Here is a 248800-nt window from a genome sequence, read left to right as displayed (position 1 = left end):
ATGAACCATAACTCCTATCACTGGAATAAGGGAGTCTTTAGTGCCAAAAATGTTCTAGCTGTCTTTGACAGGTTCGAGCCAGTTTCCTTGCTCTGCCTGCAGGAGTTGGTTGCTCACATGAAGTCCTCAGGTTCCCCTTATGATGCTCTCCCTCCTCGATTTTTCAAAGAGGTTTTTCTCACTATAGCATCAGCTGTACAATCCATTGTAAATAGTAGTCTGTCCTCTGGTGTGGTACCTGTCAATCTCAAGCATGCAGTGATTCAGCCTCTACTCAAGAAACCTGCTCTTGATCCTGATATTATTGCGAATTACAGACCTATTTCCAAACTGCCTTTTATCTCAAAGATTCTTGAAAAGGTAGTTTATAAGCAATTAATGTCCTTCCTAGAAGAACACGGTATTTTAGAAGTTTTCCAATCTGGTTTTAAAGCTTTACATAGTACCGAATCTGCCCTTTTAAGAGTTTTTAATGATGTGTTTTTGGCAAATGACTCAGGTGACTGTGTTATTATCGTGCTGTTAGATTTAACTGCTGCTTTTGATACAGTGGATCATAATATTTTAATTTCCCGTTTAGAGCAGTTGGTGGGTGTTAGGAGTACCGCACTGCAGTGGTTCAGATCCTATTTGGCAGAGCGAACTTTCTCTGTGAAACTCGGGGAGTTTGTATCCTCTGCTGCTTCTCTTCAATGTGGGGTCCCACAGGGTTCAGTTTTAGGACCGCTTCTTTTCTCTCTATATCTCCTACCCCTTGGGTCTATTTTCAGGAAACATGGGATTTCTTTCCACTGCTATGCCGATGACTCCCAGATTTATTTCCCACTTAAAAAGATAAATGGCTTCTCAGTAGACCCGCTGCTCAGATGCCTTGATGAAATTAGGGCCTGGATGGCTTTGAACTCTTTACTTTTTAATGAACAGAAAACAGAAGTGATGGTTTTTGGTGGCGCTTCTGAGGCCACTATTATAGATCTTGGTTCGCTGGCACAGTATGTTAAACCAGTCATCACTAATCTGGGAGTTAAAATAGAGGCAAATCTTAAATTTGAAAGCCAGGTCAGAGCTGTTGTAAGATCTAGCTTTTTTCATTTGAGAAAATTAGCCAAAATAAAGCCTATCTTATCGAAACAGCATTTTGAGACAGTAATCCATGCCTTTGTTACTTCTAGGCTGGATTATTGTAACGCACTTTATTTTGGGGTTAGTGATGCGTCCATTAGGCGCCTGCAGGTTGTGCAAAATGCTGCAGCACGTCTTTTAACTGGAACAAAAAAGTCTGAGCACATTACCCCAATTTTAATTTCACTCCACTGGCTACCTGTACATTTTAGGATTGTTTTTAAAATTCTCTTATTTGCTTTTAAATCTCTTAATGGCCTGGCCCCCCCCTACCTCTCGGAGCTACTACAACCATATACACCTGCCCGTTCCCTTAGGTCCGCCAATCAGCAGCTCCTTAAGGTACCAAAAACTAAGTTTAAATTTAAAGGTGATCGTGCTTTTGCTGTAGTTGCTCCAAAGTTGTGGAATGATCTACCTTTGCATGTTAGGCAGGCTTCCTCTCTTTCTGAATTTAAAAGTCTTCTTAAAACATATTTATTCGCTGAAGCCTTTGGCATTGATTAGAGGGGTTGACTCTATTTATTTATTTATTTGTTTTAACATGTTTCAATTTATTTTAGTTTTTATTTTTATCTTATCTTATCTTATCTCATTTTAATTTTTATTTATTTATGCTATTAGCATGTACAGCACTTTGTGAACTCTGGTTTTATGTTAAAGTGCTTTATAAATAAAGGTGGTATGGTGTGGTATGGTAGCTGTGATAAATATGTTAAGCTTCTGGCATTTATACAGTGCTTCTCTAGTCTTACTGACCTCTCAACGGTCTTCATATTACGAGCCACATTTACATTACTGAATTGATTTTAACACTTTTTGATTCATAATATAATACAGTATTTACTCCTGCTTTAAATTATTTAGAGGATTTTCTTTTCCTTTATATTCAGTTTTCTTTTTTACTGAGGAAAGCTCTTTGAGCTGCTTCAGCACGTAGTTATTCACTCAGTAAGATGCTTGTATGACTTGACTATCTCTGAGCTTGTCTTGTAGACATCAAATATATGGGCTTTTAGGGCCCATTTTTTATTGCCTTATCAAGAAAAAAAGAGGTTATTTGTATTTTGACTGCCTTCAGTTGTTTATTAGCTATACATTTTAAAGAAATTAGTATTTTATTCTAGTGGTATCAGGTCAGGACTACTCCTTGAGGCTTTACCCGATGGTAGTTCTAGAGGCCATATTTCATAAAGTCTTTAATCAGTTAATTCCCCCTGAACAAGTTGTCCTCTATTTCCTAGAAGGCCCTTCTAAAGTGTCCGTGGGCATTACACTGTTGCTCTCTTGTGCTGAGTTTAACTTCTATAGTCACATTAGCCATGATTTGTTCCCGCTGTGTCCTGCTGTGTCTCCCACCTGTTTGCCCCTTGCCTCATTGCTGTGTGTATAAATTGTCTGAGTCTCTAATTGCCATTTGTCGTGTCATCCGGTTTCCCGCAGCCTGTTTCCAGCTTCCAATTCAACTCAATTCATTTAAATAGCACCAAATCACAACAACAGTTCCCTCAAGACACGTTATATTGTAAAGACGCTGCAATTATAAAAGTTCCAGTTTCTGTTACTTTACATTCTGTGGTGTGTACTGCTCCTGTAGCTTTCCTAGCTCCCAGTGTTTACCCCATGTTCCCGCTTTTCCTACTGGATTTTTGATTTATATTAAATAAAAGCTTGTTTTCGTTTAACATTTATCCATGAGTCTGCATTTGGGGTCCTCAGTCTACATGACATATGACACTAACCAGTTTATCCTGCCCCAAATTGCCCCAGTTTTCCATGTAACCCTTGAATAACACAAAAATTGGTATAATTCAAGAACACAATTAAGTAACACATCATGTATATATCCAGTTATCTAATTTAAAAACTCTAAACTTAATTAGGACATTATAAGTAATTTTTAAATTTCCATTTTATCAAAAGTCTCTTGTTGAGCGATCCTTACCTTTGAAAATAATCTTTCATTTTTCTCTCCTGTCTTCGCTTTCTTACTTTCTCCACCTACCAGGATACAATATGTGACAATGCATTTCAATTTACCTCATGTTCCCCCCTTCATGTTCACTTGTAGCAGCAGCTCACCCTAATCTCCATACTGGAATATTATTTGTCTTTTATGTAGAGCATAGGTGTCAAACTCTGGCCCGCGGGCCAAATTTGGCCCGCAGCCTAATTACATTTGGCCTGCGAAGCCATGGTAAATGGTAAATGGCCTGCATTTGTATAGCGCTTTTCTAGTCCCTAAGGACCCCAAAGTGCTTCACACTACATTCAGTCATTGACCCATTCACACACACATTCACGCACTGGCGATGGCAAGCTACATTGTAGCCACAGCTGCCCTGGGGCGCACTGACAGAGGCGAAGCTGCTGGACACTGGCGCCACCGGGCCCTCTGACCACCACCAGTAGGCAAACATGGGGTTAGTATCTTGCCCAAGGATATTTGGCATGCAGCCAGGAGGCAGCCTGGGATCGAACCACCGACCTTTGGTGGCTGCTCTGCCACCTGAGCTAAAGCCACCCCATACGATACCAAATTACTATTAGAGCTGGCCTACTGGTATTATACAGCTAATATATATATAATATATATATATTGTTTAGTATTAAGCTTTGCTTGTTCCATATTCAGTTTTCCAGCAAAATGTATTTGAGTCCATAAGAAAAGATTCATTCTTATATCTGGAGGAAGATTTTTTTTTCAATAAATATTAATGTTAGCCCGCGACTTTGTTCCAGTTTTGAATTTTGGCCCACTGTGTATTTGAGTTTGACACCCCTGCCATAAGTCATTGTTGATTTTGTCTTCACTCTCCATCCCCTGCCAAGCTGCACCTGTGATTCTGCGGCTGCTCGCTGATGAGCTGACAGATAAGATCTTTTCTTATCCTCTGCATCCTTACCCTATCACCTCTGCCTCCCACAGGGCGCCAGCCTGCCCTGTTGAAACACTATTTTTTTCAGTGTTTCAACTGAAAAAATAGAATGCCATTGATCAAAAATAGAATGCCTTTGATCCAAAGTAGAATGCCTTTGATCCCTTGTGATGTCATCATCTTGCTGAGAGAGAAAACCCTTAAATAGGAGCTTTGCTCTGTTAAACTTTGCTGCTCAACGGACCTTGACCTGACAGTAAGCAAACCCTTTTGGAGAGTTTTGAGAGAATTTCGCGTTACTAAGCAATTCACTGACCAAGCCGACACATTTCACCATGTCAGCTAACCCATCCTTCCGCTCAAATGAGCTTGGAATAGTTAAAGGGAGCATTTTGGGAAACCACTACAAGGTAGAGGCTTTCCTTGGAGAAGGGGGCTTTGGTATTGTAGCCAAATGTCGTGATACCATGACCAACCGAGCTGTGGCTATTAAAGTCAACAAGAGCGACCCTGATATTCTGCAACAGGCAAAACTGGAACTTTTCATCCTGGAGCAGCTGAGAAGGTTGGATCCAGATGCCGCCAACATTGTTAAATGGAACGGCTTTTTCCACGATGGAGAGCGGGTTTGCTTAAAGTTCGAACTCCTTGATCAATGCCTGTGGGACTATATAGGGGACCGGAAAAACCAGGGTCTCCCCATAAGCGAAGTCAGGCCAATTTTAGGTCAGCTCACAAATGCTCTGTCCCATCTGGGTTCTGTGGGAATAGTGCACGCTGACCTCAAACCTGGAAACATCATGGTTGTAAACCGCCATGAGTCTCCCATCAAAGTCAAACTTATAGACTTTGGCCTCGCATGTCCTGCGTCTGCAGTGATGCCTGGTGACCGTGTGGGGACGGTTGGTTATAGTGCACCTGAAGTTATGCTTGGCCTTCCTTACAATGAAGCAAGTGACATGTGGTCTCTGGGACTGGTGGCTGTTGAGCTTGGTACAGGGGTGCCACTCTACCCTGGAAATGAAGACTATGATGTTTTGAAATTCATCATAGAGACTCAGGGTCAGCCACCAGATCATGTTCTAGACTCTGGCGTGTACACTGAAGACTATTTCATTGAAGACAACGACAACCAACAGCGCTGGACATTTAAGACTGACCAACAATTTAAGTACGAGACAGGATATGAGTCCCTGGAGACAAGATACATAAAACTGACACGTCTCGATGACCTCGAACAAGTAATGATGTTTAGAAGAGGACCTGAAAATGGCCAACGTTTGTTTGTAAGCTTAATTAAACAGATATTGGCCTTGGATGCAAACCAGCGCATAACACCGTCGGAGGTTCTCCAGCATCCTTTTTTCAACCCTAAGAGTTCCCCTTGCATTGACATGCGTGCTGAAAGACCACAAAACCCGGTGGTCTTTCAGCACCCTTCAAACTTGAAATACAAGAGATCAGAGAAAATCAACTGCAGTTTTCAAAACTCAGTTGAATTTTCTCAGCAAGTATTCATCCACACATCAGCCAGCCCATCCTTCAGCTCAGATGAGCTTGAAATAGTTGAAGGGAGCATTTTGGGAAACCACTACAAGGTAGAGGCTTTCCTCGGAGAAGGGGGCTTTGGTATTGTAGCCAAATGCCGTGATACCAAAACCAACCAAGCTGTGGCTATTAAGGTGAACAAGAACTGCACTGATATTCTGCAACAAGCAAAAAAGGAAATTTTCATCCTGGAGCAGCTGCGAAGGTTGGATCCAGATGCCGCCAATATTGTTCAATGGAACGGCTTTTTCCTTGACAGAGAGCGAGTTTGCCTGAAATTTGAACTCCTAGATCAATGCCTGTGGGACTACATAGGGGACCCGAATAACCGGCGTCTCCCCATAAGCGAAGTCAGGCCAATTTTAGGTCAACTCACAAATGCTCTGTCCCACCTGGGTTCTTTGGGAATAGTGCACGCTGACCTCAAACCTGGAAACATCATGGTTGTAAATCGCTATGAGTCTCCAGTCAAAGTCAGACTTATAGACTTTGGCCTCGCATGTCCTGCGTCTGCAGTGATGCCTGGTGACCGTGTGGGGACAGTTGGTTATAGTGCGCCTGAGGTTATGCTTGGCCTTCCCTATAACGAAGCATGTGACATGTGGTCTCTGGGGCTGGTGGCTGTTGAGCTTGTTACAGGGGTGCCACTCTACCCTGGAAAAAAATATTATGATGTTTTGAAATTCATCATAGAGACTCAGGGTCAGCCACCAGATCATGTTCTCGATCCTGGCGTGTACACTGGAGACTATTTCACAAAAGACAACTACAACTACAACCAACAACGCTGGACATTTAAGACCGCCCAACAATTTAAATACGAGACAGGATATGAATCTTTGGAGACAAGATACATAAAACTGACGCGTCTGGATGACCTCGAACAAATAATGTTGTTTAGACGAGGACCAGAAGATGGCCAACGATTATTTGTCAGCCTAATTAAAGAGATGTTGGCCTTGGATGCACACCAGCGGATAACACCCTCTCAGGTTCTACGGCATCCCTTTTTCAACCCTGGCCTCTCCAACAGGTTCCCAAGTATCAACATTGAAAAACCATACAGAGTCAATCTCCAGCATGGCATCTTCCACCCTGGACAAAAGTGATAAAAATACAAATTGGGGTTGGAAAAGGATATTAACAGCAAATTACACTGGAAACATTAATTAAGCTGCTCCAATAATTATCACTTTGGCTTTTTTTTTTTTTTTTTTTTAAATTTTCACTCCCCCCACCCCAACCAGTCGCGGCAGATGACTGTCCTTTCCTGAGCCTGGTTCTGTCGAAGGTTTCTTCCTTTTTAAAGGGAGTTTTTCCTTCCCACTGTCGCTAAATGCTTGCTCATAGGGAATCTTCTGATTGCTGGGGTGGCCAAAACTCTAGGGGAACTAGCAATTCTTGTGAAAATTAAAAAAAAAAAAAGCCTACCAATATTCAAAGCAGAGCAGCGGACACCTTACCATCACATCAGTCCTTTAATCCGACCTAAAACACCATGTTTACAGAAATAAATTCCATACAAATTGGAACTAAATTGTTGTTTTTGATTGTTTATAAATATATAGTGCTACCCTTCAGCGTCCTAGTAGACATACCTGTGTTATAAATGTGAAACTCCTCCGATTTTCAGAAAAGTTGACCTCTGACCTTGAAGTCAAGGTCACTGAGATTTAAGCTTCCCCGAGATTTTCAGTAGATGCAACCATGGTATTGATTTGAAAAATCTACACAATCACAAACTTGGATGTCCACAGCGCCTCGCCATATACCAAAGATTAAGAGGTGGTTTTTTTCTAGGTTTTCATAAAGATTACAAAACACAAATAACAAAAATGCCAACGCTATTGTCATTTTTGACAACACTATTTTGATGTTGTCTAATGTAGTGCAAAAAAACAAAACAAACCCAAAATTTAATAAATAAAGTAAATAAGGTATATACTACATAGTATACAAAATTTTAGTGGTCCGCAATGGGGTCAATGAACAGAATGAAGGAAGTAAGTCTTTTATATGACAATGGTGTGAAAAAGCGTTTTCCTATTTATTTGTATGTTTGTCACACTTAAACATTTCAGATCATCAAACATTTTTTTTCTTTTTTATGTAAAAAGAAAAATCCTTTAACTGTCCAGTTTTCTTGATGTTATGATGCTTCTACCACTGGTTTGTCATTAATAAATCAGACTTTGGCTGCTGCAGCAGAAAAAGACAAAGAGAAAATGTAATCACACAAATCAGAGGTGCAGATTTACACTTTACCTGAAACAGAGCAAAAGTGCTTTTTAAATAGGTTAATGAATATTAAGTAGTATAGGCTAGATGTCTGGACATTACTAGTTTTATTTGGGCCTTCTGGGCCATTAGTCCTCTGGCTTATTGCCAGTTACCAGCCAAATAGCTTGTGTATTTTATTATCTTAGTGTGTTAAAGATTCTAGTTCTTATTCTGGTCAAACTGTGCTTCATTATTTGTTTACAGCACAGCTACAGTTCCAGGTGACTTCAAGTCAAAAGGATACTACGTGTCAATGGCCAGCAGCCTGTATTCAGTTTGAATATTGCTGTAAATGTACCTGGATCTGTTTCTATTGGGTTGTGAGTTTGGTCTCACTGTTACATCCAACTTTTAGAGTGGGATAAAGACAAAAAGAAACAAGAGAGAATGGATTTGTAGTTAGAAATCCAAAGTTGCTTCTGTTTTGCCCACACACATTGATGATGATTTCACATCACTAAGCAGGTTATCAAATGTGGACAGAATGTTAGCAGAATCTTATAATTCTCATAAGATTCTGTTTTTGTGTCATTCAGTACAATGTGTTTATGTGTGACATACTGATATGAATCATAGTATCTTATGGAATTCCAAAAATGGCTGCCAGGACAGCTGCCACCACACTGATGTGACACACTACAAATCAACTCTTTGATGCTCTGTGCTGAGTCTGCACAATAACCTGCACTTAAACATTCATTTAATATCACGGACACATATACACATATTGTCCCTCAAGAAGACACTGAGAAAAAATAAAGAATAACATTGAGATTGTAACTTTGCCATAAGTCATAGGTGTCAAACTCTGGCCCGTGGGCCAAATTTGGCCCGCAGCCTAATTACATTTGGCCCGCGAAGCCATACCAAATTACTATTAGAGCTGGCCTACTGGTATTATACAGCTAATATATATATATTGTTTAGTATTAAGCTTTGCTTGTTCCATATTCAGTTTTCCAGCAAAATGTATTTGAGTCCATAAGAAAAGATTCATTCTTATATCTGGAGGAAGATTTTTTTTTCAATAAATATTAATGTTAGCCCGTGACTTTGTTCCAGTTTTGAATTTTGGCCCACTGTGTATTTGAGTTTGACACCCCTGCCATAAGTCATTGTTGATTTTGTCTTCACTCTCCATCCCCTGCCAAGCTGCACCTGTGATTCTGCGGCTGCTCGCTGATGAGCTGACAGATAAGATCTTTTCTTATCCTCTGCATCCTTACCCTATCACCTCTGCCTCCCACAGGGCGCCAGCCTGCCTTGTTGAAACACTATTTTTTTCAGTGTTTCAACTGAAAAAATAGAATGCCATTGATCAAAAATAGAATGCCTTTGATCCAAAGTAGAATGCCTTTGATCCCTTGTGATGTCATCATCTTGCTGAGAGAGAAAACCCTTAAATAGGAGCTTTGCTCTGTTAAACTTTGCTGCTCAACGGACCTTGACCTGACAGTAAGCAAACCCTTTTGGAGAGTTTTGAGAGAATTTCGCGTTACTAAGCAATTCACTGACCAAGCCGACACATTTCACCATGTCAGCTAACCCATCCTTCCGCTCAAATGAGCTTGGAATAGTTAAAGGGAGCATTTTGGGAAACCACTACAAGGTAGAGGCTTTCCTTGGAGAAGGGGGCTTTGGTATTGTAGCCAAATGTCGTGATACCATGACCAACCGAGCTGTGGCTATTAAAGTCAACAAGAGCGACCCTGATATTCTGCAACAGGCAAAACTGGAACTTTTCATCCTGGAGCAGCTGAGAAGGTTGGATCCAGATGCCGCCAACATTGTTAAATGGAACGGCTTTTTCCACGATGGAGAGCGGGTTTGCATAAAGTTCGAACTCCTTGATCAATGCCTGTGGGACTATATAGGGGACCGGAAAAACCAGGGTCTCCCCATAAGCGAAGTCAGGCCAATTTTAGGTCAGCTCACAAATGCTCTGTCCCATCTGGGTTCTGTGGGAATAGTGCACGCTGACCTCAAACCTGGAAACATCATGGTTGTAAACCGCCATGAGTCTCCCATCAAAGTCAAACTTATAGACTTTGGCCTCGCATGTCCTGCGTCTGCAGTGATGCCTGGTGACCGTGTGGGGACGGTTGGTTATAGTGCACCTGAAGTTATGCTTGGCCTTCCTTACAATGAAGCAAGTGACATGTGGTCTCTGGGACTGGTGGCTGTTGAGCTTGGTACAGGGGTGCCACTCTACCCTGGAAATGAAGACTATGATGTTTTGAAATTCATCATAGAGACTCAGGGTCAGCCACCAGATCATGTTCTAGACTCTGGCGTGTACACTGAAGACTATTTCATTGAAGACAACGACAACCAACAGCGCTGGACATTTAAGACTGACCAACAATTTAAGTACGAGACAGGATATGAGTCCCTGGAGACAAGATACATAAAACTGACACGTCTCGATGACCTCGAACAAGTAATGATGTTTAGAAGAGGACCTGAAAATGGCCAACGTTTGTTTGTAAGCTTAATTAAACAGATATTGGCCTTGGATGCAAACCAGCGCATAACACCGTCGGAGGTTCTCCAGCATCCTTTTTTCAACCCTAAGAGTTCCCCTTGCATTGACATGCGTGCTGAAAGACCACAAAACCCGGTGGTCTTTCAGCACCCTTCAAACTTGAAATACAAGAGATCAGAGAAAATCAACTGCAGTTTTCAAAACTCAGTTGAATTTTCTCAGCAAGTATTCATCCACACATCAGCCAGCCCATCCTTCAGCTCAGATGAGCTTGAAATAGTTGAAGGGAGCATTTTGGGAAACCACTACAAGGTAGAGGCTTTCCTCGGAGAAGGGGGCTTTGGTATTGTAGCCAAATGCCGTGATACCAAAACCAACCAAGCTGTGGCTATTAAGGTGAACAAGAACTGCACTGATATTCTGCAACAAGCAAAAAAGGAAATTTTCATCCTGGAGCAGCTGCGAAGGTTGGATCCAGATGCCGCCAATATTGTTCAATGGAACGGCTTTTTCCTTGACAGAGAGCGAGTTTGCCTGAAATTTGAACTCCTAGATCAATGCCTGTGGGACTACATAGGGGACCCGAATAACCGGCGTCTCCCCATAAGCGAAGTCAGGCCAATTTTAGGTCAACTCACAAATGCTCTGTCCCACCTGGGTTCTTTGGGAATAGTGCACGCTGACCTCAAACCTGGAAACATCATGGTTGTAAATCGCTATGAGTCTCCAGTCAAAGTCAGACTTATAGACTTTGGCCTCGCATGTCCTGCGTCTGCAGTGATGCCTGGTGACCGTGTGGGGACAGTTGGTTATAGTGCGCCTGAGGTTATGCTTGGCCTTCCCTATAACGAAGCATGTGACATGTGGTCTCTGGGGCTGGTGGCTGTTGAGCTTGTTACAGGGGTGCCACTCTACCCTGGAAAAAAATATTATGATGTTTTGAAATTCATCATAGAGACTCAGGGTCAGCCACCAGATCATGTTCTCGATCCTGGCGTGTACACTGGAGACTATTTCACAAAAGACAACTACAACTACAACCAACAACGCTGGACATTTAAGACCGCCCAACAATTTAAATACGAGACAGGATATGAATCTTTGGAGACAAGATACATAAAACTGACGCGTCTGGATGACCTCGAACAAATAATGTTGTTTAGACGAGGACCAGAAGATGGCCAACGATTATTTGTCAGCCTAATTAAAGAGATGTTGGCCTTGGATGCACACCAGCGGATAACACCCTCTCAGGTTCTACGGCATCCCTTTTTCAACCCTGGCCTCTCCAACAGGTTCCCAAGTATCAACATTGAAAAACCATACAGAGTCAATCTCCAGCATGGCATCTTCCACCCTGGACAAAAGTGATAAAAATACAAATTGGGGTTGGAAAAGGATATTAACAGCAAATTACACTGGAAACATTAATTAAGCTGCTCCAATAATTATCACTTTGGCTTTTTTTTTTTTTTTAAATTTTCACTCCCCCCACCCCAACCAGTCGCGGCAGATGACTGTCCCTTCCTGAGCCTGGTTCTGTCGAAGGTTTCTTCCTTTTTAAAGGGAGTTTTTCCTTCCCACTGTCGCTAAATGCTTGCTCATAGGGAATCTTCTGATTGCTGGGGTGGCCAAAACTCTAGGGGAACTAGCAATTCTTGTGAAAATTAAAAAAAAAAAAAAAGAATATTCAAAGCAGAGCAGCGGACACCTTACCATCACATCAGTCCTTTAATCCGACCTAAAACACCATGTTTACAGAAATAAATTCCATACAAATTGGAACTAAATTGTTGTTTTTGATTGTTTATAAATATATAGTGCTACCCTTCAGCCTCCTAGTAGACATACCTGTGTTATAAATGTGAAACTCCTCCGATTTTCAGAAAAGTTGACCTCTGACCTTGAAGTCAAGGTCACTGAGATTTAAGCTTCACCGAGATTTTCAGTAGATGCAACCATGGTATTGATTTGAAAAATCTACACAATCACAAACTTGGATGTCCACAGCGCCTCGCCATATACCAAAGATTAAGAGGTGTTTTTTTCTAGGTTGTTATAAAGATTACAAAACACAAATAATAAAAATGCCAACGCTATTGTCATTTTTGACAACGCTATTTTGATGTTGTCTAATGTAGTGCAAAAAAACAAAACAAACCCAAAATTTAATAAATAAAGTAAATAAGGTATATACTACATAGTAGGGATGCAACGATACCAATTTTTTCAAACCGATACGATACCGATACTTGGATCTGAGTACTTGTCGATACCGAGTACAAAAACCGATACTTCTACCACACACACACACAAATGCAATGAATTGGAAGACAGGTTTTATTTTATTCTCTGCCGATAATAAATAATATCTCAATAAAAATGACCACAAAAAAATTTCAAGTGAAAAATAAGCACTTCTCTTAAATTATTGCAGAGTCTCCACATTGTAATTTAACAAAATATCACTGAACTATTGGCACTGTCTCGAGCTTTCAGAATAATAAATAAACACTTCTGTTTGGAATAAAATAAATACAAATTAGGTTTGAGAATAAAATAAACTTTTAAATTATTGCAGAGTGTCGATATTATAAACAAACGAACAAAATAACGAAAGTATTTGGCATTGACGAACGAACTCCCCATCTGCCCGTGGATCATCAGTCCACTGTGCCATTAAACCAAGGACTGACATCGCACACACTGCTTGTCTTTACCTCTTTAGAAAGTTTTGGCACCATTATCTCCCTGATGTATGCGCTGGGAATTTCATATCGCAGCTCGAGTATGCTGAGAAGACGGTGCAATCCTATGTTTTCCACGACCGGCATTGGCTGGTCATCCAGAGCAATAAAATGAGTCAGAGCCTCTGTTATTTTAACTGCCCGTGGATTTTCTCTTGACATTTTTCATTGCTTTTCCAAAACTTGAGTTAAAGTTGGCTGTTCCGGTCCACACTGCTGACATTTTGTTTAGCCTAGCTACAGCAGCCTCCTGATGTAGAGTTACAATACTGTAGTGTACAGCCTTTGAAGGCTTGTGTTAAAGGTGTACTTGTCACCGTTCTGGGTCCAACGGACCCAGTATTTTGAGTTTATTATATTTTGGTTTTATTCTGCCTCATGGATTGTTTTCTTATTCTCTTGTAGTGATGATGATGATTATTATTAGTTTCTTGTTTCTGTTTATCCGTGCTTAAGGATTTGTGGTTTCATGTATTGTTTGAGTTCCATGTTATTTTGTCTCTCAGTGTCGAGTCTACGTTCTTGTTTAGTAATTCATGTTTCCTGTTTTATTGTGAAAGCCTTTGTCTTATGTTAGTGTGTGCAGCTTGGTTCCCCCGTCTCGTTAGCCCTGATCTCTCCCAGCTGTGTCTCCCTTCTGTTGCCCATTCCCTCATTACTACCCTGTGTATTTAAGCCCAGTGTTTTCCCGTGCTCACTGTCGTGTCGTACCATCAGATCATGCCTGTGTGTTTTTGTGTCAGTTTTCCATGTTCAGTACCATTGTTCAGTTTCATCTTTTGTTTTCTGCCAGCAAATAAAGCTGAGGTTTTTTTGAGTTACAATTTAGTGTTCGAGTCATGCGTTTGGATCCTCCTCTCCGCCTGCCCGCACACAGAGCCCTGACAGTACTACTCATAGAAAGTTCTGAAAAAATTATTTCTATTTATTAAACTAAAATTATTATTGACATGACATCAAGATTTCATTCATAAAATAAAACCAATGCATATAATTTGCATACAATTCCATGCATTGGTTTTATTTTAGAAATTAAATCTTGATGTCATGTCAATAATACACACATGCAAAGACGTGCATCAGCTGGACACCCATAGATTACAATAACATGACGTTAAACAGAGTATACAGGACAAGTGTTTATGAAGTATTTGCCCTTGTAGACAAAGATCCTTCTTTTGAAGCATGTTACTATTCCTGTAACGCCACTTTTAGCTTAATATCATTGAATTGTGGCCAAACTGGGCCAAAAGTTCCTCAGTGACACCAGCAACATAATAATTTTTTTTTTAAAAAGATATTCTCTGAAAATAAATTATTGATAGCATTCAACTGTGTCGATTTTGCTCCTGCTCAAGGACATTGCAGTTGTCTCCAGGGAAGCTTCGATCCCCTCTTAAATGTCCACTTCATCACAACAGTCAGAGCAAAATCCTGGAGAATAAAGGTGTGAGAAGAAGCCACAGCTATGAATGATAACAGACTGGCATGCACAACAGTTAAATATTCCTACTCATTTCCAGCCCCATCCACATTTGACTGCACAGCCCTAGCCATGAAATTACCAGGTCAGTCCCAATAACCTTCCCTTCTAAGGCATGCATGCAGGATGGGAAATGTACTTCTATGTATATAAATATATAGTTCTCTATATTCATTAAAGGTGTGTGCACTAAAATATCTTACTTATAATTAAATTAGGCTGTAAATGAATCCGTTGATTAGCTGGAATTGTATAAAAAGTGAATATTTACTTTCTGGGCACATCCCTCTATGTTTTCTCCCCTAAAATATTCAGCATGGTACTACTGCTGAGTTTTCATTGGAGCTTTTATAATTAATGTGCTAATGCTTGAATTTTTAGCAGAAAAAAAACAAGTTTGTTTCTTTAATTTAACCTGCAGGCATGCCAATATTTTGCATTAGCACCCCTTAAGGCTGATGTAATAATATTGGTTTTGCAGGTATGTATTAAAAAAAAAAAAAAAAAACTGCAGTTAGCTCCATAATTTACAGGACAAAGACATAATTTATGTAATTTTCCTCTTATCTTACCAAAGTGGATCTAAAATCAAGATGCTATTGAAGTTTAGACTTTAAGCTTTAAGTCAAAGAGTTTCACAAAAGTATTAACTGCTTAGTAATAATGGGCATTTTCTATACACATTCTCCTAGTTTTGGAGGCTCAAAGTTAATCAGTCAATTGACTGTTAAGCAGTTTAATGACCAGGTGAGGCCTGTTCCCATACAATTCCAACTCAGAAACACCAAAAGACCTTAAAAGACAGATAAAGTGTATGATGAGAGAATTCTTTCCTTGGTTAAGGGAAAAAACTTCATTACATGTACCAAGTCAAGAACACAAGAGGTTGGCAAATAATTGTCAAAGTCAACAGTCGAGAGACACCTTCATGAATGTAAATATAGAGGGTCTACAACAAGGTGCAAACCACTGATTATACTTAGGGACAAGAAGTTCAGATTAGACTTTGTCAGAAAACGTCTAAAAGAGCCAGATTAGTTCTGCCTGGTTTGTTTGTATCTTTAAATACATGAAAGTAGGGCTGCTCAATTATGGCAAAAATGATAATCACGATTATTTTCACTGAAATTGAGATCTCGATTATTTGACAATATTTATTTAACAATAACAATGTATTGAATAATGGCTTTAAAGATAGTCAAAAAAGAATATAAAATAGTGTGCAAATACTGATAACAGTGCAAATGTTTGCAATATAAAAAATAAATGAAAAATGTAAACATCTATGTTTATTGAACTGTTTAGCATAATATTTATGCATACAAATAACCAAACATCAAGGCAAGCTGTGTAGCCACACAATGCACAATTGCATCAAACTGACATTGAGGTATGTCAATTTGTAGTCTTGCTCTGTGGTGCAGCTATGACACCGTAGCAAAGTTTACACACTATGTCTACTTGATCCACGTCTGACTCCGCGAACCCATAATGTTTCCACACCACTGAAGTCGTTTTACCTCTCTTTTCAACCAACAGCATTCTTTCTTCAGCAGCCATTATCCTCTCGTCTCCAATTAACTTCTGCTTAGCTTTCCGAGCTTTCCGAGCTTCCCTCGGGTCCTCTTAATTGTTGTGACGCGTGTTCGAAACGCAGAGAGGTGCGCTCAATTTGCCACACGGAGCAGTGCGAGAGCAAAGCACGGGGGAGGTGGTAATAATCGGCTCAGTCATTTTTAATGATTGTTGAAAGCCCAGATCATAATTTAAATTAAAATTAATAATTAATTGAGCAGCCCTACATGAAAGTGTGGAAAAGGATAGGAAGAGCTGATCCAAAGAACACAGCATCATCTGTCGTGACAGAGTCAATGCTAAGGCATGAGCGTGTATGACTGACAGTGGAAGTCATACCCATTAGTGTCTGTTAATAAATTCTGAAGTCTACAGGGCTACACTATACAGACGCATCCAATGATCCAACAATAATGACTCAAAGCATTCGGACCCAGGACCCAAGAGTTTCTCATGGATGAAACTCGGGTTTCTCATCAACGAAATGGTATATTCTTCAATGCTCAAGACTGTCACCTAATCTCAGCCCAATAGAGCATGCTTTTCGTAATTAAAGACAAGTCTGAATGCAGAGAGATCCAGAAGCAAATAAAGGTGGCTGGAAAAACAGGCCTGGCAGAAGGAAAAAACACAGCATTTGGATATCAGTGGGTTCTAAACTACAAACAGTCTTACTCTGCAAACGATTTTCATCCATCCTTACATTTAAAATTATGTCAGTCGACCCAATGAATTTTGAGGATTATGAAAACAATGACTGTAATTCTAGCAGTTAATGTAAAAAAAATAAAACTCCTTGGATTAAAGCTAAAAGTCTTTGCTGATATCATGTCTTGATTATTTGGATTAAAATCCACTGTAGTGGTCTACAGAGGAAAAACTATATAACAATGAGCTTTTGTCAAACAAATAGCGCTAACTATAAGTAAATTCTATCAAATCAATTGTAGTGGTTAAAAGCCAGAGAATTACGTCAATAACAACAACAACAACAACAACAACAACAAAATATTATTATTATTATTATTGTTATTATTATTATTATTGGCTTCCAATATATCTGGGTAAATATAAGAGGAGGATTCACCTGTTATCAAATAAAGCACAAGGCATTTTAGTCAACTAAATTTTTTTTTAAAAAAAACTATTTGAAAGGATTTTGTGAACTTTGAAAACTGCCCAGAATAAAGTTAAAATTTAGAAGCAATATTCTTAGTTTTAGTATTTGTTACTTGGGCAAAACATTTATTATGACTTATTTTTATTGAGACTCTGGATGTCTAGAAGACTGGGAGTCAACAGATTTTAACAAGCTTTGAATTTTTCTAAATCTGGCCCTGACATCTGCTGTGTATCCAGTAACAATTAAAAAGACAGGGAGATGAACACTGAGACTAATAAAAATGAAAATAAAATTAAACAATAAAAACTGAACTGAAATAAGAAAATTCAATCTGGAAACTGAAATTAAATTGAATTAAAAACAAACCAAAAAAATCCAAATGAAATAAAAACAAAAACTAATTAGAAAAACTATAATAACTCTGCCAGTAAGGGCCAGATTTACTAACATGTTACACCAACACCAACTAGGTTTTAGCATAATGAAAAAATAATGAAAAAGAAAAATACTGTTTACAACGAGAGCGCAGTGATTGTATGTAAGTGAGGGAACTCAAAGATTTTGCATATGTTTTTATGCGAGTTGCTTTCCCAGGGTGAAAAATATAAGAAGAAGAATATTTGAGTTAATTCGTTCACTAACGTTTGCAACACTCAATTTTTACTCGGAATTATGTATTACTTACATTAAAGTGTTACTTTTTGTTAGGGGTTGGGTCTTATTGTTTTATTTGTGAATTCTTAGGTAGATGGAAATTATGTTTAGTTCTTGTATTATTCTCAGGTTGAGTTTCAAGTTTAGTTTAGGCTATTCTGTGTATTCTTAGTTATGAGTCTGTTTCTATTCTCTTTATTATATGGCCTGTCTTGTCCTCAGTGTTTTTCTTTCTGTATGTAGGTGTTTTAGTCTGCCTTCTCAGTGCGTCGTGTGGAGTCTGCGTGCGTTAGTCAGTCATGTTTCATGTTATCTTGCTTGTGTCATGTCTGTGTCCTGTTAGGCTTCCTGTTTTATTTTGAAGAGGTCTTGTGTTCTGTGTTCATTGTTTTAGTTTCACTTTCTCCTGGTGGTGTCATCATGTTAATTTGTGTCAGCTGTTTCCCCATGTGTTTCCCTTCCCCTCATCACCTCCTGTGTATTTAGTCTGTGTTTTTTCTATTCGTTCCTCGTGACGTCGTCTGAGTTATGTTCCCCCACATTTTGTCATAGAAGTCATAGTTTTCATAGTTGTTTCATAGTACCTCAGTCTTGTTTCTCTTGTTTTATGACTGTATTATGTTTTTACTTTGTAAAGCACTTTGTGACATATGTCTGTGAAAGGTGCTATATAAATAAAGTTTACTTACTTACTTAGTTATTTGGTTTTCCCAGTTAGGTTTTCAGTTTGCTTTTAATAATAATAATAATAATGGGTAATGGTCTTTATTATTTATTTATTTATTTTGGAATATCAGATATTGTAGAGAGACAGGAGAAATCCCTATATAAAATAATGTGATTAGGCTGCATAAACCACACATACACCACTGTTAAACAAACTGTTTTATACTTTAATGAAAAATCTCTCAGCGGACAGACTGGCAGCACTGCTTAAACACACAAAGTAATTTTCTGATTTAAACTTAAAAGCAACGCAAAGCTATAAAGCCACACTGGCAACTATTTGTTGATCTTTCCCTTCCTCTTTTAATTAGACACACAAAAATCCATCTCCTGACTGAATGAAAATGCCAGTTGCAATACTTTCTGACATTACATATATTAACTGCCAACACACATATTTCCCACAAGGTCAGTGAGAGCACCGACCAAATTACACAGAGGTCAAATCAATTTTGCATCCTGATAGGATGCAAAATTGATCCTATCAGGCAGGTTAGTACAAAGTAAAGCTATTGCAGATGATTAATTTGGCAAGTTGTTTACGTCATACAATCCAGCCTCGGTCATGTGAAGCAGCTGGTGAAACTGAAGCAATTTCCTTCTCTCTTTTTTTTAATCAGAAAAAATATTTGCCAAATATTTTCAGCTTAAAAGAATAGCTAGCTTCGCCTTAGCTTCTAACAGCTGACATCAGTGCATCTCTCCACGGCAGCTGGTGCCTTCTTAAACCCAACCGCTGTGATGGAAAGAGGTGTTGCGTGAGTTTGATGTGAATATAATAGCACCAGTCAGTCAGAGTGAAAAGTGGCATAATGTTGTAAGCAATGTGAGCAATAAAAGTGCAAAATGTGACAGATACTTTTGGTTGTAATGGAAACAGCAAAATGATATAAAATGGCTCTCATTCATTCACCTGTGTACCAGAGGCGGAGGCAGACATTTAATACACCCGGGGCTTAGCCCTAAAAGGTAGTATGCATGTGGGATTTGGGGGGCGGGGGCGGTTGGAAATGACTGAAAGATTAATTGGCTCTGTTTTGAGTTTTGTTCAAAAAAGAATGACTTCATATAGGGAAAAATATATATCACGTATGCAAGACACCTTAAACTAGTTTCTTAATTAAGCAGCACGGCAGAACAAAATCAGAGCTGTATCAAGACACGAGGACTAAACCCCAATTCAACCAAACCCAGAACTGATCCGGAATTAAAACAGGACTACAACAGTTCAAATTCAGGACTACTTAGGATTTAACCAAGACAGAACCAGAATCAAAACTAGATGATAGTAGCACTAAAAATCATCATAGACCCACATTACACTTTTAATTCTACAAAAGTCCACTATTTAGATTCATAAAAGTTTATATAATTATTTAGCCTTGTTGCGCAAATAAGCCTGCATAACTTAATAAATATAGAATTTGAAAAATAACAAACCTAAAAAGAAACACTAGGTACGAGATACATGAGTACCTATGATACGGTGATACTTTTGGTAAACAACCATTTGACTAACATGTCTGTCTCACTTGCTCTTGTTCCATCTCTGTTTTGTCCTCATTCTCCTCTCTCTCTCCCTCTCTGTTCCTCTCTCCTACGGTGGCCCTGAGAGGCCAAACGGACTGCAACTTCAGAAAACACTTGGAAAAAGAAAAATGCTGCAAAAAGAAAAATGCTGCAAAAAGAAAAACACTTGCAAAAAGAAAACACTTGCAAAAAAGAAAAACACTTGCAAAAAGAAAAATGCTGCAAAAAAGAAAAACACTTGCAAAAAGAAAAATGCTGCAAAAAGAAAAACACTTGCAAAAAGAAAAATGCTGCAAAAAGAAAAACGCTGCAAAAAGAAAAACACTTGCAAAAAGAAAAATGCTGCAAAAAGAAAAATGCTGCGAAAAGAAAAATGCTTGCGAAAAGAAAAACGCTGCGAAAAGAAAAATGCTGCAAAAAGAAAAGCGCTGCAAAAAGAAAAGCGCTGCAAAAGCACACACAACACAACGGAAATAGGAAAAAACACAACGGAAATGTTCCTGGGGAGACAATAACGCGACGGACCAGTTGCACGAACCAAAACATGCTAACCAGCGGGACTGGGAGACACTTCAAAGAAGTGGAGGAGAGGTAAATGTGTTGTAATCTCATGATTCTAATAATACTACAGATATGTTTGCAGTGTTTGGGAGAAACTAAATACATGTAACACTGTCACGTATTTAAAATACAAAATATGAGTAACTGTATTCCGTTACAGGGAGAAAAAGGAAAGTGGAAAAGTATGAGTTCTCACCTAGCAGAAAAGGGAGATGGAAGCATGTAAATATAATAATAACCACTGCAGCCAAAAACAGTGCCTGACGAGTCCAGATGTAAGTACTCTGTTTAGACTCGACTGTACACTGTGTTCGTGTTTTTCTCCCAAACAATAAGTTCGGTTGGAGCAGCCTTTCAACGCCTCTCTCTGTCTGTTACTAGCAAAGTTGACCAAAACTGTAATGTTAGTTCCAGGTGAGAGGCAGACACTGAACCCGACAGTTCGGAGCTGCGGATATATATATATATATATATATATATATATATATATATATATATATATATATATATATTTGACTGCTTTGTAAAATAAATTGCTAAAATCATACAACTCATGTTTTTCAGGTTAAGATGTATTGTCCATTCTGTGGATTCCAGTTTGAGAACTTGACAAAATTTTGCTATTCCTGTGGAAAAGACATAAGTTTTGTACCAGCTAAAGATGCTTCCACAAAACAAGAACACTCAAGAGGTAATTTTTTCTGAACTTCCTGCTATTGTAACTCCAACTCGTTTTAAAAAACTGAAAAGGGCAAGATTTGTTCAGGTGTTTGTAATTTACAGATAGTGTCATAAATTTAAAAAAAAAAAAAAAAGGAAAATTAGAGACATCAGGTGTCATGTGACTAACAAATCTGCATTTCTGAAAGCAAATACATTTTTCTGCTGGATGTGACTGTGGGGAAGAGGTAGATTTTTTGTGCATTATGTTCATAAGTTTTTTGAATAATGACTTATTCATGTTTGCTTTTGAATTATAAACAACGATAGACCAATAAAGAGTCTCTCTGTCTTTCACCCTTTTCTCCTGTTCAGCCAAGACAGTTGTTCAGCAGTTCTTCAAGTACCGTGAAGGTAAAGAGGCAGAAAGGAGGATGTTCTCAAAATCCAAAAAGAAATCAACAAAAACAGCGAAGGTATAAATAAAACGTTTTTTAAATGTTAATCTGTTGTCTGACAACACTTTTCTAATATGTGACCACTTTTTTTCCTGAAATGTAATCTAGATTTCTGTTGGGATCATGAACAAAAAAAAGACTGGCATGAGACCCATAAGAGGGAAATCACTACCATTACATATTGATCTGAGAGGCTGTTGGGTGCTGCCATTAAAAAACTGAAAGATTTCAACCAAGATATGAAAGATGTAGAATACATCCTGCTCTACCCTGATGGCTCTCAAATAAAAAATATTCCAGGAACTGACACACCCTTTACGATTGAACTCTACAAAGAGGCCGTTGGCAAGTCTTACCAAAGAATTACACTATTTGTCTGCACCCTTGAGGACTTTTTGTCAGAATGTAAGTTAAATAGAATTGCCATTAATTCTTTTTTATAGTCATATTGTTAAAGAATCTTGTGATTACTGTGTTGAAATTTTAACCAAAGTATTTCCCACAGTTCCCACAGATGTTAGTGTTTCAGAAGATGAGGAGGATGATGAAGTTATCGTTAGGGTACCACCCGTTACGTCACCCCTCTCTGACACAGTGGTATGTAAATCTCAAGGATTCATTAGTTCGAAATGTTAGTGCTCTAAGTTCCGGCATAATGTATTCAATGTCTGGATATAAGACTAATATCATTCTATCGTTGTATATATAGTGGTAAGAATCTGAGCAGCCATAATCAACGAGTTTGGTGTTTGATGATTTTATCTGACAGCTTTGGTCAAGTCCAGAAAACAGTACACCAGAGCCTATACGTCAGTAAGTTGGCTACCTTCTAGCACATTGATCTGGCCTCTGTGGCAGGTATATAAACATCTAATGTTTTTAACACTTTAATGTTAGCATGTGATGGCCACAAAAGCATGTTATGTTTTATAACATTTTCTTTTTATCATTGGATCTATATTTTATAGGTTACCTTCAATATCCCAAACATCTGATGTGCAAGTATATAATACTCTTTTGTATAACAATGTTGCATATTTAATTGTTAAGTTTCATTTGCATGCCATTACATCTGCAGTTGTTATGGTATTGTGTTGTGTTTGTGTTTATGCTGAAGGTTCAGTGTGGTACAGAATCTCAAATGGCATCCACATCAGGAGAACATACTACAAGTTACAAGTTAGTCTTAAGTTATAAAATTACATGATTTCCCCTAGGGATCAATGAAGTATTTTGATTCTGATTGTGATTCTAAAATTTAAAAAATATAAAATGATATATCTTGTAAATAATTATAAAGTAATAAGCTCAGTGAAACTGTTTTGGGGTTTTTTGTTGTTGTTGTTGTTTTTTAATTATAGAGGTTCTCTATCTAATCCATAACTTGAGCAAATTCAGTCATGGTGAAGTACTTCAGACCCAACCCAGCCAAATGTAGAGCCAGAATTACTATTATATAAAATGTATTTTAATCTTCTGTTTTTACTCTTCTTTCACAGTATGTATACCAATATCTATGCACCTGTCGTTATTGACAGCAGTTCTTCAGATGCTGAGGGAGAGGAGTTGCAAAAGGAAAACTGGTAACTTTCATATCTTGAATAAGTACAATAAACCCATAATGTTTGACTTGCAGTTAACCTATTTATCAAATATTTCTTTACTAAAAATAGTGCTGGGTACTGCTGCTATTTTTGATCCTAACCTTTTACAGGAGCAAACATAGCTTAACTGTTCCTGAGAAGTTATTCTGCTGATGATTGTATTCAGAAAGAAAAGATTCTTAAAATTATTTGGTTGCTGATGATTGTTCTTCAGATCACTATTTTGCTTTTTAAAATGAATTAACAGAAAAAAGCCAATTGATAAAGCAAGAAAAATTACTTAAAAGATATTAAACCAAAAAAAAACCCATAAAGTGTAAATAGTGTAAATATTTTGTTGCTTTTCACTGACTGATTCTACAGTGATGAACCTGATGGATTGACGGCTGCAGATGTCATCTCAAATCTGGCTCTGAAGATCAACAAAACCTCCTGTAGCAGATTCAACATTAACCGAGCCAATGTCTGGGATGGTGCCTACCGAGGCTTCAGAAGGTCTTCATATAGTCCCAACTCTGGCATGATGGTGAAATTCTCTGATGACGTGGGACTGGCTGAAGAGGCAATAGACACAGGTGGGCCTACTCGAGAATTTCTCACCCTTTTGATGGAAGCCATAAGGACGAGAAGAATATTCGAAGGAAAAGACTATGCCAAATATCTCACATTTCATAGTAAAGGTATTTATTTTTTTCACTTTTTTTCCATGGTCAAAATTACTTTATTATAATGTAATGTCTTTATCTTTAGCTGCAGATGAAAATGAATATTTCTACGTTGGAAGAATGATTGCAGTTTCCATTGTCCATGGTGGTCCAGGGCCACTCCAAACTTCTTTAAGTACCTTGTTGGAAAAGACAAGACATTCGAGGCACCAATTGATGATATACCAGATGAAGAAATCAAGAAGGCTCTACTAGAGGTAAATTTGTGATGTTATGATTATGACAAACGCCAATAAATGCAAATTTTTAGTCTTAGTTATCCACTTAACATAATATTAGTAACTAACTGATGCCTGAAAAGATTACTGATTGTGTAATCCAAGACTGTGTTAAATTGCACATTAATAGACAGCATGCGAAGGATGTCACTTGTGTGTGTGTGTGTGTGTGTGTGTGTGTGTGTAATATATATTTTTCTCTTTAGATAAAGAATGCAACATCTCTAAGTGAGCTCCGAGTAATCTCAGAAAAACACTCAAGCATGCTCCAGACAGCAGGATGCTATCGATTCATGAGGACACTGGAGGATAAGAAGAAGGTAGTAGCGGATTACATTCAGTGGTACTTCATCTACCGAAACCATCTTTCCATCCAAAGGTATAGAATTCAGACTATTATGTGCCCATTTAACATAATCTTTTCAGAAGAATAAATTGTTACTTTTTTTTATTCCAGTGAAATTTAAAGGACGGAAAAAATATATTCTAAATGCAAGACCTTTTTCAGGAGGACTTCTTTCTTGTAGCAGGATGAGTGTCTTAGCTAGATAAGAATGTTGGTTACTTTCTTAACACAGTAGTTTCCCATGTGAAGTTTTGCTTGCTTGCACAAATAACATTAAACATTTTATTAAAAATTAGACTGTTTTCTAGTTTCAGAGAGGGTCTAGCAACACTGGATTTTCTAAACGCCCTGGAACAGCATCCTTCACTCTTCTTCTCATTCATGTGCTACACTGAGACCAGGCTGACAGCTGATCTTCTTGAGAACATCTTCCATGTGCAATTTGGTCCATTTGGCAGCTCTAGGCGTCAAGAGGAGACAAGAGTACTAAGCTACTGGCAAGACTATCTGCTTTCTGTAGAAGGTATTAAATTTGTTTGAAAATGTTGAAATGAGTACATTTATGTCAGCAAAGTGTAATGGCCCCTTTTTCCTGTTTATTATCATTAGAAATAACTTTTTGTCTCTTTACATTCACAGAGAAAAATGGAAGTCTGTCTCTTGAAGACATCCTTATGTTTGCAACTGGACTGAGAGAAATTCCTCCTGCAGCAATTCAGCCAAAGCCACAACTTCTTTTCCAGACCACTTCACGCTTCCCTGTAGCAGATGTCTGTGCAAATACTATCAAAATCCCAGTGTTACACAATTATGAGGACTTCCAAGAAGCCATGGATTATGGCATCCAGAACTCTCCTGGGTTTGGGCTTCCCTAAGGTCCAAGTCCTTTTGCTTTTAAGCCACATTTATGGTTTTAGCAAACATTTGAAGTTTGTGATTTGAAAATTTGAAAATTTTGTTTCTAATAATTTATAATAATTTTGGTAACAAAGTTTAATGCATCGCAGAAAGTTCAATCAGGTTTTGGAATTTCAAAAGCATAATATCATAGTGGGACAATTGAACAAGTTTGGCAATTTCTTAACACAGTGAAATATGTCTAAGTAACAAAATAAAACATTTCTGAAGTACTGAGACACGCTAGTATAATAACACAGGGAAAAAAATCTGATAAATTCAGTTAAAAGGCTTTATTTAATCAAACACTTCTGTGTTTGATTACATTTTTTGTAAGATATGCAAGTTGTTCTTGGAGTTAAAAAAAAAAAAAGAAAAACCCACATAAATACAGGTCTTGCAGAATGCTTTTGTAAACCTTTGTTTGTAAAACAGATCTCCAAATTAATCAACGTGTTTGTTACAGTACCTAATTAAAAGGAACAAGTTATTTTGTACAGTATGGTCTTTTGATTTCTTCAGGTAGAAAGCGTACACACTGAAAAGTTGACGGTAGTGAAACGATTTATATAAAAACTATGGTACTATTTTTTTCAATACTCATTAAAGTTGGTTTGTGACAATTAGTGTCAGTGGTAATTGTACCCACATCTAGCAGATGATTTTACTTCTAAAGTCCAGTCATATTTTTGAGTGTTATATAATTTTCAACTGCAGTAGTCCAGTTGACTGGTCGAGGGAGCTCACTCTGTCTTTCCAAGTTTGTGAAATGAACCTGGAGATTGTCGTCCCCACATAGACTGTACTGAGCAGGTAGAATGTCATCAAACTGGTGCAGGATTTCTTGAGGCACTTGGAATCCACACTCTCTTCCACCATACCTTAGGTCAGACAGAAAAATGAACAAATTCAGTCACTTCTCCAGGTACTATCCTTCAAGGTTACAGCAAAAGCGCAAAGTCAATCTTATAATTAAAAGTCAGTTCTGGAAATTGTGATTTTAAAGAATCTTAATTATGCATATATCTACATTTGTCGTTTTTAGCCAAGATGTGATCCAAAGTTAAAATATGATTGTCTAACTTTTTTTTGTTGTTGTTTTGGAAAAAAATATAAAAATAAAACGTATGTGCATGAAGTCAGAGAACAGAACTAATGGCAAAACACAAGTGGCAGCTTTAATTTCTATTTAGCAAAAAGGTGAAAACAACAAAACACACTATTCAATTGCTAAAGTGTGTGTAATACCTGCTGTGAGTAACAGTTAGGGCAAATTGTTAAACCTAAATGACATACTGCTTACTTAACTCAAGTGGTTAGGTCAAGAAAGAAAAGAGTGCACATAAGGCATGGACTGTTCCTGAAACATTTTATAAATGAACAAAAGGTGGAATAACAGCAAGCTGGACAGGTATCCTGCACATAGAATACACTATACTGAGGAAGAAAAAATTTAGTAAAACTATGAAATAAAATACATGGACTAAATACATACCTATGAGGCAGGTGATACATGGCTTCTGGTTTACCAGATGGACAACAAGATTGGCGCACAGGTCGGATGGTGTGAGTGTTCCAGAGATCTCTGTACTCGTCAAGCTCTTTTTGCAAGACATTGAGGAAGACATATCATAGAAGGCATTTATGTTCATGACTGCCGTTGAAAAGATGCCTCTCCCTCAGGTCACTGTAGAGTTCAATCCAGAACTGAGTTCTAATGGTGGAATGACAAGGCATATAAAATTTAATAACACAAGTAATTCAATGTAATTGTCCTCTTTAAAAAAAAGTCGTAATCTTAAGAATATTGAACTGTGCGCAATTTTGTCCAAAGAAAAGCTTATTCACATGTTCTGAAGTGTTTCATCAATGCACTGCAGGAAAAAAAAGCAACTTCACACAAATAACAAAATTTAACAATATGATTAATCTTTCTGTTATTCCTGCATTTGGCGGTTGAACTTAAGAAAAGTTGTAATATACAGGTCTGTCCATATAAATGTACTATTTTGTTTCTACATGAACACTGAAGCTGTTATCACTTGTTAGATACCACACAGAAATCCAAAAGCGAGTGAAAACATCAGTATTTTTTTTTTGGCACACAAAGTCGAAGAAATGTCTGAAACAAACAACCTCCTCTAACAAATCTCTGTCATGTTGGATCAATGTTCTTATATTACTCATATTACAGTTCTCAAATTTGAAGAATCCCTTGTTCTTTTATTTATATGACTCCCTACAGGTAAACTATTTGATCTAGATGTTAGTTTGGTACTACGTAGGCACACAAATTTGAATAAATTTTACTCAATTTTAAATAGATCAATCTTTACTGATGCCATTGCCTCTAGGATTTATAATAATTTATTAAAATGTTAAATGTCAGTTTGTTTGTTGTATTGTATAGTTCCTTTTTAGGACTTTTGTGGAATGTCTGAGTCGGATTTTCTTTTTGAGTGTGTTGTTTTAATACAAACAAATGTCACTGGTATACCAAACTATTTATTATAGTTTTTGAAGCAGTCGTGCATCACATGTGAAAAATGTGTAGGTGACTATGTTTTTCTTTATTTGTTTGTGACTGTAATTTAATATTTGAGTATAAAACCCCACCCACAAAAAAAAGTATATCACTGACCACGAAACACCTTCAGAACCATTCAATTTTACTTTCAGAATATATTTTAAAAGCCATGTACCTTTGCTTTCTGAACGAAGACCACCAACTTTCAATCCGTTGATTTGTAGTTGAGGTGCCATACATATGACTGTGGGCTCCTGCAAGTTCATCTCCATGGTCTGATCTTAAAGCACAGTGAATTGCTGCCATTGTGCCATTTTCTGTGCCACAGTCTGTACGAAGGCATGCTGGAAGTTGACCAAACTGTGACACGCACTCCATATAATATTTTGCAATGATACCTGGGTCATTATTTGAGCTGCCACAGCTGAGCCACATAACTTTCCTTGAAAATCCATCGACACATGCACTAATAGCAACACCAAAGGGCTTCAGCTTATCATAACCATCCACATGCCACACTTGATTTGGTCCTTCTGAAAAATATCCTCTTCGAACAAACCTGCGTTTACAGCGACGCTTAACACCATATGGATCTAGTCTTGAGAGTATGTGCATTACATCATTTCTTTTAACTTTCAGATTATACTTTTGTTGCAGTGTCTGACACATGGATCTGTAACCCAGAAGCTGACCTGAGCCTCTCAGTTCTTGTGTAACAGTGGAAATGACAATGTCAGTGGGAGTAAAGTCAGTCCTTCTAGTCATTCCAGCATCTTTTAGCCTCCTCTTTAATGTTCTCAGACTCATACAAATATTATGCTTGTTTTCAAGAAAATCCAGGATCACTTCATATGTATGGCCCTCAGAGAAATACTTATTGATGATGTCTGTGACTGAGACTGGGCCTAAGGTTGAAGAGAAAACATGAAAAGATAATTATAACCGCAGGAATCCACAAATGCACTTAATAAGTGCTTTAAAAAATACCACATCTGAAACAACTCTCAATAAACATGACTCAAGTATTTAATCTTCTTGATGTGTGCTTAAATAAAGGCCAGCAAAAGCTCAAAGAACATGGACCAGGATTCAGGACTTATCACTCTCATTAAGACCTCTATGCTGACAACTCAAAATGAGCAAAATTAGAGAAGTTAGAAGAATTTCGTCACTGTGTACATATGCCCTATTAAGTAATAAACTAGTTTTTAAAATTATGCTGTAGAACCGGTGGCAGGCTTAAACCAGAATACAGTTCTTAGTACCTACCAGTTCATGCCTTTGTGTTTTTGGAATTCTGATTTACCTTTGCATACAGAGTCTTTAACAATACAAAAACCTTAGAATAAGGAAATGAATATAGTACTTTGGAATAGCACATGAATAATAATCCCCCCCCCCCCCAAAAAAAAAAAAGGTTTAATAGGCACTACTGAAGCTACTGTGGTGTATATAAGTCATTATGAAGCAATTAAAAGGTGAGCAATAAATACTAGAACATAGGAAAGTGAAGTGCTTACCATTCTCTATAAAAGGTGCTAAAACTTGAATGTTAGTTCCACAGGACCCACAAAAAACTCCAATTTGCCCCACTAGCTGGATTCCACAATATGGACAATACATTGGCTGATGAACACACAATGCCAAATTAAAACCTGAACACATTAACTGCAACACTCCTTAATGACTTTGACTTATTAGTATTTGTTCTCGAGTTTAAAAAAGCTTCATTTCTAAGGCTACATTAAACATTATGTTTGTTAGACTTACAGTGGGGCAAAAAAGTATTTAGTCAGCCACCGATTGTGCAAGTTCCCCCACTTAAAATGATGACAGAGGTCAGTAATTTGCACCAGAGGTACACTTCAACTGTGAGAGACAGAATGTGAAAAAAAAAATCCATGAATTCACATGGTAGGATTTGTAAAGAATTTATTCGTAAATCAGGGTGGAAAATAAGTATTTGGTCAATAACAAAAATACAACTCAATACTTTGTAACATAACCTTTGTTGGCAATAACAGAGGTCAAACGTTTACTATAGGTCTTTACCAGGTTTGCACACACAGTAGCTGGTATTTTGGCCCATTCCTCCATGCAGATCTTCTCAAGAGCAGTGATGTTTTGGGGCTGTCGCCGAGCAACACGGACTTTCAACTCCCGCCACAGATTTTCTATGGGGTTGAGGTCTGGAGACTGGCTAGGCCACTCCAGGACTTTCAAATGCTTTTTACGGAGCCACTCCTTTGTTGCCCGGGCGGTGTGTTTTGGATCATTGTCATGTTGGAAGACCCAGCCTCGTTTCATCTTCAAAGTTCTCACTGATGGAAGGAGGTTTTGGCTCAAAATCTCACGATACTTGGCCCCATTCATTCTGTCCTTAACACGGATCAGTCGTCCTGTCCCCTTAGCAGAAAAACAGCCCCATAGCATGATGTTTCCACCCCCATGCTTCACAGTAGGTATGGTGTTCTTGGGATGCAACTCGGTATTCTTCTTCCTCCAAACACGACGAGTTGAGTTTGTAACAAAAAGTTCTACTTTGGTTTCATCTGACCACATGACATTCTCCCAATCCTCTGCTGTATCATCCATGTGCTCTCTGGCAAACTTCAGACGGGCCTGGACATGCACTGGCTTCAGCAGTGGAACACGTCTGGCACTGCGGGATTTGATTCCCTGCCGTTGTAGTGTGTTACTGATGGTGACCTTTGTTACTTTGGTCCCAGCTCTCTGCAGGTCATTCACCAGGTCCCCCCGTGTGGTTCTGGGATCTTTGCTCACCGTTCTCATGATCATTTTGACCCCACGGGATGAGATCTTGCGTGGAGCCCCAGATCGAGGGAGATTATCAGTGGTCTTGTATGTCTTCCATTTTCTGATGATTGCTCCCACAGTTGATTTTTTCACACCAAGCTGCTTGCCTATTGTAGATTCACTCTTCCCAGTCTGGTGCAGGTCTACAATTCTTTTCCTGGTGTCCTTCGAAAGCTCTTTGGTCTTGGCCATGGCGGAGTTTGGAGTCTGACTGGTTGAGGCTGTGGACAGGTGTCTTTTATACAGATGATGAGGTCAAACAGGTGCCATTCATACAGGTAACGAGTGGGGGACAGAAAAGCTTCTTACAGAAGACGTTACAGGTCTGTGAGAGCCAGGGATTTTCCTTGTTTCAGGTGACCAAATACTTATTTTCCACCCTGATTTACGAATAAATTCTTTACAAATCCTACCATGTGAATTCATGGATTTTTTTTTCACATTCTGTCTCTCACAGTTGAAGTGTACCTCTGGTGCAAATTACTGACCTCTGTCATCATTTTAAGTGGGGGAACTTGCACAATCGGTGGCTGACTAAATACTTTTTTGCCCCACTGTATCTTTGAATGTACATTCCAGATATTTGTAGTATTATTAGAATCATGAGATTACAACACATTTACCTCTCCTCCACTTCTTTGAAGTGTCTCCCAGTCCCACTGGTTAGCATGTTTTGGTTCGTGCAACTGGTCCGTCGGGTTATTGTCTCCCCAGGAACATTTCCATTGTGTTTTTTCCTATTTCCGTTGTGTTGTGTGTGCTTTTGCAGCGCTTTTCTTTTTGCAGCATTTTTCTTTTTGCAGCGTTTTTCTTTTTGCAGCGCTTTTCTTTTTGCAAGTGTTTTTCTTTTTGCAGCATTTTTCTTTTTTGCAAGTGTTTTTCTTTTTGCAGCATTTTTCTTTTTGCAAGTGTTTTTCTTTTTGCAGCATTTTTCTTTTTGCAACATTTTTCTTTTTGCAAGTGTTTTCTGAAGTTGCAGTCCGTTTGGCCTCTCAGGGCCACCGTACTCTCCCTCTTTGTGCTGACAATCAAGCCAAACACCAACATCATCAAATATACAGTTGAAACCAGATATTTACATACTCTTCAGATAAAAACACAAACACTTTTTTAATTGTAACATCATATCAGACTAAATGTTTATTTTTTTAGATTGATAAATATACAAAAACATATTTGTTAACTTTAAGAGTAAGGAGAGAAACTATCTGTATTTCTTAATTGCAAATGGCACCAAATTGTATTCAAAACTGAGCCACACTTATGGAGCTCCACAATTCTTTTTCTGGTGTTTTGGTTGACATCTCTTGATTTTCCCATGTCAAAGAAACAGGCTCTGTGTTTTGCCTTATATGCATCCACAGGTGTGCCACCAATTTACTCACATGGACTGTACTAACCTATCAGAAGCTTCTTTAGCTCAGAATAGAATCGTCTGGAGTTTTCTTATCAATTAACAATAAACTTAGTGTATATGTACTCCTAAATTTGATGCAAGAGATAAAAAATAGACAGCTCTGTCTCTCTTTATTCTGACATTTAACTAATTCAAAAGATATTTCAATATTTATTTATCCAAAACAAAACAAGTTTACTCTAAATTGATGTTGTACAGTAAAAAAATGTTATTGTGTTTTCCATAAAGTGTATGTAAATATCTGGTTTCAACTGTAAATATACTGCTGTGTATTAAAATTCCTCGTTTTGCATAGAAATATACTGAACAACATACAAAGCATAATATATAAAATAACATCTACCAGAGTTTTTTCTTGGAAAGAAGCCCCTTATGTCCATTCTTGTATATCAGTACGTTACTGAAACAGATTTATTTAGCCGTGGAGGGAAACAACTGAAAATATGAAATAAACACACATGTAAGCTAAGACTCTCTAAAGAAACAGCATTGTTGTTGTTCGGCTTTTCATTTCGCCATTTGTTGATTCACTTGAAGAACAAGTAACGTAATATGGGTCAAGTGAGCAGTTTGATATCAATCTTTCGTGATACAACGTTATATTTACATTATTTGTACAGTACGAATGATGTGCTTTGGTACCTGGTCAAACTTCAGTTCTCCTCTGTCTGCCTCGCTGCCTTCTCCAACAGCGCACTCGCAGGCAGCAGCTCCCCCCGCCCCCTCGCTCAGTCGCTTAGGATCATACCAATATTAGGGGGGATTTACGCACAGTCGTAAATTCCCACAGTGTGCACTATGTGCTTCGAATATTGTGTGTAGTTTTTGTTTTATACACTTGTCAGCCAGGACAAGAACTATGAGTTGTGACTCTATAGTGTGGTCCAAATCCCTTTGGAGTTGTGTCTATGAACTATGAATAAATTACACTCCAAAAGACCCTGGGCTTAAGCCCAGTAAGCCCCCCCCCCCCTCACCCCCCACCCCTCACCCCCCACCCACCCCCCCGCTCCGCCACTGCTGTGTACATCATCAATGGAAACATGGCATTTTATAGTCATGTAAACATTACGCAAAATGAATTGATCGCTTGTTTATTGCAAGAGATACTAAAACACTAGGCATCGTATTACTTTCAGAAATAAGCTGTTTAGGCAAACAATACACACAACTTGGGTTCCTCCCTGCGGGCATTTAACAGTCATATCAATTCTTGATTCCACTGGGCTTTAAGCACAGATATGACTATATGGTTTGAGCAGTGCGGTTTGAGCAGCCAGGACAGAAACAAGGCAATCTTGTCTGATAAATGCATTTAAGTGATGAGAAGTGTCAAGTTAAGTTCCTCATCTTTTTACAGCAAACTTTTTGTGTTGATTCAAAAGTCTTAAATGAAGAATGTGGAGGAGGTTCAACATGTATATCTACCTCTGCACTCACCACTGAAATGATTTACCTGCAACAGCATCTCCAAGTGAAGAATGGCTTGTCAAGCTCATATCCACTTTAAATAAATCAGGCTAAAGTGTATGAAGAAGCCATTAACTAATTGCACAAGTTCATTTTTTCCTGTTTTTATATGATGAAGGTTAAATAGCAAAAACTAAGAGTTGTGATTAACAGATGCACTTCAAGCCGTGCTGTAGAATGGTGAACTGTCCAGGGTGTATGACAACCATGATTAGCAAATGCACCAGAAAACCACAATTTGAAAAGTGGTTAAGAAGCTTTATGTACGGACGGATGCACCACACACACCTGCATCTCTCTGCACTTGCTTGCAAAGGGCGTCCACACAGAAAGAGACTAACAGCAACATGGTGATTAGAGAACACAAAGATGGTCACATTCTGTGATTTCAGGCAGCAAAGGGATAAATAACCACTAGTGATCCGAAGTAGTCACCATCTTGTCTCAACTTCAAGGTTAGCAATGAGAGCAAGGACGCCTCTGACTGACATGTCACAGGGTGGTAAAATGTTAGGGGGTTACCTAGGCAACTGGATCCCAGAGAGTCAGCTAGCAACCCACCATCAGCAATAATGTTATGAGGAACATGGTTTTTGGTCCAATTCCACTAGTTCCAAGGTGCATGAAGAAAAGTCAGAAGAGATCCAAATCAAGAGACAATTGCAGTATATAGAACAGCTTTATTGATCAGTGCATTTTGTCATATGGCCTCGATGATGACCCCAGTGAAGGCCACTAGCTGACATACATGGATTCAGCATTGCCCTGTTGGATTTACCACAGACAGTACATAAATATATATATATATATATATTTATATTTATTTATTTATTAGGGGTGCAACGATACACAAAATTCACGGTTCGGTTCGATACTTTGGTGTCACGGTTCGATATTTTTTCAATACAAAAAAAATGTTCACGCCTTTTTAATTTGTCATTTATTAAATTTTAACAGCACATTCTGCACCACATCTCTGTGCGTTCATCATTTTTTTGAAGCCAGCTCACCTCCTGCAACCACTTTTCCGAGAATACGCGCTTCTTTTGTGGTTCGGACTTCTGACATTTCTTTGGAGGTGGAGGAACATCACAGTAATTGCTTAAAGGAGCTTCTTTGACATCTTTAAGAGTTCTAAACAAATGTCTGTCCTCCTCCTGAAAATCTTATGTACGCAAACACGCGTTGCAACTTCTTATCTTGTGCGCGTTTTTTATTTTGACAGCGAATGCGCACCTGCGGACTACGTATGTGCAGCCCTGGTTATTTAGCTTGTCATATTGCAGCCACAGAAATTCTTTTGTCCATGAAACCATATAGCTGCACTTTCTTTTTGCCCTATAGTCTAAAATATATATCCTGCTGCTTTTACACACGCACTCACATCACGCTCAGCGATTCTCTGCGCGATCAACCTCTCACATGTTTAAGCTTGCTGCGGGAGATTTCACTTGTCATGTTTGCATAGTAAGCTAACGATTGATAAGACGATGTCAGAGGAATTGGTGCGCAAATTATCATCACTCACCAATCAGTGCTGTCGCTCTCTATACACAGTACACGCGATTGCAAAGTGAAAGCAAAAAACAAGCGCAAATTCAAACGCGATTTCAATATGTCACATATTGACAGTGGCTCACCAATACCAATGACATAATTACCCAGCTACATTTCCGAAAGAATGCAAAAGCATTGACATATATTTTTCCTTCCTACAATAGGCCGACGGGCAGGGCAGAGATAGATTTTGGTAGCCCGACTGGAAAAATTGCTAGCCCCGGGACGTCAGGCTAGCAATTTTGCGAGCCCTGTATCTGATTGAGGAATCACTCATCTTTGGAAAAGAGAGTTTATTACAGAGAAATGGCTCTTTCCAAAATAAAACCTATACTATATGCTTCTTCTGGGCTATATTCTCAGCAGCATATTAAACATATCAGGTCCCCATAAGGAGAATCATGTGCTAACGGCTGTCTAAATGACTCGGGTAAAGTTTGTAGCATGCGTGCTTGTTGTTTTTGTCTGCTTCCACTTGTCTTTGCACTAGGATGATGTCGGAGTAAATGTGCAGTCATATTCGTTGTGTTCCTACTAGTGCTGTCAGCGTAAATCTTGTTGAAATGACGTTAACGCCACAACACAGCAAATCTCCGTTAACGAGCTACCGCGGATCGCCCCGTGCGTGGGGCTGGACAGCCAACACGTTAACGAGCTAACTGCGCTAACACACTAGTTCCCACCCATGTAATTGAGCATTGCGTGGCACATCCAACATACTGTTTTACTTTAGTCCATGACGCGCTTACCTTCAGGGTCATACGTCACATGAAAACCAAAATAGTTCCAAACACCAGGGCCCGTATCCCTAAAGATTCTGAGAATCCTCTCAGAGAGCTCCTAATTTAACCTAAAAATTCCTTGCCAGGAGTTTTAGCTTAGAAGTGATTCCAGAACATTTTCAGTGAACTCTGAGCAAGGAATGGATGGAAAATCCTATCTTAGTGAGGAGGTGTGGTTGACCCCGTTGCTAGGTATGAGTCATCATTTCAAAAGCCGTGATTGGTTGATCCTACAAGTTTGATGGAAATGAGCTTTTGGTGATAATGAGCAAAGGATGTACCCTCAAATCAATAAACATAATTATACACTCTAATCTTATGCTGACTGTAATTGTAAATAATATTTCACATTCAAGAAATTCAGTGATGACTTGGGACAGACCCAAGTAGTCACTGCTGCATTGTTGCATTTTCCCGGTTGCCAAATACCTCAGGGTTGTGATTACTTTCGTCTCCGGTGTAATAGCGTTGTGGCGTCGAGTTGGTGAAGTAATTGCATCTCTAAGGAGATCCACCACAAACATGATTCCTGCACGATCCAATCTGTAGCGTCTCAATAATTCCCTGTCATCCAGTGTTTGCAGGACTTCTCTCCTGCCTCTTCTGTTGGCCATTTTGTGCAGCTACTTAGGGGAACTCCTAAGCCACTAAAAGTCCTCTTCCCTGCTCTTAGCAGATCTCGCCTTAGGAGCCCTTTTAAGCGCTAGGAATCTTGAGGAATAGCTTTTATATTAACTGGGATTGTTGTGTCACTTTTAGGGGAAATTCTAAGAAAACGTCATGACTCTGAGAATTTTCTTAGAATTTGGCCGCTAGGAGCCACTTTTTGCACAAAGATTCTTTAGGGATACGGGCCCAGATCTGAATGAGGGTGGGGGAGGTTCAATTTGCCATGTTGCAAGGAGAGCTTAGCTTCTGTCTCGCTAGCTTGCCCTGCGCTCAGTGAATCTGCGTTCGACTACTCCGCCTAGGCTGCACTGTCGAGCGCAGATCCACTGAGCTCTCAACACAGACAGCACCGTCAGAAGGAAAGTTGATAAAATAAATTAAAAATTTTGTATTGTTCGATACATATGCGTACCGAACCGAAAGCACTGTATCGAACGGTTCAATATCGATACGAGTATCGTTGCACCCCTAATATATATATATATATATATATATATGGGATTCAGTATGTATTTGTAGGAGTATCTGGGATTTAGTTTTCAGATGTTGTCAAAGCAGTTGATTAAAGCCAAGCTAAGCAGCTGTGGCTCAGGAGGTAGTGCAGGTCATCTACAAAATGCATCTACAACTTGGAAGGCTGCTGCTCTAGTCTGCATTTTAAAGTATCCACAGTGTCCTCTAGCAGTACATACATACTTTGCATTAGAAGGGCTGCAAAATTGATTGCTGTGGATGAGAAGGAGAGCTCTGTTAGTTGCTGAACACAGGTCAGGACAGTGTGTGTGCTATAGCTATTGACGGTGAAAAAAAATCAAGCAAGAGCATAATATCAATGTACTCTATCAGCTAAACTGAAAGATCATTTTCTCACCTCATCTCAGGTGAGGAAAAATGTATCTGAACAAATAATGATATGATAGACAAATTGTTAAAAGAACAGTCACATGCATCTGATCTTATTGTTGTCTGTGATTGAAATTCACTGCATAAAATAGAGCAAATATGGACAATATAAACTATTATATGCTATATGATACAATGTATTACAACGTATAGTAGGAGAGTATGTCCCTTGGAGCTTATTGTCATCATAAAAGGCAGTTTCGGTGAGTGTGTGTGCACTGATGGTTTGAAGCAGGTTGGCAGAGAAAGTGCTGGATTCAGATGACTTAACGCAAGCAATGAGCTGAGCTGAAACTCGCTTCTACTCCTGCAAACTGTCTTCCAGTCTCATCCTGAGGTATCGTAGAGACATGAAAACATTTCTGATTTCTTTTTTTCTGAACTTTTAGAGGTTTTGGTTTTTCAGAGGTTTTGCCATAAAGCTCCTCCTACCCATCACGGAGAATGCGATCTCAATTATTTGTGGAAGATGTACGATTTTTTGTGTTTCCTTTTATAAACTGTTGACACCAAAGAATTCAGAACATATGCAGACAAGGATGATATATTTATTTAATTCAATATAGATCAATACATATCCTAATGAGAAGCAGCTGGAAAGATGAGGGCTGTCAGTGGGAACCTATCAGAGCACTACCATTCATTCTTACCTTTGTCCACTAATGTCTGGTGATTGCCCATGTATGCAGTGGAGATAAGCTTCCTTTCATTTGCAGTGCTTGGTAACATAATTATTTATTGATCTCTAAGGAAAATTACCCCTTTTCATTTCCCCCTTTTATTCTGAGATCAGGGCCCGTATCCCTAAAGAATCTTTGTGCAAAAAGTGGCTCCTAGCGGCCAAATTCTAAGAAAATTCTCAGAGTCATGACGTTAAATTAACTTTGCCAGCGGGAGCAAGTTGCCAGATTATGTGGTAGGCTATAATATTTTGCTCACCTGTGAGTGAGGATTCCCGCTTGTGTGCTGCAATCTCATCTTTTGCCTTGGACAGCAGCACATACCACCTTTTCTCACAATCGTCGCCTGTCCGCACCACCAGTGGAAAAGAGGCATTGATTGTTTGGGATATTGTGTCCCAGGCGTGCCTCTTGCCTTGGCTAGTGACAGTTGGGCCAAATTTTCCTCGTAACATACCTTTATGTTCGTTCACCAACTGGGCCAGCAACAAACCTTGCTCCTCAGTCCAGTTTGGCTTGCGAGTCCTTTTTTTCTCCATTTTCTGTGTTTGTAGGATATTTGTTAACAAGCCTTTATAAATAGACCAGCCAGCAATCACAGACATTGATAAAAGCTGAGCCGTGTTACCCTCGTTAAGACCACACTGGACTTGTAACGTTGTGATTTCTACTTCATTAAGGACAGCCCCTCGAGATAGGCCATCTTGTTTTCAATGGGGTCCATATGGGAGTGAAAGTACAAAATATGCCACCTAGGATATTAATATGAGCAAATAAGACACGAATCATTATTTGAACAGGGTGTAATGAGTTTAAGTTTTCACATATTTTAGATTCTAATGTTAGGCTATAACCCCTACAGCTTACTATTCATTTTCCAGATATTTTCTTGAATGTGAAATATTATTTACAATTACAGTCAGCATAAGATTAGAGTGTATAATTATGTTTATTGATCTGAGGGTACATCCTTTGCTCATTATCACCAAAAGCTCATTTCCATCAAACTTGTAGGATCAACCAATCACGGCTTTTGAAATGATGACTCATACCTAGCAACGGGGTCAACCACACCTCCTCACTAAGATAGGATTTTCCATCCATTCCTTGCTCAGAGTTCACTGAAAATGTTCTGGAATCACTTCTAAGCTAAAACTTCTGGCAAGGAATTTTTAGGTTAAGTTAGGAGCTCTCTGAGAGGATTCTCAGAATCTTTAGGGATATGGGCCCAGAAGTAAAGGGCAGACATGGAAAAACCACGTCCTACTTAGAGACTAATATGACACTAGGGATGAGTATTGTTTAGGTTTTATCAGATACCAGTACCAAAGCGGTACTTTTGAAATGGTGCCGGTGCTTAAATGGTACTCGAACCGGTGCTTAAAGAATGGAGAACACACACTTTGGCCAAAAACCTCTCATGTTTAGCTGTTTTTTTGTAAAAAGATAACAATGTTAGCATTTTCTCCAGCCACAGGGCATATATGGTATCACTCTTGGCTGGAAGCAGTGCATAAACAATGGAAAAAACACAAACTTTGTCCAAAAACCTCTCATGTTTAGCTGTTTTCCACTTTTTCTTTGGTCATTTTAGCCTTTTTGGCCAGGGTGAAGGGAGTATCTGCCATTAAACAAGAAGACAGCCGCATGTAACAACGATGATGTTTGCTAGTTCACCTTACATGCATTAATTTAATAACATGGTTAGCCTACTCAGCGTAAATTACACACGAACAACATTAAGCTACTCACGCAGAGAAGAACGGCTGCTGCTGCCATCATCATCCGTCATCATTTCTGCTACACTGGCAGGGCTAGGGGCCAGGACTCTACTCTTCAGGTTTTTGGGGGATGTTGCTAACTCCGGGTCCGATAACAGGCACCACACCCGCAGTAGATGTGCACGGTGTGAGGTCTCGCAGCAAGCTATCAAATACGGCGCATTTCTCGGCTTTTAACAAAACGCTATGCGTCGCCAGGTGTTTCATCAGATTCGAGGTGTTACCTCCTTTGCACACTATCACAGTATCACCTTAAAGCACTTGTTGCAGGTTGCTAAGTTTGCATCTTTTGCTGTGAAGTACAGCCAGACTTTTGACCGCTTCGCCTTGGGCATTTTTAATCTGTAGCTCTGCTCTAAAAGAAAGTACGTACCTGGGCCCGCCTACTACGCTTGCAAAGGTAAAATGATTGGCTAGAATCCAAAGTGTATGACATCTCAGGAAAAAAAAGCACCGAAATGTGCGCTGCTTTTCGGTCTGGTTACTACCGTTTATGTCAGAACCGGTGCAATAATGGCACCGGATACCGGTACCCATCCCTATATGGCACAAGGATTGCAATAATTGATTACGTTTAAAATTAGTATGACTCATGCTAGCTGAGGCCTTACTGTGCAACATACAAAGCGGTGCGTACACAGCAGGTGAGGCTGCACATCATCTAAAAATCCAACACAGCTATATGATTGTCCCGCTAATAAAGAACTGAAAAAAATAAAAGACAGAGATAAAACATCTATTAAAGGTGATAATCTCAGAAAAAGAAATGGCTGTGATAATATACCTTTAATCTATTTGTGAATGCGTAAGCAATTACATAAAAGCAAGCCAAACACAGCATGACCAACAAGTAACAAGTGGAGGCAACAAATGACGCAATGTAAAGCAAGAGCTGGGATTAGCTGCGAGTCATTTCAAGGCATTACAAATACTCATAGCAGCTTGTTTCTTCCCTGAATTGTTTGCACACATGTTCCCATTTCTTTTACATACATAGACACATGTTCATTTCAATATCTTTCATTTATTATATAATTTTTTTTATCATTTAAAAGAAATGCAACATACACTCATGGCCACTTTATCAGTTACTTCTTGCTAATACTGGGTTTAGCTCCCTGTTTGCCTTCAGAACAGAAGCATGTAATTCTGCTTGGCATTGATGCATAAAAAGTGGAATCTATGTGGGAAGATTCTGTCTAGATTTTGATCAATATTGCCACAATAGCATTAAGAAGCTGCTGCTATTGGTTAAATATCCATGATGCAGATCTCCCATTTTATCATATCGCAAAGATGCTCAATTAGCTTGGGATCTGATGACTGTGGAGACCATTTCAGAACAATTAACTCATTGTCATGTTCAGGAAGCCAGTTTGAGAGGGTTTGATAATGTGTGATCTGGTGCATTATCTTGCTGGAAGCACCATCAGAAGATAAGTATACTGTAGCCATAAAGGGATGGACATGGTTAAGAAACAATACTTAGACAGGCTTTGGTGTTTAAATAATGCTCTTTTAGTACTAAGACGCCCTGAGTGTGACAAGAAAAATACCTCACATCATTGTACCACCATCATTAGAAGCAGCTCTCATGTTGTTTACCCCAATTTACCAATTTCTGACTCTACCATCCAAATGTTACACCAGAAAATGAGACTTAGCAGATGAGGAATTTTTTCCCCCCAATGTTCTATTTCCAGTTCTGGTGAGAACTGTAGCCTGAGTTTCCTGTTTTTAGCTGAAAGGAGTTTAGCCAGTCTGGTCTACTGCGGCTGAGACCCACCTGCTTCAAAGTTTGACGTGCTGTCAGAGATGCTCTTATAGAGCAACAACAAATTTGGATCAAATAATAAGTGGTTCTATCAGCTTGAAACAGTCTTCCCATTCTTCTCTGGCCTCTGCATTTTTGCCCTTAAAACTGCTGCTCATCGGATATTTTGGCTTTTTTAACCGTTCACTGTAAACCCCAGAGATGGTTGTGTGGGAAAATCCCAGCAGATCAAGAGTCTCTGAAATACTCATATCAACCCATTTGCCATCCTCTTTGGATGTTAAAAGTCCACTCAATGGACATTATTAGCAGCAAAAAGGCCCATAAACCACCTTTTATCTGCATTCCACAACTTCAACAAGTCGTCATGACTATGACTACATGCCTAAATGTCCTGAGTTGCTGCCACATGACTGGCTGATTAGATATTTGTGTTAACTGCCAGCTGAAATGGTGTAACTAATAAACTGCACATTGATTGTGCACTGCTTGTAACAATCCCTACCGCCTATATTCTCATTTTATTTATTTATTTTTTAATCCAAAACCAATTCATTTACAAACATTTTTCACGCATTTATTTATTTAGTTGTTTTTTGAGGATGGTTATTTTATTTTATTCTTATTTTTTTAGAATTCTACTCTTTCAAAAACAGACTTTTGTCACCATTTTGAGGGCATTATGCTACCTCAGGGAGCCATGAGCACCTTTAAATTAAAATACAGACTGTCTTGCTTTACATTGCTATGTTTTTCCCATAAACGCTACAAAAATACATATCTATAAATAAGTGCAAGAACTTGAACTAAGCAACAAATGCTGTTACAGGTGTACAGTATCTGTCTGCTGAGTTGAAGTAAATGAGGTTGTGTGCACTGCCCCTTTAAGAATGTAGTCAAAACAAAGCGTGGACTGGCCGGCCGCACGGAAGTGGTTTTGTTTCGGTGGTGAGCCACAATAATATATGAGAAATGAGAGGTGCTACGTTATTAAAACACAACTAGGTCTCCTAAAAGTTTTTGTTTTGTATTTCTTCAAGAATATTTTATTTTTCATTATTTTTTTATATCGCTCGAACTAAACGAGAGATAGCTAGTTAGCTTTTTTTTTTTAAGCTAGCTTTATTATCGAAAGCAACCATGCCTTCCTACAATGAACTAAGGAAAACCAACTACTTCTACTACTTCATCAAATTTACCTTAAATGTCTACTCAATGCTCTTCTCGGTAAGTTTCTGGTCCAAAAATTAATGTCAGCCTTGGTAGTAAGTTCATTTGCGCTGCAACAGTGTCTGCTAACTCAAGACCCTAAGCATCCAGTATCATCGCCAAGACATCATTCCAAAGATCATTGAAAACACTGGTGTTTCAATATATACCACCTGCTGTAGAGTCATGTGTATTTTGTAGCATATAACCTAAGCCATATTGCAAAAATACATAATCTACTACGGAATTCGGCATATATCACTGAACAAAGATAAATGGTCTTTGAACTGTAATTTGAATGGAAATAACTGATTTTCCTTGTACACTAGCTAAATTCCACATACATATGGGGCACAGCTTCAGATTGGATATATGTGTGATCAAACTGAAAGAAACCGTATTGAGTTCGATAGCACACTTTCCACATTTACTAAAATATTATAATTATTAGGAATTTAAGAGTTTCTAATCACTACTTTGTGTTGGGAAATGTAGAATTAAATTGGGTGTGTTTTTCCAATGGCTTTCGGTTTGGAATTGTCTGGATACTAGCTAGCTGGTTACGTCTGCGGAAAGACATTTTCCCGTAAGGCCCCATGTATCGCCCCAAAGCATAACCTGTTATAAACCTTTTAAATAAGACAATGCCGAGACATTCATTCCTCAATTTGGCATTAAAACAATACACCGGGGGTTCGGACTAACAAACAGCATCGTGGTGCAGGGCGTTGGATCCAGTTAAAGGTACGATGACGTGAGTAAATAATACGCCGACAGAAAATCCGGCGCCGCTGATAAATGCTAATTCTTTTCCTTATTATAATTCCTAATAATACATCGTATCATTTGTGTAATGCAGGTTAAATCCAGAAATTGTGTTTTATTCATGTTCATTCGATTATCTTTATTTAATCATCGCGGTTGTACAAATAGTTTAATGTACACAAATAACATTATTACACACAGATTATTCAGTTTATTACTTTAAGGTGAAGGAAGGTGAGCAAACAGAAACGGATTTCTTTGACTCCTAACTAGCCCAGCAGATAAATTGACTAATTTAAATTTTATCAATGTAAACACTGACATAAAGTTTCATTAGGATGGTCACACTTATGCAAAGGTGACATCAAAATCTGACATTTCATTATTGCATGTCCAGCTCTGTTTTAGTAAGTTGCACTTAACCTTTTAACTTTAGTTTTAGCTGCAGAAGTTCTCTATCCCTGCAGGAATTTTGGAAGCTTAATGAACTATCTGCTTGAATTTTCTCGTGTTATTCCTTCATAAAGTGGCTGGTGGTAATTAAGGATCTGGCAACCACTTAAAATGCTGGAAGAGTCCATGAATGTCTTGCAAGGGCATTAAGAAGTAAAGATGAGTCATTCTTAGCATGTGTTTTTTTTTTCCCTGCTTCCCGGCATCCATAACCCCACCTCAATATCACTTTGAATTGCAGAAAGAATGTTAGAGTAATGTTCAGTTTGCACCACAGCCAGCTATATATAAGCTATAAGCTTAACTTGTTTCCATTAGCACTGCAAACTGCCGTTCATCTAGTCAGCCTTCACCTATGTCTCTCTCTTAATGCTTAATTATTAATTATTACAGTCAAACACGCACAGAATTGTGTGAATGTGTCACTGTTTTTGGCCCCCTCACAACCCAATGTGGTTTCGGGGGTTTGTGATCCATTTGTGTTAACTCTCTTATCTTCTTTACTTCTGTGAGAAAGGTTAGCGCTGATATTGGAAATAAGCCAGATGTACAGGATCTGCCAGTGCTTTATAGATGGTTGTGAATTGTAATTGGAGCTGAAGTAGATGGACCCTACTCTTAAACCAGATTGCCTCTGTTTCCAAATGAAAATCAATAACAGGGAAGCAACTACGGGTTGGTCCTTCCTTTTGTACCACTTCCATTAGTTAAACAACCCTCTATTTTTCTCATATGTCAGCAGAAAGTAACAAGTAACTAATGAAACTGTCTGGACACCAAAGTGTAAAGCAAGGGCGTGACTATGGACCTGGGGTTGTTTGTTATTATGTAATGGTGATCATTATGTTTCACCAGCATACAATTTTGCCCCTTTTTCTTTGCCCCTTACAATCCTTTCGCATTTTCTTGCCTTTATCCAACATTATGTGAGCCACGAGGGTAGCTCCAGCCCATTTAGGGGTTTGTTTACAAGAAACCAAAGCTTCTGAATCTGTACATTTAATAAACTGGGAGATTATTTACTTTAGATTTTATCTATAACGGTCATGTCTCTTAGGAACGATTCCTAAATCAGCCATACAAGAGAATTTAAGCAGTAAAATGAGGCCATCATCACTGATATTGCGTAATGCCGATTAGAAATGTCTGAAGGGAGCATTTCCTGCTTTGTGTTACTGCAGCAACAATGTAATTCTGCTCTCATTTGATTTGATTGCACAGAGTGACAAAACAAACTGAACGCAGGCTAAAAGATGCTCCAGTGTTTTTGCTGTCCCTGTAGGATTGGTGGTGTTGTTTATCCAAACTTAAAATACACTGGCTAATCTCTGCTTTTAATTAGGGTTCGAAGTCTGAAGGGCTGGTATTTGTTAGTATTTGCTGTGAGCTGGGATGGTATAGAAGAAATGAAACACGATGGCACGGTGGGTTAGAACTGTTACTTCACAGTAAGATCGTCGACCAGGTCGACTCCATCTGCTGACCAATCGGTCTGTGGGCCGCAGTTGTTGGTCAGCTAGGTGGAGAGAAGAGTGAAGTTGTATCATACAAAGAGCTGAAGTGAAACCAAGAGTTTAGAAACAGTAAAAAGTGTCACTGTAGCCACTATGTGAACCTTTCATGCCTTTTCCCAGTGAACTCTGCTATAGCTACCTTCTCTGTTTTGGCCCACTTGTCAGCCACTCAACATTTAGCATTCACTTACGTCATCTACTTCAGCAACCCACACTCAGGATCTTGGAGGACTGCACAGGAGCACATCTCGGATCTCCCCATGCATCCCCACCCCCCCCCCCCCCCCCCCCCTCTTTGTCCGTATGCAGACGGACACATTTACGAGACTGTAAATCCTGCTTAAATGTGAACGGTTGTCTGTCTTTCTGTGTTAGCCCTGTGACAGAATAGCAAGATCTATGAAGCTTTTCACCCTATGATAGCTGGGATAGGCTCCAGCCCCCCTGTTAAGGATAAGCAGAAGAGAATGGATGGATGAATTGATGAAAAACGAGCCTATATAGGCACACGGTGGTGTAATTGAGGCCTAAAAATTCAACAATCAAAAGTAATGCAAAGGACATTTTAAATTATCTTAAAATTTCACCCAGAAGTTTAATTCAGCATGCTTGACAAAAAAACCCAAAACTCTCTCTTGCACTCTTTCTGGGTTTTAATTAGAATACTTTATTAATCCCTAAGGAAATTGTTTGGTTACAGTTGCTCCAAGACAATAACAGTAACAAACTGAACTAAATTAAATAATATAATATATTACAAAGTTTACAAAATATAAGAAATAGCTCTAATATTTTCAAAAAGCTCAATTACAAATATCCATAATATTGCAGAGGTGAAATATACAGACTGACATTTTACTCTACCTGTGAAACTTTGTTATTTTACTGTAGAGCATGTTCAGAAAGGATTTAAGTAAATCTAAATTTAAATTTAAATTTAACTGTTGCACTGTGTACTGTACATTAGATGGAGGAGTTGTGCAGGGAGCCACAGGCAGGAATGATTTCCTGTGTAGTTCAGTGGTGCATCTCAGCCTCTCACTGAATGTGCTCCAGTGACCAGCCAGCACGTCATGGAGTGGGTGGGAAGTATTGTCCAGCATTGTCCTTATTGTGGGCATCCGCCTCTCAAACACCAGACACAACATTACTGGCCTTGTGGATCAGTTTATGAATCAATTTTTCATAACATTAATCATGTAATTACATAATTAATTAACATTAATTATGTATGTATTGCAGTAACTTCTTTGATTTTGACTGCGTCAGCACCATATTAGGCATACAGCATTGTCCGACTGAGTGATACAACTTTGCTCTAAGTGATAAAGACTGGCAAGAAACCTAGCATAGATTGAGGTTCAGCAGGTCATTACTCATAACTCAAAGTTTCTTTGTGTGATCTTGATTAAACCAATGCAATCTTGTACATGCACGGTGCTCAGCTGTGTGAAGCCTGAAACCTCTCGCTTCCGATCACAACTTAAAATTTGAGCTATTGCGCTGCTTCCTCCTTTTAAGTGTAAAATGGTTTGGGCTTATAAATTGCCAGTTGTGACTTCACTTTCTTTCATTCTCTGTGTAACGTCAGTGAGTGGGTATATTGCAGTTGACATAGTGGTGCTGGCTGTGGCCTTGCATGCTGCATGTTCTTTCTGTGCCTGTATGGGTTCTCTCCAGGTTCTCCAGCTTCCTCCCACAGAAGGAGGCATGGGCTGATAGTGTACGGTTGTGTGTCCTCTGTGTTAACACTGTCATGGTCTGGCGGCCTGTCCAGAGTGTACCCAGCTGCTCGCCCAATGACAGCTGGGACAGGCTCCAGACCCCACCATGACCTAAGTTGGATGGACAGATATAGTTGAATTTTGAGTGGTCTGGAGCCTCATCCTGCCTGAGAAGTAACACATTCACCTAACAATAATTTGTTAGTCTGGCCTCAAGTAAACTGTGACTGTAGAAATTATGTGGAAGTGACCTTTGATGAACTATTAAAGATACTTTTTTAGAGAGGGATTTTTGTCACTTCTCAATTAAATATCTGAGTCAGCCTTTAAGCAGGCAGGGTAAATTGTTTGCGTGCTAAAGCTTTTTTACCCACGTAAGAGAAGCATACCAGTCAAATTCATATCAAGTTTTTTTTGTTCCTTTTTATTTTCAACAAACTGCTTTTAGTTTCCATTTAGTAGCTCAGCCTTGTCTGTTGGCATTTCTTTTCAGACAGTTTTGACTAAAAGGGCATCTTAATTCTGAAAAATATTAAAGCAAGTGTTGAAGCAGGAAATTTAGACTTTTAAGTCCTTTAAAGTTTTCAGTTAGTACTACTCACCAAGCAGTATCACAGTAAATACACAGGTAAATATAAAGTTTTTTGTATAAGATTTTCTGACGTATTCATCGCATGACCTCCCTCCGATTCTGTTTCTCTGTCTGTCTCCAGCTGATGGGTCTTTGTGTACTGTGCGTGGGAGTGTATGCTGAAGTAGAAAGGCAGAAGAATCGAACCCTGGAGGGTCTTTTCCTGGCTCCTGCCGTGGTGCTCATCCTGCTGGGCTTGGTCATGTTCACTGTGTCAGTGGTGGGCATGGTTGGATCCCTCCGGGACAATAAGACCCTGCTACACATGGTAAGGCAGATGGAGGCGGACAGGTGGGGGATGTGTCTTGCAGGTACTGCTCATTTCCTTGCTTCATATTTCCTGGAATCTAATAAAGTTTCACTTTGGGGGCTCCCAGTTCAAAATAATCCTGGTTTATCTTATACTGGGCCTTGGTGCTCTGCATCCATTCATTCTCATATTTGGACATGTTTAATATGAGCGCCTACCATCTTGTATATGACAGAAAATAAGAAGCATGAATGGATGAGGTTAATTGTAATGATAAACAGTTGTTGTCAGAAGTTTATATACACTCATCATGGGCATGAATGTCATGGTAATTTATGGTTTTTAATTTTGTTTTTTTTAACTGTTCTTTTTGAGAAATGACAAACCATATCGACAGTTTGTGGACTAAGCCAGCTCCTTATCAGGAAACCAGCCAGTTTGAATGAACTCTACCAAGAAGAATGGTCAAATATACAGTCAGAATTATGCCAGAAGCTTGTTGATGTAAAAGCATCTGGTCAAGGTGCAACTTGCTAATGGACATTTCACTAAAAATATTAGTGAGTGTGTATATATTTGAGCTTTGTGTGGAAATGTAAAACAAATTTAAATGTGTGCACACACTTCTTGTTTTTCAAAGCCAGAAAAAATGTATGCTGTACAATCATTCCACCCTGGAAAAAGAACAGTTCAAAGAATTCATTAAAAACTCAGACGTTCATGACTGTGATGAGTGTATACAAACATCTGACCATGACTGTATTTTATATTTACCATATCTGTGTTGATGCTATTCTTTTTGATACAGAATAATGTATTTATGTTTATGTTTGTGTTGATAATTTCGTAAACTTGACATTTGGTTTCAGAATGAAACGGGTAATGAAAATTAAAACATTTATTTAAACATGTTTCTGGACATATCCATGCACAAATTGCCACATTCATCAAACCGCATAAAAATGAGTTCACAGCCATTTAAACCACTGATCACTCTTTACTCCTTAAATTCAGCACAGCTCGTGGTTTGACAGTAGTAGGAGGAAAAAAACTCAAAGGGAGCAGGGAAATGTTTTTTGTGTTTGCTGTGTAACAATTTAATTAGCTATAGCTAAATAACTTAAATTAAAAGGGGGATTAAAAGTTGTCAATAAAAAAATGTAATGCCTCTGTTTATACTGTGATGAAAAGAACTAATTTTATATCATGAAAGACATGAAGTTAATGGGGAAATATAAATTATGTTCCCCTCGACTGGTATTTGCTTCTCTTTATAGCAACCCAATTTTACCAAGTTCTTTTGTTTTTCGTTTAACTCTGTTTCCAAAAAACTGAAGAATTAATTTAAGGTTTAATGACAGTTTTACTAAAGCAGTGTGCCTGTTCTTAAGTGTTTTCTGTTAAAACAGACACTAATCTAAAGCTTACATTTGAGCCAATCAGTACATGCTTAAGCCAAATTGTATAGTAGCAGAACATCTGCAGATTTGTGTATTGTTCAAATAAATAACCAAAAATACTTTAAATACTGGAGGACCGGGTTCAAATCAACAATATCAATAAGCTTAATAGTAATAATGTCAGTGACCTAATAAACTGAAAGTCTGAACTCTTACAATCTATTAATAATTTACAACAGAATTACAGAGAGGCCATTCCTCACTTATAAATGATCTTTGAACAAGTGTTTATCACAGCTTTCAGATAATGCACAAACAACTCAACAGCCCAGTTCATTTTTGTCAATCATCAAGTTAAAGAAGTAAAATGAGTTAGCTTGCCCTGTTTGGATTCAGTTGTGACGAGACAGAGACGGAAAAGCCGGGGGTGTATATACTTATACTTTATTTGTTATATACTTATAACAAATAAATCCAATTAGCTTTGAACAGTTTCTGTATGACAGCAGGTCTTGGCTGTTCAGTGTTGGTGGGTTTTTAGCCTTACTGATCCATTTATCTTTTAAGTTTAATCTGAAACGGGTCCATTATGCTGTGCGTCTTTGTGTTGAGAAACTGAACTGAGCACATTTTGCTCGATTACAGAATTAAATTTATTTTTGGTTAAAAAAAAAATAGATCTAGTTGTTTTTCTTAGTTTGTCAGCACACCATTACCCATTATACTTTTATGCTGTGTAACTCTTTTTTTTTTTTTCTTCTTCCACAGTTCCTTTGTGTTCTCTGTGTCTTGCTGCTTCTCCAGGCAATTGCTCTCGCCACAGCTCTGATCTTTGAAAAAAAGGTAAACATCTCATGTCCTCTGTGCATCTATTGCAGTCTACTCAGTCCACGGTTCAGTGTATTTTGCATGGTTTTCAGTCCCTTCAATATTTTGTTTCCTCATCAGACTGAATACAAAACTCTATAATGATGAGTCAAAATGGAGAGTTTGGAATTGCTTATTTCTTAGAAATGGAAGGCTGGAATTACCTCATTTATATTTGTATTCAGGCCCTTTGTTATAATACTCACGGTTGTGCATGCTGTACTGCATCCTGCTTTTGGTGAAGGTCCCTAAGATGCTAAAGCTCAAAGCAATATGCCTAATTGAATTCACTGGACGTGATTGCCAGAAGCACACTCCTGCCTACAGATGGTCAGACAGTTGATGGAATTTCAGATGGAAAACCAAATCACGAAGTTGAGAGAACTGTCTGTTGACCTAGTTGATGAATCTCCTGCAATCCACAGATCTGGGAAAGGATGCATGAAGGTTTCTGGGGCATTGCAAGTTGTAAAATACAGTGATTTGAAGTGTTTCGGTACATAGTGCCTGAAACCACAAGCACTACATGGCGGTGGCAGCATCATGCTCTGGCCATATTCTTCTGCAACAGGTTCAAAATTGTCAGAATAAAGTAAAGGATGAAGGCAGGAAGAGATAATAATAAAATTAAATAAAATAAATAATGTATACTTTGTTAATCCTGTTGGGATTTTGTTGATATTTAACAATCCCCATAGGAAATTACTCCTCTGCATTTAACCCATTCACTCAGTGAAGCAGTGGGCAGCCACCAATCCAGCGCCCGGGGAGCAGTATGTAAGGATGGTACCTTGCTCAGGGGTACTCAAACCCCCCAACCTTTCGATCACTCTACCTACTATGCTAGCCCTGCCCAGATGGTGCAATCCTGAAGGAAAGTGTTTTCCAGTGTTCTTGTTCTTCTGAGGGGAAACGGTCTCCATGTTAACAATGGTTTAATGCTCTCGAGTAGCACAGTCCTGATATGAACCTAGTAGAATATCACTGGACAAGCCTGAAAATTGCTGTACACTGACACTCCCCTACCAAGCTGGGTAAGTGTGAACAATTCTGCCAACAAGACGACCTTTAAGAAGAAAGATGCCTGAGGGCGCGGGTTTAGTTCAGTGCCTGGAGCGGGCAACCACGTGCCATACAGCTGATAGCGGCTGGCCCGGGTTAGAGTTCTCTCTCTGCCCCTGCTTTCCTGTCCTCTCTTCACTGTGTCTATCAAATAAAGCTGAAAAAGGCCAAAAATATATATTTTTTAAAAAAAGAAGGAGGAGGAGGACAGGTGTGTCAATACAGGTGTGTCAGCTGATACAATCAATCCCCAAAAGACCTGTAGATATCATGCAGCTGCAGGTGCTTTCATAAGGTGCTTTTATTTTTTACAAGTATTCAGACTCTTCACTTAGTACTTAGTAAGTAAAGCCTGTTTTTCTGAAGAAGAACAAGTGTGAAATTGAACTGAATCCATTTTAAAATTAGCCTAAAATATAACAAAATATAGAAAACGTTGAAGGATCAGAAAACCTGAGTGTACTGAACATTACTCCCAGTCAGAACTATAATCAGCTCTGGTCAGCCCATTATTTCTTCGCTGTACTTTATGATTGCCATTATTTATAACCATGACCCCTTCTCCTCTGCGTTTCTCCCTCTGTGTCATCTAGACGTCTGCCTTGTTTCAGAGCACTATACGAGAAGGAATTAAACACTACTACGACGATCTCGACTTCAAAAACATCTTGGACTACGTGCAGCAAAAGGTAGTGATGCATTAGAAAATCTTGACAGTCAACGTCTTTTTGTGAAATACTTTTCTATACAGGTGCCGTAGCTGACTGATGAGCCAATGGAATAATAGGATGTGGGCCGTGCCATCTAGAGGTTATCTAGACAACTTTTTAAGTATTTCATTTGCTTGAGTGTGTTTGCAGACTGTGTCTAAAGTCTCACTCGGTGATCTGCCAGTGGATAACCAGAGTAATTGTCTCATTATTATAGTATATTAAGATCCACCTTAATAGGAGACAGTCTCGTGCTAGTTCACCCTTCAGAAGTGCATGCTCAAACACAGTTTGTACATGAAGTAGTTCCCACTCACAGGAATTTTTAGAGGTTTTAGGGGTTATGAACTATTCTTTTTCAGCAGGGCTGAGATGTACCACCCGTCCTGCTCACCACATTACACTTTCGGAAAAAGAAAGTCCTTAATTTGACACACAGAGTGAGATTGAGTGCTCCCAAGTGCAAGTGGGATATCCAGGGAGTGAGCTCTGATATTAGTACAAGATGTGATCAAAATGTTAGGAGACTGTTTCTGCTGCATACAAATGTAGTATGGTGCGGCTGTGGGCAGGAACCAAGCGCAGACAATAACTGTGCAGAATTAGGAATCTGTGTGGTGTGGCACAGTAAACATCATGGCCTGTGTACTGCTGCACAGCATGACTGCTTCATAGGGAATGACAGCCAAATTTAAACGAGTTCAGTTGTTTGCCTTTTATAGGCACTGCACTTAGATTGCACCTAGTGTCAGCTCTGCTGACCTAACACTCTTCAGATACAGGATATTTATTTATTGAACTTTAAAGATCGGCTGAAAAGGACATTTAAGCTTTCAGTGTCTACTCAGAAATGATATGTTGCCTCTTAACTATCACAGCATTTTCAAAGGCTTTCTATCGAGGACTTTTTCATCAGTGGAGAGCGCAGTAAATCCTGCTCCCGCTTGCCTGTCCTCCTGTCTTATCTGTGTGCTGTCTTGTGTAACAGCATGCAGCTGTGCCCAGGTGATTGCAGAGATGGAGATGTCCTTTGTCAAGGGGAGAATTTTCTCCTTGAAGTGCTTTAAAATGATAGCCTTTAACTGATTGCCAGAAACTCTCCTGTCTTTACATGACTACTTCATTTCTACAGCATTGCCACAGTGACATTTCTGTAGGAGGTGGTTATACAGGCACCGCTTTGAATTGGGCACTCTTTTGTTTTGTTATTGCTTCATGCTTGGCTCCTAACAGCCTTTTTCCATTACCCTCATTTATTTCCCAGTTTTCATGTTGTGGAGGAGATGAGTATAAGGACTGGGAAGTCAACCAGTACCATTTCTGCAATGGTACTGGTCCACTAGCATGTGGGGTTCCATACACATGTTGTATTCGCCACAAGGTGAGTTCAAACAGCACACATACACAGACAATACAAACATGGTATGGAAGCTGTTATTAAAACCATGCTGTTTCTGGTGCTGGTTAGGGATTTATTTACACCTAGAGTCCAGTCCATTGTAGTTCTGATAATTGAGAGCAAAATCAGTTGTTACCTTTCAGTTTCAATGCTGGTCAAACAAAACAATTTTTTTAAAAAGGAAGAAGAGCAGGTAAGATAAATCAGCTCACAGAAAACTCAATCATTTGAACATCTGAACCATTAGCTCGACATGAGCCCATGTAAGGCAGTCAAATTTAGAAATGTCTTTAAGTTTTTGTTTGTTTTTTTTAAATCAAAGAGTCTAATTTATAGCTTAACACTGTAGCTAGACACTGTATAAAATATAACCGGGGACATCGGGATTACATTAGCAGACATATGTTATTAGTTTTCCTCTGCTGTTAGTGAGTTTACAGTTCCCAGACACCATGAAAGAGGAAAGAAGACACAGGCAAATTTGTACTTAAATATCTAAATGTTTACTTCAGCTGCTGTTGATGTTAATTATGGATGACGATCAGATGACTCTTTCTTTACACCGAGACTAACCAAGTTAGAATAATCGGCGTTTGATTGAACATCTGCCCTCTTTACTGGAGATATGGAAATAGTTTAATGCTTTAATGCTGTACATTTATGTTCCCGTGCTTACCAGATAATTGTATGTGTGAGGTTATGACTTTTGATGCTAACTCACCGTCAGTGAAAAGTGATTTGCTGCTTACTCCTTTGCTTGCAGCTACAGGCATTTGAAGTCCTCTGGAAGTTAGAGAGCTTAGCTCGCAGCTAAAGCAGAAACTTAGGTTTGAACTACTTGTTTTTCAGACAGGTGTATGGCTATATGGGCATATGAACAACACAAAGTTTGTGTATGTTTGGTTATTTCAAAGGCCTCAAACGGCTCTTTAAACCAGCCTCGCGGACATTCTCTCTATGGTGGGAACACATTTTAGAGCCACTTCAGCCCTCTAATTGGCAAATACTGATATCTTGTGGCCAGGAAAGAGTGATGTCATCAGTGATATTACCTTGACCTGCTGCTCTGTCTGATTATCTCTGTCCTGCTCATACATGTCCACAAATTCTCATCGGGGTAGCGATGGCCTGTGCTTTATCAAAGAAAGAAGGGGGGATTTTATCTCCACAACCCATTCGTAATTGATTTTGTGAGAGAAAAACATCATCCAGCTAACAGGAAATAGGGTGTGAATCAAAGCTATGAGCCTTTGGATGATTTCTTTCTCTAAGGGAAATGTTGGTCACTTGCGGCCACCTTCCATCTCCCATATGCCGAGTATCATTCTTGCTCTTGTGCTCAAAGCACTGATAGCGTCTCTGGAAGCAGTGGAGTGTGCTGAAGAAATTAATGACAGTTATCCAGCTCTCTCTCTCTCTCTCTCTCACACACACACACACACACACACACAGAGCAGAGATAGAACAGTTGCTTATGAAGGCTGAACGTTGGCTATGTTTGTGGCATTATCAGTTCCTATCTGTCATGGCTGCAGCAATTTTGCCAAGGCCTGAGTTTACGCTCTAGTTGGCAGGGGACAGGAGCAACCCCCCTGTGAGGAGCTTCAGTCTACATGTTCCCATGGTGGTGTCTCTGGTCACCGTGGCTCAGCTTAAATCTTGTTTCTGACTCTGGACATCTTTGCTCTTTGCACAGACGGAAGACGTCATCAACACCCTGTGTGGTTACCAGACTCTGGATAAACAGGTAGGAACAACATAATAACTTTTATCACATGGTTTTTCTATCTGTGGATCATAACATCGACATTTTTGGAGATCTCATATACACGGGGCAACACAACCACAATGTAACTGAGGGCAAGCCTCACCTCCTGATGCACAAAAGTATATTGAAGTAGATGTTGTTGTTTTTCTGTTCAAACGTTGTTTCGTAATACCGACATCTTGATCTTCTGTCAAGTAATATGACATCTACAGTGAATCTTGCAGTCCTGCAGCTGCTTTTTTTGACAGCCTTACTCTGTCCAATCCTGTCAATTCTGTAGGTGACTAAATGTAATTTGATCTCTTCTCAACACCGCTGTCCAAATCTGTCTTTCCTTTAATGTGGAGATCTACATACAAACAAATGTCTGAACACACACACACACACACACACTGAAAGATACATGAGGAATACAACTTTAATGTGTTCCTCATATATTACTTGAGTGACCCCCTTTTTTTTCTTTACCTGACATTAGTATGATGTAGTATTGTGGAAATGTTAATACTGTAAGAATGCATTTATTTTAATGGCTGTCACCCATCTTGTATTCAGTTGGCTTTTCATTTGTATTACTTTATATCTACTTTTATAATATCTACTTTGTAATTGTGACTGCAGAAAGTGACTTCTACCTCACACCAGTCAGCCACAGCATTAAAACCACCTGCATGGGCAACACCTCTGCCAATGATCCTCTGACTGTCTGTTGTGTTTGGCACTGGAGCATTGGCAACAGAATTCTTGTGGGTTTTAGGGTGGGGCATCAGGCTTGTTCCAGCACATTCCACGGAGGCTCGACTAGATCAGGATCTGATGGTTTTTTGGTTTTTTGGGGTTTTTTTATGTCCCGTTTGGATCTTTAGCCATCAGAATTGTTGTCTTAAGGCCAAGAAAGATGCCAAGCGGATTTATTTTACCAAGTGGATCATCATGGCCTTGCCATATTGGTCCATTTGATTGATCTTTATTATAATTATGTATTTATTTTATTTTCGGTTGCTACAAACGGGACAGACATGACTGGGGGATAGGACAGGGAGAAAGAATGAAAGAAAGAGAGGGAGAGAAAGAAAACCAGAGGGGAGAAGAGACGGTGAGAAAGGGGGGAAGAAATAAAGAAAAACAAAACACCTGGATCACCTGTATGGAGAAAAAAAAAACAGAAGAGAAAGCAAACAAAAAAAGAGCAACATAATAAAAACAGCACCATCACAATAAACTAGCTAGCAGTAGATAACAGTAGATACTAAATATTAAATGATATTGTGCAGCACACAAGATAGACAGCGCACAATGTGCTTTGAGGCAGTCCGTGTCTGTGGACACCTGTGTGCACACCTGTGTGGATCAGCATGCTTGTATTCCAAAGATTTCTTCATGTAACGATCTGCTAGGGAGTGTGGGGAGCCATAGCCCCGTCCCCCAGGGTATGAAGCAGGTATGGAGGAGATCCAGGCCCCAGATATCCAGAGGCCCCAGAGTATGAGGACCCGAGGAGGACCACCAAAAGGGGGGGAACCATGCCACCCTCCTGGGAAGAGCTGAGTAGAGCCCCAAACGAGAGGTCACCCAGCAGCTACGGAGCAGAGGTCAGAGGGGGTTGCAGTGGCGTGCCCGCGGGCTCTGCTGGCAGCCAGCTGTGCCAGAGAGGACCGAGCTTCAGGCCCAGAGGCCTAAGGGCATCCCATCCCCCGGAAAGGGCCCAGCCAGGCCACAGGCGCCAGGCCCCGCCAATCGGCCACCAGGAGTGAGCCGGTACATACATGAGCGCCCAGCCCCAGTCGACAAGTCGACCACCAACACACCAACGTCTGAGGGCATCAGCCACCGGCAGGGAGTGTGATGAGGGGAGATAGGCCTCCGTACTTTGGAGGGCCTGAGATGTTCCCAGAGAGGTTGAGTCTAAGACCCAACCTGACATATAGACACAGACGAACAGGCGCACGCGGACACAAACGTGCATTCCCACCCCCATATATACAAACCAAATACTCGGCACTCCCCCGACGTGTAGACAGACACAAATAGACACTGCACAGACAGTCGCACTCCCCAAACATGCTCTATATCCCAGGTCCAGGTACCCCCGCCCCCAGAGTGGCAAGCCGCAACTAAGCCCAGGAGATGTAACCCTTCTCTCTGGGGTGGAGGCAAGCGGACCACCTCCTTATCTGCAGTAGCAGGGAGGCCCCGCATCCCAGACCCCAATCTGACGGCCAGCACCTCCTCCCAGCCCCCCAGCCCTGACAGCTAACAGAACCGGGGTGAGTGAAGACCCCAAACCTCCCTACGCCCGCTCATATGTAGTGTTGCTGTGTGCTGTTCTAAAGTGCATTTAAAACACAGGAGAGCATGGTTCCTGCTTCCTCTCAGAGAGCAGCACGGCTCCTCCCGAAAACCCTTAATGTCTTTATGCATTTAAAATTCAGGGTAGGACACCAGCGCCAGAGGTGGGTTGGAATACACCGACCATCCTCTGGATGCTGTAAAACGTGCCCACCCCCCAAGGCCCTATATGTATGTGTTATGTGAGAGTGTGAGTAATGTGGATGTCTAGGTTGCAGAATAAAATTGAGGCACAGGCAACCAGAAGGGGACAGAGGGGGATCTGATGATTTCTATTGGTCGGGTCAATGCCTTGAACTCTCTGTTGGGTTCCTTGAACCCTTCCTTCCACAAGCCACTGCTATCAGGGAGCACCGTTTGTATGGAGTGTGTTTGGCTTGTACCAGTGTTTTTGTTGGTGTTCATGTAAAACTTACATTCACACAAGTGACCCCAGCTGGTCACTGCATTGTAAAGAGATCAATGTCAAACTCTTAACCTGTCTGTGGTTTTAATGTTGCGGCTAATTAGTGTTACAGTTTTGTACTTTCTGTCGAAATTCTCTACTTCTGTTTATTTTTAGTGGCAGCTCAGTTTGACTTTGAAAATGAAACTGTCTTGTTGTTGTCTTCGTCTGGTCTGTGTATCAGCGTGAAACCCTGCATGAGCTGATCCATGTGCGAGGCTGCATCCACGCAGTCAACCTCTGGATGAGTGACAACATTGGAAAAACCGTTGGACTCTGCTGTGCCATTGGGCTGCCACAGGTAATTAAAAACTCGAGGCACCAACTCACTGAAACGCGACTCTTTTTGAAACTATTTGCACTTCTTCTGCAGAATCCTGTTATCAAAACTGTTAGCCATCACTTACTCTGACAAGTTGCTTTTAAATTTTCCTGACTGGGAAAGAGTCTACCTTTTCTGCTGCCAGAAAAAAAATAGGATTTGTCTTTTCAGTAAAGCCTAAGTTAACCTTCACCTGCTTCCTTCAGTAGCCCCAATTGTGACAGTCTCACTGCTTAATAATGTTCAATAAATCTGAGGTTATGGACAGACGGCAGGACACAAACTGTCCTGTGGATGAATTTAGATTTCATACAACCTCTACAGAGGAATATTGTGCATCGTGGAAACAGAAAGTAACTCTGGAAGTTGTACATAAGAGTCTGTGTACATGTGACAGCACACCAAGACTTTCTGTACAGAAACATTAGTGTAGTGTTTTTTTTTTTAATGCATATGCTCCCACTGATGACTGGGGGAAAATGAATATTTAGAGGAAACAGATTAACGCACAGATATTTAGTGAGTGTGGATGTTGTTGTTTTTGTTTTCATAGTCTCATTGTAATAAAATGTGTCCACTGCAGTGGTTGTTGTTAACTATGTTACCACATTTATATCTTCTCTTTGTTGTGACAAAAGTAAAATAATCATCATACATTGTGTCACAATACAGTATTTCTGGACCACTTGTTTTATAGCTTTGCCTTTTGCTTACACAGCACAGACTTTCAGCTTTTATTTGAGGGTCTTCACCAAATCGTGACGATAACCATAGAGATGCTGCTTTTCTACACAGTCCCCTGCTTTCAGCTTCCGAAATATAATTGAACAAGTTGACATAATCAAACACAAAATGGTTATTTTTAGCACTTTGTTAGGAATAGAAATAAGATCAAGAAAAGAGTGCTGCTTGATATCTGGAAACAGTGGTTTATTTTACTTGTATATGTTTCAGCCCTTTATTACAGCTGCTTTCTGTTGTTCATATATTAAATTATATGATGATAATAATAATTAATGATAATATTAATCATGATTATTGTTGTTATTATTTTAAAATTCATTGTTTTACTAAAAAACAAAACAAAACAAAAAACACAGTAAAGCACTTTAAAAAAAAATAAGATGCCAAATTACAGTTATTTAATTGCAATTGTGAACAGGTAAATGTGTTTTAGCAAAAATTAAAAATTAAAACAAATCATCTTACGTGGACTTAAATGTCCTTTGTTCCCCTTTTGTTAAAACAGAGAAAAATGCACGACAGACAAATACTGAAAAAGGAAATGGTTGCCTTATATTTATATAGTGTACAAATTCAAAAACCAAATTTCTCTTAAAAATTTAGATTTGCAAATGTGAACAAATCAACTTGTTAGAGATATTCATCTCCACTTGAAAAAAACAACCCCACAAAACAAGAAAACTGCACCAAACACCACAATAATAAACAGCATGTCCAAATTAATAAGTCTTCTCATCAGATATTGATGCTTCTTTCCTATGTGACGCAAAAATAGGAGACAGATGTTTTTTTTTAACTAATTAAGCACCCAAATAAAAAATCAAATGTTTCTATGTTTGAATCACAGTAACTTTGACAGTAACATCTGCAGTAATATTCACATCTCTAATGACATCTAACAAGTGTTCACTTTTTGATACAAAGACTGTTTACACAGTTTGTAATTGCAGAGAAATACATTTATTTTGATCATTTCATTTTCGAGCAGAAAGCTCACCCGTCTTGTTATACCCTTTAGATGAATACAGAGTTTTTTTTTTAATTAACTACATATTCTTTAAATAATGTTCCCTTTTATAAAAAGTAGGATAATTATTTAAAAAAACTTATTATAGCTCTATTACATAGGAAAAAACTGTCTTTTTTTCTGTTGTCTCTTATTTAACATTAGGGACGTTTGTGGCAATAAATTTCTTAATCGACTAAACAGGTCACTTAAGAAATATTAAGTTAAATTTGAAAACGGTTTAAAAAAAAATATCCCCATTCCAAAATGTCATGTGACAATCTGATTGGCTTAGGAGTGATGATGTCACAAGGATCTTTGATCCTTTGAAGTTTTTCCTTAAGTAGGGTTGAGAAGCAGCAATTTTTAGTTCGTTTGTTTGCAGCCTTCAAACGTTCACTACAGAAAAATTTGGAAACCTCTCAGAGTCATCGGATACAAACGCCAACATGTATCCAAGATTACGGCAACCAAGACACAAAGATTACGCCGCCTCTCCTTCCACCCGTGGCCGGCCAATTTCTCCAAATGGCCTCTTATCCATCCAAAGGGCATTACAGGAGAGTAGGAATGAAAACAACCGTCTCCAGAACAAAGTTCAACAAATTGAAAAAGAAAAACTTCACCTGGAGAAGAAGTGCTTACAAATGGAAGCACAAAACAAACAGCTGGAAGAAACACTACAGCGCCAGCCCGACATCAACATTATTAATGAGGGCTGGGGGATCAAGTTTGCTCAAGCCAGAGAGCAGATTGTATTCCTCATCAAAGAAAACAAGAAAAAGAGCGCTGAAGTTAAAGAAATGTCCGAGCAGCTTCAAGGCAGGAAAGCGACGATTGATAAGATAGAGTGGGATCTCCAATGCATGGACCAAAAGAATCAGCTGCTCCAAAGAAAGCTTGATGAAGCTGAAGAAAAAAATAAAGAAGTCCTCCAACAGAAGGAAGAACAGGACACAAAGCAAAAAGACCTGCAGCGCGAACTCCAAGACATGCAGGAAAAGTACAGAATGGTGAAGGTAAGGTTGGATCAAACACTGCGCCAAAATAAAGACCTCCTTCAAGAGAAAGAGCAACAGCAAGAAAGATTGACAGAAGAAAAGTGCATTATCAAGGACTTTGAGAGTAAAAATCAAAAAATGCAAAAATTCTGTAATGAACTGAAGGTCAAAACAAGTGAGCTGGAGGGAGAAAAGGAAACATTGGAAAAACGATGCTCACAGATGCAGAAAAGGATCGATCACATGGCGAAAAACAACTCATTAAGCTCATTAAGGGGATATTGTTGGAATTCAACAACTTGAAGCGGGAAAACACAGAAATGCAGGCCCGAAAACAACAACAAGACAAAATGCAAGAACACCTGCAGTGTACGCTCCGCAAAATCCAGAGAAGAAATGAGCAGCTAGAAGGCATGCACCATGAAGATCAACTGAGAAATGCAGACCTGCAGAAGGCAAAGCTAACACAGGAGGCAACATCCAAAGACCTCAAAGAAAAGCTTGAAGAAACACAAGCAACATTAGAACAGGTGGAACAAACATGCAAGAAACTTGAGAAGCAAAACACAGAAACCATCGATGAGTTGAGAACCCTCATCCTGGAGAAAAAGGCGCTCGTGGAAAAGTCCATGAAAAAGAAGAAAAGATTCTTCAGCTTGTTCCGGAAGAGGGACAATACTGCTTCTTCAACTGATGTAGCCTCGTTTTGCTCCACCTCTGTTCAACCCCCCAACCAGTCCTGGCAGTTGACTGCCCCCTCCTGAGCCTGGTTCTGCTGGAGGTTTCTGCCCGTTTAAAGGCAGTTTTTCCTCCCCACTGTCGCCTAGTGCTTGCTCAGAGGGGATTGTTGGGGTTTTCTCTCCTCTACCTTCTTTCTTTATTTACTTGTTAACTTTCTGCTCTTACTTCATTTAACCTCGTTTCTTTATTTACTTGTTAACTTTTTGCTCTTACTTCATTTAACCTTGTTTCCTTATTTACTTCTTAACTTTTTGCTCTTACTTCATTTGACCTTGTTTCCTTATTTACTTCTTAACTTTTTGCTCTTACTTCATTTACCTTGTTTCCTTATTTACTTAACTTTTTGCTCTTACTTCATTTAACCTTGTTTCTTTATTTACTTGCTTGTTTAACTTTTTGTTCAACTTATCTAACAAAATAAAACAGTTGAATTTATCCTTTGAGTTTTGTTCATCTAATCTTTACAGAATTTCTCCAAAACACTTTCAAACATTCAGATCTGTCTTTCATTTTCTTCTTGAAACCTCATGAACGGTGAACTAAAAACTCTGGAACATGGTTTGAAACACTGAAATTGTTTCAGTTGAAACTGGCAAAGTCATACGTGTGTGTGTGTGTGTGTGTGTGTGTGTGTGTGTGTGTGTGTGTGTGTGAGTGAGTGTCACAGGTGACACGGTGTCATTAGTCCGGTCATCATGTTTAGGCTCATTCATGCCAAAATTATTTAGGCTAAATCTTTAAAACGGTGTCATTGCACACATTTTCAATCACACAAATGCAGAAATAATTATTTGCAGTATCTTATCTGATTTATTATGAGAATGTCATGCCTGATCATTTGCACCCACAACATCAAAAATGGGGGCAAAAGGGAGGAGATCGCGTTTAATCGATTATAACACGAGGTCAGAAATATAAGTGCTGACATGAGTAGTGTCCACAGAAACCTCTGAATCTCAGCTAAAAGCTCATGTTAACCATTTCAAACACCAAACAAAGCAAAGACACCAGACAGTTAAAAGAGCAGTTAGAAATAAAAAATCCATTTTTTTTTAGGTTTGAGTCACAGTAACTTTGACAGTAACATCTGCAGTAATATTCACATCTCTAATGACATCTCACAAGCGTTCGCTTTATTTTGATACCAAGATTGTTTACACAGAGTTTGTAATTGCAGAGAAATACATTTATTTTGGTCATTTCATTTTCGAGCAGAAAGCTCAGAAAACCCCTGAAGGCCAAACAGGTTAAAGTTAATTCCCAATAAAACTAACTGTGAGATGTTTGACTACATTGCTGTCTGTATTATTGTTAAAGTCATAAATGATCACCTTTAAAGTGTTTGTGCTAATAACATCATGTACAGTAAGACAGGCATGGAGAACAGCACTGACCGGGAGAGGCTTTGAACAGATGACATACTCAGTTCAATTCAACCTATAAGACTTTAAGAATGCACAAGCATCTAAGTAAAATCTATTTTTTTAGTCTATCATCTGTGATATGATTATGTGAAATTATAATGTATTGTTCATCTCCCTTAAATAAACAGGCAGCCTTGTGTGAAATATTAATTCATTAAAACAGTCAAATTTGTCTGTTGTCTCAGTGGCTGATAGTGCTCCACAGGCCTCAATGTGAGCTTGAAGCCATTTATATTTTTTAAGTTGTTTAATGTGTAGGTGCTCAAGATTTTGAATGAAAGCCTCGGAACTTTGGTAGCACAAAAAAGTGGCTATTCTTTGTGCCCGTATGGATCAGTCCCTCTTATTACCATTATTTCCTTAAGCCATAAGTTGTCTAGTTAAGTATCAGACTAACGTTTAAAGCTTTTACTTGAGTGAAGTAACTCACATTACTGCTACTGCTAAGTAATGTTAGCTACGTTTACAGCATATTCCATAGATCACCACGCCATAACTAACTACTATACAAGCGCTGCCATACTCCATCACACTCAGTGCATTTCAATCATTTCTCCAGTACGTTTGATAGCTAGCAAAATAATAATAATAGTTTTAAAAATTAGCACATGTTATGTACACATACTCAAAAATTATTTACTAGGACTCACATTGGTGTAACTTTGTGCTGAACATTTGTGTGGTCAAGATCTCTGTCTAAATAAATAAATAAATCTGGGCAAATTTCCAGATGATTAAACATGCAACTATTTTTCTGGTAATAACTGAAGTGAGTAAAGAAATCAACCGCCTTATTTATGCAAGATAATTCATAATTTTATCGGTTATGTCTGATTATTGGGGGAGGGGGGGGGGGGTCATAACCCCCCTGGAAATTACGCCCCTGAGGACTCACCTGTCATGTGACTCAAGAGTCCAAAGTCCGCCAGTGTCGTTTTCTATCAAATACTCGTTAAAACAGCAAGTTAGTGCACTCATCCCCGACTGTTCGGGGGAGGGGCGGGGTCACACAGTGGTGCATGGCAGCCCAGGTGGAGAAATTTTGCTTTTACACTTATTTCTCTATCTGATAAGAAAACTATTCGGGCAGATAGTTATTTGCAGTGAATGAAATACGGCTTCAAGCATGTTTCAAACCTTGAAAAGACAATACTAAAATTCAAGAACTTTCACGGATTTCAAGCACCCATACGAACTCTGGGAAGAGCAGATAATTCAAGTCTTATTGACACCAGCCTCACTGTTCAGTCACCTATTCTCTTTCTGTTTCACTCTTTTCTTCTGTCTCACACTAACTGTGAATAGTTGGCATAAGAAAGGTTTGCTTAAAAGGGACTGTTGTTTTTTCCATTTCAATATAAACTGCCTTGAGTTGACTATTGTTGTGATCTGCCACTGCATAAAGATAATAGGGCAGTACATGAAGCAGGACAAAGCTCCAACCATCTCAAACTGGTTTCTTGAGCATGACAACAAGGTCACTGTACTCAGATGAACTCCACAGGCACCAGATCTGAATTAAATAGAGTGTCTTTGACTGTGGTGGAGCAGGAAATTCACATCATGGGTGTGCAGCCAACAAATCTGCAGCAACTGTGTGACCCTGTCACGCCAGCATTGACCAAAATCTTAGATGAATGTTTGAAGCACCCTGTTGGATGTATGCCATGAAGAATTATGGCAATTGTGAAGGCAAAAGGCATCCGATCCGATCCCAGGTGTAACGCGCCTTGAGGCGACATTTGTTGTGATTTGGCGCTATATAAATAAAATTGAATTGAATTGAATTGAATTAACGTAATGTATGGAAAATGTCTTTCGCCAACCTCACATCTGGGTTTTTTTGTTGTTGTTTTTTCTAACACCCTCACAAATGCCCCACTACTATGAAGATTTCTCAGCATTAACCACTGGAGTGGTACATGGCCTCATTTGGGAAAGCATAACTGCATAGATGACCCAGTTTTATTATTTTAAAAAGGGGTGAAAGTTGAGGATTTAATCAAGACGTTAAATGCGGTCTATGATTAGGGCGACGGGAGTTTTTCTTTGAATGTGATGTGAGTAAGGGAAGCTGGGAACCACATAATCTGAATGGAAGGCACCAGTATTGCTAACAGAAAAATACAAATGCAGTTTGTTTTCTTACCAATATCAAAGTATGTGACCTCAAAGCCTTGTTCTTTGGAAAGGTCCAACATCATCTGAATGTAGTCTGTGTTGGGAATGCTCAGCGGGTTTCTCCTCAGTAAAGATATCTTCTCTGCCATCGAGTTCCTTAGGTTTTCAAATCGCACACTTGGTTTAGGACCCTGAAAAGTAAAAGCATCACAACACAAAAGAAATTGTCTGAAATGTTGAAGTTGCCTGTAGACGTCACACAAATGAGCCAAGAAAGATCCGACATACCCATGTGATTTCAGAACGGCCTGATAGACTCTGAAGCTTTGCCACAATTTTCTCTGCAGCCACTTTTTTTGCAGCTTTTTTTGAATTTCCTACACCTGTCGCAAAAACAAGACAGAAAGTTAGGACAAATGAGCAAAATTTTAGAAAATTTTCTTTGCACGTGAAAGATAATCGCACCCTTCTCTGACAAGGACTCCAATCGACAAATAACCGTGAACTCTCTCTTATGCGGTGGACCAGCCTCTGTTAAAACTGTGTATTCAGGAAGATGCCATCCTCTTTGTAATGCTAACTCCTAATGTGAAAGATAAGAAAAGATCATGAGGGAAACGCAGTTCATTTCATACATATGGAAGAAATGTTCTTGCATAAACACAGCCATGACTGGCACACCTGGAGTAACCCCACAGAGTTAGGATGATTGTTTGTCTCTGCTGCCACACCATTACTGTCAGACGTCCCAGGAACATTCCTGCTTGGAATTAAAGAGAAATCACACGAGTGTCGTAGTATTTAGTAGGCGCTACAAGTTACAAGCACAAGATTTAATCTAAGATTTCTCAGGCTGACTTCCCTCCTGCAGCATAAATACAGAGCTGTGCTAAAAGTCTTGAGTTAACCCTCATTTTTCTAGGAAAATAGTAAATTGGTACAACAAATGTACAACCAGGCATTGACATACAAAACGTACAAGGCAATAATAGAGTTCACATAATTTTAAGAAGCTTGACAGTCAATATTTGGTATGATCACCTTGAACGCATCTTTCTTCAGCACAGCCTAAACTCTTGTCAAGCTTTCTTGTCATTTCTATAAGTAGTCTTCAGGAATAGTAAAAGATTTCTGACAGATCCTCAGAGCTCTTCTTTGGGTGTTGCTGCCAGATGTATTATTGTAATTGCTAAAAAAAATTAAGTGGTTGCCAATCCGATGCCCATTCAGATGGTACTGCTGGGTGGATCAAAATCTGATAGTTGACAAGATCCCCAACACGACTGGCTGAAATGCAGCTCCAAGCTAGGGCTGTTCGATATAACGATATATATCGGATGTAAATCGGATATAAAAACGTCTATCGTTTCATTTTACGCTATCGTTTGTTTCGTGGTGTCGCAAAATAAACTGTTTACGGCAATATTTTTTCATGGTTTTTATGGTCACTGTAGTGGCTATATTAATTTATCAAAGTTCTCTCTTTCTCTTATATTTAATATAACCACACTACTGACGGACAAGCACCTGTTTTTATGCATTGTGGTTAGCAACAACGACAGTAACACCATCGCGTGTCCGCTTGTTTATGTTCCACATAAACCTTTCACAATAAAGCTCAAGATCCTGTTGAGACTTTTCAAAATAAACTGAATCACGTGAAAGAGCAGATTATTTACGGATGAGAAGTAAAAAAGAGCCGCCAGTTGCTAAAAAATAAACCTTTGACTCAAATGTTAGAACAGGCTTTTCCCCGCAGCACGCCGTGTAATAAATACTCACAAAGAAAACGGCGGCTGTAACTTATGTCTAAAAATGTATAGTTTCATGCATCGGTTAAAACACTCGACTCCAGCTACATGACGCGCAGCTGGAAACACTTCCCGCAAGTCGAGCTGCCCGAGATTCACATAATTTACAGAAAATGTTACATTTTTGTGATTTATACCGTTATCGGGACGATAGAATTCTTATATCGGGATATAAGATTTTGGTCATATCGCACAGCCCTAATTTGTGGTCTCCTGCAACCTCTAATGGTTAATCTGCATGTGCGATGCCAGGTGGCCTTCTGGGAGGACTTTCTCTGTTTGGAAGCAGCTGAAGCTGATCAAGTGTTGGGAATGTAGCAAGCACCCAGTTTTGTTTGTTGATTTTCATTCTGAATTCTAAATTTATCTCTGATCTGACTTGACTTTTAGAAAAGATTAGCTTCTTCTATCCTGTTACAGCTGGATATGATTTTTATAATACAATACATTCCAACATATCTATTTTAGAGGGCGCTCTACTGCTGCCCTGCTATTGTATTGCAGGGCCAGCATTCACATGACTCTCTTCACAGCAGAGTAGTGGCCGAAGCTCCATAAGGAAATTATGAATGGAATTTTTCTGTTACCACTGTGAGTGTTTCTCTGCCAAACTGTGCTGGCAGCTCGCATTAACAGAGTCCACTGTTGTGAGTTCAGCACATGAAAGAGCAGCTCTGGCACCAACGTGCAGAACAAATCTTCTGATTGCTGCTGCTTTACTGCCATCAGCGAAAACCCTGACTAGTTCATATACCAACACTGGCATTGTGTGCAGTGTATAGAACAAAACTATGTCCACTAATCCACTAATTGGAAGATGGCTGTTTTGATCCACCTCCTCCAGTCAGCATGTCAGCTGTCCTTAGGCAACTGAAATAATCTGTTTCAAATTATTACTGAGCATTTAAATATGTAGAAAAAAGCACTGTGTGCGTGAGAGAGAGAGCGAGGGAGAGTGTGGGTGAATGTGCTCAGTGCTTTTTACTGAGTAGAAAAGCGCTATAGTACAAGTCTGTCCACCAGCTTCTTAAAGAAAAGGTCAAATAAGTGACAGCAAAGAACTTGCATGGATGAGTAGCATTTTCTTCTTCTAACTTTCATACCCAGCCCCAATAGCTGCATGTCTTTGGACTGTGGCAGGTAGCCGGAGAGAGAACATGCAAACTCCACACAGAAAGGCCCTGGCTTGATGGTGGAGTCGGACATTAGCAACAGTGCTAACCACCACCGTGCTGCCCTATGACAGCTGTGATAGGCTCCAGCCTGATAAGGAAAAGCAGAAGAGAATGGATGGTTGAACTTCTTACTGAATCCAACCTCAAACATAAACTGAAAATCTGTTTCAATAATAGAGTACTGTGAAAAAGTATAGGTCCCGTTCCTGATTTCTTAGAGGTTTTTCCTTTTTGCATATTTGTCACACCCTGTGTGGAAAAAGTGACCTTAAACCTAATAAATGGTTGTGTCCCCGTTAGCACCAATAACTGCTATCAGATATTTCACATCACTGAGGAGAAATTCTGCCCTACTTGTCTTTATACTTTAAAAAAAAATTCAGCTGCATTGGAGGATTTTTCAGCATGAAGAGCCTGTTTAAGGTCATGCCAAAGCATCACATTCTCATTGAAGTCTGGACTTTGATTAGGGAAGTGAAACACCCAAAGGTGGACTTGTTGGTATTTTGGATCAGTTTCCTGCTGCATAACATGAGTGTCCTTGAGCTTCAGAGTATAAACTTTCAGGATTTTCTGGTTGAGACCAGAATTTAAGATTCAGTCAAGTCAAGTTCAAGCAAGTCGTCAGGTCCTGAAGCAGCAAAGCAGCCCCAGACCATTACACTACCACCTCCATGTTTGAATGTTGGTGTGATGTTCTTTTTATCTTTTTATCAAATGCTGTGTTACTTTTATGCCAGGTAGAGTTGGAAAGTGCGTTTTACCCTTAATAATTATATTGTAATTTAAAAACTGACTTTTGGACAAAATTAAGAAATCGGGAAAGGGGCAAATACTATTCGACAGCACTGTTTGTTGACTTGGTGCCAAATAAATGACAAAGATGAAAAAGATGCTTAGAGCAGAGTATTGCCTTAACATCTTGCTTATTGTGGAGGATGAGATGGGGTGAGACAGAACGACTTGTCTTCAAAACATGTTTTTTGTTTTAGTTGAAGTCTGGGTCTATGCAGCAAATTAGAGTCATTGGGCAGAGCAGCATGAATCCTCAATATATCGAACCTTAGCTTGGCATGATTTAAGATACCTGCGTGTAAGAAGCACATGGGAGTTGTTAGTAGTTCTCAAATGCTTCTTGCATGATTGATCAGCCTTGTTAATAAATGCATTGCACACAGAAAATTGATTTTTGATTATTCTACTAGAGTAGCTTTGAATGATTCACAGTGCAAAATAATCTTGATCTTATTTTAGGCCCTCAGGTTGTCCTCTGTCTGACATGAGCAGTTTTGGTCCCTTTGCCTTTAAAGTCATCTTCATTTTAAAGGTGCTCTGATGACCATATTAAAGAAGTCCTTTCCCATTAGGGATTACTTGCACGTACACTGACCTCATTGTTTCAAACTGGCTGTTTAATGCAGTTTTCCACCTTGTATATATGACAGAAACAAGGGAAAACACTAGATCCTCCTTGAAAAAATTATCATAACAATTATTTGATAAATTTTTCATGATTAGCAACTCAGATGAGTACTGACAGGATGACTGTGTCTTGATCCTCTTCCTGCAGCTGCTGGGTATCATCCTGAGCTGCATCTTCTGGAACCTTCTGGTGGAGATGAGCGAATCAGCTGACATGGTGGACTTCAAACTGAAGAAGTTTAATTACAGCGAGTTGGACCTGGCTGGTGCCGGATGGTGCATGTGCCTGCCCAGGGACGGTGGCTACCTGCCCGTCCCAGTCGCAGAGCCTGAACGTGACCCCATTGATATTCACCTGGAGAAGCTCAAGAAGCAGCCGCTCCGTACACACTCTCAGCTCCAAAAACTGCAGCAGTCCAGATCTGCCACCGGCCTGGATGAAGTAGACGTTGGCCGCAAGCATAAAAGGGAACACTGAATGGTCTTTTTTATTTTTTAATTATCATTATTATTTTTGACCTGTCATGCCTTTTGGGAGTTTTTTTGCCTTTTTTTCTGTCACTGTAGAGTAATTTTGTTTGTTGGAATTGTGTTGCACTACTTGATAACTGAAACTTTCTGTAACTTGATCAAACAAAATTTGGTCAGTTAAAGTGACTAAATGTACTTTGACACTTTGTGGGTGAATTTGTTTACAACAACATATGAGGGAACAACATGCAACAGGAACCCTTTTTACATTTCTTTTGTTTGTGTCTGTTGATCTTCAATGATTTGTGGCACTAAATCATATTTAATTTAATTTGTATAGCCTTTGAAAATGAACTACAGGATGTCTTCATGTGCTAAAGCTTACCTCAGGCTATTTTGAAAATAGCCCAGTAGTCAGAGCACAGTGTGGTGTATAAATTATAAAACCTTGAACAAATGTTTGGTTTTGTTTGTTTGTTTGTTTTAAAAGTGTTGGAGAAATAGGAGTAGCCAAGTATGTCTTGCGTGTAGCGTCTGTGACGGATGTATAGAGTTTGTGTATTATTTGATTTTATTATGATTTCTATTTAATTTTGTGAAGTCAGTGTACATTGTAAGACTGATAGTTGTGGAATAACATGGAATGCATGTTTTGTACTGTATATAAAGTAAGTTTAAAGCGGGGTCGCGGGAGACAACAAAAAAACTCAGTTTGTGTTACACGTGAATTATACTTCTACATCCCAACTACGTCATAACTTGTGCAATAACCAGAACCCCATTTTAACCATGCGCTGTAACTTTCTACGTAACCCAACGGAAACCTCGTGAGAAGTCTAACTACACATCAGGTCAACGCATGCCGCAATGACTTGAATGGCGTGGAAGTTTTCAGTGTAGAGATAAAGGGAGTTTCCGTTTACTACACGAGTTAAGACTTTAGTTTCCTGCAGAATTCTTAATCAAGCTTTTGGCTCTCAGTGGGAGGGGGAGGGGTCCATCTACTCCATGTTTTTCAACTAATCTTTTTATTCCTCCCATCTTTTAAAAGAACAACTATAAAGGGATTATCCAGACTACTAATCCAGTGGGCCAACAACTCTGACAGTGGCAGTTTTTGTATCTGAGCAGTGCACTGTTTTGAGCTTTCCCTCAGCTCCTGCTTGTATCAAAACTACTGTTCATTTCAATAAAGCTGAGTTTATGTACTGATCTTTTTAATTCTTTTTTTTCTCAGGGCTGTTTGCATATGAACAAAATAAAGAATAAAATGCTCTTATGACCTCCAAAAGGAATTATTTGACAACAGCAGCATTTCTCTCAAAACATTGCTGAAACCTTTTCCAGAAAATTGAGGGGATAAAGCAACAATAAATGACTTGCCAGAAATCCGAGTAAGTGCTTGGATTTCTATGTGTGACGTCTTCTTTAAAAAGTATCCTAGCCCTAAACTCTAACTCTGTGCTATCAGAATATCAAATGCTTGACTTGAAAATTGTTCTCTAGTTTTGGTACTGAAGGGACAGTGCCAAGCTCATGTTAGACCTCAGAGGGAAAAAAACACTCTGCATGTAGGTATATCGACCTAAGCTCAAAGATCCTGTTGGGGCAGGATGTATTTTAAAGGTGTCTGAACTCCAAAACTGGCTTTTTGGCTGCCATATTAGAACTTTGGAGGCCAATGGAGGCCAACCTGTATCCATAAAGTATCCTAACAGACATATAACATGCTAGAGTTTTGTGCACCAAAGTTGGAGCAGAGTCTTATTAGACATGCTGCACCTCACAGGAGGTCATGATATTTATCATTCGTGGTTAGGGATGGGTATCGTTTAGGTTTTATCCAATACCGGTGCCAAACCAGTACTTTTGAAACGGTGAAAAAGATAACAATGTTAGCCTTTTCTGCAGCTATGGGGCATATATGGCATCACTCTTGGCTGGAAGCAGTGCTTAATCAATGGAAAAAACACAAACCTTGTCCAAAAACCTCTCATGTTTAACTGTTTTCCACTTTTTCTTTGGTCGTTTTAGCCTTTTTGGCCAGGGTGAAGGGAGTATCTGCCATCAAACAAGAAGACAGCCGCATGTGGCTATGATGATGTTTGCTAGTTCACTTTACATGCATTAATGTAATAACGTGGTTAGCCTACTCAACGTAAATTACACACGAACAACATTAAGCTACTCACGCAGACAAGAACGGGTGCTGCTGCCATCATCATCCGTCATCATTTCTGCTACCCCCCCCCCCCCCCCCCCCCCGAAAATGCACTGAAAGACAACAAGAGGCCAGAAGAAGCAGCAGTGACACAGAGCATCCAAAAAAGTTATTCGTCAAGAACTATCCCACTCCAAGTTCAGAAAATGAACGATATGACCTTGAGTGATATCAAAACCTCTGAAAATGCACCAAAAGACCACAATAGGCCAGAAGACCAGAGAGAAACAAAAGTGTGGATCATTGGGTCCAGCTACATCAGATGAGACAAGGGTGAAGCAAAAGAGACTTTTGGAGAAAATTTCGGACTTAATGCCAATGTCCAGTGGTTTGGCAAAGGAGGAATGCGCTGGTGGGGAGTCCTTCCTCATTTTTATGAGGACCTATCCACACAGAGCCCACCTGACATACTGGTAATCCATGCAGGGGGCAATGATTTGGGACTCTTTTCTGCTTATAAACTTTCTTCTGTCATTGAGAAGGAATTGCTGCAACTGTACACAGAGTTTCCCTCAATGACAATTGCATATTCATCCATCAACGAGGGTCAAGTGTGGAGATATGGAAATCTAGGCAAAATCAACAAGGGCAGGAAGATTGTGAATGCCAGCATTAGAAAGGCTGTCGACTGCTTTGATGGAGTGATTATTGAGCATCCTCGCATCAGGTTTTTCAACAACTCGATTTTTTTACCCGACGGAGTTCATTTCACCAAGAAAGGAAATGAACTGTTTCTGACAAGCATCCGCTCAGCCATCCAGAAAAGTCTTCACTCACTGTTAACTGAAAACTGACTTGAGACATTTCTTTAACAGTCCAGAAAACCATATGTTGTTCATTTTAGGCAATGTGAGCAACATATAGCTAATGTGTGCTCTCATTTTTCTTTCCTTTTGCTTCTCACCCCCCAACCAGTCATGACAGATGGCTGCCCCTTTCTTAGCTTGGTTCTGTCAAAGGTTTCTTCCTGTTAAAAGGGAGTTTTTCCTTTCCACAGTTGCCCAGTGCTTGCTATTAAAGGGGATCATTTGATTGTTGGGGTTGATAGTTTAGAATTTAATTGGCTTAAACCAATAAACATAAAACTTCAGGTGAGAGGTTCACATAGTAGGGAGCACTACAAAAATTACAAATAAAAAAATGTAATTGGCAGCAAATAAAAAGTAAAGACAAGAATTTTTGAAAAAGATCTCTTACTGCTTTGTTTAGTTACTTAAATGAACGCTTGTATGTTTTTGTCATAGAAGAATAAGAATATTAATATGAATATGATCACCGATGCGTTCCCAGGCCAGCCGAGAGATATAATCTCTCCAGTCTGTCCTGCGTCTGCCCCGGGGCCAAATGCCTAGTCGCACCCTTGCCTCCATGGACACCATAACTCATCACTTTTGGCGCAGAGAATGTATTTTATGAACTAATATTAGTAGGCTGAAGCCTTTTACTTCAGCTGTGATTGTTTTTGTTATTAAGATATATATTAATATGCTTTTTTAAGGATCAAGATGTGGGTTTGTTTTTCCAGCTTCGTTAACAGTTGTTTTTTCAGAGATCAGGTATCCTCACATCTTCAGCAGTAACATTAATCCATATTAGTCAAAGGAGCTTGCAAAGAAAAGCGTCTGGACTTCTTTAAGTTGCTTGAAGACGTTTCACCTCTCATCCGAGAAGCTTCTTCAGTTCTAAGGTCAAATGGCAGAGAGTCCCAGATTTAAACCCAGTGGGGGTATCCCCCCCAAAGAGGGACAAAAGGACTCCCTGATGATCGTCTAATCACCTGAGCCAAGGTGTGAAAGCGGGTGTGGGTCCCAATCAGCCAGGGTTTCGGGTGAGCTCATTGTGAAACCTGGCCCCACCTTATCATGTGATTTCCTGAGGTCAGATGGCCCAGGATGTGAGTGGGCGTTGAGGTGTCTAGGGAGGGAACTCAAAACTGGATTATAGATGGCAGGCAGTTGGTGTCGTAAACCACCGCCTCTGTTCAAAGTCCATCTGCATCTTAAGGATAAAGGTCACTCTTTCGAGGATGCCAATGTTCACATTTTGGACAGAGAGGACAGATGGTTTGAAAGAGGAGTGAAAGAAGCCATCTATGTCCACTGTGAGCGACCATCTTTGAACAGAGGTGGTGGTTTACTGCACTGTCGATCGGCACTCGACAGTGCAGCCTAGGCGGAGTAGTCGAACTCAGATCCACTGAGCGCTAGGCAAGCTAGCAAGACAGAAGCTAAGCTCTCCTTGCAACATGGCAAATTGAACCTCCCCCACCCTCATTCAGATCTGGCGTTTGTAACTATTTTGGTTTTCATGTGACGTATGACCCTGAAGGTAAGCGCGTCATGGACAAAAGTAAAACAGTATGTCGGATGTGCCACGCAATGCTCAATTACATTGGTGGGAACTAGTGCGTTAACGCAGTTTGCTCGTTAACGTGTTGACGCCGTCCAGCCCCACGCACGGGGCGATCCACGGTAGCTCGTTAACGGAGATTTGCCGTGTTATGGTGTTAGTGTCATTTCAACGAGATTAATGCTGACAGGACTAGTGGGAACACAGTGAATATGACTGCACTTTTATGCCGACATCATCCTAGTGCAAAGACAAGTGGAAGCAGACAAAAACAACAAGCACACATGCTACAAACTTTACCCGAGTCATTTAGACAGCCGTTAGCACATGATTCTCCTTATGGGGACCTGATATGTTTAATATGCTGCTGAGAATATAGCCCAGAAGAAGCATATAGTATAGCTTTTATTTTGGAAAGACACATTTCTCTGTAATAAACTCTCTTTTCCAAAGATGAGTGATTTCTCAATCAATCATTTTATTACTTTGTTGTTTCAGCAACATTAAATTTAAAAACTGTACGTTTGAGTTAAAATATATATTTATAATTTTAATAAATGACAAATTAAAAAAGCATGAACATTTTTTTTGTATCGAAAAAATATTGAACCGTGACAGCAAAGTATCGAACCGAACCGAACCGTGAATTTTGTGTATCGTTGCACCCGTAATATATATATATATATATATATATATATATATATATATATATATATATATATATATATATCCCTATATACCTATTTTGCCCAGACAAGCGCCATCTTATTGTCCTATCCGCCTACTATGTCACACGATGAAAATATTCGAAAGAGTCATTCATGCACGTCTTCGGAAAATCGTCAACGTCATTGTAATTCACTAAAACACTAAAAGTCCCATAAATGATCCATTAAAGATGTGAAGGCGGCGGCGTCCTCCAAACGCCCTGTCTCCACCACTTCTCTCCAGCAGCCACCGAGGGACGGGAGGAAAGCGGCAGTCACTCTTCTTTAATTACCCAGAGTGCCTTTTAATCATTAACTGAGTGAGACTAACCCCGCAGGGGCAGCGCTCCGATTTACACCCGCTGCTCAAGCGTGTGTCAGGTATCTTGTCTCCCGAAGCAGGCGTCCGGCCGTCACCTCTCTGCTCGTCACCCAATTGTGCGTTTCCCTCCCCTCAGGTCTAGCCGCTGGCAGAATATCCTCTGGTTCCGCTTGTTTCTCTCTCAGCCCAGCTCGCCGGGCCTTCCAAAAATCTGCCCGCATCCACCAGTTGAGCTCCACTCTCCCAGAATGTCCAGCCTGCACACTTGACCTCTCCAGTATTTTAATTTATCAATCAGAAGTGGACAGAGTCTCTCAAATATACACACTAAAAAACATGCAATCACTGCAAGGATAAAAACACTCAACAAGTAAGAAAACACAAAGCACAGCAACACATGCAAAACAACACATACAAAGTCCAGAAAAAGCCATTTCTCCCCCAGATGACATTTTCATCTTGAAGAAGGAGGACTGGAGGGTAAGTTCCAACTCCTCAGCCTCCCTGTGAAAATCTATTCCAGGGTGTTGGAAAGGGGAGTCCATCCATTTGTCGAACCTCAGATACAGGAGAAACAAGTGTTCCTGGTCGTGGAACACTGGACCAGCTCTTTACCCTTTCGAGGATACTTGAGGATGCATGGGAGTTTGCCCAACTACATGTGTTATTGTTGACCTGGAGAAGGCATTTGACCGTGTCTTTCTGAGTGTTCTGTGGGAGGTGCTTCGGCCGTATGGGGGTGTCTGGCCCATTGCTGCAGGCCATTCGATCCTTATACAACCATTGCAAAAGCTTGGTCTGCATAGCCGGCAATAAGTCGGACTCATTCCCTGTGGGTAATGGGCTCCGCCTGCCCTTTGCCACTGATTCTGTTTGTAATTTTTATGGACAGAATTTCTAGGCGTACCAAAGTGGCGAAAGGCTTTCACGTGGGTGGTCTCAGAATCTCATCTCTGCTTTTCACAGATGATGTGGTTCTGTTGTCTTCATCGGGTGATGGCCTCCAGCTCGCACTGGAACAGTTCACAGCCGAGTGTGAAGTGGTGGGAATCAGAATCAGAATCTCCAAATCTGAGGCCATGGTCCTCAGCCATAAAAGGACGGAGTGCCCACTCCGGGTCAGGGACGAGTTTCTGCTCTAAGTGGAGGAGTTCAAGTATCTTGGTGTCTTGTTCACGAGTAACGGGAGAAGGGTATAAAGGGTACTCCAGTCACCCTTGTGGCCGCCCACCGGACTAGCTCAGCGGCGGCCGCCGTCTTCCTCGCGGCCGCCCACCTGAACTGTCTCGTCCCAGCTGCCGACCTCGTGGCCGCCCACCTGAACTGTTTTTGTTTTGGACTCCGTCCTGGGCCCCCTCCGCCCGCCCTGTTCTGGTTTTTCTTTCTTTTGGCCGTCGGGTGCCAGCCTTTGAAGGAGGGGGTACTGTCAGTTTTCCTGGGTTGTTGACCCAGTGCTTTCAGTTTTGTTCATGTTCAGTTTATTTTGCCACTTCCATGTTCTCACTTCCTGCTTTTCCTGTGTCAGCTCGTCTCGTGTCATTAGCCAGATTATGTTCAGCTGTGTACTCACCGGTCTCTCATTATCATCCTCAGCAGTCTGTGTATTTAAGTCTTCTGTTTCCACTCGTTCACTGTCGTGTCATTGATGTTAATGTCGTCTCTCGTATGTATGTTCAGTTCAGTCAGTCAGCCATCCATCCAGTCTTTCAGCCAGCCAGCCAGCCAGTCAGTCCTTCGTTCCTGCCCTGTTCATCCACGATTCATAATAAACCATCTTCAGTTCTTCACGATCCACGAGTCCTGCATTTGGGTCACTTCCTCGCCTCCACACACGACACTCCTGACACACATGAACATTACTCACAGTTCTCACAAGGTGATTCTCAAAGTGCAAACCTTTGTAGATTTCAAAACGTAAAACTATTATTATGCCGCTTTTTTTCTTCGTCTGCCTGCCACTTTTGTGCGCCTTTTTCTCTCCCGGTGCAGGTGCCTATTTCCGAATGAGGGTCATAGTTATGGGTGTTTTTGTACAGTTTTTTTTATTGGGCGTGATGGTTATCAAAACCAAGCATGAAAAATTTGGCAAGCGCAGGAGACACGACAAGGAGGAGATTTGTCAATCAGGCTGCAGAATGCAATGCTGTACTGTGCAATAAAAAAATCAGCGAAAATATAAATAAATAAAAATAAAATATATTCTTATATGACAACATGCAAAAGAACAGAAAGGTATTTGTACATCAGTGGGAAAATAGCGGGGCAGTAGGCGGGCTTGCTAGCTTTTGTGCAGTCAAAAATTTCAAAAGAGAAATGAATAAACTTACCAGGTTGGCAGCTTCACATATATTCCTCCAAGCTCAGTCCTTTTTATTCCTGTCTCGGTACAGAAAGCAGCTTTTATTATATTTATACAGCAAGAGGACCAGTTAGCTTTGCACAAAAATACCTGGAAGAATTGTCCTTTAGTGCCTGTGCTTTTTTAGTTTTACTTAATTAAAGTCCAGTTTCCTCATTTTTTAAAGACACACTGCATATCATTCCAAGATTCACCGCATTTGTGGCAAACAACTCTTTGAGAATCACCTTGCTGGTGCAAAAATACTATTCTATGCCTGTTAAACTATGTTATCTTTTAGCACTCATAAATCCAACTAAATGGGAACAAATGATGTGTTTTTGTGGCAGGTTGCTAATAACAAAGTGCCTAAAGATCAATTTTAAAATTGGTTCTTTGCTAATTTTTTCTTTTGTAAAAAACACAAAAATGTTAGTGCCTGTGAATTCTGATTCTACCTCTTTACATTAGTAAGACGGACAAAAGTTCATGCCTTTGTGGAGACTTGATTGAATTCCCCACATATCTGTTTCAGTTACAGGGAAAAGCTGACCAACCAATCTGCAGTCAATTTCACACTAATCGCTCCATTTGGTGTTGGATAAAAAGACACATTTGATACCATAAGCTTCTCCTTCAGAGTATCAAGACCACAGATTTTTTCCTGCTGAATGATTGCACAGAGGGTTCTCATCATCCATGTCTTGTATCATCCTCCTGCCGAACTTCTGTTATGCTCTTCAGAGCTGTTCATCTTTAGTCTCACTTCATTAGGCTTTAACAAACTACATTTAACAGCTCATCTTTTCTGTGTTATGCTAAAAGAGTTTGAACAATATTCAGAGAAACTGGGAGGATTTCCCATCCACACACTCAAACAAGCTTTACTCAAAAGAGTTTCTGGGGACAATGAGTATTACTGTCCTTTGTTTTACTATTTATGTAAGAAAACAACTTCATGTCATAAATTCTCTTATGATGTACCTTACAGAGTTATGACCTGTGGCAGTGCATTAGTGCTAAGTGGCCTCTATGATTGTGTTAGTCAGCATTAGGAGTCAAGACAAAGTGGCCTCTTCTTACTGGGTTAATTATGATGATGTAAAAGGCAGAGAAATGCAGCATAGAGAGGAGGTGAGGTGGATGGACATGTTAACAAACTGTTTATAAATGTCATCAAAATGTCATTTTTATAGTGAAACTATATGATAAAACTGATGATGTATTAAAATCTTAATATATTACATCCATTTTGTTCTACTTATCCAATTCAGAGTAGCAGGGAGGCTGCAGCCTATCCGAGCTACCATAGGGTGAGAGGCGGGGTACCTCCTGGACTTGATACTAGTTGGCCTCAGGGCTAACACAGAGAGAGACAAACATCTGCACTTCAAACTTGTAGAGCATGGCCCTAACAATAAATCATAATCTGTACAGGCACGTTTGCAATTCAATCATCTAATACACACACACACACACATATATATATATATATATATATATATATATATATATATATATATATATATATTAGTGCTGTCAGTGTAAATATAGTCAAAATAACGTTAATGCTATAACTGCACTAATGCGGCAAATCTCCGTTAGCAAGTTAACGCAGATTGGCCCGTGCGTGGGGGTGCACGGCGCTAACGTGTTTACAAGCTAACTGAGCTAACGCGTTGACGCCGTGCAACCCTCGCACAGGCTAAAAAAAATAAAAAAATACTGGTAGTTTGTAGAAAAGATTTTAAAAAGTAAAGAAAAATATGGATAGGGGTACAACTGTGCACTAGAATGGTAACAATGAGATAATCCCCAAAACAAGTGTTCTAACTGCATTTGGCTTGGGTCAGTGTCACTGCTGGTAACATGAGGCAATACCTGGGCCCTACAGAGGTTGCACATATAGTTCAACTCCTTTTGAATGGCACGTCAATAAAAGCCAATGCCAGAAGATTTGTTGTGTCTCCCAGAACAGTTACAAGAGGACGGAGGAGATTCCAGGAGACAGGCACTTACTAAACAAGCTCATTGAAGGTCCTTAATGTGTCAACAGGACTCTAATCTGATTGTTTGTGCAAGGAGGAACAGGATGAGCACTGCCAGAGCAGAGTCCTACTAAATGACCTCCAGCAGGCCACTGGTGTGAACGCCTCTGACAAAACAATCAGTAACAGATTTAAAGATGTGCCACCCTGTGCTTTTAACAAATGCGCAGAAGCACGTGGGAGCCCTATAAACTACTGAGTACTGTTTTGGGTTGCTGCAATGAAATTTCAGGAAAATAAGCTAGCCCTGTGCATTCTGATTTTACCCAGTCCATATCAGGATAGATATCCACAGCATGATTTTTATCCCATTAAGAGTGAAAGTGAAAGTGTTACTTTAATTTTTTGAGCAGTGTATATATTACTTATTTCTGAATAATAATTTACTGTATATTATTCTGAACATTTTGCATAATGAGTGTGCTGCTTCACTTACTTTAATTACATTTTAAATATACAACTTGTGTCTATTAAGCTAATTTAAAATTTGTTTGTTTTTTAAAAAAGCCTAATTTTTTTCCACTTTGCAAAACATCTGTCCAATAGTAAATGATGTAAATGATTTTTCATGTGATAAATCTGTAATAGAGCACAGGAAAGCAGCCTGAAAATCATGACCAATGTTTTCTATGCCAATTTTCTATAGAGATTTATTTCTGATTAAATATTCTGATTTGCTATTATAACACTGGCCAGACTGGTGCCTGTATTGACTGTGCAGTCAGCCAAGCAATGAGAATGCAGACAGAACTAACAACTAACAGAAAAATAACAACAAACTCTGATCAGTGAGTGGCACTACTGGGACAACTGGATGCTCACCAGTGTCAACATTCTTCATCTTGTGGAACTATAAATGTCAGAGACGGCAACAAGACACTGTGCATCCACCACCGTGACTCAGACTGAACTTTGGCTTAAATGTTATAAAAATCTGAAAACCTACTCCCAGTATGTGTGCTGGGTGATCGCCCAGTTATCCCACTAGTGCCACCCTCTGATCAAAGTACTGTATATACCTGATCATATGTCTAGAGTGACCAGTGGGGCACGCTTGTGTGGAGTAATTAAGTAAATCCTAATAAAGCTCAGTGGTGGTCTGCAAAAGAAATACATTTAAAACATAGAAAAAACACAAACAAAGGGCTTTCAGGAATAAGTCTGTAAAGGACAATTAGTATGTAATTTCAATGTAATTTTAGATTGTTTTGATATTTTCAGTTTTGAGTTTTTTGTTTGTTTTTGGGTTTTTTTAGTTAAAATCTCTATAAAGCTCATCAACAGATGAGTGGTTTTGTTTTTAACTGTTTAAAATCTCGTCGTAGATGATGTATTGACTACGGACCTGATCATGCACAACAGACCAACACCCACAGATAACATGGCAGCCCAAGTCATCACACACCAAAGGAACTTCAACACTGACTTCAAACCGCTCCACTCTTCCCCCAGACCTGGAAAAATGAAAAGCAAATTTCTCCTTCGCTCGAGTAAGATGCTTGTGATGTTGTCCCTGGTTCAGGAGCAGCTTGATATTAGAAATGTCACAGCTGTATGTCTTATTGTAACATCTGACACCAGCCTCCTTGTAAAACTTTTTCCAATCATTGCACCGACTTTTCATGAGCGTATTCACAGATCTGTGGTCATCCCCACTGCTTGTTCACATTTTCCTGCCACACTTTTTCCCTGCAGTCAACTTTCCATTATAATGGTTCAATACAGCACTCTGGAAACAGCCAGCCTTTCCAGTAATGACCTTCTGTGGCTTAACCTCCTTGTGGAGGGTCTCAATGACAGCTGTCAGGTCAGCGGTCTTCCCCATTTTTGTGGCTGCTAACACAAACAGAGATATGCTGTATTTATATTGGCTGAATGGTAATTTACTGAGATCAAAATATATATCCCAGTATTTTGAGATACCCTTACCGCCAAAACTAAAATCCAACAAGGCTCAAAATATTCCACTTTATAGTGAATGAATATGTTTTTGAATTTAATCACAAATAATAAACTGACAGTATTCTGGTCAAAACTCGCACCAACAGTCACTTCAAAGCTGTAATAAATTCCCTTCGAGGCTCACATAAGGTCACTGCTTTTCCACAGTCCTATACATATTGACCTATTGGCACAGTATAGAGATTCTCTACCAGTGGCTGGTGTTAACCATATTCTGAAACGGCTTCCTGCCTGAAGCTGTCTGCTCAGTCCTCATTGCCCATTATTGACCCAGTCACGAGAGAGAGAGAGAGTGATAGAGCGAGAGCCAGTTGGAGAGACAAACAGAGACAAATACAAAGGAGCTTTTCTCTTTGCCGACTTTGTACCATTTAATAGTTTGTTGGAGCTCCACTAGCATGTTTTCATTGATGCTTCCCCACAAGCAGCCAAACTCTTTTCTTCTTTTGCTTACTCCAGCTGACAACTAACCCAGGTAGGCTTTAGTATGTTTTTTCTTACTATATGATTCTTGTTGTTGTTGTTTTTCTTTTTTCTTTCCCCACCATTGATTTATCTTGTTGCCTGAGCAGTACTGTGTCATTTTCTCAGCCTGTTGAGTCACACATGACATTTAGTCTCTGTTTTTCCCATCCTTGGCTCCAGGCCTAACATATGTAAATTAAACAAACAGTGTCAGTAATGTGGGGAGTTTGGAGAACTGTCGTCTCTGAAACTAGAATTCTGTCATCTTCAGCTCTGTGTGACAGTTTTGATCATATCTAAGGCAGTCACACGAGTAGTGTGTGATCAATGGCTCTTAAAACATTTTTACTTTTTTCCCACAAGACACTGGTCTGTTCTAAAGGGAAATAAAGTTTCATAAACAGTCTTTGAAGAACAAGCTAATGACATGTGGAATCATTCTTTAAGCTTGCTGAGGCACTAATGAGCCCCACTTATCCAAAGTACTCGGATCCCGTCTCAATTGATCTATAGGCACAGATTTAACACACACTGCCTGATATTAGAAATCGTACTTACAATGTTAATGAGCAAAGCAAGAATTCAACGTGTGAGTGACTGGTGTGTACTGTATGTGCCTGTTTCTTAATGTTTATCTTTTGCTTGTGAATGTACTGATGTGTAACAAATTAGAGACTGTAGTTGTGTCAGTGAAATCATACTACCTTTTTCCTTATTAAAAGTAATTAAACACTTGTCAATGAAGTGAAAAACTGTCACTTTCAAAATTATTTTTCCAGTTTCTTCAATTTCCTCCAGATTAAGTTCACTGGACCAGATACATTATACATTATTCCACCGCAATCAAAAGATCAACGCTTATTGAACCAAACCCGAATTTGGCCTACAGAGACTTGGCAGAGCACTCTGTCCCGTGTGCACGCTTATGTTGTGTTGAGTATGTTTCATGTCTCTATCAAGTGACATGGGGTGTTTGGAAGCAGGGAGAGCCTATCGATCAGCTGGTGGGGGGGAGCGAGTGTTGCGCCTGCAGCTCTCGCTCCATCTGCCCACTGGGTGTGAAGGACACTGATGTGACAGCGCTAATTACAGAGGCAGGAAGCCAGCGCTATAAACATTCACAACAGCAACTCAAGCGGGCTCTGCCTGGCTAAACCCCACCCTCCACCAGCCACTTTACACCTCTCATCCCTCAGGGCGGATTGTATTTCAAGAGTTCTATGTGAAATGAGGCATTATCTGCAAATTCCCTTTCAAAGAAACATTGCTGTAGAAATCAGATGTGTGAAAACAGAAAAGTCTGTGACAAACACTAAAAAATGCATGATTACGTTCATCGTTGATGTTTTTGGTTTGTTTGCCTTTTTTGTTATTCATTTGCTGTCTTACATTTTGGTAATCTAAAAAAACTGTAAAACAGGAATCTAAATTTATGTAAATCTAATCTCAGGTATTTCTGTTTGTCTTTTGAGGACAAGAAGTCTGGTTTAAGTCATGGACAAAGTCCTGGTAGATACATGTGTGCTCTGAGTACCTTTTCAGTAAGCGGTCAAGAAAGATTATTTAATTTTACTCTCTATTATGACAAGAATAATATATACATAAGTATGTTTCATATTAAACCTTGAATAAGCAAGATAGTTGTGCCATCACTGGACAAATAATCAATAATATTCTTTCACTGGATAATGAGTTAAGCAGAGGATATAGACCTCTGGGCTTTGAATACTGAGGGAAACTGAACATCAGCAACAGCTTAGTTTTAGTGATGAAGAAGCACATGCCCATTCTCATCTGGTGAATGGGGCTTTGATGGGGGGGTTTACTTATTTATTTCTACAACTACCCTTCGTCTAACCCTCTCTTTAGAAATTTCTGATTATTTCAACTTGAAATTGTAATTATGGCTGTCTTAATACAGCATCAGCTCTAATGTTTAGGTTCCTAGGATAGTAGATTTTACTTTATTTTTTACATTTAACCAGTAATACTATTTAACAATAGTTTTCTTATTATTTTCTAACATATTATTAACCCAGCAAACGGATCTGTTGATGCTGAAAGAGCCTTTGCTCAATTGAGCTTAAGGAAACTGAAGAATGGGGCAATGCCTTCATATTAAGTTCATATTCAGTTACATTGTAACATTGTACGTTGTAACTATAAAAATTCCCTACTCGCCCCTGTGGGCGGTCAATCCTTCAAGCTCGGGTCCTCTACCAGAGGCCTGGGAGCTTGAGGGTCCTGCGCAGTATCTTAGCTGTTCCCAGAACTGCGCTCTTCTGGACAGAGATCTCCGATTGGTTTCGTCAAACAAATGTTGACCGTGAAGCTGAAAACTGTAATTATTCTGTAATTACTGAATTTCATTCACAGCCTGCAACTGGAGTACTTTAAATAATACCATCAATGTATAAAGGAAAGCCCACCCTCAACACCCACCAACAGGAACAAGCTGCCTTTAAGCTCAGCTGGTGGCATCCAATGCCACGTGTGTTACCCTCTCATTTATTTTAATTATGCACTATTCTATCGACTTGGCCACCCTTTAATTATTTTGCCATTGATCCGCACAGTGACTCAAAAAGCAGGTCAGTGAACAGGAGCGGCTTCGGCTGTTGCCGCAGGCTTCGTTCTCAGATATAGAGCAACGGCCAACATACACACGTGCACATATGTACAGAGGGGACAGTGCCATCTTAGGTTTCGATTAAAAAAGGGAACCCGAGAGATAAATATGTGCACACTTTTACACTGTGCATTACACAGCAAACACACACAGTCTGCCTAGAGTGTCTTGTCACTCTCTCTTCCTCTTTAGCAGGATGGAGCATGGAGACCGAGGGATGGGAGTCTCTCACCTTCGCTACGAGGATGAGGAGGGTGAGTGTGTGTGTACCTATCTGTGGATCTATCACACACTGGCCCCATGAGCTTATAAAAATGGGAAAGCCATTTTAGTTTTTTATGTTACCATGACAGATCACACTAACTTCTAATTTTCAATTTCTTTTTAATTTTTTCTGAGAGCCTGTGTGGGCCCTATGTGCTGCAAATGAGCAGTGTGTGTGTGTATTTTGGGGGGGCTTTGGGGAGTTGTTGTATGCATGTTTGTGTAGCTTTACACTAAGCAGCAGCTCGGCAGGTTCTTTATTCAAACATCAAATATTGGCTTGTGTCTCCCTGTAGTTTAGTAATTCCATCTGGAGTTGTGTGTGCAGTTAGTGCAATTAGTTTTACAGCACCATTCAAATTGCCAGCAGATGATTAAACTCACGTCATCCAGGATTTTGCTGCAAAATGGAGGTTGTGCAAGCCAAGCTACGAGACTGTGACTGTGAATGGGCCTAATTTTCTTTATTTCTGTGTCAACAGTGACAAATCGCAACATGCTGCAGTTGTTAATAACCACACGAGCTGCGAAACATAATTTATTCTGTTCGTTATAGTAGTTTAACATTCATAAAACACTCCTGAGTATGAGGGATTAATGAAAAATCTCATTAGGTAATCTGCCAGTGTTGCTGGCTGTCAGTCAACCAATTCAGAGCTGTTCATTTAGCATTCACTGCAACCGCCTGTGTTACAGAAATCTGTTCTAAATGACACCTGTTCTTAAAAATTATTGCCACCTTCTGTATATCTGGAACTCTCCAGTCTATGACCATTGAAGAACTGTATATATTTGTCCACAGACCATCAGTCCATCTACATTGGTGTGCCAGTAGCTCGAAGATATCGACGTAAACGCAGGCGAAGGCGTTCTAGTCGAGAGGGTAGCGACATGGATAGAGACAGACATTACAGCCACCACAGACACCAGGAGCATGATCGGTACACAGAGATAGATATGGAGGAGGGACTCATGGATTCAGCAGAGCAAAGTCTCCAAGACATCAACCGTACAAGTAAGTCAGTGGTGAGAGACATGACATGACTCGTGACATGTCTTGTCTGTCAAACACCAGTCTCTGAACTGGAAAGGTGCTTTTGTCACACTGAAAGAGAAAGAGCCTGAACTCTTCTGTTGAGGGATGGCGTCTACTAATTTCATGTCAGATGTTTAATGATCCTTGGTAGCTCTAACCAATCAATGAAAAGGACATTTTCCACCCTTTGTGAGACAGCTTTATTAAATCATGGGAAACAAGTCTGTTGTTGTCATTGTGACATACTTTAATGTCACCTTTGCACTGAAGAAACACATTTTTAACATGAAACATGAAGTTTATTGGAGGTTTCCTTATGCTACAGTCCCACTAGGGAAATAGTGATTACCGATTGTCGTTCATTGCAAACATGTGCAATGAACTATTCATTTTTTGAATGACTGCTTCAAAGCTGAGGCCAGGTCTGTGACCATTCACAATCAGCTGCCACTTACAAAGTGACCTGAAGTCACTTTGTAAGTGGCAAGAAGGCTATAACAATAACAATAACATGGAGTCAGTCTGCTACCATTCTGCAATTGAATGTTGTCAGGTTGCAATCCTTTTTTTCTTTTGTTTTCATTGTTTTTTAATCTTTTAAGTTGACCCAGCTTAATAGGAGAAGCACTCCTGAAAAGCCAGAGTGCTCCTTGTTGCTGAAATAACAGTCTGCTCCTCCAGCTCTCTCAGCCTTTCATCATCCACAATTTCATGTGCTCTTTCAGAAATTGCTTTAGTTACGTCTCATATATATAACTCCTTTTCTGCACATTGCTGTTTTTTTATTTGAACATTTAAAAATAGCTTTTCATATTGCTTCCTCCCAGCATTTTTAACAAAGAACAGCAGGAGTCTGAGACACAGCCTGAGAGTGGCTACCTTCTTTTTCAGGTTTGAGTAATAAGTAGTCTGGCAGAACACTGCTGTTGTGGCTTTCAAAACTTTGTCCAGGAAAGTTGCCCACTCTCTTAAATCAGTGGAAAGGCAGCAGAGGTGTTTGCTTTGCTTTGATTGTATGCTTACATCAACACAGCCTTTTGGAATCCACGTGCCACCTCTGTACATGGTGGCACTCTGTGCCAGCTGGAGGACAAGAACATGGACAAAGACATACAACAAAACAATGAGAGAAAATAGTAATCCATTACTTAGAATTAAGGAAGTCGTACTCTACATCAAACAGCAAATGTTGGAGGGTAGAATGCATTCTTTGATTTTGCAGTATTGGTTTCACAATTGCATGCCATTCAGAAAAAAAAACTAGCGAAAGATATTTAAGTGAAATGTAGTCGTTATCAATAGAAACTTCAATAATATTGATCAATGGTAGTTTAAAAGACAAAGCTTGTTGATTTTAATTGCAGTCTATAGGTTTGCAGCCCTATTCACAGCTGGCAACTCATTACCCCAAAGCCCCACGCATGAACACAGAGTCCTGCTCAATCTCCCTGCAGATACGACGATACAATGGATTGGAAGCACAGTAGAGTTGTGAATGACTAACTGTAATCAGGCAGCACTGAGTGATCCAGGCTTTAATATGACAGTCATTACTGCTGGGACAGTAGATGAAAATAAAAGAATGATTATGCTCAAAATATGGTGACAATTAAAATATTTAAAGTGAAAACTTTGGTTGCACTTTACAGATTGAAATGTCAATTTCAGTGTTTGATTCAAGTACAAAGGAAATGCACTATTATAGCTGCAGTGGAAGAGAAACTGATAATATGGAAAAGATTGTAATTAAGTATTAGCTGAAACCAGCAACTTGACTGTAAAACAAGTCTATATGGAGGGTTCTACTTGTGTAAATGATGCCATGTTTTTATGGATGGTCACTTTGCTGTAAAGAAATGAAGACAAAACAAAGGTACAAAAAAACAAATCTGTAAAACAACGGTCGCATGTTTTAGGTGAATTTTTTGCAAGATCCTCGGGTCTTTTAAAGCAAATACAAATTCTAATCATGTCAAAAACATCCTTTCCTTCCATCAAGTGTCTCCAGCGGCAGAGCGGCTACGTTACATCCTAAGTGAAGACGATGACATGCCGACACCAACGCTCTTCACTGAGATGGACACTCTACAGAGAGAAGGAGAGGAGCTAGAGTGGAAGGAGTCTGCCAGGTGGATGACACTCAGACAACAGAGGGAAAATATAAAACAAATTGTGTGCCTTTCCTGGTTGGCTGGTTTAGAATGTCTTCTTGTAAAAAAAAAAAAAAAAAAGCGACTGAATGTTTAAATGAAAGACAATTTTCCAGCTGCATGGTTTATAGCTTGTTCAAAGTGTATTCAGCACTATAATTTTGTTGGGATGGAATTTCAGAGGAACGACATTTCAAAATTAGAAAACTGGAAAAGAAAATATGTTGAAATCATGATTGAATTTACCTTCTTGAACACAGCTCTCTGGGTTCGCATAAAATTGCCGTTCTTGTTCATGGAGGTGGTTTAAATTGCATATTGTGCTTGCTAAATTGTGCTTGCTAAGGTGTCAGGTAAATCATCAGTAAAGTAAAGCATGATTGGGCCCGTGCACCTTTATGCAAGACCAGGCTCTTAGGAGGTTTTATTGCAGGTTTGCATTAGACAAAGGAGTTATATATCACTTCCATTGTCCACTATCTGTTGTTAGAGAACATCTAGTGCATGAGTCTATGTATCATGGTTAGAGCACACTATGGAAATTTCATGGACTGGAAGCATGTAGTTTCCATATATGCTTGATTAGGTCGTGACTTATCAATCATATATGGTTGCAATGAATATATAGGAACGTTTATGTTATAACAACTTATTTTTTATGTTACTGCAATATTATGGCAGCAGTGTTCAACACAAAAGTCAAAATCTTAATATCTTTGCATTGCAAATCTTGCACAAATGTCACAGACCAAATTTAAATGTGCTGTGGTGAATAAATGTCAAAGAAGAGATTCTCCAGTTCAGTGGCTACAAATAGCAAAAATGCAGTCGTGTTAGTCTGGAACACAGTGTGAAACATGGATTTAGCTACGGTGACATCAACTGTTGATATGTGATGTCCTATTTTGACGCCTCAAGATTTTGGTTTTAGAAGAACTTTGTGACAAGGAGATTCTAGTGGAGAAACCAATGAGCATACCCTAAATATTTATCCTTTTTAAAAAACTTAATATGATCAAGATTTACAAAACAGCCTTAATTTTTGTATTCCATACGACCCAGAATGAAGCTATAACATGATCATGATTGACATATGGTTTTCAAATTCATTCAGGGATATCTGGGAGGAAACCAGCAGCCAGTAACCTGTCTGTGTCTCCTGTTTAACCAGTAGTCTGCTGTGCATCAACTCACAATCACAAACAAATAAAAGATCATTTTTTAGAGTCCTTGTTAAATCTCAGCCCAAACACACCTTTACATGCTTCTCAGATCATCTATGACAACCTTTTTTGCGCCACGGACAGGTTTGTGCCCGACAATATTTTCACGGACCGGCCTTTAAGGTGTCGCAGATAAATACAACAAAATAAAACTAGTACCGGTACCGAAAAAAAGAAGATTTATTCATAACACACGTGAAAAGACCCAGGAAAACCGAGTTAACCTCTTAAGCCCCAAGCCTAACTGATCTCCTGCCTTTTGCCCCCGTATCAGGGGGCGTTGGGGCTTAAGAGGTTAATGAAAAAAACGATAACAAAATAAAGATAAAAACCGATAAAAACCCTGAAAACCATAAATTTCACACCCGAGTCTCAACTCTCGCGGCCCGGTACCAAAGGACTCACGAACGGGTACCAGTCCGTGGCCCGGGGGTTGGGGACCGCTGATCTATGATGAATGAAGCTGCTTTTAGGTCTCATGTGGGACAAGATACAGAAAGAACTAATCTGGACAGGGAAGAAGTATTGCTAACAATAAGGAATGGGAATTTTATGTACTAATTAGAATATTCACAGAAGCCATCTTGCTGTATTTGCATTCTGCTTAGAATCACATTTAATTAGAATTTCAACTTCTCAAAATTACATTATAGAGTCACCAAAAAGAAACTGATATCTATAATTGGTAGTACTACTGCTCTACCTATTAAATGTTAAAAAGCATTTCAATATTAGGTCAGCATATCTGAAAAGAGTATGCTAATCAGAGCGACATATCTTAAATATGGTAACTCATCAGAAATGATTATGCTAATTAAGGCAGTAAAATATTGTTATCAAGGACACCATGAGCCCTTGTAATGAAGTGTATGGTGTGAGCTGCTAAAAGAACAGACTAATGGTGTTCTATAAATTTATCTGGTAGTTAAGTCTGACGTCACTAGCCGTGTCTGGACCTAAACTCCGCTGCAGGTCCATATATCAAACGATCACTATGGCATTACTGAGAGTTGAAAAACTGTCTAAAGTCTTTCATCTTTAATAATATGATCAGCGTTCTGCTCTACCAGGTGTAACAATTGAGTTTAACATTCAGGCATCCATGAAAACGGAATTTATGACATTTAGAAGTTAGCAGGAAGTTAGCTCACTAGCTTCTATCTAAATACAATATAGCATGTCCTGACTGCGGGGTTTTGGAAACAAATTAAAACGTACAGCTCTGTTATCACTTCTAACATAAATGAAGACAAAAAACTAAACAGCAGTGACGTTTGTAGGGTTACTGAAGTTTGGCTAGCTGGTATATAATGATGTGCTACGTGACCGCTAGCGACACAGCTATGTTAGCATAATACAAACAAGCTAACTTTTTTTCCACTCGATAAATGGTAACGTGAGTGTTCTCAGTGGTCAGGAACAAATGTAATCGCATTGCCAGAGTAATGTCATGTAGTAATTGGCTTCAAGTAGGATTTGAACACTAGTCTCTGCATTAACCATTAACCAGCACCCCAGACATGAAATTTTAGGTAAATTGTATTCTCACCTATTCTGTGTCTCTGCATGTTCTTGCTGCCTTTAGGTGGGTGAAGTTCGAGGAAAAGGTAGAGGAGGGAGGGGAGAGGTGGAGTAAACCCCACGTGTCCACACTGTCCCTGCACAGTCTTTTTGAGCTCAGGACATGTCTCCAGACAGGAACAGTGCTGCTGGATTTGGACGGCTACTCGCTGCCTCAAATAGTTGGTGAGATATTCACATTTATAACTGCACGTCTTTATGTGTGAATAAGCAGTCAGAATTCACTGTTTTCAATAAGTGCGCTGCAAGCCTAGCAGCTCTTTAGCTATTTGGTTTTGTTTTTTGTTTTGTTTTTTTTTTGGGGGGGGGGGGGGGGGTTGCAACGTATTTTATATTTGCAACCATTAAGCTAACATAATTAAGCTAACAATCATGTTAGCTAAATATATTATACTCCATTTCCACATAAGTAATAAAACAACAAATACATTAATAATACGTGAATAATAGAAGTATATCAAAATATCAGTATGTAATTTTAATAAGTTATGAAACAGCTGTACTTTATAAAATTAAACATTGTTTGAGTTGTTTTTGCTAAACAAACTGATTGGTGATTCATTTTAACACCTATACCTGGGTTTCTCTGCTATGACATTTTTGTAAAATTTATATTAGTTAACCCTCTATAGACACCCTCTTTATTGAGGTTTTGCAGTCACACAACTGCTCACATGTATGTGATGGCAAGTGAGTTAGAGACTAGAGACTGGTCTGCAACCATCTGGCAACCACTGGTTAGGAAGAAAAAAATATTTATTACGTGACTAGTTGGCATGTGGTTGGTAAAGGTTGATGCCAGTTCCTGTAAGATCAATTGCTTAATCCCCAAACACACAGGTCCAGACACGGGTCAGTGATCTCCTGGCAACCACCAGTCATTAGGGATAAATGTGTATTTCCTGACCGGTTGGCGAAAGCCTTCTTATGACTGTCTTAGTCAATAACAGATTGCTGTTGATACTGACACCCGATAACTTCCTTTAACTATTATTTTAGCATAAACTAGTGTGACAGTAACATTACCTACAGCTGTAAATTGCTTTATCATTTCCCTTGCTTTATGAATAACCCTGCATCATGACCTTTTTCATCTTTCCCTTTTGCAAATCCAAAAGCTCAAAGTGTAGCTACAAATGCATTAGTATGGAGTCAATAAAGTATAAAAAAATACAGTTAAAAACAAGAAAAAAAATCAATGAGTAAACGTATTGTTTCCCAGTTCTCAGTAAAATCGATGCTCAATAAACTGCAGGAACATTTTCTAGCACATATCAGATCTTTTTATATTTCCTTAATTTTCCACTCGCTGGTCAAGTGATTGATAAGATTGTTGTGGTGTGGTGCTCCGATATTCAAAACCAGGTCACATTTTCCTCAGTAGTAGTTGGTTGTAGATGGTTATTGATATTTTTAACAATTTTGTATAGTATAGATGTACCTTTATCCTTCTACATAGCCTGAATTTAGATAAGCTTTCTTTTCTCTAAGTATTATTCGGGAATAGTTCTCCAGGCTGCGTGAAGTAGACTCCAAAGCTCTTTGGATGTTGGCTGCATTTTGTTTCATTACATGTCATGATGATCCCACACTGATTGAGTAATGTTGAGGACTCTGAGTAAGTTCTGTTGTGTCTTTTTGTGTTCAAGTATGCCTTTACTGCATTGGAAGTGTGTTGGGGATAATTGTCATGCTGGAAAATGAAGCAGCTGCTAATCACATCCTTTCTAGGTAGCATAGCATAGTGGATCATAATCTGATTAATTGTAACTCCATCAGTCTTGCTGACAGACCCTCCACAATGTTAATGCTTCACAATAATGAATGTTTAAACATTTATTATTGTTCCTTATTGAAACAGAATTGCATTTTTCACTCCGTAAGCCCTGTTGTCACCTGTTTCAGTCCAGTTCTTATGTAACTTGACATACCTCAGCCTTTATTCCCTGTTTCTATTTGTTAAAAATGGCTTCTTGTCAGTCACCCTTCCACTGAGACCATTTCTGATGAAGCTTCAGTGAATTGCAGATCTATCAGCTGAGTGTCTCTCAGGTCAGGTCTTTGTTGGATTTATTGCAATTTCTTCAGGACATGACTTTAGATACTGTTCAGTTCTGTTGTAGATAGTCGTTTTGGCCTGTAACTTCTTATTTTATATATTTATAGAAGAATAATTTATAAACGAATAAATACTGTAATAAAGCTAATAAATATCAAATATTTATGATATATACAATGTTTTCAGCTAATAGCTCTTTGGGAATCACTTGTGGTTGCAAAAATTGGATTTTATGCCTGTCAAACTGTTTTAGCTTTGGAATTTTTCATAAATTCAACCAAAGAAATGGGAACAAACAAATAGTGACAGGCTGCTAGTAACAAACAGATTCATCCCTTGAGTTAGGTCTGTTACCTAACTATTAGTGAAGTTTTTTTTATGCCTGAATTCAAAAGTAGGTGTTAGATGACTTAGCTAAGAAAAAAAAACCATTCTTGTTAAAATGGTCAGATACATAGACTGGGCTGAAAATGAGTGAAAAAGCAGACAATGGTTGAAGGGAAAAAACAGAGAACTATTGCCCAGGACAATTTTAAAATTAAAGGAAGAAGTAACCAAGTAAAACAGTCTGGCTTCTCTGAAGCAAAATTTAAAGAAGTGCCCACTCAAGATTATTGCACAGTACAGCATAGAAATTGTAGTTTCCTGAATATTTTTTCTTTACCATTTTCTGTGTTAAAGAGAACAGTTGGTGTGTTTCTGAAATTTTAAACACATTACTGGCCAAAATCTTTCTTCTTGTATCATTTGTGTGATCTGGACCAACAGAAGACAACAAATTCACATGACACCACTTTTTATTTTGCGTCTCATACAAACTCATTTTAAGCTGTCCTTGTGACATTTCACAATATTTTATCTCTGTATTCCCCAAGACATAACCTTAAATTACCCACACAGATAGATAAAAAATGTCTTGTCAGTGGTGGTGCAGGCATTAGCACACTTGACCCTGAATCACAGTGGCACTGGTCCATTGTGCTGTCCTGTCCTCTTTAAATGTGATTTGATCTTGTTCTGAAATGATTACTTCACTTCCTTCCAAGGTGTTATTAATATATCTGGGTTTTCTGTCTAGATGTTTGTAGCTGTGGGTGTTTGGACTTTTAAGAAAGTTAATGTTCAATTTTAAAGAACGACTGGATGGTTCGAGTAACAGTATAATTTTAGCACTCACAGATCCGACAGTGAGTGGTTCCCATTACTCATCCAGTCTGAGAAAGCAGTGGTTGAAGTGTTTGTGTATTTATTGATTTCTTGTAAGAAATATAGGTTTATACCTTGTGTTTTTGTTTTGTTAGTTTTTTTTTGGGTTTTTTTTTTGGGGGGGGGGGGGTTCTGTCTTGTTTTTATGGACATGAAGTCTGCCAATAAAGATTGATTGATTGATAGATAGAGCTCAAATGCAGCAGGTTTGTGTGCTTTTTAGCACACTGTGATTTTTAAAATGAGCATACGGTGAATAATTTTGACTAATTCGTTCTTGTCTTCTGCTTTGTATGAATATAATCTTTAATTAATTTGATCTCCTTGTTCATGCACAATAGCTGTCAGCCTTTCTCTCACTGTGATAAAAAGCACCCTGCTGTTCATTTAATTGAACTTTTATGCAACTGCAGAGTCAGACAATTTTTATAGGGTTGATCAGGCTGAGACCATTATTTTAATTGGGGTGGCACAGAAGCTGACGTCTTGTTAATTAAGAGCCAACTTTTTTGGTCACTCACTCGCAAAATTCGCTTGTGTGTGCATGACTACCACGTAGAAGCCCACCATAAGGAGTCACATTATAGTAAGCTTTTTGTGTAACTATAAATAGCTTTTATATTGACAATTAAACATTTTCTTACTGTTTATAAAGCTCAAAAGATAGATTTAAAACATGGCCGTATGGTAACAAAAGTACATTTCTGCTGGCAATCATGCTTAAAATTTGTGGCCACTGGTCAGACTCCTAAGAGAACATGCAAATGATAATAGTGTACAGTCATACCACTTTGATAGGCACAAGCACAACCCGTTGTTCCTAAGTGGCATGAGCCAGTCTCAGGGGCAAATGAGACTGCGTCATTTTTTACACTGAACAAGAAGTTGCCATTTCAAATAACAAGTTAGACCATTTTAGATGTAGAGGTAGACAGCATAACAGAACCATAGACGTATAATTTACACAGAAATGTATACTTATCATCAGTATATGCAAAGCATTCATTGTCTTACACAATAGCAGACTACAGTCAGTGTTATGAAACTCTTTTTCAACTCTAACTTCCAGTTAGGAACTCTTAAGATGTGAAATTTTGTGTCTCTTTTCTAGATGACATTATAGAGAGACAGATAGAGGAAGGCATGCTATCTCCTGATCTCAGAGAAAAGATCAGTTTTGTCCTGCTGAGGAAGCATCGACACCAGACCAAGAAACCGATCCACCGTTCCTTAGCTGACATTGGCAAGTCCAGCTCTTCTACCAGTGAGTGACCCAACTTGTGACACAGATTGACCTGCCCTGTGTAGCTCTGTGTGAATAATCCATGGGAGACCAATATTCTAAGTATAGCAGGGGTGGGTGATTCATTTTCTCAAGGGACCACATGACAAACTGAGACTGTTGGGGAGAGGCGCAGCAGTAAGCTGAACTCATTTCTGCTCAGTGTTAATTTTATCTCATTATAAACGACTACTAGTAAGAGTAGATGTTATAATTGGCCATAATTGTGGCTCATTGGGAAAATTGATTGCTCATTCCTAGTCTATAAGATAACAGGTAGTTGACCTGCCAAAGTATTACATCAGCTTGAGTTTTCCCTGACTGATAATATTAAACACATTGTTGGAGAGCTAGCATTATGAAATGCCATCATATGAAACAACACTGTGAATCCCTAATTATAGCAATTCTTTTTCTTTGTCGTTGGCTTCATTCTGGGCTGACATGTAATTTTGATGCTACTGAGAAATAAATTATGCATATATTTAACTCACTCACTGAATGAATGAACACTCTTGAGTCAACAAGGCTCATATCCTCCACAGGGGACGTATTAATGTTTGATGAGTTAATTACCACTGTAGCATTTCCACATATCATCAAGACAGGGCACACGGTGTTCAATAAATCATAAAGCATCACCTCCAATCACTGATTCTGTTGTGTTTCTCTTCATGCTTCCCTTCCCATGGCAGATCGGAATGTTGGACCCCGAGGTGGAACGGGCCCGGGGCAAATGGCCAACTTCAACAGGTCCACAGAGGACCTCCGAATAAAGCAGCAGCCAGCAGCCAACTATGGCCGCCTGCGTGAGTGTCAGGTTTTGGCTTGTTAAGCCGGTTGATGTTTTTTCAAAATAAAAGTCATTATATTTTACCTTGTTTTAGGAGCACTGTAAAGAGTCAAAGCCTATATAACCATAACTGTATCATCCTACAATCTCCAAATAACACATTATAGTTTCACTTGTAGATTGCTGTTTAACATTTCTGCATATGTGAAGACTGAATAAATAAATTCAGGACACCAAGCTCAGATTGTTAGCTCATATTTACAGACCAATCAGTATCCTCTGAGCACATTTATGTACTCAGAGGATACTGATTTGTCAAAGCCATCTCTCCTAATTCTGGATTTTCATTCTAACACATGGAAAATTTGCTCTTTGGTGATTCTTGAGCATAAATAAGGACGGGAAAAAATAGACATTAAGAGTGACTACTTCATGGCTGTCATGGGCTGGGTCTGTGACCCAGCATTTTGAGTTCATGATATATTGTTTATTTATGGGGAAATGTTAAGTTCTTGTTTTGTATTATTAGTTAGAACTTGAGGCTTCATGTTTTGCTATTTTTTGTTTGGGTTTAGCTCATCTAGCTCCCGTAAAACCCCTAAGTGGTTCAGCCTTGGTGCTGTTATTGGATCCCCTCATTTCCCCTTTCCCTGGGCTTTGGTCCCACCTGCCCTTTGTGTTTCATGTCTCATGTGTCAAGCCCATGTTGTTTGGTCTGCCTCATCATGTTCTCCTGTTTATTTTGAAAGTCCAGTTTTCATGTCATTGTGTTTGAGTTTACATTTCCTGTGCATCGTTATGTTCATCCTTGTCAGCTGTTTCCTCATGTGTCTCGACTTCCCCTGATCACCTCATGTGTGTATTTAAGTCCTCTGTTTTCTGTGTTTTGTTGTCAGGTCGTCTGTTTGCATCCCCATAGTGTTTCGTCATAGTTTACTCAGTGTTCATAGTTTTGTCATAGTATTTTCACTGAGTTTCTTAGTCCTGTAGTTTCTGAGTGTTCACAGTTTTCTTAGTTTTCCTTTCAGTGTCTTTCAGTGTCTGCTTCTGGGTCCTGTAAACTAAACTTATTGGCGCACCCCGCCGTGACAATGACCTCATATGGTGGCATTCATAAGAGAATCAGATTGACAATATAGTGTAGATGAAACTGAGATGATGGGGAAAATGGTGGACAGGAGGGGAAAGCAGGTCAGAAAGCAATGAACTGAAATGACGCATCATTTCATTGATCAGTAAAATGCACACACATGCTGACACAAAAGTACTGTCAATAAATGACAGCTTATATGATTTTTAGAGGTATTTTTACTTTTTCAGTTCCATGGATATCACATAGTGCACCATAGATAATTATCCTTCAGTGTAGTGAACGATATATCGTAATAGTATTGAGCCACTGGATTCCCACCTCTAATGACAAGAGTTATGGCTGCTGAAGTATTCAGAATTCAAATAGTGATATATATATATATATATATATATATATACTATATATTTCAGTATAGATATATATTTCAGTATATATACTGAAAATAACAAGAAAAAACATTCAGAAAAGAAACCTCTCGTTTCAGCAGTTTCAGTTTGTGATTTTTCTCAGAGATTCCCCATCTTCTGCTAAATAAAGCGGGTGATTTGTGCTACAACTTGAAATTACTTTTTTAAAGATTGATTTCCAAGACTTACATTATCCTACAAGTTACACCCAGTGTGGTTAAACTGAAAGTGAAGTGAAGTGAAGAGCTGGCCACCCCTGCTCTATACTATATACAATATACTACAGCCTTTACAACCTTTGTAAAGACTTTATGGCATCTGTAGTGCATTAGACTGTGAAGATTTACCCAATAGCTGTATCTCATAGAATTTATGTGCCAGTTATCAATTTCAGGGCTGAAATGATTCCAAGTAAGTGGATATAAAGAGTAATAACTGTATAACTGTCCCAACCTCGCAGGTCACGCCCAGAGCAGGAGTATGAATGATATTGCGGACACTCCAAGCACAGACCAGGTGAGTTATTACTGAAACCAGCTCATTACATTCAGTATGTCAGGGATACAGCCTTCACATGTGTAAGTGTGTTTTATAGTTGTGTGGCTTTGGTTTGATCCTGACAATGACCAAATTCATGTTCCTGTCTTTTCTACTGGCAAATGTCTATCTGTCTGCTCTGAGGGAATCTTTGGAGGATACATTTATTTCCACTCTGTTGCCTTTCATTATTGGACAGATTGCCTACCAGTAAGGCATTTCATTGTATTGAATTGCTGTTTCTTCATCACTCATCAATTTTTCATTGCAGCTGCTCGCTGAGGTGGCATCAAGTGACAGAGAGAGTGTTCAAACACATAACTCACTCATTAGTGAAGCTGATGCAGTAATGGGAGTTAAACCTGGCGACGCATGCCAGTGCCGCTGCAAAGGCGTCCTGATGTCACTTCGATTAGTCTACAGGGCTTTGTAACTGACAGGTCAGATTATGTGTCATTTACTGGGAGGGATCGTGTAAAAAAAAAAAGAAATGAATGAGAATTTAAAGGGTGCTATGTGGGCCACAAAATTTGTCTTTGACAGTCGGCAGAGGGGCCAGCACTGGTTGTCCGGTTCCGAGGGCTCTACTTATCGTTTGGCTGGCTGTTCAAATTCTATTTTGAGGTCTACATCGGTCGCATGTGACAACGGACAAGCGATTGTTTATTTTGCTACAGTGTGTATTTGCGCTTGTGTGTGCCACATTTTCTGTGTCGATATTGAGCTGGCACTGAGAAAAAGATGGATTTCACTGTCGGTCCATCAGTCCACGTGCTTTGCTCTCACGTGGAGCCACAGATTCGGGTTATGTGTTGTTGAAAAGGCGCTCCACTACTCTGTGTTATTGTGCATCAGTCCAATTTCCTGCCGCACCTTTAGGTGTAATCAAACAGGTCAGACTGGTTCACCATTTCGGGTCACAGGCAATTGTTTTGCCTCTCTGATTGTTTGTGTGCAATTCTTTAAGGATTTTATGCCCACTTAACTACACAGGATTGCATTTAAAAAACGTGCTCCCGGGCTAATCTGCCGGGTTTTGAGAGACTGTAATGACAGAATGAAACTTTAATGATCCCTGTAGGTAGATCCAATCACTACACCTACCAACACCGTCACAATAAAAGCACACGTCCCAGTTACAGCAGTCTTTGTCTTAACATCCTCCTAACTGAAAAATGACTTTATAAGATAAACTTAAACAGCTGGTTCAGTATTATTATATTATTTTCACTTTGGTGTCATGCATGAGAGAATAGAAGACTAATACATTTTTTAAAGTTAAACAAATGATTTTGTAAGAAGTTTATTTTCTGTATGTTCAGTTTAAACTATGAGAGCGCGACAGTAATACGTATAGGAAATTGAAGATTGCCACAAGATGCAAAAACAAAACAATTAAACATGTAAAATGAAATATGAATACCTCAGAACAAAGTCTATTACATGTAGGAATTACATATATTCTACTATGCCGACACGATAATGCTGGACTGCGTTCTCCCTTTTTTCTGCCTTTTTTCTGTAGTTGAAAAATAAATTCATGAAGAAGATCCCCAGAGACGCGGAGGCTTCCAATGTCTTAGTGGGCGAGGTAGACTTCCTCAACAAACCTTTTGTGGCGTTTGTTCGCCTGGCCCAAGCTACAACTCTAGGAGGTCTGACAGAGGTCCCTGTTCCCACCAGGTAAAAATCACTACAATATGTTATTGCCCGCCAACCAACAACAAACATCTGCAGTCCCAGAACATACCTCACATTTGTTTCCTCACTCTACAGATTTCTGTTTATTCTGCTGGGGCCCCAAGGAAAGGCCAAGTCCTATAATGAGATCGGCAGAGCAATAGCAACTCTAATGGTGGATGATGTAAGTGCCTGTCACTGTGTGTTAAAATCCTTCCATAGCATGTGTTCTTCCTTAGACTTGACAATCTGACGCTGACATTTCTCAGGAAACCTGAGCAAAGATAAATGTAAAGATTCTTCACAGTTCCTGTAAAGGACATGTTCAGCGTTCACTGGCATGTCCAGCATTATGTTTGGAGTACGTCTGGAAGTGATGTTCATTGTTAAGCATCAGCTATAAGTGGGGTTTCTATTTGGATAATGAGTCGTTAATTGTTTTCTAATGGCAGCAGTATTCTCTTCCCTGAAAACAGTTTGAGCTGTTATTCTGTGTTGTGTCACTAAGTTACTGTGTGTCATTTTAATAGCAGATACAAACAGTAAGGAAGTGACAGGCTGTTATTTGAAATGAGTCCGAGTGCAAAAGAAGCACATTTCCCATCCACAATTAAAACATGATTATAGGTTTGTGGCTGGTAATTTGAAGCTGACCTATTATTGAGTATAGACAGTAATTATGTGGCATCTCAACAGGAGTTCAATCTCACCTCTCGTGCCACACTGACAAGGCAGTGCTGGTCAAATATAAGAGCAGAACATGTTTATGTGTAACGCTTTATTTAAACCTGTTCAAAAACCAAGATTAGGTCAGCAGCTGTCAGTCTCTTCCCATAATACAGACAATATTCCATTAAGTAAAAACATTCAAATTCCTACTTTAGTAAAAAAAAAAAAAAAAAAAAAAACTTTTCAACTAATTTTTATAACTTAATTCTTTAAGTAATACATGACTTAACAGTACCAGTCAAGATATTGGACATTCACACTTATGGGTACACAGCTCTGCCACCACACAGCTGCAGCTGTCATGAAACTCTATGTATGCGTCATTGCAATAGCATGATTGGCTCATATTAACAGATTTCTACTGAGGATTCTTTGAGTGCCATGCTTCTCTCCTACAGGCTCTCATGTTCGGTTATTAGGCTTAACTTTGATGACTTTGGCCATGTCCTGTCCTTTCAGTATAACACTTTTGTGCAGTTGATAATTATTATTTGCTGTAAAGAACTGGATTTACTCAATAATAATAACTAGCACTAGCATTAACCTCTGATTGGTGCTAAACACCCCCCACCCAATCCTGTGGCTTGTCATGTCTTTCACAAAGTTGTGCTGTGGCATTTATGTGCTTTTTGTGCAGAGGAGTTTTTTTGTTTCCTGTTCTCATGCTGTCCTACCATGGAAGCACAGCATAAGTAGAGATCTTTTTTTTTCCTCTTGTACTTTCCCACTGTAGTGTATATATCAGTGTTTTTCTGTAACGCTACCGATCTCCGACTTGTATCCCCATGTAAAGTCTGTGTTGTGTGTGTAAGGTCGGGGGGGTCCCATTTCACTGCAGGGCAACCTGCATGTGGCGAATAAAGCTTTGATTGATTGATTGATTGGTTGAACATTAGCATGTTTAACTAAGACGGTGAGCATTTACACCACTGCACCGGCTAGATTTAAGCATGCTAATGTAGTCATTGTGATTATGTTAGCTTTCTCTTAAGAACACAGAGTCAATAGTGCTGGTTATACACACATTCATTGACTCTATAACATTAGCATTACAGTCAAACTGTATTGCTAATTTTTCGTAATCTTCTTAATGGCAAAATGTCCTTTTGCTTGAAGTTGTTTTACTACTGTATGTGCCAACAACTAACTGTAAAGCATCTGTCCTACGTAGAAAATAGCCTGTGCAGTCATTAGCTTGATTTAACTCAACCAAAAAACATGGCAGCACCGCGAAAAAGGGCTCTGACGCATCTAATGACTGTTCTACAGATCAAAACCAAGTTAGGCTATTTGAAGTGTAGTTAGATGGAGAAAATCAATAAAGTACCACATCTACTATTTGGAAAAGATTTCTGAATGGGGCCAGTGCCCATTAGAACATTTTCACTGCCAATTAGAACCACGGCTTGATTTTTTTCCCTGTTGTTGATACAGCCTTATTTAGAAACATATAATGCTTGTGCACACTAGTCTCTATGGGCATGATTAGTGGCTGACTGGCAGTTATTCTTGAATTGAATCCAGCTGAGGACAGATGTCAATATAGCCTTAACAACCAATGTTCAATATGTCTCCATCAAAGGTGACAGGCAAACACAGCTTATTAGGGCAGTACATACTTATTACTATTACCAAGAGAAACTGTAAAACCTTTTCCTTTTATTTCTCTGTCTTCCTCCCTCCCAGCTCTTCAGTGACGTAGCCTACAAGGCAAGAGATCGGGAAGATCTTATTGCAGGAATAGATGAGTTTCTGGACGAAGTGATTGTGCTTCCACCTGGGGAATGGGATCCCAAAATCCGCATTGAGCCACCTAAGAAGGTTCCCTCGGCTGAAAAAAGGTTGGGGATGTCTAACCGCCTGAGTAATACATATAAAGGTCAAAAAGCTGTAGTTGAACAATGTGCCAAGAGCAATTGCAAACTATACTAAGATCGTTTAGGTCAAAATATCTAGTTACAGAAAAATAAAATGTTCTCTGAAAGAAAGGGTGAAATTGTGCCTTTCAGTCAGCAAGTACCAGTTTGCAAGGTTGAAACAGCTTATAGACAGACCATTCGAGTGCATAAATATATGTGAAAAAAGTTTAAATCTCATATTTGCTCACATGTGTGGCATGTACGTGTCCTTTGCAGGAAGTCAGTCTTTTCCCTAAATGAGCTGGGACAGATGAACGGCACAGCTGGCGGAGGAGGAGGCCTGGCAGAAGACGAGGAGATGCCAGTTCAGCATGAGCTTGGAGAGGAGCTGGCATTCACTGGACGGTAGGCAGCCCAGGCCGCGTGGCAAACTGCTGAGAGGTTTAGACTAAACACAAGCATCCATCCATCCATCCATCTTCATCCGCTTTATCCGGGGCCGGGTCGCGGGGGCAGCAGCCTAAGCAAAGAGGCCCAGACCTCCCTCTCCCCAGCCACCTCCTCCAGCTCATCCGGGGGAACACCAAGGCATTCCCAGGCCAGCCGAGAGATATAATCTCTCCAGCGTGTCCTGGGTCTGCCCCGGGGCCTCCTCCCGGTGGGACATGCCTGGAACACCTCACCCAGGAGGCGCCCAGGGGGCATCCTTGTCAGATGCCCAAACCACCTCAGCTGGCTCCTTTCGACGTGGAGCAGCAGCGGCTCTACTCTGAGCCCCTCCCGGATGGCCGAACTTCTCACCCTATCTCTAAGGGAGATGCCAGCCACCCTTTGGAGGAAGCTCATTTCCGCCGCTTGTATCCGCGATCTCGTCCTTTCGGTCACTACCCACAGCTCGTGGCCATAGGTGAGGGTAGGGACGTAGATCGACCGGTAAATTGAGAGCTTCGCTTTTACACTCAGCTCCCTCTTCACCACGACGGACCGGTGCAGCGTCTGCATTACTGCAGCTGCAGCCCCAATCCGTCTGTCGATCTCCGGCTTCCTTCTCCCATCACTCGCGAACAAGACCCCGAGATACTTAAACTCCTCCACTTGGGGCAAGACCTCATCCCCGACCCGGAGTGGGCACTCCACCCTTTTCCGGCTGAGAACCATGGCCTCAGATTTGGAGGTGCTGATCCTCATTCCCGCTGCTTCACACTCGGCTGCGAACTGCTCCAGTGCGAGCTGGAGGCCCTCACCCGATGAAGCCAACAGAACCACATCATCCGCAAAAATCAGAGATGAGATCCTGAGGCCACCAAAGCGAAAGCCCTCCGCCACTTGGCTGCGCCTAGAAATCCTGTCCATAAAAATTATGAACAGAACCGGTGACAAAGGGCAGCCCTGGCGGAGCCCATCACCCACCGGGAACGAGTCCGACTTATTGCCGGCAATGCGAACCAAGCTCTTGCAACGGTTGTATAGGGATCGAATGGCCCGTAGCAATGGGCCAGACACCCCATACTCCCGCAACACCTCCCACAGGACACCCCGAGGGACACGGTCGAATGCCTTCTCCAAGTCCACAAAACACATGTAGACTGGTTGGGCAAACTCCCATGCACCCTCAAGTATCCTCGAGAGGATGAAGAGCTGGTCCAGTGTTCCGCGACCAGGACGAAAACCGCATTGTTCCTCCTGCATCAGAGGTTCGACTAGCGGACGAACTCTCCTTTCCAGCACCCTGGCATAGACTTTCCCGGGGAGGCTGAGGAGTGTGATCCCCCTGTAGTTGGAACACACCCTCCGGTCCCCCTTCTTAAAGATGGGGACCACCACCCCGGTCTGCCAATCCACGGGTACTGCCCCTGATCTCCACGCAACATTGCAGAGGCGTGTCAACCAGGACAGCCCTACAACGTCCAGAGCCTTCAGGAACTCGGGGCGGACCTCATCAACACCAGGGGCTCTGCCACCAAGGAGTTGTTTAACTGCCTCAGTGACCTCGCCCCCGGAAATTGGCGGGTCATTCCCCTCATCCCCAGACTCTGCTTCCTCCTCGGAAGACGCGTCAGTGGGATTAAGGAGGTCCTCGAAGTATTCCTTCCACCGCCTGACAATTTTCTCAGTCGACGTCAGCAGCGCTCCGCCAGCACTATACACAGTGCAGGTAGAGCACCGCTTTCCCCTCCTGAGACGCCTGACGGTTTGCCAGAACCTCTTCGAGGCAGTCCGAAAGTCTTTTTCCATGGCCTCTCCGAACTCCTCCCACACCCGAGTTTTTGCTTCAGCCACTGCCCGAGCCGCATTCCGCTTGGCCTGTCGATACCTGTCGGCTGCCTCCGGAGTCCCACAGGCTAACCAAGCCCGATAGGACTCCTTCTTCAGCCTGGTGGCTCCCTTCACCTCTGGTGTCCACCATTTGGTTCGGGGATTACCACCACGGCAGGCACCAACCACCTTGCGGCCGCAGCTCAATGCAGCAGCTTCGGCAATGGAGGCGCTGAACATGGTCCATTCGGACTCAATGTCCCCCGCCTCCCTCGGAATGCTGTTGAAGCTCTGCCGGAGGTGTGCGTTGAAGATCTCGCAGACTGGGGCCTCTGCTAGTCGTTCCCAGCACACCCTCACTACGCGTTTAGGTGCACAAGCAGACTCTGGGAATTTGAATATGGCCTTATCAAAATTTGGCAGAATGGCCAAGTTATTTAAGCACACCTGTCCTAAAAAAAAATGCAGATACTCCCTTATGGTAGGTACAAAAGTTAAACTAATGTAATGTGGACAGTATTGGATTGCCAGTTTCAGCTGTGCCTGCAAAAAGAAAGCAACAAAGAAAATGGAACATTCCTTGTCTTGTTTTGTTTCAGAGTAGAAAATGTACTATAAAAGGATAAATATGGCTTTATCCAAATCCAATTTGCCAATGATAGCCTGAGAAAATATCAAGAAAATCTTACCTGAGAGAGTAGGTTTCAGTGGTAAGTAGTGCTTACACTTTGTCAAAGTCAAAACACAGAAGTGACTTTTTAAACTTGGAGAAAATAGACTTAAAAGCAACAAGCAGTGACCTCTCCTGCCTGCAAGTATAGATGTCAAATCACTGTGTAAGTGATTCATGGATATAGTTTCTGCTTTCTTGCAGAGAAAATACTGTGACATGCTGACAGGTGTGAAGCATCCTAACCAACTATGTTGGTTGTTGTTGTGCAACAGGTTCTGTGGGGGTTTGTACTTGGACATAAAGAGGAAATTGCCATGGTTCCCTAGTGATTTCTACGAAGGGTTCCACATTCAGTCCATCTCCGCTGTGCTTTTCATCTACTTAGGATGCATCACCAATGCCATCACCTTTGGTGGGCTCCTTGGGGACGCCACTGACAATTACCAGGTAATAACAATTTGTACATTTGGAGAAAGCACTGTTTGCAGTGCATTGCAGCTGCTACCTTGCTGGAAAGAATATTCGAGCTACCCAGATTGATAGTAAGCATCGAAAACAAAGCATCGTTTATTTAAATCGCAGCATTTGTGACAAATGCTCAAAATCACCAGGGAAACAGCTCTTTGTGGCTCGTAGCCGTCTCTTGTTTGTCATTTCCCTTCCCTCTGTGGACTGCTATGGGATGAAAATAGCATTTGACTTAATCAGTGATTTGAACAATAAATCTTTATTTTTGTAATTTATTATAGATCCCAAACAAGCCCAAACAGATGGGGCAAAATCACAAGCTCACAGTTTTTGACATAAAAGGGGCCAATTAAATCCAGTAGGTGCCATTTCTGAAATCGTCGGGGTCTTAATCCTTTTCCCGAAGTATCAAAGCCTGGTGGGAGTTTCGACCTCATTAACTTGTTCATTAAAACAAGTCATCCTCCAAGCCAGCCCCTAGCTTTGTTAAGTTTGAATGAAAATATCAGAAACTCTGAAACATACACATGTCATATTTTACATCTCTCTGCTATTAGCACATTGACGTGCCTGTGTAGTTCATGCTGTTCTGACTTTTTCTCTCAGTCCTTCTTTCTATGGGTTTGATCTTGAATCTCTTAATCTTTTAACTAACTATATACAAAAAGTTCTGTATATTGTTGCCAGTGTTCAACACAGTAAATGCTATAACATTAACTGGTGTTATTTAGGGGAACTGAATTGTGATTTTTGTTTTTGAAAAGACATTTCATTTATTTGTCATCATGATGTTTTTTCCTCAAAGCAGACGTTTAGAGATTTCCTGTAATTTCATTGAAGATAATCAGATTATTTTTGATGTACTTAGCTAACATCACTTTAAACCCCTTAATAAAGTTCCTTAACAAGGAAGGCAGAGAGGCTTTAAGTCTAGACAGGGACTGAACTCCAACTGAGTACAATTCCACAGTAAGTAAGCATTACATTGTTAAAAATTCTTAAAAATGGTGGAGCTGCTATCTGACCGGTAGAAAGCTTCTGACAAACATTTTTTTTTCTGTTTCTCTTGTCATTTGAATATAGAAATGTCCTTTATATATGAGGAGAAACATCCTTTTCATTTATAGTGATGGCATTAATGATACCCTATAGGATTAAGAGGTTATCATATGTTTTTATGTTTTCAAAATTCTTGTTGCGACTGGAGAAAAGTTGATCTTGCAGGGAGACTTAAGGTAAGTGGCGTCTGTGTGGGCCTGGAGACTGCACCTTGCTTTGATTGCTCTAATTGTTCCGTGATTTTGATGAACCTGGTTGTAAAAAGTCTTTAAAAAATAATTTTAACATTTTGATGGCTGGCAACAAGACATATTTACTAACATTAAGTTTTCAACAATAACACAGTCACATTAGTTAAAACACAGAAAACAGAACACCTTGAGAAGAGCACGGTGAGACCAGATAAACAGAAACACTGGCTGTGATGTCACTTGTCATGTCGGCACAACAAGACGCAGATGATTGATTTTCTGTGTTTTTGTTCTGGCTCCCTGTGAATGAGGAAACAGCTGCACTTTGACCTTCTAGTGGTCACAGAACCTGGTGGAAAATTCTGCAATATATGTTTTATGTTATGGTATGAAAGAGAGTGATGCTGTCAGCACTGCTGTTTGACAGCATTGGCCATGAATTATTTAATATTATTGTAGATCCACCGTTATTGTTCTAATCTGTCAAGATGGCTCAGCCTTCAGATTTTTTTATTATTGTTAAGAAAATATCCACAATATCTCATGTAATGCAGAGTTATAAGAGTGTAAAAAAAACAACTTAACTGTAATTATGTATCTACAATCATGCAGGAATGTACAGTACAGTGGAACAGCAAAAATCTGACACATGTGGCCCTTCGGTTGATGCAACTGTTGTTCACTGAAGCCTCATTAGAAATGGTCTCAGTAGAAGGGTGGTTTTAAGAAGCCATTGAAAACAGGAAGGTATACAGAATTACACAAGAACTGGAAATTCAGTGGCAATGCATCTTATGTCATTATAAATCCAAATTCAAATCAATCTCCTTTCAATATCCAGCCATTTGTAAAACACAGTGGAGGCTCTGTCATGGTTCGGAGCTATATTTCATCCAGTGGTGTTGATGAAAATATGAATGCAGACAAATGCCGTCTGATTTTGATTCACCATCTTCACCAGCTTCATTTTTCAGCATGATAGTGATCCCAAACACCGCCTGTCCAAGCATACTTAGAAGTGCACAATGGAATAATGTCAGCCATGGATTGGCCTTACTGGAACATTGTTAAGGCAGTGTGGGATCATTTTAAGAGAAAATTGAACAAAAGGAACAATATCCAAAGAAGAGCTTTCAGTGTCCTTGAACAAACCCGGAGAACCGTTCCTGAAGACATTCCAGGTTAAACTATCAGATCTTAATGTCAGCTAATCACATCAGTAGTTCAAGCACCAAAAAATAGCAGAAAGAAGAATGATCCCTGCTATTCCCCTAATCAGTAGTTAGGCCAACGTGTGGAGGACGGATTTCTAGGTTACCTGAAATGTTAACTGGTGACCTTTAGTGATAATTGAGTAGTGTTTTAATAGAGAGGAAAATTAGAGTTACTGAACAATTCGTATGTATTTCAAGATGAGTGTCTCATAGATGAGTCTACTGTCGATGCATGCACTGGCCATTGAAGCGGAGCAGCAAGCGCAGGCAACACATGTAAACACAGGCAAGTAGCAGCAGTAGATTAAAATCAATGGGTGTCTGTTCAGGAAGTTCGAGAATAATTTGCGTGTCATGTTTATGAAGTTAGGTGAGATACATATTAAGTCTTAAGCTCTACGCAGCTAGTTTGTCATGTCAGTGACACAGTTTTCCTCTGTTTAATTTAGTTTGTCTATAATTAGATAATCTACTTCAGTGCGTCATGGTGTTATGTGAGAGAAACTACAAGACACCATCATCAGTTACATTTTGCTGCACAGTCATAATACAGTGATTCTGTTATTTCATTAATGTGAACCTGTCCTCACTGGAGTATTTGGCTTTGTAAATAGAGTCCACTGCAATGAGGTCAGAATATTCAAGATTCGTTATTGTTTATGAATATCTATACACCAAAATTATATTGCACTCAAGACTGACTCAATGAACTCCAAAGTGTTCAATGACAAAGTGAACAAATTTTACTTTAAATTCTTGAAATGTATTGTATTAAAAATTTATATATGTACATAGATATTAGGGGTGCAACGATACACAAAATTCACGGTTCGGTTCGGTTCGATACTTTGGTGTCACGGATTCGATATTTTGTCGATACAAAAAAAAAATGTTCATGCCTTTTTAAATTGTCATTTATTAAAATTATAAATATATATTTTAACTCAAAAGTACAGTTTTTAAATTTAATGTTGCTGAAACAACAAAGTAATAAATAAATAAATCTATCTGATCGAGAAATCACTCATCTTTGGAAAAGAGAGTTTATTACAGAGAAATGTGTCTTTCCAAAATAAAAGCTATACTATACGCTTCTTCTGGGCTATATTCTCAGCAGCATATTAAACATATCAGGTCCCCATAAGGAGAATCATGTGCTAACGGCTGTCTAAATGACTCGGGTAAAGTTTGTAGCATGCGTGCTTGTTGTTTTTGTCTGCTTCCACTTGTCTTTGCACTAGGATGATGTCAGCATAAAAGTGCAGTCATATTCATTGTGTTCCCACCAGTGCTGTCAGCGTTAACCTTGTTAAAATGATGTTAACGCACTAGTTCCCACCAATGTAGTTGAGCATTGCGTGGCACATCCGACATACTGTTTCACTTTTGTCCATGACGCGCTTACCATCAGGTTCATACTTCACATGAAAACCAAAACAGTTCCAAACGCCAGATCTGAATGAGGGTGGGGGAGGTTCAATTTGCCATGTTGCAACGAGCTTAGCTTCTGTCTCGCTAGCTTGCGCAGCGCTCAGTGGATCTGCGCTCGACAATGCAGCCTAGGCGGAGTAGTCGAACACAGATCCACTGAGCGCTCAACACAGACAGCATCGTCAGAAGAAAAGTTGATAAAATAAATTAAACATTTTGTATTGTTCGATACATATGCGTACCGAACCGAAAGCACTGTATCGAATGGTTCAATATCGATACGAATATTGTTGCACCCCTAAAATATATATATATATGTGTGTGTGTATATATATATATATATATATATATGTTAGGGGTGCAACAATACTCGTATCGGTATTGAACCGTTCGATACATGAACTAGAACATAACAGAAAAATGGATGGTCAAAGGAGCTTGCAAAGTAAAGCGTCTGGACTTCTTTAAGTTGCTTGAAGACGTTTCACCTCTCATCCGTTCTAACTTAGAACTGAAGAAGCTTCTCGGATGAGAGGTGAAACGTCTTCAAGCAACTTAAAGAACTTAAAGAAGTCTCATATATATACACATATAATACATATATGTGTATATATATGAGAGCTTGTGCTGGGATGCCATCTGGTCCAGCTGCCATCCATGTGTTGTCTGTGAAGGTTCTCAGTCATCCAGGTCATCGTAGTCAAAGGAGCTTGCAAAGAAAAGCGTCTGGACTTCTTTAAGTTGCTTGAAGACGTTTCACCTCTCATCCGAGAAGCTTCTTCAGTTCTAAGTTAGAACGGATGAGAGGTGAAACGTCTTCAAGCAACTTAAAGAAGTCCAGACGCTTTACTTTGCAAGCTCCTTTGACCATCCATGTGTTGATTTTTCTGATATGTTCTAGTTCGTTGTGAGCTGTTCTCTTTTTTCTTGTTAAGCATCAATATCTTTGCACCACTCCAAAACAAACTGTCATAGACAAAAACAAAGGTCCAGGCAGAAATAACTCCAGATTAGTGCTTTGACTTGCCTATATTGCTCCCCTGTGAAGCCTTTTGCCTTATGTCTAATGCTCTCAAACACAACAGTTGCTATCACCTTTCTCCCACCAACACACACACTCATCTTGAATTGCTGTCTTAATCAGCACCAGAACACTTTGCGATTTTTAGTTGCCTGTTAATTTCACAAATTGGTGTGGGAATCTCATTCCACAGCAGCACTTATTTCAACCCTATTACCCCTCTCTCTTTCTTTCTCTCTGTCTCTCTCTCTCTTTGCCAACAGGGTGTGATGGAGAGTTTCCTGGGTACAGCCCTGGCTGGTTCTGTCTTCTGTTTCTTTGGTGGTCAGCCCCTCATCATCCTCAGTTCCACTGGACCCATCCTCATCTTTGAAAAGCTGCTGTTTGAATTCAGCAAGTGAGCTGCTTTAGAGCATAGTAGATTTATATACTGGGAAGGTTCATGTTCTGAAGAGACCTCAGTAATGTCAGGAGTAAACATCTCATCTCACCACATTATTATTATTTACGGTTTGCATTAAAATCATTTTAGGTTGAAGAGTTTCAGTTGAAATGCTATGTGCAGTATGTCGGAGCATATGTATGGTTTTATTTACTTCAGGCTGAATGCAAATCCAAATTTCTGAAATGCTGCAGAAAGAAGAAGATGAAGAAAAAAAGGATTAATGCCTTGATTCTAATTTGCTGGTTACTTTAACCAGAAAACAGCCGGAGAAGCGCTTTTGCCGTTCTGATCTTTGCTCTGACTGCAGTTCTGCTGAAGTAATGAGTTCAGCTACCATTAAATACCAACCCTCAAATCCACTTTGCAATCACTTGTACTTACCTCAATTTATATTGACAGCCCTGATACCACAGAGTATACATGTAAACACAGCCTGCTACATAGTGTTTGTACTGAAACAGTGAACTATTTTAAGTGTGAACAAAAACAAAATGTTAACCAAAATTCAAACTGTCTTTATTGTCACAGTGAAAAATTCCAAGAGTTATATTTGTTTATATGAAATATTTGTTTGCATGAAACAAACTAGGTCAAGTAGATGACATCCCAGCCTGATACATACTGATGCGCCCAAAAATACCAGCGCTTTAGCTGGTAGCTGTTATTTTTCTGAGGATTCTGCAAAATGTGGTCCTATACAGAGCCAGCGTTGCAGAGACAGCTTTGAGAGTTCAGTATGTTTTGTATGTTTGTTAACAAGACAGCATGGCAGATGTGAAAAATGCAGTCACCTGTATTTAAAGGTGAGAGAAAGATTGACAATGAGTGTGATCCGATGCCTTTGTGCAGATGATGCATGTAATAATGTAGTAATCGTTGATAAACGCTCATGGGTCAGAATATCAGCTTGTTGATGGCCATTAGGGCGGGCATGATGCAGTGACACAGTGGTCCTTCTCAAAGATTAAATAACATTAGTGGGCTTCCACATGAATCTAACTTTATCACATTTAACTGTGTGTAAAAACTGAATAGACTTGGAAAAACAATCAACAGTTTAAATATACAGAATTATAACCAGTTTGAATGTAATAAATTAAAAAATGTAATTATATGCATGCAAAATATATATGCACGATAATAGATCTATTTTGTGCATGTGACTGATAAGATGATGATATAAAGAAGGAAGGATAAGAAGTCCGAACCGAGTCCTTCTTGTGTAGTTGGTGATTTTGCTCGCACATATCATGTGTTTGATTACTCAAGCCTTGATATTTGTCTGTAAACACTCCAAGCACGGTTGTTTTTCCCCATCAAGCTGCTCTATATTCACAGATAATGTACTGTTTGCACAACACTGGATATCTTTGTGTTCTGTGCCTCAATTCATCATTGCTCTCACCTGTTTTTCTGACCTGTCGCTTCCACAGGAACAACAGCATAGATTACATGGAGCTGCGTCTGTGGATCGGCATGCACTCGTGCCTACAGTGTTTCATCCTCGTAGCTACAGATGCCAGTTACATCATCAAATACATGACGCGTTTTACTGAGGAGGGCTTCTCCAGCCTTATATCCTTCATCTTCATCTCTGACGCCATCAAGAAGATGGTGGGCGCCTTCAAATATTATCCCATCAACACAGACTTTAAGCCCGACTATGTCACCACCTACAAGTGCGAGTGCCTGGCCCCAGACCCGAGTGAGTTCACCCCTTGACTCAGGGATAGAGAGGAAAGGGGGATTATTAGTGTCATTGGACTGACATGACAGGCAGATTACAGAAGCAAACGCATGTGTTCACTTTATCAACAGCTTTATTTGAGAATGCCGTCAGCTTTAATGTCTTGATTTCATTGGTTTAATTATTACTTATAACAATATGTGAATAAATGCAGTACAGCAAACTAAATAACTATTATGCATAGGGCTCATGATAGGGTCACGAAGCAGGATTTATTAACAAGATCTGTTGATTGTTGACAAGAAAAGAAATTATCACTCAGTGTTATTGTGAATTTTATTTATCTCAGCTTTGGTGCTTATTTCACAGTTAAAATATTAAAACTAATTTCTCACGTATATCAGAAAAAAGATTTAAAATGAATGGCTGTCGAGGTAATAATGCGCATCAGTTTTTAGTCGATCAGGTAATAATGAAACGTTTGCCTGCTACAAAGAAATGTTAGATCTTTTTTTTTGTCCACTGGTTTCCTTTGCAGTGTTCGCTCACTGACAGAGCGTTCACTCTAATGGCATACATCATTAATGTGTCTCCTAGCAGATGCCTCCTGTGGTTATTTTAAGCTGCCACCGGTCCACATTATTTAGCACACTGAAGATTAAATGATACTGTTTTAGCTGTTTTTAACCATCTATAGCTGTACAGGCATATCAAGCATGTGTTGGAGGCAACTTATTACAACTATTAACATCACACAGAGAGGACTGACAAATAACTACACTATAATAGGTCTGTGGATGTCTTTGTCATCATTTCTTCATAACCATACTTGTGATGATATCTGGAGTAGAGTTATAATAGTTTTGTATTTTCTAATTACTATTTATTTTTATTTCATTTTCACCTTTTGGTTGCGATTTGGTGTAGTCATTTCAGCCACCACCAGTATTGTTATTGTTTGAAAATGCAAAGTTTTAGTTTCCGTTTTAGTCTTTATAATTAGTATTACTGTCTGGGGGAGGCAGACAGTGGCGCCACCGGGAAGGGGTTGGGGTGGTGGCGGGTCAAGGTAAGGCTGTCCTATGTTGGTAATAATGTAATAAGTTTGTAGAAAAACTGGTGCCAATCCATGGACAGATCACTGGTGCATCTCAGTGCCAACACAGAGACAGGCAACAGTTCACACTCTTACATGATCCAACACTTATCTGTCTTTATTAAACAAGTTTCATCAATCAATCAATTAAAGCAGATTTTTATGCATTTCAAAATCTTAATTGTTTTTTATATGTACCTATTTTCAGTGATATCAGCTATAATAGCAGGAAATTAACTAGACATATCATTCTTTTCTTTCTGTTTTTGCCATCTTTTTCAAGTAACCTACATTTGACAGCAGCATAATAAAAATGGAAAGTTCTGTTTTCGGTGTGCCACCCCAATATGTTTAGTGCCCCCCATATGGCCACGCCTACAAAACAAATCTGGAGCAGTGGTAGTGCAGTGGTACTTCTGAGCAAAAAAAACCTCATAAAATATGTATGTGGGGTAATCAGGTTGTTAGTTTTTAACTGTTGCAAATCGGCAACGCCTGCCTTGAGAGGGTTAAAAGCAGTTGACTCGCAGTCCTGTAGATATACAGAGCCTCAAATATACCACTAAAACGAAATATATTTCCTCTAGATTTTTATTTTATTTTACTTCATTTTTTGAAGTTCACAAAATCGCTTCAGATAGTTTTGATTTTTTAAAAAGTGATTTAGTTTAGTTTTCTTTTTTTGTTTGTTTGGTTTTAGTTAATTATAGTAACCTTGGTGTGCAGTGATGAATAACAGCTTTATTCTTCTTGGGTTGATGGGTTTGATGATGGTAATCTACCCACCTTTTTTCAAGTGCAGGTAATTTGCAGTCATTTCTGCAGACATTGATTTCTGTAACTGATTGTTATCTTGTTTGCTTTTGCCATGCACAAACAATTTGGCTGCCGTCTCTTGCAAGTGAGTACCCCTTTGTCTGTCTGCATGAGACTCGGAGTGCTCTCTGTCCAGCTGCTGGATTCTCATTATATTTTGCGTTTCTTCTTTCCTCCCCTTTTGTTTTCTTCATCACCCCATCTACACTATCCGACTCATTACCTGGCTCCTCCCTACTCTCTCTCTCCCCAATCCGTGAACAGTGGCTGCAATGATCTTCAATGGTTTAGCTCCAATGCCAGATAACAGCTCTAGTGTCTCTGGGGTGAGTGCTTGCTTTCATTAAATGTTTAATTTTCTATTTTTTGTTGCTATATTTCAAGATAAATGTCCACAGAGTTTACAGCTAACCCAGGTGTCAGCTCTGTCTCTAAAAGAAGTCGCTTTCCCTCCTCTGTGTCTGCGTCTCTCCATCAACCCCACTGACCTTTCACTATTACTAACTTTACATCTGCGCCGACAATTTTTTGCTCTCTACGTGTCTTTGTCGAAACACTACGCTCTTCTTCATCCTCTCTTACTGCTGCCAACACCATCCCAGTTGAATGTGACAGCTCTGGACTGGAGCCAGCTGAGCAAGAAGGAGTGTGTGAAGTATGGAGGCTCTCTGGTGGGAAAGTCCTGCAAGTTCGTCCCCGATCTGGCCCTCATGTCCTTCATCCTCTTCTTTGGCACCTACTCCATGACCGTCTCCCTCAAGAAGTTCAAGTTCAGCCGCTACTTCCCAACCAAGGTGGGTAAAGTATCTGTCTACATATGTGTCCTTTTGAACCAAGTTACACAATGTTTTTGCAAAACTCATAATGAACTTTTTCATCATAGTGGATTGAAAACAAGTATTAAAACAGTCTATTTTTTTTAAAGAAAAGACCTATACATGCAAGCAAAAAGACTGAAATTAATGAAAATGTACAAACCAGCAGAATTGTTTGAGCAGGTGGAAGAGAGTCTGGAGAGGTGGAGGTAAGAAGAAGCTAGACTGAATACATGTATGTAAACAGTGAAGCTGCAAGTAGAGGTAGTGAAGTTAGATGTATTTAAATACCTGGGATCAGGTATGGACAGGATTAAATATGAGCATATCAGAGGGACAGCTCAGGTTTAGCGGTTTGAAAAAAGTCAGAGAGGCAAGGCTGAGATGGTTTGGGCATGTGCAGCAGAGTGATAGTGGATATTTTGAACGAAGGATATTTGATATGGAGCTACCAGGCTGGAGGAAAAGAGGGAGATCCCAGAGAAGATTCATGGATGCAGTGAAGGAGGACAGGAAGAGGGTTGGTGTGACAGAAGAGAACACTAGGGTGAGATGGAGGCAGATGATCTGCTGTGGCTGAAAGAAGAAGAAGAAGATAGTATAAACAAAAAAATGGCTGCCAAGTTTTTGAAAGTATTAGATGTTTTTGGGCAGAAAACCTAGCTATTAGATCATTGTTCTTCCTTTTTACCTGCACAGCAACTCTTCTAGCAGGAAGTGGAGAGCCAACCAGACAAAGAAGTAATTCTTCTTATTTTACTGTATTCCTTTTTCTGACACCAGGATTACATTTGACTAAAGTGAAACTTGGCAGGCTACTTTTTCTTTTCAGTATTTATGAGCAGCTTCCTGCCTATTAGACCTCGGAAGCATCTCATCTTTAAGTTCTGCAAATGTTTATCTTTGTAATACAGACTGTTCTCTTTTTCTGTGTTTGGCACCAGCTGAGGAAACTCATCAGTGACTTCTCTATCTTCATGTCCATCATGACCTTTGTTGGGCTGGACATGTTAATGGGACTCAAAACTCCCAAGCTTATTGTCCCAACAGAATTTAAGGTAATTTCCAAACTGTTTATATTTAGAAGAAAACAAGTAAAAAACAATTTCCAAAATAAGCAGCTCTATGACATGTTGCTGTATTGGGGACTGGTAGGGAATTTTGAATGGAAACACATGAACATTTTGGATAACAAACGTGCTCAGAGTTAGAGAAGACGATCCATGCTGCCGTTATATCTGTTAGCGTTGCAGGGATGCACTTTGACCATCTACAGATTGCATTAACTCTCCACAACAAAATAACTTCATCACACTGGCTTAAAATTATGTTCCAATAATGATCTTGTGGAACTGAATCCTCGCTTTTAATAAAAAATAAAGCTGCCTTTCATTTAACAGCCAACTCGACCGGGTCGTGGCTGGCTTGTGATGCCTTTTGGGAAGAATCCATGGTGGGTGTATCTGGCCAGCTTTGTGCCCGCCCTGCTTGTCACCATCCTCATCTTCATGGATCAGCAGATCAGCGCTGTCATTGTTAACCGCAAGGAGAACAAACTTAAGGTAGGTGTGCAACCAGTCAAATCAACATCAAAAGCCAAAGTAACAGTCACGAAACAGCGCTATAAATTCAGACAGAAGCCTATCAACTCACAGCCTGCCCCTTATGAGGTTGCTTTTTATAGAAATTATCTTTGTTTGCCCTGCAGAAAGGCTGTGGCTATCACTTGGATCTGTTCTGGGTTGGAGTCCTGATGGCCACATGCTCCTTCTTGGGTCTGCCCTGGTACGTGGCTGCCACCGTCATCTCTATTGCTCACATCGACTCTCTGAAGATGGAGAGTGAATCGAGTGCTCCAGGAGAGCAGCCGCAGTTCCTCGGGGTCAGGTCGGTCCACAGTAGCGTAAAAACAGTGCAGTTTGTCAAATAGGCCGCCACTACCAACATCACAGAGCTACAGAACCACTGTCCTAAATCCTTTGTAGCTGACGTAGACGAGTGCATTGTGAAACTGACTTGACGCTCTCTTGTGTCCCATCAATGTCAAACATACAGAGAACAAAGAGTGACAGGCATACTGGTGTTCGTTCTCACTGGAGTCTCCATCTTCCTTGCTCCTGTACTTAAGGTATGAGGGGCATAATGGATGTTTTTATTTTTGTTTTTGTAATTGCTATATGAGGGTTTTTTTCTTTACTGTTTCCTCAAGATTTGTTCTTATTATCTGCAAAACTCAAGATGCTCACTACTTTTTCATACAGGGCAACAAATTATTTCTGAAAATATGTGCAATAAATTGGGATTATGAAATAACAATGTGCAATATATAAATTAAAACATTTATGAATCAATAAATTATGTTAAACAAATTTCAGGTACCCACATTTTGAAGCCTCCATATTAGTTTTTCAGTTACCCTGTTTGGGTGGTTATTAGCTTGGTTAGAGCTGCGTCTACAAACTCTACACATCTACACTCATTTTTGCTAAGAGTCAGAATTTCACTCTCATTGTGATGCTGTGAACTCTCTTAATTATGGCCAACATGTACTTTCACTTGCAGTTCATCCCCATGCCTGTGCTGTACGGTGTCTTCCTCTACATGGGTGTAGCATCTCTCAGTGGAATCCAGGTACCATGCGTATGCCAGCTGGTGTTATTTATGGTTTGAGTGATTTGTGGCTGGGCAGCTTACTTATTGAGTTACAGACAGCAGATGTGAAGTGGCTTATTTAAAGCTTTTAAGCAAAAAATGTAACACTAACAACCAACAGGTATGCTGATACCATTATGTCCATATAGACTGCAGAGATGAAAAAAATCGAAAAGAAAAGAAAAAGGTTTTCAATTCGACACAATGTGTGAAACAACAATAAATAAACTGCACAAGTCTGCTCTAAATAATTTAAGCACTCGTGATCGTTGTAAGTTTATTTGTATTTAACATAAATTCCTGCCCCTCAACCCTCTTGTTGTCATTGCCTTTCACAGTTCTGGGACAGGATAAAGTTGTACATGATGCCTTCCAAGCACCAACCTGACTTTACCTACCTGCGTCATGTTCCTCTCAGAAGGGTACACCTGTTCACTCTGATCCAGATTACATGTCTGGCTGTGCTCTGGGTCCTCAAGTCCACCTTCTTGGCAATCATATTTCCCGTTATGGTAAGTGTGATGAAATACTCCCTTTTGCACCACAAATTATAGATCCTGTGTTGTGAGATGGGTGGAGCTGAGAGACAAGTGTTTTGAAATGGAAGAAACACAGATGCTGCTGCTAAAACTACAGGGTGGGCCATTTATATGGATACACTGTAATAAAATGGGAATGGTTGGTGATATTAAAGTCCTGTTTGTGGCACATTAGTATATGTGAGGGGGCAAATTCCTCAAGATGGGTGGTGACCATGGTGGCCATTTAGAAGTCGGCCATCTTGGATACAACTTTTGTTTTTTCAATAGGAAGAGGGCCATGTGACACATCAAACTTATTGGTAATGTCACAAGAAAAACAATGGTGTGCTTGGTTTCAACATAACTTTTCCACATATAGAAGCTGTAAATGTGCAGAATATGTAAAAGCGATAGTTTTAATGGTGTTTTTAAAGTATGTAAATACTGCTCTGATTTTGCTCAACCAGTGATTCCCATTAACATCACCTATACATGGCATCCAGAAAATCATATTCACAGCATAACTCATATATGAGATGAATGTTACCAGGAGCTGAAACAAGATCTCTGTGTTGGTCTGTCTCTGTGTCAAACACCAGATCCTGGGTCTGATGGTGGTCAGAAAGATGCTGGACATGGTCTTCTCCCAGCACGACTTGGCGTGGCTGGATGACCTCCTGCCTGAAAAAGAGAAGAAGAAGAAGGATGATGATAAGAAGAAGGGGAAGGGGAAGGAGAAGGAGAAGGAGAAAGAGAAGAAGAAGCCCAAACCTGATGACAGTGAGGAGGAGGTGAGAAACTCAAGCTTTTGCTGCCCCCTACAGGACTGACAAACCATGACATAAGTGTGTGAAGCGCACCGTCTGTACTGTGTGTGTATGTGTTTGCTTGCAGGACAAGTATCACTGCTACGCGAACCACTCACCCAGCTCTGAGTCAGACTTGGATCGAAGGTACTGTGTTCTCAAACTGCACATCCCCTACAAAGACCTCGTCTATCCTGATGTCACACAGACTCAGTGGGGAGCATACTGCCAGGCTGCAGCCACACGCAGGGCTCTTTAACACACACACAGATATATATATATGTCAAAGTGCACAGTTAAAGGGTCAGTTCACAAAATATACATAAGGATCAGTGATACTCGGTCAGTGATGTAGCATAAGACATAAAACAGTCCAAACTAGGAAAATGCATTCAGCATAATTTCACACACTGTTTAAATCCTGCATATAAGCACAATTTTGAGGAACTTATAGTATTTTTGTCCACAACATCTCAAAGGTTTGTAATGTACTTTGTTTAGAAGCATTTGTTAATTTGTAGGTTCAGATTATAAAAAGAAAATATAGCTGACAAATACCCTTTGATGTGTTACTATAAAGTAAGATATGCAGTTGTTCAAAAATAATTAAAAGTAGCTCCAACTTTACCCGTTGGTAAGTATCCTTTGATTTAAAGCTATATTAATCTCACCCCCCTCTTTTTTGCAGAGAATATTTCTTGGGTGGAATGTACCTGCAAAAAAATGTATTAGTTACACTGATTTCTGTATAGCTCATTGCCACTAGAGGGAATTGCATGTTTGTGCAGTTTGGGTGAACTGGAACATAGACAAAATAAGAAACTTTAACTGAATGGCTCATCAAACTAAACAGGAAACTGGCAAATACTTGGATAGACTCAGTCGCATGAAAATTGATCACATAGCCTTTTTATATTGATACACTGACTTATTGCACACCCTTTAAATGGCCTGTATTTTAACAAGAAATTCAATTCATTACTTCTGTATTTTCCTCTGTATGGTTTGTAAACATACACATGTGCAGTCCCATGGTTGTCATCAGGTGTCATGTTTGAGTTCGGTCTCCTCTCCATGCACTTTAAGGCAATGCAGATGTTGTGCTGAACAGTGTAATGTTTTAAATATCTGACAGCCTGTGTCTGAGCTGCCCTCTGCACACAACTCAGCATGTTGTTACTCTTCACTGCTCACCTTAAAGCAGTATAGGTTTGCTATGTATCTCAAAGGCTTCAGTGTTCGTTGTGTAGTTTAACATAGTGTGCGAGCAGTCAAACTAGATGAAGAAGGTATTGTGTGGTCTTTTTAGTCCTGTGTGTATCTAGCACATAGAGAGGATATATTTTAGGCCTCTGTATACACAACTGTATAATCATCCATGTGCAGCATACATCATTTGGTTGTTTCTTTTTCTTCCATGTGCTGAATCTCTTTAGTACATCAGTCACACCTGCATGTGATATGTAGTCAGACCCCAGCTCTCCAACCTGCCTCCGTCCCTCACAGCAGTTTCATTGCATACATTTTGCACTGAAAGTGCCATTTACATTATTTAACCATAAATACTGTAACTTTGGGCTGTTTGCCCTTTGTGGCTGATTCAAATGTTCCCATCATGTCTGCATTGCTTTATTAGAGGCATGGTTTGGAATTGACACTGTGAACTTGTTTGCTGACATGCAGCCATCTGTGGAAGTACATAAATTCTCTGTGACGTTATTTTATTGAAGGATTTATACAAACACAAAATGCACTGATCGCCAGACCTTTGAAGCTATTGTACGAGTTTTTATACAAGTCTTTACAACATGTGCTGACATAATGCAAAAGGCAGGCATGCATAATAGTGCACAATCAAAAACTCAAAAACACTTGATATCAGAGTCAAAACAAATTTATCATTGCAAATTAACATTTAAAAAAGTAGGATGTTTTATTATTATGTTATCCCAATGTACTCAGTAAATTCAAGCTATGTTTGCTCACGGTTAATTTAAACCACAGGCTGCATATAAAAGATGGGTATGGCCACTATAGCATCACCCAGTGGTTAATGAAGTCCTCTTATGAAAAACAGATGAGCATATTCACCATTTCCGATAGATGTCTATTCAACTAGACTTGATTTAGAAACCAGGGCTCCCCCTGCTGGCCGTTAGAAGGAATACGAGTTTAGTGCACTTTACTTTTCAGACCATAATGTAGTTACAGTCTATGTCATTCACAGTGTGGGAACCATCAGCTAGTCTGCTGACTCCCTGTGGGAGCAACAGCCAATATTTTGGGACTGATTTCACTCATTAGCTAAGCGCTAACCCAAACTGCTGTAGTCATCGTGTCTCACAGCCAAGCTCCGCCGCATTCCCCTCCCCTCCTGGTAGAACCACTGTGTCTTTGGCTATGGGTGTGTATGGTACCTGGTGTATATGGTAACTGGACCTTGCCCTTCTCAGCATCACCCTCCATTTGAAGATCTCCTGTCCGTCGTCTCCTACCATGACCATGGGCCGAGGAATGACGTGCCCGGTGCCCCAGGTCAAGATCGAGATGGAGTCAGATTACGATTCAGACATCGACCACCACCGGCCTCGTGACATGAGCAGTGAGACCACATTATAAAGCTGAGATACGATATCTCATTGACTGAAGAACATAAAACAAAGTGTGGGCAGACTACTGAAAGCAGCCAGTGCTGACCCGCACAGGATGGCACAGACACCTGACAGCTGAACCCAGTGAGATGGGACTGATGCAATAACTGCACTTAAGACTGCACTTGGATAAGTTTTTTTTTTTAAAAATATTATTTTAAACTGGTCCATTTGGCATACATTGCTCTAAATGGTACATTGAAAACTATATACTTGTGTATGTGTATAATGTAAAGGACTGTAACAGGCGGAAATATTTATCTGTATAGTGTTTTTTGTGAAAATGTATCTTATTGTAGCTATATTGTACTATCATTGTAATTACACTAAATCCACACTATACAAGCCTCAAACTTAATGTACTATGCTCTCATAAGCCTGCATGTACAGAACTGGATTTCAATGCAAGATACATGAAAATAAGCAATACCTTAGCAACCAGAGCCATGCCTTTGTTGCACTTGTGTTTTGGTGTGTTTGAATATGCAACAGTGAACCTGACCCTCCCCACCTCCCAATTTCCCCCCAGTTCAACACTAATAGCACAAGCAGGAGTAAAAAGAAACAACCAAAAGGCCATGATGTTGTGATGTTTGTTGAAAAGAATCCATTTATTTTGTAAGATGTAGCGAGCAGGTTCATATTAGTGTTCTTAAAAAACTGTGTGAAAAAATTAATTACTTCAACCACATAGCAAAGACATTTACACACAAAGAATATTATTAATGAACTAACAGAATTTGTGTAATTAAACTTCTATTATTTCAAACTGTGCGTGTTTTTTCCTCAGAGATATAAAGCAGGGATGTATCGCAGCCAAATCTGTGGCTTAGCAAATGTTGATTATTCCAGCAGTGCTTTCATTCTTTCTGACCCAAGACTGATGAGGCACATTTTGCTAAACATTAAACCTCATTTATCTGATAGGGAAATACAACAAGGCTTTAATATTAGCAATGTGGACTTCTGCAGCCTGCAGATACATACATTTATAAACAAATATGCCATCTTCTTAGAAATGCATTGATCATATGGTAGATGACCCCCTACAAATTCTGACTTTGTTGAATAAAAGGACGCCTACTGATGACTGAAATCCAAACGACAATTGTGCAACAACAAAAAAGTTTGTAGAAGAAAAACTTCCAGGGCAAAGAGAGAATTTTAAAGCCTTATTTTAGGAGAAATTCAAAAGTTTTAAACAGTTTTATCAGATCTGATTGGTGATTCTGAAAATGCAATATCCCATGACGACTCTTCACCCAAAACACTGAGTGGCAATATTATCTCAAGAAAATATTATAAAACGGGACACTACACTGAATGTCTGAGCCAAATATTAATAGTATTACTATTCACAGCAGATGGCTGCTCCTCCCCAAGAATCCTCCTTCCTGTTCAAACTGAGTTTTTCCTCCCCACTGTCGCAATGTGGTTATTCACAGGGAAGGGGGTCATCTGATTGTTTGGCTTTTCTCTATTATATAAAGCACCTTGAGGCAACTATTGTTGTGATTTGGCTGTATATAAATAAATCTGAATTGACTATTACTAATATTCATAAAATAATCATCCTAATTTCAAATGAGTCATATTACTTCATAAGAATTCGTTCACTTTAACGTCTTCCTATAATCAGCCAGTGCAGTCTTTAGTCAAAAGGAACTGGATGCATCACGTCAGCGCGCATGAGATGTTCTGTGGTGGATCAGAGTGTTTTGTGAAGCCATCAGCAAAGCCCTCCGCTTCCACCAATGTGGGTGTCCTGTTGCACATGGGGCACTGTTTATTTCGTTCCTGTGAGGCTCTCATCCAGATGATGAGGTTCCAGCGCTGACCAGAAGAGATGGGTAAAGCACCGTGCATATGTTGACCCCGATGGAGGAGGCCCTCAGTCACCCTGTGTTCAACCTCTGAGCACTCCGTCTCACTTACAGGAACCTACAGAGAGGGCAAAAACTATTAATTATACTTTTGTATCAAATAATTTTTTTATTATTTTATATCTATATGTTTTTAGTTGTACACAACAAAAACAAAAAATATATCATATCATAAACAACACCGGAAAATCATAGCAGGGCATCACCTGTCTCATATCACCAAAATAAAGGTTGCCCTCAGTGAACTCCTTGCCCAGTGAAACATTCAGGGTGACTTCTGCATTGTCATAGTGGTAGCTCAGGTCCAGATCTTCATTCATGTCATATTTGACCACAAAGGCCTTGTGACTATCCAGACAGCACCCCCCACAGTCTGGATAAAGCAGGGAGGTGAGTGGCAGCAAGTACTGTTCACGGAGAGGTGTGATGAAGTGCTCGTCAAAGCCCAGCTCATTAAGGAGAATCTGAAGATACAAGGAAGAGCAACAAGACAACTTATACAGCTTTATTTCTACAAAGGTAGAGACACTCTCTGAAATGTTAATAAAAGCACAAATACAGGATTTTCCAAATCATTTAAATCGTCCATTTAAATTGTTATACCTACAAAAGACAGCATATCCAAGTAATGCTTACAAAAAGAAATTCCTGTGATTTTTTTTAGCTAATTTGGTGAAGTATTAGAAAATAAATAATTGCATTTATTTTTTGGTTGGGCAAGTAGTTAAACATACAGCCCCAACCTCCCATCACCCCCACTCGTTTGCAGCAGAAGGCTCCTCCTCCTTGAGCCTGGGTCGTTTCTTATGGTTAACAGGGAGTTTTTCCTTCCCACTGTCTCCAAGTGCTTGCTCACAGGAGTTTCAAGGCACTTTATATTGTAAAGTGCCTTGAAGTGACTGTTGACTGCACGGATTGCTAGTGGTTGCCGTCTCCAAATAAACGTGTCCTGATTTGGACGCTCTGAGATATGCAGTTTGGAAATAACTCATCCGTATGGATTATGATGCATCTCACTGCAGTAGGCAATTAAACTCAGTTGGTTGCCAACTGCTTGTATTTGGTTAAATCCCCATATAAAATCTATCTACAAAGAAAAAAATAAAGCGCAACTTGAGACTGAGACAGCATTGTGGGAAATCTTGGATGCTGAATCCTCCAAGCTAAAAAGGAGAAACAGCAAACAGCTTATCACCGCATAATCCAAAAGCCAGCATCAGTGATGGTATGAAGGTACATTTGGCATGAATCACTTGGACATCAGTGAGATTAGATAAAATCTATAATAATTCAAACTTCTGGCCCCAAATCTTGTTTTTAGAGTCATTAAAGATGTAAACATCTGGCCACAACTGCACAGTTAAGGAGATGGTATAGAGTGTTTTCAGCGGTTTCAGAAGGCTTTAATTTATTACCCCATACTGGTTCATTGTGTTGGGTCTTCCTTTAGGGGCTGCAGACTGCTCAAAGTGCTTTAACTCCTCCATAAGATCCTCACAGAAGCTCTTGTCAAACAAACGAAAGCGATACACTCTTGGAGCTGCAACAGAGAGGAGAGAATGAGTTAAAGATGCTCTGTGTGGTATAAAGCTGTGGAGTTAATGACAATAAAATGTCTTGATTGTCTTGAGCTGTGGTAAAACTTTGGGCACTGTGATTCTAGCCTTTTCTTCTCCGCCACTTGTTATAAATCAGTAGTTCTATTAATAGACATCATTGCTTGCCAAACTGAGCCATCACGTCTGTTATGGCCCTAGCAGGGCCTGCCATGACTTTGACCCTGTATAAGTGTGTCCTGCCATCTCTTCCGCCTTAGGTGCTGCCTTTTTTGGTACAACTGAATCCACTCAGCAATTAAACCAGATAAGTCCAAAGAAAGGAGAACTCTGATGCCAGAGAGCCTTTCATTTTGGCTTGCAGGTTGTGAGGTGTGTTTGCTGTGGCTCTGTGTTACTTTCTGGTGATAAAGCCTTTTTTTAAACTTACTATCTGGTGACCAAGTCCTGGGTCTTACCATTTTCTATTTCTTTCAAAGGTGACAACAACTTCTCCATCTCTCTAGTTGGATTTGTAATAACAATATTAATAAAAGCCTTAATTTAACAATTTTGCCTCCATGTCTCCCTTTTCTCAATTGAGACACTTTTTGTTAGTCTCCCACATCACTTGGACTTTTTAGGGAAATGTAACAAGTTCATATTTGAATCTCTGTCTCTGAGGAGTTGAAAGAACTTCCCAGCTTACCCACTTGTTCCTCCAACAAGCCTAAGAGGCCTTCTTCGGTGGCACTGTCGCTTTGACAGTACTCAACAATCTGTTTGAACTCTGAAGCAAGGTAAGACTCCTGAGGGGAAGTGAAGTGCAAATGTGTTTTATCAAGGTGTTAATGTTTTATTATTCACAATGCCGATGATGGTTAATGCAGTGACTACCTGGAGATGGTAGACATGAGGATGCAGAGGCCGGTAAATATCTTTGATAGCAGCAGCTCTTTGAGCAGATGTCACACCTAGATGCTTTCGTCTGTCCACTTCCTGGGAAATCTAAACATAAACAGGGCGGACACTTTCAGTTTATTAGTAATGCAAAAATTTCTCATTTTTTACCTCAGCTTCTTTTCATAAAATATTAATTCTCTAGTTATCTCAGCTCTGTTTGTTATACCTTCCTAATGAGTTAGGCTTGAATGCTTCATGGCATTAACAGGTCACTTATGAATCCCAATGATATTGATACCATCCTAAAAAGAGATACTCCTTTCTCTTTTAAGCTGATCCAGGGCCAGCAAATTGAAGTGCACATAGATGCCACTAGTGGAGCATCAGCTGTTCTCAAAGAGATGAAAAACATCTGTACTACAGATGTCAGAGGCAGCAGAGTTTAACTGTTAAGCTGGCTAATCGCTCACATCCAGAACTGCCATGATTTCAGCAGCAGCAGCTTAGTTTTCAGTGGGTTTTTTTAATATCTGAACACAAATACCAGTATGTACAGTGTGCCCCAGCAAAATAGCAAAAAAAAAGGTATGAATTAAATCCAGATTTCCTCCGTTTTCTTTGCCGGTAGCCGGTAGCCACGTGATTATCAGCAGTTACCACGCCTACCTAGCCGCATCAGAGCCGTTTTCCGTCAAAGACCTCCATTTTAGACCCACCTATAGACACGTGACTGGACAGACATCACATGCAGTAAATTTGGGCCCACATGGGTTTTGGCCTTGGAACGTCTGATTGGTTGAAGTAATGTGAACGTGGCATCGTTACTGTGATTCTATTGGCTCAAACAATTAAAAAGAGGTGTCGATCATGCAAATTGACCAAAAGAAACCAAAGTTACAGCCTCTCAGAGTTTAAAGGGCCAGAGACCAATTAAACGCTCCATGCGCACGGCAGAAAAGGACCATTACTAGGGCTGGGCCAAATTTACCATTCACGGTAGTACCAGTACAATGTTAGGCAACAATAAGAAAATGAAATATCACGATAGAATATGGGTAAAATGTGCATGCGCAGTGCCTTTGTTTTCATACGCACACAGCCAAAAAAGCACATCAGCAACAGAGAATGAGAAGGGGCAAAGCGGATTGTTGAGTGAAACGGGTGAACCAGAATTGGTTTGTAAAAATGGTGCAACTTCAATGATGTGTTTGTCCATCAGATACACAACAAAGCACATTTTCTGTGCATGCCGTCATTGTTCGTGTCCAAATTCATGGGCTGCATCCTCCTGAGGACGCATTTGTAGACCGATTACGTCACAGTGACACGCCGAAGGCTGTCCAAATTCGTAGGCTGTGTCCCAATTCAGAGACCGCACGCTTGAAGTACGCATTTTGAGTGCGATTATGTCACTGCCACGCAACGACGGCTGTCCCAATGCGAAGTGTACTTCACTTCAAATGCGTACTCCAAATGCGCCGTCGATATCCCCAAATATCTATCGTGTCCAAATTCATGGTCTGCATCCTCCTGAGGCCGCATTTGTAGACCGATTACGTCACAGCGACGCGCCGAAGGCTGTCCAAATTGGTAGACTCCTCCGAATGCAGCCGACAAATGCGTCCTCCTTTTCCCCGAATTTGAAGGATGGGTCAGGTGTGTCCTTCGTGGCCTACCATATCCCAGAATTCATAGCGCGGCCCAGCCAAACTCCAGTTTCCAACAATGGCGGCCGCTACTAAGTTTTAAAATTACTCATACTAATCTTTCTGGGTCACAAAATAAACTTTTAACATATTTTCAGGGGAGAAAGTAGCTGTGTAAACATCAAATATCTGCTCAGTTTATCAAGGTATCGCATATTTGCAAAATTGCTTCGACGTTTTCGGAGACGTCTGCTACCCACCAGCTCGATAGCTAGCCGGGAGCTCGAGGGTCACTGAAGCCGCCTAGAACGGCACAACTCCCGGCACATCATTTTCAGATCACCGCAGACTTTCGCTACTCAGGTTAAACGTAATATATAAGTCACTCAGACAACCTAAAAATGTTATTGTTTGGCTTTTTTCAGTGTTTTATTTGTTCGCGAGTAAATTGGTTTGGCTGAGATTAAAATTATTAGATTAGATAAAATAAAACTTTATTAATCCCCCAGGTGGGTTCCTCCTTGGTTTTCATACAGCTGACTAAACGTCAAACAGAAAACTGATTAAACAGAAGTGTGAGATGGTCGAGAATTTACGCCAGTGTCTTGTTATATTTTAGATAGCACGGAGCAGATGGCCGAGTTTATTAAACTCCACCGAGACAGTGGTGACGCTGATCAGAAGGCTAGACCGTCCAATTCCACGGCCGTTTACTTCCGGCCTACCCGACCTTCTGAGGACCCGGCCTTCGCGGTCTACGTGGGCTGGGTCCTCAGAAGGCCGGGTAGGCCGGAGGAGGATCCTCAGGAGGATGCAGCCCATGAATTTGGACACGACCATTATTACCGTATTTGTTGGACTAAGGTGCTCTAAATCTGGGAGTGATCTGGGTCCTAAACTCCGTCCGATTCAGGTCCCAAAGTCAAACGAACACTGCAGCATCTCTGAGACTTAAATACTGTCTAAATTCTTTCATCTTTAATAAAATGATCAGCATTGCTGCTTTACCAGTTCTAACTATGAAGTTTAACATCCAGGCATCCATGAAAACAGAATTTATTACATTTAACGGAGTTAGAAGTTAGCAGGAAGTTAGCCCGCTAGTTTCGCTAGTTACCTAAACATGATATAGCATGTTCTGACTGAGAGATTTCTGAAAAAATTCAAACGTACAGCTCTGCTATCACTTCAAACATAAATGAAGACAGGAAACTAAACAGCAGTGACGTTTGTAAGGTTACTGAAGTTGGGCTAGCTGGTATATAATGATGTGCTACGGGATCGCTAGCAACACAGCTATGTTAGCATAACATAAACAGTGAAGCTGGAGGATGAACGCTAACACTTTTCCACTCGATAAAAGTTAACGTGAAGGTTCCTGATGGTTAGAGACAAATGCAATCGCATGGCAGGATGCTGTAAACAGACCAAACTTCAGTCAGGAGAACAACTGAAATAATCCATCCACAATAGAAGGTTAGTCATTAATATACTGCAACAACATGGGAATAGAGCAGCTGTGATAGAATACAGGGCGATCGTGGCTCAAGAGTTGGGAGTTCGCCTTGTAATCGGAAGGTTGCCGGTTTGAGCCCCAGCTTGGACAGTCACCAGTTACCTACTGGTGGTGGTCAGAGGTGGCGCCAGTGTCCGGCAGCCTCGCCTCTGTCAGTGCTGTGGCTGTGGCTGCAATGTAGCTTGTCATCACCAGTGTGTGAATGGGTGGATGACTGGTTGTGTAAAGCGCTTTGGGGTCCTTAGGGATTAGAAAAGCGCTATACAAATACAGGCCATTTACCATTTACAGCATTAATGAATCAATGGTACGGAAGTGGAGGAAGCAAGAAGAATGAGTTGAATAAAGTTTGATTTATCTGACTGCTTTGTTTCGCTTAATGTGCCTTTTAATCCCATGCACCTTATGGTCTGAAAAATACATATTTGATTTTTTTATTTGGCACACTGCAGTTTAATGTTGCAAAGCACCTCTTTTTAACTTCAGTGGATATTATACATGGTTATGCTCAGGATATGTCAGCCCATTTCTACTGGAAATGCCTTTTGGTTAAACTTTCAGCAAGGAATTTGCATTTGCACTGTTAAATTTGTATATAGCTTTAATGCACATAAAAAACAGCTGCTTGTTTAAGTGAAAATAAATGGATGGGGTTTTTTTTGCACTAGTAAAGTTGTAGAGTTGTATTTTGTCTCGCAAAAATTATATCGTTATCGCAAATTTTCAAATATATATCGTGATATATATTTTTGGCCATATCGCCCTGCCTGACCCATTACTATGTAAATGTGTGGTTAATTCTTCAAAAATGTATTTAAAAAAAATCATTTTTAGGCATGTTAATAAAATTAATCAATTTCTGCTCTTAAATACCTAAAAAGTTCAACTGGCATGGTTTCTTGTACAACGTCTGGATATTCATGTATTGACAGCGCTGTAATTTTTCACTGTTTCACTTTAAAAACATAAATCTTTGCACAGATGATGTTTAAATGTTGGTTACTGAATTTCTGTAATGAAATGTGAACTGAGGCATATTTTTAAAAGGGTTATATGCTAAAAAAAAAAAAAAGGATAAAATCTACTTACTTTTTCCTGTGTTCCAGTCTCAGTAACTTTGACACAGTAATATCTGTTTTAATATTTACACCTCAGATGAAATTTATGAAAGTGTTAGCTTTATTTTGATACCAAGATTGTAAGCACAAAGTTTGTAATTGCAGAGAAATAATCAATTACATTTGGGCATAGCATTTTTGAGCAGGAAGCTCAGAAACCCCTTTGGGACTTAAGAAGTTATGGTGATACTTAAGGAGGTAACTCCTCAAATCTGATGAAATACCTGGCGACGCATAGTGTTTTTTTAAAAGCCGAGAAATGCACCGTATTTAATAGCTTGCTGCAAGACCTCCATTAGCGAGTTAGCACGGATTGCGCCGTGCGTGGGGCTGGACAGTTCTTATCATTTTGCAGAGACTGCTAAAAATAAAAACATAAGAGGTTTTTGGACAAAGCTTGTGTTCTCCATTCTTTAAGCACTGGTTCCCAGTACCCCAACCGGTCGCAGCAGATGGCCGCCCCTCCCTGAGCCTGGTTCTGCCGGAGGTTTCTTCCTGTTAAAAGGGAGTTTTTCCTTCCCACTGTCGCCAAAGTGCTTGCTCATAGGGGGTCATATGATTGTTGGGCTTTTCTCTGTATCTATGAAGCGCCTTGAGGCGACATTTGTTGTGATTTGGCGCTATATAAATAAAATTGAATTGAATTGGTTCGAGCACCGTTTAAGCACCGGCACCGTTTCAAAAGTACAGATTTGGCACCGGTATCGGATAAAACCTACTAAACACAGGCATCTTTTACAAGTCATTCAGAATCTACTACTCTTGAAGTTAAGCTCTTGATGCCATAATGCTTTTTGGTTCTTAATTTATAACTGCTGCCTTAAATGTTTTATTATTAGTGGTCCAGTGCGGTTATTTTTCATTTGATATTTTTATGTTGTTTTATTGTTAGGTTTGGTTTTGCCAGCTTTAACGTGAATAAATAAGCGGTCTGCAGCAAAACTGGGTTTGGGTCATCACTTTGTCTTCCAAGATAACGACCAAAAACACATTACAGTCCAGTCAGCATTACTGACTGGTCTGTGGTCCGAATCCCATTGGAAATCTGTGGGGTGAACTAAAGACCATCACAGAAGACCATCAAAACCAGAGGAGCTTGAGGGATTGCTCACTGTGTGAGTCTTGTTGCAAACTACTACAAAGAGCTGCACCCTCTTATCCAGCAAAAAAAGACAAACAACTGACTGTTAGCATCCCCGGCACGCTAATTATTTTGAACTTGAAAGTTTTTTGTGAAATCATTGTGTTTCTGTGTACAAAGCACAATAATGTAAGGGTTTAAAATACAACCGGGATGCTTGAAACAGCTGTGTCAAAAATCCCATGGCCTGTTTAACAGCACTTGTAAAATACAGTATACTTCTTACCTTGTTGAGCACTCCCTCAAACTGTTCATCCGTGACGCAGCCCAACTTCTTCAGCAGCTACGCGGTAACAATTAGCAAACAATACACACCTGTCAGCTCACAAAGTTGCCATGTCACCATTTCTCATCATATTAGTATTTCGTATCAAAATGTAGCAAACTGGTATCCACTCACTGCATGGTAGTCCAGCCTGAACTGCTGCTCGGACACAAAACGAACATGGAGCTTGTATTCCTCCAGAAAAATGTTATCAGTCGTGAAACAGTCACAGGTATAAAACCGAGGCTTTTCTTTGCCTTCGTTCGTCATTGCTGCCTGTTCAAAGATAACTGCTTAAGACACAGGGAAAAACATTACCACGGACACTACTGTCAAACGCACGCACTGTGACGTTGCGCTCAGTGACAAACATGTCACCTCCGGTTCGACTTCCTCCAAATTAAAAGCACCATACATACATACATCCCATTCCATCCGTCAATAGCCCCTCCGTCCAAAAGGCGTCAAAAACATGAGACAGTTATATCAAATAGGAACAGCCCTTATATACACTTAGCTTAGGTCCATGTTTTCATTTTTATTTGCTCGTGTGTGTGTGTGTGTGTGTGTGTGTGTGTGTGTGTTTGTGTGTGTGTGTGTGTGTGTGTGTGTGTGTGTGTGTGTGTGTGTGTTGGGTGGGTGGGTGGGTGATGTTATAATCTGTAATAATCTGACAAATATAAGTATTAAAAAAACATCCACCTGGAAGTTAGATGGAGACAATCATGGACTCGAGATGCATCAAAAAAGGGACTTTTTGATTTTGTTTGGATTATGTTCCACATGTTCCCTGAACCAGATGGTGGACAACAGTGGGATGCTGCTGACTTCAACTGAAGGAGTGGGGGCGCCAGTCACAGAGGGCTCTTACTACTCAGCCTCCATCGGAAGTTATACATCAGTTTGGTTTTTGTCCTGTATTGAATGCTTGACCACCTCTTTATCCTCTCAAGGATATTTAAGTGTGCACCAGAGTGCACAACAAGTCTGTTTTGTGGACTTGGGACCACCTTCTGTGGGAGATGCTTTATGAATATGGGGTTTCTGCCCACTTACTGTAAGCCATTTGGAGCCTGTGCAACTGCAGTAAGAGCCAGCAGTAAGTCAAACTATTTCATGGTGGGTGTTAGACTTCGCCAGGGCTGTCCTTTGTTATGATACTCTTCATAATTTTTATGGACAGAATTTTTTGGTGCAGCCAAATGGTGAAAGGCTTCCATTTTGGTGGCCTCATGATCTCATCTCTGCTTTTTGTCGATGATGTGGTTGTGTTGCTTTTTTGAAGTCGTGGCCTCCAGCTTACAGTGGAGTGGTTCACAGCCGACTCTGCAGTGGCGGGAATGAGAATTAGCATCCTCAAGCCTAAGGGCATTTATTCTCAGCTGGAAAAGGGGGGATTGCCCACTCTGGGCCAGACACGAGTTTTTAACCGAGTGGAGGAATTGAAGTATCTTTCATCTTGCGTCCACACCCACACTCACATATGTTCACAAGCTGTATCTAATGACTGAAAGAATTAGATCGCCTATTGCATGAAGGGTGGCTGGCCTCTCCTTACTTCTGCGTTAGATCTACGTCATAACTTATGCCATAACCGGAGTCCCATTTTACCCTACTCAGCAACATTATACATAACCTGAAGAGCACCACCCACATACCACAACCACTTGAATGGCGTGGAAGGTTGTAGTGTAGGGATAAAAGATGCTTCCGGTTACTACATAACCGGTCTAAATCAAGCTTTAAGTCAAGATTTACGATAGATTTATACTTTTTAGAGCTACGGTCAGAAGTTAAGTCATTCGAGAAAACCTGATGTAAATAAACAAAAAACAACCAACAAAAAAAAAATACAAAAAAAAAAAAAAAACTTATCAAAACTTAGCAAACTGCTACTTCCGGCTAACTTTTAGCTACGATTGTTTTGTTTTTGTTTTTTAAGAGATGTATCTGAGTACCTACGGCTATACTTCCAGAAGGGGGTGCTAAAGAAACAATAATTGATAGCAACCACCTAAAGGACAAAGTAGAAGAAGACAGGTACAGTATTTTCATCCTGACCTGTAACTCTTGTGTTTCTGTAGTTTAGATGCTAATGATGCCGTTGGACAAAAGGTATTTCTATGTTTAATAAGGAGCACACTGGCTGTGCTCACTTTCGTCCTGTGAAATGCTGAGCGTGGAGTCACTGCCAGTGGCTGAGGAGGAGGTGGTTGAATCCAGCTCCAACAAACTCGGAGACATTTACACGTTTGTGGCTAAAGGCAGTTTTCCTCAGACGATGAATCCGATACGAAAGAAGAACCTCAAGAGATACGCTCAGAAATTCATCATCGATGGTAGGGCTTCATTCAGTCACTCGGTTCAGCAGCGGTGTGTGTTGCTTTTGTTCATCTCCAGCAGTCAGTTTAACTCCTGGCTTCTCCCTCCCCTGATTTAAAATTTCCTTGCTAGGCTGGTATAACGTTTAGGGCATAACTAGGTGGATCAGTAGGGATCTGCAGAAAATTTGGCTACTCACAATTCTAAAACTGATCCTCGGTGCTTGCAAAAATGAGCTCTTGGGTACTTTAGATGAAAACGATTATAGGAATAATATTCATTTTTAGATAACCTGTTTATATGCCGAATTAAAGATAGACCACAGCTGTTTTCAGGCAGTTCGCAGTTTTGATCATGTAAATGTCTACTTTTGCTAGAGATCAAGACGACCTTAAATGCCTACATTTATAATGCGGTATGGTATGACCTGGGATTAAGTTTCTCACTACATGATTCCCTGATTTATATCTGTGTTCAAGAGGGCAAGCTCTACTATGTGGGGCCCAAGAAGGAAGAGAAAAGGGAGGTGGTGATTGAGTCTGAGAGGAAGAGGCAGATTTTTCTTGACTGCCACTTCAGCGATATTGGCCATCACCTGGGCCAGAAGAAGACTGTCCACAGGATCCAGAGCAAGTACTACTGGCTGGGAATCATCAAGGACGTCGTGGACTGGGTACACACATTCCTCTGTGTATGGTATTTGTTTGTTTGTTTTTCAAATCTGGTAGGAATGCTGATAACAGTGTCTAACTTTTGTTACCACTGTTTCAGATAAAAGTCTGTGAAACGTGTCAGCACACAGAGAGAAATAAGAACCAGTTGAGAACTATTCGGCCAATAAAAGTGGATGCACCTTGGGAAATTGTCGGGATTGACACGATAGGTTTTTGCCTCAGTTCATTTAAGCAAATTCTCTTTGATTATGTCTGCAAGATCATTTCTTTCCACAGATGTTAGGCTGACAGTGTGGTTTGTTTCTCCTCTTTGTCAGGGGCCTTGCCAGCGACCCAGAGAGGCAACAAGAATGTCACGGTGGTGATTGATTACTTCACTAAATGGCCAGAGGCTTTCCCAGTGCAAAAGACAGACGTTGCCTCGGTTGCAAGATGCATTTCTAAATGCATATACAGGTTGAAAACAACTTATTTGCAAACCATGCACATGAGCAAAATTACCAAGAATTAAATACCTACAGTGGTGCTTTTCAGACCGATGCTGATCTTTGCTCTGTTTTTAATCAGGTTCGGTGCTCCTAAAATGATAGTTTGTACACAGAATGCTGACTTCTGTGATAAGGTGAGACTGCAGCAGCAGAGTCGTATAAAATAATAAGATTGAGAACGGTAGGTCAACACTACGGAGGCATGTTTTGATCTTGATTTTTAATTTTCTAGGTGACAAAGGTGCTGTTTGAAAGGTGGAGCATCACACAGAAGGTCTCTCCTGTGGATCAGCCTCAGCTCAACCCACTCCACGACTGCACAAGCCCTCTGTTGAAAGAAGCCATACTGCAGATGGTGTCGGAGAAGCAGGCAGAATGGGATGATTTTCTCGACCCTGTGCTATTTCTGTTCAGGACATCCACCAACCCCACAACAAAGTTCACTCCTTACTCTCTCATGTTTAACAGGACAGCCAGTTTACCAAATGAGGTGAGACTGCAGGAGATAAGTGAGCTCTAAACACCTGGTTTGTTTGCCATTCCTCAAACATAATTTCTTTTCACGTAGAACGCAGCAAGTTGGCTGAATCGTGACGAGCCGGAGCAGGATGTGTACTCTACGAAGGAGAAGGCCTCTGCGTACATGAGTGTCATTCAGGAGCAGCAGACCTCTGTTAAGCAGCTGGTAATTCTCATCATTTTCTTCTGTCTTCCTTAAGTGAAAATGGATGCTGGTGATCGAGTGTGCGATCGCGTGAATCCAGGCAGAGGTCAGGAAGTCTGTCATAAAACAATAGTTGCATGCTAATAAAGTTGTGTGCAAAAGTCTTGAGCCACCAAACATTTCCTTATATTTTGCCAACAAGGAGCCAGATAGTCTTGTCATTTTCCTAACGTGGTCTTGAACAGCAGTTCCCCAGGCTCTGATCATTCTTCACTCATTGTCAGTTCAGCCCTTGTACCTGAATATTTGCAGGGGAATGGTTTCTGTTATGTTAAGCCACTTAGCACTGATCTGTGAATCACTCAAGCATAAACAAAATGCAGCTAACTCAAGGGATGAGTCACTGTTGTGTCCGCACATAACAGACAACTTGGCAAAGAATCAACTTTAAATTGTACCTATAGGTACTTTGTTACTAGCTGTCTGATGCAAAAAGACACAATTTGTGCACTCTTCTTTAGTTGCCAAAGATAACGCCTTTGACAGATGTGAAATAGTATTTTTGCACCACTAAGATGACTGACAAAAACTTGGCATATGTGGACATGTTGTGCAGTGTGTCCTAAGGAAACGGACAAGTGGAGGACAAACGATGTGGCAGGAATGAAAACAACAATCTACAATAGATGAACTGTATGAGAAAAGTCATGTCTGTAAGAATTAGAAAAATATCCCGCAAAGCTCTGACAGAGAATCTAAGACGTGTGTCGGACCCATCTAACGATCACTGAAACCTCTTCAGAAATGATCTCAGTGGAACGATGACTGACAGGAAGCTATTGTTAAGGAGGGGAAATGGGTAGAAAAGGCTGAGGAATGCCAAATTCCACAAGAACTGGACTGCAGATAAGTGGCAGAATGTCTTTTGGAGTGATAGATCCAAATTTAAAATCGTAATTAGTAGAGATGGACCGATCCGATATTACGTATCGTTATTGGTCCGATACTGACCTAAATTACTGGATTGGATATCGGAGAGAAATAAAAAATGTAATCCGATCCATTAAAAATCACGAAAGCACCTCACAAAACTTGGCGTAACTCAGCTCATAACCTCAGCACATCGGTGCAGTGTGCATCACGTGATAGAGCGGCTGTGCCAGACCTGTCGCAGGTCTGGTTGAGCATTTGGAGTCTCGCTACCAAACCGGCATTTCATCTCCGAGGAAGTTATCCCAGAGAGAAGTAAAGCAAGTGTGTAAGTTCATCTTTGAATGTTTGTAAAGCATTCCCGCGTTAAGCTTAACAACCGATATGTGGAGCGACTGCCTCTCTCTCTCCCTCCCTCTCCTGCTGCTACTTCAATCATGAAACTGATCAATGATCAGCTGATCGTTTTTTCTGTCACGAGTCCGTCTTTCTTGTTTGTTTTTGGCCCACTTTGCACCAGAAAGAGGAAACCAGCGGCTGAACAACAGCAGCACGTTTAACCTTGATAAGCTGTTGTTAGAATTTATTTAATATTACTTTCTAGACCAGGATCCTTTTCCACGTAGCTGACGGCTGGTAACTGTGCAGGGGCTGATCTAGCAAAGTTTTGCCAGGGGGGCAGGTAGGGCGTTAACAGGGAAAAGGGGGCACACAGAAATACTTTTCTTTCTTATTCTCATTTAAAATGTCTAGCTTTTAATAAATAATTATCTGAATCTTATAACCAAAGTTTTAATCTGATGTAAAATGTATAGAAGTCCATTACTGTATATAGTAACTATTAAGTCTAATATACCCTAGTAAGCTATAGTACTTTTTCCTTTGGGAAGGTACCATCTGTGCAGTCTGCAATTCTGTTGTAGAAAGATGTTGAATCTATTTAATTATTGTGGAAAAATAATTGATTTCAGTGCATTTTTTTTTACACGTGCGTTAAATTAAAGTTGATTACGTTGATTTAGCAAATTAAACTGATCTATTAGAGAATCCCATTATAACATCCTCCATAATCTCTGTTATTAGCCTTAAATTAAGTGACAGCAAATGTGCATGGAAGCTCATCTGGTTTTTGTCTCTTTTATCCTTTGGTTCCATGTTCAGGTGTTAGCCAATATGAATGCAGCCTACAAACAAGAGAAGAAGAATGCCAAGCGCAAGTCACACAACATGTCCCCAGTGACCTTTAAAGCGGCAGACCCCATGTTTTCTCCAGGAGAAGCACCTTCACTGAAAAAAGTGAAAGAGGAGCGTTTGTATTTGACTTTTCCCGTTGAGACGGTGCTGGCCACCGAGCAGAGCAGCTCAGAGGATGTAAAGACTGAGTTAGTGTATCACTTGGCTGAGTCCGATGTAAACTGAGGAGGGTGTAGGTGCAGAAGATGTTCCGGATGTTGGTGATACTCAGGTCAGTGCAAGGCACCAAAGGTACCTGAATTATCTGGAATTTCATCCGGAATTCAACCAGCGGCCCACATCTTCTTTTACGCCCGCACTCTTTTCACCAATGAACTGTTGTTTTTCCTGAAAATCATCTTAACTTATTTTCATTTTGTAGTACTATAAAGGTATTTGTACCTTTTATTTGCTAAATACTTTACAAATAAAGGTGTTGTTTCATTTATGTATACTAGATGTGTAGTTATTTTTAAAGCCTGGCCAATTTGTCAGTGGAAAATTGTTATCCGATCATCACTCATTGATATCGGCATTTACAACAACAGATAAATGAAAATTTAAGAAGTAAAAAAAGAGAAGAGAGAAACACCCTTTCACCGTGTTACGAGTGTCGATATTGCATTGTTTGTCCACCAGAGGGCACTCTACACCTTGTTGCAAGAGTTCCTGTTGATTTCAAATTTATATCATCTTTGAAAAATATGCTGGCTCTACTGCACAACACACAAACTACAAAAATAAATGTCTCACTGAGCTAATAAGTTTATAAATATTCAAATTTGTTGAATTAGTCATAAGTAATAATAGAATTTTGGTTTCTAAACGTGAGCTCAAATAGTAGTTATTTCCCTTTAGTTTTAATCCATCCATCTCTTCTAATAAATCACAGATATGTATGACAGTCACAATAATTTTGAGAATTTCTGTTTAATTTACTTAATAACAAAAAAAATCCCAGTGACTGTAAAATTGACTTTCACAAGCTCAAAAGTCAGTGGACAAAGTAACACAAACACCAAGATTCTATAAAACTCTGATGCCATCTTTCAGTCAGATATGACCACAGCTGGGAGGGTTTGCTAGGCTTCAGTTGGCTTGAGTTTACTTTAAGAAGCTCTGTGGTGACTCACATGATAGATGAGATGACCTAAAACCCAATGCAACAACAACCTGTTAGTAAGTCATTAACTTACTGATGGTTATTAACTGATAGTAACTTCATACTTCTGACCCGCCAACCCAGTGATGTCATATTGGTGTCAGATGGCACTGCACATGCTCTAAAACAGAAGGTTAAAAGACTGATTGTTTTAAATCTAGCTTCACAAACAGAGTGATACATGTTATGTTCCATGTCCCCTTTAATGGAAAACTGGGAGGAGCCAAACTGGTCATTTTCAGCGAGACTCTATGGCAACATCCGTAAAGCTAAAAGGGAAGATGTGTCACTCTGTCTTCTTTCATGTAACTTTAGCCATTTAAAAGCGGGTTTCTGTAGTCTGCAGAACAGGAGTGGGCATTCTTTAACCATCAGACGTCATTGGCTTTGTATTCGGGTTAGGGACATGTGAACCTCTTGAGTAGAAAAACACAAGATAGCAAAAAAGATAAACTGGTGGTAGAAACGCTCACTCTTAATCTTCTGTAATCTAAACGAGCTTCGATGCCGGCGTCCCATTGAACGCCGGTATCGAAGTTTATGTATTCGTTACATGAACTTGAGTCAGTTTGGGTTGTAATGCATGTGTTTGAGGACAACATTGAATAAGGAAAGGGGTTTCAGTGAGTTACCGAATGCTGTCGGGGCTGGACAGTAACAAGATTTAACACGGAAGTCTGACGCAACGCAGCTGACCGCCCTCAAGAAGCTAATTCACAAAGCTAGCCAACAATTTAGCAGGATATGTGTTACAGTAATGTTGCGGCATGGCTGGACAATCATTAACGGTGTAGTGACGTCCTAAATGCTGGTAGTTGTAATAAGACTACTTGATATTTTCTGTGCAGCTGCATAAAACGGGAAAAGACCGGAAAGAATATTTAAAATAATCCGGTTTGCTGAGTGTTTGTGTTCTTGTCTGGTGTATGTCTTGAGAAACTTTTCTCACATTTTATTCACACCGCTGCTGCACTGTAACCGATTATTTCTCAAGCCGCTGTTTGCTGCTTTGTGCTGGTGCTGCTCTCTGTTCTGATAATCAACATGGGAATCAACTTGGCTGTGGGCTGCATCGTGTCATACGTCCTCCTGGATGTTGTCACCACCACTGTCCTGTACGCACATGGATCACAGCTGAGCACCTTCACAGAGGATGCTCTCAACTTTAACATCCTTCAGTCTGCACTGGACATCTGGGGGACAGTGCTGCTCCGAGCCTCCCTCCTGCTGGGAGCCTCTTTAGGGGTGACATGGAACAAGGTGGACGGCCCGCAGAGGGTTGCTAAATCCACCAGCCTTATTCTCCTTATCTGTCTGATCGTCATCACCTATACACTGGCCAAGCTGCTGATGCTGACTGAGGTGAGGACTTTGAGCATCAGTCACCAGCCCTGGCTCTTGAGTCTGATATGTTGGACTTGTGCCTCTTCTCTGGGAGTAATGCTGCTCTGGAGGTGGCTGGGGAAGGAGCCGGAGCCTGAGAGCAGCAGTAGTGGTAGAGGAACAAGGGGCCGTGAGGACACTGAAAAGCTGGTGGAGACAGTTGGCGAGGAGGAGCAGGAGTTGGGCTCTGAGAGAAAGAAGGAGAAGGACAGCAGCTCAGGGGCTACACTGGGACGCCTGCTGAGCTACTGCAAAAAGGATGCTGAGCTGCTCTCTGTTGCTGTCCTCTTCCTCATCATCTCTGCTGTGTGTGAGTGTCCTTAATGTCACATTATTTACTGCTGTCTGTTATAAAGGATTTAGACACACTGCCCCAATGCAACTGACAAAACTGAGTCTGCAGGTTCTGATTACGCTACTCATGCCACGTTACACAACACTTTTTAATTACAGATAAGTGCTATGGTTGAAAAACAAGTGCGTTCTTTTCAATATGTTCCAATTATTGATGCTTTCTGTCATGGAATTATTAAAAGGACCCCTAACTCGCTCATATGGGTCCCAGTTGCTAAAAGACAAATGTTTTTTGTCATAAAGCCCAAAGATATTGATCAGTATATTCATCTACATTACTAACCAGAAGCCTCACCCACCTGCTGTTCAAACCTTCTGTTTCAAAGGACTAGCCAATCAGAAGAAAGTTGACTTAAACGGTGCCTGTGCCAAGGCCCTGTATAATATACGCTGGGTTTCATTTCAACTGTGAAGTATACAGAGCGTCTCTATTAGAGTCGAAGAATAAAAATAAAAGAGCTGGAAATGGTATATTTGGTGAATGCCAATAAACGTCTATGTATACATTAATAGGTGTAAGTAACTTTAAGGCTCATTATTGTTCATAACAGTGGGCTGAATGCCAGAACCTCCAACAGCACTCAGAGTTTTATCAGTTTCATCAAATCTTTAACTTATGGAATATCATTAAATACACACATTTCATTCAAATCATTTTGGAAGTTTGCTCATTTTCTTTGAAGTGCAATATAAAAATTTGAGGTATTTTCTGTACTCGTACATCTAAACTATGCATTTGTCCATCCATCCATTGGTTTTGTGCTGCTTAAAAAGCGATTACAGGGGCAACAGTCTGAGCAGAGACACCTAGAACTCACTTTCCTCCACTTCAGCCTCCAGCTCTTCCACAAGGATATTCCAAACCAGCCAAGAGACATAATTTGTCCAGCATGTCCTTGGTGGGCCCACGTGTCTCTTTCTTGTTGGGTACAAGAAAAACTTCATATTGGAGGTGTTCAGGAGGCATCTTAACTAATCTTCCCTTGCCTGAACTGCTCCCCAGGAACTGAGCATCTGAGCTCTAAGGGTGAGCCCAAACACCTCGAGGTTCTGTTCCTAAATGTTAGAAAAACATTTGGGACAAGGGGAGTCCCAAATGTCCCAAAAAACGCTCTCACTATGAATGTACAGTGACCTTATTTTTCACTCTGATTTAGAATTGAATAAAAAAAGCATGGAGCATGGAGGTTACCACTGTTGCCGCACAGCAAGAATGTCCTGAGTTCAATTCTTCATCAGGCTGTGGTCTTTCAGTGTGGAGTTTGCATGTTCTCCCCGGGTACTCCGGCTTCCTCCCACAGTCCAAAGACATGCAGCTTGTGGGGATGGGTTACTTGATCAATCTAAATTGCCTATAGGTGTGAATGTGAGCATGAATGGTTGTCTGTCTCTGTGTGTTAGCCCTGCGACAGACTGGCGACCTGTCCAGGATGTACCCCGCCTCTCGCCCTATGACAGCTGGGATAAGCTCCAGCACACCCCGCCACCTTGAAAGGGATAAGCGTAAGCGAATGGATGGATGGATAAAAAGCAAATGAAATAAAATTGAATGCTCAAGTTGTCACAAAGCCTTTATGTATGGATCATCAGTTCAACTTAGACTTTAAAAAACATTAAGTAATAATGACTCTTTGCTTTCAGGTGAGGCTTTCATACCGTACTACTATGGGAAAGCCATAGACAGCATTGTGGTTCACCAAAGCATGGAGTACTTTGCCAAACCTGTGATCATACTTGCAGCACTGGCCTTAGCCAGGTGAGCATCCGCAGTTGTAGGTTTTAATTTTTGTTTTTTACGTTTTGTTTACATTTTGTTGTAAATTACACAGAGGAATGCATTAAGCTTATATACTGAGATGACCCTTGGCGAGGCTGCTTGCTTTGTTTAGATGATGACGTGTGTTAAATGCCAAACCACAGAACTGCTTCATGGCAGTCTTTTCTCTCTCCTCAGTTCACTTGCAATCGGAGTACGAGGAGGTGTCTTCACCCTGACGTTTGCGAGATTAAACCTTCGTCTCAGGAACCATCTTTTCCGAACCTTGATGAGGCAGGAAATTGCCTTTTTTGATGAAAATCACACAGGTGATGTTGAACGCGAGTTCCTGTGCACACATTGCTCCCTTCCATTGATCCGTTCTAATGTTATTCCACGCCCGTGTAACCCTACAGGTGACATCCTTTCACGTCTGTCTGCTGACACCACCCAGGTGAGCGACCTCATCTCCCAGAACGTCAATGTCTTCCTGCGGAGTGTCATTAAGAGCGTTGGCTTCTTCATCTTCATGTTTGGCATGTCCTGGAAGCTTACACTGGTGACCATCATGGGATTTCCTTTCATCGGTCTAGTCTCAAAACTTTATGGTGAATACTACAAGGTAAAGTAGTTTTGTCTGAATGTTAATTTCTTTATAGTTTGCTTCCAAGAAGTCACATATTATTGTAATTTTTTTAAAGTGGTCTTGAGAAATAGTTATTACAGTTGTTGAGTATTGCAGCATCAACAGTGATCAAGTCGAAGGGAAATGACGACGGAGGCAAAAATGTCCTTAACATTTTGAGAACTTTGTTCCACATTAGGGAACGCGGCAAAACCTTTCCTCATGGGTGCCATTTTTGTTGGGGTACACTTTCTCTCTCAGGGGCGTGATGACGCAGCATACGTGCTTCCTTGTGGTGACAAATAAAATACTGTCTCTCTGTTAAACAGCAATAACCATAATACAGTTCAACACATTGTACAACATGAGTACACATAGGGTGACCAACCGTCCTCTTTTCCCCGGACATGTCCACTTTTCACGTTCTGTCCGGCGGGATTTTCGAGATGGATGAAAATGTCCGGGTTTTCCTATAGGCATACAGAGGACCCATATGTGCGACTTCGTCCCGAACTGCTGCATTGTAAGTGGTTGTTCCGCGCTCACAGTCAGGACAGAGTGCGCAGCGGCGCGCTGAAAAGATGCCACAAGATGCCACAAGATGCCAAAGTGCAAGTGCATCTTTTCAGACAAACTGCAAAACAAATTTCCCTTGTACCGTCCCTCAGAATAAATGGGAGATGGAGTGCACTGTGTGCAGAGCTGGCAAATACGTTTGTGTGTCTAACAAAGGTTTAAAAATGTATAAACAGTGGTGCATATAAGCGGTCCGCAGGTGCGCATTCGCTGTCAAAATAAAAGACGCGCACCAGATAAGAAGTTGCAACGTGCGTTTGCGTACATATAAAAGGCACTGTTTTTGTCTGCTAGAGTGGGATTTTCACGGCATATTCTGCACCAAATCTTTGTGCGTTCATCATTTGTTTGAAGCCAGCTCACCTCCTGCAACCACTTTTCCGAGAATACGCGCTTCTTTTTGCGGTTCGGACTCCTTCTGACATTTCTTTGGAGGTGGAGGAACACCAAAGTAATTGCTTAAAGGAGCTTGCTTATGTGCTCCTTTAAGCAATTACTTATGTGCACCCTGCACATAAAGGCTGTGCGAGGCGGAAATTCATCTAGTAAGTTGACTGAGTTCTTTGTTACACCTGGGAAAAACGAGGATGTTGTTGTTTCTGAACATTAAACTTGTTTCTGCCTTTCATAGTGTGTAACTTGAAGGCCCTGAGTACTTTCTCCCACACTGAAAACACTGGAATGATAAAATTATTTGAACATTACCTAATAAGACTGATTCAGGACAGACAATTAGTTATTTTAAACTTTCCTGTCAGTCCTTCACAAACAGGGAGCAGTCTGTCTATTCTCTCCATCTGTCAGCTGCTGCTGGCTCTTCCTCCTCCTCTTCCTCACACACTGCTGAGTTTGTCCTGGTCGATCATCAGGGGTGACATAATATTCAGTACTTACTTTTGACAGTTCACTCTTCGGCCGTTCCCTTCTCGCCGCAAAATACGGCAGAAGCAGAGAGGCCAAAGAATGAATTGTCAAAAGTAAGTACTGAATATTATGTCACTTATTTATGTGCGAATGCTTAATAATGAAGAACATTAAAACATTACTGTTGGCCACATGCCGGCAAAGTTATGTGACATTAGCGATGTTTGTACTTTGGTAATTTGGTTTTACAGCCTTTACTTTAAATATACGCCGTTCAATAGTTGACTTTAATCTTACCGAGAATGTGATGATTTTATGGATAATTAAAGTCAGTCATATATCCATAAACACAACAAGCTGAAAGTCAGTGATGCTGCTCGGTTTGCAGTCCTGAATATCACGGCGCAAGCAGAATTCACTGCACTGTTAATGTTAGCTATGTTATATTGCTGCCTCTGTTCGGTGGTGTTGAGCCAAACGGACTTTAACGTGTGTTTGAACGAGCTGACGGTTCACTCGTTAAGCTGAAAGAAAGATGCTTTAATCACAGCAGTCACACATGTGTCCACTGAACCATCTGGGAACTCTTCTTGTTTAGCACTCGTAATAACACAAACACTAATCCTCCTTCTCTTGTGCTGTTTTGTAGCAGTGTATACACCTGAGACTGTCACCTGTCTGTCTGACCCAGAGTTCACCTTTAATGGTTTTTCAAAGAACCTTTTTAAAAATGGTTCTTTAAAGAACCATTTTTAAAAAGGTCCTTCAAATGGTTCTTTAAAGAACCATTTTAAATCTTTCAAAATAAAATGTATCATAAATTGAATTTGAGTAGGGTAAAATAAATACGACCACAGCATAGACATATATTAATGGTTTATTGCCATTTCGTAGTATACCAAAAGACAAAAAGGCATTTTAACCCTCAGCACCACATCACTACTAATACATGTCACATATTAGTCATTTAAACAGTAATAATTAACATTTTTACTATACTATAAATAAATATATATAAATACTATATCTATAGATAACACAACAATTAATACATGTATTGTTTAATTAATAAAACATCAGAAAGTGATAAAGACACATTAGAAATAGCAATTGCTTCATAACAGACCAATAGATCAACACATTTTCATTAGCAGATGTTTGCATGTTCAGTAAAAATATTTCAACAAGTTTTTGATTAAAATTATCAATGAACTTCAGCCTTACCTTATGTAAGGTAAGTTTCATGTTGGACTCATGGTCCTTTGTTAGTCCAGTTTAGGATAATGTCTCTGACGTATGTATCATATCAAATATATGTCATATCAAAACAACCCCACACCTGCAGTTGTTTCAGTTTTTCACAGGTGTTTCCTGTCAGCTGGTCAACCTCACTCAGGTGGACATCCATATCAGCCAACCAAACCTCCCTTTGTGCTTCAAATCCCTCCCACTCTGAGACAAGGAGCTGAGAGAGAAAAAACAAGGGTCAATTATAAAAAAGAGAGAAAAGTGAAACCCTCCTCAGAAGGTCTTACTCACATACTTGCAGTCAACCTGTGATGGACTCCTGTTTGGCGTTCACGTCATCCCAGCGGTGGCCGCACTCGCTTGCTGTTGCCAGCAGCCGAGTCTGCAGGGTGCCCTGGAAGAGCTGAGTTAATGTTCGACTCCTCCTGGTCAGGCGGGCTAGAGACCACACCCCTGCTACAAAAGAATCCCTGACACTATTCCCAATCAGGCTCTCTACTATTTACGATTAGATAACTTTTATATTTTCTTCTGTTCTTTCCAGAATCTGACCAAAAAGGTGCAAACAACCCTCGCAGAGGCCAATAAAGTTGCAGAAGAAACCATCTCAGCCATGAGGACGGTGCGGAGCTTTGCCAACGAGAATGGAGAGGCCGATTCCTATTACGCCAAACTCTTAGTCATGTTCCAGCTCAACAAAAAACAAGCCCTGGCCTACGCTTGCTACATGTGGTCCAGTTGTGTAGGTATCTGCAGTTACCCTTTACATAATTCATCTGCATGGTTTATTTAGTGGTCTCTGTTTTTACCTTACAGCAAGGGATTTTTTGTGTGTTTTCCAGATCTCAGAGCTTGCTCTCGAGCTGGCTATCCTCTACTATGGAGGCCACCTTGTGATTACTAATCAGATGAGTAGCGGTGCCTTGATATCTTTTTTCATATACATGCTAGAGCTCGGCGAATGTCTTGAGGTATTTCATCTATCATTCTCCACAGGTCGTTTGTTTTCTGTTCTGAAGACATGGCAATGAATCCATGTTGTCTTCACTTTGCAGAGCATTGCATCAGTGTACACGGGCCTCATGCAAGGAGTTGGAGCTGCTGAGAAGGTTTTTGAGTATCTGGATAGGAAACCCGAACACCCCTCTGATGGCACAGAGGCTCCGGAGACATGCGCCGGTCTGGTTGAATTTAAAGACGTCACGTTTGCCTACCCGACACGCCCTGAAACTGATATTCTCAAGGTTTGTCCTCAGGGATCCTGAACACCTGAAGAAATTATTCACAAGTGGTCTGTTTGACTCATGGTGGTAGAGATGAGGGCAGTTTACTAGAAGATTGCAACAATATAACCAACTAAATGAGGGTGAAGTTAGGATGCAGTTGACATTATGTCTGCTTAGTTTGAAATGGGTCTTTTTGCAGGGGGTGTCATTCCTCCTGCGTCCCGGAGAAGTGACTGCCCTTGTGGGACCTTCAGGCAGTGGGAAGAGCTCCTGTGTGAGTCTTCTGGAAAATTTCTACCTTCCTCAGCAAGGCCAGGTGCTGCTGGATGGAAAGCCTGTTCAAAGCTTTCAGCATGACTACCTCCACTCCAAGGTTAGTCAGTGTATAAGATATTTTTATGTGTAATCTTTGTATTATTTATTTATATATATTAGTGCTGTCAATAGATTAAAAAAATTAACTAATTAATCTCACAATTTTCTGTCATTAATCGCGATTAATCACATTTACTTGATCAATAGCCTGGCTACAATTACACTTTTTCAACTTTATATTTAAGCTTGTGACTGACATTTATGCAATATAATGATGTAATGGAGAATAAACACAAAGAATGTGTGCTTAAATTCAAAAAGAATTTGAATAGTTTTCTTCAGTCTTTTAGCACAGGATCTCTCCTGTGAAATACAACTTTAAAAAAAAAATAGGTAATAGATATAATATATATTAGTGCTGTCAAACAATTAATTTTTTTTAATCAGATTTATCACTGGGTTACTGTGGATTAATTTTGATTAATCACGATTAAATATCATTCATTTTTCTACTATATATATATCGCATTTCATTTTGCATGAGCAAACAGAAAAAAAGGGAAAATATACACACTTAACATTTTTATTGAACATCTTGAACATTCATGTTAACAAAAACCTCTGTAAACATTTATCCTCTCTCTCTGTCACTCTTGGGGAGGCACTTCAAGTCCTTGAAACGAGGAACCAAAACTATTTTGAGTCATTCTGCATTCCAGATGCTTAATTGCGTTAAAAATTTTGATCGTGTTGACCTTGATGGCGGATTAATTCGTGTTAATGTTTTAATTTTGACAGCACTAAAATATATATATATATATATATATATATATATATATTTGTTTTTATACATGTAGAACTCAGCAGGAACTACACTAAGCAGGAGGCGTGGCTCTGATACAGTGTTCAGGAGGCTGTAGACATACTAACAGTGAATGCACTGTGATGTTGAATTGTGCACATTGGCACAATCCAACATCACAAGAACTTTTGTTGAGGGGTTGTCTGAAAATCTCCTGAAAAGAGCAAAACTGCCAATGCCCATCTCTATGTTTTCTGATTTTTCCTGCCCTGTGTCAGATGATAAAAACTAGTCTCATAAAAGCAAAACATTAAGAAGAGCTAAAAAACATAATTTCTTATGAATAAAAAGCAAATATTTTTCTAGGGGGTTATTTTTAGTGGTAAACTTTTCTCACTACACTTATGTGTCATCTGAAAAGCATTCAAAGCAGCAGGGTGGTGTACGCAAGACTCACTTAAAATAAACTACAGCCTGCTACTCGTGTTACTTGTAATCAAACAGGACCTCTCAGTGTAACAGTCTAGCTTCATGATAAGTTTGTTTTTCTTTTTTCGGAGTCCCATACTTTGTATACAAATACACCCCTTGGCTTTTTAGTCTTCAGCATAAAGTAATTTCTATTCTTTATTGTGTGTCTGCAGGTGGCTCTTGTAGGTCAAGAGCCTGTGCTGTTTGCCCGCACAGTTGAGGAGAACATTACCTATGGCCTGACTGATGTCCCCAGGGAGGCAGTGCTGCAGGCAGCCACCAAGGCTAATGCTCATGATTTTATTACCACTCTTCCTAAAGGCTATGAAACAAGTAATCATTAAATCTGTTCATTTGTAAATCAGCTTTTTATGTGCTCTATGTGTAATGGACATGTTTGTTAAGCTGGGACCTCGAGAGGAAAAGTCACATTTAACATCGGTCCCTGGCAGATTTGTTTTACTATACAGAGCTTTACTGTACATTGCAAAGCTGCTTGCAGAGGCCTCAGAAACTATAGGTTGGCTGATACAGCTTAAGTAGCATGCACCATTTGAGATCTGCCAATAGGATGTGTGGAAAAGTAAGAAGTGACCATGAGATACTGTGGCTGACACTGAGATCAGCTGATTTGCCAGGCTTGCCAGCTGAGCCTGACTCTAGGGTCTGCTTAAAACTAACACAGTGCTCAGATTTAAATGCACAAATATCACAGCCATACAAAAAAATAGAGCTATGTTCTTTAATAAAGAAATGGAGATGTGTTTCATAAGATGAAATGATGTATTTGACTGACTTTTACCTTACTGTTTTCTTGAGGTGTTGGTGAGAAGGGCACACAGTTATCAGGGGGACAGAAACAAAGGGTTGCCATTGCAAGAGCTCTCATCCGCAACCCTCGTGTTCTTGTCCTGGATGAGGCCACTAGCGCTCTGGATGCAGAAAGTGAACACATTGTAAGTGTTATCAAAGCCGGAGGAGAGCTTCAGTACAGCAGCTGTTACCAAGCAGACATGCAGCATATTTGCATTATGGAATAATATAGGGGTGTTGATGTATATGTTGAATTCACTACAGGTTCAACAGGCTCTGAACAATGTCCTGCGGGACCACACCGTGTTGGTGATCGCCCATCGGCTCAGCACAGTGGAGAAGGCAGACAACATTCTTGTAATTGACAGGGGCCACGTGGCAGAACAGGGATCTCACAGTGAGCTGATGGCCAGCGGCGGACTCTACTCTAAGCTGGTTCAGAGGCAGGTCCTGGGCATCGACACCGGGGAGGAGGACCTACACTCGCCACAAAACGCCAGCTGGAAGTCAGGTGGAGGACAGCAGTGGAGAGGACGAAGCAGCAGCGGCAGCCTGAGCGAGTCTGAGTGTAGTGTGCGTTACTGAGAACGACCTGCAGTGTGTAGATGTGGCACTGGACTGTAATTAAGTTAAAAATACTTAAATCTACATTTGGGTTTGTAATCTGTTGGACAAAGACACAAGTTTTGTAGTGTTTCACCTGCACACTACCACAGTGGATTTTAAATTCATCAATATGAGACTGATGTGCAGACTTTTAGCTTTAATTCAGGGGGTTTCATTGGCAAAACTTTGCCATTAACAGATTAACGGTTGCATTATGGGCATTGTTTTAATGCAATTGTTTTAAATGTTTTTAAAAGAAAGAAAGAATTCTGTCATCATGCACTTTAATTGTTTTGCTGTCTCTCTGATAGGTTAGTTCAGGTTTTGCAGCCTAATGATGGCCTCCCTCACTTGAACTGACCTCTCTTTGGGTTCATATTTAAAATTACAGTGAAAAGCTATAAAATACACATTCAACACTTTAAATCAATTTCAGATATTATGTTGGTGTCATTGGTAATGAAATAGCAAGGGAACGGGCCTCAGCTGGCCATGAAAGTGCTTGTACAGCTACAGGGACAAAAAACGACAAAAATTGTATGTCTCCAACAAATTATTGACCTATGTGTTTCAGAACATATAAAACAGGGTGGGGACAAATAAAACTTGAATGAATATCCTGTTTGAATATTATATTAGCTTTAAGGAAAATGTGTTGCTGTTGATGTGCTACAAGAGAGGCGTGGTTGTATTTTGTGTTTTTGTTTACATTACACTCCAGCAATATTTATTATTTTGTTGAAACTTCCTCAGGATTTAGTTCTGCTGTTGTACTGTTTACGCTGTAGCAGGCATGGAGATGCTGGCTTGTTTTTACTGCATGGAGTAGGTGGTATTCTTAGTAAAAAGAAAAGACAGGTGCCTTTGTCTGTGGAATAGTGTGCAATAAGAATATTATATGATTGAAAATGAATAGCACTACAGAAACCTACTGCAATTGTATTTAACACTGACAATGAAAAGTAAATGTAGCTAAATAAAATATTCCTTTATTTTTGCAGACATGTTATATATGTATGTATATATGGCAAGTGAATATATTCTGTATATGATGGCAAAATCCCTTTTTTAAATGGCAATAATGGATCATGAAATATGAATCTTACAGTCTGATCTACGCTGTCTGTTGTAATACTGGTAAAACATCCCAAATAAAATTCTGAATTATATTTATGTTGCTTCAATGACAGCGACTACAACTGAAATAACATTTATTTATAGACTGAAAATGACTGAAACTTTAGTAACTAACCAATATGCAAATGTTATAGCAAAAATTGACTATTAACCATAAAGTCTATACAATTGCCAATTAGCTGTTTCTTCTACGTTGTTCCATCAAAATAAGAAGGCTTCAGGAATCTATGATGGATATTTTACACTATACTACGATTATAAAAACAATTGTCATTTAGCCCTGGCCACAAACCGTCATCCACTGGGCTCAGGCCACCTCTTTGCTTTTACACTAGCGCCATCTAGTGTTGTAGTCACGGTCATGCATTTTAAATAAAGACTACTTGAGAATCTTTTAGTCATTAGCAATAAAACTCTCTCTATAAAAACTGTGTTAAACGCATATTTCCTGATTAAAACCTAATTTCTTTTTTCTTTTTTAAATATGAATGATTTGCAAAGCCTTTCATTTAAAATTGTACAAAAACAAACAAGCATGTGTAAAGCTTAAAATGGCCAATGTACATTAAACTAAGTAGATTAACTTACAAAGGTTCAGTAACTTGGTCTGATATAAACGGAGCATGTCAAATCTTCCTCCCTGCTTAGTAAAAGAGAACTGTGGGCAGATAGTTATTTAAGAATACTGTTGCTCAACGCAAAGTTAAAAGAGTTTGATGATTTCAGTACCAACATTTTTTGTGTGTGTGTAAATGGTAGAGATTGCATCCTCGGTACTAAAAAGAAGAGGAATCATATAATTCTAAATACTGCCAAAACACATTCCTTATGTATTACAGCAACATGGCTTTTTAACAAATGGGCGCAGGTTCTACTCTGGCCTGCCTGCAGTCCAAAACTGTCACCCACTGGAAATATTTGGCCTACTGTTACCTGACAAAGCATTCATGAGCTGAAATGTAAGATCAAGTTATCAAACTACAGCATTGGTCTTCTCAGTTCCCAAAAGCTTGTAGAGTGCTGTTAAAAGAAAACCACGATGCCACATATGGGAAGCATGCTCCTGTTTTCACATTTAAAATAAAAATCTTGATATTCAACTATATACACTATATATAGATTACAATATATAGGGGTAAAAATTTACATACCTCGTCCATCTCCTATACCATTTTTGGTTACACTATATATATTGTAATCTAAATGCGTGTTATTTAAATGGTTTTTAATGGTCTTTTAAGTTTTTTTGTCACTTTCAACATTTCATATGTTATTTTTGTACTTCAAAAATAAAACATTACAAATAAACACATTACAAATAAATATTTATGTTTAATAGTTGATGTTCTTATTGAACATAAACAAAGTTTCAAATAATGAAGTCACTGTATGTATAAGTAATCCCTGTGGGTCAAAAATGGCTTCTGATACTTCAGACAGATTCTTTGCTCTAGCTCTGTACGTTGTCACTGAGAATGGATATCCCCAATATGGTCATCACAGGCATACAGCTCTGGTTGTGAGCTTATAAGTCCTGCCCACCTGCTGTTTGTGAAGTGACTTTGACTTATAAAGCTATTCTCAAGCATAATAGTTCACATGTAGCTGTGTTTAAAGGCCTTGGTTAAAGAGAGTGAACATGTGGAGACAGCGTGAATTACATTTACACTAATAACATACAGTATTTCGAAATAATAGTATTAACAATAATACTGATTTTATTAATATAGTAATGAAGGTGAAGGTGGTGATAGTGACAATGATATTGGTGGATTTACCAACAAGTGCTGTTCCTGTAATGGCCATATGAGGGTTGTCTCTAAAAGTCGATGAAACTCTAGTATTTTATCAGTCTTAGCTTTAACTGTCTGCATTGCACCATGCAGTTTTCGGGTACATTTTAATAAGGAAGATTCCTAGCTTAATACCTTACATTTAATTTCGTCAATTCAGGCCACACAAATCAAATCTAAACTATTACGTACCCATCTTTTACGTGCAGTCTATAACCTCTGTATGTTGCTAAAATCATAAAGAAATGTAATTTTGGTTTGTGGCCTATAAACTCGGAATGAGTTTGAGATTCCTGCCTCGTTGGATCGCACACTATTGGTTCATTTTCCTATCGAAAGCAATATTTCTGACAGCACCTGAAGGCGGCACTAGGCCTGTATTCTCTCTACTTCCTGTAAGGGAAGCTCAGTCAGCTGTCACAATTTGAGGCGAGAAGAGAGGGACCACAGCGGAGGAGAAACACACAACAGCAGCTAAAATGTCTAGTTTTTCCAACAAGTTGAGCGGGTACACGTTGGTTCAGCTCAACGAAATTCTTGAGGACGACGAGAAGCTCACAAAAATGGTACAGGAGATGGACGAGGTATGTAAATCTTTTGTAGTCCAGTGTTAGCTACTGACTCCCCTTTCTCGGCCACTGTGTCTGTTTTTCCCCTCAAGCCTTTGTTGTGCTTTTCCAACACTCGCTGGGTTCAGTTACTGGAAATGGCTGTTTCTGGTCGCGGTCAGGATTTAATGTTGAACGTGTGTTGTCAAGCGAACTTACACATCTCGTAGCCCAAAACAGGGTTAACAACGGGCCGGAGCATTGTCTTAAGTTTTAACGCTACGGAGTTCCAAGGTTTCGACATAGCTTCTCCACAAACCTTTCGTTTCCCAGATAACAAAGCCTGTCAATCTTTTGTAGTAATCACATACAAGAGTACGACTTAATAGTTACATTTTGGCTCATATATTGACTGCCTGGCTCTGCTCCAGCAGCACAAGGACTCAGCAGTTTCTTTTCACGGTGTCATAAGTCTGTCTTTCTGATAAGCCCCACTTTCCCCCCCATACGCACAACGATTACAGCCATGCTGCCCAGAATGGTTAAAGCGCAGACAGATATTTGGCATATTAAGACGAAAGGCTAAAAGATTAGCATTTTATACAGGATTTGCCCTTTTGACTATTTCCCTTGCGTCTGCTGCTTCTCTTTCTAAAACCGTCTCTTCCACTGAGGGTTTTAATCTTCCCCTATGTTCTCCTGCTGAATCAGCCCCGCCACCAGGGGCGTTTCCAGGATATTTCAATAGGGGAGCATTGGGGGAAAAATGACCCCAAAACAAGACTCCCCCACCACCACTCCCTCTCCAGGAAGGATGGATAATCAGATTAAAATTTTAAAAAGCGTAGAAAGCAAGTCTAGGTAACATAATTTATGGTTTCTTATGTAAAAGCCACAATCCTACGTAATCCTTAAGTAATGCAAACAAATTTAGCATTAAATATACTTAAAATAGTTAAAGTCAAATTGGTCACCCTTCTTATCCATATACATTTTATTACAAGATCATAATTATTTATTAATTATTGTGAATATAAGTTTAATTTTGGCACTGAATATAATTTTAATTGTACTCAGTGTGAATACTCCTGAGTAGCCAATACAGTGTATTACATAAGTAGATTAACTGTACCCCTGCCCACCACAGCCGTGCTGCTGGAACGTTTTCCCTACCAAGTGCTAAATCCAGAGAAAACACTTCACACCTCTGCTTTTCACCCAACAGCTTGGACCTGACTGTTTATCACAAACATTAAATGCACATTGTCAGGACTTGGGAATTTCTTGTCTGTTGTCATGACGCTGAGGTGTTGTCTAATTTTAGCTTAGTTTTTTTGCGCAATAGTGACTCTCTGCCTGAGAGGTGATGAAAAGCCTCTATTCACAGAGCTGAGAAACTCGAGCACAAGCTTCTGTATATCAACATAATGACAGTTTCAGCTCGACTACAAGACGTAAGACTACAGGCCTTTGGCATTTGGATGAATGCTGAGCTGTGAGTTGGTCTTTTGTGTTGTCGCTCCTGTTTTTCATCCACACCCTGTCTGATTGTCTCTATGGTTTCGTTTTCCCAAATCCCATAGGTTACAGAGAGGGAGGAACAGGAATGACACTGCAGCTGTTGACTTGTGTTAGTCATAAGATTGCAGGAGATATTTAAGAGAATGGGACACTTAAAAACATGTCTGAACCACACTTGAAACTGTCTGGGAAGTTTTTTGCTCACAGTACAGTGGATAAGAACAAAGGCAGTAGGTGTCATAAGGCACTGAATGAAACATGAGAGTGCTGAGAGGCACTGTACGCTTTTCTGTAAGCAACAATCTTCTTGTTCTGTAAAAAACACACTGGCTGTGTTGGCATTTGAATAATGCAAATAGCCCTTTTGTGAATTTGTTTAGTTTCAGTGCATCCTGTTTTTGAATGACTAAGAATTGCAGATACGCTTCACTAGGCTGCTAGGATGTTGATTACCCAGTTTTTTTTTTATAATTCTCACTGATGTTTCAGCATATTTAGACTTTCTATTATGCTGTCCATTGTGTAAACCAGGAAGTATCACTTCAAGGTCTGTGTGGTTGTGGGTGTAATCAGACATTGACTTGCTTTCTTAATGACACAAATTATACCAATATCAATCCTGTTGATGGTGTTGGCGAATAGCCAGCTTTCCATTATGCTGTCTGTTTTGAATTAAGATTAATGTGGCTTATCTTTTAAGACCTTCACTAATCCAGGAATTGTGCTGGTGAAGGTTGTAGTCTGTTATTTGGAGGTGTAATCAAAAATCTTCAAGTTTTGATGCCCGTAACATGTCATGGTGTCAGTGAAGACCTAGCAGCTAACTTATGTAGCACGAGCGTCCGTCAAACCTGGAATATCAGAAATTGGTGCGATACAAGGCTATTCTAAAGTAATTAACCATACAATGCAAGGTATTCTCTCCATTACAAGTCAAGGCATTTTATTTATAAGCACATTTAAAAGAAATGCTGACCAAAGAGCCAAAGCTCTCTTAAGAATGTATAAAAAGCCCATCTGACAATAATAAATGGACAATTACTCCTTAATTATTGTTTTCAGTGTGCAGACAGAGAATATATTTTTAAGGTTTTTCTATGTTCATTTTTATGGAGAAAAACATCTCACACTACATCACGTGTTGTTTTACCTAAAACATGAAAAACCCATGCCATCCGTATTTACAAATGTTATTCAACAATTAGAACACAGCTTATTATAAACTAGTCTTTGCATTCCAAAGCAGTGGCAGGAAACTTCGCGTGTGTGGGACGTGCAGTTTTCCCAGGCTCACTAAAATGGCAGCTCAGGTGCTTGTATAACCTTATGTTCCTCCCAACCTCACCTTTACTCTGTTAGTTCACAGTAAAAAGATTCTAGTTTGTTTATTTTGAGATTAATTGGTTACATTGCAGGTGGACTGTGCCTATGTGTCAAGGTCCCCCCCGACCCTCTGTCTGACCTCTACTTCTCCTGTTGTGCACCATATGTAGTCAAATTTAAGCCAAACTGTATCTAAGGGTTAAGAATTAAGCACTTCTATAAAATATTTCCTGATGGGTTTTTTAAATGCTTATTTTACTGTCCATTTTGAAGCCAGCTAAGATAAAGATGGTTTTTTATTATTTTGAGACCTTCAGTAAACAGGAAAGTGTCTTGCTCAAGGTTTGTTTAGTTGGGGAGTGTACATAATCATTCTTATTTTTTTGTAATGATGACAAAGGAAAGCTGGGGCTCATCCTTTTGATCATGTTGTTGAAGAGCTAGGAAAACAGTGCTAGGTTAGCTAGCTTTGGGATAGCTTGTTAGCTCAGTAACAGTAACGAGAGAATTGAGACTTTGGTACTACTGCTTTGACTTGTAGCACCTGATATTGACCATGCAATGTCAGGTGCATGGTCAATAGCATGCACCTGACATTGCAAATCTAGTGTTGGGACAAATCTAGTGTCCCAACACTAGATTTGCTAGTTTGCTACATATCTTTGATGAGAATCTCCTTCAATAAAACCTTTCACTTTATCTCAAAACAACAAAAAAGGACTGAGTCGTTGGAATAGCATCTTAGATGCAGGATGCATCTTCCACACTGGTTTTGGATCTACAGTACTTGTTATCGACCATACAATTCCCTTTTTTGTGCCAGCAACCTAAGAATCCTGATTACTAGAAATAACTGAACAGTTGAGTCTTTAGACTTTTATACCAAGTCAGTTTTGCTGTGTCTAAACGTTCAGACAGTGTGATTTTGTTTCAAGAGTCCATGCAGAACTGTACTGGACTGCATTTGCCCTACAGTGTCATTTCTACGTTGTACACAATTGTTCCTTTTCTCTAAGTGGAATTCTTCTGATCCATGGTTTGAAAGAGCCTGAAGTTTTCACCTTTCCACTTGAGAACTCTGCAGCCAATCTGCAGTTTCAGAGTTCATGATTTTATTTCTCACTTCCATAACCGATGCAAGATGTGATTCTAGTTTTTTTTTTTTTCATGTTTTTGTGAGTGCTGTGTTACAGTGACCTGAATTCAGTTGTGGTTGTTTCAGCATCTCTCCAAAGTTCAGGTCTGTGGTCCATCCAGGCAAGCGCTTGACCTACATTCGTTGTCATTATTTCAGGAGGGAGGGCAGCGATGTAGAGCATTTCCGCAAGTAAACAATAATATGGTTTTGCTCTGACAGAACAAGCCTGCAGTTATAGATGCTATTTAAAGCTCTGCATCGCTAGTGGGGCCGTAATGAATGAGCAAATCAGATCTTCCAGTAGGAAGACCAGTCACATGGAGATATGACGGTGCAAAGTGTAGTTATAGTAGACTTGTTTAGCTGCTTTTACTGCATAAAATGTTGCGTCCCCTCATTCAGTCCAGCCACTGACTACTTTTAGAAACTATTCCATAAGCCTGGCCTGTGCTGTGGAGTATTTTTAGAGTTTTCCTGCGTTCTCGCCCAGTCCTAGTTGAGTTTGCACATAGAACATGTTGGATGTGTGAAATGAGTCATCAGAGAAGGAACAAGAGATTTTTTTTCTTCTTTAATCCCCCGCTTCGCTGTTCCAACTGTAACATGTTGTTTATCCCATTTGTCTCCATTGTTTCAGTTCCTATTTGTGTTGACGTAATACTTCACCAATTATTCAACAACTCGTCATTTAAAAACAGTCGTGGATGGAGTTTTCCACAGTGAAAAAAAATGATGACATTGTATCATCATATCTCTCTCTCTCTCTCTCGATAGATAGATAGATAGATAGATACACACTGACAGCAGTGTTTGGTCCTCTAGCTAAGACCGCACAAGTAGTAGATGTTTTTTTTTTGAGTATTACCAACAGTCATATGAGCTCATTCATGGCTTTTTCCAGGTAGAGAAGCTTATATAGTCATTGCTTCCTGCACACTGTGCATGTTGAGGTTAACAAGTGGTTAAAAGTGGGTAATAAATATATTCTGCAGTATAATTTTCAATTATTCTGTTCTACTTTCCCACACTGAGCAGAATAGAGAGCAAAAAGCATTTTGACTTGCTTGTGTCTTATTCTAGGGTAGTTGGCAACACTGTTACACTTTCAGTCATTTAAAAGCCTAATTTTTGTCTCTTTTGTCGACTGTTTGCAACAGTTCATGAGTTAATAATTTCTTTAAGATTTCTTGTATCAAGTGTTTTCAGAATTACGACGATCTGTTGAGCAACAATGTAAAAAAACAAAATGTGCACCTATGTGTGGGAACATTTATGTAAGACACTAATAAAACAAAACCTTTGCAAATTGCCGCTCATATAAAAGTCCTAGCTGTTCTTTGTTACATTTGTACAGAAGAAAAAGCCTTTGGTCTTGCAGCCAAACATATTTGAAGATGTCACTTAAGATTCTTCAGAATTGTTACAGGTGGTATTTTTTTTTTCTGCTATTTTTTATTTTATTTTATAGACTAAACATTTTTGGCATGATATTTGAAAACAAAACTGTTGTTAATTGTATTAGCATTGATATGACAGTATATTCTGATAAAATTGTCAAGTGTGTGCACTAAAAGAAAATCCTTCATATCTTGGATTTAGAATTACAATCGTTTCTTTCCTATCTAAATTATCTTCTTGTCATTTTGTAAAATTTTGCACTATTATTAAAAAACAACTGGTTTGATTGTAGGTGTACAGGACTGTGCAAAGGTCTGAGCCACCTCTTGTTTCTTTATGTTTTGCTTGCAGGGTATTTTTCTTTGGACTGCTTTTGCACTCATTTTCAGTCCAGTCCTTGAGCATTTTCAGAAAAACATTTTGTTGAGCTACTTATCACACACCAAAACATTTTAACTCGTCTGCACACAACGGATAACTTGGCAAAGAACACATTTTAAATGTAATCTTCATGCACTTCATTACAAGCAGCCTCCCACAAAAACACATACTGTATTTTTCAGACCATAAGGTGGATTATGAGCGCACTGTCAATTTTTTAGAAAATTGAAGGATTTTAAGTGCACCTTATAGTCTGAAAAATATGGTATAATTTATTCCCATTTCTTTAGCTTAATCTTTGAAAAATGCTAAATATAACACATTTTAACAGGCATAAAATAGTAATTCTTTCCCAGCAAGGTGATTCTGTGCCTCGTTCTGCTGGAGGTTTCTTCCTGTTAAAAGGGAGTTCTTCTTTCCCACTGTCACCAAAGTGCTTGCTCATAGGGCGTCATATGATTGTTGGATTTTTCTCTGTATGTATGCCTTACAACATAAAGTGCCTTGAGGCGACTGTTGTTGTGATTTGGCGCTTTATAAATAAAATTGAATTTAATTCCTAAATAGCTATTAATAAAAAATAGGTGAACAGTATTGCCAGAAATGGGGAGGTAAGCCCTGAGAGATGCATCTGCTCTTCAACTGATCCATCTACTCTGCCCTGAAGTCTCATTAGAAATGGTCTCAGTGGAAGGGTAGCTCTTAAGAAACTACTCTTAATTGTAAATCCAAATAAATTTTTTTGGCTTTAATTCAGCCAGTGGTGTTGGGATCTTCTCAAAACTAATAGCATTATTAGCACAGAAAAATCTAAGAATTCGAGTCACTGTGTAAAAGAATCTGAAAAGTGTCTGGGAACATGTACAAACACAACAATGCAGTAAAAGCACACCTGGATAGAAGTCCACACAATAGAACACTACCAGTCTTCAGCAATAAATTGCTGCTCTGGTTTCTCTTTTTTCTACTGCAGTAAAAACATACCTGAATCGAAAAAAGCCCCAAATGGAAAAACAGCCAGCCAACGTTCAACTAATGCCTTTGGAATATCCACCAAGGAGCCCAGGGAATTATTTCTGAAGACTAGAAATGAGGAGAATTTCTATTATATTGGAATTGTACAAACTCTGTTTCTGTCTTACATACTGTATTTCAATGCAAGCTGGCACGTATCAATAAATCGCTGCACTCGTTCCCCATTTTCCAAGCAAAATATAAAGAAATGAGGCTGCCTCGAGACTTTTGCACAGTTCCGTAGTCAGTGCTTAATGTAATGCAAGTGAGTCATCAGGAAACAGGTGTTTACACACCTGAATGGAATGGAGCCCAGAACATGATTTGACCTGCAGGTTTCCTGCCATGACAAATCAAAATCGTGTCCTCACGTCAGGCTCATTGTTTGCTAATAAAGTGTACCAGTTAGGAAGGTTCGTGCTTCCTCTCTTTATATTGTTTTTGTTGTCTGCTGCTCTACTCGAAACTTTAAAGAGTTTAAATTTGACAAATTATGGCTTTGAGCAAGGCCTTTCAGGACTTTCTTTTTTGTTTATATAGATTGTTTTTCATGCATGTTGCTGCTTGGTTAAAGCCGTTTAAAAATACTGAATATTTGGTGTCGATCAAGGCAGATGAAGTTTGGGTTTTTGTGGCCAGAATTTGTTTTTCTAAACATGTGCAGATGTTTGTAGGAGATTCCTCTAACAAAACATTTTAATTATTGATGGTTATATCTGTGTTCAGTGTTGAAAAAGGACATTTTCTCAAGACAGATATTAATAACACTTATTTCTTGTTTTGTAGATCCAAGAAGTCCAGCAGAACAAGGAGAGGACACTGGGCAACAACCGAACCCTGGCAGAGCAAAACCTTGCCCTGCAGCCCAGACTGGAGCACAAGAAAGAGCAGCTCATCAAGCGCTACAGCTGTCTGCAGGAGGGCTTTGAATCCTATCAACTCCGCAAATCCACCTTAGGTACGGCAGCAGCAGTGTGGAGAGAGTTTTAGAGACATTTTTTATTGAACGGTTTGTCTTGAATTTTTAACGTCCATAGGAAATTTGAACACCGTTATCTGTGAAGTCACTGAGAAGTGATACTTGCAGAAATGCTCAAGGGAACAGCCTGAAACGGAAAAGGCACACACACAGGGTGTGTTGCTAATCGCAGCTGTGCTTTTTAAACTCCTTCTTGCATTATTATAGTACACTGTGGGGAAAACGAGTTTACTCTCACATATTAACATCCTAACAGTAATTACATTTAAATATCTGTGCACAAGGCCTTCACATCATTTCTGAACAGAGTGAACTTTTCTGTTTGCATTTAGAAACAGAAGGAAGTCATGCCTGAGCTACTCTGTCTCAGACTGCAAATGATAAACAGGGGACCTTATTTAATCTTTTTAATATCTTTTGTTCTATTCATTGATTAGTAGTGGAATCAGTTATTTTTATTTCCTTCACATTTTTTAACATTTGAGTTAAAAAAAATTGAAGTGGTCATAGTGCCAGTGATCAACGTCCCCATCACCCTTCTCAAGCTTTGATGACGGAGGCGAGGAATGGATCACTTTTCTTTTTTAAAACCCTAATTGGCGAATGAGGAGTTGGGTTTGGTTACTTACTGATCTAGTGGTGGAAATGCTTAGTTAATCTTTGTTTTTACCTGTGTAAGTGCCAAAGTTCTCTCCAAGTTTCTGCTTTGTTTTGTTTATTTGTAGGGGTTTTTTTTGTGTGGGTTTTTTTTTTTTTTTTTTTTCATTTTAAATCAGTCTTCCTATTTACGTGACACTTAAAGGTAACCAGTCACAACACAACTGTCATTTCATAGTCACTGTTGACTATGAAAATGTCTGGGGTATTTTTTTAAGACCTGTTTAGGATTATTTTAGGGTTTATTATTATTTCAGTGTCCTGACGTGATTCTATCTATGTAGATCTATCTATGTGATCCAGTCAAAAAACAGTTTCTGTTATAGTTTTTACACTACCTGTTTGATGTAATCAACATATCGTTATGGGTGTGCTGCAGAACACACAGTATGGTCATACCTGGTGAGGAAACACTAAGAAACTAAAGGTGATAGCAGTTTCCTGTTGCTAGGAAGGTGATGTGGTACATAGCCTTTGTTCCTCATTGTTTCTTCTGTTTGTGTACATGAACACACACTCAAGAGACCTGTTTGACCAGTTGTCACATTTACTATAGAAGGCCTCAGCAGCCTTGTTCCCAGAAGTGCTGTTCAACATGTAACTGCAGCTCAGGTGTTACAGGCTTGTAGCGTCCCTCACCGGCATACCTTCACAGCACTTCAGTCTGTGAAGAAGACGGCGTGACGATTTTTGTGACCTTGGTGACGCAACGGTTGCTAAGCAGCTCACTCAGAATAGAATGCGAGTCATTTATTCCTCTTGTGCACTGATAAAAGTTTGACTTTGGCTCCGTCTCTGCTGGAAAGACAGGCTCTCACAGCTTTCAAAGGTTGTTACAGTCAACGGGAGATTTCTCAGTGTGTTGTGAAAATGAAGTTCCGCTAAATACGTTTTCGTTCTCAAGAATCTTTTTTCTTGTTACCGTGTTATCGGTGTCAAATATTTCAAGCTCTCTTCTTGGTGCTTGGACTGATATTATACCAATCCAGTGTGTTTTTGTGACTTTGTGATTTTGTTTGCCAGCATGAAGTGGCTTTTGTCAGATGTAGGTTACCCAGTGCCCCCCACCCCCACCTGCCATGTAGTAGTTGTCCTAGTTGTGGATTTACTGGAGAGTAGCTGGGGGGGGGGGGGGGGGGGGACGACAGCGATGCTCAGAGCTGAGAGAAACAGTCATTTGACCCAGATGGGAGATTAGACGTACAGTAGCTTGTTGTGCGCTCGTTTGCATATTGTCAAACACCAGCTCTCCCTCATTTCCTGTCTTTTTCTCCAGAAATTATATGGCCTCTGTTTTACCCTTTACTGTCCAGTAGGCACTCCCCCTCTTTTCTATCACCACTATCCACTGCCTTTGAGGACGCCAGCCCTCAGTGAAGCATTGTGCTGCCAGGCAAGCTGCTATAAAACAGCCACAGTGGGTGGGAGGGAGTGTGGAAGTTGGAAGGATGAGAGAGAGAGAGAGAGGCAGGCAGGCAGGCCGGGCCGGCCGGCCAACCAACCAACAACAACTCCCCCTTTTCACATATTCACAGCAGAAGTTGATGTGGATTCATTTACTAAATGGCCGTCCCATGATCTCTAGGCCCAGACTGGTGTTGTGTTCACCCAATTCTCCACTGAGTCAGAGAATTGGAGCTTTGTGCGAAAGAGTGCCGCTGATCTGCCTGAGAATCTGCCTTGTTATGGGAGCGAGGTGGAAACAATAAGAGATGGGAGTTCACCCCGGAAAAAGGCTTTGTGTCAAGCATGAAGCCCCGGCCAGGGAGTTTTTTGTTTTTTGGAATCTAAGGGCAGCATTTTGAATTTCCAGGAAAATCTGACCTCCAAACACGGGGAAAGGCTGAAATTAAATTCAAGAAAAATAAAGTTTTACATTGTCTTATATTTCCTGAAATTTTGCCGTAGGTAATAAAGGTAGAGATGGTCTGTTCTTCACAAAGTCAGTGGAAATGATGAATTTTGTAAGTCTGTTTCTACTATTGTCCATTATCATTGTAGTGGCCTAAAAGAATAAGAAGTGATCTTCTATCAGCAACTTAATGGTGGAATCAAACGTCTCCAGCATTTGGCACATATGATGTAGATGATGATCATAAAAAAGTGCAAAGAAGGTGAGCGCTCAGTTTCTTTCTCACATCCTGCATAAAGAGAAAGCAATATAGGCTATAACGGTTAACCTTGACCTGTTTAGCGACAAGTGATTTAACTTATAATAATTGTTGAACATGGGTGGAAAGAAATATCTGAAACAAGATACATACACTAAGAATGTTTTTGTCTTAGTCTTAACAGCATAAACTTAAACTCAGCGTAGAAGGCTGTTTTATGACCTTGTCACACTTTAGCATCACGTGTGGTAAAGACGAGTATTAAATACTGTCCATTATTTAAGGTTTTTGTACTGAAAGGGTTAAAGTTGTTTACAGATTGTGTTATTTCTTGATGAGATAACAAGCGGCCAGGCTGCAGCTTTTATCTAAAGTTGATCATTAACTAAAACAGTCATGTTGCTCTTCTCTGTCAAGCTAATTCTCATTGTGCTAGTATTCAAGTCCTCAGCTAGTGTGTTAAATGTGATCTGATCACAACAAGGACAACATGTGTTGGTACATTTCAGCGTTAGTGTTTAAAAGGGTTAGACAGTAGTTCAGGTACAACTACAATCACCCACTGTGTAATTATCAAGACTATTAACAAGGTGTGTCTGAAAAAGCCTTCACTATCTGTCATGTTTTCCACACAACCTTTGGATTCGTTTAATGAAGCTTCTTTATCCCAGCGTTCGCCCATACTGATTAAAAAGGTTACCACTAACTTCCTTCGTTTCCTGTTTCCCTTAATAAAACACCCAACATTCGGAACTAATACACCAGAAAAGCTGCATGAGACTTTGACTGTGGCCTTGGAACACAACTTGGCGTGCTTAGTCTCATGTGGGAGGAAGCACACGTTCAGACAGCTGGGAAATCTTAGAGTGGTGCTGCCAGGGAAAGTGGGACCAGACTGAGATGAGGGGGTAGGATTAGGTGCTTTAGCAATTCCTTTTGGGCAACCCTAAGCTTGTTGTTATAATAATAATAATGATAATATATGTAATAATATATGTAATGTAATATATTAATGAAGGGACACTCGGATTGTCTTTAAAATGTCTTGGACTTTTCAAGCGATGGCAGCGTTTTTGAAGCTCTACAGCTAGTCTATCTCTGCCTTAGATACAGTCAGAATGTAACCAATCGCAACAAAGAACACCTGCTGTTCAGTATAGACCACCAATGAGCCAAACTGTACTGTATTTTTCTCTTGAAATCAAGCTTCCTTAGACCAGTAGATGGAGTCTGTTCCAGCTGTCATGGGGCAGCATGTTAATGTTTGCACTTTTGAGCTACAGGTAGCTTTCTAGCATGGATGCTTACCAGTGTTGCTCTATATCAGCTCAAAATCTTGATTTATTTGTCCAGAAGAGCTCATCAGGTTAGACTGGACTGTGTGTAGATGGAGAGTAGTTTGGTGTTCTTGGTCTCACCGTCAGGATGCAGTCCCAGCTCCAGCTGGTGTAGACTTTCATCCCTGCATAGAAACACAAACAAAACTGTGATCCTCCTTGGAGACACCAGGGCAGTTTCAGTTGACTCAGTTGAGCTTTGCAAGTTCACCGCAAACAGACGTGCTCTGATGGTTTGTGGCAGTCCCCGGACACTGACTGGCAGCATTCACACGTCCCGCCTCAGCTTTGTGTAACAGGCTCATTGAAACCTTTTAATGCCAGAACATTCATGTTTAAAGCGATGTCTTTTTATCAGCTCCTTAGTTTGAGAATACATTTGTGTTCCTTTGAGCAGTGTGTAAACACTACGTAATCATCCCGTGACTCAAATGCCTGAAGGATTGTGATCAGCTCTACTACCTCACTTACATCAGAGAGCTCACAAGAGATGAGAGAATTATGGGTTTGACTTGCTACCTGTATTTGCTTTCTTACATTGTGGAAAACAATTCCGGTTATACAACAAGCACGGTTAACTCTGACTGACTGCTGCCAACAGCGACTGCACCTCCTCCCAGTTCAGGCCCAGCACAGTAATCTTTGTGTCGTTCCTCTGTCTTCCTCTTCAACAGACCACAAGTCAGGAAACACTTCTCTGGATATTCTGCTGGCCCTGCTTCAGGCAGAAGGAGCCAAAATAGAAGAGGAAACAGAGGTAAGCATTCTTCAGCTGTCACCACGGAAGACTTCATGTTTCCTCGCTCAGTAATTCTTATACCTGCTGCTCTAGTTGATGGTGTGTTCCCCTACAGAGGCTTCATTGTTCATATCTAAGATCCCTGTTGGAGAGTATGTGGGCAGCAGAATAACTGACATAGAGGTGACAGCTACCTGTCCCGTCAGTGTTTTAAGGTGTTCTTCATCAGATTATACACAACATGTAAGAACTGTGCTTATCATTAAAAATATTCCAACATGTGGTTTTCTCATTTATTTTTGAACTTTACCGAAACTCCTAACATGAACCAGTACCACACAATCCTAAATAGGCCTTAACATGTCACAAAAATACAAAACAAAACAGGAGTGCTACAGCTAATGCATACAATAAGAAATCTAAACTCACAAAGGAACAGTAAAATCTAGACTGAACAATACAGTGTGGCGTAAATCGCATTCTGCGGTAGCTCGCTATGAGTTGTTCTCAGTTGACATTTTAATAACAGTGGTGAAGTTCCCAAACATGAGCTTGTTTCTAATGAGCTACTCTGAGCTATTCTTTGTCAGTACAAACTTCCTCCTACATTCCAGGCACTTCCCACACTGGATTCATTTGCCATATTCTCCAAATCAATCAAATTACTTAAGTATAAATTTGTCAGGGTTATGCAATCGGTTTTACAGCTTGAATAACTGTAAATCTGGGCAGCCTAAAACAAAACTTCCTCTACAAAAACATTTGTGGTAATCATGGTCGTGATAGTGATTTTTGGTATGAACAGTCATGGCCTAATTATGCAGGAGTTAAATCTCAGATTTGTGCAGCTGAACTTCTGACTTTTTTAAGAGCGTGTGATCACAGATCATATTAATTCAATTCAATTCAATTCAATTTTATTTATATAGCGCCAAATCACAACAAATGTCGCCTCAAGGCGCTTCATAGATACAGAGAAAAGCCCAACAATCATATGACCCCCTATGAGCAAGCACTTTGGTGAAAGTGGGAAGGAAAAACTCCCTTTTTAATATTAGAATGTGACATTTCTTTTGCTAGTCTCTGCACTGACTGGCTGCTTAAAATCAGCTGCTGTGCAAGTCTTTTACCCTTTATGCTCCCAAGAGCACGCACGTGTAGTTCTTTGGTTGCAAGTATTGTTAAAAATAATGATACTTGGATGGCAGCATCACATTTCACAAATGTTGACAGAGTAAAGTATATCACTGTATGGCATCAGGTCCTGACAGCATTTTTAAAGTGTCCCAGTTTATTTGGAAACAAGGAGGTGCGTCGGCTGTTTTTCTGGTATGATAAAAACATTAGAATACAAGCTACTCGTAAACTGGTATGGTTGCCAGTGTTTATACTCAGTTCTCTAAGTGTAGCAGACGTTGTTTTACTTGGTGTTTCTAAAAGGTTTGCGTCTTCTAGCATCAAACACAGAGCTACATTATTTCAAACCCACTGACTGATGATTTATCTCCATCTTCGATTCTTCTGTCAATAACTGTACACTGACTGTTGTCAGTATAAAATATATACTGTAAATGTGATAGATGGATGTGGAAAAGATGAGACTCGTGCTTCTGTATGTGTCGGATAAATATCAGAATTCTTATATAAGCATGCAGTCTCTCACCTACATAGATAACAGGCTGCTGCCATTGATGAGTAGTGTTAATATAGTTTAGTAGTGTAGTGTTGAAGTGATATTTGAATTAGTTCGCTCAGTTTATGTGGGAAAATTGTCACTTTTTGTGATATTTTACCAAATGGAAGTGAGTGAGCAGAGAACCCACCATTAGATGAATCATTTTAAATGTTACATTCGTCAACAGTGAGTGATTCTCCCGCGATGCTATTCCTATCAGTGTGACTCATGTCGACACTCTCTGTCTTATCAATTCAGTTTTAGTCATGTAGCAGCAGTTCACAAAAAGCCATTATCTCAAGACACTTTTTGTAGCCAGGTAGAGACCCCACAGTATCAGGAATAGAGGATCCCTTATCAGCATGCACTTTGTGACAGTCGGGAAGAAGGAAGACCCGTTCTGCTTTTAGAAACTTCGACCCACCAGAGCCCTAAAATTTGTGCAAATATTTTGTGCATTAAAAAATATTTTTCAGACCCCTTTTCTTATTGCAGCCATTCACACTGACAGCGTAATTTCAGTGGAAACTTTTTTCAGCATTTTTATTTATTTATTTTTTTGGATTAACCTTGTTTATTCTCTCTCTAACTCTGCTCCAAATCCCTTCTGTCCACAGAACATGGCTGATTCTTTACTAGATGGGGAGATGACTCTGGATTCGTTTATCGATGCCTACCAGAACAAGAGGAAGCTGGCCCACCTGAGACGGGTTAAAATCGAGAAGCTGCAGGAGATGGTGATGAAGGGCCAGCGGCTGCCCCAGCTGTCAGTCCCTCCCTCCCGCTCTCAGGAAATCTCCGGAGCTGCTTCTCTCCTCAGCGAGGCTGGCAGCAGCTCCTCTTCCCCCCTCGCTCAGCCCAGAAGGAAGCCACCGCCACCTCCATCCCAGCCAGCACCAATTCTAAGTCCACCTCCTACCGCTGAGCCACAGCCTCCCTTCTCGTACCCAGCATCTCAATACCCACCCATTCCTCCCCGAACAGGGCAACCCTTCCCCAACATCCCCTCTGGCTACCCCAACAGCTACCTCTCTCAGTACCCCCCTGCTTTGCCTCAGAGGGCCCCACCCCGGATGGCCCCACAGCCTGGATTCATCATGCAGTAAATTTAAAAAAGTTGTCACTACTGGAACTGGAACTGTGTTGTCTGCCTTCTTGGATTATGACCAAACACAACACAAGAAAGCAGACCTGCACCGGCTGGTCTGGTCGGCCGAAGCAGATCTCCAATAAACCTCTATGGATTCCCGCTCACATCTCATTCTCACCAACAATCCTCCAACAACAAAACGACAAGCTCGTCTTCGACTCTTGTCCAGCCTGAGCACCTTTAGGGGAAGCGCAGCAGGCTGTGGTGACAGCGTGAGTCTGCAGGCAGCTGAGCTGGGACTCCTCATTTATCAGCACTTTCTGTCTCCCAGCCATCTTCTCACCTTTTCTCAAACATGTTCCTCAACTTTTTATGATTTTTCCAAAAAAAAAAGGGTTCAATTAGTCATTTCCATCTGCAGAGCACTAATTTACTGATACCTTCAATGCAAGCAAGGAGAGACCCTAATTACTGTGCAGTTTAGATGAAAATAGTTCCCAGAATATTCAGGCGAAAACTGCATCTATGCTGTGACTTTTTTTTTTCTTTTCTAAATAGGAAACATTCATAAGGTACATAGAAATCTTTGAATTTCAGCATCTTCTTATGATAGCGTACTGAGTTATGTTAATAATAGCCAGGATAGACTGATCGACACGTGTAGAAGAATGGCTGACTGGTCCATCTCAGGGCACAAGTTTTTAAAGGGGTTGTTGAGGAAGGCGATGGGAGGCTGAGCTTGTAAGAAATAGAGAGCAAGTAGGCCGGCGTGGCCTCGCATAATGAAGGATTCGTGTATAGCCATACAGTACACTCAAGATGTGTGTTGTTGTTCGTTTTGTTTGTTTGTTTGTGGGTTCCTGTGCTACACTCCTCTTTTATGTCGTTAACACCCTCAGTTGGGGTTGGAAGTGATGCCAACAGTTCTTTGGATCTCATCAGTTTTCTGTCACACTGAGCACCAAAGACTTCCCACATCATTCCGCGTTAGTTTTTTATTTTATTTTTATTTTTTATGTAAACAGTAGGGTTATGTACCATCGTTCCTAACGTATCTGTTTGTGATATTGAGCTGAAACACTCTTCTTATGTACATGCAAGCCAGGTGTGCTGATGGGAGGCAGAGGTTAACCTGGTTTGGGAGAAACATTATTCTGGTGCAATTGTTTTGGAAAAAAAAATCAATTTTTTTCCCCCCCTCTCCTCCTGACTGCGGTCGCTGTGCACTGTTGAAGAGCCACGAGTGCCTACACTTGAAGTGACGTTGATGACGTCTTGCTGACTACTCCAAGTTTCTTTATGTTCACATAGAGAATCCCCGCCTCACGTCCCGGCTTCAGATTAACATGAAAAATGAAAACAAAACAGGTTGAGCATTATCTCCTCCCTCTCCCGCTGACTCTCTGTTGTACGAGACAGTTTAGAAAAAGAAAAAACAAAAAAAAAGCCTGACTGTTTTTGCTTTCTCACCGGTAGCAGAAAGCCCATACTTATGTGCCAGAGAGACGGGACACTCCCCCAGGCTCTGTGCCAAGTGGTGCTTTTATTTCTGCTTCCAACGCCTGGAGGGATCTTACTGGTTTTTGTATTTAGTGTTTCCTTTTCTCTTTAATTGGTAAAATAACAGGGCTCGTCAATCACTTGTGTCATGTCTCATGTGGTTGAACTTCACATGTAAGCAAATGTCAGCAGGAAAAAGCAGAAGCTAAAGCATCAACGTCTCGATGAACCAGCATTTCTAACGACTAACAACTGATAATTCTTTTGTGCATGGCCTTTGTTCTGTGTTCGTTTTGAGGATTCCTATTTAATACTACTTCTTTTTTTTTTTTTTTTCTTTTTTTTTTTTTTTTTTTAGCTCTTGAGCTGCTTTTTGTGTTCGAACTGATCCTCTGCATCCATGGTTTTATATGTGATTGGTGATAATTTCAGTGTAATGTTGTAGGTATTTACTTATAATGAATGTTTAAGTGGAATTTAATGCTATTTTCAAGTTCAATAAATCTGTTCTTTTTGTATCTGTTTTTTTGCAGGGCTTTCTTTGTAATCCACAGCTTCCTCAGAGTTTCACAGACCTGTTACTGACAATGAAATAAGAGTGCCATCTAGTGTTCCATAGTTGTTATGCAATGAAAACGTCCTCCAAAATGGGCAACGGTGCCACAGTTTGCACAGTAATGTGCAAAAGTCTCGAACCACCCCTCGTTTCTTCTATATTCCAGGAAAATGCAAAGTAGGTGCAGCAATTTATCGAAAGGTGCAAACATAAATGGCACAAACAGTTTGTACAACTCTTCTGTGAACAGATGTACGTGATTGTTGAACCTGCCCTTTCTTCTTTTGTCCTCCATGCCTCTAGTTTTAGGCTAATAGCTCTTTGGGAATCACCTTGTTGCAGCAAAAATGCTGTTTTGTCTGTTGTCTATTGTGCATAGAAACAGCTTTGATCTATCCCTTGGTTGGTGCCTTTATATGCTGGAATTCATGGGTCAATGTTAAGTAGCTTAGCAAACAAAACAAAACAAAACAAAAAAAACATTCCTGTAAAATTGGTCAGATACAAAGACTCAACTGAAAAGCGGCTAGTGTCCAAAGAAAAACTTTTAAAGACTGACAGAAAGCCTGGAGGCTTATTGCTCAAGAGCACTTTAAAGGAGTTAGACTTCTTTGTAATTCTTTTAAGGAAGGCATAAAGAAATGAGGGGTGGCTCAACAGTTATGCACGATACTCTAAATCTACAAATACATGAGCTGGGGGAAAAAACAACTAAACTCTGGATTTCTGTATCTTAATCTAATTCACACTGCCATACAAAACAAAACAGAATTATATTCAGAACTGCTTTTCCCAGCCTGCACTGTGAGTAATTTACTCACTGTACTAAAATTAAATACAGCAGATTGTATAGAAATCTATCACAATTTCAAATTCAACTCTACATTTATTTGATATAAACATAAACTGAAACACAACAGTGTGCACCTTTACTGAATTCAAAGCTATTCCTTGAGGAAAAAAAACATGAGACCCTTTAGTTACACTTCTGTGGGTACTAACTAATAAATAAAGGGAAGGGATAGTTCAGTAGGTAGAGTGGTGGCCCCATGATCGGAAGGTTGGGGGTTTGAATCCACTGAACGGCTACCCTGAGGTACCCCTGAGCAAGGTACTGTCCCTACACACTGCTCCCCTTGCTTTACTGAGTGAATGGGTTAAATGCAGAGAGGAATTTCCCCATGAGGCTCAATAAAGTATACATTATTATTATTAATCTCTAAAGTGGATCTACTTAGCTAGCTTTACATGATTCATAAAATAATCCTTATCTATCTTAAATGGGTGAGGCTCTTCATTCATTGACAAAAACAAGCATTTTTAAGCCACCCTCTCTTAAACCAGCTTTCTTCTAATTGGCTGCTTCTAACAAACAGAAGGTCTAAACAGCAGGATAGTGGAGCAGAGTTGCTGTACTGAACAGTAAGAGCTGGGATTCTGAAATGACCGTATTAAGCATATCCCCTCAATTTGACATCATTCGGATTCAGGGTTTTGTTTTTTGTTTTTTAAATGTATGAGCTGAGCAATTAAAGCAGTCTAAAGCCTGTACAGTTGGCTCACAGGATTACTTTTACCTCGTAATCGGAAATTTTAACAACAACCATTCACATGTTTAAGTCTTCCTATAGATTCTAAACCCTTTCTTATTTATACATTTTCTATATAAGATCAGCTAAAAACAGTTTCCCAGTTATACGATCGAACTTTGCATTAGTTAACTTGGAAATCAATAAAACTCAGGAAGCGTTCATTGACAGTTAGTAAAATGAGAATCCAAATGAGAACGCCAGAGGGAGACATTGTCACGGTTGACATAGTAACTCGTTATTAGCTGGCGTGGTATTTGGTGGCAGTCTCTCCATTCGCTTATATGTAGCAACCAAGCAAACTGCGGGTTACTTTAAAAAAAACAGAACAATACGAAGAAGTGGGTTTGTCGTTATGAACGCACCCTTAAATCACGTGTTGCGTTTCCATAGTCACGTCATATGGGCTCCACCATGTTGTAGGAAACCCGCCGCTGCTCCTCACTCACTGTCAGATTAGAGTTTAATCCGAGGAGGAGGAGGAGGTGGAGGAGGAGGATACTCTGTCAAGACGCTGTCTGCATCTCGGGAGGACTTGCGCTCTTTATGCATTCAGAATAATCGCGATTCGCGTGCTGCTGTCACTGTTTCCTTCAACGAGCGCCCCGCACACTGAAGATGAAACGCCAGTCTTCCGCTGCTGTCTTTGCCTGTCCGCCGACTTGCCAACACGTTAAGATGTTAGCTGGCTAACTAGCTGAAAAAGAGTAACTAAATCGGATTAGCTGCTAACGGCAGCCTCCCTCTGGGTAACAACCGGGTATTATTTGCTGCACTTGACAAATATAGACCATCAAGCGCTTGTCAGTGTTTGCGTTAATTGTACTTCTACGACAGTGTCAAAATTCCTACTTTGTGCTATAGTTATTCGCTAGTGTTAATGTTTCTGCGAGCTAGCTACGTTATTAGCTAGTCAAACCATAACAAAAGCTGGACCTCTGTCGTTCTCTAGTCTGTACAGTTCGTTAGGGAGGGCGAACATAAAAGTAGTAGTGCCTCTGAACCCCCACCCCCCCAGCCGAAAGTCAAGACTGAGGTGACGGCCAGACTTGGGTGCTAGCTGGTCCTGAGGCTAGCGGGCTGAGAAGTGTTCGAGATTTAAGCCCCGACACATTAGCGTTCAGTGGAAACATGTCAGGAAAGGATAAAGACAAGCCGGAGAAACAGTCCACAACGGAACGGCTCGTAAAAGGTGAGAGTCTCTCACACTACCAGCGCATCATGCATGATTTGACTGGAAGCTAACGTTTGGTACAGAAAACCACCTGTAGCGTTTGAAGAAACTTTGTTTAAACATACTCGGGCTGTTGCATGACAGAATTGCACTTAATAGTTATACCTGGTCACACAAGTCACGCTTTATAAAGCGACATATACACTTAAAGTCTCACCTTATCATCAGTACGTGTGTGAATACTAATGTGTACTATTGCAGTCTCATAAGCCTTTCAGTTTTATCAGGGGGATGCTCAGATATCTGTGGATGAACCTGAATCAGGTCAAGATCATGATTTCATAAAAGTATTATTTCCACACTTGGCCACTGGTACCTATGCCAGTGATCGCAGCTTGGCACAAATCAAAGCCGAGAAGCCGTCCTCTCCGGTCACCTTGATATTTCAAATGAATGAAATCTAAAATCATGAGACCTTCTCTTGGGAACACCCGAGGTCTGCTCAGGTTACCAGTGGAGCTCGACAAGACGGATTCCTTCACGCTTACATCGTCCAGGCTCATTGGACAGACTAGGCGAACATCTGTTGTGTCTCCGGTGTGATGGCTGAGGCATAGCAAAGTCTGAGGTAGCCCCCCCAAAGAAAGAGAGTCTAACCCCACCCCTGTAACCACCACCGCTTGCTTCTTAATTCCAAAGCAGCCTCCATCTCTGTCTGCAAGGGCACTAGTAGAGTGTCCTGCCAGGGGACTGGAATGCTGAAGTGTGAGCCAGAAGGGAGAGAGTGAGTTAATTGTGGAAAGAATCTCCCCAGTGATGTTCCCAACATGGCCAGCCACATGGTGGAGAGAGAGAGAGAGCATCACAGTGACAGGGAAGAGAGAAGGACCGTAGATTGAAGTGAGGCTCGGTTTCTTATTAGTGCAGATTTTAAGTTAAAACAAAAACAAAACACTGCTATGGGTTTGGGTCTACCGTCTAACCTGTGACTGTAAGAGGGCTTAACTGATAGACCTGTTGAGACTAATGCTCCTCTGGTTGTGTAAATCAGCAGTTAAGCTCAATTAACTTCCTTTGACCTGGTAGCTCAATCATTCGGTCATTAAACCTGATATTTCGTCCCTCAGAGTCGGGTCTGACAGCTGAGCGATGCCGCAAGACCCTCAGTGAAGATGAGATTTGGCCCTTCGTAAAGATTCGTGTCACTTTTGATGCGTATCGAACTCTATTATTGCTCCGTGTTAAATCTGACCCTGCGCCTAAAATAAAATCAGACGGGCCACAGGGGCAGCGGATGCAACTACCACCCCACTTGATCGAGTGACTGAGACGGGAAATTAAAAACCCAGGCTGTGCCTGTTTAGCTCGTGAAGGGTAATGCATTCACTGATAATTAGAGCAATCTGAAGTGGACTTGACAATTCATGCAGCCACAGTGCACTCCATTCATCTCTGCCCAGCCGCATCTTTGTAATTCAATCCTCCCCCATTGTGTGGATTTTGAAACAATAGCGAACATATTCGAGACGCCGGCTCATATCACTGTCCAAAACATTATCCTCAGCGGGCAGGATGGCAGATAGTCGCGTCTTTGTTTCTTGAGTCGTTTGTTGTCCTGCCAGGCTGTGGGTGTTGATGCGGTGCAGTAGCGGCCCTGCGTCTGTGTGTGTGTAGTTTTGAAGAGTTCATCAAACATTAATGCTAATTATGCCAGGCAGCCTCTAATAAGAAGTCACTCTCAGGGCGGTGGCAGCTTAATGTTATATTATTAGCTTATTATTTTTAACAAAACATTTTTCTTCACTGGGTAAATGAGCGGGTTGCTTCGCTTCCCCCCCTCACCACGAAGTGGAGAGTGTAAGTGTGTGTTAGCGTGTGTGTGTTTACTGGCAGCCAGAGGTTCATTTGTATCTGTGTTTGAACAGACAGCTCCAGTCTTGATCGTGCAGGCAAATCAACCCCAGAATTTATTATTACTGCTATTATTATCATTACTGGAGGACAGCAGGCTCTTTCCTGTTGAGCTGCATGGCTTGTTCACTCCACTGGCACTGAGAAAAGTTATTGTCCAGCATGTGAGGGGAATGGGGGGGGGGGATTACCAGCTAGCCTCCAGGCAATTGCTTGTAAATGTGGTCAGCGCTGCTATTGCCTGAAATGTTTAACAGTCAGGTTATGTCATGCGCACGACACAGCCCATTCTGTATCTTTATGATTTTCTTTTTTTTCTTAAACGGGGCCGGCTTTGTCCGTACAGGAACCTTCTTCCAGTGTGACAAAGCTTTTAAGTAAACAGCCCCTGAATCTCGAAGCCCTTGCTAATAGAGGCTTTACCTAATCTGTTCTTAAGGCTCGTACCTCAGCTTACAGCTCTCTTTGCGGCCGTGCCTCGTATGCTTGGGAGCACTTACTGTTTATTTATACCACACTAGCCAGTGCATGACAGCTTGTCCTCAACACAGGCTAGTCAAGTCGGAGCTTTTCCACTACAGGCCAGGCAGTAGTCTGTCGCCCAAATAACATCTTGTGACTTATTCCCTTGCTTTATTGCACCAGCAATAAAAACACGGCACTTATTTCCTTGTGGGGAAAAAAACCCCAATCTGCAGATCTGCCTCTAAACTCTTAGTCTAGACTCATGGCATGAGCCTGAGTGACAAATACATTTGGCAACCCCAGGCACCACATCACTGATTAGTAAAAACACTCACACTTAAGTCTGAATCCCTTTTTTTCTCTCCTCAACTTGCAGTTTGATTTACTGTGTGTGGGTGTGACAGTATTCTCAGAATTCCTCTCTCTCTCCTTTCTGTGATCATTGCCGCCTGCACCACTTAGCCGATACCGGTGTTTGTCTCCTTCCACGATTCCTGTGAGGGATGGGTTTAAAAGAAGGGTCATATCATCAGCACGATCCCAGATCGGCTCACCTCTTTTTGCATGCCATACAGACGGTGGCTTTACACCATAATTAATTGGTGGCATAATGCATTTGTGTTCGCTTGGTCTGTTGTTGGGCGTACCAGGCGTACTGCCTGGGTCTGAGAGGTTTTACCTCTCAGACCCAGGCAGTGAGAGCTTGGATCTCCCTCTGCTATTGTTTTGAGCTAGAAGCAGATTAGTCGGCAGCTATCTGCTCCTGCAGCTTTATGAACCCATGATGCCAGTGTTGGAGCACTAACTTACACTGTGGACACTGTTTTAAAACAGTTATGCAATTTTGATATAATTCCCTGCATTATAGTCTCATGTCAGAGAGGTAGATTAAATATTGCTTCCGTGATTACAGGCTAAACTAAAACGTGTTGTTTTCCATACACGGTAAGCTAATGCCCCAACTGCATTGCTGTCACACTGCCTCTGTGATACATTTTCCAGGTTTACTTGTTACTCGCTTAATTGTGTTTTGATCGTGATGCTTTCAGGTCTCAGCCTCAAAAGCACTGACCTTTAGTGATGATGGTAAAAGGATTGTGTAGGTGGTGTGGAGCAGCTTATGGGGGGGAGGGAGGGTGCGGCTGGGGGGGGGGGTTAAGCGAGGTGCAGGGCTTCTTGTTGTTTGTCTCTTACATGGAGTCATCATGTAGGTGTATGCGTCGCTGCTTCTGTGCAAGTAACTTCGTCTTGGCTCAGTCAAGGAAAATGTCACACCTCATGATTTCAGCTGAAGTGAATGCAGGCTGAGATCCATAATGTTTTTGGGTTTTTTTTTTTCTTTACTGCTTTTGTCTTTTGTGTTACTTCTGGGGTAATCTGTCCTTATGTGTCAATACTACTTCTAAATTAACATTTTGATCCAAGGGTGGACTGCTGGGACCTTCTTCTGATGCCTTCTTCCTTTTCAAAGGGAGGTTTTCCTCCCCGCTATCACCAAGTACTAATCAGGGTAGCGTTATTGTATTTGTTTCTATATTATTGAAATGGTGAAAAATCTAATAAAACTGCTATGAAACTACATCAACAGAACTAACGCACACCAGCTGTTGGATACGCTGCCCATTTGATCAGTCCCACACCTCCAGACTCACAAACAGCTTCTTCCCCTGGGCCATTCGGACTGTTAAACAACACTGTCCCCCCACACCCCACCCTGCCCACTCACCAGTAACCCTCATCACTCAGGCCACTCCCACACGGACTCTATTGAGATCAAGTCTGCTCTTTTCACTTTGCAACTTGTTCTCTAATGTGTCCCTCTCTATTGTTTTTGTATATATTGCTCTTGTTTATCTATATTTCCCCTGTTTGTTATTTAGTCATACTTAGTCATAGTTATATTCTATTCTGGCATAGTTAGTTTGGTGCACCCACAATTTTGTTGTACATGTACAATGACAATAAAGGGCTATTCTATTCTCTTCTATTCTATTGTAATTAATAATTAATTGAATGCAATAATGAACGTTGAGAGTATTTTTGGTGATCTGCAAATATAGTAAATAAGTCCTATGATTTCTTTTTTCTCCAAGCCGTCTCCTTTTTTTCTCTCCATATAAAAATAAGTGAATCATAATCTGCGGCTGCTCACAAATGGTGAAAATCCGTTTATCCTTAATTGGTGATGGTGGTTTCTTCTGGAGATTCAGGCCTCCAGACTTTGCATCATGCTGGAGTTTTTCTTTGGAAAAGAAAAACTAAGAGATTAAAAACCAAAAAAGGGAAAAATTATTTTTGACTGGAATCTTGATCATTACCAAGAAATCCAAACAAACCTCTTATCATGATGTATTTCCACTTCACTTGATTTTCTGGACAATCTTTGAATATTACAACATTACTACCAGACTAGTATGTCTGAAGTGGACATTAACAGCTCTGTGCTGGTGCTGTAGTGGAACCAGATTACACCATTACAGATTGCTTTGTTTCACACTGGTTACGCCCTTAATGCTAATTAATGCGCACTATCAGTGTACAAATTCCACAAATGCACTTCATCTTAAGGATGCAGTGAATGTTTAGACGAACACATTTTCAGATTTTTAGATGAACTGGGCCAATAATCTTAATGCAGCAATTTTGGCAGCATTCGTTTTATAAACACGAATGAATATGTTGCCAGCAACTTAGTTACTGTCGATGCCCGTATAAGCTTGACTTTGACAGCTTTTTAGCTTTTCATCATAATTCAGGAGGAAACCCCACATCCCGTGACAATATCGAGATTTAGTCCCACCCCTACCATGGAAGGTTTTTCTCGAATGATCGAGGATTTGTTGATGTTTAGTGGTGAACCATAATGACGTCATCTTGGATGGCTAAGAACAAGCAAATATAATAATTGATAAATAATGAGCATCATCATGCTTGCATTTTTCTAAATTGTCTGAGTCATGAATCCAGGCAGAAGTTTGAATTTCGGCACAGATTGTCTCACTCCCCTGTGACGGCATCGCTCCCCTTCAGTTGTCATGCAGCTGCCAACCTACGCTCAAATATGACTATCATAATGATTTTTTTCGTTTTTGTTAATCAACAGCTGTGCCATACCCTCCACAACATAAGCTGACTACGAAAGAGCTGTATGAAGATGGCAAGCCCAATGCTGAGCTGCTCCGCAACCACCTCGTCAAGGAGGGCCGCGTGGAAGAGGACGTGGCTCTCAAGATCATCAACGACGGCGCCAACATCCTCCGTCAAGAGAAGTGCATGCTGGAGGTGGAGGCACCTATTACAGGTGAGATGCTCGATATTAGGAGCTTAAGGAGGACTGCGTCATGTATTTAGTGAATTTGGAAATCATTATTTAAGTATTACTTGCATACTTTTTCAGATCTGTTTCCAGGATAATCTAACAAAAATGCAGATTACAGTTGAGCTGGAGGTCTACTGTTCGGACTCTCAATAATATTGCCCACCCACATGTGCTGTACCCTACACTAGATCCATTTAAGAAATTGTGCTGCTCCTGTGTAACTGAGTTTGAACTTTGACATACAGTAAAGAGCACAGTTCGACAGACTATCACTGTCAAGTAGTGTAAAGCAGATGGATGTAGAATAAACAAGCTATTTGAAGACATCTGAGCAGATGTTTAAAGTCTGCTTCGGTGATGCTTCAGCATTATTCCACTGCAGGCTTGTTTATGTTCTATGGCTGACACCTCACTCTTTCACCAGATCAGAGGGCCTCGCAGGCTGTCAGTCAGGCTTTGAAAAGTGTCAGCTCCTTAGCTGACCTTTGCATTCTCTGTTTTGTTTTTCAACCTCAGGAAGCAAAACCCTGTTAAAACTACTAAAGCTAAACTCTGGGGGAGGGGATGACAAGCATGATAAATATGGCTTTGCACGTTTATGTGATTGATTAGAATAGCTCATTTAGCTCATATAGCTTGTATAGCTGAGTAGTCCTAGGTAAAGAGATATGAGAAGTATCGCTTGGTCAGTTGTTCTTTAAATACACATCAAGTATTTGTACAAAGTCGTGGCTGTGCTACTGTTTCGTTCTCATTGAACACACAGATAAGTGGCTTTCATTTGCTGCATAATTCAGAAGTAGTGACTTCAGTGACAGTAAATAATAAAAAAAAAAATTCAACTTAAAAAGAATTCCCCCCTCCACCTCTGCAATGGCTGAAAAGGTTAGAAAGGTACTGCCACAGTCCGTATTGTTATTGACTTTTATCTGCTCCCTTCTCACAAGTGGTCACTACAGCAGGTAGCTCCACATACGTTTTGTTTTGAGTTTTACCTCAGATGCCTTTTCTGACGCAACCCCAAAGGGCCTTGTGTGTCCAGCTGGAGTTGAACCAGCGACCTTTTGCGTGCCAAGCAAACATCAGCATTTACCACTTAGCTTAAAATTTAGCGTGCAGTATACTCAATCTTTAATAATCTGTTGCAGTGTCTATAACCCTTCTATGCATATATTTCCATTCATTGAGGGGATTCTACGGCTTTGTCAAGTCACAGTATAGCTTACGCACTGGTCACTGCTCTCAAACTGTGAGAGCAGCACAGCTGAGTAACCATCTATCTGTATGCTTGAGTATGCACTCACCTCATCTAATAGGTGCGTGTCTGTACTCAGGGAAAAGCACAGCTTTAGTAACTGCAAATGAAGCGAATGTAGGTTTTTATTTTTATTTTTCCAGCTTCTCGCCCCTGTGCCGTCTGTATTTATAGTCCTACAATAATATGAAATAGATGGAAAGACCGACCTGCTTGCGGGCATGCATATCTGAAACAACATTAAACCATCCTGCACGTCAGAAGTCGTGATGTCACATTAGCATGGTTTGAGCCCACTGGTAACCTTAGTTTCATCGTCCGCTATTGACCTAAGTAGACCTGGTTCCAGGTTCCACGTGGATATCTACATGCTTTCATACCTGTGACCACACAGACTACCAAGCATGCATCCTATAGTCACACTAGATAAGGATTAACAAGAAAACCCATTGGCTGGTGTGATAAAAGGAGAGTGCAGTGACCCTTCTCAGCTTCAGAGTGAAGCAATACCTACTTTATCTGAGTGATCGCTGTCTCCCTGTGATTCTATTTCTATGGAATGCATGTTTTCCAGGATTACAGGTCACAGATATACTATCACTGATCATAGCAGAGTTTTCATCAGAAGAGTTGTTAAGCCTGGTGGGTGCAGCAGTGGCAGCCTGCCAGAAGTATACTGGTGAAAAGCCACAAGGAGTCAGTAAATGGTTTAAAGTAGATGTGGGACATCGTCTGGTCCCAAACACGTAAAGGTAATTTTTGACTTTTCTGTCCACCATCATCATCAAAACAACAAGTAGGATAAAATCTTTTAGGAGAACTATTTGAACTATTTGGTTATTTATGGCCATTACTTGCATAAGAGCAGCATCTATATCTAGAATAAGTAACATGGTTATAATATGTAACTGAGAAATTAAGAGCAATGTGTTTGTCTGTCTTTGGCAGTATGTGGAGATGTACACGGACAGTTCTTTGACCTTATGAAGTTGTTTGAAGTCGGAGGCTCACCGAGTAACACGCGCTATCTTTTCCTTGGTGACTACGTAGATCGAGGGTACTTCAGTATTGAGGTGAGTAGTTGTGTTAGTATATTTGAGTCATTTTTATTTTTACTTTAATAATAATGAAACATTTATTTCCTCTTTTGAATATTTTTCACTCTGGTATCAGTAAACACTGTATGAACATGCTGTGTAGGTTTGGTTCACAGATAACGCTTTAAAATGATCTGCAGTTATCTTGGAGTGTGTCAGTGTTAAAAGGTTATTTCTTTATCTTCCAAATTTTTATATTTTCATGTTTTTTTGCATTTAAATGTTTCAGTTTTAAGGATTAAGAAGTCCTTTACAATAACAAAAAATAGCAGTTTGAAAGCATTTAGCTTAAGTAGAACTTTGAGATTTAATTTATGAATTTAAAGAAATAATCAGACCTATAACAATGTTTTTTTTTTATTTTTTAGAAGGGTTATTCCTCATTTTTCTGACTGATTTCAGATCTGGCGACTTTGAGTAAAGCGTTTCAGATATTTAAGCTGGGCTGTTAAAAAATGCTAGGCAGGCTCACTCTTTTGTGGGAAATAACTGGATTGGGAAAAAATGCTAATGTATTAAATCACTATTGTTTATCTAACAGTGTGATATGTTTTGGTGTATTCTAACTGTATGTCTTGTATGTTTAAGAAAAAAAGCTGTCTTTATATCCAATTTGGATACAAGTGTTACTGTCAGAAAGTCAAATCTAGTTTAGTTATGTTTTGGTGGCTTCTTATACTGCTGCTTGTATTCTAAGTGTATATGATGTTGTAGTAAGACCACTGGCTGCAATTCACATTGAAAGGGCTGGAGCTGATGTAATGAAAAGCATTTGGACTTGAGCGTGTTTCAGTCCCACTTTGATTCAGATGGTTGCTCATGGTGAGAAAGGCTGCTAAAATGTGAGTACTACTGCAGTGCTCCTTGACCAAATGGGTTTTTGTGCCCTAACCTTTATTTCAGTGACACCTCCAAAGGGCACACTTTTCTACATGCTGATTAGAACAGTTAAAAATAAGACAGAGGAGTGGAGCAGAAAGCTGCAGTGCGACTCTCAAGATCTCTAGCTGGAGGGCTGTGCCTGTAGTGCGTTTGAATTTATTGCAGTTATAATGGTGAGCTGGTTTAAAGTAAAACATAAATCACACATTTGGAATGGTTTGTGTACATTACAAAAAAACAAGCATTTATTTATGTGTTGGTCCCAAGGAGCCAGACTTTCTTGTAGCCTTTAAATTTGTCATGAGCAATCGTTCTCCAGGCTCTCTGAAGGTCTTTAAAAGTGTTTTCTTTAAGACATTGGCTGCTTTTTTCACTTATTGTCAGTCCAGTTGTTCAATCTGACCATTTTCAGGGGAATGTTTGAGGGTTTTTTTGTTTTTTTGAAGCCACTAAACAGTGGCATATGAATCAAGCATAAGAAAAGCATCTAACTGAGGGGATGACTCAGTGTTATGTCTACACATAAGAGACAATTTATCACTGAACCAGTTTTAAGCTGTGTTTTTAGGCACTTTGTTGCTAGCAGCCTGTCACAAAATCTCATTTGTTTCAATTTTGTAAGCTGAATATAAGAAGCTAAAGAGTGTTAAGGTTGTTCTGGTGGAACCTGGTGAGCAAGCAATTGCATAAAAGTTACTAGGTCTTAAGTTTAATATATATTTTTAAAAAAATGCAAATGATTCCACTTTGGCAGGCGTGAAATATCATTTTTACACAAAAAGGTGATTCCAAAAGAGCCTGAAACCTGGCAGGTGTCATCGTGGTGTGCATTTAAGGGAATTAGACACATGGAGTAGGGCTGGGCCATATCATACTGTTCACGGTAATACCAGAATAATGTTAGGCAACGATAAGAAAATGAAATATCGCAATAGAATATGGGTAAAACGTGCATGCGCAGTGCCTTTGTTTTCATACGCACATGGCAGAAAAAGCATGGGGGCGACGGAGAATGAGAAGGGTGAAAGCGGATCGTTGAATGAAACAGATTAATCAGAATTGGTTTGTAAAAATGGTGCAACGTCAGTGGTGTGGAACTGGTAGCGCATGCAAGCGGGCCGTTGTTATTACCGTGTTTTTCGGAAAATAAGTCGCTCTTAAAATCCTTTGATTTTCTGAAAAATTGACAGTGCCGCTTATAATTGCAGCAGCTACAATCCTTAAAATGAATAAAAAGAGGGGTGATTAGGCTTTGAAATGTAGTCTCTCACCTTATGTATGAATTCTGGTTGTGCTTACTGACCTCGAACCATAAAAAAACAGCTGGCCCTTCAGTTGGTCCATCTACTGTTTACTGAAGCCTCATTAGAAATGTTCTCAGTGGAAGAATGTATGTGAAGAAGAAATTCTTAAGGAAAATGTGGAGAAAAGGTTTTTCCACAAGAACTGAATTAATTTTGTCAGAATTGATGGAAACGGCTTCTTTCTTTGAGCATGTCAGTGATCCCAGTGATCCTTTTACAGCACTGTCCATGCTGTAAAAGCATAAAACACACTGTCAGTCATGGATTGGCCTCCCCAGACCTTGACATTATTAAAACAGTGTGAAAATTTGACAGAAAACAAAACAAAAGGCAGACAGCGTCCAAAGACGAGCTTTGAATATCCTTTTTGTTACATATTCCATTTGTCTTATATGCTATATTTCCATGTATGTTTGCACATATTTCTGTGAATCGTATTGCTGTTCGCCATTTTCCTAGCACATTATTAAGAAACGAGGGGTGACTCAAGACTTTTGCACAATATTGTATGTCAGCTCTCATGCTGGTAACAAAAACTAGGGAGAAATTATGCCAGATGGCAGTGAAATAGCCTTGAGAGCCAGATTTGTAAAAAACAAAAAACAAATAAATAAAAAATGGATACCTTGTGGGAGTAGTGTGAATTTCAAGCTTCACTGTTACTTACTCAGACTCACTATGAGTTAGTGTATTAACAGTGGGTTGCTTGTAGCACACATTTCAGATTGTTCCTGTAAGTACTTTTCTTGGTCTGAATTAAGCACCCTGTGGAGCACGAGTCCTCGTAGAGCATCTAAAGTATTGATGTTTTAAATATAAATAACATTTTGACATTTCAGTTGTTGACGACTTCTATCCTTAGCCCCAGACCTGCTAGGACCGGCTTTTGGAGTCTACGTTTCCTCCTTCTTCCCGGCTCCTTGTATATTTGACAACTTAAGAACATAGTAACTGTAAAAGTTATGTTATATAACAGAAAAGAGCCTAGAAATAGTGACTGTTTGGGGCCCAAAGCTGGTCCATAAGTGCTTGAAGGGAGTCTTTCAGACATCGCTGCACCTTTTGATAGTAGATACATGAAGGATATGAGTGGTTTTTTTGTTTTTCTAAAGGGCGTGTGCAGTCCTGATTCATGTCTTCAAGTATTTTGAATATTTGTGGAGAAAAAGCAGAAAATGAAAGCTATGTAAGAGTCAACTAGGAAGTATGCTAACATTTTGAGCCTCCTCTGGGGTATTTTGATGGCCCTGGGTTATTGCCTGAGGTGGGTGAAATGTCACAGATGAAAAAAGGGCAGAGAAGTAGCAAAGGGAATGAAAGGCTCTTGAAGATAGGTTGAATGAAGATAGGTTTGTTTTTACTAAAGACGCTTATATTTTTTCACCACATATTTTTCTAGAAACAGTGGCGTCTCTTAAGAATCAGCTTGATTTGTTTGGGTATGCTTCTTGTGGTTCTAAAACTCCACAACCTACTGTAGCTGGCTGGGGTCAAAAAGTAGTCCACAACTAACATGCGGCAACTAATTAAAAGTAATGGGATACACACATAATATGCAGCCAGGCAATTATTAGGATATAATTAAAAATGCTGCTGAGGGGAAACCAATCCTTCGACCTGGGAATAAGCTGCCAGGATAGTTTTTTTTAACAGTACCAGACACTGGATTAGCTTTGGAGCACACATACAGGAATAGCTCAATTTGGTTTTTGTTATTGTTTGCCGTATATTTATATACTGTTTCGATGATGATGCTCATGAACATGTATGTACAAGTAATCTGTGTGAGCTGAAAACTCAGACTGCTCTGAATGCTCAGTTTCAGGCAGTGTTTGTAATCTTGGCTCTATGTCCATGAGAGATACTATCACTATTATGGTCATCCCAGGCACACAACTCAGAAGCCCCACCCATCTGCTGTTCAAGCTTTCTGTTTATGAGTGACAGCCAATCAAAAGAAAGCTGGGTTAAAGTTAGAAGAAGAGGGACAGCGGAAGAACTAGGGGGCTTCACCAAGGATGAGATAAACAAGCGTTATTTTAGACTGGGAATCATACAAAGCTAGTATTAGAAGCTTTGCATCGAGGTGAATTCAAAGATAAAAGATGGACATAGTTGCTGTGAACTCACCAGTTTGGACTCTGATCCATATGGTCCAAATAAGATAGTTGCCAAAACCATTTTTTCTTATATACAAGACTGAAAATATGCTTTTAAATGGTCCCTTTATGTATATTAAGTCTATGAGAATTCACTTGATTTTTACAGACAGCCTCAAAGGGTCAGTAGAGAAATTGCAGTTTCTGTTAGTTGATGGGTCCATTTTTTTTAATCCCAGAAGTTGTCCCTTTTGTTAGAAAAAATTGAGTTGAGCAACTTCGTGATTGATCTATTTTTCTTAATTCGTCTAGAGCTAAAACAGTGGATCAGTCAGTCATTCTAAGGTAAAACAGTTTTTTTTTCTTTTTTAATAAATTAATAATTTAAGTGAATTTAAAAAAAAAAAAGAACTTCCAATTTCACCTTCTAAATTCTGATGATTTTTCTCAAAAATTTGAGATTAGATGGTCTGTTTTTTTCTCTTAAAGACTTTTGATTGAGCTAGATTATTACAAATATAAAATAATCATTAATTGGCAGCTATTGATTTGTTAAAATAGTGATTAAGATCTCTGAAATGCGTGATTGTTTCTACACATGAGAGGAAGCAGCCTAAAGTCACCATGAAACAGCACTGAAGTGTAAAATCTATAGATTTGCAGCAATTTGATCTCACTAGCAGGGCCAGTGGGTTTTTTTTTTAGGCCACTTCAGTAATGCATAAGGCAGATATAGGAAAATGGATATCAGGATGTGGTTACCTAGGTAACATAAAGAGTCACCACAGCCTCTTGAAGCAGTGCGTTACCACTGCAGGCCAGCAATTTGCCAAAGTCTAAATTCAGTGTGTGTGCACAACCTGTTTTATTCTGTGTATTTCTTTATTCACTTAGTGAATTCTCTTTGATCCAAGCAAGTGTTTCTTTGGACAAACCGTCCAAGCCCCAGCTCCACCCCTACATAAACCAGGCACAGGCTGAAGAGAGTGTGTGTGTGTTTGTGGGAGATGAGGTGAAGGTAGCCAGTGTTCATGTCTGCCACACAAAGCTCCATGCCCCTTCCTTTGTCTTCTTTCCCCCACTCGTGAGTAGCTGGCTGAAAGAGTGCAGAGAGCTCTCATTAAAACCCATGTCAGCTTCAAGCCACTCTGAGCCATGTCCTTTCCTACGCCTCCGCACATAAGAGAGAGAGCAAGTCACACCGACAGCCCCCTCAACACATTTACCTGCACTTCACAGTCTGATATTCCTCTCAGTGATCAATGTGTATAAGATGAGATGGGTACACCACCCACCACCTTATTTTGACATTGCGTGAACACACACCTGCAGGCTCTGGTTACCTTGGCATCTCGTTGCATCGACTTAATAGCGGGCCATGGTTTGCACATGTTAAAAAAGCGTGTTGAGAGTGTCAAATGGCAGCTATTGAACAGTGCATGAACTGAAGAGAAAGCATGTTTGGATTTGGATTGTAAATGCTGTTCTGTTCTTTTAAAATTAGAACCAGTAATGTAGTCACACGAAACCCATCCCACTGCTTCTAATATTTGGTTAGCAAAGGGAAAAACAAACTGTTGTTTGGCGTATGATGGTTAATGTGTGTTTGGAGCTTCATGTGGCAGAAAGCAAATAGCAGTTGTAGCAGTTGCTACAGGACAGGAATTTAACTGCAAAGAGACATAAGCACTCATACCTTACTTCTATATAGGAATATAACCAGATGGCAACCAGTCTGTTTGAGCCTCGCGTTGCAGTGAGACACACCGTGTTTATAAATTAAGCAGCAGTTATTTGGAAACCTTCACCAATCTGTCTGAGAGTGTTTGTAGTTAGTCTGTGGTTGTTTGCAGACAGGTTGTCTCCCACCATGCGGCCTGTGCAACTACCTTGTGATCAAAAGTGGTTGCCTAAAGGTTGAGAGTGCACATTCATTTTAAGAGCAGGGAAGGATGGAGTGATAGATAATTGCCTGAGTAATTATTCCGACTCCGAACATTTGCTGCTTCTAGCGTTTCTAATATAAGTATGCTTCACTAAACATTATTGTTCAGTATGGAGGGGTATAGGGGTTGTCTATCATTAAAGGAGATGCACACATTCTAAGGGTCTAAGGCAGGGGTGGGCAATTCCAGGCCCTGAGGGCTGGTGTCCTGCAGGTTTTAGATCTCACCTTGGGTCAACACACCCGAATCACATGATTAGTTCATTACCAGGCCTCTGGAGAACTTCAGGACATGTTGAGGAGCTAATTTAGCCATTTAAATCAGCTGTGTTGGTTCAAGGACACATTTGAAACCTGCAGGGACACCGGCCCTTGAGGCCTGGAATTGCCCACCCCTGGTCTAAGGGAACTAAAAATATGATGTATCTTGCTGCAAGAACATAATAAGGGCGTCTCTCACCCTGAGTCCACCTGGAGGCCTTCCATCGTCTTGGACTGCAGCTGGCAAAGTAGTCCTTGTTCTGTTCTGTAACCAATCTGTAAGTGAGGTTGGCTTAGGACATGAACCAGCTCTCTTCAGCTACCCGCTGTTTCTGCTTAGAGTCAACCTGCATCTTGCAGCAGATTACCAGAGCAGAAGGAGTACCATTGCCAGCTGCAGTCCAAGGCAGTGGCGTTGAAGTCCTTCCATGGGACATGAGTCCATTGGCTAGTTGGGACTTGTATGCATGTTCTCCCTTTGGCTGTGTGAATTCCCTCTGGGTACTCTGGTTTCCTCCCACCGTGCAAAGGCATACAGGTCAGGTTAATTGGTAATTCTAAATTAGTCATAGGTGTAACTGTGAGTCTGAATGGTTGTCTATTACTTGGTGTTAATACTATGATAGATCTTTCCAGGATGTACCCCGCCTCTCACCTTATGTCACCTGGGATACTCCCTTCCCATGATCCTGAACTGGATAATTGATTAAGGCCGGGTGGCCAGCCAAAATAAAGTCTGTGTGCGAGAAATACCGGTAATGTCTCCTTTGTATCTCCGGTGGCTCTAAAATATGAAAATGTTAATAGTAGCAACATTTTGGAACATTGTTTTACAATAGTAACAATGTTTCAATACTCACACAATGTGAATTGTGTTGTAAAGCGGGGCCTTTTGCTGCCTTTGAGAGGGTCATCTGGGATGCTAATACGCTTGTTGTAAAAATGTCAACATGTTCAAGAGATGATTAGATCTAGTTCATATGTAGAGAGATAACACATCTAATTAACATAAATATTGTTTTTGCTTTTTATATAGTGTGAAATTAAACCAAAAATCAGTTCCTGGGACTTTACATAGTAAGGTCCATACCTTAAAACCTTTGAAAGAGCAGCTCAACAGTTCCCCCTCGAACAGCTCTTGATGACAGTGGTGAGGGAAGCCTGTGTGTGGAGAACACTGAATATATTTGAATAGAATTATGAGCACACGTCTCTGACCTTTCTCATATTTCCCTCTTGCCGTCTCTCCTCTCAGTGCGTTCTCTACCTCTGGTCTCTCAAGATCAACCACCCCACCACACTCTTCCTGCTGCGTGGGAACCACGAGTGCCGGCACCTCACTGAGTATTTCACCTTCAAACAGGAATGTAAGTGTGCTTCTTTTCTCAGCTGTATGAAGACCAGCCCAGGGGGCTCATGTGCTCTCTGTACCACTTTAAATTGACCTGTATCAGTCAGCTCTCAGATTTCACACATAGCCCAGATATAATGGTGCAATCTCGTCCTAATAGTGTGAGTGCAGGATTGCTGTCGCAGGTATTTCTTTAGTCCCATTTAGAGCAAGGCGATATGACCAAAAATATTTATCATGATATACATTTGAAAATTTGCGATAACGATATAACTGACGATATAATTGACACTAGACAAAGTACTTTACAACTCCACAACTTTATTAGTGCAAAAAACCCCATCAATGTATTTTCACTTAAACAAGCAGCTGTTTTTTATGTGCATCAAAGTTATATAAAAATGTTGATCGAAAAATGAAAATTCTTTGCTGACAGTTTAACCAAAAGGCATTTCCAGTGGAAATTGGCTGACATATCCTCAGCATAACCATGTATAATATCCACAAAACTTAAAAAGAGGTTATACACACACAATACGGTAATATAATACGCTAGCATGCTCTACCAAAAATAGTGCTTTGTTGTGTATCTGATGGACGAAAGCTAAACCAGTTCCACACCACTGAAGTTGCAGCATTTTTACAAACCGATTCTGGTTCATCTGTTTCATTTAATGATCCACTTTCGCTCTTCTCATTCTGCGTCGCCGCTATGTGCGTATGTAAACATAGGCACTGCGCATGAGCGTTTTACCCATATTCTATCGCGATATTTCATTTTCCTATTGTTGCCCAAAATTACACCGGTATTACCGTGAACGGTATGATATAGCCCAGCCCTAGTCCCACTGATAGTTCTTTTCACTTTCAAGTACCGCAGACACAAATGAGGAATTGAAAACACAGTGCTGGGAAACATAGCTATGTTAAGTCAGACTTCATGCCAGAGAAGTGGAGTGTTTTCTCTATTCCCCTTTAGTAAAATGACTAGCGCCCCATAAGTAGGACACATTTGTCACAAACACGTTGAATTGGGAAGTCCCGTCACAACTGTTCATCTGCGAGTCTCCAGCGAGGAGATGAAGCCTTTGTCCCGTTTGTGTTGCCGACAGCAAACTGTTGAAGCATGGAGAGCAGCGAGGCATGCTGTTGATGCTATTTAGACAGTTACACTCACACTTTGATTTCAGTCAGTGACAGCTGCACGCGCATGTGCGTGTGCGTGTGCGTGTGTGTGTGTGTGTGTGTGTGTGTGTGTGCAGAGCAGGTGTGGAGGTATTAGCATGCAAACTCAGAAAGCAGTCGGCAAAGAATGTCTTGCCAGTTGCAAATAGATTTCACTCACTACATCCCTGCTCACACCCACCCACATGCCACCTCATCTGTACACACACACACACACACACACACACACACACACACACACACACACACACAGACAGTTTGCCACCTGTTCGGTTGGGGCAAGCTTATTGATCGAAAAAGCTTGTTGATCGATAATCAGTTCAACACTAACAAATTTAATCAGACAGATTAGGGATTGTTGTAGTAATTGATTACAGCTGCGATCACACTTCTCGTAGCCTTGTCTTGTAGTACACACAGGAAAGGTTTGTAGAAGTAGTAAAATGTGGCAATCCAAGTTAGTGTGGCCTCACACGATGTTTTAACCCATGTTGCCTTACTGTTTTAAGTGGTGCATTAATGATATTAGAACGTTTTGTTTTTTCAGATTAAACAGTCAAGAGTGGGGATTATTTTACAACTTATTTTATGATTGATCCTCACAGTGTACAACTCAGAGTTATGACGTGGGCAGAATATTGGCTACTGCATTAAGGCTCTGTTGACCATGTTGTTATCCTTGCATCTATTCCTGCGATTCCTCCGCATCCCACAGCTATTCTCATGAATGATAGGCGTCGCCACTATACCTCCACATCAGCACTCACATAGGAGAAAAAGGGGTCGAAACCTCCCTCTGTGTAATCTGTTACACAATAAGACAAGTAACAGACATAGAGACTTGCACAAGCGGCAGAAACAGCAGCTTGCTACAATGGATTTGACGGCAACTTTGTTGTGCGGTAGATATAATGCGGCTCATAGCCTCATGAGCAAGCGCGATACAATGACGACATGTTTTATTTAATGAATACATTATCTTTGTTCTCATCAATAAACAGTTTTAGCATAGTTTATTATCACCAAGCACACTCATCTTATCTGTTATGGTCTGCAGCCCCATGACGTAGTTTCTGGGAAGATATGGCGGAGTCTAGAGTTAACCTAGATTCATAAGACGGCATTAACTCTTTACTTTAGCTAACTGCAGAAATAGCATTTTCCTGTTTCTCATCCCATGAGTAGTGTTTCATTGTTATTCCAACTAAGCATTAAAGATGTTCATTTACTAAAACATTTTCACAGAGTAAAGAACTTTAATTTCCAAGCTCAAAGCTCCACACTCCCCTTTATGACCTTAAAGTATCACTGTCTTCAAACTGGCACTCGCATTGTACTGTCCTGGCTGCTTCTCCTTTATAAGGCATTGACTTCCTCCTGACCTAATCTGACCCTTTCAGTCTTCTGCAAGTGGCGCTGTAGAAGCTGTCTGGAAACAATCACCACTGGCACAGTTGGCAGGGCAGCTCTGCTAGCCGCTCATAACACATCTACCAAACCTTTGCTGTAGTGAGCATATTCAACAGACTTTTTTGCCATTTCTGCCAGTAATTATGATCTCAGACTGAATCCCAATCTTTATTTTTACTGCAGGTAAAATTAAATACTCTGAACGGGTGTATGACGCCTGCATGGAGGCCTTTGACTGCCTGCCCCTCGCTGCCCTACTCAACCAGCAGTTCCTGTGTGTACATGGCGGACTCTCACCAGAAATCAACTGCCTAGATGACATAAGAAAAGTAAGTGATCGACCGCTGGCTTGTGACATTATCAAGATCTGCCTGTCAAGTTAATCTCTTATATGTTCCAAGAATATGTGTTAAAGTGTCACCTCTAATCGCAGATCATTCACTCCATCATGCCTCATTACACGTGATTCTAGCTTTGATGTACAGCCTGTTCCACTGTTGGCAGGTTGAAATCCAGAAGGGCATTTCCTGTCTGTGCCATGGATGCCCTGGTCAAACTGAGGCAGGACAACCAATATGGCTGTTATTGAAAACAAAAGTTTTACAATAAATTGCACATTTAACAGCACTAGAGGGTGACATGAAAACACAGTAACATCTAAATTAAGTCATCAACTTAGTTGACTATATTTAGAACAAAGGCAGGCAGCACGGTGGTTAGCACTGTTGCCACACAGCAAGAAGGTCCTGAGTTCAATTCCACCATCAGGCCGGGATCTTTCTGTGTGGAGTTTGCATGTTCTCCCCGTGTTTGCGTGGGTTCCCTCCGGGTACCCCGGCTTCCTCCCACCGTCCAAAGACATGCAGCTTGTGGGGATAGGTTAATTAGATAATTGGATAAATTCCCACTAGATGTGAATGTGCGAGTGAATGTGTGTGCGAATGGTTGTCTGTCCCTGTGTGTGTTGGCACTGCGACAGACTGGCGACCTGTCCAGGGTGTACCCCACCTCTCGCCCCATGACAGGGATAGGTTCCAGCGCCCCCCGCGACCCTGAAAAGGATAAGCGGAAGCGAATGGATGGATGGATAGATGGATAGAACGAAGGCAGGCTTCACTTTTTAGCTTTGGAGCTATGTTGATCTCTTATTTACAGTCTGTTAGAGATGGACAGTTAAAAGCTATAAATACTCGTCGGGAAAATACTTTTGGACTCTGTTTCTCACATTTCTTAAAATTTTATTTCCTGGAACATGTTCCCTGTGTTTGACTAGTTAGTATCAATACTTGAAGAATGAAGAATGAAGGATAGACTTATTATGAAATTCTATGTTGATACAATAGTACAAATAACAAAATTGGCTGATAGCTGAATCTAATACTGTTAGTTTGGCTTGGACACAGAGAAATTGTTACAAGAAATGACCTGTTTAAAAACTCTTCATGACAGTATTTCTAAATTTTTAGTCAGCTTAATATTAATGTGAATCAACAGATAAATACCAGACATCACTCAACTCCTTATTTGATGATATGTCATGTTAGCCGATATCAGTCAGCAGTGCTGATGTCGGTCAATAAAAATATTTGGCTGATGTAACTATTAAGTTTATGAAGTTTGATAAATTAGAGCCCAAGCAATTAGTCTGCCTGTACTTGATATTTGCTGATTCACTGGTATCAGCATTTATAACAGGCAATAAATGACAATTTGACAAGTGGAGATTGGATAAACACTCTTCAGTCGTGTTTTGAGTGTTGACGTTACATAGTTTGTCTGGCAGAGGGCACCCTGCAACTTCCCTGTTGGCAACATACATTTTTGGAGTGCCACAAACAGTGGCCAAGTGAACAGAACGAAGTCCAATGTAAATAAATAACACCATATCGCAAATGTTTGAGACGTGTTTTCTGTTTTGTGTGTCTGACAGAAAAAAATATTAGGAAATGTGTTGGCATATTGCTGTCTTGGTCTTGGGGCTCTAGTCAAAATAAAAAGGCCAGAAATTGTTTATCGGTTTTTATTGTTTAACATGGGTTGTAGCCTTTCACAAGCTTCTCAGTTTGTTACACTAGTTCTGTCCCTGCTGACAGAACTAGTGTAACAAAGAGAGTTTGGTTAAAAATGCATTTTTTCAGTTCCTTCCATGTCATTTCCATCGAGGCAGTTGAATGGAGTGCTTTCATGTGAGAGAGTCCATTTTCTTGACTTTGTGGCTTTAGCCACTTTGTCACAACCAAACAGTTCCTCTGCTAAGCATGTTTGTATTTTGTGCTCTGCAGTTAGACAGATTTAAAGAGCCTCCAGCATTCGGGCCAATGTGCGACCTGATTTGGGCAGACCCTGGTGAGGACTACGGCAGTGAAAAAACATCAGAACACTTCAACCACAACTCCGTCAGAGGCTGCTCTTACTTTTTCAGGTAAAACTGCTGCTTTTAACATCACTGTTGCGCTCTGCACAAGCACAGCCCTTGTAGACCACTTTAATAATAATAATGAGGAATTGAATTGAAAACGAGCTGCATCACGCAGGTCACAGGTTGTGGATTCATTGTTTTATAGGTCAATCAGCTTATTGAGGCACTTTCAAAAATGGCCTTCTCAAAACAGGTTAGCAGATAAAAACAGCATGTTCAAAATGGGTCAACACATTCAGTGTGCCTTTACAAAATAGGTCAACAGATTCAAAGAGCTCCTTCACAATATTCTGTGGAAATGGCTCCAGCAATGGTCAAGAGCAGACAAACATGTTAGAGATATACACATTTAAATGGCCTGTTTAGAATTCTGTGGGTTTAAAGATACAAAACGCTTATTCAGAATAGGAAACAACAGTCAGGTGATTACGTGTAATAAGATTCAAGAGGAAAAATTGAACAATGCCTGTCACAGTCCTTTATGACAGAAAATGTTAGGTTGAGATAAGCTAAATCAGTTAGCTTGGAGCTAGTTACATCAGCTGTGTGCAACTTGAGATGTAACCAGCTTCCTCAGTAAGTCTGTATTAAGTGAAGGTAAATGCATCAGTGAAATAAGAGATTGCACCAGACCTTACCAAGAGATGGCAGCTTAGGGGAGTTGGTCAGCCACTTTGGATGGACTTATCATAGCTTTCATTTTGTGGTCTCCACGTGACAAAGTAAGTACTTTTAAGAAACTATTTAGCTCATATTTGGGAAAGACTTTTGTCACAGCGGTTTGCAGTGTTTCACACATTACACATGCATAACTCACAATGTCAGAATGTCTAAATAAAGGTTTCTTCCTGTTTAGAATGTGGTCAGTTTTCAACAGTCTTTGAGACTGACACAAAAGTTAGCCAAATACAACAGACGACCTGCATTCAGCGATGTCAGCGACTCTACACCTAACCTAAATGTAAAACACTGTAGTTGTTATGCCGACTGTCAACCTGCCTTGTTCGATAAATCCAGGGAACAGTATGATGACCTTCTACTCCAACAACATTGAAAGGATTGCTTTTTTCCACTGGTGTATACTGCTGTCTGTTTGTATAAACAAGGTGACGACACACAGGCAAAGAGCAGTGATGCCTGCTTGTGATGCAGTCATTGTGAATCTGAGCTAACTAAGGCCTCAGTCACAAAGGCCTAGAGACCAGTCAGCAGCCATCTGGCATCCACTTTGGTCACGACCAGCTGTATGGTAGTGCATTGAAAACCCTCCTTCCGACTGCTTTGGTTGTCAACAGGTTGCTGTGTTTGCCAAACGTTTGCATGGAAGACGCCAACTTGTCTGCAAACACTTGCACACTGCTCACTAAGCAGTAGTTAAACATGAAAAGTGTGAGGCAAACCAGAAATGAGCAATGTTCACCTTCAGACTAAAGGTTGTACTCTGGTTCGCAATGCAAACTACAGGTGACTGCAGAGATCTGCTAGCAACCAAAGCAATCACAGTGATGTTTTTGGTGCAGCAGCATTCTGTTTGCAGTCAATTTCACCTTTATTTTGGTTTCTCAAAGTTGCCAGTGTGTTGCGGTCTGTAGGCCCGTGTGACTGATGCCTCATAAAGCTAACATTAGATTGATAAAGTAGCATCTCAATTATTGTAAAAGTATAACAGGTGCTAGCATAATTTAACATTTTGGTTAAAATGCTGTCTAAACCACTAATTAGATATTTTTTTATGTTTGTATTTCACAAAAATAAAAACTAAATATCTTAACTGTTTGGCTAAAAGATTGTTAGCACAAACTTTGGGATTGCTGCTAACTGTGAAATGCAGAGCTGTGCAAGAAAATAAATAAAACATAGATACCTTAAAGTTTTGGGAAATAAGAACACATTGATACTGAATATAGAAGTGATTTGCTGGAGGTTTTGTGAAAGTGTGTAGTCCTTGAGTTGATAACTTTTGATTGGCAGTGTTATAGACATTTCCTCCTTTCATGCATATCTTAAGGTAAAGTGATTTTGTTTAGCTGATCGCTAGTTTAGATGAAATAGTGTAAGAACTGACCAGTTTATCAAGTGTTAAACCAAAGTAATAGTGATAAAACACTCTTGTTTTGTCTTGTGTTGCAAGTCCCTTAGAGCCCAGATTTACTTACTGATGAGTTGAGCTAGAGCCAAGACTGTGGAAGGAGAGGTTTTAGTCATCAAGATTTCCATCAAAAGAACTTGAAAGTAAAACAAGGTTTCCTTTGATGAATCTGCTGAATGATTATTTAACCGCTGCTTGCAGCATGCTCTCATTTGTCTCTGCATCACTGAGGATCTCTCACCTGGTCTTCTTTGAGCAGCACTCACTAGTGTTCCTCCAACATCCCCTCCTTTCCACCTTTTTCCTTTCTTGTATTAATCAATTTTTGTTAGTTTTTATTTAAGTTCAAGGAAATCCACTGTGAGATTGTGGGGGTTTTGCTCCCACTGGTCAATAATTGCACGGTGGTTCTGGAGTTGTTGAGTAAATGGAACAAATAATTGTGACTATGATTTAGCCTTAGTCGAATATTAATACTGGTTAAAACATCAAAGTCTGCATGTCTAAAGTCTGTTCATATTGCCAATATCAGAAACCATTGGGGCTGGTTTGATGTTGCGTTGTTTATTCCCAATAATTTCCAGAGCTAATGGATTAGTTGTACTCAAAAGTAAAGTAGTTGTCCTCATCTAGCCTCTGCTTGGTCTAAACTTTTTGGAGAGGCCAGCCAGTGCTGCTGAATCCCATAAATACACCAGAGCAACCGCTGGATACTGTGCATCTTTAAACTCTAAGCTCAAGAGGCCAGAGGGCACAACATGCTGAAAATAAACGTGAAGGCATCTCCTCAGGCCAACAGTCAATTAGTAACTGATCTTAAGAGGCCTCACGCTGCTCTGGCTAATGGTTTAAATTTGGACTACGCTTTGACCCCTCTGTTAGTGATTTTTAACTGGTCAGCCTTCTCTGTCTCTTTCTCTCTTTGCAGTTACTCAGCAGTCTGTGACTTTTTGGTAAATAATAACTTGCTGTCGGTAATAAGAGCCCATGAAGCACAGGATGCAGGGTAAGTGGTATTTTGAAAACACATTTCCAGCATTTGATGATATAACATGTTTAATGGGTCACTCTTATTTGCGGCTGCATAGGTATCGGATGTACAGAAAAAGCCAGACCACAGGTTTCCCTTCATTGATCACAATCTTTTCAGCTCCAAATTACCTAGATGTCTACAACAACAAAGGTCTCTGTCTTTTCTTTTTTCTCATACCTCTCTCATTATTGTATTTTTCTTGCATTTACCTGTCGTCAGTCCTTCAATGTCTCCTCCCATCTCCTCCCCTCCTTCTATCCTAGCTGCTGTATTAAAATACGAGAACAACGTGATGAACATCCGACAGTTCAACTGCTCCCCGCACCCTTACTGGTTGCCCAACTTTATGGATGTCTTCACGTGGTCTCTGCCTTTTGTTGGAGAGAAGGGTACGTCTGGTGCCGGGTTTGGAAAAAGTGGATTGGAGGCCGACAACGATTCTTGTATTGAGCTTTCTATGATTCATTTACAGTGACGGAGATGCTGGTGAATGTACTCAACATTTGCTCCGACGATGAGCTCATGTCAGAGGGAGACGACCTTTATGAAGGTTGGTAAAAAAAAAAATGCATTATTACTGAAGAAGCATCCACTCGAAAACGTTCATCTCGAAATGTTTCTGATGAATACTTTACTCATAAATATAACCAATGGACTGGGACCAGTACAAAAATAAAACAAGAAAAAAAAACACTAAGTTGGGAGGGTCATTAGTGAGAACTGCCAGTATGTTTTTCCACAGTGGTAATCTCACTAAATTGAGAAGAAGCTGAAATGAAAGCATTGTCATGCAGGCAAACTGTTTATTTAGCAATCTTTGGCAGTCCACCTCTCTTTCTAACACGATACCTCCTGGTCACAATTCTACTAACATCAGTAATACGATCAAAGCTACGACAAGCCGATGTGATGTCTTTTCAGACTTTTTTTATACGAGGGCAATCCCAAAAGTCAGGTCTCCTATTGTTTTAGAAATACAAACAACAGTTAATTCAATTCAATTCAATTCAATTCAATTTAATTTCTTTATTGTCCCACAAGGGGAAATTAGTTTAGCAGCAGGATAAAAATAAATAGAACAATACTATAAGATAATAATAACAATAATAATGACGCAGTAGGGATAAAAGAGACCTGGAGTCTTTTAGTCCTCCTCAGAGGTACTCTAAAACAGCGGCCGGAAGGCAACAACTCAAACTCACTGTGAAGGGGTTGGTTCACACAATTAATAATAGAATGAGCCTTTCTAAGCACATTTCTATTGTAAATGGCCAAAAGTCCATCTTGCCAGCGCCCTGAAATTTTGCTAGCAGTTTTTACCAGAAGTCCCAACCGATTCTTATTCTTCACCGTCAGGTTACCAAACCAGGCAACAATACAAAAAGACATCACAGATTCGATAAAACATCTATAAAACAAAGACAACATCTCAGATGACACATTAAAAGATCTCATTTTCCTTAAAAAGAACAATCTTTGTTGAACTTTTTTAGTAGTGGCATCAGCATGAGATTCAAAACACAGTTGGTCAAGTACCACACCTAGACATTTATAACTCTCAACGATCCCAATATCACCAGCTTTAATGATAGTGGGTGATGAGCTATAAGAGGACTTCCTAAAATCAATAATCATGTCTTTAGTTTTTGACACATTAAGTGAAAGGAAGGACTCATCACACCAATTCACAAAATCATCTACAACCTGTCCATGGCCTGACTCATCCCCCACTAGAAGACTGACGATTACCCCCCACGACGATTAATTTTCCATAATATTTACATCATTTTAAAGCTTGAAGACTTATTTTTCTACATAATCGCCATTTTGGTCGATGCATTTTTGTAGATGCTGTGGCAGTTTTACAATGCCCATGTCATACCTGCTCGCCACTGCCACAGAATCGCCTTCAGGACAAATGTTCTTTCAGCTTTGGGAGCAGGTGGTAGTCACTGGGTGCGTAGCCCAGACTGTAGGGCGGGTGGGTGATGAAGTTCCAGCCAAAGTTTAGCAGGAGAGCGATAGTTCGACGGTGACGTGTGGACGCGCGGTATCGTGGAGAATGCTTACGCACGGTGCGCAACTGTGTTTTGGGACCGAAAGGGGGTATTATTGGTTGACTTTCTGCCTGTTGGGACCACAGTAAATGCTGACAGGTCCTGTGAATCACAGGAAAAACTCAGAAAGCCATTTCAGAACCGGAGAAGAGGAATGCTGAGGAAGGACGTAAGCATTCGCCACAACACCGCATGTCCACACGTCACCTGTGATGTAAATATTGTGAAAAAATAAACGGTTGTTTGTATTTCAATTTTCAAATTTCAAACAATAGGAGACCTTACTTTTGGGATTGTCCTCCTATTTACCGGTGACCACATACTCATAGTGCTCCTAAAATCAAACACTTTTACTTGGTGATGAACCAGGATAATGTGTCCTGGACACAAACTACTCAGTGGGTTTGAATTTTTCTTAGTTTGGACAAATACATCCAAACAATGACAAGAAAACTTCTCACTTTCTTTCTGTTCTTCACACATTACAGTAACCTGTGAATTTTGATGGATCGTGAGCTGGATGAGCTACTAGTCACATTGTAAATTCTGTTTTTAGTACATTGTTCTCTAGAATTGTGGCAATCAGGAAACAAAGGAAATAATCTTTCTCACTGACACTAATATAATATAATAATGGGGTAAGGGCATAGTTAGGATTATTATCTATGGTGAGTCAGACCTGAGAAGGTTAACACATTTTTAACATGTATCAAAGCTAAACTTAGTTTAAGGCGTGTTTTTGTCTAAAAATCCATAAATATAGGTGGCCTGCTCACCTGTGCACATCTGCTTAGGTTGTAGACTTTATACAGATTCATTTCTGCTTCTTCAGTGAATGACGATTTTGATTTGGCTTTTAAATTGGATGACGTGATAATGAGTCCCGGCACTCACTTAACTGACATGGAATGCTGGGAGGTGATTTATGTGTAGCACTTAATCATAATTCAGCCTCTGTCACACATGGCTGATGCTGAATAGGGAGTTCTGGTCCCTGAAGTACACGCACTCTGCTCTGAAACGAACGCGTGACCGACAAGGGCGAAGAATATCACTCCCACGGGATGGAAAGTGCGGTGTGCTTTGTCTTAACTCATACTACGCACTGTCTCCAGGCGGCTCCTCAGCGATGCGCAAGGAGGTTATTCGGAACAAGATTCGTGCTGTGGGAAAAATGGCCCGAGTCTTCGCAGTTCTCAGGTCTGCCTTGACTTTGACATTCTCTTTTATTCCCTTCTTTTTTTTATTTTTTTTAAATATAATCCCAGTTGGAAATGCTTGTGTTGTATGTATATATGCTAAAGGGATTTCAATGAGCTCAGTGCACTGGGTCATCACAATACCAGAAATAATTTGCAGGGCACCGCAGGGCCAGTATGCAGCAGGATTGGTGAAGCTGAGTTTGAAAACACAGCGTTGGCCTGCTGGGAATAATGAGCAGGCACGAGATGAGTCACGATGCACCTAGACTCTGTAATGACATTAGACATTATTCCAGATTAATGGTGCTGCTGCTAGCTCGTCACACTGCTGCGAGTGGACAAGCAGCCTATTTGTCAAACGCCTCTGTATGTCGAATACTGAAAGGGAGAGGGGGGGTAAAAGAAGGCTAATGACACTTTTTAAAGGCACAGATGTCTCCGTAGGATAAGAAAAGGTGAAGTTTGCCTTTGAAGTGTCTCAAAGTTTCTATAGAATAAAAAGCAAAGGACCCATTAAAGGCAACATGTTAACATAAGAGTGTGCTAACACAAATCTCTATACTAAGAACCGAGTCTTAAAAATACTGGTTCAGCTGCTAAAATTTACACAAGTTGTCAGTGACCCAATTACAGAAGCAGGGCACATGCTAGCAGGTTGGCTGGAGACGATTAGTGCAGATAGTCCATCGAACCAAACAAAGACTGGATGAGACGGAGCAGGTGAAACATCCAGTGACCTCATGACCTCGTGGTTTGAAAACCGCCTCTAAACCACAAGGTGTGGGTCGCTGCGCTTGTTGAGACGTAAACTGTGTGTGCTCTTCATGTACCTGTGTGTTGTTTTTGGACTAGGGAGGAAAGTGAGAGTGTGTTAACACTCAAAGGCCTGACCCCAACTGGAACTCTTCCAGTGGGAGTGTTGTCTGGGGGAAAGCAGACCTTACAGAGCGGTAAGTGTTTCTTATACTGTGTAACCTTTCCACTGTGTCCATTTACCACTTAGCTCTAACTAGACAGACTCATTTCTTCACCCTGTGTCACAGAGTCAGTTTTTTTTAAGTACACCTGTTTGTCCCCCTGTTTTTGCTTTTATTACACACTTAGCTTTTCTTGCTAAGATTTAAGTTTAAAGATTGCCCTTATTTTCTTGTGGCAGTTATCCAGTTATCCTAGCCTGCTTATCCATGCTAATATATACATTATACACTTGCTGACATGTGAAGCAAGTCAGAAGAATGGTGGTTGAAGTATTACTGTCAGGACTCCTGACTCCGCCCTCTGATACCCTGATGTCTGTGGGTATGTGTAATAATTTTTGCAACTAAATGATATTATTGCCATTTTTTTTTTCCTGCAGTTGATTATGTTTATTCTGTAGCAATGTTGTTTTCATTTCACCTGATTAGTTGGATGACTTTCATGTCTTTGCTCCTCTGTTATATTGGCTTCAAACTCTGATGCAACATTTTGAGTGTGAAGTCATAAAAACTGACATATTTCAATATGTTTGCTCTAATTATTGTTTTTTTTTTAATTGAGTCATCTCTAATGGGCTTAGCTGTAGAGTTAACATTCACAAAAATAAATTCCTTTGGTTGTGTTGCAACTAAACTAAAGAAGCCACAGCTTCTGTGTTGGGGGTTTCCTGTTACTGAAGAATAAACCTGGTAATTTCCTTCTGTTTGGGTTGCAAAAGAGGCAATGTGGGAAATACGGACATATCTGTGCATCTCAGTGACGCTGAAGAGACAAGTGTTCAGATACATTATGATACAGCCCTATACATGCAAACATATGTCACAACATGTCCTAATATAAATGCCCAAAGAAGTACCCGGTGACATTTTAAAACTGCCAGGCCATTCCATCTCAAATCAGACAATTTTAAGAACATTTTCTCCAATATCCATAAAAATGTCACACTCCAACGTTTGGATATATTTGGATATATTTTGAAAATGGTCCATCGACCTGTCACGTGCGTTTTTTTCAACACTTTAAAATCTGAGTCCATTTTTGAACATTAATATGTCAAAACCTATTAAAGATAAAAGTGTGAACAGTTTTCTGAGTTTTCCCTGCCATAAAAATGAGTGAGAGTCTTTAATTTAGGGATGATAAATCACAACATGTCTGAGTTAAAATAGGACTTAAAAGAAAATTAAAGTCTTTGAAAGTCCCATATTTGAGCACACACTAACCCCCCAAAAACTTACACATTGCAAATGAAAATGTTTGACAATTTCTGAATACCATAGAATTGTATTTCACAATAATGCAAAAATGAATCTTGTACAATAATGTTTAACGTGAAGTTTTTAGTCACAGAAACTTTCATGCAGGATTGAGCAAGTACGACAAGTTGTATCATTAAAAATATCAGTAGATAGCTTCTAGATGGTCTTCTAATTATAACTGAGAAAATAAATTTCCTAAATTATAATTTTTTGAGACCTTCTGTCCTGGATGTGTTTTATAATTCAGTAAAATTAAAACGGCCAACGATGATTTGAGATGGGATGAACCTGCTGCCATGTGGGAGACTTTTTCTAGAACAACTTCAGTATGTTATAAAAGAAGCATCCAAGGATAAATGTCAGCTTTTTTGATCCCAAGATTGGTGATATTGATGATATTATTATTATCAGCTACACTGATAGCAGCCAAGCTCCACTGAATGTCTGTCTGTGAATATCTGATACAGCAGCTTCACCATTCGGTTATAGTCTCTTTGAAGGGTTCGAGATCAATGGTGGTATTCCCGCCACAGGAAGCAGTGTCAGGACTTTGACTGCCCCCCGCCTCCATGCGGCAGAAAGCTTTGGGGCTGAGCCGTGGGCCGGCTGGTCGAGGAGGTCAGCTTGTCACCTGGAAGTGGCTGCTGACCCTTTGATCTAAAGGTCAGCACCAGGCCTCACCTGCCACAGGACGTGCTGGGGGCCATGCTTGCCATGCTGGAGGCTCACAGAAGTTGCAGAGCAATCAAAGGGAAAACCACATGTTGTGACCTTTCTGAGAATGTCATTGTCCATGTCTGTTCCCCCAATCACAGCTTTCAGATCAGCTAGGCTAGTTCAAACAAGGGGAGCAGGGGGTTGTGTGTATTTTTATCCAGTCCTCCTTGATTCTCCGATTCTTGTTTGTTTTAATCTTGATGATATACCTGTGCATTTTATGAACACATAACATCATTGCTGCACTAATTAAATCCAGTTTGCATCGAATTTAAAGGAGAAATATTCGTCGTGTTTCCAAAAGCTGTAAAAATTATTTTAGTTCACTTTGAAATGAAGCTGATTGTACATGCGTAAATGAGTGTGTGTGTCTAAAGGGAACATCTGACTGCGTGTGTGTTGAGCTGGACTGCCTGGTCATGGTTATGCATCTCGCCCCCATCTTAGACTCTTAGTGTTTAACCAAATCCCCCCTGGCTCTCCACACCTAAGTCTTCGTGACCCTTTAACACCAACACTGGCTTAAAACTCCAACAGACTTCTTCACTCTAACCTTTCCACCCGATCGCCTAAGTGTTTTGGTGACGCTCCACAGCTGCTATGAATTTTTGCCTCCCTTTGAATGAGCCATGGGTGTTGGCCTATATTCTGCCATCTGTTTCTCCAGATTATCCCACAGGGGTGTTCAGATTTATTTTTTAGTTGTAGTTTATTAATTTTTTTAAAACACTGTTGTATTTGCTGTCTCTGGCTACTTTGATGACTTCCTTTTTCCCCCTCCTTCCTCAACTCCCATTAACATAGCTACCATTGAGGCAGCTAAAGCAAAAGGTATGCATTGGCTGTTCGGCTCAAATCCCCCTGTCTGTGTTTTGTGTGTGTTGTTCACCCTTTAACACAGACCCACTCCTCAAATATGCCCCTTTCTGTAGTGTCCCTAATGTTTATTTCTATTGCTTATCCTGTTATAGTGAATCCCGTTATTGCTGGTTGCTCTTGCATCATCAGAATCTGTTGATAACACTGGTTCTGTCATTGTAAATAGAATGAGGTGGAAACAGCAACAGAACATGAATTGAAACAAAATGCTTGAATGAGAAAGAAGTGAACATAAGTAATCGCCTTTTTGTAATTGCTGTGCTCTCTTTGTAAATACAGAAATCTTTTTTCTAAAAAATTTTAATATAGGCAAAAAGCAAATTTGCACAGGCACTAATTAAGACTTAGACTGTGTTGCTCAAAGGAGATTCAAAAAGTGTCAACTACCACTGTATAGTTTAAAGCTTTGGAGGATTCAGGTCAGCATTAGCTAAATCAGGCTCGTCTCTGTATGTCTGAAAAATAAAGACTGTTATAAAGAGGTTATATATTTTGTTTTGACGATCAGGTTTAGGACATGATTTGTCCTTTGTTGATAAGAAGTCCCTGGCTGTGGTCACATAAGCTTTTCTTGCCAAGTGTGGCTCCCCACACAGAGAAAAGCCTGCTAAGACCTGGTTAAGATAAGACCGGGGACATCCCTGCCTGGGATATTTTCAGAATCTAATCCTGTTGCTCAGTTTGGCTGTTGCTACACCGCTCGTCTCTTCTGGTCGACAGTGATGGTTGGCGGATCACAGGTCTCAGTTATCTCATCAAATCCATAAAATATTCTATTGCAGAAGACATTAACAGTTAACCTTGTAGATGAGGTAAAACAGGAGTGTTACTTACAAATTATTACTTACAAATAGTCATCAACCTTTTATGTCTTGTTTATCAAACAGATGAGCTCAAATAGCTCAGTTATGTTTCAGATGTATTCATTTCAATTGATTTTTTTTAAGTAAACTTTTTAGGCCATGAAAGCGTACGTTAGACTATTACCACTCAGCTACATTTACCATCAGTCTACAAATTTTAGTATCTGTTCATTCACACCTTTAGATAAATATTTCAGGAATGCATCCTGTACTTTTAGGGAAATATTATAATTAATTATTTTGTGTAACTGTTATTTACTTCTGTAAATATGTCAGCTACTTGTCCTTTGCTTTTAGCTTATTATTTTGATATTTATTCACAGCTATAATAGAAACAATATCATTTTACAATTTTTATCAGTCTAAGATTGCTTATCTATTAATTTCAACCACATTTCCTGTATTTTAAGCTGCTTTTTGACTAAATTAAAATATGAATTAATCTATATTTAATTAATTAATATGCTAATTATTTTACATATTGACTGTTTTAATTTTAGACAATTAATTTAACTACATGGTGTTTGCGTTCGCCTAATCATTTCACTTATGTAACTATTACCAACTCAACTAACACATAACCATTCATTTCAGATAATTATCGCCCTATGTAACCTGTATTTTTTGCTAATTTTTTAAATTATGCATCAATTACTTTTAGCTAATTAAGCGATGTATGTTCTTCTGAGCTGTTTTATCAACAGTTAGCTAACTACATCGGTGCACAAATGTATTTTATCACATCATTTTGAGTGTTAACTGTTTTATCACTGGGATAAGATTATTTTGGACATTGTTTATCACAAGGACCAGTATGTCATTGTACCATATTCATTATATCAAATCAAAAATGTTTTGATTTGTCTTTTTATACAACCGTGTGACCGATGCTGGTCCAAGTACCGCTGGTTGGAAATCGCAAAACTCAAAGATGATAAATTCAATTATTTTATTCAAGGAACTTTTTTTTTTTAAAATCACAGACATCTGATTGTGCAAGAGTGGCCTTGAGGGTTTTTTTGTTTGGTTTGTTTTTTTTATATATATAATTCCCATATAAAGTGTTAACCACTGAGTTTTTACTGTCTGTTTACTTTGATAAAATGAGTGAAATATATGAACTGTCTCTTACAAGTTTGCTTTTCTATTTGCACTTGTTTTCTTTCTGGTTTCCTTGGCCGTTTCGGGACATTAACGTAAGTCCTATAACGTGTGAGGTGTTTAATTGGTGTAGTTTGTCCCACTGGTGCTTGAACGTTAGGAGTCATTATTTAGTTGTGCATGTGTTGTATTTACAGATCATCCGTTCTGTGATTAGCAAATACTGTGTTTATTGCTCATCAAATGAAATCCCACAAGGAATGCATTTTGATTGAGGGTGGCAAAGAAAATAAAAAGGGAAAAGCTAAAAATGGCGGTTTACAGCGAATACTTGCTGTGACGCACTGCTATTACTAAGCTGTTTCTACCTTCTTTTAATTTTCTCTTTGGTCTCTTTTCTGCTTTTTAGCAATTCAAGGCTTCTCTCCCTCGAGGAAAATTCGCAACTTCGAGGAGGCGCGTGGCCTAGACAGGATAAACGAGAGGATGCCTCCGCGCAAAGATGGCCAGCAGCCAGATGGAACCACAATCAACACCAACACCCCCAACAAGAACGGCACTGATGGATAGGCAACTGAAAAACTACCCTGCCATCTTTACACAACCCACACCACCTGAGTCATAGCCCCCAACTGCTCTCTCTCGCTGTCTCTCTCTCACTGTCTTCATCTGTCTCCTCTGCTGAAGCTGCCTGTCCATCATCTGCTCGCCCACAGTCGGGCCGTGAATGGAAGCAGACACATCAGTGGATAAAAACAAAAGGAGCCGCAGTGCTGGGAAAGCACTACCCAGCTGCTCAAGAAAAGACAAACATTTGACTCTTTTATTTATTAAATATAAAACCTATTAGATACATTGTGTTATAGCAAGAAATTACTGAATGAAGACATTTTACAGTCGAAATGTATTCTGTCCACTGAGGCTATACATGTCGAAACGATTAAAAAAACCAAAACAAAACAAAAAACAGGATTTTATAAATTGAAGTTGGTACCAGTAGATGAAGATGAGTTTTTAGTCATGTTAAGTTTGTTTTTTTGAACTGTTGTTCTTCGTGTGTTTGATAAGGGAAAGTACAAATACTGTAGCCTCGTCTGGGTCTTGCGAGATTCTTCCCGAGACATTTTGGACACTTGAGGTTCTACATACAGTATGCCTATATGTACATCAGTCAAAAGATAAATTGCATATGTATTTAAAAAAAATATGATGGGAAAAAATATTAAATTCTATCTTATCTAATATTAATAATTTTAAAAAAAGTAAAAATTTCTATTTGAAGACTTATGTCTTTAAGACTTTGTCTTATTTATACATTTTGAAGCCCTAAAGGTGGTTGTTTTTGTAAAGTATTTTGTTCACTTCAAGAGGAAACGGTTTCCTGTATTATGGTTTGTAAATGACACGGTTAAAGTGAAGGCTTAACTCTTTATGTGCAATGATAGTTTGTATTTCTGGCTGTCTTGTGCTGGTTACGACTTGTGTTCACTTGATGGCAGCTAGGAAGTTCTTGCTGCCCTTAACCCCCGACCCCCCTCAAAAAAAAGAAAAGTACAAAGCATATCTTATTCTACACAGCAACCAGACCCATTAATACTCCTCTCTGGGTTTGAGCTCCGCACATCAAGATTACACTAAAAGGACCAGATTTTTCTCGGGTTATTGGCCAGAAGAGGACCTGCGTGTCGTACTCTCCTCAAAGCAGACTGATGTTCATTATTACATAGGAAACTTCAGTGTATTTAACTGAAATATGGCAGTTTGATGTGATCTTTTATTGTAAAACACTAAAAAAAGGGGGGGGGGCATGCTTTTGGGGCTTACCTTTGTTTCTCAGTATGTATTAGTGTCTCCATCTACTGTTGATTAGGCAGTATTCTTTTAAATTGTGATAACCGTGCATATCGAATAAGGGAAACATTTGACTTGCAGTGAAGCAACAGCACTTTGACGTTGCGGTACTTAAATACGATGGACTGAGTCATTCCCCCTGGCAGGGACAGCTGTCTGTCAAGGCCTAACAGTACTGTAATCATCTCAAGCTTGGCTGACTCACATACCCAGTATCTTATTTTTACAACCTATGGTCACACAAAGGTGGTGAACCATTAACACCTGCTGAGATTGCTGCTTTGGCTTTTTCTCTCTCTCTCTCTCTCCCCCTCCCTCTCTGAAGTGTTCAGCAATCCAGCTCTGCTCTGGTCTGAACATCTCCACTCCTCACCGGCACTCCCAACCCTTTAAGACCTGCTTTTTCTAGGACACGCTGATCTGACTCTACTGGTGCTTCGACACACCTGACTGTAATTCAGTTGTCTTTCTGTCACTCATGGAACGGGGACATAAGCTTTAAGATTTGCTATTCTGTCGCGAGTTTAACCCCCCCACACACCGCTTTTTGCTTTTATTTTTCGGAAAGAAAAAAAAAAAAGCACGGGCCATTTGCGTTCATGTGCCATGCCACCTTGGCCACACATGTCAAACTCTGATCTGTGTGAGTGTGCTTGTGTGGATGGTGAACAGAGTCCAGCCAGGAGGCTTTTGAGTCTCACGTGATTAAAGATGACGTTTCTTTATATCCTTAAATTTTCCAAAATATTGTTGTTTGCCATTATGTTCTGTAGTTTCTGGGAAGGCTTCTGAAAGTGTTTGTTTTTTTGTTTTGTTTTATTGGTTTACATTCAGAACTGTGATGTTGACATTTATTTTAAAGGTAAGGCTTTATTGGGTGAGGCATACAGTATACTGACCTCCTGTTAGGTCCTATACATATCTTACAGAATGTTAAAAAAAATGTTGTTCATCATATCAAATCTTATAATAGCTGTAAAAAAAAAGGGGGGATTAAAAAAGCTGTACCGTATTTGTCATGCGAGGCCATGAAATCTTTTATGTAGATGTATCACTTGGAAAAAAATAAAATGAAAATCAAATACAGTGATTTATGTGACTTTTCTGTTGTATTGAAAAACCAATGTTTTAAAAAGCTCAAACATTCATTTTGAATCACCAACATGTTCTCACTCCTAAAGCATATACTGATCAGCAACAAGAAATACTGCTCGTGCCTGATATTGTGTTGAATGAAAGTAACTGTTGTCTAGAGCATTTCCACAGATGAGGTGAACAGCACCGGTTAGCACTGTCACATTATAGCTAGAAGGTTGGTGGTCTGAATCTGCTGGGGGTCCTTTTAAGCCTCTGCAGGTTCAATTCACTTCAGTTTTATTTATACAGCACCAAACAACAACAGTCACCTCAAGTCGCTTTATATTGTAAGGTAGACCCTACAATAACACATACAGAGGAAAAACCCTATAATCATATGACCCTCTATGAGCAAGCACTTTGGCGACAGTGGGAAGGAAAAACTCCCTTTTAACAGGAAGAAACCTCCAGCAGAACCAGGCTCAGGGAGGGGCGGGGCCATCTGCGGGGAACAGAAGGAAGACAGGATAAAGACATGCTGTGGAAGAGAGACAGAGATTAATAACAAATATGATTCAGTGCAGAGGTCTATTAACACAGTGAGTGAGAAAGGTAACTGAAGAACAAAAACTCAAGGGGGGCGCTAGTGAGCAGCGGTAGGATGTAGACGTGCTTTTCGGAGCTCTCCACCAAAACTCAGATTTTTACTCAACACCACCATACATTCTTACACAGGCGGATATTTTCTGCGGGTGAATGTTTCCAGGCTGATCTACGCTGTCCATTTTTGCGCAATGAGACCGAAAACGAACCCTCCGAGCAAGAATAAAACCATCGAGGGCTATGTTAGCAACACCGCTAGCGGGGCTAATGCTAGCACCAGTAGCCCTACCGAACCAGAGGCTGGCCCCCACGAAGACAGAACCTACACCCTATGCAAGGAGATGTGTCGGGAAATGGCCACGTCTATAATGGGGAAGATTGATGATTGATGAGCGGTTTGATACTTTTGAGGCTAGATTTCAGTCGCTCCTTTCGGAGCAGAAAGAGATGAAAAACCGCATGGAAATTCAAGAACAAGCGACGTGTGCCTTGGACAAGCGCGTAGAAGCGCTAGAAGCCAAATGTTCGGACCTAACTCAGCACGCCAACCAACTCAAAATCAAACTCCAGGACTTAGAGGCCCGCTCCCGCAGACACAATATCAAAATTGTCGGCATACCTGAGGACGAGGAAAAAGGTATGCCCACTGACTTTGTTTCTAGGCTTATCCCTGAGTTGCTGGGAAAGGAGCACTTTCCACATCCGATAAAAGTTGATCGTGCACACCGCGCACTGCAAGCGAAACCAACTGCTGGTGCTAAACCACGCACTATCCTGGCCCGCATTCATCATTTTCAGGAGAAGGAGCTGATCCTGCGTCGCTCTAGGATGCAAAAAGGCTGCGAGTATAAAGGAAACAAGGTGATGATATTCCCGGACTACACCAACGAAGTGATGAACCAGCGTCGCGCTTTTAATGGTGTGATGCAAACCCTGCGCAGTGATGGAATCAAGCACACACTACGTTACCCGGCAAGGCTCTATGTACAGTGGGGCAAAAAAGTATTTAGTCAGCCACCGATCGTGCAAGTTCCCCCACTTAAAATGATGACAGAGGTCAGTAATTTGCACCAGAGGTACACTTCAACTGTGAGAGACAGAATGTGAAAAAAAAAAAAATCCATGAATTCACATGGTAGGATTTGTAAAGAATTTATTCGTAAATCAGGGTGGAAAATAAGTATTTGGTCAATAACAAAAATACAACTCAATACTTTGTAACATAACCTTTGTTGGCAATAACAGAGGTCAAACGTTTACTATAGGTCTTTACCAGGTTTGCACACACAGTAGCTGGTATTTTGGCCCATTCCTCCATGCAGATCTTCTCAAGAGCAGTGATGTTTTGGGGCTGTCACCGAGCAACACGGACTTTCAACTCCCGCCACAGATTTTCTATGGGGTTGAGGTCTGGAGACTGGCTAGGCCACTCCAGGACTTTCAAATGCTTCTTACGGAGCCACTCCTTTGTTGCCCGGGCGGTGTGTTTTGGATCATTGTCATGTTGGAAGACCCAGCCTCGTTTCATCTTCAAAGTTCTCACTGATGAAAGGAGGTTTTGGCTCAAAATCTCACGATACTTGGCCCCATTCATTCTGTCCTTAACACGGATCAGTCGTCCTGTCCCCTTGGCAGAAAAACAGCCCCATAGCATGATGTTTCCACCCCCATGCTTCACAGTAGGTATGGTGTTCTTGGGATGCAACTCAGTATTCTTCTTCCTCCAAACACGACGAGTTGAGTTTATACCAAAAAGTTCTACTTTGGTTTCATCTGACCACATGACATTCTCCCAATCCTCTGCTGTATCATCCATGTGCTCTCTGGCAAACTTCAGACGGGCCTGGACATGCACTGGCTTCAGCAGCGGAACACGTCTGGCACTGCGGGATTTGATTCCCTGCCGTTGTAGTGTGTTACTGATGGTGACCTTTGTTACTTTGGTCCCAGCTCTCTGCAGGTCATTCACCAGGTCCCCCCGTGTGGTTCTGGGATCTTTGCTCACCGTTCTCATGATCATTTTGACCCCACGGGATGAGATCTTGCGTGGAGCCCCAGATCGAGGGAGATTATCAGTGGTCTTGTATGTCTTCCATTTTCTGATGATTGCTCCCACAGTTGATTTTTTCACACCAAGCTGCTTGCCTATTGTAGATTCACTCTTCCCAGTCTGGTGCAGGTCTACAATTCTTTTCCTGGTGTCCTTCGAAAGCTCTTTGGTCTTGGCCATGGCGGAGTTTGGAGTCTGACTGGTTGAGGCTGTGGACAGGTGTCTTTTATACAGATGATGAGGTCAAACAGGTGCCATTCATACAGGTAACGAGTGGGGGACAGAAAGGCTTCTTACAGAAGACGTTACAGGTCTGTGAGAGCCAGGGATTTTCCTTGTTTGAGGTGACCAAATACTTATTTTCCACCCTGATTTACGAATAAATTCTTTACAAATCCTACCATGTGAATTCATGGATTTTTTTTTCACATTCTGTCTCTCACAGTTGAAGTGTACCTCTGGTGCAAATTACTGACCTCTGTCATCATTTTAAGTGGGGGAACTTGCACAATCGGTGGCTGACTAAATACTTTTTTGCCCCACTGTATACTGGCGTGACGGACAAGCACCGTCAATCTTCAACGACGCAGATGAGGCGGCACGCTGCATTAAAGGACATGGGTCGACTATGAGAAATTAAGGTCTCAGTGTAAGGTAACTGTAGTGGTTCTGACTGCAGGAATGCCTGACTAATATTAAGACACCATGCTGAGAACTGGCTTTGGACTTTCAAGTACAACATTATACCAACAACTTTAGATGAGACATCCTTACTGGTGTAACATTTTCTCAGTGAATGATGTTTGCTTTTTCTATTACATGGTGGTGGTAATTCACAGCACTTTTATGTTTTTATTCTGAGTGGTGGGCGTGAAGATATCTTTGCCCAGCAGCTCCCTTCGAAGTGAAGAGGGGGTGTTATGCGTCAGGTTCCGGGGGACGCGTTTTTGGGGGAAAGGGTGGGTTATGTTTTGATTTGTTCTTGTTCTACAGTTCATGTGCACTAGTTTCATTACTGCCAGTTTATGACTTTCGGTCATTTTGTATGAACAATGTCACTCCTTATCACTTTTCTTTTTTTCATTTTTCCCCACTATAATGGCTAGGTCACAGGCTAGTATACAAATGGGAAACAGGGATTTGCAGCTTGTATCATGGAATGTTAGAGGACTTGGTTCAGTTGTCAAAAGGGGTAAAGTATTTAAACATTTGAAATCTCTATGTGCAGATGTAATTTTTCTGCAAGAAACCCATATAAAATCTACAATGCGGCATGTTTTAAAATGTAACTGGATATCTCAAATATATCAGTCACCCTTTACATCACATGCCAGGGGGGTAGCCATACTATTTAAGAAAAATGTCCCATTCCAACTAAAATCTGTAATCAATGATCCTCAGGGACGATACATAATGGTTTCAGGGATGATAGCTTCTCTCCCATTAACCCTACTAAATATTTATGGTCCAAATACAGATGAGCCTATGTTTTTCAGAAAGGTGTTTGACTTGCTACCGGATGATACTGACTCAAATATAGTAATAGCAGGAGATTGGAACTGCTATTTAGACCCTTACCTTGATCGGCTGTCAACTCGCCCTCCCCCAGAGATTGCCTCTGTGCGGCTTCTGAATAATCTTTCTAAAGCTAGAAACTTAGTGGACATTTGGAGACTTCAACATCCCACTGATAAAGATTACTCGTTTTACTCTGGCGTCCACAAATCCTACAGTCGAATTGATTATTTTTTGGTCAGTTCAAGCCTTATTTCTCAAATTTCAAATTCCAGATATCATAATATTTTGATTTCTGATCACAGTCCCACAGCTATATCACTGAGTCTAAGTTTGCCTAAAGTGAACTATTCCTGGCGTTTCAATCCAACCCTTCTCAGTGACGAAAAGTTTATTAAATATATTACGCCCAAACTCAAGGACTTTCTTGACTCAAATGACAACGGAGAGGTCTCTGATTCAACACTGTGGGAAACATTAAAAGTCGTAATGCGTGGCGAAATTATTTCCTATAGCTCAGGCCTCAAAAAGGAAAAGATGAAGCGACTTTCTGAAATTAATAGTGCCATTCCTCGTCTAGAAAGGGCTTACCAGAATTCTAAATCACCTGAGGATTACAGAGAAATATTAAAACTCAAATACGAATACAATGCAATTATGACTGACCAGGTTACCAATCTACTACTGAAGCTGAAACATAAACATTTTGAGATAGGAGACAAACCCAGGAAATTGCTAGCGCAACAACTAAAAGGAACACAAGCTTCGAGAGCAATTCACAAAATAAGATCTAAATCTGGTGCTTTTCTAACAAACCCTATAGAAATTAATAAGCGCTTCAGAGAGTTCTATCAGGAGTTGTACTCTTCCCAGCTGAATGTAACACAGTCTGCCTTGAATTACTTTTTTGATTCTCTCAGTCTGCCTAGGCTAAATGAAGCTGCCAGAGATCAACTCGATTTGGACTTTACATTGCAAGAAGTGGTAGCTGCTATTAAGTCATTTGCATCTGGGAAGGCTCAGGCCCTGACGGTTTTGGCGTAGAATTTTATAAGAAATTTTGTGATGGTCTTGCTCCATTCTTGCTTAGGATGATGCGTGATTCTAAAAACAGGGGCGTACTACCCCAAACTCTGTATGAAGCAAATATTTCGTTAATCTTGAAGAAAGGCAGAGATGACTCCGATCCTGCTAACTTCAGGCCAATTGCTCTTCAAAATTTTGATCGAAAGGTGATAACCAAAATTTTAGCAACTAGACTGAACAAGCACCTGACCTCCATTATTCACCCTGATCAAACAGGATTTATCCCTGGCAGACTTTCTTTCTTCAACGTTGGGCGTCTTCTGAACACCATTTATTCTGACCATGGTAGTTCGGGAGGAGCAGCAATTTTAGCTCTTGATGCACATAAAGCCTTTGATCAGGTTGAGTGGTTTTATATGTTCGAGTCATTACGGAAGTTTGGGTTTGGTGAAATATTTATATCTTGGGTAAAATTAGTATACGCAAATCCAATCTGTTCAGTTCTCACAAATGGAGAGAGGTCGGCGCCATTTCCTTTGCAGCGCTCTGTTCAGCAGGGCTGCCCCCTGTCCCCTGCTCTATTTGCTCTGGCATTAGAGCCCCTTGCGATTAAGATAAGAGCACATCCAAAAATACAAGGGCTCTTGGTCGGGGGTGTTGAAACTGTTATTAGTTTGTACGCAGACGACGTACTATTATACCTGCGTAATGCAGAAGAATCTGTACCATCCCTTCTTAATCTGGTCACCTCATTTGGCAAAATTTCAGGATATACAATTAACTGGGTTAAGAGTGAACTTATGCCTTTATCTAAAACCGGTTCGCCGAGTTTTCTTTGTAATGTTCCCTTCAAAATAGTTAACAACCGTCTCAGATACCTTGGATTAACTGTTCCTAAAGATCCCAAATTAATTTTTAGCTTGAACTTTGCTGAATTCTTATCAACATTAAAGCATAACATTGAGTCATGGAAAATTCTTCCCCTGTCTATGGTCGGTCGTATAAATTCCATAAAAATGGTCTCTCTTCCTAGATTTCTGTATCTTTGCCAAAATCTTCCTATTTATCTCACTTCCTCTTTCTTTAAGGAGTTGGACTCAGTTATTACTTCTTACATATGGAACAACAAGAATCCTAGGATTTCAAAACTACATCTACAAAAATCCAAATTAGAGGGAGGTCTGAGTTTACCAATATTTAAACATTATTACTGGGCTGCAAATCTAAGAGCAACAGACATCCTCAGATCTTGGTGATTTCAACATCCCCCTTTGGGTTAAAATGGAGGCTGGCATTGTAAGGGACTCCTCTCTAGAGGCCCTGCTTTTCTCAAAAGTAGGGAGGGCTGAGAGTCTTAAGAAACTGGGGTTTGTTCTGAAACAATCTGTGCGGATTTTAAACCAAGTTAGAGGTTTTTTTGAACTGCCAAACTCCTCTGTGGAGGCACCAATATGTGATAACCATGCCTTTTTGCCTCCTTGGGATGATAAATCCTACTATGTTTGGAAGGGGAAGGGCTTGATCAAATTGAAAGATCTTTATATAGATGGAAAATTTGCATAATTTAATCAGCTTAAGCAAAAATTTGATTTACCGCACTCACATTTTTACCGTTACCTACAAGTCAGGCATTTTATGCAATCCAATATGAAGAATTACCAAGATGTTCCACATGAACATAACCTTTTTAAGGTGTTCCTGAGCCCTCCTTACTCCAAACACTTGATTTCTACAATTGTACATTTGTTTGATGATAGCATTGAAGTGCAGACTACGAGGATAAGAGACGCTTGGAGGGAGGAATTGGGCATAGAAATATCAGAATCAATGTGGGACAAATGCCTATCAAAAATTCATTCCTGCTCTGTTAACAGCAGACATCAATTAATACAATTTAAAATTGTCCATCGGCTACATTATTCCAAAGTTCGGCTACACAAAATTTATCCTTCAACTTCTCCCATATGTGACAGATGTAAAACAACAGAGAGCACATTGGCTCACGCTTTCTGGCATTGCCCCTCATTGACCAATTTTTGGTCCAAAATATTTGATTGGTACTCTAAAGCTTATGGGATCTCCATCTCACCCAATCCAGAAATTGCAGTTTCTGGCTGTGTACGTTCCAGAACTATCCCTGCGATTGTGCGGGTGCCAATCGACCTCGGAATGATGATTGCGAAAAGACTTATTCTAAAGGAATGGAAGTCCGCTGCTCCTCCCTCCTTCAGTGTCTGGCTCAATGACATGTTGTCAGTCATTCAGCTGGAGAAAGTTCGATACCTGCAAACACCTGCAGCAAATGTTTTCTCAAAATCCTGGACTCCGTTTTGTACTCACCTTGAGAAAGCTCACGTTGTATAAACATGTACCATGGCACTGCAATTTCCCTGTTTATTACATAATCATGACATTTAATTCATTATGGATACTGGTAGTTTCTAATTTTAATGTTTTCTTTCGTCTTTCCCTATTGATTATTATTATTGTGCTATTTCCTGTCCTATCATCTCAGCGCCTGAGCTGTATTTGTTTGTTGAGGGGTTTTCTATGCTGAAAAAATTAAAATAAAATATTGAAAAAAAAAGAACAAAAACTCAATGCATCATGGGAATTCCTAGCAGTCTACAGCTATTGCAGCATAACTAAGGGAGGATTCAGGGTCACCTGATCCAGCCCTAACTATATGCTTTAGCAAAAAGGAAAGTTTTAAGCCTAATCTTAGTGTCTGTCTCCTGACATTTTCAAGTGCATTTCATTACAAAGACACACACTCACACTCTTTCTGTTTCTCTCTCTCACACATACACACCACAATAAGATATGATTTTTGTATCTGTGTATTTTTGAATTTGTGTGTTCTAGGTGTTGTATACATCCATACATTGCACATTTGTATTTGTACTTTGTATTTGTATTTGAGCTGATCTTTAAAAGCAAGATGTTTTTGGAACAGCAAAAGCTGTGGAAAAAATCCAGCAAAGACCCAAAACATGCATCTGGCCCTTCGGTTGAACCACCTACTGTTCAGGGAAGCCTCATCAGAAATGGTCTCAGTGAAAGGGTGGCTTTCCAGAAGACATTCTTAAGGAAGGAAAGAACCGAAAAACAAAACAGAGAGGTACCTGGATAGAGAAATACACATCAAAAAATCATCAGTCATGGATTGGCCTTCCCTGGAGCCTCAACCTTACTGAGGCAGTGTGGGATCATCTTGACAGAGAGTAGAATAAAAGTCAGCCACCATCCAAAGACGATCTTTAACGTCCTTCAAGAACCCTGGAGAACTATTCCTGAAGACTACTTAAAGAAATTATAAATAGGAAGATGGTTGGGCAGATGGGATCACCACAATTTGTTTTAGTGGTTTGCAGCTCATCGCCTCTGTATTCTGCAAGCATTCTGTATAACCTGCTGCTGTGCTCTGAATCGCTCATGTAGCCCTCACAGATCGGCTAATTTTTTCTGTTTTCAACACATCATCTTTAAGAACTGACCATTCATTTGCTGTCTGATGTGTATATCTCACCCCTTAACAACTGAAAACTTGCTTGTGATACCTGTTTAACATTGTGTACAAACCTGGTGGTGCACTCGAATGCACCACACAGCATCAAACTCAGACAGTCACATCAATAAAAACAGTTTGAAATATTTATATGATTCTGAGAAAGAACTGTCTCCAGATTGTAAAAGCAGACTTCATTTGGTCATGCACAGTCATACTCTGCCTTTACCTGGGCAAAATAAAAATCATGAGTCACATTCAGGGGTTGTGCTTATTTCTAACAAAGCAGACCAAACCGTGCCTTAGAATGCAAAAAGAGAGTCCCTGTGATGAAGCCATCAGTGGACGGCAGGCCAGTAACAATCAGAGCCCATTTTGTCCCTCCTGCAACCAGTTAGATGCTTCAACACTGCATAAAAACAAACCACAGAGGAAACTGGTGACAGCAGCCTCTTACTGATGACTATAAGAGCTGTTAGGATTGGGCTCTGTGTCAGATATCAGACCCCTGGTGGAAGTACAGACAGAAGAAGAGCACAGAATCACCATACACTTAATAACTCAGTTTTAATTTTTAAAAACGCTAAATACTGACATTGCTCATTGCATGTCAGTAATCAATGAGCTTTGATCAGTGGTTGTTGATCAGTGGTCATGAGAATTTGCATATTAATGATTATAAAACTGACCTCACAGCCCATTGTTCCTTCAGTGGGCTGGTTTCAGTCATTGTGCAAATGTACTGCTTGTAAGGTTGGGGAAGCCTGCAGTCAGCTGAGACTGAAGAAGCCCCTTAGATGAGTGATGAAACGTTTCTCCCACTGAAAACGCTACGTCCAGAAGAACAGAATCAACAGCAGTGTTGTGTTTAAAGCTTGCTGGGCTGTTTTTGAAAGGTAGCTAAGTGGTGGTAAAAACTACTGTTGCGTTGAAGACGATGGCTAGCAGTTCAGTTCAGTTTATGTGATGACGGTTCACAACAACTGTTGCCTCACAGTTGTATTGCATTGTTTTGTAATGGTGAAAAGAGCTTCTGCAAACCCCAATTCACTACAACCACCTTCCTTTTAACAGTTGTTAAATATTTATTCTCCCCCGTAGAAGTTTGTAAAGAACTGTAAAATATACAATCTTAGATAATATCTTAAATAAGATAAGATATATCTTGTCTAATCATTTAAGGTTGTTCCACTCATTAAAAAAATATAGACTAAAAACTGGACAGAAAATGTGTTATGCTTCACTTTAAAGCCATTTCACAAAGTCTGTACACTGACTGTGGTGATTACTGTGCACAGTGAAGCTCAAGAGTCTAAATGAAAGCACAGTTTTGAAAGGAAAATATGGCAGTGTGGGTTCAAATATTTACACTATCTCAAGTAGCCACTAGATGGCTGTAGTTGAGCAAGCACAAATCTTTAAACCGAAGGTCATTATTTACAGTTTTCCAAACTACCATAGGCTGCAAAATGCTCATAATCACAATTAAAAAATAAAATAAACAGATAAATAAATTAAATGTCAAGAAAACATTAAAATTGGAAAATGTAGGCCATAGCTTGTTAATTTAAACATATTCCAATATTCGTTATGTCACTGTATCTTTCATTAACGGTGACTTCTATCACTGCTGGGTGTCACCACTTACAGTCCAGTTTCTTGGCACTGTCCCGTGGATGATGGAGTATTTGCATTTTGTTCTTTTTTTTCTCATTGCAGTGAGTTTCTCATACCCAGCAAGCAAGTGGAGGACCGTGCTCCTTGTCCTCCACTTGCTTTCTTCTATCTCTTGCAGGCTGTTGGTATTTTTTCATAACAATTTTCATGTCCAAATGTGTTTTTTCCCTCACACTTTAGAAAGCTGTGCCTTCATCGCCAGTTTCTCTAGTTCAGCTGGAGGTCAGTATATATCCTTGTACACAGATATGGGGAAAGGCAGTATACCGATGGTATACATAATAGCCCAGTGCACACATTTAATAAATTTGACTGTAATGTTGCATGTGCACCTTGCACAGGAGAAAAGACGTGGATGTTAGAAAATCAAGGCTTCCATGTTTCCCAGGATCACTTCATGCAGACTAAAGGGCTCAGGGATCATCCACCAGCCTTCTGATTGGTAGACAAGGTGCTCTTCCAAAGTCAAAGTGACCTGAATACGCAGTTGAGAAACACCTCAGTAAAGGTCCTCAGAGCTTTGTAAGCATCAGCTTAGATGAGACTGCCCTTCTTAGATGATACTTACCCACAAATAGCAAAAACACTGTGCTGACAAAGTTAAAATGAAGTTGAAACAAATAGACTATGGGGGAAAAAAAACCTAATTTTACCTACTTATCAGAAACAAGGAACAACGCATGTTATTTCTGTTGAACAATAGAAATAATACATATACAGCACAGTGGCTCAGGCAGGTACCTCTGTGCAGGTTAGACCAGTTACCCTGTTACGCCATCATGTTAGTATCAAGTTCCATTGATCTTCCCACACCCTGAAAAAACAGAAAAAAATTGCACAACACATTTTTAAGAAACAAACAAAACAAAAAAGCTGAATGTAGCAAATGTGATACAAATTAACTCATATAGGCAAATTAAAAATGAATTAATGCAAAGTTGTTTTTAAATGGCTTAATATACACACAAAGGAAATGGAATATTCTGACAATTACTTCATAGTTTAGGCCTTAAAGATTAAATTAAATTTTTCAGATGCTACTTTTGCTGCTTTGAGGCTGAATCAGTCTCACAAACCATCAGCTATCATCTGAGGACTTATTCTATGTGGGCAACAGGTGATGTTTTGGTGCTTCTGATGTATTCACCCGTTGCCTACTGGTGGTGGCCAGTGTCGCCTCTGTCAGTGCGCCCCAGGGTGGCTGTGGCTACAATGTAGCTTGCCATCACCAGTGTGTGAATGTGTGTGTGAATGGGTGGATGACTGGACGTGTAAAGCGCTTTGGGGTCCTTAGGGACTGAGTAAAGCGCTATACAAATACAGGCCATTTACCATTTACCATATTCAGTTTTATTTATATAATGACATCAGCAGTTTCCTCAAGGTGCTTTATAATGTAACCCCCACCCCTCAATAATACAGAAAAAACCCCAACAGTCAGACGACCACCTAAGAGGGAAGGAAAAACTCCCTTTTAACAGGAAGAAGCCTCCAGCAGAACCAGGCTCAGGGAGGGACAGCCATCTGCTGTGATGCATTGGGAGTAAAGGGAAGAAAACGTAGTTCGCAAACATCCTGATAAAACATATCTGGGCTGCATCTTTGCTCCAAACAGACTTCTTCTTACTTATATAAAGCTCCAGTTTGAATTCAAGGGGTTTAAAAAAAGCTTTGCACTAAACTGTTTAAGAATTAAAGCTCGTTTCATTCACTTTCCCACATTTTCAGAATCTGACTGAAGTATTTTTATGGCCGGATGAAACCTGCTCACTTTATGGCCAACTTGGACCTTGCAAGAGTGCAAAGACAGCACGTTTAGGTTCACTGGTGATTCTAAATTGGCTCGAAGTGTGAATAGTTCTCTCTTAATGTGTAAACCCTACACTGGGTGTATCCCACCTAATACCCTTTGACAGCTGGGATGGGCTCCATTCCATTGTTGTTCCATTGTTCTGCTTCCAACACATCAGCTTTAAGAACTGTCCATTCACTTGCTATTTAATTGATCTCAGCCCTTATTATGTGCCACCGTGTAACAGGATAAGGTTCTTCATCTGTTAGTCACTTAATCAATTTTATTTAATCATTGTACAGCATGGTCCCGCTTTACAAAGTAAGTGCATAGGACAAAGTATACAGCAGGACAATATTATAGTAAAAAAATATTGGGAAACAACCATAATGCAAATAAATGTAAAACAAAATGTTTCAATATAAGAATTAAGAAGAATTTTACAACATCAACATTAAAAAACATCACAGTCGTTCATTTTAATGGTGTGGCAAATTGATATGTGTCTTACCACTTGCATGTGAGACCTAATCTTGTATACACGTTTAGTGGTCCAGCTTCTAAAAAGGCACCAATAAGAAGGTCATTTGGCATCATGCTTTTGTTCTTTCTCTACTCATGCAGAAGTCTGATTTTGTAAACAAAGTAGATAAATATGTACATTTAGATAAAAATATAAATACAACTCAAACTTTTACAGTGTCATGAGAGAAAGCATGGTTTAAGGTGCTTCATAATGTTCAGCTGGTGGGGTAAGTGCAGTCTTTGAGTTCTCTCAGTGCATTCACTTTACTTTAAAGTAGAGCACTGTAGGGTGCAACAGAGCATCGCACTCCGATTTTTGACTGTCACATCAAAGTCAGCGACATTTATAAGGATTTTAAAAACACAAATGAAATATGAAACTGTAACAAATTCTGAAAATTGTTATAACATTTTCATTAGGTCATGCACACACACACTCATATTCTGTGCCATTACTGTGATAAAAAGAGTTGTAAGTCACATTCAGAGTCAGGGATGCCTGTACTTGCACTTGGCTTGTTAGAGATACTAACACTAGTAGAGATACTTGTCTGTATCTCTAACCCTGCAGTATGAAAAAGTGCCTTAGGAAATATAAAGCGATGACGACATCAGCGGATGGCATGCTAGTAACAATCAGAGTCTGGCCTGCTCCTCGTGCAATCTGTGAGTCATTGTTGAAATGTTGCTTCAGCACTGAGAAAGCGGTGACAGCAGCCTCCTACTGAGAGCAATAAGAGCTGCTAAGAGATGGCACCACGCAGACATCAGACCTTTGGTGGAGGAACTGGCCTCAGAGCCTGGAGGACAAAAGAGAGATGGATATGTCCAAAAATGTTAAAGTGACATTGTGCTAATTTTTATGTTTATTTTTATCTTCAGATGACTGTGTGTAATATAAAATGAATCACTTACAGCACTGAGAACAGAATTAGTAAAGTGACCATTAACTTTATGAAATGGTTTAGCATCTTTTAACTCACTTATTATTTTGGGAAAGCTAACCAACAAAGGAGACAAGCAACCAATTATATGTGCTTTTTTGTTATCCAATCAAATTAAAGAGTTGCTGGTTAATCTATGGAGAAGTTTTTTTTCCAGCTGAAATAGTAAAGAAAACTGGTTAAAGGCCGGTGAGCTCTGGTACCTGCCGTGCAGCTGTGTAGTTTGAAATGGGTGGTGTGGGTTTGTTCCCTGGTGGAGCTGGTGGAGTTCTGTGGATCTGAATGACTGGTTTGGGTTTGGTCCCCGCTGCAGGTGGTGGAGGTGGAGGTCCTTCAGGCTTTGGTCTGTCAGCCTACAAATATCAGGTGTCATTAGAAATGTGTTGGAACAGTTTTTAGATCAAATTCCAGCTCCACTCAGAACATCACCTGTTGGCCTGATGCAGGGTAACTGGGTGGAGGCTGTTTGCCGTGGTAAGCCGGGTTCTGCACGGCTATCTGCTTCCTCTGAGTTGTTGCACTGCAAAGACAGATTGAATCAACAGGTGACGACCCTCATGGAGGCGAGTTTGCAGAAACAGAGGCGTACAATGGCCTCCAGTAGTGTCATGATTACTCACATTGGCAGGATGGGACTTTGTCGCTTTTTCCAGATGATTCCTGCGATGGCAGCAATGATGCCTAGGACCACTAGTGTAACCGTGACTGCAATGACAATAGGTTTTCCTACAGAGACAGAAAAAAATCAGTTTGCTTGGGTTGTAATTGTGCAACATGACACAGTAAATTGAACTTAATCTGTAGACTGAAGTAGATGACTCTTACCAGTACGACTAAAAGCTGTGTCCGCTGAGTCACAGTTAGGAAGTATCCACCCAGGCTCGCACTGGCACTCACTTTTGTGGTTGCACACCTGGAAAGCACAAAGAAGATGTTGCCATTATTAGACTTTAAGTAGAATTTAAGTAATATAAAACACTCAGCCCCAGTGTAACTGGTGGCATGTAATTAACTAGATTTACCCAGTATATAGTTATAGTGTATATTATATTATCGCCTAAGCTTCTGACAAATTGACTCTAGTTAATTTTGTTTCATTTTACATAAACTATAAGTACAATATGAATAAGATGCTAGGCTAAATTATGTTATTATGATTAACTGAGAGTTTTTGCTTGCTTGAGCCATTTTATAAAATAAAGTTAAATTAAAAATATTTAGAGGTTTTCAAGTTTTTCTCATTTCATTCACATTTCAAAAAGTGAAAAAACAATTTGTTATATCTGTTTTTTTAAAATATTTTTTTCTTTTTAAATTGGACACTTATTTAGTGCATATTTGCAATCACACTGCAGTTGTAAATGTTTACATGTGGTTCTAAAAAAGCCTACATGAGTAAGTTTGGGCATGTCTTCTATATCTCACATCAGCATTTCAGGGATGCCTTAGAAGGGTGTCTTTGTCTTTACAGGGCTAAACCTTTTAAAACTACTGGAGCTGCATGGCCACCATTGGTGTAGTTATCACATCCACTCCAAATATTTAGGTTATGTTTCACAATTTTTATTTATTTTATCATTATTTTATGGTGTTATTGTGTTGTAGTTTGCTACAGATCAAACAGATTTTTTGGCAGAGGGGGGAAATCCTGTAAAATCCTGGGTTTAAAATTTGCAAAATACACAGAATATTAACAAAATTCCAAAATGATGCATTTTTTCCCCTTATTTCTACGAAGTCGTTACCTCTGGGACCGAACAATAAAGTCAGCAGTGATAAATCCCAAAAGCTGCAGCTGAATGGCTGATTGAAGCGGGCTATCAAATGTGAGTAGATCACGATAGACCACAGTGCTAAACTGACCAATTTAACAGTATTAAAATGTGTGCCTTGAAAACAAAGTTAACCTCAGAATCTGTCTGCTAGGCCAAACTTCCATTAGTTTGCGTCAGTGAGTGAGACCTCTCATGGATCCAGGTCATTTACCAAAATGCTAGTGTTAGCTTACAACTTTACTTTTGGCTCCAAAATGCAAACATGACATGATCAATATGACCCCTTTAAGCTTGAAGTTATAAAACGTTAAGTTCAAAACTCAATGCAGGCTATGTCAGTGACTCCATCCACCTTTCACACATAAGCTACATTTTAAACATGGATATGCTGGATTAGCTGCCCCTCACTAGCAAAGGATTTAGTTAAAATTTGCAGTGAGAAATCACACAAAAACTACTTTTAACCCTTTGATTTTGTAAAGTTGATCTTAAATTTCACTCTTAGCGGCATTAAAGTCTTTAAAAGCTTTAGAACCCTGTTCACAACTATGAGGGTACACAGCTTCTCCTCTTAATAACTTTTTGAAAACAGATGAACTAATAATGAAAATACCAGAATATACAGTCCAGCACAAAACTGTTATAAATCAGTTCCACCTCAATGGATGAGTTTTTGGTGTCATCATGTACTCACAGCATGGCCTGGGCATTTTGCTGAACAGTTGGTGTTTTTGTATGCCGTCTGCAGATCCACACACTGATTCTGGCTGCACACCTTGGAAAAGACAAGTCAGACATATATTTAACTTTATTTTGTTCTACACTGTAGATGGAGTAAGCAAAAAGTGGATTCTGGAAGTCTGCTACCTTTCCATCTCCACATTTAGTCCCCGTTTCCACCTGGCCTTTGTCACCGGTGGTGTCTGAGAAGAACGCTGCCTTGCATGTGCCGACGCCGACCATCTGGCCATAGTTTGGGTTTTCATTACCGCCTTCACAGAAGAGCTTTCCACAAAGAACATCTCTGCAAAAGAAAAACAGTGTTTATTTCTCATCATGTTTGGTTGATATGAAGAATGAAGAATCAAAATAAGGGCCGGCTGCAGAGCAACTGTTGCCCTGTACGTTCTACTGGGACTCACGCTTTCTGACAGGGGATGAACTGATCTTTTGAGGGGCGTTTGCAGAAGCCATAGAAGACTCCTCTGGTGTTGTGGTTATAGCATCCTTGTCTGGCCTCCTTAGCATCTGATAGCAGCAGGAGATTGCATAAAAACCTAACTATCCATATGACTTTCACATACATCCATATGCGTATTGGCAGGATACTCACCTGATCCATACATCTTGACACACTGCTTAGGTCTCTGTGGACACTGACCGTTGTAGCAGTACCCTTGGCCTCCATCACATGGGAGCCCATTCACAGCAAACACATCCTCCGGACAGGTCGTGCTCATCCCATCACAGTACTCTGGCAGATCACAGTCATCCTGCTTTGCGCGGCACTGTCTGGCGGTAGGCAAGATCTGTGCCGAGCATATTTCATCAACGTGTAAGTTATCTGAAACATTGTTTTTCTTAAAGTGTTATATGATTACAAATTCCAGCGCTATGTCAAACACTCTGACTGCGTGAGCACTGTAAACAAAAGATCAAAATGCAATACTGTGGTGTTGGTTCAAACATTTGCAAGATTCTCTAATTACTTGAGGACTGTAGCTGAGCAAACAACTGGATCACTACAGCCAGAGGAGAGACTTCCAGGGATGAAAATAAGGGACACCAGTTAGTTACACTGATCTGTCTTCTTACTGACTCACCTTACAGTTCTCACAGCACTCGCCTTCAGCACATTGTGAACCCTCTTTCAGGGTGCAGGTGGTGGCGTTGCAGCAGGGATTGGTGCACTCCTACGGGGACAACATACATTAGGAATCTTTATCACTAGGTTTGAAGGTTTATTGACACATAGAAAAGAACCTGATGAATGATTTCCACTGTGGGTGTCTGCTGGCCTCATGATCACACATCACAATGTTCAAACTACTAAAAGCAATGTCGAGTGTCACCAATATAGTCTATAATCACTGTTCTCAGTTTCTACTTTCTACTTCCTTATTTCTTGATTTTCAGGAACTTTTGTGGTATAAGACCATTATAGAGTCTGAAGTACAAACATGCCAGAAATTCAATTCAATTCAATTCAATTTTATTTATATAGCGCCAAATCACAACAAAAGTCGCCTCAAGGCGCTTCATAGATACAGAGAAAAACCCAACAATCATATGACCCCCTATGAGCAAGCACTTTGGCGACAGTGGGAAGGAAAAACTCCCTTTTAACAGGAAGAAACCTCCGGCAGAACCAGGCTCAGGGAGGGCGGCCATCTGCTGCGACCGGTTGGGGTGAGAGAAGGAAGACAGGATAAAAGACATGCTGTGGAAGAGAGACAGAGGTTAATAACAGATATGATTCAACACAGAGAGGTCTGTTAATACATAGTGAGCGAGAAAGGTGACTGGAAAGGAAAAACTCAATGCATCATGGGAATCCCCCGGCAGCCTACATCTATTGCAGCATAACTAAGGGAGGATTCAGGGTCACCTGGTCCAGCCCTAACTATATGCTTTAGCAAAAAGGAAAGTTTTAAGCCTAATCTTGAAAGTAGAGATAGTGTCTGTCTCCCGAATCCAAACTGGAAGCTGGTTCCACAGAAGAGGGGCCTGAAAACTGAAGGCTCTCCCTCCCATTCTACTTTTAAATACTCTAGGAACAACAAGTAGGCCTGCAGAGCGGGAGCGAAGTGCTCTAATAGGGTGATATGGTACTACAAGGTCATTAAGATAAGATGGGGCCTGATTATTTAAGACCTTGTATGTGAGGAGCAGGATTTTGAATTCAATTCTGGATTCAACAGGAAGCCAATGAAGGGAAGCCAAAACAGGAGAAATATGCTCTCTCTTTCTAGTCCCTGTCAGTACTCTTGCTGCAGCATTTTGGATTAGCTGAAGGCTTTTCAGTGAGTTTTTTGGACATCCTGATAATAATGAATTACAGTAGTCCAGCCTGGAAGTAATAAATGCATGAACTAGTTTTTCAGCGTCACTCTGAGACAGAATATTTCTAATTTTAGAGATGTTGCGCAAATGGAAGAACGCAGTCTTACATATTTGTTTAATATGTGCGTTGAAGGACATATCCTGGTCAAAAATGACTCCAAGGTTCCTCACAGTGTTACTGGAGGCCAAGGTAATGCCATCCAGAGTAAGAATCTGGTTAGATACCATATTTCTAAGCTTTTCAGCACCGAGTACAATGACCTCAGTTTTATCTGAGTTAAGAAGCAGAAAGTTAGTGGCCATCCAGGTCTTTATGTCTTTAAGACATTCCTGCAGTTTAACTAATTGGTGTGTGTTATCTGGCTTCATGGACAGATAGAGCTGGGTGTCATCTGCATAGCAGTGAAAATGTATGCTATGTCTTCTAATGATGCTGCCTAGGGGAAGCATGTATAATGTAAACAGAATTGGTCCTAGCACTGAACCCTGTGGAACTCCATAATTAACCTCAGTGTGTGAAGAGGACGCTCCATTTACATGCACAAATTGGAGTCTATTAGATAGATATGATACAAACCACTGCAGTGCAATACCTGTAATACCTACAGCATGTTCTAATCGCTCTAATAGGATATTATGGTCAACAGTATCGAATGCTGCACTAAGGTCTAGCAGGACAAGCACAGAGATGAGTCCACTGTCAGAGGCCATAAGAAGATCATTTGTAACCTTCACTAAAGCTGTTTCTGTGCTGTGATGAACTCTGAAACCTGACTGAAACTCTTCAAATAAACCATTCCTGTGCAAATGATCTGTTAGCTGTTTGACAACTACTCTTTCAAGGATTTTTGATATGAAAGGAAGGTTGGAGATTGGCCTATAATTAGCTAAGACTGCTGGGTCTAGAGATGGCTTTTTGAGTAAAGGTTTAACTGCAGCCACCTTGAAGGCCTGTGGTACATAGCCGATTATTAGAGATAGGTTGATCATATATAAGATCGAAGAATTAATCAATGGCAGGACTTCTTTGAGCAGTTTTGTAGGAATGGGGTCTAAAAGACACGTTGATGGTTTGGAGGAAGTAATTATTGAAGTTAACTCAGAAAGATCGATTGGAGAAAAAGAGTCTAACTTAACATCAATGGCACTAAGAGTAGCTGTAGATAATATTACATCTGTGGGATGATTATTGGTAATTTTTTCTCTAATGATAAAAATTTTATTTGTGAAGAAGTTCATGAAGTCATCACTAGTTAACGTTAAAGGGATGTTTGGCTCAAAAGAGCTCTGACTTTTTGTCAGCCTGGCTACAGTGCTGAAGAGAAACCTGGGGTTGTTCTTATTTTCTTCAATCAGTGATGAGTAGTAAGCTGTTCTGGCTTTGCGGAGGGCTTTCTTATAAAGCAACAAACTATTTCTCCAGGCTAAATGATGATCCTCTAAATTTGTGACACGCCATTTCCTCTCCAGATTACGAGTCATCTGCTTTAGGGTACCTGTTTGAGAATTATACCACGGGGTCAGGTACTTCTGATTAGAGACCTTAGTTTTCACTGGAGCTACAGTATCCAGAGTCGTACGTAGTGAGGAGGTGAAATTATTAACAAGATAATCGACCTCTGTTGGGGTAGCGTTCAGATAGCTGCTCTGCTCTGTGTTGGTACAGGGCATTGATGATGATAACAGTGGCTGGATTATATTCTTAAACTTAGTTACAGCGCTTTCAGAAAGACATCTACTTTGATAAAGTCCACTCTCCACTGCTGCGTAATCAATTATTGTAAATGTAAATGTTATCAAGAAATGATCAGACAGGAGAGGGTTTTCAGGAAACACTGTTAAATGTTCAGTTTCTATGCCATATGTTAAAACAAGATCTAGAGTGTGATCAAAGTGGTGGGTGGGTTCTTTTACATTTTGAGAGAAACCAATTGAGTCTAACAACAGATTAAATGCCATGTTGAGGCTGTCATTTTTAGCATCAACATGGATGTTAAAATCACCCACAATAATTGTTTTATCTGAGCTCAGAACTAAATTAGATATAAAGTCTGAGAAATCAGACAGAAACTCTGTGTAAGGCCCAGGTGGACGATAGATGATAACAAGTAAGACTGGTTTCTGAGTTTCACAGCTGGGGTGGACAATGTTAAGCATCAGGCTTTCAAATGAATTAAAAGTCTGTCTTGGTCTTTCATTAATTAATAGACTGGTGTGAAAAATTGCTGCCACACCGCCCCCTCGACCTGTGCTTTGCGATTTCTGGTAGTTAGAATGACTCGGGGGTGTTGATTCATTTAAACTAACATAATCATCCTGCTGCAACCAGGTTTCTGTAAGGCAGAGTAAATCAATTTGTTGATCAATTATTAAGTCATGTACTAACAGAGACTTGGAGGAGAGAGACCTAATATTTAATAATCCACATTTCACTGTTTTACTCTCTGGTTCAGATGTGGATACTGTATTGTTCTTTCTTTGTAATTGTTTATGTTTAAGTTGTTTGTTGCTGGTTTTTAGTTTGTTTTTTGTCTTTTTGGAAGCTGACACAGTCTCTATGGAGATGGGTTTTTGGGGGGGTAGCAGGAGGAGAGAAGCTGCAGAGAGGCGTGTAAGACTGCAACTCTGCTTCCTGGTCCCAACTCTGGATAGTCATATTTTGAGGGGTTTAATAAATTTGTCCATATTTCTAGAATGAGAGCTGCTCCATCCAAAGTGGGATGGATGCTTCTCTCCTAACAAGACCAGGTTTCCTCCAGAAGGTTTGCCAATTATCTATGAAGCCCACATCATTTCGGGGACACCACTCAGACAGCCAGCAATTTAAGGAGAACATGCGGCTAAACATGTCACTCCTGGTCTGATTGGGGAGGGGACCAGAGAAAACTACAGAGTCCGACATTGTTTTGGCAAAGTTGCACACCGATTCAATATTGATTTTAGTGACCTCCGATTGGCGTAACCGGGTGTCATTACTGCCGACGTGAATTATGATTTTACTGAATTTACGTTTACCCTTAGCCAGCAGTTTTAAATTTCCTTCAATGTTGCCTGCTCTGGCCCCTGGAAGACAATTGACTATGGTTGCCGGTGTCTCTAGCTTCACATGTCTGAGAACAGAATCACCAATTACCAGAGTTTGACCCCCAGCAGGTGTGTCACCAAGTGGGGAAAAACGGTTAGACACATGAACGGGTTGGTGGTGTACCTGGGGCTTCTGTTTAGGACTATGCTTCCTCCTCACCGTTACCCAGCCGCCCTCTTTCCGCAGCTGCTTGGGATCTGCCGGGGAACAGCTAGCGGGGCCTACGCTATCTTCGGCTGCACCAGCTACAGGGGCCTGGCTAGCTAAGGGTGAGTGAAGGGCGCGAAGCCGAGTCTCCAGTTCAGTAATCCTGGCCTCCAGAGCTGCAAATATGCTACATTTGTTACAGATATCATTACTGCTAAAGGAGGCCGAGGAGTAACTAAACATCTGACACAATGAGCAAGAAAGTGCAGGAGGGACAGGTGAAGTAGCCATGGTGCTAGCGAGTCGGCTACGAGCTAAGCTAGCGAAACAGTACAGAGACAGTGAGTGAATACTTTGGCTATAAATTAGGTAGTGAGTACACAGAAAGTGTGCTTCGGATGAAGAACAGAAAGACTTTGGTAATCAAAAAACATGTCAGACACAACGAGCTGTTTTTGCTTATTGCAACACCCCTGTGGTCGAAAGAGCCAACATCATCCGCATTTGCACATCCTAGTGTTTTGAAACCAGCTGGGGCGAGTGAGGACTCGATGTGCTTGTGAAGTCACGTGCTCATTTGGGCTTTTCAATCAGTTATTATCCAGTTCGCACATCTGGGGTTGCGCTCCATAAAAGAAACAAAGTTTGCAAAAAGGATACCGTGTTTTGTTCAGTATGACGTGGAATGAGTGACTGAGTCCGTAAACTCATCAGGAAGTGTTCAAAGAAGTCAGGGCTGTTCTCCTATGGACTCAACAGGGCCAGTAAAAGAATGCAGCTTTGACTTCACACAACACCTAAAACAATGTTTACCATTCATACTGTCTATGGTCCCCAAGTGAGATAATCCCCATTGCATTGGTAGTCTATGGGGATGTTAAAATGCATACTCTGTCACTCTCCCCAACAAACTGCTTTTACAATCCTTTCCATATCAGGCATCACCATCGTCTGTATGGGAAGCATAAACAGCATACAGATGTCTTAATCAGCCAACATTCCACCCTGGGAGTGCTGCTTGAGTCTCCACATGTTGGTTTCTGTTATCACTGGCCTCTGCAACATTGTTTCCTCCCTGCGCCATCTCTAATTTCCCAGCTTCCAGTGTTTCTTCTATGCACAAGAATTCAGGAATACTGAAAGGTAAAGTCCAATTTAATTTGCTTCTTGCTGCCGTTCCCAGGATGAGATTTGAGGACAAAAAGAAAAATATATCTTAGATTCCAGAAGCAAAATAGGAAACAAACAGGAGAGACATTTTCTCTAAGTGCAGAAGTGGATCAGTGAACTCATCACACTCATACAATCATCAACACATTTTGTTGGTTTTACAGTTTTCAGCAGGGTCGTGCGTAAAACTAGGTGAAAGCTGCGAGCTGACGAATGACCTGTTTTTAGTTTCAGATACATGAGGCATACTTCCCAGAGTCTGACCTGCTTAGGCCAGAATCTGCCCCTCCCCCAGTCATGTTGGTCACCAAGATGCTCAAGTACTGCGGAAGTACTGAGCTCTACAAATAATTAAAGTGATCTCAATGCATTAATGTACCATTGCCTGTTTTCGCTCTCTTCTGCCCTTTGACAGCTCTCAGCTTTGTCGCAGGATCTATGCTTGCTCTTCTGGCCTACAGCAGCCTTGAGCCTACAGGCTCTGGTTCTCTCTCCAGTCCACACTCATGCCTTTTCTCCCTTGAGCCTTATCACAGTTTCAGTGTTTAGTCTGCTTCGCACTTTCTCTTCGCTATCTGGAACCATCTTACAATTTTCTCACTCACCATGCTGCTTTGATGGTGGTAGTTTGTGCTGTTGCACTAATTAGCATCATAGCTTGGATTCCGTTCTGCTGTGATGGGCCATCAGAGTCGAATCTATAAACACCACTGAATACTGTTTTGTACATCAATAAATCACGTTCAGTTCCTTCTAATGATCTTTCCTTGTTGAATTCCAGCAGAGGTGAAAACAGGTCTAAACATCACTCTGACTGGAATGTTCGTCTCACTGAAAACCACAAGCTGTTCAGCTGTTACACATCGCAAGCGAACAAAAAACTGTTCTCAGACACACTGGAAAAAGAATCCAAAGTGTTTGCATAACACGGAAGTTCACTTAAAACAATAACTTCTGTTCAGCTACACTATCACTGTCATTCTATAGATATAGTCTTAACACTACACAAAAGTGTTAAGACAACACATAAGTGTTTATTTCTCATCATGTTTGGTTGATATGAAGAATGAAGAATCAAAATAAGGGCCGGCTGCAGAGCAACTGTTGCCCTGTACGTTCTACTGGGACTCACGCTTGCTGACAGGGGATAAACTGATCATTTGAGGGGCGTTTGCAGAAGCCATAGAAGCACATACTCCAAGTAATACTGCAAAAAAGAAAAAAAATCAGCAGTTCTTCAGCTTCTGGTAGAAGTCAGTTGAATACTGGGCCTTGAATAAATCAATATCTGTCTGGATGCACAGGCTCAGGCCCATTCGAAGAAGGTCCATATCTGATGTGCAGCAGAAGGTTTTTTTTGTCTCAGAGCAAGCACCTCATTAAAGAGTCAAGATCAGACAAAGGAAACATGGAGCTGAATTCCATTCTGAGAAATCAATAGCTGTAAGGCAGAAGCCTTTCAGACCTGAGCATGCACAGACACAGATCAGAATCATGGCATAATAGTAATAAATACATTTGTACTTGCTACACTGTTTATCAAACTAGTCTCTGTGAGTGAGAGGTGAGCAAGACATCAAGAAAGAGAAGTTTGTGGAGCTACAATAGGCCTAGGCTGCTGAGGGCTTTCCTCCTGTTAAAAAGGGGTTTTTGCTCCCACTGTTGCCAAATGTTTGCTCATAAGCAGTTATTTGATTGTTGGGGTTTTAGCTGTGTTGTTATAAGATCTTTATCTTAGAAAATATAGTCCCTTCAGACAGTTGTTGTTGTGTTTTGCTGTTAAATGAATAAAACTCACCAGATCAGATCACCAACAGCTTGTAGAACAGATCAACTTGCTACACAATAAAACTTTTAAGCAGCTGATGTGCTTACTTACCTGCACCGAACCACAGTCGCACTGCTCTCCTTCCTCTTTGAAGCCATTTCCACAGACCGCGGGAGCCACGACACTCTTGTAGTCTGGTTTGTCCAGCAGACAACTGGGGCTGCGGCTTGTTAGGTACTTTTCATAGTTGCTGCTGCTGCAGCTACTGAAGCTTCGAGGAGTTTTCCAGCTGAAAAGGAACAAACACATTATTATTATTATCTTTTTTTGTGTTATCTTTATCAGTGTCTGACACTAGGGAGACATGGCTGCACAATAGCTGTATGGTGGTACATATACAGCACGTACGCACCAAACATGCTCACACACGTTCTTCAGTCTCATAGCCATGTGAGATTAAGAGCTGCACCAGCTGACCTCCTTTTTGCTCCCAATACACATTTATTATGTTGTTGTACCAAATGAAACATGTTATGATGGTCAAAACATTTAGTGAGGTTTGTAAGGCTCGTAAATGTTTATTTATGGTCACTTGTTATAGCCTGAATTTATTTGCTAACAGAAAGAATCTGCATTCAACTTGAAGGCTGCTTCAAATCAGCTTTTCTTACCTGAGGGCTGCTGCCATGATGCAGCTTTCGTCAGAACATAAACAACCACTGGAGTCATCGTGGTTCATGCCCAGGTTGTGGCCCATCTCATGAGCCAGTGTTGCTCCCACTGCTATGGCTGCATCACTGTGATCCTAAGAAAAAAATGAAGCACAAGAAAAGCAGCAAAAATTTACTAACAGCAAGACAGAGCAACACAATAATGTCACATGTTTGTCTCAGTTTTAACATTTTCTCAGTCTATTCAGTCGGGACTTTCAGACTACATGGATCTATTGACAGAGTTAGTGTAGTGGTCTACATGTGCAGTAAGGAGGAAAAGGATTTTGTGAGAAATGATTGATTAGTCAAAGAATGAGTTTTACACATTGCACTTATGGAGATGTGTGCATCTCAAATGTGCAAAGAAGACTTTGTAGACTGAGTCTAGTTCTAGATCATAATTTAACTTAGTTTTTCTCTTTTAGCAGGAAGTGGTCACTACATGTTAGTGATAAAGTGATGGAAATGTCATTTGTCTTCTCTGGTATTTGGTCATTAATCAAAGTAAACAATAAAAAACAGATAAACAATTACGGTAAGTTTATTTTTGAGGGGCAAAGGAATGACTGAACTAAATGGATTTAGGAACATGTTTCCAAAATTCACATTTACCACAGCATGAAGCAAGGGCATAAGTTATGAAGTCAGTGAGATACATCATCTGGGAAGCATGAACACCTCACCTGTACTACGCCGACAGAGTGACCAGAACAGAGAGTCCCAATGAAAGCAAGACCCACAGTTGTTCCTTTAAAGTTGATACCACTGAAAGAGAAGATCAGAAAGTCTTAAATTCATATACAGGATTCATATCATCCATCTACTCACTAATCTAGCTACTACTAGATTAGATTAGATTAGATTAGATTAGCTACTGTGAACTTTCCTGAATGCTGAGGTGTGAACATTCAAGCACATTCTTATTTAAAATTCAATAATGGATCTGCTTGTGTATCTTGTGTATAAAACACAAGTTACACGAGCGTTATGTGGAAGCTTAAAACCTCTTAAGCTGATGTGTCAGGCCGGTTTAACCTGGGAGAAAAAAATATGGATACTCACAACTCAGATTTCTGAAATTTGTTTTCTTTCCTGCTCGGTTACTGTTGAAAGTATGAGACATTTTGCTCCACATGATTTGAGTCTGACTGATTCTACTTATAGAATCTATTCATACCTTATAAGATGTGCATTGTCATGTTTTATCCTGGTCACCAGCTCAGAGTTTCTCCACTTCATGAAAGCATCCAGGCTTTCTCCTGCTGGGGGGGTCACAGAGATCAGGTCAGCATTTGTCCATATCTCCAACCCCACCAGAGCAATAAAGGTCCTCAGAGGTTTGTAGACCTGAAGAAGACAACATTGGGGATGTAACATTATACTTCAACTGCTAGCAGCTACTGCAGAACAGTATGTAGTACAGTGTGTCTGTGTTGGTATGGAATCTGTATAGAAATAGAAAAAAAACAGACTCACCATGTTGAGAAAGTTGACAATCTCAAATATTCTCTGTCTCATCTTCTTTTGATCCATGTTCATCTTCACATACTGAAACACCACAAGACAAATTTCTCATCCTGCTTCTCAGCAGTTTATCTTATAGAAATTAAATTTTGCAAACCAAGGGGAGAAAAGTTATAAAAGTTATAAAAGAAGATTAATTTTACCGCGCGGTTATCAGCAACCAGGACGAGCTCAATGTATTTCCGCTGCTGTACAATAGAAATACCCTGAAGAAAAGGAACAACACAAATGAAGACTTTTGGGCATGTCTACTTAAACTCTGTCACATTTAACTTGAGATAGTTTGAAGACCTAAAAGGTTTCAGAGAACAAAACTAATTGTGTTACCCCTGATCTAGAGCGGCTGCGGCTTGTTGGAGGTTCATAGTCGTCATTCCAGCTGGTGTTAGTGACCCCACACACGGCAGGCGTGAAGTTCTTTTCATTAAAAGCCGTCACTGCATGATCCCCCTCATCATCACTGGATAGTGGCTCAATCAGGTACCTTTGAGCAGATGTTCTGAAGTAACCCCTAAACCAAATCATGCTGGTTAGCTCTCATTTTTCAGATGTTGCTTTGAGGCTGACTCAACTCAGGAACCTAGCCACTGTCATCTAAAGACTTATTTGGGCCAAACTTTCTCTTGTGCTGTTTTCACTTCAAGATTGTTATTATTGCAGTGTGATTTTAATGTCTTTTAGCACTTTTGTTTTTGTTTTCCTGAACTTTAACATGCTGACATCATGTTAATCATTATACATGTTAATGTAATGTTTAGGTTTAATTAAAGTTAGAGTCACTGTGAGGTAAGGTTTGGTTGAGGGTTAGGATAAGGTTAACATCTAAAAAGTAATGAGAGTATTTGCACAACTTGTTTCTGGTGAACCAAGGTGGCCTGAAATCTATTCATCTGATATGAAGGTTTAACATTATTAATTTAATGCGTTATGCAAATACAAAAACTGGTTACTTGGCTTTGTGGCTTAATACAACAAAGGAATGAAACTGTGAGGTTATTTGGATTATTATAACATACAGCATGGGTGGGTATTGCTTTGGAAAGATGTCATGACAGTTTAAATAAAGCAAAGATAAAGACAGTGGCTCACCTGAGTCCATCACAGGTACTGATGCTAACAGATGACTCACTGTCGTTCACAATCCTCCCATGATAGAAGCAGTGATCCTGGCAAGGACATGAAAATGGTGACTGTGTTATTAAATGACAACATGTAACTTTCTTTTCATCTGCTTATGTCTCCAGCATTCACTAACAGCCTTAAAAGCCTTTGAATCGTTTTAAATCTAGTAAAATGTGCAATTTTACAGCTGTAAATTTGAGGTAAGTTTGTCTACGAATACAAACACTTACAATGTCATTCGGTACTGTGGTGACTCGAGTCCCATCTTCTTGGTAGTAAGACTCAGTGTAATCTTTGGTAAGTAATTCACTAAATACAGAAAGATAAAGAATAGCATTTGATGTGAAGAGTGAGTCTAATTCCAGTTTATTAAAAAAAAAAATTGCTTATTTTGATTTTATACATTACTTGTATATCCATTTGTCCACTTATTTTCTCACACTGCGCAGACACACAGGTTTAGGGAAGTGAAAACTTACTTATTTCTTTCAAGTTGCATTTTTATGTCTTGTCCGCCCACAGTCATTGCATACGTAAGAGTGTCTGGTCTGTGGTACTGTGGGCAAAAAAACAGGAAATTTTGCTTTGAGTCATTCATTTTTATTTTTTCATTTTTCATAATCAGGAGAAAAACAGCAGCTGATTTGATTGACATCACAGGATTTAAAATAGAAAAGAAAAGAAACCTCTGTGTGTCTTTTTCTGATTGTGTAAAGTCTGACCGGTCGAACCACCTCATAGTGCTTTCCCTCCTCAAATTCAGGACCATGGCTTCCTGTGGAAGTGAATCACATATGAGTAATTAGAAGAAGGATATTAATTTTGGATGCTAGTGTCAACAGGGTCTATTTTGTAATTAGTCGAATGCTTAACTCATTGCTTTCATTATTTGTGCTAACTAATCTCGTCTGTTTACATCCTGCTTTTCTATAAGTTTTATGTATCTATTTATTTTTAACCAAACCAATAAAACAACAAAAAAAACAACAAACCTGACTACATAATTTGACATTCCATTCCAAATGTCATTTAAGTTGCAAACATGTGATCATCGTGACTTTAAACATTTGATTAAAGTTACATTCTCAAGTTTTTAAGGCTCATTCCTGGTAACAAAGCCTTTTGTAAACAGAAAGTTTATATCCTTATACCAAGTTAGTCACATGAATACTTTCGCAATCATGTCCCCTGGAGAAAGAGGTGAACCATTCTGAGCCGTCAGAATTGTTGTCTGAAGACTAACAAGGATACCCAATGGATTTACTTTGCCAAATGAATCATCACGACCTTGCCGTATTGGTCCATTTGATCAATCTTTGGTGTTATTATTTATTTTATTTTATTTTCAGTTGTTACAGACGGGACGGACATGATGGAGGGATAGGAAAGGGAGAAAGAAAGATGAAGGAAAAGAAAAACAGAAGGGAAGAGGGACAGTGAGAAAGGGCACTTAAAAAGAGAAAGAAGAGAAAAAAAAATCTCCTGGATTACCTGTTGAGAGAAAAAGAAGAAAAAACAAGCAAAAAAACAACAACAGAGCAACATACTAAACACAACACAATCACGTTAATCTAGCTAAGTGTAACTGAGGTTAAACTTCTTTTTTACTATGGATTTAATTTGTTGATATTCTAAAAATCTTTTCTTGTTGATCCCATATTGTATAACTAGCCTGTCAAATGGAATGAAGTCTGTTCCTTCTACTATATGTTCTAAGTATTTAATTCCTTTACAACTCCATTCTGGAAAATTAATCATATTATTGTTTTGTAATATGTCTGGGTTATTCCAGATAGGTGTACGTCTGCATGGGATTAATGAAGACGCCGCTATTTTTAGAAACTCCCACCATGCTGTCAGAGAAGAGCTGATGTTGATGCTTTTAAAGCATTCGTGTCTTTGTTTGTCGTGTTTGAGCTGATAAATGGTAGGTCTGAAATCTCTAGATTATTGCATAGTGCCTGTTCAACATCTAGCCAGGGCTCATCTGAGAAGGTACGTTTTAACCATCCTGAGATAAACTGAAGCCTGTTGGCTAAGAAATATTGTTGAAAATTAGGCAGATCTAATCCTCCTTTATCCTTGGTTCTTTGAAGCGTTTTTAAGCTTATACGTGGGGGTTTATCTTTCCAAAGGAATTTAGAAATATACGAATCCAGAGATCTGAACCAATCTTCTGATGGTTTGTTCGGGATCATTAAAAATAAGTAATTTATTTTTGGCAAGATCATCATTTTTATAGTGGCGACCCTTCCCATGAGTGATATGGCTAGAGATTTCCATCTAGTCAGATTGCCTTCTACTTTCTTTAGAAGTGAGATGTGGTTTAATTTAGTTAAGTCTGAAAGCTTAGGAGAGACATTAATACCTAAATATTTAATATTTCCAGATTGTAGTGGGGCAGGAGAAGAATTATGGAAGGAGCAGTTAATTGGAAGAACTGTAGATTTTGACCAGTTAATTGAATAATCTGAAACTCTTGAAAACCAGTTTATTAGAGTAATTACCTCAGAAAGGTTGGTTTGTGAGTTTTGGAGAAAAAGTAACACATCATCCGCATAGAGACTGATTTTATGTCCTACGTTCTTACATTTTATGCCCTTAATTGTTGTAGCCTGTCTAAATGCTGCTGCTAGTGGTTCGATAAAAATAGCAAACAGTGAAGGGGAGAGTGGGCATCCCTGTCTGGTGCCCCTCAGGAGACAGAAGCTGGAGGATGTCTGGTCATTTGTTCTGACACAAGCTGTTGGGGAATTATATAACATTCTTAGCCAGTTTATGAAAGAGTTTCCAAAACCAAATTTGTGTAAATTTGCAAATAAAAATTTCCAGTTAACTCTGTCAAACACCTTTTCTGCATCTAGAGATAATATTGTGGTTTCAATGTTTTTACTGTATGAGTAGTCTATTAAATTAAGTAATAGTACGTGCGTTTGTTGATGAGTGCCTACCTTTTATGAAACCACTTTGGTCAGGATGAATTAAGAGGGGGGTTATTTTCTCTAATCTTTTTGAGAGGGCTTTGCAGATTATTTTGAGGTCTACATTTATAAGGGATATTGGATGTTAGCTTGAGGGAAATAAAGGGTCTTTGCCTGGTTTTAGCAGGAGACTAATGTTGGCAGAATTCATATTTTTTTTAAGCTCACGGCTATAGTTTCTTATTGTCCACATAGAAATATTGACATACTACCTAACCTGCAGTAACGGGTGGTGCCGAGGTTGCTTTCTGATTTTTCCCCCCAGGCTACCAAGAGGCCGTTTTAGGGTTTTACCACCATCTTTGCGTTATCCTGCACCATGAATATAAGCTTCTCATAATGGAGATTTATTTGTTGAGAGCCTGGAGGGAATTCTGTGAAACCTGACACAAACGTCCACTTGAACTCAAAAAAAGAATTGACATCAGATGATTATTTTTTGCCCTAACTCATGAATCCATGCAGTATTTAACAGAATGTTCCACATCACATTCACAAAGTGGGGCTTTTTACTCAATTATTACTGGTATTGACATAAAACAAAGTGGAAACCAGGTGTGATTTACGGAGCCTGCAGAAGTAGTGTGATTAAATCAAAGGGCAACTTCTCAAATTATAATCACATTTGTAAAAGAGTTCTTTGATTTCAACTTTAGCTAGAAAATGTTATTAGTTCCTTTTTATGGGAATTATTTCTGCATTCCAGATTTTCTCATAAAATCATCCTTCACAGTGTAGCGTTTTTCTTGACTAAGACTCCCACCCAGTAGCCACTTCTGTAAATTTCTGATCATTCTGTACCATAACTTGCTCCAGGAACCAGATGCAGAATATTTAATTAAATGATTAATCATTATTTTCATCTTTTTTTCTTTTGCTTAATTCTCTTCTCACTTTGTGGAGAAACATTTACAAAATCAAAGTCCTTTGCTTCACCAAGAACATTTGTGACTCAAGATTGTATTTCCCAGTCTGCAAAACCTGCCTGGAATAAATGATTAAGTCACTCTGAGTCACAGTTACCTGATAACCTGGTACATAGTAGCACCTGAGAGGGTGTTGGCTTTGTTGTTTTCCATAACTTACCTCTGAGGGAGCGTCACAAAACTAGCAGTGTGTTTACAGTAATTCTTTCTCTTTCTAATGAGTGTGCATAGAAGGTGTTTTCAACAGGCGTGAGCCACAGCCACTGTGTTTTAATGCTCCCTTTATAATCACATGTCTAGTAAACAAATGCAAAGGGCTGAGAAGCAAATTCATCTGAGCACAAAACATGAAACAGACCAGAGTTAAAGCATAGTGTCTTTAATTCCGGACAAAACACATCGTCCTTGGCTAGGGAGATTTAGAGGACTACTTGAGGAAAAGAAACCTGCCACCGGTAGAGGTTTGAATAAACAGAAGGTAGGACAAAACTAGGTTTTAGTTATTAAGTAGCCAGTGTGCTAGTGGAGGTAAAAGTATCCAGTGACTTACCGGAGAGCTTGAGAGAGGCATATAGGATGAGGACCCACAATAGGAGGTTTCGTGTCATTGTCCAAGTGCAAACTGAGAGTAACAGAGCAGACCAGCATTGTAATGAGAATTTATAAACTAGGAGTTCCTGTTCTGTTAACCACGCCTACCTCTTGATACCTCTTACAAACATTCACTTCTACAAACTGGCTCAAACACACCACTGCTTGCATTGTGACATGTAGAACATGCTCCATGCTCTTACTTAATTATTAAGTGGCAAATTTTCACATCCTATAAACCTTAAGCTTTATCAATACTCATTTAGACATGTACATGGAATGAGGTTGTAAACCTCCCACCTTTTTTATGAATGATACTTAAAATACCTCTCCTTAAAAGCCATGAATAAGCAGTATGACTCACTGTGTGTTGTGGTTTCAGCTTTGCTGTTTCCGTTGTCGCACTTGTCACTCTTATGTAGAAACATCATAAAGTTTCACAGTTTTTTCCAAATATAGATATTAAGTGTCTTGTAAGCTCTACAAGAAAAATGTTCGCGCCCCCCCCCCCCCCGCACGCGCACACGCACAAACTCATCCTCCAACCACACACACCCATACTTTGCTCCATTGCAGTTTATTTCACACCTCGAACATTTAGTAAACAATTAAGCAAATACAAGTAATCTGCAATAAATTACAGGTAGTAAGAAAATAAACTACTAACTCTTTTAGGCTACGTCCACACCTACGCGGGTATTTTTGAAAACGCAGCTGTTTCGTCCACACTTAAACGGCGTTTCGAATCACCAAAAACTGATATTTTTTAAAACTCCTTTTTTGCGTTTAGTGTGGACGAGGAATACAGAGTTCCTCAGTACCCAACGTGAAAGGTATGTGCCTTTTTCGCACCACGTTATTGTTTACGTGAGATGAATTGCAGAATGGCAGATAGAGACAAAATACTTTTAATCTGACTATCTTCAGGTTTTACAGGCTTACATATACACATGCAGTTACTGTCCCTCCATTTACAAAGGCAGAGGCATCACGGTGTGATTATTTTATGTGTAGTTTTTTTTTTTCCTGTGTAATAATATTCAACATTGCTATCAATACAGTTTTCAAAAAATGCCTCTCTGTGCAAAATGGGTTTAAAAACATAAACAGCTGTGGGATACTGTTTGTCCGTGATTTGAACCGAGGGAACAAATCGTGGCAGGATCAGCCTGATATTATTTGTATCCTGCTGTAACTTTACTGTACACAGAGCTAACATTCCAAAATGTCAGGAGTAGTTAGTCATTACAACTAGTGATGGGTCGTTTGCGAACGAAATGGCTCTTAGAGCCGGCTCTTTGAAGTGAACGACGCGAGCCGACTCCTTATTGGGAGCCGTGAGGTTTTTTTGTTTTGTTTTTTTTCTCTCACCCTCTCTCTCGCCCTTTTTTCCGCTAAACTCCGCATGCGCGGCCTGTACTTTGCGCTGGGCAGAGGGGGGAGGAGCGTTAGTTACACTCGCAGTAGCACAGGAACAGAGCCAGAGAGAAAGAGAGCGAGGGACAACAACTTCACATTAGAAAGGTATAGTAATCATCCGCTATTTTCAGTTGCAGATGATAAAGGATTCAGAAATCATGCAGGCCCATATGACAGAGAATGTGCATCTTCTTTTTGTTTTAATATTTTAATTTATATTTAATTGTGTTGTGGTTTGCAGTGTTTTGTGTTGTTTCACGTTAAATTCGGTTAAAAGGAAAAAGCTGAAAATTTAAATAGTTAAAAGTTTAAAATGTAAATAGTTGTTTTTTGTATTATATGATTTATTTATTACATTTTATGTGGAGTGAATAAATAAAGTATATTTATGTTGGACCTTAGAGACAAAGCACGTACAAACTCCAAAACACGTACAAACTCCTAAGCATGTACAAACTCCAAAATGCGTAAAAACTCCAAAACACGTAAAAACTCCAAAACACGTACAAAAGACAACAGAAGTGCTCCAGGTTTCTAGGGCGCAGTGTTGAGCTTTTGTTACCTAGTGGCTACACAAGCCAGGAAGTATCAACAACCGGATTTGGTGTGTGGTAGTAACAGGTAAATGAACTTTTTTTTTTTAATTATTTGAATAAATATGAGTGCTTGTCTATAAATACACAAACAATACACACATGCTTTCAATTGTGTAATTTAAGTGATCTGGGTAGCTCTGTTTTGGAAGTTCAGTAAACACTAGAAATGTGTTTTGGAGTTTGTACGTGCTTTGTCTCTAGGGGCCATATATAAACATATATAAATAAAACCACTTTTTTTACATTAGTAATTCCTTTTCTGCATAATTTTATATTATTGTTAATGATTAAATAATTAAAGCAACAAAACAACCTGAAGAGCCGGTTCGGAGCTGAAAGAGCCGGCTCTTTTTAGTGAGCCGAGCCGAAAGAGCCGGATCTCTAAAAAGAGCCGGAAATCCCATCACTAATTACAAGCGTTTGTGAACTAAAAATCAAGAATGTGGGATACTGTTTGTCCGTGATTTGAAGAGCCCAGTGCTGCTCCCGACACAGGGAAAACCAATTCTGCAGGGGAGACCTACCTTGGTACTTGTGCAGGTGAAACCAAAGGGCAGATATGCTTCACCATATTTTCTAGTCTTTGGCTTAGAATGAAGTTGGTTTGGAAACATATTCAGCGATGCTTTATCTCCTGCTTTGCGTTTCTGTGGCTGCCCTGTGCTAGCAGTGTCCAAGCGTTTTGTCCCCCCCCCCCCTTCATACCGCGACCCCCCCCCCCCCTGCAATGGCTCTGCGCCCCCCCCCCCCCCCCCCCCCCCACACACACACACACACTTTGGGAAGGTCTGAGCTAAGTGAACATCAACAAAAACTGTCAGAAAAAAAGACTTAATTTTAAATCAGTAATAATCCAATTACTGATTTAAAGCACATACAGTCTGTGTATGGAGTAGCTATGGGTTGGCTAGATTTGTGTCCATGCACATCTTAGGAACAAAAAGGTGTTTTGTAATTTTTATGACTCTCATTAATTTATGAAGTTCCATTCACTGACACTAAAACCACCAAAGTGAATGACTGTCTCACAGTGACTGAGGTGACTTAACCCAAAAGTGAGAAACAGCAGTTGTAAGTGGTAGACAATAAATCTTTAAAATGAAGCCAGAGATTAATTTTGTAATGATAAAATGCTTCATGACATAAAAGTCACAGCTTTATTAAGATTCAATACTTGATACTAACCACTTCAAGGTTGTCGTCTAATACATCACTCTCAAAGATCGCTGTCTGGAAGTATTATTCAGACAACATGAAATTGTTCATGTAATTTCTTCAACATCAATATCAAACTGAGTCATTGTTTGGTGTTGGCACAGTTATGCATCAGTTAATACTCTTACTACAAGGTGAGAAGGTTCAGTGTGAGAAGGAACACTTCTGGGTGGAATTTGCATGGTGTCCCTGTGCTTGCTTGGGTTTCCAACTGGCACTCCACAATACAAAGATATGTTCATGTTAGGTTAACGGATTATTCTAAATTGGCTATATGTGCGTGTACTGTATAAGTAAATGCCAAAAGAGCAAATGTGGCTTTTAGCACTTACACTGGTCAGAGTAGACACCAAACAGTCTTAAGTGGAAGATCCTGTAACGTTTGAGCCCCCAGCTGATGCAGCATGCTCATCAGAATTTTCTCCCCATGGAGTTTTTCTACAGTACTAACATGAAAGAACACGTTTTTGGCAACATGAACAAAATCTACACTCACCCCTTTCCCAGTTTATTAGATATGGCTGTCCTCTTTCTTAAAACAATTTCAAGTCACAGAATCTCGGTTTTGATAAAGTCCACAAGGATGGACTTTGGCGGCATATTTCTGTAAGAGGAGACGACCCTGAACAGCAGCTGCAGCCAATACTAGATTCACTCTGAATGTCTTGACCACTAGAATCATCTTATGCTTACTAAACCAAGAGTAGCACATATTAGCCTCTTATCAAGCTAACCAGTGCAGTGAGTAACTTTTTGAACAACGGAAGTTTTTTTGATGCATCACCAATATTTCAAATAGGTTTTGCCAGAATTGTGTCAGGGCCAAGAACAAATTGTGCTGATTCACAACATGTTCATATCACTGACAGCATCAGTTAAGTAATCAAACATCCTTCCTCTTCCTGTAGGAAAAAACTACTTATGGCAGTACTTTTTCTTGATTTGAACACACAGTTTACAGAGCTGCCAGTGGAACACATATACATCTTTAACTGACAGATTAAAAGGACAACTGTGTGGCATGAGAGACACTGATCACAGAATCAATCACTGTTAATCAGACCAGTGATTGTGTCATTCTGTGATCCACTAAGGATACAATACGCTGACCTAACAGCTGTGACTCCATCACCCAGAAGTAATGACTCAACCTGCTGTTGAGTAAACTGGTCATGATGAAAACCCCAATAAAAAGGCTTTGACATTTCCATATCAGGGTTACCAAAGTGATCATCAAGGTCACAACATCCTTCCTATGAACAAGCACTTGGCAATAGTGAGAACCAGGAACCAGGCTCAGGGAGGAGCAACCATTTGCCACCAGTAGTTGGGAGTGAGGTGAAAGAGAAGCAG

General features: G+C 40.0%; 10 protein-coding genes and 3 pseudogenes across 14 annotated transcripts; 10 read left to right on the top strand and 3 right to left on the bottom strand.

Moving 5' to 3' along the window:
* The first annotated feature begins 3755 nt into the window (after positions 1-3755).
* LOC146507254 (uncharacterized) lies at positions 3756-12354 on the top strand. Its single transcript, XM_085180877.1, has 2 exons — positions 3756-6655; positions 9316-12354. Exons 1-2 carry the CDS (start codon positions 4337-4339, stop codon positions 11683-11685), a joined length of 4689 nt encoding a protein of 1562 aa, XP_085037003.1. The 5' UTR covers positions 3756-4336; the 3' UTR covers positions 11686-12354.
* An 8929-nt stretch (positions 12355-21283) lies between these two features.
* LOC146507253 (G2/M phase-specific E3 ubiquitin-protein ligase-like) lies at positions 21284-25856 on the top strand (annotated as a pseudogene). Its single transcript, XR_014877073.1, has 13 exons — positions 21284-21404; positions 21749-21849; positions 21940-22236; positions 22337-22428; positions 22601-22644; positions 22800-22833; positions 22949-23010; positions 23331-23414; positions 23799-24115; positions 24186-24357; positions 24585-24757; positions 25033-25247; positions 25364-25856. The product of XR_014877073.1 is annotated as a G2/M phase-specific E3 ubiquitin-protein ligase-like (transcript).
* Positions 25857-42891: 17035 nt separating this feature from the next.
* LOC146507249 (tetraspanin-15) lies at positions 42892-75719 on the top strand. Its single transcript, XM_085180533.1, has 8 exons — positions 42892-43225; positions 48377-48562; positions 50713-50787; positions 52467-52562; positions 53848-53964; positions 55679-55729; positions 58729-58845; positions 70460-75719. Exons 1-8 carry the CDS (start codon positions 43139-43141, stop codon positions 70787-70789), a joined length of 1059 nt encoding a protein of 352 aa, XP_085036659.1. The 5' UTR covers positions 42892-43138; the 3' UTR covers positions 70790-75719.
* LOC146507251 (interferon-inducible double-stranded RNA-dependent protein kinase activator A homolog) lies at positions 60548-66704 on the bottom strand (the record flags this gene model as incomplete). The annotated part of the gene is made up of 4 exons (XM_085180824.1): positions 60548-66094; positions 66192-66286; positions 66369-66486; positions 66585-66704. Coding segments are annotated over 4 exons (618 nt in total), but the record flags the coding sequence as incomplete, so codon positions are not given.
* On the top strand, positions 61066-62311 carry LOC146507252 (uncharacterized; annotated as a pseudogene).
* LOC146507250 (uncharacterized) lies at positions 73150-75719 on the top strand (annotated as a pseudogene).
* Positions 75720-83080: 7361 nt separating this feature from the next.
* On the top strand, positions 83081-123538 carry slc4a5a (solute carrier family 4 member 5a). 3 transcript variants are annotated; one of them, XM_085181110.1, is made up of 26 exons: positions 83081-83204; positions 86019-86077; positions 86890-87102; positions 89123-89252; positions 92082-92242; positions 96454-96606; positions 97320-97433; positions 99378-99433; positions 100980-101137; positions 101231-101318; positions 103550-103704; positions 103999-104127; positions 106924-107098; positions 112299-112432; positions 113914-114185; positions 116344-116405; positions 116682-116873; positions 117839-117952; positions 118295-118456; positions 118603-118781; positions 118950-119022; positions 119457-119525; positions 119885-120058; positions 120667-120858; positions 120962-121020; positions 123327-123538. In XM_085181110.1, the coding sequence occupies exons 2-26, from the start codon at positions 86020-86022 to the stop codon at positions 123490-123492; spliced, it is 3438 nt and encodes a 1145-aa protein (XP_085037236.1). In that variant the 5' UTR covers positions 83081-83204; position 86019; the 3' UTR covers positions 123493-123538. The 3 variants fall into 3 exon arrangements, with proteins under 3 accessions (XP_085037236.1, XP_085037237.1, XP_085037235.1); XM_085181111.1 differs by having other exon boundaries at positions 83083-83204; positions 86016-86077; positions 116371-116405; XM_085181109.1 differs by lacking the exon at positions 83081-83204 and having other exon boundaries at positions 85993-86077.
* An 88-nt stretch (positions 123539-123626) lies between these two features.
* On the bottom strand, positions 123627-133912 carry ogfod2 (2-oxoglutarate and iron-dependent oxygenase domain containing 2). Its single transcript, XM_085181118.1, has 7 exons — positions 133667-133912; positions 133493-133549; positions 127840-127950; positions 127652-127751; positions 126823-126947; positions 125614-125871; positions 123627-125465 (listed from the first exon to the last, which is right to left on the bottom strand). The coding sequence occupies exons 1-7, from the start codon at positions 133799-133801 to the stop codon at positions 125199-125201; spliced, it is 1053 nt and encodes a 350-aa protein (XP_085037244.1). The 5' UTR covers positions 133802-133912; the 3' UTR covers positions 123627-125198.
* Positions 133913-135183: 1271 nt separating this feature from the next.
* On the top strand, positions 135184-140290 carry LOC146507246 (gypsy retrotransposon integrase-like protein 1). Its single transcript, XM_085181116.1, has 8 exons — positions 135184-135870; positions 136333-136526; positions 136625-136736; positions 136845-136983; positions 137095-137149; positions 137248-137505; positions 137584-137700; positions 139771-140290. The coding sequence occupies exons 1-8, from the start codon at positions 135702-135704 to the stop codon at positions 140026-140028; spliced, it is 1302 nt and encodes a 433-aa protein (XP_085037242.1). The 5' UTR covers positions 135184-135701; the 3' UTR covers positions 140029-140290.
* A 983-nt stretch (positions 140291-141273) lies between these two features.
* abcb9 (ATP-binding cassette, sub-family B (MDR/TAP), member 9) lies at positions 141274-152288 on the top strand. The gene is made up of 11 exons (XM_085181112.1): positions 141274-142697; positions 144383-144497; positions 144696-144826; positions 144914-145119; positions 148355-148552; positions 148653-148781; positions 148866-149054; positions 149236-149409; positions 150798-150957; positions 151444-151580; positions 151702-152288. Exons 1-11 carry the CDS (start codon positions 142049-142051, stop codon positions 152020-152022), a joined length of 2409 nt encoding a protein of 802 aa, XP_085037238.1. The 5' UTR covers positions 141274-142048; the 3' UTR covers positions 152023-152288.
* A 3055-nt stretch (positions 152289-155343) lies between these two features.
* Positions 155344-174439, top strand: vps37ba (VPS37B subunit of ESCRT-I a). The gene is made up of 4 exons (XM_085181120.1): positions 155344-155557; positions 163083-163254; positions 168055-168137; positions 170412-174439. Exons 1-4 carry the CDS (start codon positions 155453-155455, stop codon positions 170898-170900), a joined length of 849 nt encoding a protein of 282 aa, XP_085037246.1. The 5' UTR covers positions 155344-155452; the 3' UTR covers positions 170901-174439.
* A 366-nt stretch (positions 174440-174805) lies between these two features.
* On the top strand, positions 174806-211725 carry ppp3cca (protein phosphatase 3, catalytic subunit, gamma isozyme, a). 2 transcript variants are annotated; one of them, XM_085181114.1, is made up of 14 exons: positions 174806-175721; positions 181183-181380; positions 183602-183726; positions 191497-191608; positions 194371-194516; positions 196470-196609; positions 199624-199701; positions 199784-199878; positions 199992-200117; positions 200201-200278; positions 202901-202985; positions 203840-203937; positions 206746-206772; positions 209203-211725. In XM_085181114.1, exons 1-14 carry the CDS (start codon positions 175661-175663, stop codon positions 209352-209354), a joined length of 1521 nt encoding a protein of 506 aa, XP_085037240.1. In that variant the 5' UTR covers positions 174806-175660; the 3' UTR covers positions 209355-211725. The 2 variants fall into 2 exon arrangements, with proteins under 2 accessions (XP_085037240.1, XP_085037241.1); XM_085181115.1 differs by lacking the exon at positions 206746-206772 and having other exon boundaries at positions 174807-175721; positions 209194-211725.
* Positions 211726-224719: 12994 nt separating this feature from the next.
* On the bottom strand, positions 224720-244303 carry adam28 (ADAM metallopeptidase domain 28). The gene is made up of 22 exons (XM_085181113.1): positions 244177-244303; positions 240406-240494; positions 240199-240275; positions 239950-240028; positions 239687-239763; positions 238925-239108; positions 238741-238803; positions 238550-238621; positions 238251-238420; positions 237757-237838; positions 237032-237165; positions 236472-236649; positions 228951-229040; positions 228461-228656; positions 228270-228375; positions 227995-228151; positions 227822-227902; positions 226178-226265; positions 225973-226078; positions 225782-225872; positions 225556-225705; positions 224720-225208 (listed from the first exon to the last, which is right to left on the bottom strand). The coding sequence occupies exons 1-22, from the start codon at positions 244232-244234 to the stop codon at positions 225176-225178; spliced, it is 2361 nt and encodes a 786-aa protein (XP_085037239.1). The 5' UTR covers positions 244235-244303; the 3' UTR covers positions 224720-225175.
* Between the last annotated feature and the right edge of the window lie 4497 nt (positions 244304-248800).

Source organism: Neolamprologus multifasciatus, chromosome 12, assembly GCF_963576455.1.
Source record: "Neolamprologus multifasciatus chromosome 12, fNeoMul1.2, whole genome shotgun sequence".
Classification (NCBI taxonomy): domain Eukaryota; kingdom Metazoa; phylum Chordata; class Actinopteri; order Cichliformes; family Cichlidae; genus Neolamprologus; species Neolamprologus multifasciatus.
Note: the sequence above shows the minus strand (reverse complement) of the source record. Positions and strands in the feature narration are given on the sequence as shown.

Coding starts and splice junctions, on each gene's coding strand:
- vps37ba (XM_085181120.1), top strand. CDS start 155,453: ATGTCTAGTTTTTCCAACAAGTTGAGCGGGTACACGTTGGTTCAGCTC. Junction 155,558..163,082: donor TGGTACAGGAGATGGACGAG/GTATGTAAATCT, acceptor CTTGTTTTGTAG/ATCCAAGAAGTCCAGCAGAA. Junction 168,138..170,411: donor AAATAGAAGAGGAAACAGAG/GTAAGCATTCTT, acceptor TTCTGTCCACAG/AACATGGCTGATTCTTTACT.
- LOC146507254 (XM_085180877.1), top strand. CDS start 4,337: ATGTCAGCTAACCCATCCTTCCGCTCAAATGAGCTTGGAATAGTTAAA. Junction 6,656..9,315: donor TCTTCCACCCTGGACAAAAG/TGATAAAAATAC, acceptor GAGTTTTGAGAG/AATTTCGCGTTACTAAGCAA.
- ogfod2 (XM_085181118.1), bottom strand. CDS start 133,801: ATGACGAACGAAGGCAAAGAAAAGCCTCGGTTTTATACCTGTGACTGT. Junction 126,948..127,651: donor CTTGTTGGAGGAACAAGTGG/GTAAGCTGGGAA, acceptor TCTCTGTTGCAG/CTCCAAGAGTGTATCGCTTT. Junction 125,872..126,822: donor ACACAATGAACCAGTATGGG/GTAATAAATTAA, acceptor TTGTATCTTCAG/ATTCTCCTTAATGAGCTGGG.
- adam28 (XM_085181113.1), bottom strand. CDS start 244,234: ATGACACGAAACCTCCTATTGTGGGTCCTCATCCTATATGCCTCTCTC. Junction 237,166..237,756: donor ACTCTGTCGGCGTAGTACAG/GTGAGGTGTTCA, acceptor TTTTTTTCTTAG/GATCACAGTGATGCAGCCAT. Junction 228,376..228,460: donor TGTCAAGATGTATGGATCAG/GTGAGTATCCTG, acceptor TGCTGCTATCAG/ATGCTAAGGAGGCCAGACAA.
- LOC146507246 (XM_085181116.1), top strand. CDS start 135,702: ATGCTGAGCGTGGAGTCACTGCCAGTGGCTGAGGAGGAGGTGGTTGAA. Junction 136,737..136,844: donor TGTCGGGATTGACACGATAG/GTTTTTGCCTCA, acceptor CCTCTTTGTCAG/GGGCCTTGCCAGCGACCCAG. Junction 137,506..137,583: donor CAGCCAGTTTACCAAATGAG/GTGAGACTGCAG, acceptor CTTTTCACGTAG/AACGCAGCAAGTTGGCTGAA.
- LOC146507249 (XM_085180533.1), top strand. CDS start 43,139: ATGCCTTCCTACAATGAACTAAGGAAAACCAACTACTTCTACTACTTC. Junction 43,226..48,376: donor TCTACTCAATGCTCTTCTCG/GTAAGTTTCTGG, acceptor GTCTGTCTCCAG/CTGATGGGTCTTTGTGTACT. Junction 48,563..50,712: donor ATAAGACCCTGCTACACATG/GTAAGGCAGATG, acceptor CTTCTTCCACAG/TTCCTTTGTGTTCTCTGTGT.
- slc4a5a (XM_085181110.1), top strand. CDS start 86,020: ATGGAGCATGGAGACCGAGGGATGGGAGTCTCTCACCTTCGCTACGAG. Junction 104,128..106,923: donor GAGCTGGCATTCACTGGACG/GTAGGCAGCCCA, acceptor GTTGTGCAACAG/GTTCTGTGGGGGTTTGTACT. Junction 119,023..119,456: donor TCCTTGCTCCTGTACTTAAG/GTATGAGGGGCA, acceptor TTTCACTTGCAG/TTCATCCCCATGCCTGTGCT.
- abcb9 (XM_085181112.1), top strand. CDS start 142,049: ATGGGAATCAACTTGGCTGTGGGCTGCATCGTGTCATACGTCCTCCTG. Junction 142,698..144,382: donor CCTCATCATCTCTGCTGTGT/GTGAGTGTCCTT, acceptor CTTTGCTTTCAG/GTGAGGCTTTCATACCGTAC. Junction 144,498..144,695: donor GCAGCACTGGCCTTAGCCAG/GTGAGCATCCGC, acceptor CTCTCTCCTCAG/TTCACTTGCAATCGGAGTAC.
- ppp3cca (XM_085181114.1), top strand. CDS start 175,661: ATGTCAGGAAAGGATAAAGACAAGCCGGAGAAACAGTCCACAACGGAA. Junction 181,381..183,601: donor GGTGGAGGCACCTATTACAG/GTGAGATGCTCG, acceptor TGTCTTTGGCAG/TATGTGGAGATGTACACGGA. Junction 202,986..203,839: donor CGAGTCTTCGCAGTTCTCAG/GTCTGCCTTGAC, acceptor TTTTTGGACTAG/GGAGGAAAGTGAGAGTGTGT.